Source organism: Natator depressus, chromosome 18 (assembly GCF_965152275.1).
Source record: "Natator depressus isolate rNatDep1 chromosome 18, rNatDep2.hap1, whole genome shotgun sequence".
In the NCBI taxonomy this organism is placed as follows: domain Eukaryota; kingdom Metazoa; phylum Chordata; order Testudines; family Cheloniidae; genus Natator; species Natator depressus.
The window spans coordinates 16,573,216-16,859,636 of record NC_134251.1 but is presented as its reverse complement, the minus strand read 5'-3'; the positions used below and the strand labels follow the sequence as shown (position 1 = coordinate 16,859,636).

The window sequence follows — 286,421 nt, the reverse complement described above, 5'->3', positions numbered from 1 at the left end:
TAATGATGCTTGGTAAGGTCTGTTGCAGGCTAATTGTGAGCAGATGCATCTTCTCTCCTTCCCCGAGTGTTATTTGAGGGCCATCCAAGCTGAAAACCGGATCCAGTCTTTGCACTGTTTTCAGAGTGGTGGGGTTTTTAAGCTTCCCTTGCAATGGCTGAGCCTGTCTCCACTCAGACCTGGAGAGATTATCACCAGGGATGAAAGAGGGCCTCTTTCTTTCATTCAGCCCTTGAGTAGAGAGAAGGGGGTTTGGTTGACCAGGCCCCAGGCCAGGGAGCTCCGGGGAAACAGAGAGACACTCCAGTAGGGCTTTTACTTATTGATTTGTTTGTTTGGTTCCTGGTTGTAAAATAGAGTGGAAGGAAAGGCAGCTAGAGGCTGTGAGGTCAAGGAAGGATGATCTTGTGATTAAGGCAGTGAACTCAGACTCGGTGTGACGGGATGTACCAGATCCTTCCTGGCCCCACGCTGGCGCCCTCGTCACACCTGGATGCAGTTTTCAGTTCTGCCACAGACTCCTACCTTGGGCATGTCTCTTAATCCCTCGGTGACCCAGTTCCCCATCTGTGAAAAGGAGAGGATGATACTCCCTTTGTCTGCTGTGTCTAATTACAGGGACCAGTCCTTACAATGTGTGTGTGTGTGTGTACAGTGCCGAGCACAATAGGGCCCGAATCTTGGTCAGGGCCACTAGGCATTACCACCATGATGATTATAATAAATTGGTGCCAGTCTGGATTAAACCTTGACTACACAGTGACAGTGATTTTTGCATTCAAATCTGAGCCTCCTGAGAACATTTTCTGTCCTGCCCTGTGACAATGGGCATGTTTACTGCAGAGACAATAATCTTCCTCCTGTTCACACGCACAGGGCTCAGGTTCTCCGCAGCTAGGCATCCTGAAACCAATACCACTGCATGGAGTGTACGTCAGGGTGGAGTCTGGCCTCAGATGCTTTAGCAGATAAGTAACAACAACCAGTTAGGACTTGATCCACATGGAGCTGTTTGATCCTTCTATTATAGGTACTTCTCTGTCCCCCAGCACCGCAGTCCCTGAGTGCCTCACAATCGTTACTGTATTTATCCACATGACACCCCTGTGTGGTAGGGCGGTGCTATCATGCCCATTTAACAGACTTGGAACTGAGGCCCAGAGCGGCTTTTTAAGGGGATTTAGGTGCCTTACTCCCATTGAAAACAATAGAAGTTAGGTGCCTAAATACTTTCAATAATCTCAGCCTAAGTGACTTGCCTGAGGTCATCTGGGAAGGCTGTGGCAGTGCAGGGAATTGATCCCAGGTCTCCCAAGTCCTCAGCTGACCCTGTAACCACTGGGCCCTACTTTCTCTCTGCTGATGGAGGTGGAGCTGCCATAGGGGCAGGGCACAATGCCATTTCACCTGGCAATCCAAACCCTGGCTGTGCAGTTTATCTAGTCACTAATAGTGCTTGTGCTGAGTTGTGTTGCTCTACCACACGGTAACAAACCCACTATTGCTTCTCTTCTCTCTCGCCCCAGAAGAGGTGCCGGTATCCTTTATTTGCTTGGCAGGCTCATGTGTTTGCACATGATGGGGCTGGTGTTCCCTACCGCTGGTATGAAGATGGATGTGCTCATTTTCCTGCATGCAGATGCAGGCAGGTTTCCCTAGCTCAGTGACTGAAGTGGAAATGTCTACTAGGAACGAGGCAAGAATCTGCTTACAGCAGCCTAGCAGAGTTGGGCTTTTCCCCCTTCCTCCTCCTTCTCATCCCAAAGCATCTTTATGGACACGAGGAGCAGAACAGCATCACCATCCATTCCTGACCAGGGCTTTTTCCTCTATTGACCCCCCATCTGGTCATGTCCCTGTGTACCATGTCCTGCCATCTGCTCGGTGGTCAGCCTCTAGGTTTGACTAACCTTGGTTGCAGTTGCATTATTTTATTTGGTCTCCTGTGATCTGTTTATCTTCTGCAGCGTCCCCACCATCATTATCTGGTCAGCCGCAGCCAATCCTGTTCCCTGACTTCACATTCTACTCTCCTTCCCACGTCTTCATGGGGCTGAAGATCATTCTGCTTTACACCTGGTGTCTTCCGAAGAACTCGCTTCCCTACTGCCTTCAGCTTTCTGACAGCTGTTTCATTTAATGCAGCTGCTTCCAGACCACAGAGTAATACCCTCAATGCACTGGTTAGATACACTTTCACTTTGGTACCAAATTTAATATTTTTACCAGTCCATAATTACATCAGCTTCTGTGCATCACCTTACCTAAAGCCCATCTCCTTTTAATCATATCCTTGTTGGAACTGTCAGCACTGATCAAGCTTCCTAGGTACCCGTTAGATTTTACTTGTTCTAGGATTTCACTGCTGCTGCATTTAAACACTTCATCAATTGTCCCTTTTCTAAGATGCAACCACTTCTTTCCATTTATTGTAGGGCCAAGTCAACCACACCAATTTTCCAAGGTAGCAAAGAGTGTCATCATCCTTCAAACATGTCTGCCAGTTACCATCTGCATAAGCTTAACTCTAGATCACCCAATGTCATGCTCTCCAACTCATCTACCGTTCCTAACATCCCATTTAAGAACTTGATGAAATGCAATGGTGATTTCATGCCACCTTGCCATATCTAAAACTTTGGCTTGAACCAATTGCTTAATTTTCCACCAATTCTTATGGCACTACAGGAGTGTTCATACATAACTTACCATCTGTAATAACTGGAACTTCATATGATTTTACCACTTTCCAATAATGCTTCTCTCAAGCCAAATCACTTTTCATAGCACCCTCCAACTGAGGATTTCAAAGCACTTCATACGGGTGAGCAGAGTAAGCCTGGCACCTTGGGGTGACTTGGTCTGGATAATTATTCCCAGAGGGGAGAAGTGAGATACAGCATCTTGTCCAAAGAGACACAGAACTCGTTAGCAAAGACAAGGATAGAATCCAGCAGCATCTTATATAAAGGGCTTTATTTGGCCACCTTTACTCATGCTGAGTAGTCCCTTTGTTCTTGAGCCATCCCACTGAGAGGCAGTGTGGTGTAGTGGGTAGGGCACTGACCAAGGACTCAGGGTTCTAGTCCTGGACCTGCTTGTGAACAGGGCAGGTTACGTCTCCTCTTTGTGACTCTGCTTCCAGCCCGTAAGCTCATCGGCGCCGGGACTGCCTCTTACTACGAGTTTGTCTACGCTGCAGCTGGGACTGTGTTTCCCAGAGCGTGTAGACAGGTGCTAGCTCTGCTTGAGCTAGCATGCTAAAAATAGCAGCGTGGCGCCGGCCGCACAGGTGGTGGCTCAGGCTGACTTCCTGAGCGTGCCCCTAGGCGGGTTTGTACCCGGGTGGCTAGCCCGAGCCGCTGTCTGCGCCGGCGTGGCCATGCTACTAGCGTTTCTGCCTGCAGGTGCTGGGAGGCCACTTCCAGCTGCTGTGCAGATGTGCCTGGAGTGTCTGTACGGGCCTTTTCTCGAGTGCGGCCCACAGTGATACAGATCACAGTACGAAAATGATGGAAATGGAGCTACTTTATGTAATAAGCTATTATCCAATGTGGATACGGGTGGGTACTGGTGTTTTCAATGGTGAGGGATATGTGAGAGAGAGCTCCAACACCCAATGTCTTGGAGAGCTTGCTACCTACAAAAGGAAAAGTTTAAATATATGATTTAGCAAAGACTGGCAACCTTCACTGAAAGCCTATTTGTCTTTGTTTCTTGCAGGCTTTAATTGCACTAGTCTCTGTTGTCCATTGAAATATGAGGTCTCAATGTTATTTAATTAAATGCATCACCTGAAAGGCTCTGGCATGGTAAATCAGCAACACACACACACACCCGCCCCCGTTGCTGGAACGTTCATTTGTTCTTAGCTTCATGTCGCCTTATCTCCTCCAGCTACTCTGGGCTAATTCCTCTTTGATTGCAGTGCCATAGACCAAAGAACAAAAAGCTGGACAGATCAGGCTCCCCTGCTAGCAAATCAGGCTGCAAGCTTCTCTGCATCTTCTCTGTTACTGAGCAATGGCAAACTCGCCCCCTCTCCGCCCCCATGAGGAGCAGTGCAGTCCAGTGAGGACCATCACGTGAGAAGGTACAAGTGCACTTTGGGTAATGCATGCAAAGCCTGTTCGGTAATGGATAAGACAGAAGGGATTTCTCCGCTTGAGGATCATTCATGCCATGGTGAGCTAACACCTTACTGTGTCTGAGCAGCTGGACAAAAAACTAAAATACTGTAAAAAATCACTGGGTGCCAGGATAAAACTGCCGCTGTCCCATTAGTAATAGTTCATAACAGATTTTTGGATCTAGAATTGCCCTGGCTTATTGGATCAGTGATCCATCTAGTCTGATATCCTGTTTCTCTGACTGGGTCCAGTGCCAGATGCTTCAAAAGATGGACTATTATAGAGTAATCTATCAACAGAGGAAATTTCCTTCCTGACCGTTGTGATTTAGGCGTCGGTTTATACCTGAAGCATGGGAGTTTAGAGCCCTTATAACATTTTTGTATCATTTAATGTAACTGAGGATGTTCTCATTACCTATAAAAAGTCTGATTCTTTTTTGAATGCTGCTAAACTCTTGCCCTCAATAATACCTTGTGACAGTGAGTTCCACGAATTTAGTTATGCAATGTGTAAAATATTTTAATGGGTTTTCAATGGTGTAACAGATGGAGGGGGGAATCAGCTACTAGATATTGATTACTAACTGAAATTCATCATCTTTTCTCTGTTTCTGCACAATGGGACTTTTCATTGCTTTTTGAAGAATAGGAAAAACAAATACATTTGCTGAGCCCAAAATCCAGATTAAAGGATTATCTGCATCACTCTTGCATGGAGCAGAGTCAGCCAAAGTACAGCCCAAATATAGCCTGTGGAGTCCTTCAGTGCAGTTCCCACCAACTGCCTTCATCTTTAAACACAGATGTGCTCATTCCTGTCCTAGGTTGCTCTGTCTGGTTCTGGTCCTATCAAGCCAGAGCACTGCATGCCAAGGTCTGTGGTCTCTTAAATATAAAGATGTGGGGTGAAATCCTGGCACCATTGAAATCAATGGGAATTTTGCCACTTACTTCATTGGAGCCAGGATTTATTTTCACCCGTGGTTACCTGTTGGGCAAAGGTGGGTCTCCCCTGCTAGAGAGGCAGAGACCTCTGAGTTTCTCAACAAAGAGGCTTGCGGATTACTTGTGCTTTAAAATGTGTTAAGTACACAGAGAGCCTGAAAGGAAGCGAATGTGTCTGAACAGAAGCTGGTTTCCACAGACAACAAGATTAAATCTGCTAATACACTTACTGTCACCAGCCCTGGCGTCCAGCTGATGTGGTGCAGCAAAATGCGGCTAAAATGCTATTGCAAGGATTAGCTCGACTTCCTCGCCTGTCAACTGGTTCCAGCCGGTGTGGTGGCAGCAGGGAATGTAGCTGCAGCTGGGCTTGGTTGGGGCCTGGAGGTGGGGGTGGAGCGGAGCAGGAGAGTCAGTTATTGAAATACTTAAGGAGACCTATTTCAGGGGGTTCGGTTCATACCCTGAAAGGTAGTACAGTGTCTCTCTCCCATTGATTTCAGCCGGAGTTAGGTACCTAAAAACCTTTGAGGATCTTGGCCTTAGTGCTTCTAGCCTTTCACATCTACCAACACAGGCTCAGTTCCTGACTTGGTTACAAGTGAAAATATGTGAGCATCTGAGTTTTAGTCTCTAGCTCACAGTGGATGTTTTCCCTCACCCCTGAACCACCCTCCAATTCTGGATAATTAATGATCACAGATCAGGTGGTGTCATAGGCCAGGAGTAAGGTGTGTTGACAGGGAAAGGCAGCTTGGACAGCATTTTCCTGCACAATGCCTAGGCCTAGCTAATGCTATCCGCTCCTCAATTCCATGAACATCAAGTTCACCCCCACACAAAGCCAGGTGACATTCCCAGATTCCTGACACCTTTATTTAAAGGGATAATTTTACCGCTCACTAGACCCTTTGAGCACTGTTCAGTGACAGCCCCAAAGCTTCGAGGAGGAGCTGGCAGATGGAACCACGCAAATAGGAACTGGCTTCCAGGTGGTGCTTCAGGTGCAAAGACATTGAGGATTCCTAACTGCAAACTCACCATGATGTAGCAACCTGACTGGAAAACACTTAGTGTAGCACCGTTTGCTAGATCTGCTTTGTGTGCAATCCTTGATCATATGGTTGGAAATTACAAAGTTACCTACTTCTGAATAGGCTCCTCTTTGTAAACAGCTGTGCACCTAATAGAACATGGGTGCAAGATTGTCCTGCAGTGTCCCCCTCTCCCTGAGACTATCGCAGGGTTTATCCTGGTGCTTGAACGTCATAAACGAATAGGCAAAGTACCCATGACAGCTGCAAGCAGCGTGAGAGGTTTGGGGCTTATCAAGAGAGTTTCTACCCCTAGTTCCCCAGATGGTTTACAAAGCTGGGTAAATGTCATTATCCTGGTTTTATGGATGGTGGCAAATTTAGGCATAAAAATGTTGACTTGCCCAAGATCACAGTGAATCAGCGACTTAGCTGGGAGGAAAAACAACGAGGAGTCCTTGTGGCACCGTAGAGACTAACTCGTTGTTTTTGCTGATACAGACTAACATGGCTACCACTCTGGGTCTCCCAATGTCCTGTTCTCTGGCCACTGGACCACCCTGGTTCTTGCCCCACTAGCAAATGCTCACATTCCCTCTAAGGCTCTAGAGGAGCAATTAAGGCTGAAAAGTGGCTATGGGTCTATCTCTTTAAGAGGAAGAAAGCAGGCTGAGGTCAAGTGCTGCTGCAAAATGAGTTCTCAGATTGTTCCCTTTAAAACCATCTTTGCCTAAAGAAGCCAACATATGAATTTAGTGCCACAAAACTGCTGGTGACTTGTCTCTCTTTAAGGATGAAATATGAAAGGGAAAGAGCTCTGTGCTTTATTTCTCAGGGCCAACAGCACTTCAGCAAACCAGTCAGGAGACAGAAACTCAGAGGAAAGAGCTTAGAGATAAGATGGAAGGGAAAGGAGCCTAGCAGGGAGAGGAGATGAAGGTAAAACAGCCATTCCAGGAAGAGGGGCATGGACTGGCTGGGTAAACAGGTTTTACTGATGAGATGAAATTAGGAAGGGAGGAAACTAAATCAGATCAGGGAGGGGGCCAGAGAAAGTTGATCATTTAATGTTCTTTGTTCTTCTTTTCTGAGGGGAATTTCATGCTGGTGCCAGGTGCTGGACTGAGACATGGAGGTTAGTGTCATCGGCCCACAGAGCACGGTTCCCCTGGCCTGTGGATGTTGTTATTAATTTGTATTACAGTAGCTCCTAGAGGCCCTGTAATATGGGGGCCTTTGTTAACACCCTTTTGTGACAAGATGGGGAGCTACCCCTCCCTGGCTCCATCCCCCTTATATCGCCACGCCCCATTCCAGCTGGGTCCTCAGTAGTCTCTGTCCCCTTCAGGATGGTGGGGAGTCAGACATTCTGTGGCTAATCAGCCCGAGGTCTCCTGGGTTTAAGACCTTCTCCAAAAGCCACACCCACTCCACTGGGTTCCAGCTCAGGACCCTTGTGTGGAACAGCCTGAGCCAGTCCCTTGCTGCTCCTTGAGCTACCTCCTGCCTCTTCTCCTCTGTGGGCTTCCCCAGCCTCTTGTCCAGCTTCTCCCTCTTTGGGGTGTTGTTTGTCTCACCTTCTCACCAATTTGCTGGAGGGATCTGTGCTCTGCAATTCCTCTGCCCCTGGCGGCTGTCCCAGTCCCCTCCTGTCTTGCAGCCCTTTTATCCTGACCTCGACTCCCCACAGCAGTGAGTTCCACAGGTTGCCTATGTACTGTGTGAAGAAGTAGCCAAGTCTGGAGTGTTTTTCTTTGTAAATGAAAAAAACTTTTTTTTTTTTTTAATAAGTGTAATTTTTCAAGGGATCTTAGCTGCTTTTACCAAACCTGCCCTCAACCCGCCATTTATTTCCCCCTGATGACTTTTTGGACATTTACCCAAGTGCGGCTGGGCTTTGGGAGCATTCCTGAAGGCTTTGACAGAGGCAGATCAGGACTCTAATGCTGAGCTGCCCTCTGCTGCACAGTGGAGCACTCGGGATTTTTCTTCCAGATGATACAGAGACCTTTTGACGGACAGCTCAGCACAGCCTCACTTCAGAAATGACACATGTCGGACATCTCCAAAGTCACAAGCAGTCTGTGCACTGCTATTCAATTCTGCTCAGGTGTAACAATCTCAGCTGTTTCAGGGCTCCCTTTAATAAGGGCTTTAATCTCCCAAAAAGCAGCCCTGGATAATTATGGCTCTCATAATGCTGCTGCTGGGTCCCTTTCTAGCCGCCTGAGAATTGCTCTGGCACGTCGGAGAGGCTGAAAAGAACTTTCATTTTCGTTTCTCCAGGGAGGGGGGAAACCCCAAAATCAATAAAACTGACCTTGAGCTAAGAACCGGCTTTGATCCTTTTATGATCGGGTAATTGAGGGAGGCTCTTTCTGATTTAATAAGCAGTTTGATTGCAGGCCAGATCACACTGAAAATTACGGAAAGGGATGCGCTGCAAAAGCCGTGACAGCTCTCCCTTGGCATGAGGTTATAGTTTAGAGAGGAAGATGCAGAGAAGAGAGACTGGCTTTGGGAAGCAGAGGTGGGTGGGTACCACAAATCATTTCCCACTGGCATTAGCTTGAATTTGAAAGTGGATTTGCTTGGGCTGCATACGTGCCCCTTCGGGGTTCATTTGTGTGGCTGAATTTGCTCCCGTGACTGTCTAGAGGGAGTAAGTTGAAAACTCTCAGGCCCAGAACACTTGTGCCAGATGGATTCTCAATTCTTATGCACAAGCATTTGCCCGCTGTGAGCAACCTATTTGTGATGTGTGCCTAGAAATAGACCTAGTGAACAGACCCCAGTAGGGTGAAATTCACCCTTGGGCAGGGGGCCAGCACAAGACTTGTGTACCACTATGAGGGCTTTAAGGGTTGCTGAGGACTTGTGCTGTTCCTTTGCACAGGGTTGAATTTCACTCACACTGGAGGGAATTGCAGTCTGCTCATGGAACGATCATGAGCAGAGAAAAGAGGTGAATTTATTATTACTGAATACACAACTAGTCACTGTACTCAGCTCTGCTGGGAGATCATTACAAACCAGAGTGCATAGTTCTCAGTGCTGCCAGTTCTCACTATTTTACTGTGAGTCTCCTGATATTTGGTGTTTTTCCCAAAGCCCCAGCTCCTGGAGTCATGTGAGCATGTCAGAATCTCAGCTTTAATAATAAAAAAAGGTTTCTAGTCTTCATGGTTGCAGCAGCTATGTCTCTACAGCAGCCAGCGGTGTGATTTGCAGCTTGTGTAGATGTACTTGTGCTAGTTTTAAATTAGCTTGCTCACTAAAATAGCAGTGAGGATATGGCGGTGCGGGCTTCAGCGGAGGCTGCACAAGTCCACCTGGCGCCCCTGGGTATGTACTTGCTTGTGCAGCCTCACTTCTCTTTTTACTGAGCTGGTGAGAATCCAGCTAATATGGCTAGGTCTCACAAGCTGCAAATCACACCCCTGGCTGCAGGGTAGAAGTAGCCTGGTGAAGCTTGAAAACATGACCCAAGTGCATCCTAAAGGCTCAGGTTTCAGAGTGGTAGCCGTGTTAGTCTGTATCCGCAAAAAGAACAGGAGTACTTGTGGCACCTTAGAGACTAACAAATTTATTAGGGCATAAGCTTTCATGGGCTGAAACCCACTTCATCGGAGGCATGCAGTGGAAAATACAGTAGGAAGATATATAGATATACACAGAGAACATGATAAAATGGGTGTTGCCATACACACTATATATAACGAGAGTGATCAATTAAGGTGAGCTATTATCAGCAGGAGGAAAAAAACCTTTTGTAGTGATAATCAGGATGGCCCATTTCCAACAGTTGACAAGAAGGTGCGAGTAACAATGGGGGGAGGGAAAGAAGCATGGGGAAATAGTTTTACTTTGTGTAATGACCCATCCACTCCCAGTCTTTATTCAAGCCTAATTTAATGGTGTCCAGTTTGCAAATTAATTCCAATTCAGCAGTCTCTCGTTGGAATCTGTTTTTGAAATTTTTTTTGTTGTAATATTGCGACTTTTAGGTCTGTAATCGAGTGACCAGGGAGATTGAAGTGTTCTCGGACTGGTTTTTCAATGTTATAATTCTTGACGTCTGATTTGTGTCCATTTATTCTTTTACGTAGAGACTATCTGGTCTGGCCAATGTACATCGCAGAGGGGCATTGCTGGAACATGATGGCATATATCATGGTAGATTCAGAAACCAGAAGATAAAATAAAAAGAACCTAAAACTTATTATTAAAAAAAAAAAATCTCATGCTTTTTGGGGACCTGACTCATAGTTTTTGAGCTATTGGAATTGGCAATACTGAGTTGTTACTCAAGCAAAACTTCCCCTCCCCTCTTGCATGTATTCTTCCTCATCAGAAATCTGGCGAGTGCATCCCCAGTACCCCACACTGTCTGACATCCAGCAGGGACATTTCCCTGGGTGGCAAACTGGAGCTTTGCTTTTCTCTCTTTTGACATCTCTCCGCTTTGGGATCATTAGCAAGAATGACAATGTGGTGTCGCGATGGAGAGTTGATTCGGGTAATCTCTGTGCATTTCACTCCAAGATTTCAAAGCACACGTGGCATTATTTTGTGAACTCAGGCAGTGAGGAAGGAACCACCTTTCTGCATTGCTCACAAGATGGGGAGCAGCCCCTGTGCTAACAAGGGGTATTTTTAGATGCTTTGGGCATGTGGTGTGCAAGAACAGAAATGTTGTTATCATAGTGTGGCTTCTTCGCGGCATCATAAATAAGGAACTAGCTTGCTGCCAATACAGCCCAAGAAAGGACACAGCAACAGACAAACACACTCACTGTCGGCATCATTTTTCTTGCTTTTCCTGGAAGGAGATACAAACTGTGGTTGACAGCTGGAGTGACAGGAGCCGAGATGGTTATTGCAGCTGACTCACTAGAGCAGGTGAGTCCGATTAGCTCCAGCCAAGGGATATAATGACTGGGAGAGTCTACAGAGAGAATAGAGAGCTGTGGGCAAAAACCAGATTAGTCTTGCAGGGAAAACCTTGAAAGAAACCAAAGCTCAGGAAGAGGCTTAGGCTGAGGTCTGTTTGTTAATTACTACCAGTAAAAGCACAAGCCAGAAAGGGGGGTAAGTTTGTTCACTGTGTTGTCTGTAGGGTGGGGTGGAGGCTGCCTGTTTGCACCCTGTCTCTGGTTTCCTTTTGTCATTACTATTTGTATTATCATAACACCTCGGAGCTTGGACCAGGACCTCCATTGCGGTAGGCACAGCTGGGCGGACACAGGACAGAAAGATGGCCCTTGCCCCTAAAGGTTTACAAGATCTCTGAGCTCCGTTCCGTGGGGAAGCTATGGCTGGCAGATCTGGACTCTGCCGTGTCTTTCGCAGATGGGGGTCCGGCTTTCCATGGCGGTTTTGTTGTTTTCTGTCATCTAAACTCTCGTTCTTCAGAAAACCTGACGGCTGGTTCTCCAGGGGTGGGCCCAGCACCTCCCCCAAACTGGGCTTTCGGAAAGACTCGTCATCGGATTTAGAGCAACTGACAGCAACTCCTGGGCACCTGATCCTACCGCAGGGGAGGCAGCACAAAGCTACCCTCTCCACAATCAGCACTAACCCATCCACCAGCCGGCAGCCTCAGGCCTGGACCTCTCGCTCCTCCAGGTCAGGAGTGAGAGTGGAGGAAGCTGGGGCTGCCGCTGGCCCTGCTGTGCCTGCTCTGAGGGTAAATAGAGGGTTTCACTTCTCATGCTCGTACCATTCGAGGGCCTGGGTTCCATCCTCAGGGCTGACCCATGGGGTCACGTTATACCAGTGTGACGTTATCTGGGAATTTCTCTCCAAGAGCGACTCTGCAATGTCCTGGGACATCCCTGCCACCCTCCCAACCAGGACTATAGAAGTGCTCAAGAAGAAGCTGCCCCTAGACCATCCATTGCAGGTTTTGTACTGAGCCCAGTGCCTGCTGGGCCACAGCTTTGGGGGTCTGGCCAAGGCTGTGTGAGTCCGTAGTGCAGACTTGGGGAAGGCCAGCTCTGTTCTCATTAACGCTGGGTAACTCCCTGGAGTTACTGCAGATTTAGACCAGCATGACCGGGGGCTTGTTTACATGGGGAAGTATGACCAGTTAGACCGAGTTAGTTATACTGACACCACCCTAGGTGGACACTGTCATTCTGCTATAAGAGGGCCTCTTTCCAGTTTAGTTTATGTAACTTGGGAACGGATTTAAACTAAACAATGGCCCCCTCATATCAGTTTAAATTTCACACCAGATTATACCAGCTACACCTCCCATGTAGGTAAGAGCACACACAGCTCATAGAGCCAGATCCTCAGCTCGTGTAAATCAACTCCGTTGGCTTCAGTGGAGCATCACTGATTTACCCCGGCTGGGGATCTGAGCTACAGTTACCAAGTCTCCGTGTCTTGATTTAAGGAGTTCTCAGTAAATGGGGCTTGGTCTCTAGTGATTGAATTCCCTCCTGAATTTAGTAAAGTCTCTGGTTACCTTTTTCCCAACATACCTCTGATTTTTCTAGGCATGCCATGAAGCAGCTTTGGCTGCCTTTTTCCAGTTGATTAAAGGCTCATAAAAGTGTGATATACAAACAAGGATGTAATGAGACGTTTATGGGTTCTGTCGCTTTGAGTTAATTGCCAGCCGGTTAGATTTATCGCTGACACGGGGTTTTAATTCATCAGCATTCCTTCTTTTTTAATAATCAAATAGTGTTTAATTAACAATAACTGGTTTTCTGAGTGCACATTAAGTACACATTGGAGAGATCCCGTAAACAAAATATATGTAGCTGGAGAGATATCTAGAGCAGTTCTCAGTTTAATAACAACTTGCCTGCTAATTTATTGTGCTGTTGTACTGGGGCAGCCCAGACCAGGGTACATAACCCAGCCTCTGCTTATTGCAATCCTTAAATGGCTGCAATTTCATAAGAGCAGCAATAATACGAATCAGTTCCACTTGAATCAAAGCGGCAGCCTGTTTTGGAGCTGCCCAGGCTGGCTTCCTTCCCTGGTTGGAAGTGACTTGGTATCAGAATGAGAGCCAGTAAGGCAAGGTAGCAGCTGGTTGTGTCCTCCCTGACCTGCAGGAGATGGAGACCTACATTTCCATTTGGACTCAAGCTGAAACAAGCAACCAGCTAGGTTGGGAAGAGTTGGGGAGGTGGATGCGCAAAGGGTAGATTGCAAAGTCAATCTGCAGCAAGGCCTTGCAAAGAGTTCATTTGAAGTAGGTTTGCCATAGTGTCCCTCTCCCCGGGGGAGGCTTGCTCCAGGCGATACTGATTTGTCTTTGACAAATATCCTCTTCAAAGGTTTTCTCTGTTGCTCCTGCTGGGGTCATCTGGTTTTGGCAGGTGTCAGGTCAGTGGAATGGCATTCTGATGAGTGTCTGTGACACTGACTCATTCTCCCTGGAGCCTCAGGCCCACATAAACTCCATGTTGTTTGGCAGTCTGCTTGGTGCTCTCACATAGGACCCACTGCTGTGCCCGTGTAAGCTGGATTGCACACTGTACTGGCACTAAAGGAAGCATGGCCTATTGATTAGCACACAGCCTGGAGGCTGGGCACCTGGGTGCTCGGCGTAGCTCTTCCAGCTGACTCACTGTGTTAGCTTGGGCAAGTCATGAAGACCCAGTTTCTCAGACTTATTTAGCCAGACTCTGCTGAAATCAATGGGAGTTAGGTTACTAAATACCTTTGAGAATCTGGCCCGTGGGCCCTGTACCTAAGTCAGTAGCCAGACTCCCATTACATTCAGCAGTAGAGGAGCCTTAACCTCGTTATACCTTGGCAATGGCCAGTCCTTCCAGTTGGTGAGTACCCCATCTCCCAGGGAGCCCTCCTCTCCCATTGCTGGGGTTGGGTGGCACTTTTCCATCCGCTTTTTTTTTCTCAGTGGACGTTGGGGGGTTGACAAACTGACTGTTTTTGCAGAAGGTCTGTGACTTCCTTGGAACTTTGGATTTTTCATTGGAAGCCTGAACAGTTTTTTGGAAGATCTGTTTTCGATTTATCAATGAAAATGTCAAAACTGTCCACGGGGGCGGGAGAGGGGAAACCCATTTTCCGACCAGCTTTACTTGTTGCCTTTGTCAGATCAGGGGTTTGATGGGCACGAGACCTGCCAATTCCCAGGCTGGCTGAGAGCCATCCAAAGAACCTCATTCTGCATGGCCTGGCCCCCTGTGGTGTTGCTCAGACCTGCTTTGAAGCATTTTCTACTCTCTAGGCACCGGTGTAAATGATGACGCACACGGTGGAGAAACAAGCTTCAAGGAAACAAAACCCTATATTCCCCCAGCTGTGTCCTCCCCGTCCCACCAAGGTCCTCCTCCCTTCCTTGATCCACCCAGATTATTCCATACCCAACCCTGTACCCAGACACCCAGAACTCTGGAAGCAGAACGCAGAGCCTTGGGTCCAGCTCTGTGGCAGAACAGCATTGCCTTTCCCAGCTCCCTCCCCAGGGATGCTATGTCCATCACCAGCTGTTTGGACCGAAGACACAGATGGCTCGATGGTTAAATAATATGACATGACTGCAGCTGGTAGGTTTCCATCTCAAGATAAGGGATCTCTGTCCTCTGCTGCCTGCTCATTTAAGCAGGTCTTTACGTGCGATGCTGCAGACACCAACCTGGGAAACTGGAGCTGTTGTCCTGGCTGTCACGTAGGAGATAAAAGCTGTCAACAAGCTTCAGGCAGGGAGCCGGCTCCCTCAGGCTGGAGAAATGAATGTACAGATGTTAACGCAGCCAGACTGCTGCTGGCGGCATCCAGAGCTTCCTGCAGCCCTGGAGCAGAGAGAATGCAGCTGGGAGAACAGGATTACTTTATAACGGGGACTGAGGGCTCTGAATGGCACGAGGATGCCATTTCATCATGGCTGGCTGGGTCCCCAGCACCCAGCAGCCAAAGCGTCTTCTGGAAACACCACAGTAGTATAAGGGCCCTACCATCAATCAAACCCTGACCCCGCCCCTTGACCCCTTAGCCCCGCCCCCTTGACCCCTCAGCCCCGCCCCTTGACCTCTTAGCCCCACCCCCCCGGAAGTCCCGCCCCATGGGTTATTACTTCCGGGGTCAAGGCTGCCACATGACCGGAAGCAAGGTGTGTCATGTGACACCCACCCCACCCCTTGACCCCTTTAGCCCCACCCCTTGACCTCTGCCCCCCCCCACCGGAAGTCCTGCCCCATGGGGTATTACTTCCAGGGTCAAGGCTGCCACGTGACCGGAAGCAAGGTATGTCATGTGAACCCTCTAACAACTCCTCCCACTGCCCTCTACCAATCAGGATGGGTTTCGCCCCGTAGGACTTCCCCCCCAAGAGGAGCTTTGACCAATCAGGGCGAGTTCCGGAGGGGGGTGTCCTCTCCGGAAGTGGGTCTTGTGACCCCTCTAACAACTCCTCCCCCCCCCCCCCAATCAGGATGGGTTTTGCCCCGTAGGACCTCCCACAGAGGAGCTTTGACCAATCAGGGCGAGTTCCGGGGTGGGGGTGTCCTCTCTGGAAGTGGGTCTTGTGACCCCTCTAACAACTCCTCCCCCCACCCCGCTACCAATCAGGAGGGGTTTTGTTCCGATAGGACCAAGAGGAGATTTGACCAATTAGGATGAGTTCCGGGGGCGGGGTGACCCGTCCGGAAATGATTCGTGTGACCCCTCTAACAACTCCTCCCACCAACCTCTACCAATCAGGCTGGCCCGAGAGCAGATTTGACCAAAATAGGGCAGGTTCTGGGATGGGGTGAACCACCCAGAAGAGGGGCGTATGACCCCTCTGCCAATCAGAGCGCAGCACCATCACCCCATAAGGCCCAGCGTCGGGCAGAAGAGGCTGTCTTTTACCAAGAGCGCGTGTTTTAGAAATCGTGGAAACATGGACTCCTTCACCACCCCCGTGAGAACTTCGGACTTTGTTTTAGCCCCGAGGGCCTTTGGACTTGTATGGAGAAAGCGCTACATCAGCGAGAGTTCTGAGGAGGGCCCTTTGGCCCAGCCGTTGATGGACACACCGGAAACCGACCCCGAAACCCGGCTGCTTGTGAGGCCCCACGATGAGCGTGATGGCCTCTTGTTGTCCACCCCCCGAGAGGTGGAAGGTGATCACGGCTTGGGGGAGTTACGGGCGGACAAGGTGAATGAAAAAGACGTGGCTCAGGTAAATGAATGTTTAAGAAGTGACGGTCGGGGTGGGGGTGTGTAATGGGGGTGGGGGTGGGGCTAGGAACCAGGGATTGTGTAAATCAAAAACCAAGCAGTGGTGTGCTTACGCTGTTTCTTTTTTGAAAAAAAAAATCTCTCAACAGCTCGATGATGCCTTTCTGGAGGCCTTTGAGAACTTACACATCGGTAGCCCTGTGGGAGTAAATGTATCATGCGTCAGCTGTTTTTGCTCATGTCTGAGACACAGATCTCAAGAGGAAAAGGACAAAATGGAAGAATGAACCAGCACAGACACCCTCATGTTAGGAGTCATGGCGTCCATTTTTACAGGCGGTTGTAAAAGGTTGTGTTAAACCAGGCGATTAATAAAACTTATTTAAACGTGTTAATATGAATGTTGTCCCCCACCCACACTTGTGTTAGTAAAAGATGGTACCAGTAACAGTCATGTCTCCACAGGCGGCTCTTTTAAAGAAAATATATTACACCCCCGGGGAAGTTGGGAGCTTTGGCGGGGTGAACCCTCTTTTTCAAGTGGCCAAAAAGCATAGTAAAACTTTAAATAGAAGACAAGTAACAGCTTGGCTTTCAGACCAGGATGCTTATACTTTACACAAACCGGCTCGAATACGTTTTAAAAGAAACAAGACCATTGTTTCAGATGTGGATGCGCAATGGCAGGCAGATTTGGTGGATATGCACCAGTTCTCCAAACAGAACAGCAATTTTAAGTACATCTTAACAGTGGTAGACATTCTATCCAAATATGCCTGGGCCTTAGGCCTAAGGGACAAGACGAGTGGTGAGGTATGCAAGGCCTTTAAAGCTATTTTTAGCGAAGGGCGTGTGCCTCAAAAATTACAAACCGATCGGGGGAAAGAATTTTTAAACAAACCCTTAAGCAGATTGTTAAAACGGCATGGCATTCACCATTTTGTTACTAATAATGAAGTCAAAGCAGGGGTTGTGGAGCGGTTTAACAGAACTTTAAAAACTAGGATGTGGAGATATTTTACAGCCCATAACACCTTTCGCTACATCGATGTGTTACCTGACTTTATAAAGAGTTACAACCAGAGCTTTCACAGAACTATACATACCAGACCCGCTGATGTTAACCCTTCAAATTCTCTGAAGGTATGGAAAATGGTTTATGGAGATGATTTTAAAATAAAACCGGTTGTTGCCCCTTTTCGAAAAGGCGACCACGTGAGACTATCTAAAACCAAAGGAGCTTTTGAAAAAGGTTATGAACAGACATTTACCGATGAGATATTCATAGTGGATGAAGCCTTAACCAGGGGTCAGAGACCTGTATACCGATTAAAAGACTACGAGGGTGAGACAGTTACTGGATCTTTTTACCTTGAAGAATTACAAAAAGTAAACGCCAAACGAGACAGGATTTACAGGGTTGAAAAAGTTCTAGCGGAGAAAGGAAAAGGGAGAAAAAAGCAACTACTGGTAAAATGGTTGGGGTGGCCTGATAAGTTTAACAGCTGGGTGAAAGCTTCTCAACTCTGTGACATTTAGACGCAAACAACAAACAAACAAAAGTTATTCCTCCCCGCAAAGTCAGAGAAGATGAGCGACGGCGGGTTTTACATTACTTTGCCCAGCAACGCCAGCGCTGCAGTTTTTCCCCAAAACACCAGCTCGAACTTTACAATACGGCTAATTAAGCCCTTGGATCTCCGGGGTGCCTGGGAGGTGGGGTTAGTGGAAATACAATACCCGCACAGCTGGAACACTATCAACGAAGACACCCCTTTTGAAGTCACCTTTGGAGATATGGCATGGAGTTTCATCCTACGACGAGGTTATTACGCGTCCATACCCGAATTACTGGATCATATGAACAGTATCATAGCTCGTCACCCCGGACCGCCTGAGATGGTCATGAACTATGACCCTGTGGGTAGAAAAATTAGACTTAAATCCGCCGCTTTTACTTATATGTTTTCTACCAGCGGGGAGCTAGCTAACATTCTGGGCTTGGGCCCCAAACACAGCGTCCAAAAATTCCCTTTCTTGGCAGACATTACAGGGGGTTTTAATTCCTTGTATCTGTACACGGATATCGTAGAACATCAGTTTGTGGGGGATTTTTCTGTTCCCCTGTTACGTTGTGTCCCCGTCCAAGGAAGGAACAACGAGTTTGTCACCATCACCTACGATAAACCTCATTACGTCCCTATCAGTAAACACCACATCGACACAATTACCATTGAAATAAAGACAGATCAGAACAAAAGCGTCTCATTTCGCTTTGGCAAGGTGATCATCAAGCTACACCTGCGCCCCCGGAGAGAACGAGTTTTCTAAAAAAGCAAAACAGTATTATGGCGATCCTAAAAAATTACGGCGACCCCAACGTCTACAGAAACTATTACAAAGCCCAGGCGGGATACGCCCTTCCCGGATATCATGGGGCCCCCGTGATGTATGGGGCAGGCGTGGGTGGAATATTCCGTAGCCTCTTTCGAAAAGCCGTACCGCTTTTGAGGAGGGGGCTAGAGATTATTAAACCCCACGTAAAAACCGCCGCTCAAAACATAGCTAAAGACGTGGTAGGTCACGTCTCCCACGCTGTTCTGGAGAAGGTGGGGAACACAGCTTCACAGGAAGGATCGGGGCTGATGTACATTAAAAGGAGGAAGAAGAGAAAGAGAAATGCGTCATACCCGCGACGCGCAGGTCCCCCGAAACCCTTTAAAAGAAGGGCTTTGACCCGCAGGGTCGGCCATAAGCGAAAGTCCAAGAGGAAGCCTGGGCGAAAGAGGAAACACTCGCCGGCTGATACAAGAGATATATTTTAATCAACATGGCTTTCGTTCACTGCGGGTCTGAAGAATGCACCAAATCCGAACTAGACTTGTTCCAAATAGCCCCTACGCAGACCAGCATTGAGAAAAGCATCTACATCGAGGTGCCACCTCTGTCGGCCGTTACGGAGTCTGCCCCCATTGACTTCTTTATAGCAGGGAATGGCGTAGATTATATGGATTTAAACAACACACTGCTGTACCTGTGTTGCAAGATTGTAAAAGGAGACGGAACTGAACTCAACGCGGGTGCCGAGGTGGGCCTGGTGAATTACCCAGTGGCCTCTATTTTTAGTCAGCCGGATGTCACGCTCGGAGACCGTCTTGTAAGCCAAAGCAACAACTGTTACCCTTACAGGGCCTTTATAGAATCGGTGCTCAATTACAGCAACGACACCCTCGCCACGCAATTTTCCGCTGGCCTCTTTTACAAAGACACTGCCGGACAACAGGAAGACACAGACTTGGATGGCGAGAATCTAGGGTTTGTGAGGCGTGCAAAGCTGACCGCTCAAAGCAGAACAGTAGAGCTTCTGGGTCATCTACACAGCGACCTGTTTTTTCAAGAAAAACTATTGTTGAACGGAGTGGATGTGAAAATTAAACTGACGCGCAGTAAAGATCCTTTCTGTTTAATGGGCAGCGGAACCGAAGGCTTTAAACTGCGCATTCTATCAGCATCCCTTTTTGTGAAGAAAGTACGTGTGGCCCCGAGCGTCCGTCTGGGGCATGCCGAGGCCCTGCTTACCGCTAATGCCAAATACCCCGTGGACCGTGTGGGAATGAAAGTGTTTAGCATCCCTGCGGGCAGCAGGGTCAGTAACCAGGAGAACCTGTTCTTGGGACAGTTGCCCAAAATGCTTGTCCTGGGGTTCGTGGATAACGATGCCTTTAGCGGAAGTTACGCTAAAAATCCCTTTCATTTTAAGCATTACGATATTAATTTTGTGGCCTTGTATGTGGATGGTGAGCAGATACCGACCAAGCCTCTGCAACCAGACTTCGAGGCAGGACGCTGCGTGAGAGAATACATGAATCTGGTACAGACGGCCGGTAAACACATGAAAGATCGTTCTCTGTTAATCGACCGTGAGGAGTTTGCACAGGGTTACACCATGTTTGCCTTTGACCTGTCCCCCGACCAGGAATGCGCCGATCACTATTCCCTGATTAAAACCGGGAACCTGAGAGCAGAAATTCGTTTTGGGAAGGCTTTAACCATTACCGTCAATATGATCGTGTATGGGGTTTTTGACAACGTCATAGAGATAAATCAGAGGAGAAATGTTCTGTTTGACTACATGTGAACATGGACACCGTGCAGCTCTCACGTGTCTTATCAACAGACCCTTACACGAAAAAGAATTTCTTAGACGTGTTTCCCTGCGATTGGCTCCCTGGCGGCAAGCTGTCTCAGAGACCCCTAGGTTTGGTGGTCAACACACATCCACACAGCCGACCGGGTGAACACTGGCTTGCCGTGTATCTGGTGGAGCGTAACCTTGGAGAGTTTTTTGACTCATACGGGCATCCCCCGAACAGTGTGTTCTTTCCTAAAAGCATTATGAAATTTTTAAACAAAAATGCCACAGACATTGTGTTTCACAACAGACAATTACAAGACCCCAGCTCCGTTGCCTGCGGCTATCACTGCGTGTTTTTCTTACACCATCGTAGCAAGGGTTTATCTTTTGACCGGATTTTAAAATTGTATTCTAATGACTTAGTGCAAAACGACCGGATGGTGATGAATTTTGTAAAAAATAAATTTAAATACTTGGCCATGCCTAGCCTTGCTCAAAGCATGTTTCAACAAGCCCAGACATGCGTATCTTGCAACGATTTTCATAGTCATGTTACCCAATAAAGCACCCCAGGTGGGGAGTTTAAAGACAATCGATGTTTGGCGTGGTTTTTTTTTAAAAAAAACAAAACACAATGACCCAATTCAGAAATGTTTTATTTAAAGCAAAACATTACCAGTTTTAAAAAAAAATGGAACGTGAAAAAGATCACAAACTGAGCCATTCGGCTCTTTTAGCCAATTTTCGTTTTTTAGATGGCAAAAAAGGGGTCACTGTTTCTTGGTCCACACCGGTGTCGGCGATTGAGGCCTTGAGGCGTTCCAAAAGATCTCTGTTGGTCGCGTTGCCCATGATGGAAGATGGCATGTTCAGTTCCGCCATGGCATTCATAAACACATCCCATCCTTTAGGTACATGTCTGCTAGGAACAGAGCGCGTCTGGGTGACGGCCCTGACTAAGTCGAGCATGTTAGAACCATTAACCACAGAGCCTTTGTACACAAAAGACCCTTTATCGGTCCATGAAGAAATGTTTTTATCTTGGCTCAGCTTATTTAGCAATACTGATGCATTTTTCTTATAACGCTTATTCACGTTATCCAACACCTCCTGAGCAACAGAGTCTGAGGTCTTTGGTGTTTCGGAGGGTTTGGCAGTCACACTCTGTTCCTGTTCTGGTAGAAACAGACTTAGTTTTCCTTTGTCCACATCGCTCTGCTTCACGTACGTTAGGTACCTTTGAAGCACGGTGCTGTAAAGTTTAGCCTTTTCATATTCACCTAAGTCAGTTCTTTGAAGAACAGATTTCATTTCAGCATCCAGTAAGCGAGTTGCAGTCGTTCTGATATTTTCCTCTGCCGGAGGGGGAGCACTTAATTGCTCCAACTGCCGGCTGGGCACCAGGTACATTTTTTCTGCATACTCCATTATCGATTAGTTAAAAGCCCCGTTATCAGAGGGATAGCAAAACTTAACAGGGGTCCTATAAACCCCCCAGACTGCTTCACCAGACGCTTCTTTCTTTTAAGTGAAACCCTTTTATTACACAAAGTTTTTATAAGCGTGTGTTTCTTTTTCAGCACACGCACTTGCTTCGGTGTTAAAGGTACGTTTCCTTTTAAGGTGTTGAGCGCTATTTCTGAGATGGCTGCTACTAGATCGTCAGAGGCCGAGCACAGTATAGCCCTCCTTTGCTGTGGGGACGATTTGCTAAGTAATTTTAAAAGGCCCAGGTTTCTTTTCACACAGCTAGACATGTTTTCAGTCAGCAACCCCGGCTGCTAAAAAGGGACCTGCCAATAATTCATCTCTTTTTATACAGGGCTGTTGTTCTTTTTAAAGTATAAACTGCCGGCCAGTCTGGAGGGAAAAGACCAGTTCTTAGCCTATAAGCTTCTGGTGTGGAAGCATTTAAATCCACCACCAGGTAGCCATAAGGCCTTTTGGTAGCATCCTCAAAAGCTTCTAGAAAGAACTGAGCTTTGCTGGGGTACATTTGCCGAGCGAGTGTAGCAATTTGTAATCTGTCCCTGGGGTTTTTGAACAGAACCATGTATTTTGTGTTTAGGTTAATAGTGCGACTCTTTTTTCCCTGGCAAAATACGTTCTGAACTATATACATAATGCTCAGGTTCCTGTGATGCACGTACTTGGTAAAGGCTTTCTCGATTTCATCGCTTTCACAAGCGGAGTTCATCAGATCGTCTATGATAATCATGTTCACTTTATTGGTAGGAAACAAACGGTCATCGTCAAAAGCATCAGGCAGACCCTCCACAAAATTGATAAAGGGGTATTTACAGAGCAGTTCTTTATACAAGGGTTGCCAACAACTGTAACACCACACAATATTCTCAGGCGTAACAGACAATGTTTGTTTGGCATTATCCAATACATTTTTTATAAAGTAACTTTTCCCGCAGTTGCTAGGCCCCACGAGAATTGCAGAAAAGGGGTGTCTCCACCTCGTATCCATTTTTCAAAAACCGTAGGGCAGGGTTTTAAACCCTTCTCCTAGGACCCTCTTGTTGTAAACGACTTTCTGTGTTTTTTTAAGGGTTTTTGTCTCTATTTGCCACTGATTTTTGTTTCTTACAATAGAGGGTTGCTGCACCTCTATCTTTTTTGAGGGGTTCTCTCGCAGACCCGTGCAATAGTCCAGGACTAGATCTTTCAAACTGTCAAAGTTGATCTTTTCACAGTTTGCTACGTTCAGGGTAATACCTTTGACCTTCATACAAGCCTTTCCTCCCGACAGTTTGTACCCGTATGTTTTTGGGCCTGCCGACACAAACTCGGTGATGTGTTGATCTGGTGGGATCTCGCTCGTGAGGTCCCCTAAATAATCCCCCAGAGGGGGATTCCAGGCCCCCTCCCTTTTCACAAATATCACAGAGTCAGTGTCGTGGTACAGGCACCGCTCTTGCAATCCGTCTAGGAGGTTGTATAGTTCTAAGCGGGCATAAGCGGTGGTGAAACAGGCTATGAAAACATTGGTATTGCCAGAGACAGAATAACGGTCTTTTGCGTGCTTCCAAGATACGCACGCTGTTTCATCGTCGATAAACTCACAGGATGAAACCTCGTAGTTGGGGGAAAATAGGTACTGAAAGAGTTCGTCAGGGTCTCTCACGATGCTGGTATTGGGTAGGTTGGTTCTTTGGCCGAATTTACCCCACAGAGAATTTAAAAACAGTTTAGCAATTTGGCGTTTAGCGGGGTTTAGCCTGATCTCGTGTCGGCGTAAAAGCACGCCTTCTTTCTGGTAGAAATCGTTAACATACTTATTTTGTTTGTCTTCGTCTGTGCACCAGCTGGGATACCCTGAAGCCTCTTGTTTCTGGCGGAGGTGTAATTTTATGTACTCCGAAAAGAGTTTATCAGATTTTTCATTAAAATGCCAGATTTCATAGATTTTAGCCACCATGTACCCCTTCGCTATGGCTGCATTCAATTCCACAGTGCACCAAGTCCCCAGGATGGCCCTCTCCTCGTCAGTGTGGGTGCACGTCTCCCGCTGCACGGTTTCCGCGCAGGTTCGGCATAGCGGGAACATAAGCTTGCCGCCCACTCTGACAGGTAACAATGGGAAAAAGAGGCCTCGTGGGGGGTACACTTTAACTTTTGCAATTCCAAAATAATTTGCAAGGGGTCCAAATTTGTCATAAACTATATCGGGGTGCCCGATAGGGTAGTCTTTCGTTTTGTTTACAAAAGGGTACAAGCTGGTAAAATCATAATAGTGGATTTCTTCCCCGGGCTTAGGTTTATAATATAGACGGATGGCGTTCGTCCTCCCCCCAAAAAGAGCATCCCTAGGCATGAGAGGCTGGGGTAACTGGGCTCGGTTTAAAAAGCTCGCAAGCTCCCTGTCTGTTTCTTTCATCACCACCCACTCGTGCTCCCAAAGAGTCCTCACTACAAAACCAAGCCGTTTTAGATAGTCGGTCTTGAGCTGCGTCTTGTAATAAAGAAACCCAAAAGTTGTCCCCGTCATAGGATTTTGTGCTTTTTCACAATGACAGGCGACACAGCCGTGAAAAAAACACCCATTAAACTCAAAGGCTATGTGTACCCCGTCAATATTGGCATAACCGTCTAAAAAGTAGGGGCCTACCTGTAGTTCCCCACCCTGTAAAGCGTGCCGTATTTGTATATGTTCTTTTTGAGAGATATACAACAGCCACTGGATAGATGGGGTCGAATATCTCTTTTTCTGTCTGTGATAGTTGTCTGGAGGGAGAAGAGCTACCGTGTTAGGCTCCAAAAACATAAACCTGTACATAGCCATGCAGACGGATGCCAGCGTTATGTACCGGAACGGATCTATACACAGTTTTATCTCAGTGAATTTACCGGGTTCTCTCTCTACTAGATCGACCTTCTCCGTCATATTCATAATTTCTTTTCTGTATAGGATACAAGCCTGTCTCAAAATTTTTACATCCTGCTGGCAGTAATACGCAAGCTCTTTCTGCAGGTCAAAAGTCTCAGAGCTGTGGTCTTGATACCAGTCGAGAAACTCTGCTTTTTCCCTGGGCATCATGCTTTCTACACCGTAGTGCTCCACACCGGGCATAGGCCCCACATAATTTTGATTTTCTAAAGTGTTAAAAAAATGTGGAAAATACCCTTTGCAACCTTCAAACCCCATCGCCTGTGGGAGCTTGCTAAGCTTCATGGGCAAGAAGTTTGAAGAGTCTATAAAACGAATGCCAAGGGCCTTAACTTCCACACACATTAGTTTACTGCCCTGAGTGATCAGTTCTATGCACATCTTTTCCTTCAGTAACTGTCTAACGCAGAAATACGCATCATAACCTTTGGAATTGTGTGCTAGGAACGTGTAGTCCCGGAACTCTTTGCCAATAAAGGTCTTAACAAACATAGAAAGACATTTGTCACCCTTAAATTCCCAGGATTTTTCCGGCTTTAGGGACATTGCAAAAATATAATTGGGAGTGTGCAACCCAGTCTCCTGCATGCATTCAAAATCATAAAAAATATACTTTTCTGATGATTCGGGCTTTCTAAGGCTGTCCATAAAACAGAGGTGAATGTCTACATCTCCAACGATCAAACCCTGACACTGCTTACAGCGCCTCCCTTTACACCTGTGCTGCTTGTCCACGTACGCCTGACACTTACCGCACAAAGTTTTAGACAGGCATTCAACTTGGTTTTTTGACGCACAGTTGACATGTCTGTCTAAACACTCTTTGGACCGACAATACAGTTTACAGCTAGGACACCTCAGCTGCACACCCATGTTGTCAGAGCATGTTGCGCTCAAGCAGAGACGGCAACGATACCTGCAAGAATGGTCGTGACTGTACACCGTGTGGCAAAACTCACAGTAATTTTTTGCTCCGAACAACTTTTTCACATCCAGAACCCCATAGTAATGTTCATTGTGCAACAGGATGAAATAAGTCTTAGGGTACACGGGGCCCCCCGTTTTAAAAAAACCCCAGCCACCTTTCACCGCATACAGCACCACCTGTATGTTAATTCCTAAATGCTGTTCAAACTTTGCTACATCAGTGAGCATAACCTTTTTTTGATCTGACCACCCCAGTTTCTCGTGCAACTTTCTCGCCTCTGCTAACAATTCTGCATCTGTAGGTTTATGACCGGCCATGACAGCCAAGAGCCCTCCCGCAAAACATAGATTGGTACCGGTGTAAGTCAGGTCTACTAAACATTGTCTCTTTTTATGAATAATCTGACTACTAAGGATAGAATTTAAAACTCTTCGAGCGCCCCCACCCCTATTTTTTACAACTGTCACAACAAGGCGCAACGTCCCATCGAAATGCAATTCTCTATTGCTCTGAAGCAGCTTTGAGGTCTGGTTCAAGAAATCCTCAGCGGACAGCTCATCCCTAGTTCTTCTGACTGAAAACAAAGGGTTAGTTAAACGACGGCTCTCTAAACGTAACTGTACGTAATCATCAGGGCCTACCCTACCATTAACATCATCAAGAACTAGCTGTATCCCTCTGTGTATGGCTTCAACAGCCTGTTGAGCTGAATTTATTTGCTCAAGATGGACAAAACGAAACTCCTCACAATACACCGACCCCCCAAATCTAGGTAATTCACGTTGCCAACTTCTCACTCTCTCCATATACACCTCTGCATTTTCAGGGTTACTTGGGGGTTCCTCTACGGAACCATCAGTGGCATCTTCTACATCCGATACTAATTGAGAGTCAGACTCTGAGACGCCTCCGTGAGGGGCATTGGGAGTCGATGGGCCTCCGTCTAGAGAGCACTCTGGGGAATTTTCTAAACCAGAGTCTGATTTCGCCTCCCCATTTTCAGACATGCCAGTTTGAGAGCCTCTGGTAGGGGGCATCTCTTTTTGTTTTTTTTCCCTCATTACCTCTTTAGCCCTTTTTAAAATTTTTACAGCGACCCTGGCCTGGAATTTTTTGGCAGCCATCTGTTTATCCCCCAAGCGCCGTCCGCCCTTTTGTTTACACACGAGCTGATGTGCACCCTTGAGGGTACCCCTTTCCACACCTAGTCATGCCTGATCAGAGCCACCCTTTCCAGCCCCCCTTTCTTTTAGGCCCCCTGAGGATTCAGCGTCCATCAGTTTTCTGAACAAAGCGTCGTATTTTTTCCAAATCTTTTTAGAATGCCGTAGTTTTAGACTCCCCGAAGATACAGCGTCCATCAGTTTTCTGAATGAAGCATCAAACTCTTCCCAAATACTAGAATATGGGGGATCTTTGTCAGTCCTTAGTTTTTTATTCACAACCCCTAGAGTGCCTGCTCTGGGTTTGTGAATGTGTGTGTTTCTGCACACATTCAGAGCCCCTAGAGTGCCTACTCCGGGTTTGTGAATGTGGACGTTTTCGCTCACAGTTTTCTCAGGGCTTGGTGCGGCGGTGGCCACTGAGGAACTGGAGTTGTGTTTGCATGGTTGCAATACCTTGGCATCGCAGATGTTTTCAATCCTTGGTTTTTTATTCACAATCCCTAGAGCGCCTGTTCCGGGTTTGTGAATGTGGGCGTTTTCGCTCACAGTTTTCTCAGGGCTTGGCGTGGCGGTGGCCGCTGAGGAACTGGAGTTGTCTTTGCATGGATGTTTTTTACCAGAGTGTTTTGTTTTGTCCTTGGGTTTGACGTAAATGAGGTTTGGACTGGGCTGATGCTTCATCTGCACTCTTGTGCTGTTTTGCGTTGATAAAGGTCTCAAAGCAGATTCCTGGTTCTTTGGTGGTTCTCGGGGAGGGGTCCTTGTAGCTCCCACTACAGCCTTGTCAGAAGGGCTGCATATGCCTGCTTGGGGCAGGAGGGGGGAAAAAAAGCATTTTACAAAAATGTAACTTTGCCAGCTTTCTCACCCACACCTATGTATGTACTTAAAATACAAAACCTCATAAATTAACCAGACTAATAAGCAAAATATATTTACCCGGCTTCATCCATCCATCTGTCACTGATACTTGTGAATTTTTCTTTTCACTTGTCTCTTTCCTTTTTCTTTTGAGCATTTTTACCCGCTCAAGTTTTGACCGTGCTGTAAAGCAAACAACATTCTAATAAAACACATGAAACTGTCTAGTAAACTTTAAAATAAAATAAAATAATATCCATTAGAGTGTTTTTTCTATTTAAAAAAGTCATAGCTTTAAAACAAAATAATCCATTTCAGGCTGTACAACAATCACAGGTTTTGAGTTTATTTCTACCACTTTGAAAACAACCCCCACAAATATTTTTTTTTTTAAAATACATCTCATTTTGCAAAGTAAAAACCCTGCTAATTGGAAACACACCATCACCATCAGTTTGTAGACATATACTTTTTAAAAACCGCCTATGTTTTACACACACACACACACACAGAGTTTAAAACACTGTTTGCAACAAAATACTTTTCAATAAACCCACATGCTTTTAAAAAGATCCCTGGTTGTTCTGGCCCCCGCCCTGCCCCAGCCATGTGTGCTTGGGGTCTTTGGGGTAAGAAAAACAAGCCAAAATGTTAGTTAGTATTAGCTCCCAAATCCCTATTCAACCTATGTAATACCTGAAGTTATTAAGCACAACTACAGTTAAAAATGGTTTTTACCTTGGCCTGGTGATGAACTGCAACTTAAAGTTACTGGCTCCATGCTAAACAGATCACACTGCAATACAGATATGCACCATTATTTACTAAGATAGCATGGCCAAAAAATGGCATTATATAATATATATATATTTTCAGAGTTAAAAAAAAAACCAGGGAACATACCTCCACTTGCAGCCCAGCAGCAATTCAAGAGAGTTTCTGTTGAAAGAGACAGTCTCCAAGCTACCTGAGGTTTTGTTGTTTTTTTTTTTACACCATCCTAACTCTTTTGTTTCAAAATAGTTAGCAGGTTGATTGGATCACCCCTCCCTAGCATTCCCTTTTGTGATCGGGGGTGGGGAATAAGTTTTTCTGCACAATTGGGCTGCTTTTCTTTTTTAAGTTCAAATACTTTTTGTTCCCCCCACCCTGTAGGGCCTTCTTACAGTAACCATTTCAAGTGAGGGGCCCTTTGCAGCTATCAATGAATGTCTTGGGGCTTGTTTTTGTTTTTAAAAACATGTTCTTTCATGCTTAAAGTTTGGTGGAACGGGGGGTGATTTCTAGAAAAAGTGCCCCGTGGCCTTCAACCAACTCCTGGGCCATATTTAGACTGGCCTATAGCGTTCCACCAACTCCAGGGGTTATATTTAAACTGCCCAATAGCATCTGCAAACTCCTGAGGTTTTATTTCATTTCATATTAATCAGAACTCACCATCCTCACCCACCCACCTCCCTTACTATGGGTGCACCCCCATCAAAATTAACCCTATGGCAACAAGGGTGAGTAATCACAGTCACCCTGGCTATTCAGTGAGGGGGGGGGGTGGTTAAACCCGTTCAGTTCAACAGAATAAGTCAACTCTATTGTACTCAACCACATGTCTGAACCATCCCCGTTTGTTTTATTGTAAACACATTTTTAGGGTATTTTTCCCCCTCCCACAACATACATTTCAGCTTTTTTTTTTTTTTTTGCTGTAAATGGGTCTCTCTTACACAAAAGACACAAGAGCTAGGTTCTCACAAACAATTTTTTTTATTTAAAAGACATACAGCTCCTTCAAAACAAACCAAGATGCTCCATTAAAAAAAGAAAGAAAGAAAAAAAGACTTTAAGCTCCCTTAAGGGCCAGAGACCTTTTAACAGAAATACAAATAGTCACAAAGCCCTTTTCAATAGATTTTTTTTTAAAATTTACAGCTACCAAGTTTTATATCGCATGTTTGGCACCTCACCATTTTCTAACTTAATCCTTTTAGATTTCTTACAAATAGCCTTTTTCTTTAGCAGGGTTCTGTAACTTTTTGTGCGGACCAGACGGTCAATATAACGCTCTAAGCAGGCATCTTCCGGTTTGGTCATTTTCTTTAAAACATGGTCAGGGTCTCCACTGAATTGCACAGCATTTATCAAGGTCACCCCTTGTGCTAAATGTTCTTGGGTTAGGCATAGACATTGCATAGCATAACCTATGGCAATCACAGTGTTTAATAAGCTTTCCAAACACAGCTCAGCACACAGGCCCCGGAGCTTGCAGTTTATATCCACTGAAGTCCAAGTCACACAGTCATGGTGCCGCTGGCCTGGTGCATCTATGACACAGCCCTCACAATCTTCAAAAAGCTTTTCCCTAAGACAGTGATTAAGAACAGAATAAACAGCAACGCGTACAATAGTCTGCATGACTTTGTTACGCTCACGACGTGGCACTGGCTCAGTCAGTTCCATGCCAAGCCTCCTCCTAAACTCCTCATAGCCGTCATCCTCGGAGTCCTCTTCAACATTTTGTATTGGCGTTGAGCAAAAACAAGGTGGGCCCGGTTCATCTTCGCTGCTTGGTGCAACGCTGTCTAGAGTCTCCGGGTCCTCTAGAAAGGCATCATTGAGCTGTTGAGAGATTTTTTTCAAAAAAGAAACAGCGTAAGCACCCCACTGCTCGGTTTTTGATTTACACAATCCCTGGTTCCTAGCCCCGTTACAACCCCATCCCGACCGTCACTTCTTAAGCATTCATTTACCTGAGCGTTCATCTTGTCCACTAGTGACTTCCCCGAGCTGCGATCACCTTCCTCCTCCCGGGGGGTGGCCAACAAGAGGCCATCACGCTCATCGTGGGGCCCCACAAGCGGCTGGGTTTCAGGGTCCGGGGTATCCATCAATGGCTGGGCCAAAGGGCTCCCCTGAATTGCCCCCTCCTCCTCCTCGGAACTGTCGCTGATGTAGCGCTTTCTCCGCGGTTTGTTGAAGGCCCTCGGGGCTAAAACAAAGTCCGAAGTTCTCACGGGGGTGGTGAAGGAGTCCATGTTTCCACGATTTCTAAAACACGCGCTCTTGGTAAAAGACAGCCTCTTCTGCCCGACGCTGGGCCTTATGGGGTGATGGTGCTGCGCTCTGATTGGCAGAGGGGTCATACGCCCCTCTTCTGGGTGGTTCACCCCATCCCAGAACCTGCCCTATTTTGGTCAAATCTGCTCTCGGGCCGGCCTGATTGGTAGAGGTTGGTGGGAGGAGTTGTTAGAGGGGTCACACGAATCATTTCCGGACGGGTCACCCCGCCCCCGGAACTCATCCTAATTGGTCAAATCTCCTCTTGGTCCTATCGGAACAAAACCCCTCCTGATTGGTAGCGGGGTGGGGGGAGGAGTTGTTAGAGGGGTCACAAGACCCACTTCCAGAGAGGACACCCCCACCCCGGAACTCGCCCTGATTGGTCAAAGCTCCTCTCTGGGAGGTCCTACGGGGCAAAACCCATCCTGATTGGTGGGGGGGGGGGAGGAGTTGTTAGAGGGGTCACAAGACCCACTTCCGGAGAGGACACCCCCCTCCGGAACTCGCCCTGATTGGTCAAAGCTCCTCTTTGGGGGGGAAGTCCTACGGGGCGAAACCCATCCTGATTGGTAGAGGGCAGTGGGAGGAGTTGTTAGAGGGTTCACATGACATACCTTGCTTCCGGTCACGTGGCAGCCTTGACCCTGGAAGTAATACCCCATGGGGCAGGACTTCCGGTGGGGGGGGCAGAGGTCAAGGGGTGGGGCTAAAGGGGTCAAGGGGTGGGGTGGGTGTCACATGACACACCTTGCTTCCGGTCATGTGGCAGCCTTGACCCCGGAAGTAATAACCCACGGGGCGGGACTTCCGGTGGGTGGGGCTAAGAGGTCAAGGGGCGGGGCTGAGGGGTCAAGGGGGCGGGGCTAAGGGGTCAAGGGGCGGGGTCAGGGTTTGATTGATGGTAGGGCCCTTATACTACTCACCACAGGTGGCTGGAGAAGGTGGGAGACCAAAGCTCTGCAAGGCACCTGAGGTGGGCATCTCTCCCAATATGGCCCCCGCTGGGCAGTTGCTTTGGACAGAGACCCTGAGGTTGGTTTGAGGGCTGGGAAGTTAGCCTCTTGATCGGCTATAACTCACTGGTCAATGTGTGTGATGCACCCCCTCCACGGAGGATGAGAGTCTGGTATGGGCCCAAGCTGGAGAGCTCAGGCTAGAGCAGCTCCCGCTTTTAGCTCTGGAGTTTCCCGGGTCAGTCCTTGGTGTTGGCCAAGATGGCAGCTGTCAAACTACCACAGGCTGGGCCCAAGTGCCGTGGCCTCTTTATGGGCAAAGGCTGGTCCTTGGCACTTTCCCACAGGGTGGGAGGGTTCTGCTTTTTTCCTCCGGCTGATTGTGATGCTGGCCAACCAGGTGCCAGCTCTTGGCAAGGCTTTAGGCCTCAGCTGAGTAGGGACAAATCCATTGCTGTCCCCCTGGGGGTTAGTATAGTTAAGATGGGTATTGGACTTAGGACAATGTGTTTAGTGCTTAGACTTTATGAAATGCTTGTAAGTGGCTGATCTCTCTTATAATATCTTTATCACATGCTATAAGGTAATATTTAAGTTTTTGCTTTGCAACTGTAAAAAATGTTTGCTCTGAAATGGTGAACCCAGGCAGGAGGCATTGTCTCCTGCTCATCAGGAACGGCTGTCAAAGCTAAATGGGACATCGCAATGCAAAGACTTTGTTAATTTCCCCCTTATACCCCTGAAGAGGCTACACGCAAAAGAGCTCATCCCATCAGCTTGAATTCTGGAAGAAAATAAAAATGGCTGAAAAAAAAATTTACCTTGTTGTCTGGTGTAGTATATTTTGTAAAAAAGAATGAAACGTTAATAACCTGAGACCTCACCACATCGCCCCTGCTATTTAATCTTATTGAGAAGCTGGTAACTCTTATTTTATGGAGCCTCGGGATTAGCTAAATGTGTATTAAGGGCACAGGAAAATGTTAAACCAATATAATAATAATTAATTACTAAAACATTAAACCTGATGCCATTTCTGAGGTTCAAGTGGGCCCCAAATGCCTGCAGCTTAATTCTGAAGTTCTTGTTCGGCCCATATTGTACCATCAATTTTTAAGCAGAATTCCCCATTGATTTCAACTAGGGGGTCTATTTAAAAATCACTGACCTCAGTGGGAGACTTACCTGTATAAGGATCTCAGACTTTGCCCCAAAGAAACTATATTGACGACTAGGTGCCATCCCGTTAATTGTATGTTCCATTGATTTATATTTCACAACAAATAGATTGTTAATTTGCAGGCTAAGGATGCAGAACAAATGTAAAAGTTAACAGAATAAACCCTTAATTGTGGGCCATCTCCTAGATTATTTAAATCAAAGCACTGGGACGGGATTCTGGGGTACAGAACTAAGAGTGGTCTGGATTGTGTCTACCCTGCATGAGCATTCACACTGCGCTGATTCCAGCGCCACAAGTCCTGTCCCACCATGCACTGGGCTGAATGCAGAGCCTTGGATGGATTCTCTGGGATGTGCCTTTATTTGATCCGAAGTCCTGGACGGGACCCAGGAGGGGCTGTGGCCAGGGTATTACATAGACACTCTGGTGGAACTTCATCCTGGAGCCCCTGTGAGCCATCTGGGCTCTGCATGGAGCAGCAAGGGACCAACCAGACCAAGCACAATCTGGGTAGCTGGACAGCTGGTGCCTTCCTCAGGCAGCCAATCAGAGTTGTTAATTACCTCTTCTCCAGCTTGGTGCAAGGGCGCTGAGTCCCCAGTTTAATATATTCATAAACCCCTCGAATGCTGACTCAGGGCCCAGTCCCGCAAGGCATGAGGGCCTTAAAGCCCCTTTGAGTTCAGTGGCAGTGAAGGGTGCTCAGTACTCCACAGGATCCGCTCTTTAATTTGTACCGATCTTCATGGCAAATTGATTTGGCTACACAGCTGTTCCCAGGGCTCTTAGCAGTTGATTCATCGTGGCCTCTTGCATGCAAAATTCATTCTGGTTGCTTGGAGGCCAGGGAAGAGGGGGTGGGGCGGACGGAAACGGTTTCCAGACCGTTCTCCTGACTGGGCTGAAGCTCAGTAGCTTCGTGGAGAGCTCCAGTCCCAAACAGCGTCCCTGGGAGCTTTTGATTCTCTCGCCCTCTGTATTTTATAATTATGGAGGGAGCTGGGGAGCCGGAGCCTGCTTAGCGCTGTCTCTTCCGGCATCGCCATCCACTTCCCTTCAATTACATTAATCACCGAGGCTAGTCATCGCCTTGCATCAATACACCGCTCCAGCAGAAAACCTTGAACAACTCATCAGCTCGGTGCCCGGCATGTGTGGCCCGGGGTGAGATGGGCCAGACCGGGCCTGGAGTGTGGGGTGATCGCCTGCCTCCGTGTCATGTTTAATACAGAATCAGTATTTTTACTCAGGGTTTGTCTGAATTCAAATCAGAGCTGGTCCGCTTTGTGATTCCTGTGTGTGGATCTGATGCTGGATTGCCCACCCTGGAGACCAAAGGCCTCTGTCCACTACCCCCAAGGACCACATGGAACGTGGCAGGGCAGTCTTCCAGCATGCTGATCTGACAGCGTGTTGAGACCCAGCCCTGGAGGGGCTGCCTCTAGGACTGAGAGGGGTGTTCAAGTCCCCATGGGCCATTCAGTCCTTGGCCACTCTGCTGCCCCAGGAAAGGGGACACTGCCGAGTTGTGTGTGTGGCCCAAGGCGAGACAGCAAAGCAGAGAGATGGGAGAGAGGTGATGACAGGCCGGGGGGAAGAGGACTGAGGCTGAGGACAGGCTCTGGCCGGTTCTCCCTAGTTAGGAGGGCTGTGATCATTTTTTCTCTAGCTGCTCACCAAGCCCAGTGCATTTCAGTGGGCACCCAGAGGGGCCCCGTAGTTTTGCCCAGCGTTCTGTAAATGGGGACGAGGGACTTTTCCCTTGTTAAATGCCTGCAACTCGAACCTGGAACACCATGCCAGGCACTACAGAGACAGAGGGAGGCATCTGCTATTGTTTTAAACAAAAGGGATCCCAGGAAGAGAATCATCTGGCCTCCAACACAGAGATGGGGGCTGATCCAGGATCCCACCCCCCAACCTGCTTGTAATTTGGGAGGAATTCAGCTCAGGATTCACCTCAGGATCTAATAATGTTGCAGGTCACCCTCATCTCTCTGTCCCCACCTGCCTGCATTCACAGTGACACTTGGCTGCCATCTAGTGTTAAAAAAGAACCTGAAGCAGCAGCCGCTAAAACTTTGGGGAACTGCCTGGTGGCGAGTGCTGATAGAAAGGTCTGGATGATTATTTTACAAGACACGCTAGTGGATGACCTAGTCAGCACTGACAGGCATGTGGAGAGAGACATATGAACAGAGTGTTTTAATGAGGCATATTTAGGAACAAATATAGGGACTGCTAGGAAAGCTATTCACTATTATTGTTTATGATTACTTTATTAAGCATACTTTAGTAACATCAGACATTTACATGGTGCATTACAAACACAGAGCAAAACATGTTCCCTGCTCCAGAGATCTTACAGTGCAAATTCTCCTGGACATAGTTTTTCTGGGTCAGTAGAGGTGCCACAGGGATTTTGGCCATAGAGATTAATGGAGTAAAACTAAACAAGAGTTAGTCCTGATTAAATGCATGAATGGACACTCTTATTCCGGAATAAGAGCATCCACACATGGAGTTAATCAGGACTAGTTAATCCACCTTAAATTCACACACTACTTTATTATGTATTAATTTTCATGTGTTGACAAACCCTAATCTGCTTTAAAATCACACCTTTAGTTAATCTGGATGAATATTCCTGAGTGTCCCCATGTAGACAAGCTCCCTAGTGTAGACAAGTTCTCGGCCCTGAGAAAGACTTGCCCATTTATTGCACATAGTTCAAGGCTTGTTTGCATACAATTACCCAGTGGTCACACCACTGGTTTACTGTTTCCAGTAGGTCTTCTTTTGAGGACACCCTTATTGTTATCGCTTCTGCATATAGCAGCTTCTCACCTTTTCCCATTGGGGTTTTCCCACAGACAGAGAGCCAGCCCCTGGTACAGTCCAACTTTCACTTCCACAGGGCTTGTCGTTCGAAAAGGGAAGGGACTTGTTGGTCTTTGGATCACCGTTCTAAGAGGTGTGTCATGCATTCACCAGAGTTATTAAATCCTCAGACACTCCCCCTGTCCTCAGCACCGGCCTGAGCATCATGCTCTCCCTTTTATCGTATGACTTTTCTAGGTCTATAAAAGCCCAGATGCTGTCCTGCTGGTGCCACTTCTAGCCGCTTCTCTGTCCCTTGCCGAATTACAAACACGGGACCTGTGGTTCCTTGTCCTTTCCTAAGGAAGCTCACTGTTCTTGTCCAGGGAGGGGTTCCCCCATTTTCCTAATCCTAGCATCCCAGATGTCCGCATTGCACCATCCCCACCATGATAACTGGAGCTAACTGACATCACTCTGGGCAGGCACAGTAGAGTCAGCAGGGACAGTCTGACGATGGAGGCTGAACCTTTCCCCTGGCTCCTCCACACGGTCCCTGCAGGGCCCGAAGAGACCAATTTGGTATTCTCTGCTACATCTGCAGCAAACCTTGTTGCAGTGGCAGCATCTGGTCACAAGAGGGCAAGCTGCGAATGGCTTCTGATGATGGGCTGGCTCCTTTCACTCTAGGCATGATGATTTTGTGGATCAGGAGTGAGACCGTTCCCCTAAATGGAAGGAGTCTGCCTAAGGAAGAGGCCAGTGAGGCCCAGGCTGTGGAGGGTGGATTGGACTTTGCCTGGATGTTCTCCCCAGCTGAGCAGTATCTACTAATGATCTTTCCTGGAGAAGGGATTGTGAGTGACATTCTGCTCTGGATTTGCCTCCACCTGGCTCAGAAGGCATGGCCATAGCTGGGGGATGGTGGGGAGGCTTGACCATAGGTGGCGTGTCGGTCTTGGCAGCTGGAAGAATGCATTAAATTGATTCAGCAACAGCCTTTATTTGAGTGCACAAGCAAGCAGAAATTGCATCTATTCCAAATCCTTCCTGGAGAGTCCAGAGATGGATTTGAATCAAAAACAGGGATCCAGACCCAACCAACCTTTAGACGAGTCCAAGCCACGGTCCCTATGTCTAGATGATGGGCTAAACCGAACTCTGGGAAGTGACCTGATTCCCCACTCCAGACTTTGGTGAAGTTCAGATTCAGATTCAAAATTTCACATCTGCCTCTTCTCTCCACAGTGGGCCAAACTAACCCCCAAATCTGGACAGCCTCTGGCTGGAGCAAAGTTTGGATCTGGATCTCAGCTTGTGGCTTGGGCCCATCTCTGGATGGATAAGCGAGGAGAGGGGAGGAGAGGGCCGCTTGGTGCATAAATATGTGTCAACAAACTCCGTGAATAGAACTCCAGAGCAGAAGGAGCGGCCCAAGGCAGGGGTGTGCTTTGCTGCATCAAATGTTAGGTTGAAGGCTGGATGGCAGGAGCTGGAATAAAGACATCACCTTTGAATCATCAGCAACTACACTTCACATAGAACTCTGGTTGCATGGGGTTTCTCCCGTCCCTCCTAGGACTAACCTGCCCAACCCAACCCATCGAGATCTGATTGCATCAGAGAATCCTCTGGCAGAGCTGCTTGCTAAATTCCAGTTGGGTTGCTGTCATACTTAGATTTCAGAGTAGCAGCCGTGTTAATCTGTATCCGCAAAAAGAAAAGGAGGACTTGTGGCACCTTAGAGACTAACAAATTTATTTGAGCATAAGCTTTCGTGAGCTACAGCTCACTTCATCAGATGCACACAGTGGAAAATACAGTGGGGAGATTTATATACATAGAGAACATGAAACAATGGGTGTTACTATACACACTGTAACGAGAGTGATCAGGTAAGGTGAGCTATTACCAGCAGGAGAGCGGGGGGAGGGGGCCACGGGGGACCTTTTGTAGTGATAATCAAGGTGGGCCATTTCCAGCAGTTGACAAGAACATCTGAGGAACAGTGGGGGGGGGAGGGAGAGGAATAAACATGGGGAAATAGTTTTACTTTATGCAATGACCCATCCACTCCCAGTCTTTATTCAAGCCTAAGTTAATTGTATCCAGTCTGCAAATTAATTCCAATTCAGCAGTCTCTCGTTGGAGTCTGTTTCTGAAGTTTTTTTGTTGAAGAATTGAAACTTTTAGGTCTGTAATCGAGTGACCAAAGAGATTGAAGTGTTCTCCGACTGGTTTTTGAATGTTATAATTCTTGACGTCTGATTTGTGTCCATTTATTCTTTTACGTAGAGACTGTCCAGTTTGACCAATGTACATGGCAGAGGGGCATTGCTGGCACATGATGGCATATATCACATTGGTAGATGTGCAGGTGAACGAGCCTCTGATAGTGTGGCTGATGTGAATAGGCCCTATGATGGTGTCCCCTGAATAGATACGTGGACACAGTTGGCAGCGGGCTTTGTTGCAAGGATAGGTTCCTGGGTTAGTGGTTCTGTTGTGTGGTGTGTGGTTGCTGGTGGGTATTTGCTTCAGGTTGGGGGCTGTCTGTAAGCAAGGACTGGCCTGTCTCCCAAGATCTGTGAGAGTGATGGGTCGTCCTTCAGGATAGGTTGTAGATCTTTGATGATGCATTGGAGAGGTTTTAGTTGGGGGCTGAAGGTGACGGCTAGTGGCGTTCTGTTATTTTCTTTGTTAGGCCTGTCCTGTAGTAGATGACTTCTGGGTACTCTTCTGGCTCTGTCAATCTGTTTCTTCACTTCCGCAGGTGGGTATTGTAGTTGTAAGAATGCTTGATAGAGATCTTGTAGGTGTTTGTCTCTGTCTGAGGGGTTGGAGCAAATGCGGTTGTATCGCAGAGCTTGGCTGTAGACAATGGATCGTGTGGTGTGCTCTGGATGAAAGCTGGAGGCATGTAGGTAGGCATAGCAGTCAGTAGGTTTCCGGTATAATAGCTCACCTTACCTGATCACTCTCCTTACAGCGTGTTTGGTAACACCCATTGTTTCATGTTCTCTATGTATATAAATCTCCCACTGTATTTTCCACTGAATGCCTCCGATGAAGTGAGCTGTAGCTCATGAAAGCTTATGCTCAAATAAATTGGTTAGTCTCTAAGATGCCACAAGTCCTCCTTTTCTTTTTGTGTCATACTTAGAGCTTCCTTGGTGTTGCAGCTTGGCCCCACTCAGCTGTCCAGAGACAATCCACCCTCAGGTAACACCCATCCTCCTGCCTTCTGTGTGAACAGCTAAACAAACAGCTGCGGTCAAGAGAGGTGCTTGATTAAGCTCCAGTAGCTTTTGAATGCCTTGAGGAGGTTATGAAAGGAATTAGCGACTCCTTAAGAGCTTCTCAAGAGCTTGCCATTTGTTTTCTCTCGATGATATATATACACACATTTGGGAAAGCAGAAATTCTTCCAAACAACTCTGGAGTCAGTTCCTTTTTAATTGTGGATGAAAACCCCTCATTAGGTTAGCATTTGTGTTCTCGCCAGATGGCAGCGTCTGTGTGTGCCACTGCCATCTAATTGCAGACATTGATCAAGATTACAGCCAGCTGATTTCATTTCTGCCCTTAACTTCAGCTACTTGTGCCTATTAAATCTCTTTGCTCACCGCATTCCCACTGGCATTGTCCAATGCAAGGCCCTGGTGCCCTCCACTGAAACCGCATCTCTGCTGGCGGCACTGCTGGGGAGCCATCAAGCTAAGGTTTGGGGTTGGTTTTTTTAAGGCTGAAAAGTGCTGTAATTAATGAGGAACTTGTCACCTGCTGGTTTGGGAGACTCGGGCTGCATGGCCCCGCCCAGGATGTTATGAGCAATGGAGGTGAAGAACAGCTTAAGAGAAAGAAAGGGGGTGTGTTATAGACGGGGGAACAATTGGGATTATGTGAAAAGCGGAGGGGATCACACAGTGGCTAATGAGTGCTGAGGTCTGTTTGGATCCATCCCATGATTTCCCATTTAAAAAGTCCAACAGGTGATGCACATTTCTCCTCCTGCCTCCTCTGCTGAGAAATCAGCTAGAGTAGCAGCCGTACTCAACCTGGGGGCCACGACTACCCAGCCCTTCCCATATTGCTAACCGGGGGCCTGGCTAGATGGGGGTGAAAGTTCTGGGGAATCCTAGTCTGGAAAAGGTTGAGAACTGCGGTGCTGGAGGATCGTTGCCTTGAGGGCTGAAATTCAGCACAAGCAGGACTGGAGCATCGCTGAGCTCAGGCTGGCTTTTGACTAACCTTTGGGAGACTCTAGAACTGCTCTGCGTACTGCAGCAAAAGGTTGGTGGCATGACCCAGCCAAACTGTGTATCTTTTCCAACTCTCGATTGGGTCCGTGACACCAGGTGAAACTCAGCGGATTTGAATTGTGCAACCAACTGACAAATTAAACGAGCTTCCTGGTGAGTTTGGCACAGGCTTGTGAATCATTTGGGGTGGTCTGAGTTTCCGGGGGGAGCCTGGATCCCAAGTCTCAGGGTGACCACAGGCTCTGGAATTTCAAGATTTCCAGGCAAAGCCAAGTGAAATTCAGCCTCTATCTCTTTTGGAGTTTGCTGGAACTTGAAATACAGGAGCTGCAATGCCCGTTGGATTGCAGGTGAGGAACTGCTTCCCACGGTCGCAAGACATACCCTACGCATTCATCTGCCTGGCAGCGGTCCGCAAAACGCTGGCCTTCTCTGGGCATGAAGCTGAAGGCTGCCTTGGCAGCTCAGAGACAGGGTTTATTGCTCGCTCACAAAGTTAATCCATCAAGCACTCCTGATGGTGATTTATTTCTCTTTGTTTCAAAGCTGTTCCTTGCAGGTTTTCAGCTGGCAAATATGAACTGGGAGAGAAAATGGGAGCAGGATTTCTGCATTTTAAGACAAGGCTCTTCTGCTTCCCATCACCACTGGGCTGGATGGCCCCCTTTTTGCCAAGCACCTGAAGGAGAATGTGTGGTCTAGTGGTCAGAGCTGGGGAGCCGGCATCAGGAAAGCATGGTTCCTATTCCCTGGGTGAGTTCCAACCTTTCTGTGCATCATTTTCCTTGTCTGTCACATGAGGGTCAGCCATTTTATTGTCTATTATTTTCAAAATGCTTTGAGATCTGCCTGTATGAAGGTGCTCTTGACATGCTAAAGACTCTCTTGCTAAAGGTGCTCAGGGTTAGTGGATTGAAGCATGACGTGCTTTCTGAATCAAAGCATCTGACACACTAACAACACTTCTTGGCTATGCATTTGTATACATCCATCCCCCTCCTGCTGCTACCGAAGTCAGTGAGAGGTTTCAAAGGGAGGAAGGAATTGGGACCAACGGCCCCATCAAATCCTGGCTTGCAGCGGGGCCGTGGTACCCCTATTTAATCACCCTTCTCGGGGCTAAATGTGGCCTTTCTGGCATCTTGTCCCTGGGTTTAGATGTGAGCTGCAGGACTTGATCATGCACAGCTTTGCCCTCTTTCTAAACTGGAAACAAAGCTGTTGGCCATGAAGTGCCTGCCTCCACCCCGCGCAGAGGAGGAAGTTGCTGACTGCAGCCCAGCCCTTGTCTGCTTCCTATCTCAGGAATGCAGAACTCACCGGGGGAGCTGCCTCCCCCCCGGCCCTGGCAGGCAGTTCGCTGAGGAACCGCAATATGTTGGAAGAGCAGTTTTGGTTCCTCTGCCTTTCTCCCATCTAGCTGTGAATTTCACGCAGCCCGCTCTCCTACCCCAGGCCAAGAGAACGCATGGATTTAAATCCCACCTTGGCCGACCTGCAGCTTGCTGCGGAGAGAGGCAGACACAGGAGTCTCCTGTTGGCTGGTTGGATTTACCTGTATTCTGTCCTGGCAGCCAGGATGATGGTGACAGGTTGGAGGTGGGGTTTCGGACAATAATGAGTGAGGAGCTTGGGGACTGAGTTGGGAGAGAGGTTAAGAGTTCCTGAATACATCTAGCTTGACTGGGACAGAGATGAGGCGTGGGAGACACGATGAGCCTGATTCTCAGTTACTTCACTCCAGTGCACAGAGTAAAGTGCGGGGCGGGGGGGGGGGGGAAGAGGGGTTCAGATGGCTTGAAGGCACCTTTGGGCAGCATATACCTAGGGCAATACAGGGGCCTGCCAAGTTCCCATCACATATTAGAGCATCCTTAGGGCTGCTCTGACTTAGACCCTACTTTCTATTGCTCCCAAAGAGTAGCTAGCTGTAAGCTGAGACTTTCAGCTGCCACGGGGATTAAAGCGCATCTCCCCTGAAAGGGCCGAGTCCTGCCCTGAGAGTGGGTAGATTGCTATGGACCTGCTAGGACTCTTACTTTCTCTGTATCATTTAACTTGAGTAATGCTTCCTCCTCCATTCACCCTGATGCAGGACTATGGCAGCCCTGCATGAGAAAGGGTTACTCCCATAATGAAGGATTACAGGCTCAGGCCTCTGTCCTATCACATGCCCTCATAATGCTGACCTTGACTCCTCCTTGCAGGCTTGTTCCAGGCGGGGTTTGGGTGGGCCGTCCGTTTGCTCTCCAAGAAGCTCTCATACGGCCTCTGGGATTGTGTGCCTGGAATATAAAGAGGCAGGCCCTGGAGTGAGCGGTGGAAGAACATCTGCTCAGTGAACGGGTGATGAGAGAGAGCCACACTAACCCTTCAAACCGATGATTCGGTGTAATAATGATGCCAGCGCCAGCCACGGCATCTGTTTGTACTCAGTGAGACAGCAGCAGTCTTCGACTAGCACCATTCTGGAGCTCTGGACTGGGGGGCGGTGGTTGTGCCCACCCCCCAGTGTGATTAGACAGTGCCAGAGTGTGCTTCCTCAATGATTTAAATGTGGCTGCATCTGTCAGAGTCGGATGGGAGCTGGGAACAATGTAATGGCCAGAATTAAACTGATGGCCACACTTCCTAGCGATTCCGGCTCCAGCATATCGACAGTGCTGATCAGATAAGTCAGAAAAGTGAGGGATAAAGGGAAACCTGTTTATACCCAGCTTGCCTTGAGGACATCTTATGCTGCTATCCATCGAAGTCTTCCCTTTGTTGTAACTTGGCTGGTGATGGCACATGCATTCCCAAGCAGCTCTCATCACAGGTTCTCCTTTGCGAAACCCTTGTAGTCAGATGGCAGCATCTCAGATCCAGACAAATGCACTGAGCTTCAGACACAGGCTCTAGAGGGATTTTTAGATCGACTGTGGCTTTAAAGGTACCATAGATCTCTGCTGTCATAGACCTGTCAATAGATAATAGGCTGAGCAAAAACTCCAACTCTAAACACCCTGAACTTTGTGGCTCAGGCTCAAATCATACACGTATGGCCACCCCCGCACCTCCCCCACCCCCGAGAGAGAAAGGGACTTGCACAAGGTCCCACTGTGAATCAGTGGCAGAGCCAGAAACAAACCCAGGAATCTTGGCTCCTCGAGCCCTGCTCTGACCACAAGCCAATGCTTCCACGTGCACAATGAAAACAGTCATAACAAGGTTAACAGGGGTTACCCAGAGTTTTATGGGCTGGAGCCGCTCCCTTACTCTTCCTGCTGTGGAAGTCCCGTCCCCCCTGCTCTGACACCCCCTCCTACCCAGATATTAGGTAAGAGCTAAACTCACACATATCTGGGTAGGAGGGGATCTGATTGTACCACCCTGCCTGTGTGCTTCAAACAGCAGTGATGCCATAGCTGCTGGCCTAGGGCATGAGTTCTTCCTAGCAAGGGAGGACAAATGCAGAGAAGGAAATGCATGTGGATTTCTTCGGAAGAGCACTTTCCAATAAGAAGGAATCAGCTTCTCTCTCCCTCCGAAGCCTCATCAGCATTACCCAAGCTGCTGACGTGACCGAATGCTGAAAAAGAGTTGTCTGACTCCAGAGTCTTAAGGATGCTGATGGAGAAGAAATAAAAAAAGGCCACACCCATAAAGATGAAAAACACCCCTCCCTGGGACTACTGAGGTAGCACTTCTACATCAAGGAGACTTCTACTTGCTTTTAGCCCTTTCAATAAATTGCTGACCTTTTTGGATTTAAAAAAATCAAGCAGAAGCAAGAGTCATAAAGCCAAAAGAAGACGTTTTCTTTTGTAAACAAGCAGGAGCAGTTCTCGTCAGTTTAACTTTCTGATTTTCAAGCACTCACCATAATGTCCTAGGCTGCAGAGTATCAGAGGGGTGGCTGTGTTCGTCTGTATCCCCAAAAACAATGAGGAGACTGGTGGCATCTTAAAGACTAACAGATTTATTTGGGCATAAGCTTTTGTGGGGAAAAAACCCACTTCTTCAGATGCATCGGGGCTGCAGAGGAAGTTTTAAATAAAAACTTTGAATAATTAAATATTTATTTTCATACTAGGTTTGTTCAGGTCTTATAAAAATCACCAGTTGCCTGAAAGAGAGTCCCTTTAAATTGGAAAGCATGCAATCCATCACTTCAAAAAAAGTTTGTGTTCTTTTGTTTTTTAATACTTGTATAGACAATTAAAATCAAAAGAGTAGATTTTTTTCAAGGCTCAAATGGCACTTAGGCACTCAATTCCCATTTATGAAAATCTACCCCAAAGTCTCCTTCACTGATGTTGTCCTTTTTCCTTTTGGCAAAGACTTATATACAGATTATCTCCCACTTGTGTTTCTAATGGAGCTTGAAATGGCTTTGTTCTTATTATTCTTGTTGTGTATATGCTAATTAAAAGCCAAATCAACAAATGTTTGCACAAATAAGGCAGATCTATGACAAGACAAGAAGACTGATCTTAGGGATTTCAGTACCTATCTGGACTCAGAATCGCAGACTTGGAGGGCATAAAGATGTTGTAGGGAGGAGGGTTTTAGGTTTACTGGGAACTGGGGAACCTTTGGGGAAAGGAAGAGCCTATGCAGGAAGGATGGGCTGCACCTAACCCAAAATGGAACCAGATGGTTGGAGTGTAAAATTGAAAAAGTTGGAAAGGATTGTTTTAAACTAAGGGATTGGGGAAAGCTGGCAGATGTGGATGGTCACACGATCTGAGCGGAGGCATCCCTTAGGGATGAATTTATTAAAGGGGGAAGAGTAGCATTGGAATTGAATTGGAATTAATTTGCAAACTGGATACTATTAACTTAGGCTTGAATAAAGACTGGGAGTGGATGTGTCATTACACAAAGTAAAACTATTTTCCCTTGTTTATTCCCCCCCTACTGTTCTTGTCAAGTGCTGGAAATGGCCCACCTTGATTATCACTACAAAAGGTTCCCCCCCACCCTCCTGCGGGTAATAGCTCACCTTTCCTGATCACTCTTGTTACAGTCTGTATGGTAACACCCATTGTTTCATGTTCTCTGTGAATATAAAATCTCCCCACTGTATTTTCCACCGTATGCATCCGATGAAGTGAGCTGTAGCTCACGAAAGTTTATGCTCTAATAAATTTGTTAGTCTCTAAGCTGCCACAAGTCCTCCTTTTTTTTTTTAAAGGGGGAAGTCTATTGCCTAGTAAAGAGGATTGAAAAGAAGTTGGTAAATTACAGTTAGTGAGGAACAGTCATTTAAACACAACTCATGAAGGCAAGCAATTGAATATAGACAAATGGACAAGTGCTGATATACAAATGCTAGAAGTCTAACTACTAAGATGGGTGGACTAGAGTGCCTGGCATTAAATGAGCATATTGATATAATAGGCATCACAGAAACTTGGTGGAATGAGGATAATCAGCGGGATGTGGAAATACCAGGGTACAAAATATATAGGAATGACAGAGTAGGTAGTGCTGGTAGGGGAGTGGCTCTATATGAGTAAGAAAGCATAAAGTCCAATACAGTAAAAATCTTAAATGAATCAAACAATACCATAGACTCTGTAGGGATAGAAATTCCATGCTTGGCTAAGAGGATAGTAGTAAGAACATACTAGCAACCACCAGACCAGGGTGGTGACTGTGATTGTGAAATGCTCAGGGAGATTAGAGAGGCTACAAAGGCAGAAAACGCAATAATAATGGGGGATTTCAACTATCCTCATTTTGACTGGGAACATGTCACCTCAGGAAGGGATGCAGAGATGAAATTTCTAGACACATTAAATGACTCCTCCTTGAGGCACCTAGTCCTGGAACCCACAACTGGAGAGAAGTCCTAAGTGGAGTACAGGATCTGATCCAAGAGGTGAATACAGCTGAACTGCTCTGTAATAGGCAGCAGATTTAAAATAAACAAAAGAAAGTACATCTTCACAGAGCCAACCTTTGGAACTCATTGCCAGGGGATGTTGTGAACGCCAAAAGTATAACTGGGCTCAAAAAAGAATGAGATAAATTCATGGAGCATAGTTCCATCAATGGCTATTAGCCAAGATGGTCAGAGACACAACCACATGCTCTGGGTGTCCCTAAACCTCCAACTACCAGAAGCTGGGTCTGGAGGACAGGGGATGGATCACTCAAAATTACCCTGTTCTGTTCAGTCCCTCTGGCCACTGTCAGAGACAGGATACTGGGCTAGATGGACAATTGTCTGACCCAGTGTGGCTATTCTTATGTTTGTACAAAGAACTACTCTACTTACAAGTTGAACGATTATAAGAGCAGGTGTTTTTTTGGATTTACTTAAATTAGACAAACCACTGGGTCTTCCACACAGCTCCGTGCAGAAGGAGCCTTAAATCCATGCACATCTCTTTGCAGAACAAAGGCCTGATATAGGAGTGGGATAAACCCAGCAGGAGTTACGTTCAGTCTGGTCTGAGGGGCCATGCTCCCGCAGCTCAGTCCTCCCACAGTCCAAGCTGAACTCTATTACAGAGCAACCCAGTTCATTTGGGCCTCCATCTTTAAATGCCCATCCATGCCAATTTTGCTGACCTGGCTTTAATTTATTGTCAATGTACCTCTGTTGCCCCCGGCACCTTTGCTTGGATAAGGACCCTCAAGAGGCAAAAGCAGATAGCTGCAGCTGTGTCAGATATAGACTCTGCCATGAGCAGTCTGGAAAAGTTTTCAAATTCATGCTTATCTTTTTGGATTGTCTGGGAGGCAACATAGTCACTGCAGGCACCTGGGTATCAGGACTCTAGCTTCATAGATGGTCAAAGGAGACCATTAATGATCATCTAGTCAACTCCTGTATAATACCGGCCAGAGAATTTGACACAATAATTCCCACATGAAGCCCATAATTTGTGGCTGAGCTACAGCATATTTCTGAACAAGGTTCTGTTCCTGATTTGGGAAGGGCAGATGGTCTAGTGATCAGAGTAGAGGACTGGAACCATGGGCTCTACCCCTAGATCTGTCTCTAGTATCCTTTGTGACCTCAGGTAAGTTACTTAACCTCTCTGTTCCTTGATTTTCCATCTGTAAAATGGGGATAATATTTTCCTACTTTTGTAAAGAGCTTCGGGATCCTTGGATGGAATGCACTATCAAAATCTAGTGTTGTTATTATTGTTTTGTGACCTCAGGAATCTAGAATATTTATCCCTGAACATTCTAACTTCACTAAATTTCCAAAAAACCAAAACCAAGCCCCAGCGCCAACCTCAGCAGCTTCATTCTCTCTTCCTGCTGTAATGTTTGATTCAAAAATCTTACAAACCTGAGCTGTGATTTTTGACATTGGATCCGGTCATGTAAAGCTGGCATTGCAGGAGAGATGACACCAAGATCTGTCATTATTTCAGTGGTTGGTCACCCTAAAGTGAAAGCAGCTGTGCCTGGAGATGGTCAGGAGGAATACTATGTTGGAGAAGAAGGCCTGTCCAAGTTGGGGGGCCTTATCTTCGAAATATCCTATTGACCATGGCAGGGCTGCATCTTGAGATGACGTGGAGAAGCTCTGGAGAAACATCTAGGAGCGTGAGCTTAGAACAGATGCTAGCGAGAGGCCAGTGCTAAAGAGCGAGCCCCCTCTGAATCCCCTTCACAATCGAGAAAAAATAACTGAGCTGATGTTTGAGCATTTTATGGTACCAGGTCTGTATCTATCTGTCCAGGCGAAATTGGTATTGTATGCATCGGCTCATACCACTGGAATGGTAATGGACAGTGGAGATGGAGTTACCCATGCAGTGCCCATCTATGAAGGACACTGCTTACCTCATGCTGTTTCCAGGCTGGATGTTGCAGGCAGGGATATTACTGAATACCTCATGAGGCTCCTCTCGACAAGTGGCTGTTCTCTCATGAGCAGGGCTAAGAGAAATATGGTGAACTGTCAGATATCAAGGAGAAGTCCTGCTATGTGACTTTAGACCCCAGCCAAGAGATTAAGAAGAAGTCAGAGGAGGTCCTGAGAGATTATAAACTTCCTGATGGAAATGCCATCAAAATTGGTCTTCACCTCTGCAGAGCACCAGAAAATCTTTTCACATAGCATTGGCATTGATACACCCAGAGCTTCATACTCTGATTTCCAACAGCGTTACAAAGCGTGATGGGGATATTTGCCTGCATCTGTATGGCAATGTGGTATTGGCTGGTGGCTCATCCCTTTTTCAGGGACTAAATGAGAGGCTGTTTAAAGAGATAGAGCAGCAAGTCCGTAAAGCAGTTCATGTGAGGATTGTAGCCCCACCAGACAGGAAGTGCTCTGTGTGGATGGGAGCTTCCATCATTACTTACCTGGCATCCTTCATGCCAATGTGGATCACTGTTTGGGACTACAAAGAATAAGGACCTTCTGTTGTGCACAGAAAATGCTTTTAAGAGGATTGAACTCAGGTCAGGATTGAATTGTGTCAGCTACCATTGAGAATTGCATTGAAGACTTAACTGGAAAAAAAAGTTGTCCCGTGATGGTGATTGAATAAAAGTGAAAAAGTGCATTAAATGATCTTTGCAGTGTTGTTGTGGCTGTGTTGGTCCCAGAATATTAGAGAGACAAGGCGGTTGAGGTACTATCTTTTATTGGACCAACTTCTGACAGTGAGAGAGACAAGCTTTCGAGTTACACAGAGCTACAGGACCTGAAGAAGAGCTCTGTGTAGCTCAGAAGCTTGTCTCTTTCACCAATCAAAGATATTACCTCACTTACCTTATCTCTCTGTGGTATTTATAAGGTGCTCATCATCTTGGAATCTATGGTATTAGTAGTTATTATAGCCTAAAAAAAGGATGCTCTGGGGGATAAACTGATCACTACAATTGTCAGGTAAGAATTATCCCACCACCTTCTTGTTCCCCCTCCCTGCCCCTGGTTTTGCACTCTGTGTAATCATTTGTGTCCATGCCAAATGTGTGCCAAATGCCTCAGTATTAAGATTGTAAATTTAAATGGCTGCATGAGGGTCAGGGCAATGGCGAATCAGGGCCTTTTTCTATAAGAAAGTCAGTTCTAGAGAGTTTCCCGGCTGAGACTGTCACTTAGTGCCAGAGGCTTTTCTGATGGTATCACCTACCCTTTAGGGACTAGGCAAACTCATTTCTCACCAGCTCCAAAGTGTGCCTGGCTTTTATGTCTGAGAGCCTGGGTGGGATTCGAACCGATGTCCAAAAGGCAATTCGCTCTGAAGCACATTCTCTGCCTCCTCCCCTGGGCATGGCACAGAGTGCTGGCAGGCCCTCTTGCTCCACTAGGGCGGCGCTGTCACACTTGTGCTTCTCCTTTCTATGACTGGCGGCCCCTCGCTCTGATCTAACGCTCACAGATCCGTCTTCTCTATGGCTGGCGGACCTTCCCTGCGGTGGCGCTCTCTCTTTCGGCCCGCCTCTCGATGGTATGCGAAGGGCTCCGCTCTCGCGCGGTCTCTATGGTTAGGGGAAGCAGGTCGACGCTGCCCCTGGTGACACGTCCCGGCGCCGCCCGTCGTTCGCTCTGGCCGCCATTTTATGTGAGCCGCAGCCGGAGCCGGACGGCCGGGACCAGAGGAGTCACGATACCGGCGGAGGGGAGCTGGGCCTCTTCCGCGTCCCGCCATGCCCTCCTCGCCGCTCCGGGTGGCCGTGGTGTGCTCCAGCAACCAGAACCGCAGCATGGAGGCGCACAACATCCTTAGGTAACCGGGGCCTGCCCGTCACCCCCCCCCCCCCGGGACCGGGCCTGCCCTGCCCGTCGTGGCCCCTTCCCTCGCCGAGGCCGCCCCTCGTCTTTCCCCCGCACGGGGGCTGCTCGGCGCCGCGTCTGCCCTGGGGCCTGCCCCGGACCGGATCCCCCCGCCCATGCACCGGGCCCAGCCCGCTGTCCTGGGGGAGGCTCGTGATCTTCTCCGGCGACTGAGCCTCCCGGCCCTGGGCACTCCCCAGCCGGCCTCCCCCTCCCGCCCGCTTCCCTTTGCTCGAGCCACCTGGGCCCGGCCCCGCTGGAGCCCGGCCCGGGGGCGGGTTTGAACCGGTCCTTGGGAGACTGACCCCGGTTCCGGGTCTCGCCCCTGTATTGACATGGGGGGGCGGGGGCGGTTCGGTTCACGCTCTCGCCGGAAGAGATCGACGGGCCCCCACCTCCGCTGGCGTCGCTCAAGTCCCGGGCTGGGTTAATCTCCTTGGCCAGGGGTCTGGGCCCTATCCCGGCTCCCCGGGCTGCTCCGCCCCTCTGATAAGGCTGGCCTGGTCCCAGGGCTCTGGCGGAGCATTAACATCCGCATCTCTTCCCCCCCAACAACCCCATGCTTGCCGGCCCGGAGCAATCCCATGGGCTGGCTTCTGGGGGCTCGGCAGCCTAAAACCAACCTGCCCCGGCGTCATCCGCCCTCTCTGAATACACCGGCGGGATTCAGAGACTCGAGCCCCCTCTCGCTGGCTTGTTAGAGGGACAGTGGACAGGCCACTCAGCTCTGAACGTTCAGTTTCCCCTTCAGGAATATGGCCGCTCGCATAGTTAGTGCTGCAAATATTTTCAACTCTTCACTTAGTTTAGAGCGGAAAATACACGAGAGAGACCGAAAGGAGGGAGGAAAAAAGTGATGAGCCAGAAAGTGTGTGTGTTTGAATCTCCCTTATCTAGCAGAAGGACGTAATCTAGGTCTTGGCTTAAAATCACTTGAAAGGAAAGTTTAGGAATAAACTGAGGAATGTATTTAAAATGTTTTAAAGTACAAATGGCACGTGAACAATAAAATATCTTTCTGGTGGTGGCAGCCATCTTGGTCGAAGGCAATTTACCATGTTAGTAATATTCAAACTCATTGTAAGACTCATTGAGACAATAATATCATAAACATCCTGTTGTAAACAAAACTGCCTTTTCTGTTACTAAACACTAAAAAATATTAAAAATGAAGGGATTTTAAAAATGCAGTATACTTTTCACATTTTGCTGTTTTACTCTTTGTATTTCTCTCAGCTCCTACAAGGGAAACGGATGAAGTCACTTTCAGGTTCCCAATTCTGCAAGTTCTGTTGGGATTTAAAAAAAAAAAATCATGAAAACATTTCTATTGGTCTTAGATCTTGCAAATGAGCTCTTAGCCTGTTAGCACAAAACTTAGCTTTTAAACAATATGAGTTAATAGTTAACCCCTTAAAATCAGCATTAAATGGCTGTTTGGATAAAAAATATTTTCTTTCTTGTGTGCTGATAATGCTTCAGACAATTAAAATAGTAATACGTTATAAAAATTTACTACTTCCATTTCCAAAATGGCAGGTGAAATTCAGCGTTGATAAGTGCAAATGCACATTGGAAAACATACATCCAAATGATGGTGTCTAAATTAGCTGTACCACTCAAGAAAGAGATGTTGGAGTCATCGTGGATCGTTCTCTGAATATTCTGGCTCAGTGTGCAGCAGCAGTCAAAAAGGCAAATAGAATGTTAGGAACCATTAGGAAAGGAATAGGTAAGACAGAAAATATCATAATGCCATTAAATAAATCCATTGTAAGCCTATTCCTTTAATGCTGCATGTACTTCTGGTCACCCCATCTTAAAAAGATATATCAGAATTGGAGAAACTACAGAGAAAGGCAACAAAAATGATTAGGGGTATGGACAGCTTCTGTGTGAGATTGATTAAAAAGACTGGGACTGCTCAGTTTAGAAAAGCTGTGACTAAGGTGGGTATGATAGAAGTCTGTAAAATCATAAATGGTGTGGTGAGGGTGAATAGGGAAGTGTTATATATACACACACACACAACCCTTCACATAACATACATACCTGGGGTCACTAATTGAAATAATAGGCAGATAGTTTAAAACAAAGACAAGGAAGTATTTATTCACACAGTCAACCTGTGGAACTTGTTGCAATGGGATGTCATGAAGGCCAAAAGTGTAACTGGGTTCAAAAAAGAATTAGGGAAAATTCCCAGTGGATAGGTCCTTCAATGACTATTAGCCAAGATGGTCAGGGACGCAACCCCATGCTCTGGGAGTCCCTAAACTTCCAACCGCCAGAAGCTGGGACTGGACGACAGTGGATGGACCACTCAATAATTGCCCTCTTCTGTTCATTCCCTCTGAAGCATCTGGTGCCGACCGCTGTTAGAAGACAGGATACTGGGCCAGATAGACCATTGGTCTGACCCAGTATGGTCATTATGTTCATTTATGCTGTTTTGCTTTTTACATATTCCTAACGTGGACAATGGAAAATATTCATTTTCTAGTGAACTTCAATTTGTGGTTTATAGACTCTTAAGTCAGAGATGGAAAATACCTACTTGATCATCCAGTCCATCTTGCTATTGTGGGATTGTGCCCTACAGTACTTTACATGTTTTTCCAAAGCACACTACAACTAGATATTGCATCAAACAATGTGGGGGAATGTTTCAATTGAACAAAACTGTTACTGAAATTTTAAAATAGCATAGAGACATTTATATTGCATTTTATAAAGTTTCTCAGACAAAAAATTAGGTTTTATAATACAGGATACTGTCCCTTTGAAACGATGGGCAGAGATTTACATGATATCTAAAAATGCTTGAAAGAGCTTTCTGAAACGTGGTGCTCTGAGGGGTTGTAAAACTTTATTCTGTTTGTAGTTTATTTTGAAATATTTGCACTGAGAAACTGAAACAATACAATTAAAACCCTGTTACAGGGCTTTTCTTAGTGTTGAGGAAATTCTACTAAAAAGTTCATATCTTAAATATTGTTTACCCTACTCTCAAGTTTCAGTATTTATGGGTATAGGCTTTTACAGATTTTGTTTAAAAAAAAAAAAAATAGTTTTTTTTTAAGTCAAGTCTTTTTACTTTGGCAGTGTTATTTTTTTCTAGTTCTTAATTTGTGGAGGAAACATTTGTCAATACTGCCCATCATCTTAAAAATTTACTCAGTTTATGATATTTTTGACCTGCCTGAAGCACTATAGAATTTTAAAACCGTTTATTTTGTTAGTCTTAATACATGGTTTATGTGGGTTTTTTTCAATATTTTTATTGTAATAGGGTCTCATGCTTTGTTTTTTTTAAATGCATGAAATTATCAGGTGTTTCAGATAGGTTTGATATAAAATTGAAAACTTGTCCTTGACAAAAATCTCAATATTTGTCTCTGTTTTGGATTCAGAAATGCCAGTTCCAAATAAAAACATTTTCCTGACACATTTCAACTCTTTTCTCTTCCCTCCTCTTCCCCCCCCCCAAAAAAAAAAAAAAAAAAAGAAAAAAGAAAAACAGTGCTCTTGCGTATAGAAACTTCAGGATTTGGGATGGTTCAGAATTGATCAAATTTTCTTTTAAAGGTCTGCTTCTGCTATAACCCCCCCTCCTTTTTTTTTTAAAGGGGGTTAAAATTTGAAGATTTTTTTGAGAAATCTATAAACTCTTGACCCTTTTAAATTGAAGCACAGTGGATTCCATGTAGGGTGAGATGTATGGTTTAGTTTGGAAACTTAGCTAAGGCTGTTTGTCAGACTGACATTCTGTATAGCTTTATACTATCACTTATGCCTTACAGAGAGTCAGCTATCTGTATGTTTTCTATATTCTTTGTTCTCTATGGCTGCAAATGTCCTACAAGATAAACAATAGCTGCTTTCTGTTTTTTTTTAAAAATGGATTTCCCAATGTCCCAATATAGTCTATTACTTACAACTATATTTAAACTTTTTACAACTATAACGCTATGATACAAAAGTTGAACAAGATCTGTGAAACTACTGCATATATGTAGCTTGTTGAAATATAAAACCAAACACAAAATACCCCAAACAATATTGACCAAATAAATGACTTTCATATCTTAAAAGTTGCCAAACCCAGATGTCATTCTGTAACCATACTCAGCCACACCTGGCTTATCCTATGTTGTAATGACTTTTATAGTTTTCACTTGGGATACACTACAACAGGGGTTCTCAAACTGGGGGTCGGGACCCCTCAGGGGGTCATGAGGTGGTTATATGGGGGGTCGTGAGCTGTCAGCCTGCACCTCAAACCCCACTTTGCACCCAGCATTTATAATGGTGTTAAATATGTAAAAAAGTGTTTTTAATTTATAAGGGGGGTTATGCTCAGAGGCTTGCTATGTGAAAGGGGTCACCAGTGCAAAAGTTTGAGAACCACTCCACTACAACATGGTGACATGTTCTCTTGCATAGTATTTTAAATGTATGCAGTAATACTACATAAAATCATAGTTATCTATGGGAATTTGCACAGTGAATGATAGTACCTTTGCATGTGTATATGTACGCTTAATACAGTAGAATGTTACAGTTTCTCTTTTGGATCATGAAAATTAAATACAAACGGGTCTACAATACACTGACACTGTCAAGGTCTCTGAGACCGTTTGCCACCCCTTAACTGGTTTAAAGTTGTTGTGCAAGAGCAGTAGCCATTTAGGGAAGGGGGAAGAATAACTTTGTCAGTGAAGAATTCTAATGAAAATGGATTTCTTTTAGTTTAAGAATCTGATCTCTTCATAATGTAACTTTTATTTGTATAGTGGCAGTTCTCAAAGTCCCCAGTTGGGATCAGTGCTCATATTGAGTATTGCAGGAAATGTCATTTTACAAGTTTATACAAGTATTTTGGGTCAGTCTAAGACAAGATGCAACAATTGAGTTGAGCAAACAGCAGAAGGGAATGGGGGGGAGAGAGGAGGAAGGTAACAGTAATAAAGTTCCATGGTTACATAGGTTAGTGGCAGGCACAGCATCATGGTTCTGAACCATTTACTTTTTTTTTATAAAAATATAATTAAATATCAAAGTCCCTGGGTTTGGTGATAGTATTGTTACAGTATAATGTGTATCAGTATGTGAAACTGCAGTATATTAATAGAGAATGTATATAAAGCAAACATAGGATCCTACACTGAAATATTTCAGATTTATATTTCCTTTTGTGAAGACACATTATAGTAGTACACCTCTACCCCGATATAACGTGACCTGATATAACACGAATTTGGCTATAACATGGTAAAGCAGCGCTCTGGGGGGCGGGGCTGCGCACTCCAGCGGAGCAGCGTGTCAGTGCCTGGCTCTGACACGGGGCTCTGAGTGGCGTGTTAAGGGTGCCAGGCCAGGGCCGAGGGGTTGGATAAGGGGCAGAGGGTCTCGGGGGGCGGTCAGGGAGCAGGGGGGTTTGGATGGTTTTGAGGGCGGGGTGGTCAGGGGATGGGGAATGGGGGTGTTGGATAGGGCGTGGGAGTCCCAGGGGGCCTGTCAGGGGGCAGGGGTGTGGATAGGGGTCGGGGCAGTCAGGGGATAGGGAGCAGGGGGTTGGGTAGGGGGTGGGGTCCTGGGGGAGGTCTCTGGAGGGGGCAGTCAGGGGAAAAGGAGCAGGGGGTCTTAGATGGGGGTGGGGTCTTTGGAGGGGTGGTTAGGGGTGGGGGGGTCTCTGGAAGGGGTAGTCGGGACAAGGGGGGGGAGGGTTGGGTGGGTCGGGAGTTCTGAGGGGTCAGTCGGGGCGGGAAGTGACTATTAACGGAAATGTTTGAGGCCAAAGCAAGTTGGATATAACACGGTTTCAGCTATAACGCGGTAAGATTTTTTTTGGCTCCCGAGGGCTGCGTTATATTGGGGTAGAGGTGTATTGTTGCCAGAAAAGACTATAAATTAATGTAAATGAACAAAGTTTTATTTGTTCTACAGCTACGTTCTTCAGGACAGAGAACTGTTTGTCAATTCGTTATTGTAACCTCATTGTAAATGGACAGCACTGTGTACATTAGATCATCTCAACATGGCAATTTGAACATATGTTTATATTTATATGCTAACTACAGGAATGAATGATGGTGTGATAAGCCAGTGAGGGAAAGACTAAATTACTGGGGTAAAAGGCAGCGTGAAGCCTCCAATATGCAGGCATAATATAGGGGCTATAGCAACTGCAATTATTTCCTTGCTTTTATCAGTTTGCATCACAGTCCAGTGTTCTTTATTAGTTTGTAAGCCTTAACTGAAAGTGATCTAACTCATTTACTGAACCTAGTGTCTGTGTCTAGGCCCACAGTACAGTGTGCTCAGTCCAGGAGGAAGGGAATGCCCCTTGTAATCAAATTAGGAAAATCACTGGCAGGTTCTAAAGGCTGGGAAAGTCCATCTTCCATTGAGAACTCGGGAAATAAAATCCACCTTGAAGTAATGCAGGACAGGACAATGAACCGATGTGAATACCGAATAGACTGGGTACAACTTGTATAGTGCATTGTCCAAAATTATAAATTAGGCATGTAGGGAATTACAAATGGAAACAGGATGAAAAGAATTGGGATTAATTTACAAGACAATATTTGGAAGCTTGCAGTATTATCCCCAAAAGAACGAGGAGTACTTGTGGCCCGTTGGAGACTAACAAATTTATTTGAGCATAAGCTTTTGTGGGCTAAAACCCACTTCATCGGATGCATGCAGTGGAAAATACAGTAGGAAGATAGATATAGATGTAGATATACATACACACACAGAACATGATAAAATGGGTGTTGCCATACACACTATAATGAGTGATCAATTAAGGTGAACTATTATCAGCAGGAGAAAAAAACCTTTTGTAGTAATTAATCAGGATGGCCCATACTGAAAGTGCCTTCCTAAAAAGAAATGTACTTTTGAACTGTTTCAGTGTAGAGTTCTATGCCTACTGTGTTTACACTGTTAATCTGTTGCAATTTCAGACTAATATAGTAACAACTCCTCAGTCTCTTGAAATTAGGATTTCTGTATTTGTAGCTGACTTCTGGTTTATTCTGAATTTGTAGCTTTTGAGTGAGGATTTATTCATTACGTATACATTCATACAGGTTCATTTTTAGTAAATTGTGTGTTTAGAATTGAGGTGGGGTGTGAGGTATATTATTAATGGTGTAAACAGAATGAGAGTTGAAAGCTTATAAGAGACTTGATTAGAGCCTTAAACCACAAATCATGTAATATTGGGGGTATAACCACATAGGAGAAAGAGAAGTTCAACCAAGTACAGTTTACAATAAACAAGCTTCAGTCAGTTTCTATACCAATTGGGTAGTATCAATCAGCAACTGAACTAAATGAAGAGTATGCTTAACTTTTTGTCAGATTCCCCATTTAGTTTACAAAAAAATGTTTTTAAATTGTTTAGCTTGAAAACCAGCAAGAATGAGGAAACGCCAACATTGATTTATTACATTTTTATATTGATAGAATTTGACTTATTTGACAGACATATTCAAAAAGGCTAACGTAGAAATTGAGCCAGTTGTCAACTTTCTGAAGACTTCAGAGACCGAAACCAGTCAGCAATATGCTTTTAGATTGCAAATGCAGTTTTTAAGAGTAAAATGCGTGCTGGCTGAGTGGGATCCAACTTCAGATTAAACTGAAAACATTATTTAAAGAAATGCTGTTCATTATTCTACTTCTGTTCATTATAATAATGTGTGTTAAACTTGCCTAGGAACTGAACTTTTACTTTTTTCCTAAACAATGTTGTTGCCATTCAATTGCAATAAAGCAGTTATTTTACATCCCTTTATATTATTATGTTCAATATTGGCCATTTGAGGGAAGAATCTCAGTAGTATTTTGAGTTTAAGGTTAAGTGAGATTTCCTTTTTAGAACACAAGCCATATAAGGTTCCAGAATATTAACTTATCTGCTTGGACTAAAGTTCTGTTTCTTCTGCTTTAGATGTCACCAGCGTCTAAAACTGAATAAGGACTGCTGTGTCCTTTTTCAAGTGTTAACGATTCATCAGTGCTATTGAGCACTGCTGTCAGCTGTTAAACAACTGTTGTGTTCCTAGAAGTAGAGTTGTATGTCAAGTGCGTAGAAATCCGTCTGGTGGAAAATGCCATGGCCCCAATTCAGCAATGTACTTAACTTAGTGCCTAACTTTAAGCATATGAATAGTCCGCCTGATTTCACTGAAACTATCTTTGTGCTTAAAGCTGGGCACATGCATACCGAATCAGGGCCTATCTGTGTAAAGTTATTGCTAACCGAAGGCTATGTCTAAACTTGCAGAGTTTTTGCACTGTCAGTTTCAGTGGTGATAGTGAACCGCTGAAAGAAAAGAGCTGCTTTGTGAACCCATTTACTTCCACAGAGAGTGTTTACATTTGCAGCACTTCCATCCCCGATGAGGCATCGCACGGAGGGCAGCTATCGCACAGTTCAGCTCTCTCCATTTTGATGATAGGCCTTGTGGAAAGGTGGGGTGAGGTGATCGTGGGGCATCCTGGGTCCCTGCACAGCCTCCTCTCCCCAAATGGTGATCAGCTCCAGTAGCTCGCATTGGTCCAAGCAGGGGATCATTTGCTCCATGGAGCAAGCATTGTCACCTGGCCAAATGATAAGTGAGCACTTGCCAAGAAAACACGAAGGGGAGTTTCAAAGTTCCCCAGGGCTTTACAGGGGGAGGGGTGGGGTGGGGATGTCTGTTTTCCTGGTGTCAGAGCAGCAGAGCTGCTGGCCCGCCAGAGTGGTCACCTCTGCACTGTGGGATATCCTACGGAGGCTAACAGCTCTGTAAACAGGAAGAACGTGTCTTCACTTCCACATCACTGCAGAAGCATCACCAGTAAGAGCTGTATGCCTCTCGTGGAGGTGGTTTTCTTTTTGCAGTGAAACTTCTGAGTTTCACTGCAAAAAGTCATTAGTAAGTGTAGACGCTCCCATGGTTTTTGTGCAAAAAAGGGACTTTTTCAGCTTTAAATTGCAAGTGTAGACATGCCCTGAGTGTGGGTACAGTCTCCTATCTAGGCTCATAACTTTAACTAGCATTAGTGGAAATTATTTACACAAATCTTACATCCATCAATGGACCTCTTAATGCATTGGGTTAGAATGAGGCATTTGCAGTGTTCAACAGTGATCTGAGGTGTGCTAGTATTGTCTTGCTGTTGCTGGTGTACTCGGAGTTGGCTTAATATTTCCCATATAGTTATAAATAACTTTACTCTGACCTTGATAATGCAAAACTCTGTATAAATTATCCTTTACTGTAAATGTTAGATTTTTTTTTTATTACTGAAGATTGGTGCTAGCTATTTGGATTCACTCACTAATCCAACTTGTTTAATTGCTTAGCAGAAGAAGGCAGTGCTGAGTAATTCAATTGGCACTAGAAATCATTTTTGGCACAGTTACCAGAAATGTGCTGAAACACTTTCAAATTATGTCAAAGTAGCACAACATGTTGTGTAACTGACACACACAGATGTACTCTGGCCACTACTAATGCCGTGTAAAGACTTCGGTTTTGAGAGACGTGCTCTGACTGTTTAGGGAAGAGAGACGTCTCAAAAATAAGTCAAAATGCATCAGAATTTCAAATCTTGGGGTAGGAAGCTTTGCCAATGGAAAGTTTCTATTTATTATCTCAGATGAGATGCAGACTTCTTCAAATGCAGCTTTTACCTTTTGAGAGAGGGTGGCTGTGGTAAGTGTTGTGGTGAAAGCTGTGGCCAGTATGTCTGCATCTCCCGTGACTCATTTCAGCCAGTGGTATTGTGGTATGCGAACAGAAAAGATCAAGGAGAAAAAAGTGGAAGAAAATGACTTGACTGTTGCAATTCCACCATCCTGACCTGGGAGGGAGGGCGGGTGGAGAAAGAGGAAGAAGAAAAGGGTACGGTGCCAAAATCTTCTCTTACGCCATTATCTTACGGCAGAGTCATATTGCGAAATCCCACTACTTGATGAAGTGATGACTGTAGGGCAGAAACAGATGGGTGGAGAAAGGGCAGGAGAGGGATAAGGGAGCTCCATTTTACAAACCTGTTTTTCACAGGTACAGACTGGCTAATTCACACTATTTGTAGTCCTTCCAGATACCATTTTACATCATGTAGTGTACGGAATTTATTAGTGAGCCTTATTTCCATATCAAATTTTTAAATGGGGGGATTTGTTCTTTTACTGAAGCGCTTCTCATAGTTGACAACCTGTTTTCATGGACTTTAAAACATCTTATTGGCTATTGTAGCTGTAGGAATGAAAGTTGATATAAATCTGATGTTTACTTCAGACCAGTTTGTGTTCACATTTCTTGTGTAACTGCATCTCAATTGTTTTGAAGTTAAGAAAATATTTGAATACTAGACAGCAGTATAAAAATTAAATTTTCATGTAAGAATAATGGGAGATTGGTGTTAGCTCCCCTATGAAGTTATTTCTGTAACAAACACTGCCTTTCTGGGATTCCACAGGTAGAAATGTACTGATGTATTTCAACTACAAAACAGATCTGGTGTTAGTTCGGATGCAGCAAAATTTACAACAACTGAACAGTTTGAATTTCATCATTAAAATTTCCATCTGTCGTGGTTCTCCTATTGTACTTTTTTGCCCAGTAGGGGCAGTAGAATGAAACTAATGTAAGTATGGAAAATGGCCTAGGCATGAGTAGCAGAGAGATTAGCCTCTGTGCCAAAGGTTGGGGAAGGGAAGAGAAATTAATCTTTTAAAAAATGAGTCTTCCTCTCTTCACTGTGGGAAATCATATACTCTTTCCACTTCCATCCATCCCACCTATCCTCCCGTGGTCTAGCAGAATGAAACTAACCAGGATCACCTCAGTTCATATCACAGCTCCTGTCTCCACTGTGTGCAGAAACAGTAGAGCATTCAGAATTACTGGAGAGGGAGAAAGTATAGGAAGGTGAGAAGAGGGGAAGATGGAATAAAAAACACGGTAAGACAAATACATTACTAAGGCAGCCTTCTTCTTATTTGTGGTGTGGTAATACATGAGAGTTTAGGATGAAGCTTGGTCCTTCACAATCTATGCCAAGAAGGTTTTGGAGCATTACAGAGACAGAGCACTCAGCCCCTGGGAATAGGATGTGCATAAACACTTAAAATTAAACACTTGTATTTTATTTTTGTTTCTTGCAATTTGATACTTGGAGAGCAAGGAATTGAGATGCTGAAGGTCAGTTGCTCACAGTACATGCTCACATCTGCTCTGGATCTCAGGGCTTGATAACTTCGGTCTCTCTTGTGTTTTGATAATTCAGTGACGTTGCAAGTCTGGGTCTTTAAAAAGCAAGCCAGACTCTTGAAATGCCTTTCTAGAAATCACATCAGAATTAGAAAGCCAGATGTTTTTACCTCCTAAACAATACTGACAGACTACTTCGCTCAGATTCCTCACACCCTTTGCTTTCTGACAGGCTAATGGACAAGTTCTTCTAGGTGCTGATACTCACCAAAACTTAGCATTATTACAATCCTTTGTTTTCAAGTGGCAGCTTGCCAGGCAGCTTGCTGAGGTCAAGGGTGTTGGTGGCACTTAATACATTAATAAAATAGCCAACCAAAGAACCCTAAATATGAGAAGTGTGGTAGGCTTGAGCTTGGTGATATAGGATTATGGTTGGGAAGCCATACTGGGAGTAGAAGATATTTGCAGTGGTATTGCAGTATATGTGAAGCCACAGACTTATCCTGCTTCTCATAATCTTAACTCAACAAATATTCAACGGGGTGGGGTTGTGCGCATGCGTGCATATACCCCCCCCCCTTTCCATAATGACCTAGTGAAAAGATATCTAAAAGTCAGCACCATGCAGTTGATTGTTTGTCTGCCCTCAAAATTTCTTTTCTGTTGTAATTAAACGAATAGCTGCTGACAGGAATGGAATGGAAGACATGCCCGGTTTATTATGACTTTTGGCTACAAGTCAATAAAGTATCCATCAGACTCCGGCAAAGTTTGTGGACAAACTAATTTTCGATCTGGTTGAAAAAACTTAGCTGATTCCGATGTTTGTACTTGTATTAAATTTAAACAATGTACATTTGGTGCTTTTAAAAAAAATTGGTAGAAGACAGGTTTATATAATTTAATTTAAAAAAAAAATTAGTGTTCTGTTTGAAATACTGAGTACTATCATTTCTGATACTGCTCCTTCCTCCTTTCAGATGTCTTTCTCATCTGTAACAGTGAATGTTCTGCATTCGTACTTGTGCAATTCAGCATGGACTGATTTAAATGAAAGGAGGAAAGTAACTAAAAATAGTCCTAATCGCTGCACAGCTGACTTAATTTGCTGAAATTTTATAGCCATCTCTTGGAAGCTGCATATGTGCATTTTTAAACAGTAAATTGACATTTCAGGGAGACTTAACCTTTGGGTTGTTAAGCATTGTATGCTTATCAATTTAATTGGAGAAGTTTTTAAAATGGTAAAAGTCTTTCAGAAGACCTGTAATTTGGGTCAAGAAGTAGTGAGTCTATAAGAATAAGTAAGATCTCTTGTTTAATCACTTGCTTTATTAGATATTGAAATTGCCAAGTGCATTTCTTAAGTAGGTATCCTGAAAGCTGCTATAGAGGGACTTCAGTCAAAACAAGTGAGAACCAAGCATAAGAGGATCTGTCACTTACACGTTGGAACCCAAATTCTGCAAACCTTTGTGTGTCTTAGCCCATTTTTTCCTGGTTAGACAACCAACTGTTTTGTTGGTGTGGCGGGTGGGGTGAATGGAGTGGAATAAAATTGATAAACAAAACTGCCTTTCTTTGCAGTGAAAATAATGGATGGGGTTGGAGTTTTTTTTGCTGTCCCCCCACCTCTTCTTTACCCCATAATGATTGTCAATACACTGTACACGTTTGCTTTCTTGCTTAGTATGTAAGGTGGTTAGCGTCAATTAGCTACTACTAAAACTATAATTCAGTTATTTATTGCTGGTCATTTAATAAGATGTCAACTTATACTGTGTGTTGATTTTTCCAAAATAAATTTCTCCTTCCTGGTAACAGTAGTGTGGTAAAGTCTCTTGGGTGGTCTGTGGGCCAAAAGGGGAGTCAGGACAGCAGCCAAAGGTTAGAAATGAAAAAGACCTTGTAGCTCATCTTGTCTATCACCCTGCCAATTCAGCATCGTTACCTACAGTATACGTTCTGGTATTCCATTGCATAGTTTTAAATGCCCAAGCAGGGGTGCTTCCGTCACTTTCTCTGGCAGCATATTCCATAGCTTAATAGTTTTGTTCTCAGGAAGATTTTTTCCTGATAATAAGCCCGAATATCCTTAAAAGGGTGTAGATACAGCGATGATGCAGTTACAGCTTTTGGTAGGGGAAAATACTTGGAGAAATTGAAATTCATGGGATCTTGGTATTATGGTTTTTTGCACATTTTACTTCCTGATTACATCCGTGTTTAGCAAGGTTGGGGTGGGGGTAGAACCTGGTAGTTTTGATTTATTAGTGTATATAATTCAGTAATCAAGGTCCTGTGTATCCTGTATCACATTAGAACCAAATTCTGTGGCAAGGGCCCTTAAATTCAGCAGCAGTATTATTTACTCATCTCCTTAAAATCTCGTCACTCCCTTCCTTTCCACTTCTATGAAACTCAGTGAAGGCTCACAGAATGTAAATTCAGTGATTTTAATTTGATGGGTTTTTTTCGTTATGCTCTCCAGGTTGCCCATTTTCATAGAACTTAGCTCCCATGATGTCCAGACAGTCCAGCTCAAACCTCTTCCTCCTCCCACCCAGTTGTGTGCCAGAGGAGAGCTGTGTTTGTGCATATGTATGCAATTCTATTCTGGTATAATACGTTTTCAAAGATACAATATTGTGAAAATAAGACCTACAGGTGCACTAATAATTTTTAGTAAAATTTTAGGCTGGTATACATTTCTTTTCAGAATTTTAAATGAGAGGAATCTGTTCCTTTTGGGACTGATTCAGAAGCAGTATCTCTCATCTGTGTTTAGTAGTGGTCCTGATAGGTTATCAAGTACGTATTGGTCATACAGTGTACTGCAAGTGACTCGCCATGGTGGAATATGAGAGCATCAAACCAAGGACTGGTGCCAAACTCAGGAGCTGCTATCTGCTTTATCTTCCTGCTGGAGTTTGAAATGGAGATCTGGCTTCAGTGCCAAAATTAATAATTCAAACTGAAGGGGAGAGGCATGCTTAACTGTCAGAAGTAGCACGCTGAATCTCATGCATTAGTCATGGGTAGTCTGAGAAAGATGCTATATAGGTGCAGATATATTTTTATAGTCATGAAATAGGCTCTGTGAAAGGCCCTTACAGCTTTACAGATTCTACTTGAAGGTCTCTGTTATAAGATACTGGGACTCTGTAGCAGAGTTATTTCTCTCCATTAAACCCTACTCATTATTAAAGGGTGGGACATGAGGACAAATTTCACTTTCTTACATTCCAGCCTTCCCATAATAGATGTACTATCAAAAATCCTTTGTAGTGGCTTAGATAGCATCAGTGTTTCAGGTGCACAGCTGGAGTCAATAGGAGAACTGTTACTATTGAATATTGCCTCTTCCATAGAAACTGATTTTGGATTGGCAAAAAATGGAGTGTTTTGACATTTTGGTGTATTAGAACTACACATTATCAGCTGTATTGGTGATAGTCTTGTGGCTAAGGCCTTATCTGCACTTGCTTGGTTTTTGCGTCGACACAGATGTCTAAGTGCAAATGCCTAGTGTAGTCATGATTTGTACCAGTACAGCAGTTTTGAGTCCCTTTGCTAACTCTTTCAACCACTAATATCAGGAAGATCAAGATGAACTTTTTTCAATCTCAAAGCTTTAATTTTATCTTCCTTGGGAGATACAGGTGGGGAGCTTGTTCTAACTTTGGGGGCTTTTTTTTTTTTTTTTTTTTTTTGGTTTATGGATGGGTGTGGAATGTTTTGAAAATAAAGGTTTGTCTTATTAACCATGTCTCTCTTTTTCATAGTTTCTGTGCTCATCAATAAAGCTTCCCCCTTCTGTTTTCAGTCTCTCATTGTGCTTATGCTGCATATTAGGGTTGCACCCCTACAGATGCAAAATTTGGGAGACAGCAGGAAGTACAACCTTTGATTTATGTAACAGTTTTGAGTTCTTCCTGCACACTTTCCATTCTGTGGTTGAACAGACAACTCTTGGCATGAGGATATTAGAGAAACAGGGTTAAACAAAACCCACATAATTTCAGCTCCATTAGAACACAATGGAAAAGCTTGTGAGTTTGAAAAAGAATACAATCCAGTTTTTGTTGTGATATCGGACAAAGACTGCCCGCAACTTCACACTTTCTGGCTGCCACTTTTTTGCAACATAACTAAAGTTGTTTAAATGAAGTGTAGGATATGTATTGTGCACCAAGACTTACCTTAAATTGCAAATGTATAATTTTTTTATCTTAAATATGTTTAGAAGGTTGGATTCAGAGTTGATAGGTCTCTAAGAATCTTATTTTTTTTCCAAGTCCAGTGCATTGCTGTTCAGCACCTAGACATGTAGGTTTTAAATCTTTCCAATCTAATTATAAATCCCTTTTTGTGTCTTTCAGCAAACGAGGATTCAGTGTTCGATCCTTTGGAACAGGGACTCATGTGAAACTGCCAGGACCAGCACCAGACAAGCCGAATGTTTATGATTTCAAAACAACATATGATCAGATGTACAATGATCTGCTTAGGAAAGACAAAGAACTGTATCCCCGTGGAATGACCTTTTTAAAAAACCCTATATGGTTCATCTTTGAAAGGTGTAATTCATTATTTTGCGTAAGGAATACACAGCTGCTTGACTGGCAAGAGCTTTGTTTTAAGGTTCTAGGCAGGTGTTTCACATTCTATTAGGATCTCTAACACTCCCCTTGTAACTTGCTATTGAGTTATAATGCATGCATTCAAAATCCTCTTGTATAGTAAATTAACATACTTAGTTCTTGAACAGAACTATGAATATTTTACACCTTCATCCATGAACTGCACTGCACTGCGGGCTATGTTTTCCCAGTGCAGAGCCCATTCCTGGCAATGGGCATGCCAAGAGCTGCCACCAAAAGAATGAAAATCATATGTAGCTCAGTCAAGCAAACAGGTAAGGTTTAGAGTAGACTAGTGGCCTAAGGGGAGAGAACATAATCCATCAAATATTTTCTCTTCTCATCAAGAAGCTAATTGTTAATTTCTGGTTTTGGCCGTACATCAAAAACATAGTCCTTAAGTATATTTCCAAGAATGGGCACAGAAAGCCCAATTAAATGTGAAGTTTACTCCCAAAGACCAGAGGTGACAAGGGTCAGGCACACTACCTTTCTTCACATCAGCCATGAGCACACAGTATTTTAGGACATCTATACTTTATATTTAAAACAAAAAAAACCCCAAACACATCTTTAGTTTGCAAGATCAGGGCACTTGTTTGGGGTCTTGTTCTCTTTACGCAGGATCTGATTTTTAATATTAAAAATATTATCTGGTGTGAAAGGGAAAACTAAATTTATGTAGGTTTTGCTTATTAATTTCTAATGGTAGATTACGAGGCCCTTGTTACAAAATGTGATGCCTCTGAAGCGAGTCTGGATAACAAGGTATAATATGGCAGTCTGTCCCATCCTTTATTGTTGCGTGACATAGATTTTTAACTTCTGGGGAGCTGCATAAAAGTAATTCTGGATCAAATTAGTAAAATCTTGCTAATGTTAGATTTGATATCTATCTTCTATAGCTATCTGGAAATGGCAGCTAAAATGTTATCGTTTAAATATTTATTTTTAATATCTTTTGAAGATTCACTATTATATAACTAAACAGTTTATTTTTGTATGGCTGAAATTTTTCAGTTTTTTTTTAAAAGGCTGAGAACAGGCAAACAGGCACTAGATGAAGATTAGAAAATGGGGAATACAGTGAAACCTATTTTAAGTGGCCACCCAAGGAATCAACAAGTTCAGTAGCCCAGTAGAAGAGATGGGCTTTCAACTATTGGTTCAACAAAATTGTGTACTGCAAGACTTGAGTAGACTTTTAAAATTGTGTTAAGACATGGAGGAGGTCCTTAGTGCAGGTTTCACTGTGGCTTGATTTGAGTCAGCAGGTTTTTAGTTGTGTATTTGCTGACTAGAAAACATTAAATTTGAGCTCCATAAGACCCCAGTAGTGGTGGTTTCTTTCGTGTTGAGTTTTCTGAATGTACTCAGCTAAGACGAGCAGCTCCATAAAGCTGTACAGTACAATTTAAATTTGATACTATGTTGGAAATTTCCTTCCACATGGTTTTCCCCAAAACGGATATCCATATTATGCAAGGATGTTAGGGAACCCAATTTCTGATGAAAAGGCTGAGTAGCAGTATCTTTTAAACTTGAAATGTAGGGCATCCATTGAATCGGTACATAACTTAATTTTGTATGATCACATCTTTGGTGAAGAAAAAGGATATTTCCCAGCCAATCCATCCTCTAATTGAGATGGTGCACATCTCAATGCAAACACTTTTTTCCCCCTTCAAATCGAGGACTGTTTGAATTGTGCAGTCTTCATTCTCAAGCACTTAAGAATTTGCAGTGACTACCACTTTGCCTATTCTATTGTATTGGGAACATAGCACTGTTTTAAGATACAACAAAATTAAAACACATCTGGTCCTCTATCCAGTATCTTCTCTGGAGTTGCCTTTTGAGCTCTGCTCCACATTAGAGGCGGAGTGGCTATGCTCTGAGCCACAGATACTTATGCAGAGTGACATTGAGCACTCCTTTCTATTTTGATTTTCCCGTTTAAGCAAAAGCCCAGTTTGGGGTGGGGAAGGAGTTATGTCTGTATATTTTATGCCCTCAAATGTTGCAAATTCAAGTTCTTTGAAACAGATATACTTTTTCAGTACAAAAGGCAGCTCAGCTTCCAGACTCTGGGTGAGTGGGTAAGTTCTTTCCTAAATTCGTGAAAACCAGAGACCCCTCTTGTTCCTGCCTGTGAGCCAAGGAGCAGCTATCTTTGGGACCATGGCATTGTTGGACTCAGTTAGGGCAGCTTATTACTCTTTGTGGGGGAAAGAGGTGCTTTGTCTTAGGGTGGGAGGGAACTACTTTTCCTTTGGTGTCTCAAAGGGGATGTGGGAGAAGGAGGGGTCCAAATTCCTTGGCTTGTCCTTATGCTCCCCAAATCCTGCTATCTTCAGTTAAGTGGGGAGAACTGCCACCTTCAGCCTTTCCACATTGTCTGAAACAGCCGTTCTTAGTGACAAGGGCCAGTTTGTGTATCTCATTACCTCAGTATGGGAATATAGGTCCAATGCAGCACAGTGTGCTCCTGTGTTTAGGAGTGACTTCGTGCTTGAGTTCTGTAGGCCAGTGGGGAGATAGGTGCACTGTGGACACTTGATATTCAGTAAGTAGTTTTGGCTAAACTACTCCAGCCCATCATCTGCTAGCCAGTCAACGAATTGATAACTGCTTCGGAAAGCAGCCGTCCCAACCAGGCCTGAAGTTCTACGATGGTGTGGACATCAGTCAGCTGAGGTAAAAAGCGGCTTAGAATGGCAAGGTGTGTGAAAACTCTTTTCTCTATCAGTGGTGGGGAGGAGGGAAGAAGAACAAGAGAATCCACACTTATACAAAAATAAAAAGCATCTGGATTGCACTTAAATATATATTAGTGCAAATTCTCAAGTGTTATAGCTGTAGGTTATAAACCTTTCCATAAGTAATCTTCCACGCTAAATGAGGACATATTTACAAATGTAGGTACTTCTCTGTGTTGTAGGTAGAAGAATGAGAAATACTTTCAAAAGAGTAGCTTGTTAAAAAGGAATGCTTTTAGTTCAGAAGGGGTTGGGGATGCAGAAGTAACGAAGCTAGGCTCTGCAGGGATATACATGTAGTACTAGGAGATTAGTGTTTTAAAATTAAAATGAAGTCAAACACTTAAACTGAAATAAACATAGTTGTCAAGACTAAGTAATCAGGCTGTTGCTATGTAGGAGAGATTCAGCTGTTTAAATTCCCTCAGCATTACTGGGACACGAGTAGCAACATTTTCAATAGTATTGAAGTCGCTTAGTTGCCGAAGTCCTGTTTTCATAAGCCTATAGCGTAGACCTATCATACGTGAACATACTTTGTCACTCGGCGGTGTGAAAAAACTCTCCCCCGAGTGATACAAGTTGCACCGACATAAGAGCTCCTGTGCATAGAGCTATGTCCCCGGGAGAGCTTCTCCCACCGACAACTTCTGCCACTTGTCGAGGTCATTTTATTATGCCAACAGGAGAGCTCTCGTGTTGGCATAGAGCGTCTTCACCAGACCGCAGCAGCGCTGTACGTATAGACGTCGTCTTAGCTTCAGAAGTGACCAAGTCACCTTTGAAAATAGGATTTTAGATGCTTTTGAAAATTATCCCTAGACCCTGTTAAAGGTTAGCATACGGACTCAGATAAGTAGAATAAATGTGAAACAAGATGACATACAGAAAATAGTAATTTTATGTCCATATGTTTAATCTGAAAAATACTTTACCCATTAAAGAGTCCATGACAGGAGACGAAATATTGGTACCAATACCTGTGTGCCAAATACACTTGTTCTGTAGCCCATTCTGTTACTAAAATATAGCTCCAAACTTTTATATTCACCCTTTTACTACTAAGAAACCATCTGTGTGGGGAAGGGAAACCCACTTGTGGACTCAGTTTTGAATCTTCTCCTGCAGATACCAGCAGTTAACTAGAAACAGATCTTTAGTTATTGAGCATGTCAATTTCAGCCATACTGCCTTTTGTCAAATCCCTCAGGTAGGGTCATGCTTCTGCAGGCCTTGAGATCTGCTCCTGATGGAATTTAGTGGGAGTTTTCTCATTTGCTTTAATAGGACCAAGCTCGTAGTTGGGAGCCTTCCAAAGAAAACCCAAGTGATGCGGCAAATATTGGTGATCAATAGGTGGCATTCTTTCCTCTGAGTCCATATTAAAAAGTGAATGGAAATGTTTAATTTAAAAACAAACGAGATCCCAAATTCTTAGCAGAAATTCATGTGCAAATATAAAAACTGCAAATACATGTTAAAATGATCTGTTTTATTTGTAATTTAAATCTACTATTTCATTAAGCTTTGGGATCTAAACCACAAAAAATCATTTTCATTAAAACCAATGCCTCATATGGTGTTAGCATCCCCAGTAGGACATTTTTCAAATTTATCTTTTAGATGAAAAGTAGAATCAAGGTCCTCCTGACAACTTATAGTCACTTATGGCTCTTTCTTTTCCTCCTCTCCTCCTCCCTCCCTCCCCCCGCATGAGAAATGTTAATGTCTGTAGCCTGGCCAAAATCCAACTTTTTAAATTATATTCTGCCTACCTAAATTCTCCTTGAAGTTTCTCATGGATATAGGTTCTCAAACTTTATATTGGCAACCCCTTTCAGACAGCAACACCCTCCCCCCCCCTTATAAATTAAAAACAATTTTTTATATTTAACACTTTTAAATGCTAAATTTGTAACCTTGTTTAAAATGAATTTACCTTTTCTCACCACTTTTAAATTGACTAAAACATATTTTTTTTCTAATTATAAGCAGAATTTTTTTTGTAATATTTACTGTTTAATACTGGGAGGAAGCAAAAAAAACAAAACAAAAACCACTTTGTCAATATCACTTTTCACAGCAGACTTAGCACCCCATTACTTTTACTTCGGCGCTGCTGCTGTTGGCACGTGCTGTCCCAGAGCTGGGCGGCTGGAGAGTGGTGGCTGCTGACCAGTAACCAGTAGCCGCAGTGCAGAACTGGAAAAGTAAGGGTGACAATGCCATATCATGCCACCTTAGTTCTGCATAACGTTTGACCTTTCCGCTCAGAGGGGTGGCTTCGGGGGGCAGGGCGGCGCTCAGGCAAATTTTGAGATGGCTATAGCTCTTCAGCTGCTGAACAATCAAGACCTCTAATGTTGTCTCGGTCTCACCTTTTTTAGTCTCAAGACAACGAACATGCATGCACGATACTACAATCCCCAGAGTCCAATTTTCTTAAGGTGGTGATAATACAAATATATATTTTATTTAGGAACAATGATAGATGCATTATACGTTTACAATACTTTTTGAAGTAAATACACTACATTGCGACAGAAAGGTCTGTGTAATTTTCTAAAACACTAGATTTAAATTCCATATATTCTAGCAGTTGGTCTCTTTGTGCATGTACTTGCGACCCCCTGAGGAGTTGCAACCCCCAGTTTGAGAACTGCTGATGTAGTACCTCTTCCTTTCCTAAACTACTGTTGCTAGGTGGAGTTAAACAGTTGCCTTCTGCCTCAGAGCTGGTGGGTGAAATTGTTACGTATTAATTTTGTAAATTGCTTTGGGATCCATCTAGATAAAAGATGGAATGTAAATTTATTATCAAACTATTTTCAGCTACGTTAAATACAAAAAATAAAAGGTTGCCAATTAGAAAAGATTAACATCCGTATTGTGAAGCTCTTCTCCCAAATCTTTAAAAGGGTATTACAGTTGCAGGGAAGCTTGCTAAAACCAAATGTTTTTGAAAATAGCTTTTGATTAAAGTTGATGTCTTGGCAAAACACTGGCAAAATGCTCCATGTTGCAGAATAGTGCCCTTTTTGCCATCAGAAATATGGAGCTGCCTAAGGCCTTGCATTTGCCCTGTTTTTAGCCATCACTGTTGCTGTACTGGTGCAACCCCTAGATTAGCACAGCTGCTGTTGGCACCTGTGGTGCTAACCATGCTTTCCAGCAGGGACAAGTTCTACCAGTGCAAATAGCTACTTTCACTGGGCAGCGATACCTGTGGCTGGTCACTGCTGATTATAACCAGGACACATCCCCAAAGTTGATATGGCAGCATGAGGAGCTGCATGCAAAGTGCCTCTGATGTTCCAGTGAAGTGGTGAGTAGCTGACTCATCCCTGGTTGGTTGACAGCAGGAAATCCTGAATAGGGGTCACTCTGGAGATCATTGAGGAGACTAACTGCCATCTCCAAGGTGTAGTGTAGTTTAAGACCCATTGATGTTACTAGAGAGAGAAAAGCACATCACAGTGGGGATAATGGGTTAACATTTTTGTTAAAGGCTCATTCCTTTCTCTCCCCTCCAGTAATATCCTAGGTATTACTGCATCCCTATAGCTGGGGTAATTCGCAATCCACAACTCCCGGAAATGTGCTTATATACAAGTCTCCTTCATCTCTGTTGCTCATGAGGCGTGGCCATCTTCCGGAGTGGTTGGAGTGATTACTTTTGCCACTTTTTATAGCTGTGTAAACAAGGTGGTAGGTTTATTTCGAAGTACATAATGATTAGCTGAATAATGCCTTTTAAAAAGAGACAGTGACACTGCAGAAAAACAGACTCACACATGCGAGAAATCAAGGACTAAGTTTCCAAAAGCCAGACACCAACTGGCTCATCAGGTTAGTCTCTGTGCACAGCCCTCTGGGTTCCAAAGCACCATAGGACCAAATTCTACAGCAGTAACTCCTAAATTCTGTGGCAGTGTTAATTTACTATGTCATGAAATGCCTTCATTCCTATTCCACCCACCCACACATCTGTGGGTCGTAGGTGAAAACATTTGTTGATTTAGTTCCAAAGATGGGGCTTCTGTTATGGTCTCTAAGCAGCCTAGCTCCACTCCTTGAGCTTGGGCTGTTGCACTGTTGCCCCGCTGGCCAGCCTGTGCATTTGGCGTCCCTGCTCCTTGGCTGTAAGTTGCACTCCAGCTCTGGGTCTTCAACCCTTGGGACTGACAGGAAGGAGAAGGTATATAGAGAATGCCAGAAGTTCTGTTTAATGCAGAGAGTAACTTCCCTAGTCTTAGTAATCAAGAAGGATGCTTGAAGCCAAGTATGTACAAGTTTGAAACATACAGATTCTTCTCTGGAGAAGAGAAAATGGTGAAAATCTAGGAGAGGGGAATGAAGCTCTGCTCCCTAAAATCTAGACCCATTTAACAGGATCACCATTGTAAAACTTTGTTTTGCTCTTACTAGGAAGTTGAACTAGTATTTATTTTGGTTTGGTTCAGTTGCTTTAAGCATGTTAGGGTTCAGTTTGGGTTCAAGCCATCAAAAAAATAAATGGGCCAGTAACCAGTTCAAATCAAATTTAGGCCTTAATAGAAGTTAACTTAAAATTGAAACTCTTGGTTTTTTTTTACTGTTTATTTTTCAACTTCGTGAGTTTTCCTAGTATTTTCTGTTGTCAAATAAACATGATTATTTCTTATGAACAATTTGAGCAAACTAAAATAACATCTGTTATTCGATCTCATATTGGACCTATACAGTTAAAGGATACATTTGAGTTTGGGGCAACTGGAGGCAGGAGCTGCCTTGGGTTTGGGTATAGGTGGGAGGGCCTGTCTAAGGGGGAGAAAGGTTGAGGGGCCATTACCGTTTTCCTTGGGCTTGATGAGTTATTGTTAACTTCTGGGACCAGGGAGCATTCTACCTCATCCTTCCCCAGTGGAGAGTCTTGGGCATAGTTTGTCTCTGGGGACTCGCATGGTATGTAGGTAGCTCCTAAGCTTCCTTTCTCCTGTCTTACTCTTGTGGCCTGGCTACTTTCTATTCTCATTATACCGGAACAGGCCTTTCTGGTAGCATTCACATGCTTATCTTATTTTATAAAGAAAACACAATTACAATAGTCTTTTAAAATATTGATCTTAAAAAATGCAGAACCTTTATTTTTACCTGTAACGGAAATTTTTTTTTCAGGTTCAGTAGGCAGGACAATATTCTGGTTCAGGTTTGGTTCTGCTCCAAGTAAAAATTCTGGTTCAGGTAGTCTCCCTGGTTCTTACTAATCTTTGTTTCTTTTTATAGTTACTCCCTCCCTGCAAAAACCAAACAAACCTGAACAAATGGCAGCTGTTGCTTATTTCATGTGGACAGACCAACTTGCTGGCAAATATGGCCTCGTGGTTTTCCCCCATAGCAGACCCTTACCCCTGGTTTACTCCCCTTTCTTCCACCTTCCCAAGAAGACGTATTCCTCTTCACTGGTGAGATGCAACATGATAAAGCTCAGTGAGAATAGGGTGAAGTACTAACTGTTGGAGCAGGTCTACGTGCCTCAGTTGAGGGACCATTCTGATCATCCCAGAGTTTGGGGTGAGAAATGTGAAGCATGTGTCAGCATGGAACATTAGAGCTGCGTGAATAACCAAAAAATTATGGGGGAAAATAATTTGGAGTTGTCTTAATGAAAATTGTTCAGCGAACCAAAAGTTGAATATTTTGCTTAAGGTTGAACAAAATACTTGTTTGAATTTTGAAATCTTTTTAAAATGTTTTTTTCAAATGAAATTGAAACAAACTTCAAAACAAAAAGTTGTGTAGAATCAAAACCCTTTATTTAAAAAATGTCCAAATGAAATGTTTTGATTTTTTTCAATTGTTTTGACTGAAATATTTAGGTGAACTCAATGTTCCAATTGACCCAAATCTACAATATTTATTTATTGGTGGTAGGAGGGGGAAATTTTTTCTAAACATTTACCCAGCTCTAATGCACATAGTCTGCACAGGATCCAGATGAGCGGAGGTGGACTTAATCTCTTTTCTTGAGCATGGTGGTAGGCTTAGGAGGTGTACAGCTACGTGTTGTTGCAGCAGATCTGACCTACATTGAGAACTGTCTGTCCTGGGAGCCGTCACTATTTGTCTCCCTAAATTCTTCAGTTTGGCTTGGGAAGGTGTCTGAGTCATTGCTCTCAGGGTTCTCCCACTGCTCCTCTCTCCCATGATTGTTCCAGAGGCAAATACTGAGGAGGCGGCTTCCTAAAGCTTCCCAACCCAGCCACCCTGGCGTAGACTCTGTGGGGTGTGGTTGACTAGCTCTTCCTCAAGAAAAAAGGCATCACTGAAAGCTCTTCTCTTACTCAGCCCTTTCAGAGAGCATGTGCAGAAAGAAGTCTGTATAACTCCAGAGAACGTTTTTCTTGCTAACCCTCATCTGTAGGAATGATCACTGTGATGAAGTAAGGAGACGTTCTCCTCTTCTGAGAAAGGAGATGAGCAGATTGCTTTGGCTTTAAAGTCCTGGAGCCAGCAATTGCTCCGAGCAGGCTTTTTTTCTTGCAGAACGTCCGGATTTCCTATCTGGAAGTTTCAACAGTTCAACTTCTGTGGGAAATGTCCTTTGATAAATCTAGTTCCTTGGGTACTTGCTCTGATCCTTTTATGGCATAGTTCTTTGGTTTCTCCCGCCGTGCCGCATATTCCCCCCCCCCCCCCCCCCCGAGCCACTGCTTTAGGGATTGGAAGAGTGTAATCTATATGCCAGGCAGCCTTTCTCTGTTGTGGTAAGAAGGACTGTCCAATCTCAGAAGGAGTTGCCCTAAGCTTGAGATGTTGCAGAGCAACTCTTTATCATAGGGAATGTGGTCTAGACAAAAATGAGAGCTGGAGGTCCATCTTGAAACAATGTAGTCCAACATCCCTCCCCATTCAATTTTCAAGCCATTCTCTGATTGGTCTTAATCTGCTCGGAAAACTCAGATGATGTTAACAACAACCAGGAAAGAACCAGGATCACATCTTTAGCTCAGACATAAAAACAAAGGAATTGCCATACTGGATGAGGCTGGTACTGAAGTAAGACTTACTGGTCTATTTCCCAGGACCCACACCTGCCACCTTTCTAAAAATATGTATGTTTGCTACCCTTCTGTTTAGTTAGTAGCTGATTTAACGGAGTTCCTATTTTTGTTCCAGCCCAGCTATTTCATTCTTCATAACTTTTATGGATAGTTTCTCTACAGTATTCCAGTTCTCCTTAATTGGTCCTCTTTCTCCGTGGTAGCCCAGCAGACAAACCTATTCTCTTGCAGGCTTCCAACTTTTGTCTTATTTAAGGAATTTATTTTGTTTTCCTGTCTTTCAGCTATTTGCTCTTCAGAGTCCTCCGTAGTTCTTAAATTTTTGTTCCTTTTTGTTGGCTTCACTACAGTTAGTGCCATTTTCTGAGGGAGACTTGTGCAGCTCAAATAACCTCTTGAATCTGGCCCTTTAACCATATTGTGCAACCTTCTCCCAGCTTCCTTTTTTGCTTAGAGGTATAAATGCCTTCTGGGAGTTTGATATGCTTTCAGCAACGATATGCTTTCAGCAACTCCATGCTGAGTTTTGACTAGGATCAGAGCTTCATCCTCCTTTTTTTTTTTTTGTACCTCTTTCTAGAGTTAAGTGTTACAATACTAGTTTTTGGGACAATTCCTCCTCTGAGGATGTTGACCTTAATTGTATTGTGGTCACTGTTACTTAATAGCCTCTCTAGAGCTGCTTGTTGAATCAATTCCTATTCAAGTATAGCCTCCCATCTTGTGTGCTCTAGAAACCAGTTCTTCCAAGAAGCAATCCTTTAAGGAGCTGGAATAAAGTTTAGAGAAATTTCCATCATGGCAATTGATTTGTGACAATTGACCAAAGTTGCGTACTACCGTTTTGTTAAATTTAGTTGTTCCTTTCACGTCTGTCAGTCGTGTGCAGTCAGTGTCCTTTTCCTGATCAGGAAGCTGATATTCTAATCCCTCTGTATATTTGCATACTTATCTACATGGAAATACCTTTTATGAAAATACCTTTTCTAAAGGGAAAAGGTTTTGGAGTCTTGGATCATTTATCTTCTCCCTTTCCTAACCTCCCTCCCATGTACTTTCTTCTTTCCTGGTACCCAAAATTGGCAGCCACGCTCACACTAGGCTTGACGTTGCCACTTCTAGTGCCAGTCAACACCATCTTCAGCTGTTCAGATTGGGGTCAGACAACTGAGGCCAGTTCTGTGTGTTAGACCAGGATTTTGAGACTTCTAAATCCACTGTTACCTATTTGCACTAACCAGGGTTCCATGTTTTACAGGACTACAGCATTCACCTCTTTCTCTGCAATCGAAGGCAGCGCCCACACTATGAAGTTTTAGGAAACTTCCCACTAGTGCTTCTATCCTTTCAGTTGCACTGGTGAGAGCCCTAATATAGGCATGGCTTCAGCAGCTTCTGATGGTTTTACCCTTGTGTTGGTTACGTCTGCTCCATTCACTTCAGTAAGGTATTAACTGTGAAACCAGCTGAAATGTCAACATAAATTTTGCTGCTGCTGATTTTAGCTTGAAACTTCCAGTTTAATGTGCTTGTCCCCTGTTGTTGGATTCACTGATAGATACTGGGGGAGAAGTACACTGAGGTGGCTACTTGCGGTCAATGATCGTTGAGTCTGGGAACTAGTAGTTGAAGTCCATCCTTCTCCCCCTCATCGACCTTGATTTTTGGATCTTTATGACCTCTCACTAAAGGGGTGGGGAAGGATAAGAGGAGACACAGTCTACTCTGGTGCCAAAAACCTGAAGGGGGAGATTTTCAAAGGCACAAGCAGAAGTTAGTCACCCAGCTACAACTGAAAGTCAGTGGGAGTTGCAGTATTACCAATCCGAAGCATAGAAAAATCAGAGTCCGACCCCTCAAAACATGAGATTTTAAATAATAAATCTTAGGGTTCTTTTTATTTGCTTTCTGAGTCACTAGGGTTCATGTCTTCAAGCTTTTCTCTGAAACCATGATGGCTAGAACCCTTTTTGTAAGTGAAAGCTGAGATTCTCATGTAATAACATGGCTCCTGGAGCTTTAAGAAAAGTGCCAGATATTGCGAGACTCATGATAAAATGGCAAGAGTTTGCAACCCTGGAGTAGGGTGCCTGATTGCCTTTTGTTCCTTTGAAAATTTCCCCCCTAGCTGCCTCTGTTGCAGTCCTGGGTTTCATAAGTCCCAGCTGTAGCTATTCAAATTACCTTGTTTCCTCTGGACAACTTCTGCAGTGTAGTTATGCATTGTCACTGCAGAATTCTGCAGCTCATTGAAAACTGGGAATTTGGAAGCTGTGCCAGAATAAAATCAAACAAAACCCAAAACCTTTTTATTAAATTCAACAGATCTTAATTTTAAAACAACACAAGGAATGGTGTACTAATGGTCACTTTTTTCCCTTAAATTCAAAACGGTTTTAATGAATTTAATTGCCACAGAAATTCTAGTGTTCTGCAGAATTCAGTATTGCTGTGCCACAGAAATCTGCATCATAGGGAGCACTGGCCCTGCTAACAAGCATGAATTTTTAATGTGTGAACACAAGATTTGATTTAGTGAGGCTGAGTTACCACCTAGTTGAGTGTACGATCAGAATCCTGCACTAAGTAGCTCTGCAAGATACCACTGGGTCTTCTATTATGCTGCACATCCCACCTTAATGGACCTGATTGTCATGCACTGAAGAACGTATATGGCCTTTGAAGGTGCCACTGTCCTGATACCTTGTATTCAGTAAAGGTCCCATAGGTTTTTCTCCAAAGGTAGTGGTGTTTTAGCCACATGTTCTGCTCCAATTCCAGTTTGGCGAACTTTGCCTATGTAAATTCTCTTGAGCATCAGTTAGATATTGGAGTGATTCTCAAACGGCTTGGTAGATCCTTTTTTGGTGGTCTACAAGGCCACCAAAAACACAGTGCGGGTGGGAAGGATAAAGAAATGAAAAGGTTCTGAGTGGTCGAAGAGATGACTTCTAAGAAACAATCCTCAGAAATTAAAATATGAGGAAGGACATAGAGTTTTTCACTTGCCTGGAACAACTGAGTAGTGTTGCAGTGTGCTGTTCTTTAACAGCCTCGCTAAACCGCATGGTCGGCTGCTATTCAGTGGTAGGTGACCTGATCTGTCGCCTTTGCAATCACTTACTAAAAGCCTGTATGATGCTTTGCAATCTGTTTGGATGAGAAGTGCTATAGAGATATGTAAGTCAGGTAACAGGGTCTATGGGTTGTTTTAGAGAGATTTTTATTTTAGTGTTGGAGATGAGGGGAGGGACTTGCCTTACCTGACACATACTCGGGTTTGCTGTCATTGAAATTAAATCTTAGAGAAGAAAATACACAGTACAATGTACCCAATAGGATAAAATTAAAAAGGGAACAGTCTTTGGGGGATTTGGGGAGCGGGGACGAGCTCTGCTGAACAAGAAACCTTCAAAATCAAAATAATATTGGCCACTGAATCTGGTACATCATCTACAGTCAGGAGATTCTACGGGCTTTAATATGAAATATCTTTACCAGATTAAGTATATCTAGGGTGGGGAACCCTTCATTTTATGTAGTTGAACAGAGCTTAGACTCATTATGTAAACACTTCTGTTGGACTTGCTAGCCCTTGCATTGAGTTAAGATCACTGGTCTTTCAGAGCCTTATTAATAAATATTGATTCTGGTACTACACTGGAGTCCTGTTGTGTTGGGTGCTGTACAAGCATAGAAAAGAGATACCTGCCCTGAAGGACAGCATGGATAGTTCTGGTGGATCTTCTATATGCAGATGTAGCAGTTGGATTGGCTTGATAAACTGTAGCCACTCAACTGATTTGTCAACTGATATGTCACAAATGTAAAGGGAGTTTTGTAATAAATCAAAAAATCTCCATTAACAGGATGTCTATTGGATACATAACGTGCTTTGAATGGCACATAAAGGCAAACTATATTAAACCAATAAATAGTAACAACTCCAGGGAGGCATAAGCTATAAATATATCTGAGTCTCAGACCTGATCTCTAGTGCATGCCTATTGGACTTGAAAGCTTTTAAAAATCTTGTAATGCCCTTGTGGGAAAGAAAGCGTTGCTAAAAGGGCATCTCCTGCATTTCTTTTGCACCCAGAGGCTCCTGCTGGGTGTTATGAATGCAGAATTGGGCTAACATAGAACTTCAGACAATAACAATGATTGAAATAAGGAATAGCACAATGAGTAGAGAGCCGAGTGATTCAACGTTAAACCTACTACACCATCTTGCACTCCTGCTGTGATGGGGGATGAGAAAAGCCTGACAGTATATGTTAAGAATGTTAGCCTTTTACATTTTCTTCCACTTGTCAGTAACACACTTAATGTTACTTAAAAATAGTCTGTCTGTCTGAATCTATTTAATACTACTTGTATACTGCTGGCATAAAGATTGCCTGCAATTTACAATAATTGAGCCTGAGCTTAGCTTGAGAACCGAGTAATTCTTCACAAAACCGTAGAGTCTAGTTCACTAAGAATTTTATTTCCTTGGTTATTTGCAGTTATTCTTATGTCTGATTTCAAATGCCCTGAAGAAAATGCACATTTTCTTTAGAAGCAAAAATAGCTGAAGCCTTTAAAATTAACATGTAGATACCGCTGCAGCTAAATATTTTACAGTAAAAAAGTTGCAGATAACCTGGGGTGCTTTGGCTATATCTATTCAAGTGAAGTCTTTCGAATTTTCTACTGTGTTTTTAAACTTTGGATTTTTTTCCTTACATTTAATGATCTTAAAGATGAATATACAGCTGCTTTTCCAGGGTATCTTGGAGAAAGCAGCATGATCTGAGGATGAATGGACATAGTGGGGGAAATACCTTTTAGTTAAGAGCAGAATTACATGGACATAACATTACTTACTGTCATACCAGCTTTGGTTGTCCATTAGATAAATCTTACTAGCAAAGCAAGGTAGAACCAGGCTAGTGCTGGGATGAGAAACTTCCAAGGAAAATGCAAGGTGCTGAAGTGAGTCAAGGTGGTGATTCACGAAGGGATAGCTCAGTGGTTTGAGCATTGGCCTGCTAAACCCAGGGTTGTGTTCAATCCTTGAGGGGGCCATTTAGGGATCTGGGGCAAAAATTGGGGATTGGTCCCGCTTTGAGCAGCGGGTTGGACTTGATGACCTCCTGAGGTCCCTTCCAGCCCTGATAGTCTATGATTCTATGACAGTTTATGCCAGATATGTGTACGGCTTATGTCTCCTAAGTGTAAATCAGCACCAGTATCTTTCTTCTGAGTCGGTGCTGAAACACTGTCCCTAAAAGGTGCTGTTCTGCCTGAGGTGCCATTTCCTGAATGAAACCTAACTCTTGGGACTTGTTTACTTGAATAAATTGTGCTCCAGTTTCTTTCCCCCTCTTCACTCCTGACCTTTTTAATGTCCCCAGTTGAGCTTTAGCTTTCAGCTCTGTTCTCCCTGCTGAGATGTAATAGAGAGAAACCAACCTTATCAGAGATGTTTCATGGCCTGAGAGAGACCGAGAGGCGGACAGCCTGAGGGAAGTAGCCAGGAGCAGTGAGGCTCACTTGCTGGCCTCCCTTTTATTCAGAAAACCTCCTTTGTGCCTCAGTCTATTCACTTCCTTGTCGGAACCCCTAGAAAGTGTTTGAATGCCTAATGGTTCAAAGGACTCCCTTTCTGCACTTTCCATAAGACTATCCTGGCCAAATTCTACCTTGGGTAATGATATTCTGCCCCTCTCAACTCCCTCTATAGTTTCAATTGGCTATAGATACACTTAAACTGTTGTGTAATGCTAATAAGCAACTGTCATCTTCCACCTAAAGTGGCTGCCATTCAGTGGTGGGCGAAGTGGTTTCCTGCAGCTGGTTTGTAAAGCACTCTGGGGTCCACCTGGCTGGAAGGTACCGGCCTACTTTATTACATTCCTTTTGTCCTGGCCCTTGGCTGGGAGACTGTGCTGAGTGGAGCTTGTGCTGTGCTACACAATTTTTTTTTTTTTTTGATACCTGACACTGAAAGGCTTTAAACCCTTGAGTTGAAATTCTGGCTCCATCGAAGTCAACGACAAAACTGATTTTAATTAAGTGAGGCCAAGATGTCACTCTTTGCTGTTTTGTTCTTCGCTAGAAGACTCAGATGTCTGAGAAACTGAGTTGAGGGGGAAAAGTAATATTAAAAATTGGAATTTGAACAGTCTTTAAAAGGTCCAACTTTCTGCATATCAAAGTTTCCAGTCTTGCAGGAACGAGAGCTTACTGGAGAAGGGACTAAAGAGTCATTGATTCAAAACCTTAAAAAAAAAAAAATTCTCAAAGGCAATGTTCACTACTAGATCCTTTTAAAATTAGACTCTTTTCTATAAGGACTGCACCTCAACTTTGTTGCATTCATGTTAAAATGGAAAGACTATTAAATTGTTATTTCCATTTCAAGGAGGCAACATTAACTGCAGGCTCCATTCAAGGATCAAAGAGTAGGTCTCTTCTTTTCTTTCTAAATTTTTATTCAAATACATTTCCTCTCTTGCCATAGTGAGTCTCAGCTGCTTAGGAGTATACCCGAAAAGTTCCAGAGCTTGAGGCTCTTTCATATGTAAAACTGATCTTTAAAAATTGTGTGAAGCAAGTTTAAGTTCCTTGATTTGTTGAATTTCAGTGATATCAAATGAAATGCATGTCAGCGAGGCAGCTTTGGATGAATGTACACCTTTCCCCCAACCCCCCACAGACCAGAAGGTAGTCCATAAAAATAGCATACTCAGAGTAAAGGTGAGACCTTAACCTAAGGTCATATCTTCTCTGGACAGACCATTAAGATCTTAAGGCAAGTTGAGGAGTTTGGCCTGATTAACTTTGCCAAAATGACTATCTCTTCTCTTGCTAATGCTGTTGGTAAACTCGCTCCCTCGCAGGTCTGGCTGCATTTCAGTGGTGCTCTGTAGTTTGTAAAACACTCTTAAATTTCATTCGGAAGGATTCTAGAGTACAATATTTATTACATTAATGTACTCTAGAAAAGTGTGTTAGATGCATTGCTCTGGCTGAAGCAAATAACTCTTTTCTAAGCCAATCAGTGAAGCAGATCAGTAATGAACACCTTTTACATTATTGCACCAATATCCATCAGGCAAAATAACTAACAACCCTACATCTTCCGTTAGTGCTGAGCCCCATATAACCAAAGGGTCCCTGGAGCAGTGCAATGCTTGACTCTTATAAAACTGGACAGCTTGTTAGCCTCTCCCCCAGGTAACTTGTACAGTGACTGCAGCTCCTCCTGGTCAGCTTGGTTCTCGCTTCTCAGATACAAGTTCCCACTGTCTCTTCCCTGTTTCCACCTCTCCCTTCCACCTTTATGCTTTTTGCATCAGCTTCCACTGAGGCCTGGTCTATACTTAATTGTTTTGCAGGTGTAGCTATGTCAGTTAGGAATGTGGGGGGGGGGGATCACACCCCTAACCAATATAGCTTTGTCAGCAAAAGCCTCAGTGTAGATGCAGTTATACCAGCAAAACAGTTTTTTGCTGATACAGCTTAGTGTGACCTGTTCCAGCAAAAGAACTGTTTGCTGGCGTAAGAGGTGTCTCCACTAGGAAGGCTGGCTGGCATAGCTATATAGGCAAACCTTTTCTAATCCAGGCAGGGCATGATCCTCCTAGTTTCTCCACTCATGGGCTTTCCAAAAAGAGTTAAGGAATGAGAGGTTGACCCTGCCATCAGTCCTAGTATAATGGAAAGGAATTGCAATGGGCATTGGTTCTGTGATATTTTGGCAACATTTTGACATTTATCTCCCATAGATGCTTTGCCTCAATATTTATGTATCTCCCAGAAGGTTAAGATTATCGCTTTTCCCTACCATTATCTTTACTTAAAAAATTGCTTGAATGAAAGCTTCTGATTAAAACTGGCTGACAATGACTTCTAAATGGGGCAGTAGAATAATAGAGACAATCTTCTAGCCAATAACATTGCTATGTCACACCACTTTGTTTCCGTGTTTAGTTTGCATGCAAGACCTATGAGAGATCCTCTTCCTTGTCCTGATATCCACTGTTCTGTAGAACTTTAGGCCTGGTCTACACACAATTCTTGTACCGATTTTAACTATTCCACTCCTACCCAAAATAATTAAATCAGTACAGCCTCTAATATAGATGCAGTTGAACTGATGTAAAGATGCCTTACACCAGTATAGCTTCTTCCCCTTCTGAAATGGGAATAGCTATACTTGTATAAGGCATCTCTAAACTGATTATAATTTTGAGTCTACACTAGGGCGCTTGTACCACGTTAGCTATAGCGGTATAGTTAGTGATACAGTTTTTGTGCAGAAAAGACCTCTGGGGCATGTTTAAATTCATCGCCACTGTGAGCTGAGAACTTCAGTCATTGCCACTTCATCAGATTGCTCTTTTCCTGGCCGCTGCTTTTTAGTTCCCTTCTGCTTTTCCATCATGCTTGTTGAACTAATCTGAGCATTGTCCTGTTGAAGTTCATTCTTCAAAGGGCCAGTTCTGTGGGTGTTTTGGTTTCTGTGCTGGTAGCAGAAGCCCATCTCAGCCAGGGCTCTGTTGCATACAGATTTTTAAAACAAACTTATTATAATATCTAGGTATTCTTACTGCATTCATTACCACAATATTTGAGCTTTACATACAGCATGTTTGTAAATGTGTTGTTTTGACTAATAGCTACTGAAACCAATCCATTTGAAAATTCTTATCACAGAATGTTGCAGCTGGGGGAGCAAATTCATTCCTTCAAAAGAAATGGTTCCCTGGCAAAGCTTGGGTTGGGCTCTAAGAGCCTTGAAAATGCCAAGGGGGCAGTACAGGACATCAAAAGAAGGAAGAGAACTTTTCAGCGTAGCAGCTGGATGAATTGGAACCCTACCTAGGCAAAATAGTAGTGGCCTGAAGTAGAGATTTTTGCAAATCGCCTGGGAATTGAGTTCTTCAGAGCTGTATGACTGTCTTGGGGTTGTGTTGGGCTCTTGGGATTTTAACTGTTCCAGAAATCAAATCTAAATATGTGAAATACTTCAATATTTTAAAATCATCATGCCATTTAATGGATGTGTACATGTCTTAAAAACGACGAGTCCAGTGGCACCTTAAAGACTAACCGATTTATTTGGGCATAAGCTTTTGTGGGGGGAAAAAACCCCCACTTCTTCAGATGCGTGTCTTAAATGCATTCCTAAATAGCATGTAACTTCCACTTTATAAACTTTCATTTCCAGAGCAAACCTTCCCCTACACACCTGCTTGTATGTTAAGTGCACCGCTCTGCTCAAATGGGATGCTCTGCCACATCAGCAGATTGAAATCTCCTGTTACAATGCATTTGTTCTGCTTCTTACGTTGCCACACAGACAGTTTACTTAAGCAGCCTTAGTGGTAATACGACAGAGCACCTGTAACAACTGTGGTGTTGCTTGGGTAAATAATTCTTCATCACAGCCTAAGCGCTAAGTGTGCAGAGACCATTAAAAGGGGGTTATCTTTCACCAATAGCAGGTATATTCTTCCTGGATTGCAACTCTAGCTTATTTCAGTACAATTTATAACTAGCAGTAAAGACCTCTTATTTAAAAGAGAGTCTAGCTCTTTGGTCACCAGTTTTCAAAATTGTTGCACACTTCTGATTTTTGGCAAGACCATGGAGCAGTTGTCCCCAAAGTTGTTTCTTTTATGATATTGAAACAGATTTCAGCTAGCATCTTTGTTATTCCTCCAGTTGGAACTGGTCATGGATTCTGTCTGGTTCTGGTTCAAATCCAGCCCAGATTGGTTGTGTCCCCTAAGTGATGAGAGTTTAGTTTAAGGCCACAGCAAAAAATTGGCAGTTTTAACAAGGACTGAATAGGGGAGAGGAGTGTATATACTACCCTTTTTCTGCTAAAGGTGGCTCTTTCAAGTCAGCATTGGGGAAACTTGGGGGCAATATGAGGGAAGCTTACACTGCTCTTTCCTTTGATATCCTTTCTCTAGTAGTAGGTTAGCAATCTTCAGAACTGCCACAGTAGTGTCACTAGTCACAGTCAAGGCAGTACAATTGCTAGGCCTGACTTTTCCTTTGATGTGTCTACCAAGCCTTTACAGTTAGGTTGGGTCCGTTTGTAACAGACCTGTTAAAAAGGTAGCCCAGAACATTGCCTTTCTATTTGATGTTTCTCCATAATTGTAAGCAAAGCCTCTTCCTAGTCTACCTTCTCAGCTATTTGAGTCTGTCTAGGATCTTAAACACATCTGAGCATTCTGTCTTGAAGGCTTATCTGCAATCCATTTGCAGTGAGTGTGGGTTATTTTTCTGTATATGTAATGCTTATATGATGTCTGCCACTTGGTAACATGAAGGGGCTTAGCTGTAGAACAGATTAATTTCCCTTAGGGCAGAGCTAGTCTCCCTGCTACCAACAGGATTCCTCACCAGACTTCCCAAACTAAGCAGATACCAATATATTCTCTAACTGTGCCTTGTGGGATCACAGCTTTTCGTTTTCCTAAAGCATCTAGTAACTTGACGCTAGTACCTAACAATTTAAATCATAGAAGGTTCTTTTGGGAGAGTCCCTGTGTAGTGAATTTGATTTACATCTCTGATAATCTGAGCCTTTATAGTTTGTGATTTAATCCTGCTATTCTTGCCACCAGAGACATGAAATGTTGAGCTCAAGAAAACCAACCCTGTTGGCATATGTAGGTACAGAAGAGCAGGTGAAGCTTGATGTTTGTTCTTTTTGATCAGTGGTTCAAATCACAAATGCATGTGGAGTAAAATATCAATACTCTTAAAGATGCAGGATACTGAAATTCAGAGTAAACTGAACAAAATTCCTCTGGCAATAAACTTGCATCTGAGGGAGGTCTAGGTATAAATTATATGTTCCCCTAAAACATGTTGAGAATAAACTTCTGTGTAGCTTGTTTTGTGAGGCTCTGTGCAGGCAGATATGATTAGATGTTAGATTCAAAATAGGGTAAAATTTTCAAAAGGGCCTATGATGCCGGTCTCATTTTCAGAAATGGCTTAGATAGTTAAGAGCCGAAGTTATATTGACTTGAATGAAATATTAGGCTTCTAAGTCACGTGGTGCTTTTGAAATTTTTACCCATAACCTACATCTTGGGAAGGGAGGAATCCGGAAGAGAGGTAGGAGCAGGAAAAAGCCCTGAGTCAGCCACATCATGTCTGTCCTGCTTCTGGTGTGAGGCCCCCAAGTGTGTGGCTAGTCATGTGTGGGGAGCAGATGGAGTATGTTTGTTTTTTAAGAGTGGAAGGGCAATTTATACCACAAGTGTAGGGGGAGTGGAGTGCTTGCTCTGCTTCTAACACGAATGTTCTGGCACAGTTTCCTTTTATTCAGGGAGAGAGGCCTAGGAGTGCAGGGGATCATAGACTTTTATAGCACTGGATCATCATGCAGCATACTATATCTGGCAGTGTGAGTAGGAAGGGTCATTATGGGAGTGGGAGGATATGTAATGCATTGCCAGTTGCAAATGCACATGCAGTGCTCTCCCAACAGAAAACAAGTTGGCTCAGCAGTATTCCCGCTGCTCCCCTCCCCCGCCAAAAAAAAGCCCCAAAGAAAACATTCTGTGTATGAAATTACTCCTGGCTTTGAGGCATTCTGCTTGGGTGATCTCTCTGTTAATGTATGCTACCAGCATGTGTGTAAGAAGTGTCTGGAAGAGCTTCATGTCCCAGATAAAAGTGCTTAATCAGCTCTGAGAAATGTCTTTAAAAAGCAGCACTTTTTCAGAAATGATTTTCTACAGTGAATTTCTGAGATAAAGGGCAGGCAGCAAATGGCTGGGTGCGCTATAAATAGCATTATGCAAATGCCTGCAAACGATCATCTAAACAGCCAAGGCCACGGCAAATTATGAACAAGTGGGGAAAAATGCTGTTAATCCTCTGATTAGGAATAAGGTATGTTGAATACCATATGGAGCAGCAGTACTCAAAGTATGTGCTTGCAAATGCTTTGGATGCTAACCTTTCCTGGGGGGAGGGGAGGGGAATGCAGCTGCACTGCAGAGTGGATGCTTTAGACTGGTCCAACACAAGGTGGTTGAAGATAAACCTATTGCTAAACCTCTTCCTTCTGAACTGGATATATCTTATCGCTGAAGCTAACTTGCTCTTGCAGCATGTGGAACAAAAAATCTTAGGACTGTTTACTGTTAGATGTGGGCTGAAGCAAGGCAGTTTAGAAATAAGTTTGCCTTTTTTTTTTTTTTTTTTTGCCCAAAAAAGTAGCTGAGGTAAGGAGGGATCCATATTTTCAAGATGCAGTTTCTCAGCTGTTGCCCCTGGGTCCTGCGGCAGAGAAAGAGGTTAGACTATCATGCATTGTTGCTGCCCAGTAGAAGATTTGGAAGTCTCCAGCAACATTACAAGCATGTTCACAGCGGGAGTAGACCCATGCAAGCATTGAGAACTGATGTGAAATGGGCTTGCTCTGAAAAGCATGTTATAAAAGTACTGTAGGCAATGTAGGGTAGTGGTGTATAACAAGCTTCTCAAAACTGAATCCCTCTCCATGCTGGTCAGGAAGTTGCTAGAATCCAGCCAACAATAAGCATATTCAGATATGGTTGTTCTAGCACTAGGTCCTAAGACAAGCCTTATACTGTTCTGAAAATCTCTTCTTGAAATTCCTTTGATATGAGCCCAAATCATTCTTTGCATCCAGAGCTTTTGGGGGTGCGGGGGGGGGGAAGGAATATGGAATAGGGAAAGGGATATCTCAGTTCATCTGAGTAGTGATGAGTAGGTGTTGAGCAGTTTCCATGGATGCTCCTGTGGAGGAAAGTGTCAGCTGAAGCCAGCATAAGTCTGCTCCTGGAATGATACAGGCCTGTGCAGACTCTTAAAGCTGCCACATTCATGACAGGGCGCTGTTTGAAAAATTGGATAGGGAAGGGGGAGGAAATTAGCCCTTGCTTCCCGTATATGGCATTTTCTAACCCATGCCACGTTACTCCCGTGCATTTATTCCAATCAGTGGGGTGACTCTCCTAACTCATAGAATTTACTTCCAGAGACCTTTCCACGGTGGAGAGCCATCTTGGACAGCTGAAACCAGTTTGAGGGATTGTGGCTGTGCACAGAACCACGCGCTCTGGTGACACTAAACAGAGTTGGAAAAAGAAAATGCCACTGCTGTCTCTGAGAGGGAGGGGGTCAGCATCTGGGATAATTAGTCTACCCTAAAATTCTGCAATGCCTCCTTCCCTGTACTCAGGCTTTAACATTGCCAGTAATCTACCCAGACGTGTCCTTCCTCATTCCTCCAGGCCTTCCCTCACATTGCCCCCAAGATTGTTCTGAGGAGCAAAGTCTGCCACTTATCTGAAACCTTATGATGGGCTCCCTCTCTCCTCTGTTGCTTGATCCTCTGTGTTCATTCTCAACTCCCTTCCCACTGCTGCCAAGTTAGTGTGCCTCTGCGTGCTGCTCACTATTAGCTTGTCAGCATCCTGCAGTTCCCTTGCTAAGTGCTCCATGACTATCTGACTGGGGACCCCCCTCCCCATTACTGTAAATATCTTTTCCCACAGATGGGCTCCAGGGCACTAAGCGCTAACAAGCAAGCCGTGACGGAAGCCTTGGGGCCCAGCAAAATGCTGCTAGGCATGCCGAGAAAAGAAGCAGCCATGGGATTGGGAGGGAATTTTTCCTCAATACAGCTTGGCTTTCAAAAACACCCTTGTTTTGCCCGCCCACCTTTAAGGTGATGTGCTGTGATGCTGCTCTTGCTGTCATTCCCAGGAGTAAAAACCTACTCGGACACATTAGCACCGTTGCCACTGGCCAGGTGTAGGTAGAAACCAGCTTGCTCTAGGAGCACCAGCAGTGCTGTAGGCCGGCGAGCAATGCAGCTGAGCCCCACACACTGTGTTTCTGCTCCTTTCAACCTTGCAGTGAAAAGGGAAAATCGAGTCATGAAGCAATTGTCCTCTTTGTAAATGACCCATGCACTAAGTTCGCAGGCCAGTCTGTGCATAGTAAGGAAACAAATAATGCTGTCCAGTGGGAAATGCCTTTTTCTTAGCATATCCAGCTCATCTAACCCAATGCTGGGTTGTTCCCTGGAAGAGGCGATTTTTTGTCCCTGTCTGTGTTTATAAGTGACTCCAGCCGTGGTGCTTCTACTGCTTCCCTCAGGAGACTATTTCACGGTCTAATAGAGCTCGCTATTAGGAAGTGTTTCTCTGCTACTCGGCCTCAATTTTACCTTGCTCAGTTTCATCCCCTTACTCCTAGGTGCACCTCCACAGCCATGATTAGGAGATCTGAGGGTTGCATTTTTCTTGATTGTGATCATTCTCTCAAATCCTCACTCTCTCCAAGGCACTAATTGTTAAAAGAATCAACATAGGTTAAAATGCCAAATGCAAAAGCAATTGAGAAGCTTTCTCAAGTAGGAGCAATCAAAATTGTGCACAGCTGCTTCCTGTTAATAGGAAAGAGGGCCAAAGGTTGTCCCAGCATGGGTGTGTAGTAGTAGGTGGGGCTTGGTACTTAGGACCTATCTACAGTAGGAGCACTGTACCATTACCGGAATTCCAGTATGCTATATCTGCAAAGTGCTCCTAGTTTGGGGGCAGCTATACTGGTAAAGCTGCACTTTGTACCAGTATGTCAGTAACTCCTAGCTTTTATGTAGCTCTTTTCATCAGTAGATCTCAAAGTGATCACATTTGTAAGGCCCTATCTTCCCCATTTCAGTCCTGAGGAGCGAAATAAACGATACCAAGAAAAGTGTAATTTTACCAGTACAGTATAGCTGTGTCTACACTAGAGACTTCAGCTGGCACAGCTATGTCAGTTAGGAATCACACCTTTGCCCACGCCTGATCAACCGTGCTATGGTGCCAGAAGCCTGTAGTGTAAACATAGGCTCCGTTGACGAAAGCAGCAGAAAGACCACCCTGTCAAAAGTGAGAAAGGGTAGCGAAGTTAAAGGCAAGACCCACAGGACGAGGAAGAGAATGGTGAGACATGGTCCCTGGAGGTGGGTTACTGACCGTTTTAGAGAGGACTAATAATTAGAGCCTTTCACTTTTAGGTTGCCAATTTGAACCTTGCCCTGTTTCACCAACTAACAGAAGCTGTTACTGTTGTGGGTGGTTTGGAGACTCTGTGAAATGCAATGGGTGGCCAAGGCATTTCAACGCAAACCACTACCATCATAATTGGCCCCCTTCTTAGCAGTCTGAGCAGACAGGACATGGACTGAATGGGCTGCAAAGACTAAACTAAGCCAGAGGCTGTTCCTCCAGGGCAAGGTTGAGCTGTATTGGGAATCCAGCCTTGCTGCTGCCCATTCAGGGGATAAATACTGGATTTCATTCTTCTTGTTATGAGCACTAAGCAACAAAATATTAATTTAAAGATTAAAAGCTACTGGTATCACAAGGAGCATCTTAATCTGACACCTATTCCCTGGATTAAACTGAACAGGTCATCCTAAGGATGACTGGGCAAACCAGATAGAGGTGGATTTGCAAAATGAAAAGCTTTGCATTTTCATGCTGAATTTATTCATCCAATGCAATAGAATAAAAATGACCTCAGTCAGGCTAGTATAGGGAGTATGTTGGTTTAGTTTGATCTTGAGTGCTCTTGTTTTCCCCACATGAAAACGTTCTTTGAAAACCTGTTTTGTTGCCATTCCACCTGGTGCTGTGGCTTCCTTAAGTGAAGTTGAGCCTGGCTAGTGCTTAGATGAGATCTCAGAGGAAATCCCACATGCTGCTGGTTCTGGTGATTCAATGGGTAGGAGCTCTTTCTTCTGACCCCATGTGGGATCAGCTCCCCAGGATAACATCAGGCACTGTGCTGTATTTCAGATGTGATTTAAAACTTTGTGGTGTTATGGCCTTTATCACAAAGATAAATGGCATCACCTCTGATGTCCGTGCTAAATTCAAATGTCAGAAATTGCATTCTGCCTACCTAAGCTTTCCACCTACAGTTTCAAACTAAATATGATGATTATCATAGAAATGTAGGGCAGGAAGGGACATCCAGAAGTCCTCTTGGTACAGCTCCCCTGTGCTGAGGAAGGACCAAGTAAACCTAGAACATCCCTGACAGGTGTTTATCCAACCTGTTCTTTAAACCCACCAGTGATGGGGATTCCGCAACCTCCCTTAAAGCCTATTCCAGAACTTACACTACCCTTGTAGTTAGAAAGTTTTTCCTAATATCTAACCTAAACCTTCACTTACTGTCACAAACTGTTGTGTGGTGCTACTGTGCACTACTGAACTGTTCCTGGCTGTAGTTGAGTGCAGGGTGACACAATTCCTTTGTGTAGTCCAGTAAACGCTTCTGTGAGGCACCAGAAAAATGTAAGATAAGTGTTATGTATTGTGTGGTGTTTTTTTTTTGTTTTTTTGTTTTGTTTTTTTTGGGAGTAAGAGAACCAAAGGTTATTTGAGTTGAAATGTAGAATCCTAGAATCGTAGGACTGGAAGGGATCTTGAGAGGTCAATCTAGTCCAGTTGCCTGCATTGGTCCTACTTAAATCATTTCAAGGTTATGAACAATTAAATGTACTTCAAGGGTCACAAGTTAGTTTAGGCCTAAAATTTAGATTTTTATTTTAAAAATACTACGAAAACTAAGATCAGTTAAAGGATTCCCCTACTTTGTGATACAACTATATTTTGTTTAGTTGTAAACATTCCCCTGCACTGATTGCAATCCAAACTTCATAGCGTTACTAGCACATGATCCAGAAAAGTGAAGTGACTAATCTGATTTTCATTGTCCAAGTGGAGAGGAATATAAAAATCAAGAACTGGTATTAATGATAAGTAACCTGGATATTTTAACTTTATTTCCAGTGTTGTGTAAGGCATTGACACAGAAAAACTTTTCAAATGTGTTTAACCCCAGAGTATCCCCTTTTTATGTTTTAAGACACTCAATCTACTACTCGGAACCTGAGTTACGTTACACAATACAATGAGCTCTATAGACACGGTCTGAACTACATAAATTTTACGTTTAAAAACATGCAGTTTCCATGCAAACTGAAGTGGATCTAGCCATATTCTTGCAATAGTAAATTGCAACAGGCTGCAGTGTGGGACTTTTAATCTTGATTCTTTTTCAGTCTTATTCCCTGGAGAAATAAGGAAGGCTCTTAAACTACTGGAAAGCTAGATTAGTGTTTTTTTTTTTCTAGGCCACCTGGAGGAAATGTTTGGTTTTCATTTCTGCTAATACGACACATACACAATACAGAATTGACATTGTAAATAGTAGCCAGTTAGAAAGCTAAGATGATACCATGGAAAAATGAGACCTGTAAATGCCATTCCAAACAGCTATAATTGGCTTGTCTGCATAGCAAAACAGAACATTTGGTTTCTACAAAGAAAAATTACGGTATCTGTACCGGTATGTTGACTACTGTACCCAGAGCATGAGTCATTCGCATGTCAGATTTTTATTTGAAGATTTAAAAGCCCTAGGTGCCGGGGATGGCTATGAAAATGTTTTCACCAAAAGTGTGTCCACTTCTTTGGTAAACGCAAAGTTAAAAGCTGGATACAATTTACCAAATGGTTTTTAATATAATCACCACTATGTTTTAGATAACGACAAACTTTCATCTTAAATCAGTTGTGAATTTCATGTTTAAAAGGCTCATTTGGTAGGTGTATAAAATGGAACATTTGAAATACTTGGGTGGATTGAAGCTTAACTTGATAATATTACAGCATGTTACCTAATATATGCCAGTAGTTGTACTCATGCACTATTTGCATAGTGCCTTTTGTGGGCCTGAGAAGGCTTTCTGGTATTAAACCGTGCACCATATTAAACCATATATTCAAACTCTGCTTAAATGCAGCCCCTTTTGAGCATTATCATGGTACCAACAGTGCTACACAGTAGGGGCAAGAAATTAAAATTAGGGCTGTCAAGTGATTAAAAAAATTCATCGGGTGATTAAACAATAATAGAATACCATTTACTTAAATATTTTGGATGTTTTCTACATTTTCAAATATATTGATTTCAATTATAACACAATACAAAGTGTACAGCGCTCACTTTATTTTTTATTACAGATATTTGCACTGTAAAAAACAAATTGTATTTTTCAATTCACCTAATACAAGTACTGTAGTGCAATCTCTTTATCATGAAAGTTGAACTTACAAATGTAGAATGATGTTAAAAAAAAAAAAAACTGCATTCAAAAATAATGCAAAACCTTAGAGCCTACAAGTCTACTCAGTCCTATTTCTTGTTCAGCCAATGGCTCAGACAAACAAGTTTGTTTACATTTGCAGGAGATAATGCTGTCCGCTTCTTGTTCACAATGTCACCTGAAAGTGAGAAGGTGTTCTTATGGCACTGTTGTAGCCTGCGTCGCAAGATATTTACATGCCAGATGCGTTAAAGATTCATATGTCTCTTCATGCTTCAACCACCATTCCAGAGGACATGCATCCATGCCGATGATGGGTTCTGCTCTATAACAGTTCAAAGCAGTGTGGATCGGCTCATGTTCATCATCTGAGTCAGATGCCACCAGCAGAAGGTTGATTTCTCTTTTGGTGGTTTGGGTTCGGGTTCTGTAGTTTCTGCATCAGAGTGTTGCTCTTTTAAGACTTCTGAAAGCATGCTCCACACTTCGTCCCTCTCAGATTTTGGAAGGCACTTCAGATTCTTAAATCTTGGGTGGAGTGCTGTAGCTATCCTTAGAAATCTCACATTTGGTACCTTCTTTGAGTTTTGTCAAATCTGCAGCGAAAGTGTTCTTAAAATGCACATGTGCTGGGTCATCATCCAAGACTGCTAGAACATGAAATATATGGCAGAATGTGGGTAAAATAGAGCTGGAGACATACAATTCTCCCCCAAGGAGTTCAGTCACAAATGTAATTAACGGATTCTTTTTTTAACGAGCATGGAAGCATGTCCTCTAGAATGGTGGTCGACACATGAAGGGGTATACAAATGTTTAGCATATCTGACACGTAAATACCTTGCAACACCGGCTACAAAAGTCCCATGCGAATGCCTGTTCTCGCTTTCAGGTGACATTGTAAATAAGAAGCGGGCAGCATTATCTCCTGTAAGTGTAAACAAACTTGTTTGTCTTAGCGATTGGCTGAACGAGAAGTAGGACTGAGGGGACTGGTAGGCTCTGAAGTTTTGCGTTTTTGTTTTTGAGTGCAGTTATGTAACAAAAAATCTACATTTGTAAGTTGCACTTTCATGATAGAGATTGCCCTTGTATGAGGTGAATTGAAAAATACTGTTTCTTTTATATCATTTTTACAGTGCAAATATTTGTAATAAAAATAATATAAAGTGAGCAGTGTACACTTTGTACTCTGTTGTAATTCAATATATTTGAAAATGTAGAAAAAATATGTAATATATTTCAATTGGTATTCTATTTAAGTGTGATTAAAACGGATTTAATTTTTTTAATTATGATTAATTTTTTGAGTTAATCTCGTGGAGTTAATTAATCAACAGCCCTAATTAAAATAGAATATCTGTCCAGCTATGACAATGGCTTCCTATGCTGGAAAGGGCTGGCAGAGTGAAGTACCCATGGCGTGTATTGCCCTTGCCTCTTCATGCTGTGTGCCATAAACACATGATTGTCTAGCTGTGTTTGAAATTTAAATACATCAGATACCACTGCTGTTTATTTTAAAGTATAGTTGGCCTAGGAAGATGATCTGTGCATTGTTGTCTGTGTGCCAACTCTAATTAATTAGAGCTCTATGGCTCAGATGCTGCTGAAATCTCTATGAAGAAACAGATTATGCTAAACCCAGTTGGACAAAGAGTGAATAGTACATAATTAATGGAAAACTCAGGGTATCAGGTTGCACAGTTCGTGATCTATTCCTCCTTCCCTCACTTAACTCCCATCCCCCGGCATGACTGTACAAGCCCAGTTTTATTTCCTGTTTCTCCCATTTCATTGTCCTCATCGCTTCCTTAGTTATTTACTCAGAATTATTTTTTTCCCCTTATTTATATTTTGGCAGTGCCTTCAAGCCCTAGTCGTGGACCAGGACCCCATGTGTGAGGAGTACCAACACAGAACACAAAAAGACAGTCCCTCCCCCTAAAGAGCTTACAATCAAAGTAGTGACCCAATAAAGTTACCCATGTCTGAGCTATGCCATTGTTCAGGCCAAGGGCTGTTCCTATTGAAGGTGAAACCATTTTCTTTGTGCATTAAGGGCCTAAATTTTCAAAAACTATTAGTTATTTTAGGTGCCCAACTTGACACCTTAAAGGGACTTGATACTCCAAGGGTCGATGCTAGGCACTGTCTGAAAATCAGACCTCTAAGATGTCTGAAGTTAGTCATACAAAATCAATGGTCACTTGAAAATGTAGGCCCTAGAATACATAGAATTATAACGTAAACATCCAAGGGCATTTGAGGGAAAGGAACTTTTTTTGGCTATATCCTACTGCTACATCTGTTCTGTACTTTAAATTGTGTATGTAAAATGCTCAGTTAACCATAGAATGTCTGAGACCATGAGCAGACAAAATAGGTGGGTGGAGTCTAAATGCAAAGTCTGTTGCATCTGGAAATGGATATGAAGAATGTCCTATGTTTAGCAATGGTCATATTTTAAGAAGGGGAACTGTGAAGGTCTTTACATCTAAACCATACAAACAGCCAGTATTTTACTGTCCTCTCTGTATAGGAGGTTTTTGGTCCCACATCCATCAATATGGAATTTGACCACCCTACACAGCAATAATTGTGGTACAACTACAGTGTCCTTCCAGCTACGTTTCATGCAGGAGACTCTCTGTGTTTTGATATAACTGGTGACTCATTCTCCCCACTTTATTTATAATCAGGGGAAAACAATCCCAAAATAAAATGGAACAATTGATTTAGGACAACTTTTCCTGGCCTATTTTATATTGAGTTTGAAATGGACTCTCTTCTTTACTGTTACAAGCATTGTTACAAAAATTGCCTGCTTATATACAAGTAGTTCTTGCCATGGTCTGGCTGGGGTAGCACCGGAAACCGTATCCTATGATACCAGCAAGAATTGCCTCTTTTTTTTTTTTTTTTTTTTTTTAATAGTAACTTCCCTATTTTAATGCTTGTGAAAGGTGCTGGGATGAAAGTCCTGGAGACAGAAGCCTTTATCCACAAAATGTACATTATGGCCATTAGCTTCCTCCCCCTTGGTTCACCCCAACAATGTGCTTCAGTCCTTCTCTGAATGGTCCACATCCATAGGTGAAAAAGGAGTTCATTTGCCGTTCTTGGTCTTTTGAAGACTATTCACAATGGGTACAATGGTGAGCGCTGATAGATGTGGTTTTGTTTTTGTGTGGGTGTGTTTTTTTTGCAGTGTGGCCACCTACATGTTGGAAACTTGACTGGAAGCTCCCATTCTTTCCCTGTTGGCCATCAGAGGGTGGTAACTTCTGGCAACCTAATGATGTAGAGCTCCCTATCTCATTACTGAGTCATCTAGTTCCCCTGTAACTCTCTCTTTTTTTAAAATGACAGGATGTTAGTGTAATAACTTCATCCCTTTTCATTTCAAGGTAAGATTATACAGAGTTGGCTTAATTAAATAGGATTGTCTTCATGCTGGATTTAATAAATGCATAGCAAAGTTTAGCATTAATTAATGTAACTGACAGGACTGATAAAAGCATGTGCTAGGCTCATTTTGTGAACACATCTGCTAATGTACTTAAGTCCTGACTTGCAATACTCCTGCTCTTCTACTTCCTTGCCTTCCCCGATCAGAGATTCCCCTTGATGTCACATTGCAGGACAGTTTTGGGAGTTGGACTAATGTTTCAATGTTAAAGAGCAGTTTAATAGCTGGCTGTACTATTTAATACACAATATGTCTGTATATTTTCATAGAACTGGAAGGGACCTTGAGAGGTCATCTAGTCCAGTCCCTTGCACTCAAGGCAGGACTAAGTATTATCTAGACCATCCCTGACAGGTGTTTGTCCAACCTGCTCTTAAAAATCCCCAGTGATGGAGATTATACCACCTCCCTAGAAAATTTATTCCAGTGCTTAACCACCCTGACAGGAAGTTTTTCCTAATGTCTAACCTAAACCGCCCTTGCTGCAAATTTTGTGTGATATTGCAGGAGTTCTTTTAATAAACCTCCCTTTTTGCCCTTTCACAGTGCAGTAGTAGGTTAATGCATGAGGAAATATAATAGCATTGGTCACTAGCTTTGGGTTAGATCTTTCAAAAGCCATTTTTTCTGATTTCTGTGATCAAGCCCTTTCACACTTCAACAGAGGGGCAGATTTTGATCTTGGTTACCCTGATGTAAATTTGGAGTAACTCCCCTTGAAGTTAATGGAGTTAATTACTTCTGATTCTCCCTGGTGTGAAGTGTGGAATCTCGCCTCACTTTGCGATGTCCAGAACACATCTGTTATGTGGTATCTGAAAGTTCTCTAACAATCTAATTCTCTTGTCTCAGCAAACTTTGCACTCTTTTTTTGCCATTTAAAGTGCTTAAAAGAAATCTGCCACCATCAAGTGCAAAGCTTTTCCCTAATCCTAACACCAAAAGAATGGGCTCTGTTCAGGCTAGCTGCTTTCTGTGCTCCAAATCTCACTAGAATATCTGGTGCCCTGGCCAAGATCACAGCTTCACTGTTGCCTTGCTACAAAAGTAAAACTAGAGTTTTACATCATTGTGAGCTTGTATGGTGGTAATTTTCCACGCCCCCCCCCCCCCCCCCACGAGCCGTTTTCCTTTAATGCCACCTTGTCTTTGTTCCTGAGCTTCCTTTTCTCTTATTTTTCCCCTTGTGGTTCCATATACGAAGTGTACGCCAATTAAAATCCTAATCTCTAAACCTGTGGATACCATTTTCAGAGTTGGGTTAGGTCTGGCCTACAGCTGTGAAGATGCATCTTTAATGTGGGGGGAGAGGATAGAAAACATCTGGATGCTGAGTCAGCTTCTGAGGGATCTCTTCCATTTAATGCAGCTTGACTTAGCATCGCTTCAAGGGTCTGAGTGTGAGGCTCACAGTGACTTCTATCGTCTGTGATGGTAATGTACATTTATTCCCTTAAAATCTCTGTATTTCCTTGTTCCAGAATTGACAATGGTCAACTATACGGGAACCATACAGAAGAGTGTTATCCCACCCTCAGAGAAGTTTGCACTAATACATTATTTTACATCTCAGATCATGCTGTTTACACGAAGAACAGAATATTACTCTTACTAGACGCTTTTGTAAACTTTGGGGAGAGAACCTAGCCTTTAGTACGATCAACTATGCTCTAACTTTTTCTTAAAATTTAACTTCTGAAATAGAATTTAGAATAACTACAGTTCTCAAAGGTGGTGAATAACTTTATTGTGGTATAAACATAAACAGAGAGCCTGGACCTAACACATTCAAGCCATACGTTTTTTGTTTTAAAAACCAAATCCCCAAACCACTGTATCTGTATTTTATTACATGATTCACTCTGTTTAAACGTATTGTCATGTTTAGTACAACTTTTGAAATAGTTGCAAATCATAGAACTATAAATCTTTAGGCCTCTGGAAAACTGTAAATGGCGGAATTGGGAATAAGAAAAAGGACACACGTCTAACTGGTTAGAAGCACAAAGTCGTACAAGAGAGAGATTACTGAAACTTGAATAAAGTGAACTTCTTTAAATTTTTAATTTAGAAATTTTCAGGCTAAGTAGCAGAAATACATCTTTTAGATGATTTATTGAAATAGGAAGCAAAAATATTTAGATAAACTTAGAATTTAGATAAACGTTTTAGATAAATGTTTGCATAAAGAGAATTCCAACTGAGAATGTGTAAAAAGCTCGGGTTCTGCTGCATTGTCTTTAAGTATCTACTCATTCTCCTTACACTGGTTTAACATTGGCACAATTCCACTAACTGCAATGGAGTTACTCCAGATTTACATTCATTTAAGTGAGAGGCGAGCTGGGCTCATTAAGTAAGAAGAAAGACAATGCAGCAACAAAGGATGGGAGAACCCAGCAGCACAGCTTGGCCATTGGCAGTGCTTCATGCTAAACAAATGCAATATAGATCCAGTCCTGTAGAAGTTATTTTGGGTGGGTGTTTAGAGAAAGTGATTGCTTGATCCAGTTTTCTTAACCAAATCACCAAGGTTTGGAAGCCTAAGATTGTTTTAATATTTTAGTAGCTGACTAAACCTTTTAATGATAGGACATTGCTGCACTCTTCAGAGTTGGCTACAAAGAATCCCTGTTGATGTCTTAAATAGTAAGTTTTAATTCCTGTACCAGTACTATATAGCAATAAACCAAAGTGTCCTCTTACTATACAACACATGGAATATCAGGGTTGGAAGGGACCTCAGGAGGTCATCTAGTCCAACCCCCTGCTCAAAGCAGGACCAGTCCCCAACTAAATCATCCCAGCCAGGGCTTTGTCAAGCCTGACTTTTAAAATCTCAAAGGAAGGCGATTCCACCACCTCCCTAGGTAACGCATTCCAGTGCTTCACCACCCTCCTAGTGAAAAAGTTTTTCCTAATAGCCAACCTAAACCTCCCGCACTGCAACTTGAGACCATTACTCCTTGTTTTGTCATCTGCTACCACTGAGAACAGTCTAGATCCATCTTCTTTGGAACCCCCTTTCAGGTAGTTGAAAGCAGCTATCAAATTCCCCCCTCATTCTTCTCTTCTGCAGACTAAACAATCCCAGTTCCCTCAGCCTCTCCTCAGAAGTCATGTGTTTCAGTCCCCTAATCATTTTTTGTTGCCCTCCGCTGGACACTTTCCAATTTTTCCACATCCTTGTAGTGTGGGGCCCTAAACTGGACACAGTACTCCAGATGAGACCTCACCAATGTTGAATAGAGGGGAACGATCACGTCCCTCGATCTGCTGGCAATGTTTCTACGTATACATCCCAAAATGCCGTTAGCCTTCTTGGCAACAAGGGCACACTATTGACTCTCATCCAGCATCTCGTCCACTGTAACCCCTAGGTCCTTTACTACAGAACTGCTGCCAAGCCATTCGGTCCCTAGTCTGTAGGGGTACATGGGATTCTTCTGTCCTAAGTGCAGGAGTCTACACTTGTCCTTGTTGAACCTCATCAGATTGCTTTTGGCCCAATCCTCTAATTTGTCTAGGGCCCTCTGTATCCTATCCCTACCCTCCAGTGTATCTACCACTCCTCCCGGTTTAGTGTCATCTGCAGACTTGCTGAGGGTGCAGTCCATGCCATCCTCCAGATCATTAATTAAGAATATTGAACAAAACTGGCCACAGGACTGACCCTTGGGGCACTCCGCTTGATACCGGCTGCCAACTAGACATGGAGCCATTGATCGCTACCCATTGAGCCTGGCGATCTAGTCACCTTTCTATCCACATCGTGACATCAGACTCTAAGCCTTCTACTGTGCTGCGCGTAAGAATAGCTTCTTTAGTGTGGATGAAAGCGTGACTGTGTGTTTGAGAGGAGTAAGAAAAGGAGGTGCCAGCGTGATATGTAACCTAAACACGTTCAGGCTGGTACTTCCCCTGGCGTCGGCATTGAGCTAGACTTTGAGGTGGGAATAGTCTGAGCTCAGAGTCGTCTGTTCAGCACGTGCACGGCCAGCTGTGCTGAATTGCTTGTGAAGGTTTAAGATACGTATTGCTAACTATAAGGAATGAAGGAAGACACTCACTTTGCTGAGGACTTGCCTGTATGTATCTGCAACTAATGCTAATAGCACAGAGTTAGTGTGCATCTCTGTGTGTTTGAATTCTATGAGTTGGGAGGTTATGAATAAACTGATCAGAGGGGCAAACAGTGGGTGGGCTTATTCTTGTTTGGGATAAGGTGGGAGGACAGAGTATAATCTTCTATGAGATGATCTCTTGAAAAACAAAACTTTAAACTAAGTTGAGTTTGTTTTACTGTTCATTGTGATCTTTTTGGCTTTGTGTGGAATGAGTGGTGGACAGCTGATGAGTTGAGTTCTTTAAATTTTGCAAAGACCTAAAGAGTTTTTCCGTACCAAGAAATGAACACCATACATCTTTCGTAAAATTGAGAGACTGCTCATGTAAATAGCTTGTGGCTTATTGACTAAAAATTAGTACATAGTGCTAAGGGTACAGGAGAAATTAGGTGTGCATGCAGGCAACATTTTCTGCCTAGAGTCAAACGCATTTGAGCCTAATTCTAATTATGCTTTTCAGTTTCACCTTTGTGGGATTCCATTGGCTTCAGTGGAGTTACTGTGGCATGAGATCAGAATCAGGCCCATTATAAAAGGCGGTGGGATCAAGGATGTAAAATGGGCATAATAGAATTGACAAGCAGTGGTTTGTCTAGGTTGAAAACATCCTGGAGAAATGCATATGCTGCTAGTGTTGACTTGCTGAACATCACAGTGGTGAGGTTCCCGCTGGAGCTGAGAGCCAGCATTGCTGTTCAAAAGTCAAAGGAAAAGTTTGTGTACACCATCTGGAGAGGTGGCTATGCCAAAAAATGTGTCTGGAATGCATAGGGGAGGAGACAGTGGGGGTGGGACACTGTGTGGGCAGAAGAGGAAGGTCTGACTCAAATGACTCAAGATATCTGGGCAAGCATAGTGGAGACAGTGACACAAGTGTCACACCATGAAGGCATATTGAAATTCACCCCAGCTTGTGATGAGGGAAAGAAAACAATCATGAGTACATAATGCAAACACTCACCATTACCACCTCCAGTTGTTCAACGTGTGGTATGTTGGTTTTTTCAGGTGCAATGTGTATAATAAGAGCATATATGAAAATGGCATAAATCTTAAAATACTTGTTTCTGGCCTCTTATTCTGTATGTAGGCAGATGGCCCCTGGGAGAAAGTAGCTCTAAGTTGGCAGAAGAGGTAAAACTTGACTGTGGGCTTTTTAGTAAATGTAATTCCCTGACTTAGTGTTCAGCAAAGAAAGCTAAAGGACAGATGCTAGAGACATATTTTATCTTAGAAAGGAAACATACCCAGGAGAAACTGATATTGTGCCAGAGCATGTGATTAAGAGAGTATGTAGACTGAAAAATCCAGGACCAGATGGGATCCAAATCAGGATTCTGAAGGAAGCAGAAATTGGGGGCATACCTGATAGATTGGAGAGTAGAAGGAAAGCATATGTTTTAGGCACATCTGGGGAACTAACATCCATTAAAACAGAAGCATGAACAACATGACTCCCAAAAGGAAGAACGTGGCTAGTAAATCCAGGGGAGCTTTTCAAGGATGTAACCAAGAGTGACCTGGTGAAACTATGGACCTAGTAAGTGCTGTAGAACTATTTGAGTGGATAACTAATTGGCCATTGTAGACCAATCATAATTCCAAGTAGAAGCGTTTTTGGAGAAAGGGATAGCGCAAGGCTTGGGGTGATTTTCATTAGTGATCTGGAAGAAGGAAACATTGCAGTGAGATGACAATTGGCTGAGGATATAAAAAGGGCAGTGCCAATCTTTCTTTTGCAGAGCAAAAGACATTCAGAAGAATGTTGTCTGTTAAGCAAGTGGTCTGGACAATTCACTGCAGAGAATGTAAGCTGATAGTGAAAGACCAAAATAATAAAAATAGACTGTCCACTCTATCTACAGCAGAACACTGAGTAGGCAGAGGAGCTGGGGTTAATTTTTGATGCAATTCAAAACTTTTGTTTTATTAAACATCAGAATTCGGTGTTGAGGAGGGCATCGGTGAGCATCTGTAGGTTAGAGGAAGTGACTTAATGCAGTTCCTTCAACACCACTCGAGAATGGATTTGGGATAGTCTGAATAGATCTGGTTACCCAGGCAGCAGAGGGGAATTTTAGAACTCACAGGATAACGAGAATGAAAGATTCAGGGATTTGAGTCCTAAATTATTTCAAAGAGTTAGAAACTAGATCTTTAGAAAAGAAGTTAGAGGGGATCTGGGAGGAGTATGAATCTGTAAAGAATGTAAAAATGGATAAGTCACTTCAATGTTCACAAGATTCAAGATCAGAAAGGGTCTGGCTACTAAAGAGGGGAATTTCTTTACACAAAAATCACACATTTGTAAATGGTGCATCTTTACACTGGTAATAACCAGTGCAAACTTGCATTCTCCAAAGACTTGTTTGTAAGTATCACTGCTTTTTCTAAGGTGAGAGGAAAGATGTGCATTGGCTAATAGGTTTTCTTCTATCAACACATTTTTGGTGTTCCTTCCTAATCCACGTCTGAAACTGCTTCCAGAGAGGGTTTTGCCTAGGGGCTTTAAGTTTAACCAATTTATTTGAGCATAAGCTTTTGTGAGCTACAGCTCACTTCATCGGATGCGTACTGTGGAAAGTGTAGAAGATCGTTTTATACACACAAGATCTTCTACACTTTCCACAGTATGCATCCGATGAAGTGAGCTGTAGCTCACGAAAGCTTATGCTCAAAGAAATTGGTTAGTCTCTAAGGTGCCACAAGTACTCCTTTTCTTTTTGCGAATACAGACTAACATGGCTGTTACTCTGAAACCTGGCTTTAAGTTTGGTTTATTACCTTCTGAAAATATCTATTTTTAGAAATGGAGTGTCTGGAAATAAACAAGTGGCCTTTCACCTAGGTTTCAAATTATAGCAAGACTTTGTATGTTGAACAGTTTAAAAAACAATTGAAAAAAATCCTAGAGGCCTGATTCTGCAGTGGTTTGACAAAAAGCATAAATGAGCCACAGGTTAAAATGGCCCTGTATGCTGGCATATTTTACTGAAACCGAATGTTGCAGAAGCCTGGGAAGATAATGATGGTGTTGACAGCAGTATGTCCCATTCCTGTATGGAACTGGAATGCAGTGTGTGAATCCTGGCCCTGAGATTAGTCATACCACTGTAATAGATACTAAGCAGCAGATGAAATTCATCCCTTTCATATGGAGACTGTATAAAGTTCCAATAAGCATAAATCAATGTCTTTCTCCAGCACACCCAGGCCTGGTGACATATTTTCAAGGCACTTTTCTCCTTTGGATTTTTTAATTCCCTTAAGAAGATCAGTTATACAAACCCAGTTCTGAGTAGGTCCCACACATTTTTGCAACTAGCATTAAGAGCACAATATGACTGGCTTGTAACATACAGGCCCTTACTGTGGGAAATATTGTATGCAAACGGAAGACATACATTTTTATGTATATAAAACGGGTACATTTCATTAATTGTTCAAGTATTGTGGCTACGGAACTCGCTCTATAAAAGACAGACGTTTCTTAAAGCTTCTTCATTTTCAGAGCCTTCGAGGGTGATCTTTGCTTCTGTACTGACAATAAATTTCTGTGAAGGTGGCTGTGTATTCCAGAGACTGTGTGAATTTTCCTGATTGGGTTGTTTTACCAGCTTTTAGGAGATTGCTGTAGAGTTCAGTTAAGTTCATTGACCTTTATATTTTCAAATAGGAGACAACTTTTATCTCTTCCTTGGGTGGGTTTATGGGGTTTTTGTTTTTTGTTTTGGTCCTAATTATTAGCTTCTAAGCAAACAAGGGCAAATAAAGAGTAATGGAAGCATTTACTTTACTGAAAATACAAAAATTTACTTTCCAAGTTACTTAACTCTAGAAACTTCAGATATACACAGAATGGGATTTTACACATGTTGGACAGAAATAAGCGAATCAAGCCACGACCAGAAAGATTCCAGAACTGCAAAGATGTGTTTGATCTGATTCTAACTTGTGAAGAAAGAGTCTATGATCAAGTAGTAGAAGGTAAGGACCTTGGATGGTTAAACTAAGTTTACTTCAATTACCCTTTTAGTCCCTCTCAAATTGGAAACATCTGTATCCAACCCATCTGGCGTCAGCTGGAAGATGCATCTGGGAAAAAACTAGTGGTCCCTGATCTGGGGTCAGATGTGTCACAAAGGTGATGGCTGGCTGGGAAAATGCCAACTATATCTGTAAAAGATGTTAGTGGGGTGTGCAGGTGCCTTCAAAGCAGGTTGGTGGGATTGGAGGAGCTATCCTGAAGGTCAAGTACATTTACAGACTAAGATTCCAAAAGCTTCTGAGGTCGGAATCCCAGCAGGCTGAATATGGTGCATCCTGTCTTTATGGAGAGGGCGTCGCCTTGCAGGAGAGAGATGCAAGACAACCCTCCTACCTACTTCCCTGAAAGCAGAAGTTGCCATTTGGAAATGAGTCTATACAAAAGTCTAGGTGTGTCAGTTGCCCCATCTCTACTACAGTTCAGACCATGTTAACAGTAACCAAGCTCTGGCATAAATATGGCGAACACTGGTTCAGTGTGTCCACACAGCAGTGTCTCACCAGCTATGTTGGCCTGTCCACATATCCAGTTATGTATTATGGAGCTGTACGTTCTAGGAGAGCTGCCTAGATTTTCCGCAGATTACTGATTCAGCTGAAGACTGCCAGGGGCAGAGGGTTGTGGGTGCTCTTCTATCAGAGCCGTGCACCATGTGATATTTTCCCCCCATGCAAATCCTGGCAGTGGGAAGACTCCTAGACTTTAAGGCTGATCATCTCGTCTGCCCTCCTGCACATTGCAGGCCACAGAACTCCACCCACCTGCTCCTGGAATAGACTACTAACCTCTGGCTGAGTTACTGAAGTCCTCAAATCATTATTAGAAGACTTCACATTACAGAGAATGCCCCATTTACATTAGTTTAAACTTGCAAGTGATCCATGTCCCATGGTGCAGAAGAAGGCACCCTCCCTCCCCCCCCCGCTAAAGAGTTCCTGCCAGTCTGACCTGGGGGAAAATTCCTTCACAACCTTAACTGGTGATCAGTTAAACCCTGATCATGTGTGCAAGACCCTGGAAAGGCCAGACACCTGGAAAAGAATCTTCTGTAGTAACTCAGAGCCCTCCCCATCTAGTACCCGATCACTGGCTGTTGGGGATATTTGCTACTGGAAGTCGCAGGTGGGCTACATGCCACTGTAGGGAGTCCCATCATACCGTCCCTCCATAAACTTATCGAGCTCAGTCTTGAAGCCAGCTAAGTTCTTGCCCACACTGCTCCCCTTGGAAAGCTATTCCAAGGCTATTAGAAATCTTCACCTAACTTGTTGATGGCCAATTTATATCCATTTGTTCGTGTTAGCATTGGCGCTTAACTTAAATAACCGATCTCCCTCCTGGGTATTTATCTCTCAGATATATTTATAGAGAGCAATCCTATTTCCCCTCAGCCTTCGTTTGGCTAGGCTAAACAAGCCAGGTTGTTTGAGTCTCATCATAAGGTAGATTTTTCCATTTCTCTGATCACCCTAGTAGCCCTTCTCTGCACCTATTCCAGTTTGAATTAATCTTTCTTAAACATATGAGAGACCAGAATTGCACACAGTATTCCAGATGAGATCTCACCAGTGCCTTGTATAATGGTACTAACGCTTCCCAGTTTCTATTGGGAATATCTCGCCTGATGCATCCTAAAATTGAATTAGCCTTGCTCACGGCCGCATCACGTTCACGGCTGATAGCCTGTGATCAACCAATACAACAGGTCTTTCTCCTCCTTTGTTGCTTCCAACTGATAAATCCCCAGCTTATAGCAAAAATTCTTGTTGTTAGCCCCTAAGAGCATGAACTGGCTCTTTGCACCATTAAATTTCGTCCCATTGCTATTAATCCAGTTTTTAAGGTCCTCCAGATCTTCTTAGCTAGCTAGGCAAGGTTAGAGGGTCCCATCTGCATTTCAGCAGACCTGCATTAGAGCCTAGTTACTGCCTGACAATCATGTTACAACCCTGTCCATAAGCAGGGTTGAAGCCAGGTATGCCAAAACAGTCAGAAGCCATGGGCTAACAGCCTTGGTGTGGATATATAGAGTCAGCTCCATTACAACCTGACTATAAACTTATTAAAAACCATAGCTTGGATGATCCCATAGTCTGAGAGCTATCTCCAGTGCTTAATGGTATCAAGAAATGTTAAATTTGTTTTTTATTGAGAGAAGTGGAAACTGGTTCATGTTACACTAAGTAAGCAACCGTTCAGTTGCCAAATAGTGAATGCTTAATGCTTACACAGCACTCTCCGTGCTAAAGGCCTTTAAACAATCCTTATAATGTGCCAGAGAGGTAGAGACGTGCTATCCCCATCCTGTGGATGGGGTAAACCAAGCCAAGAGGTGACATGCCCAAGGAAATGGAGGTTCAATAGCTTTCTTGGTGGTTCTTTCTCAGTTGAAGCCCTCTTTACCTGTTTCTCTTAATGCTGTCACAGAACAGCTGCCACTGTTGACAGAGCCCAGCTGAGTATGCCAGAGGGGCTGTTGGAGAATCTTGAGGAGCCTCATGGGCATATGCCGCCACACGCTGAAGGCTAATGCAAATGTGATGGTGCTTAGAAGTGAGAGTGGAGGCAGGAATGGAGCAGTGTAGCAAAGTCACTAGAGGAGCTTCTGCTGAACTGTTGCCCTGCATTTATCTTTGGCCAGCATTGCCATCACCAAATATGAAGGACGCACTCTGCTTCGTTAGAAGAGTCTCTTTACTACTCCACTGGAGACAAAGTTCCTGTCTTAAACATCCCTACAAATGCTGTCCCTTAAAATTCAGAGTGCTTGGCTCCAACTAACGGTAAAATTAGCCTGGGGAGTATAAAGCTATAGTATAGATGTAACAGTGCTTTGCATATACATGGTGCTTTTCAAGGGGGATTGTCCTCATGTTACAAATTGGGGAAACTGAGCACTATGAGGCTAAATCATTTGCTTGAAGGTATATAGTCAGTGTCTGTACCAGGAACAGAACCCAGCCTCCTCGGTAACCATTCAACATGCAATATTCCATGAATCATGAGGAGTTGTCTTTAAATTCATAAAGCAGCCAATAAAATCCAGTATCTTATATGTTTAAATAAAAGTTTTTTTGCCTGCCTGCCTAGTCCCACATCAGCATGTTGCCAGCTCTCCAAAGCACTGTCTATTTCCTTTGGGTTTCTGTCAGTTGTACTATTGCAGAGCTCTGGGGGCTTTAAGGGAGCTGGCTTGGACCCAGTTTGGCTTTTACGAGAGTAAGCGCCCTGAGATCTGAATGAATTGCCACTAAACTCAGCATGCGCTGCTCGCAGAGAACAGCCCTTGCACTAGTATTTTAGAAGAGCGTTTTCTCTATATGAGGGTCGGTGGTGGCAGGCAACTGCTCATTCAGTTTCCACATTGTGTACCTCTTTCACAGTGTGACGAGACTCTTCATAATTGGCAAATGAACGAGGGTTTGAGTGCTGCTGCATAGCTCCTGCTATGAATGGATGATGAAATGTTAAACCGGAGCCTTTGGCTAACTTTGCCAAGCTGAGGTTGCAGGAGGTGGGCGGGAAGGAGAGCCTCTTGTTAATGCAGAACACACGACTGGAAGCTTTATAGAGTAGTGAGGAACCACACTAATAGATATTCCACAGCCTTGCAGAATATGCTTCCCTGGGAAGTGTTAACTTTTTTGATCTGTGAGTGAAACACATTAAGGCCAGTTATTTCAAAAATGACTAGTGCATTTGAGCCCTGGCTTTTGAGACACCTTAAAGGGACCTGACTTGCGGAGGATATGTGCACAGAATTCTCTGAGAAACAGGCCTCTTTAAGGTGTCTCAAGTTGAGTACCCAAAATCACTAGTTGCTTTGGAAAATCTTTGCCTAGGTCTTTACGATCATCCAAGTAAAGGCTGGGCAAGTAACTTTTGTGCTTGGGCAGGTGAACTCTTGTATCCTTCTGGAAGGTTCAATTATTTTATTTATAGCCAATCTCCTTTTGCTTCACTGAATACTTGGGGGTGCTGCACAGCAAAATAGAAAAACATAAAATAGCCTGACCTCTTAAAACAAGATTCAGGGAGGACTGAGACAGGACAAGACCTGTTTCGTTACTATAGCCCTCTTTCCCCATAAAGGCCTTACAAATATTTTCTTGGATGTCCATTTAAAGCCTGATGGTTTTCTGAAGTGTTGCTGTTTTGTGCGGTGTTCCCAACTAGATCTGAATTCCAGAGAACAGGAGACATGCCAACCCGTACATGTGATTAACGTGGACATTCAGGATAATCATGAGGAGGCGACTCTGGGAGCTTTCCTTATTTGTGAGCTATGTCAGTGTGTAAGTATAAAGTTCTCATGCCATATGGGCACCTTGGACTTAGCTGATTACACGGTTTTTTTTTAAATTACTTAAAGATGCTTCTTGGAGCACTGCCTGTGGTAGGTGATTAACCTGGGTGAATCTTTACCTAAAACAAAATCCATATTGACAGACTGATGTTTCCAGAATCCTTCCTTAGGATTCTCTTCAGAACGGATGTGCCTAGATGGATGAATCATCATTGAATGAATGTTTTTCTAGGAAAAAAAGTTTAAAACAAATACATAATTAGCCATGGGCATTGTGCTTGAATGAATACGCGGTTCTTTTAGCTACTATTGTTTAAATCCAGTATTGCATAGCCTGCACGCATCAGCACTTATTACACATTGAACCCCAGATGTGCTAACACTTCACTGTGTGCATGGAAACCGTATATACTTACGGGTGCTTATGTCCATTACGACCCAAGCTTTTACTATACAGTGATTATGTTTAGATGTTAGGTTCTGAGGTGTTACAAGAATGAGGAGTGCATCTTTTCGGAGGGTTGCCCAGAATGAATCCCTCATTTGTGTGTGTGGTGGGGGAGACGTAAAATGCTTAAGCAGCTGGTACCTTCTACTTTCCACCTTCAATATTCTTAGCCGTACCACCTTATTTAATCAACACTTGTATCTTTGCTGGCTGATGCATTAAATTCTAAAGAAATCTAGCATCGTGTCCACGAAGGCAAAGGGAAAATTCTTCCACAAGCTGATAAGCCTTGATATTCCACTCTTATGGCAGACTGGTATTCCACAGGAAGTCTGGTCTATTCTCTTGATGCCACACACACACTTTCAGTCTCCAGAACCTTCTGTAGGCTTGATGAGATGGCAAAGCTCTCAAGTCTCCTGTGTGTGCTGTGGAACTTCCACCTAATGTGGAACTTGCCGCTATTTTGATTCTTTCGCAGGGAATACTGGGTGGGGTGGAGGAGAGGTCTCCTCGCATCGCATGATCCAGGAACATGCTCACATGTAGTGCTGCCGAGAATATGCTCTAAGTAAATTGGTTTGTTTGTTATGCTATTGTTACCCAGTCTGATCGGAAGAAAAATATAACCAATATGTTGAGTGGGAACTAGAGGGGCTGTAGATGTAACTTTCTTAAGTCCTATATAGTAGCTCTCGGTCTTCTCTTTTGTCTGAGGACAAGACATAATTCCTGGCCACACTAGTTAGAAGCCTCCACTGCTAATATAGGTACTAGGGGACGAGGATCACAATGTAGATGGGACCTTGACTGTGTTTTGTAATCTGGCTCAAGTCTTGGCTGTGTGTTGAAATAGGATTAAGGTGCCATCCGCATCGCAAAATGGGACAAAGTTGTAACTAGGTCAGGGGCAACGGTATTTAACCTGCTGCCTTGCACAGTGGTATTTCTAATGTATATGGGGCCACTGTGTTTGTTTGAAAAATGGTTCTGATTCCAGTGTGAATATGGCCCAATGTGCCAGTCTGTCTGCCTGAATTCCTTTGGGGATTTGTTTTTGTTGCTAGTAGTGAACTCAACAACCAAGCTGCATCTTTAGTAATCAAATGTGGTACAAATTACATGTCGATATTATAGTTGCATGTTATTTTGTATGTTAAAGAATACATATGTGTATCTACATATTGGGTGCATTCTTAGGATTACTGGCAAATTGCCAATGAAGTCCTTAATGTTTTATAATTTGGTCCGATTTAGAAATAAACCTAAACAAAGGAGAGCTGCCTTGTTACAAACTCCATCAGCATCATCTGATGTCAATTACTGATGTGTTCTTCCTCTTCTTAGATACAGCACACAGAAGATATGGAAAACGAAATAGATGAGCTGTTACAAGAATTTGAAGAGAAAAGTGGAAGGACTTTTCTTCACACTGTCTGCTTTTATTAAAGCACATCCGTCGCTTAGGCCTTAATGCAGATGAAAGAAGCATGTGTGTAACGTTCTGACCATACTGTACTTTCCTGGAAGATGAACTTCGAACTTTTTTTTGTTAATAATTTTCCTTTTCAGTGTTTGTTTTTACGTTTCAGGTGTTCTGCCACAGGCAGGCAGAGAGACCTGCTGAATTGTACATATGAAAATGAGAAATAAAAATATACATAAAGGCCACCTATTTAAAAATAAAAATCAAGATTTTTTGAAAATCCTACTTTAATTGTTGCAAGTGGGATTTTAATTATAAAGAGTTTTTCTTGAATATGATACAGTTTATATTGTATTTTTCCAGCTTACCAATTTATTTTATTTCAGTTGTGCATTTTTTTTTCTTCTTTTAATATAATTGACTGAATGGCTGGAATATGCAAAGATGTGAATGGGAAATGAGTATCTGTATAATATTAGATATGACATTGGAAGCATCCAATAAAAATGAAAATCTCTATTTCCTCCCTATCTTTGTTTTCAGAACAGAAGCTGGATACCTGCATGTTGGTTCCTTGTGATGAAACTAAAGGTCTCTAAAAAAGCATTAGAGAAAGTGGGGTCAAACAAATGAATGTGTGTTTGAGGGTATGGCACTGAACTGGGACTTAGAAGTTCCAATTTCTAGTCCTGGTTCTGCCAAAGATTTCATATCTGACCTTGGGCAAGTTGCAGAGTCCCTGCTCCTGAAGTGAGATGCATTGAGGTCAGTGAGACTTCATACATGTGCAGGGATTTGCTTGTGCACATCTCATTGCAGGAATCAGGGCTTTAATCTATTTCTGCCTCATTTCCCTGATATGTCACTTATAACCAAGGTGTGCTATGTGAGGATGAAATAATTACTTTAAGGCCTTAAGATACTATAATGACGTGCCACAAGTAAACAGATGTGTTCCATATGAAGAATGGGAAAGTGTAAAACCTAGAAATAGGAATGATTTAATCATAAAAGGAAATTGAGTGTTTTTTGGATCTAAACATTCCCTCCTGTGTTATGGTCTCAAACAAGGTTAGTGTTTCTACTGGCAGGCCAAAAACTGACCAGTCACTGGTCATAAAGGAAAAGCAAAACGTAATTGTATGGCTCAAACTGAGGGAAATGCCAAAGGTGAATAGCATAAACAGTGAAAATTAAGTAATTTTATTAGAAGGTAAGAATGGAAAAAAGTGAAGAGCTACTGGTAGAAGATGAGAGTCGTATGTTGATGGTGTCTCTTAAAAGGTAGCCTATCAAGGATTGAGAGAGGACTAGGTTTGTGTCCTTTTTACTTCTTTATGATGTATTATAAAAGGTGTTTGCTTATTTTAAAATGACACTGGAGTCAGAATCCAGATTCCTATGTTCTATTTCTGGTTCTCCCATTGACTTGCTATGGAGTCTTGAATAAAACTCTTATCCACCCACCCACCCATTTCACAAAGACACTTAAGCATGTGCTTAAAGCTCCCTTGACTTCAATGGGATTTCAGCACATGCTTAAAGTTAAGCAAGGGCTTAAGTGCTTTCCTGAATTGGGGCCTTTGTGTGCGCTTTCCAATCTGTAAAATGCCGATATTTATCTACCTCTGTGAAACACTTTGAGATCTATGCATGAAAAGCCCCATGGAAGTGGCAAGTATCTACCACTTTCCTAATCCCTTTAACAAACGCAGTTCAAAGATGTATTTCTTAAAAGGTAGAACGGATGCACGTCCAGTATCTGACCACGTTGCTTTGCACCCAGCAGCTCTTGTAGCTCTCAAGTGCAGCTTTCTGCCCCATCAAAGGCACCATGGAAATTCTGCCCCTCTTTGCCCATGCAAAGGCCAAGTCGTGATTTGCATTAAAGTGAAAAGCCATGACCCTGTAGGCTGACGTGCTTTCCAGGAATGTCCTAAGTAACCACTAAATTATACTCTGATCATAGAAAGCCCTACCTCACTAAAATATCCACACACCATTTCCCCCTCCCCCCGCCAAAATATAAAAGTTACAAACAGAAACCATCTCCTTGTAAATACATTCCTATGTCTAGAGGGGAGTTAAAACCGTGGCACTTATAAGCAGTATTGCTTGCATAGTAAATACATTTTCATTGTTTCTCTTCTCATCCTGTTTCCTTTTGTTCCTTGAGACGATTTACTTAAAGGCAGGATTTCATTCAACTTCATCTGCTTCTGCTCATTCATATGTTTGTGACATCATAGCCGGTTGCTATGGGAATATTTGCAGGCAAAGAAAGATGGTTAAGATGACTCTAGGAGGGCTAAAGTGCTTAGAGATGGCCTCTTTAAGAAAGGCGTTCCATGCATCAGTCATCCAGAATGATTGAACAAAAATGTAAAGCAGAATTATTGCTACCGCCCCCTCACCTCAGATAGCATCAGCAGCTCTGTAGAGTTGAACCCGTGGCGAGCAGAAGCGGGCACGGTGTCGGGATCTGTATCCCACTTCCATCTTCACTCTTTCTTTATTGTCCCTTCATAAAAACTGAGTAAGCATCTGAGGATATTATTGTACATGGCCAGTGAACATGAGTTTTGTTAGCTTTTATTTTAAGTGAGTGTGTGTCCATATAAAATGTATATACATATCCAGGAGATCTTCAGAGGTATCCTTTCTGATTACATAGGAATATGCTATGTATATGTGTGTCTAGAAGGGAAGCATCCCCATTGCTCTAGCCATTAAGTGTGGATTCATGTAGAGAAATTGAACAGTTCAGCCAAAATTATTCCATTTGCCAAACAGCTAACCTGCTGTTCCTGCAGATTATGCATGAACCACTTGAATCCACCCTTCACCCCAGCTTTGCCTCCAGATGTACACAAAAGGCTTTGATCTAAAAGAATGCTCTGGGGTGTGGGATTCTACAGCATCACCCTCTCCTTTGTAAATTGTGCTTGGTCACTCACAGGTGGAATTTAAACTGGGAATAAATATTTATCTCTGAGGCAGGAAATAAATTGTAATGTTAGCAGTCCTCAAATTTCATGAGCTAAACTGTATGCTGAAACATGCTTCATTAACAGCCACCTGAATGTATAGATGAGGATTAAGAGGGGCCCACAACCCAATGAAAAGTGATTCTAGCTGCCCTGTGCAGAGAGTGCTTTCCACTCTACCTTGCTCTGCTGCCTTCTTGAGCTGTTCATGTGCTGACACATGTTGATTCTGAATTAAGTTATATGATGGCAAAGGAAAGATGTATTGGTTCTCAAAGTGTTCCTCTGTTTGCCTCTAATGCCTTTCATCTTCATCAAAGCCCACAATAACAGGGTAGGGCCTAGAAAAACCCAAAAGGTTCCTTTTAAAAAAAAAAAAAATTGATCCTACTTGAGCGGTCTAAATCCAAGCAACCTCCTGGGCCAAAAAATGGCTTTCAAGATGCAGATTAGACCAATGGGGATGAAAGGAAAAAAGGGATGAATTTCTGTTTAAGAATATGGAGACACTCCATAAACCTAATGGATGATACTGGCAGGAGAAAAAAATTTAAAATCACAAGTTTAAAACTTGCACATCATTGGGATGTCTGGGTAAAAGTGATTTGTAGTGGTGCAGCATTTTAATTGTATGGATATTCTGACATTACTTGAAGGTTTAACAAGAGTATAGATGGAAGAGTTAAGCTATCTATCTACATATAAAACCATCCTCACCTGTCTCGTCAATAATTGGGAAGCATTCAATCATTTTTCCTCATTCTGGAGTTGATGCTCTTTACATCCAGCTAGGAAAAATAATTAAGGGGTAACGCTCCTCGTGGGGTCTTGGATAGAGTTGCTTAGCCCTCTGTTGGTCAGAATGGGTGGTGGTCCTGGTTAATCTCTCCAATCTGTATCAGCCCAGAAGTGGTGGCCTGGAGTAAGAGATTCCTGGCAGTGATTTCTTCTTTCTAAATTTAGTGACTACCTTTCGTCAATATTGTTTTCACTACATTGCCTTCCCACGAAAGGCCTCATCGATTTAAGAATCTTTCATATCGATGTGTGTTTACAAGGCCTGGCTTCCCCTTGCTTCTAGAAGATTGTAATTATTTCTTGTATGTTTAGGTCATCTACCTAGGAACCCAGAGTAGTTCTTATCTCCCCAAGCTGAGTCCTTAGCAGATCACACCCCTAACTCCTTTGGGGATTTGCTCCCAGTGCCTGTCAGAGATGTGAAGTCGTGTGGGTTTCCAGGTTACAGTTTAACAAGTCCCTCTTTTTACACAAGTCGCTTCTGATTCAGGGTCTTGGCTTTTTGTTTTGTGCTTATTTATCTTGACTTATACACGAACTTCATAAGGCTTGGTGAAGGCCCTTCTTTTTGTCAGAAGCATCAGGATAATGTCTCGCAAATGGGCTTCTGGAACTAACTCCGCAATGAGAGACAAATGTATTGTCTTGGGTCTATCTTGCTGATCTCATCCCTTACATTCTCCACACGTGGGCTTCCATTGCTGCCAGAAGACATTCAAGGCACCAAGCAAGTGCAAATGGTGCAATAGACCTGTGTACAGGGGAGTAGAGAGAACTTTCCCTAGGATTGTAATATGACTGGAGACAACCCTGGAGTAAATTCTTTGTGTCTAGAATTCCCACAGACTAGCTGGGCTCCTTAACCAGCTCGCTGCCAAGCAAGCCACCTACCTCCTATTCTTGGCCTCTTTTTTCCCATGCCTACAGGTGCTAGGTGGGGTTCAGAGTGCTCAGCAAGCCACCAATTCTGGGAGCAGCATTGACGGAGAACCATTTAGCTGCAATGAGGGGTGCCTGCTGTAGGCCCTCAGTCAGTGAAGGGATAATGAGGAAAACCTCTCGACAGCAGCACATGTTAAAGACAAAGCTCGACAGATCAAACTGACCTGGCTGGTTTTTGTAGTGCTTTGCTGGTGAAGATTTAGTGTAGTGGTGTTTTGTTTTTGTTTAGTCGTGTCTTCCCCCCACCACTTGGGACCAACATTTCCTGTAAGCTGCAAGCACACACAAGCTCGCTGCATAATTGCAACTACCACCCATGTCACGTGGCTGGGAGCGTGGCCTACTCTGTGCGCCAGGCTCTCAACCTGCTGAAACTGCAGTAAGCAGCTCCTCACCCCATGGGGAAGCAGGATGGACCTACAGCTTGTGAGCAGTGGGGGGAAAGCAGGGGCTTCTGGGAAGGAGGTGCCCTCAAAAGCTGAAGCTCCTGAAAGGGGCTGGTTGTAGGGGTTCATGGGGTGTGGGGGGGAATAGCTCTAGGCAACACTAGGACCCTTTTTGTTACTGGGGGTTGGCTAATGGCTGTTTTTTCTGCATCTGGGAGGTGGCAACCATACTCACTCCTAAACTGTGGTGTGAACCATCCTGCCTTTGAAACTTGCCTATTGCAGACATTCCAGCCCCATCTGAAATCTTCCCCTAGCACTTCAGCAGAGGGATGCTTCCTTAGCAGGGATCCTGCATACAAAGTCACACCTGGGGAACCTAAATCAGTCTGTTCATACTGGAGACCAGCCTGAACTACAGAGTTTGGAGCCACATGGTGCTGGCCTAAATTTCACTGCCATATGGGCTATCTTTGCCTTTACTGCTTTGCAGGGAGAGTGCTTAAAAGTGAAGTGTGAGACCCCCAAGTAAATGAAATACACAAATCACCTCTGACTATTATTACAGATTACAGGCCAGCTTTTCAGGTGCCTAGCACCCATTTAGAAACCTAAATAAGGTCTAGATTTTCAAGAGTTCAATACCCAACACCCTGAACTCTTGAAAGATCTGGGCTCTGTTCTGGGTGCTGAGCTCTTCTGATGTTTGGTATTTTAGACAAGCACAGGTCATTACTTAGGGCTTGCAACAAAGCAGGAGCTTTCTGTTCTGCATTTCCCAGTAGCTCCCCTTTCACAGGCCTACCTTCTCCCTCTGGCTCCTTTCATCGTCAAAGGAGGAATTCAAGCAAAAGTGGTGTGAGCCTGTTTCTCGTGAATGGCATGTTAGCATCTCTTGCTGGAGCCACACAGGGCAGCAAGATCTGTGGCAGCTTCCCACACGGGCATCTCTGCCAACCTACCAAAAGCCTGACCTTGTTTACCATTTCAGCCAATAGGGCTGGGTTTTTTAAGGCCTGTTTAAGAGTGAGAAGGAGGCATGTACTATAAGCCTAAAAGGGTAACAAAAAGGATAATGGCTGGAGTCTAACTGGTCCAAACAGGGTCTTGAGGTGCTTTGGTTTGAAAGGGAGAGGAAATGACCTTGCTGATTTGATTATAATGGTGCCAAACTGCATAGTGATTGTATAATGCAGACTGCAGTGCTTGTCTACATGGGAATGACAGAACTAGAATCGCATAAGGTGTGAAGATAAACTGCTATAAAGAGGGGCTTAGAGACGACACCTGGGAGACCACAAGGCACCATAATGTCAGGGTAAGGAACTGGTACAGGAGTGACTCAAGAGGGAAGAGCTCCACCTACCAAATCGCTGGCACCTGAGATTCCATCTAGCTTGTAAGGTTGGACAGGACCTCAGCTATGCTGGAGTGGCTGCAGGCCAGCCAGAAATCCCAAGCACCCACAATTCCTTGGGACTTGTTTTAGAGCCAACTGTTCTCTTCTGTGGTTTAGCTTGGTTGTTACTTTAGTGCTCTGCCAGTTATAGAAGAGCATTTTTAGCTGCATTACCCTCACAGAGGTCTGCAGATAGAAATTTTTTCACAGCTCAACGAGACATGAAACCAGCCCCAGGCTGGGTAGGGTGAGGCAAGAGACCTATAGATTGTCACACTGCTCCTTTGAGAAAGGTGGAACTGAAATCGTCCACACAGCCCCCTTCTCCACCCATCTTTTGTGCCCCTTGCACAAAGGATCTAAAATATCAAATATTTTGTGTGTGCACTTTTCGTTTTCTTTCTTTAATCTGCAGTGCAATTTGTGTTCTAATTTGAGGACACAATTTAGTGATGTTAATTATGTGACAGTATTTTGGTCTCTTCCATACCCAGTAGTAGGTTAATGACTGCTCCTTAAAGCGTGGAGATTATATAACAAAGTCATTATAGAAGGAAGGCTGGCTGAATGCCGTTATGGGCCGAAGAACAAAAACAAAGAAACTACGCTCCCCATCCCCACCCCATAAATCTGTTTCAATCTCTCTAATAAGCTTCAGAAACAAATTGCACCTAGGTCCCACCAAGGTGAAAGTGAGCTCCAGAAAGGACAGGACTTTCATGATGAAAGCCCTATGTGTGAACATGACCTAACAACCTCTGAGCTGTGTGTTTTCACAGGATTTCCCCCTCTCCACACACATTTTTAAATACATTCAGAAGTGAAATTTTTGTAAGGAAATATCTATGTCAGGTGATCACTTGTTTTCCCTGAGAGTCCATGATGAGGTCAGGCTAATCCAGTGAGGTCAATGGAGTTGCACCAGGGATAAGTTTGGCGCCGCGTGTTCTGCTTTGGGTTTTATTATTATTTTATTATTATTTATTTAGAAACCAGGTTTTAAAAAACTGGCTGAACTGAGACAATGGCAATGTTTTTTTTCCTCCAGGAGAAGAATGGAACCCTATGGGTCTAACCATCTTCTCACTCACACCTGTTCTATAGGGGCGTGACTGGCTCCAGATTTACCGTAGGGTAAGAGAGATCAGAATCTGTCTCTATATTTTTAGAATCCCTTCCTGCTACTAATGTACTCTAAGGCACCACAGAAATTAATGGGCTTAATGTGCAGCAATGGATATTTAGATTAGCCATTAGGAAAAACTTTCTAACTTTGGGAGTAATTAGAGGTTGTGGAATCCTCAACCCTCAATCCAGGGTTGGAGGGTTTCAAGGCCCTGTCAAGGATGGTCCAGGTGGCCCTGCCTCAGCACAGACAGCTGGACTTGACTTTTCACAGTCCCTTCCAGCCCTACATTGCCATGATCCCTCCCCCTGCCCCCCCCTTAGAATCCCTGTTCCCTATATGTTAACATAGGCCCCTTCTTCACCCCGCAGTTGGAGACCTATAACTTATGAGTAAAATAATTTGGGAGCCAAGGAAGGAAAGGATGCTGGGGCCTAGTGGAGAGCAATGATCAGGACTGCCACCATCCCTTGGTTTGAAAAGAGGGTGGAGGGGTTGAGAGACAACCCCCTCCAAAAAAAGAATGAGGCTGTCACTCTCTGCGATGGAAAGCGGCCAGCAGAGGGCGATAGTAGGACAGGGAAACGCCACACCGAGGCCTATGGGGGACTAGCTGCCGAGGCCAAGGGGAGATCAGGTGGAGCGGGTCAGGTGTTCGCGTCCCGCTCCCGGGCTCCTCCCACACCCTTTGTAACATTGGCCCTGGGCTCCTCAGGTCAGTTGTGGGCGTGGTGCCGGTGTCCCTGGGATCCCCTAACAGAGGGTCCCCCCCCAGCTCTGCCTCCACTGAGCCTTCCCCTCTCTGCCATGCCTCCAGCTTTGTGCCCGGGCTCGCAAGCAAGCAGCTGCTGTGGGAAAGCCCCTGAAAAAGCAAATGCCTTTGACACCCTCATGCCCGCTGCGTGTGTGTTGGGGGGCTCGGCTCACTTATATCTGAGTCCCCCCACCCCCACTACATCAGCCTAAATCAGGGGCTGGGGGTGTCCTTCGCTCCAGTGCCCGAGTCCCTCCCTGGCCGGCGCTGGGGACCGAGGGAGACGCGCAGGGGGGAGCGAACGCGATTAAAAATCGGGGCCAAACCCCCTTCCTTGCGCGGTGATCCAAGATTGTGCAGGGGGGCGGGTGTGTGTGTGTGTGTGGGGGGGGTTGTGTGCGTGTGTGAGGGGAGATTAGTGGGGGGGAGATGACTGTGTGTGTATGGGGGGATTGTGTGTGTGGGGGGAGATGATGACTGTGGGGGGGGGATTGTGTGTGTATGGGGGGAGATGACTGTGTGGGGGGGGTTGTGTGTGTATGGGGGGAGATGACTGGGGGGGGTTGTGTGTGTATGGGGGGAGATGACTCTGTGTGTGTGTGTGGGGGGGGGGGGGGATAAAGAGAAGGCAGCCGTGCAGCGCGCCCTCCCTCCCCGAGCCATGAGCCTGGCGCTGGATCGCAGCCTCCTCCCCAAGTAGGTAAATGCCTTTGATGGGCTGGGATGGCGCGTCTGTGTGTGTGTGGGAACCCGGGGAGGGGGGGCGCGGGGAAGTAGCGAGAACCCCCCCCCCTCCTTCCACACGCCTCCCTCCCTGCAACACCGCTCCGAAGCGCGGGGGTGGGGAGGGAGCAGGCCCGGGGGAGCCCGGTTTGCAGGGAAATACGTGCCCGGATCCTTTCTTTCTCCCCCCGCGGGGTGGGGGAAGGCTCGGGGGGGTGGGGGGCGGGGGGGGTCACTTGCTGCCGAGGAATCCTCCTGCTGCCTGGTAGGGCTTTGTGCACGTAGGGAGTTGCAGGTCTTTACCCCCCCCCCCCATTCCTGGGCTGCGTGGTGCGGCATACCGATTCCAGCTGCAGTCCCCCCAAAAGAGAAGCGGGGGCCGGGGGGGGGCGCGGTGCAGCGAGCATCCGGCCGGTCACGTTCGCTGCTGCCGGAGAAGGGGACGCGGGCGGGCAGCGGCCGCTGATGGGGACCGGGGCGCGTCTGGCCCCGGCGGGCGGGATCTGGCCCCTGGAGCAAGGGACCAGGGGGAGCAAAGCCCCGGCATGACGCTCCCCGCGGCTGCACCGGCTGGTCCCTCGGTCTGATTTGCACCAATTGGTCGGGGATTTTTTTGTTTGGAGGGGGGCGGAGGGAAGGAGGAAATGGAGGGGGGGGGGTTGCATTTTTTTTTTTTTAAACCCGAGCCTTCTAAATATTGACTGATCTGGCCACTTTCCGGGCGACCCACAGCCCCCTTCCCCCTCCCCTGTTTATTTTGTGGCGGTTGGATCCGTTTCCAGTTGCTGCATGCGGGGCTGTGTGCGGGGTGGGGTGTGCAGGGGTGGGGAAGCGTAGCGCGCCTCCCTCCGCTGACGGGGGGAGGGCGGGAGTGGGGGGAGAAAGGGATTTTTTTTTTTTTTTTTACCTGTCACATTTGTCCTAGAAAAAGACAGCGAGAGGGAGAGCGAGGCATTCCCGGCGCAAGGGGGACAGGAGGGGGGGTGTTGGGGGTCAGGCGCCCCCCCCACACACCCCAGGATTGCAGCTTGGAGAGAGAAGGGGGCGTATGTGACCAAACCTGACCTCTGGGAATAACCTGGCCCCTGCTTTTTTATCTGGGTTTTTTTTTTTGAGGGGGGGTGGGGGGAATAGACAAAACATTTGTCAATTTCCAGTTGCTGTCCATGAATGCAAACACCATGATTTTCATGATCCTGGGTGCCTCTATCGTTATGGTAAGAGATTTTGCTTATCACTTTATTTCCTTCCTCCCATCACATTAGCGTGTGTATAGTTTATTTGGTGTGTGTGTGTGTGTGTGTGTGTGTCCCTCCCATTAAAAAAAAAAAATTAAAAAGCAGCATTTAATATTTTTATGACTGCTCCAATCTTTAGCAACCAAACTAGAGTCAATGTTTTATTCCATCATCTAGAGTTGACCAGATGCCTTGGTTATGGGCTCTTACAGGCAATAGCTTGCTTGATGGACATGAATGCGCTGTTGGACCGGTTTCACAATTACATCTTACCGCATTTAAGAGGAGAAGATCGAGTTTGCCACTGCAACTGTGGAAGGTAAGTCACCCGCATGATATTCCTTACCCTCCTCCCTCCCCCTACTCCTCTCACTGGAAAGGCACAGGCCAGGTGTAAGGAGCTCAGAGGGTGCAATCCCAGCCGCACTGAGCATCCAGCAAGCAGCATGCAATGGATCACTGACTCCTAGGGTTTAGCATTTTGCATTCTGAATGTGCCTTGTGTGTATATCCACAGCAACCTTCTGCATGATCAGAATGAATTTTTTGGAGCAAGAGTTTGTTCTGAGCCTAGCATCCCCTTTTCCTTTTGTGTGTGTGTCAGCCCATGAAAAGTGAGTAACTTTTGCTTCAGCACTTGCCATGATTGTTCCATTGTCACCAGAGACCAGGGTACTTGTGTGTGTGTGTGCAATTTGGGGGGTGCTGTTTGTTCTGCTGTCGTTTCAAACAAATTACCTCTGACTGCTTGCGAGACTCTCTGCTCTCGAGGACAGGGTCACTTTGGGATCTTCGCTGCTGGTGTGTTTTAATCTTTGACTTGCTTTGAATTCTTTGTGGCTTTTCTGTTTCTGAAGGATATCTGGGTGCTTTTTGGGGCATAGTCAAGTTGTTGGTTGCAGCTGTTGTGTATTTGTTAACAAATCAAGAATGTAGGGTGGACTTTTCTTTAAGTAGCCTTTTTTCAATGTAAGATGATAACTGGCAAATAAATCCACTCTTTATGATTGTGTAACAATGAGGTTAATTCCCCCTCACCCCACTAAAGAAAGTAACATTTCTTAAATTGTACATAGCCACTGCATAGCTAGGCATTGTGTAGCTTGCGAAAGGCTGCTCTGTAGACATGGAGATTGGTATGTCTAGATCTTTAGAAATGGATATCTGCTGTGGGACCATTTTAAATGATTTTTCCAAACTTCTGTCTGATCCTCTTTTGCACCGTGTTACGGGCTGGCATGGGGTAATGATTTTCTGCCCATGGGATCAAAAGAGTATGATCTGATGCCTGCCAAAGGCCACCTCAAGGAAGCCGTCCACCGGCCTACGTACTGATTTTAAGGTGTCCTTCACTCACCGCTTTGGGCTGCTGATGTAATGCAGCTGCAAGCCATTCTCGGGGGACCACACACCTTCATTGTCCTCGGGGAAGACTTTAGCCCTTGAATGGGGTGGGGAGGGGGTTTAACCCAGGGAAACTCCTCTGGCTTTCCATCCTCTCCTTTCATGGCGTTATTCTACCAAGGGGACCAGTGTTGCTTCCCTCTCGTGGTCTCTCTTCAGTTCTAGCCCTTTCTGAGCCATCCTCTCCAGGGCAGCCAGACACTGGAGGAGCCCAGAGCAGGGCTGAATGCGCTCCACTCCCAGTCTGAAAATGCTTCTGTGCATGACACCCCTGGCCACCCCTTGCCCAACGCGCAAGGCCTCGAGGGTTTCTCATGAGGCAGTGCATGGGCCTGGGGCTGCCGGATTTGAGGGCTATCTGAAAAGCGGATGGCTCAATGGCCTACTAATTGGGTTCACAACATCTCGATTCCATGGAAGCTCAGGTGTGACCCTGGGTGGTTGATGCAGCCCATACGTGGAGTGCCATGTAGCTTTCCGCGCTGGGGCAGATGGTCGTTCAGGGTGACCTTAACATTCCCTTGGCAGTTGTCTTAAGAGGAGGAGTGTGCCCAGTCACTATGGCTAAAATATTTCCCAGCTCACCACAGCTGGTGGGTGAAATGAAATATAGCTTGTGAAGTGCTTTGGGATCTTCTGGGATGAAAGAACAATGTAACATCTTCTTATTTCTGGCGTGTCCCTGCTGCCCAAATCTGATGGGTGTGCTCCTCTCCCCCGGAATTCTGCATGGCCCCAGCAGCACTATGTAAACAAACACACACATGCTCCAGTACCCCTCTTCCCAAACAGAGACACTGGTTAATTTCTTAGAAAGAACCAAAAGCGTCTTCCCAGCCTCCTAGCACAGTCCCGGCCCTAGGAGAAAGGGGAGCAAAATTCTGGGAAATGTCACCAATTTCCTGTCCTATGAAGAAGTAATAGCTATTGTCAACACAAATCGCACCAGGCGCACACCAGTCCTGTTTGTTAGTGGGTTCCGGCTGTGTGTAATTGATGGGGGCCTTTGTATGTGCACTCTGGTTATCTACATGTAGGAGAGAATTCGAAAGGGCATCCCTGAGCTGTGGGAGCCAATGTGAACTAGGGGACAGAGTAATGGACTGGAATCCTTCACCTCCAAGCTCCGCTGTTGATTCACCATGTGGCTTTGGCAGATTGCTTGGCTGCTCAGTGCTTTGGTTTCCCCCTCTGTAAAATGGGGGCAGGGTGGACCTGCCTTGTCAGATTCATCAGTTGATGAAGTGCTTTGAATGCATGTGGTCTGATCTGCAACTGGTGTCAATCGGAGAAGAGCCGTTGAAGCCAATGGAGCTGTGGTGATCTGCGCCAGCTGGGGATCTGGCCTGGGCTGTGCCATGTGAGTGATGCAAATGATTAATTAAAGGATTCTGCGTAAATGCTCTAGTATGAGCCAAATGGAATCCTTCTAAACGAAAAATCCTGTGGCTAAGGCTGTACTCCCAGGAACGTGAGTGACTGGCTAAGCAATGAAAAGGACAAGGGAGAAGGATGAAATCTGAGTAAATTAGAGGCATATGCTAAGCGGAAAAAGTGCTGAGATCAGTTTTGAGGGTTTTTTTCTCACCGTCTCCCCAGCTCTGTCAATAGAGCTACAGTCTTGCCAGCTAATGAATCCAGGATTGTTTTTTCCTCTTCAATTTTGGGAGTCCGGTTGTATTATTTTCACTGGGATGGGGAGTGAGTGAGAGCGCCTTCTCCACAGGACTGGCCTTGCATGCTCTCGGCTCCCAGTCTGCCTGGCCCCCTGGGCACACCCCAGAAACAGGAGGGGGCATCTTTCCCACAAGTAACAAGGATCTTCACTGATCTCGTGTCAAATAGGAGAGAATCAGGAGCGTCCCCTCCTCCTTGAGGAGGTGGTTTGACAACGATGAATAATTGTTGAGCCTATGTGCATCCATGGGTGGTTCCCTCCCCCGGCGCCTCCAATCCCAGGAGAAAACAGGGCAGATGATTACACAATTATGGGCCTATCCCCGAAGTTTATCATCCTGAGAAACATGTCTCAGTACAGCGGGGTCCTGTCTGCATGCAAAGATGATATTGTGAAATCAAGTGGTTCCAGCAGCCCCTGTCTAAGCCATGCATGGCTAGTGCTGTCCAGCATCACCTGATGATGGTTCCTCATCCCAGCTCTAGGAGCCACCTTCCCGAGCAGAAGCAGGAAGCTGGGGAGACCAGATGACTAGGGGGCTGGTGAGTGGAGATGGTTCCTTCCACCTCTAGCTTACTTAGCTCAGGTTGGGAGAGACCGGAAACTGTCACCATCCAATGGCCTCCTTGTGGCCAGTTTGGTGCCTAGAGGGGAAGTAGCCTCACTTTGAACCCGCCACCCCCTCAGAAACTCTGCCAGTGCTGTCAGCCGTGCCCAACACTACAGTGACTGGTGGGGGGTCCTTAGAGAGAGGCCAAGGACTGAATGGGCCATGGAGACCGAGCTCCCCCCTGCTGCCTAGGGGAGACCCTGCCAGGTCAGGACTGGGGGCCCTGGGTGATGCAGTGTGTGTGTGTGGGAAGCAGTGTGGTCAGCCCCATCCCTATTCTGGGGCAAAGCCAAGGGCTGACAGGCTGCACCATTAATATGTGAGAGCACCCGGCCCCTTGGGGGGCTTGACAGAAGGCACAAAAAGACACTTGTTAGCCTTTTGCCAATCTGTATTCTCCGCTCAGACCTCACCTGTTGTGAGCTGAGGGGGGTGAAAGCGAGGCGGGCACGCAGTTAAAATGCTCCTTGGTCTGTCTGTTCTCTTTTCTTCAAGCCTCCCTAGGCAGGAAGTTGTGTGTGTTGGAAATGCAGCTGTGCTTTCTGCTGTTAGCCAGTCTGGACGCTCCATTCACAACTCCCTAGGCAGGAAGTTGCGTATGGTGGCATTTGCAGTCCTTAGTCTCTCTCTACCCTGTTCTCAAGCCCCCCACAGCAGTAAGCTATGAGCACAGACCCTGAATCCAGGCTTCCTGGTTGTCTGTCTCTGGTGTAGCGGTGGCAAGAAGTCCCATGAGCTGTTGCAGTGGGCACCCCCTGGCAGTGCAAGGCTCGTTAATGTCAATCATGCAAAGGTACAGAACTGGGAAGCATGTTCTGCCTTGATTGCCCGGCTCTGCGCAGGGTGCCTCTTGTGGGGCGTTGGCTGTTGGTTGGAATCTGTGGGGTTTTGATAAGTCCTCTGTAAACTCCACCTCCATCCTCAACCCCACAACTCCATGAAAGGTGGGACTGCAGGGGCTCTGTGCTCCAGAACAGCATCCCTTGGGGGCTGGGGGAGGAGGAAGATTTAGCTTTTATGTTAATGTTTTGCATCGTGTTTTGGTCACCTCTTCCCTGCTCCCTGAACGTGCATGTACCTAGGCCCTTTTCATCCTTCCCTTCAAGACCCTTCCCCATCTCTGTTCATCCTGTCCTCCCTCGACCCCTCCTCATCCTCTTTTCTCCCTGCCCCCTTTGGGCTGGATCTGTTAAATCCTCTGCCTGCAGAATTGCCCCGAGAGCTCGGTGCATGGCATTTGCAGCCCTCTCCTTCCTTCGCCCACCTCTGCATGCTGCCCCGTACGGCGAGGGCAGCCACTCGCTTCCCATGTGCAGAGCTGCCTCCTCCTCCCGCCCCTTCCCCCAAACCCCGCATCAGTGAACCCTTGCTATGCTGCTCCCCCCATGGCCAAGGTCTCTGCTCCTTCTCGGGCCTCAGCTGCTGGCCTGCGTAGCGTCCGCTTCGGAGTGAGCTCACGGACCCTGCCTTTCTTGCATGTTCTATTCGGCACCATGTTGTTTATGGTGCTGTACGAATAATAGTGGCCGTGATGGTTCCAGGGAATATCAGGCCTGGCCGGGCATGTCAGGGAATTGGAGCCAGGTTCAAGTGCGCCGCTCAGGGGTTACCCTCCATTTGCCTCTAACTTCCTACCGAGGTCAGGGTTCGAATGGTTGGTTTTTTTAAGGGGTCGTTAAGCAGTGCCATGCAACCGCCACTAGAGGATGCCCAAGAGCAGCTCATGCTGCACGTTGTCCCTGGGACTAGTGGCTCCCCCCAAGCTGCGTGTCAGCAGGATGGCAGGGGTGGCAGGCAGAAGGATGCTGAAGGAAAGCCCGTTAGCTGGTCCTATTGCCAGGGATGCGATAGCAGCTTCCTGACAGCGGGGTTATCACCTCGTATTCGCTGGGGCTTGCAGCCCGTCTGGGGTGTGTGTGTGTGAAGTGGGGGGCTGAGCCATCCTGCATGGTTACAATAACCTTGCTTGCAAACTGTTGCGGGGACGGGGGTGGAATCTCAGGTACAATCTCCAGGGCCTGTCTACACTGATGGGCTGTGACCACGCTGGAAAGGATGGTGAGGGTCATTCTTCCAGCAGGATAGCGCTGGGGACCAGGCTCAAGTGGAGGGGTAGCAAATGCAGTTCGACCCCATTGAGCAGCGGAGGGAGGGAGCCATTCGGCTTGGGTGTTCAGAAGGGGTCGGGAGTGGGGGTGCAGAAGGGGAATAGATTTATAGCTTATATGGCCAGAAGGGACCATTGTGATCATCTGGTCTGCCTTCCTCCAGAGCACGTAGCATAGGGCTTCCCTGAATTCATTCCTCTTTGAATTTTGAATTCATCGCCCCTTGATTTTAGAAAGTGCTGGGATGGAGAATCTCCTACAGTTCTCGGGACCTCGTCCCAGTGGTTAAACCCCCACTAACTAAGCACTTGCACGTTCTTTCCTGTCTGAATTTGTCCTTCTTCAACGTCCAGCCATTGGATCTTGTTAGACCTGTGTCTACTAAGTTGAAGAGCTCTCTGTTATCCGATAGCCGGTCCCTGCGTGGCTGCTTACAGACCGTACTCAAGTCACTCCTTAACCTTCTCTTTGATCATCTAACTGAGCTCCTGGAGCCTGTCACTATCAGGCAGGTTTTCTAATCCTTTAATCATTCTCATGGCTCTTCCCTGAAACCGCTCCAATGAACAACCTCCCTCTTGGATTGTGGGTGCCAGAACTGGACGCTACATTCCGGCCATAGTCGCACCAGTGCCAGATACAGTGGGGAAATTAAAAAATCACTCCCGGATGGTTCCTTTGTTCCTGCAGCGTTGCATCGGAGCAATGCACTTCATGGTGGGGAGCTGGCAGGATCCTCGGGTAACCAGCACAAACCCAGCTGGCTGCCAAGCGGGGCCATCACTCTGGGCACAGAATTCCGAGTGGGACGGGCTGTGTGTTGGAAGCAGTGGGGTCGAACCTGGGACCTCAGGATCTAAAGGCAAGACCCGGTGTGGCCTGAGTAAAAAGAGCCTGCTCTATGGACCAAGGGTGCTGTGGGTTGGTCAGTCTCTGTACTAGAGGGGGACAGAGGGCCGCCCCCCGTGGGTGTGGGTTAACCTCTGCACCTAGGGGCTTTGCCTGGCTGCACTGGGGTTTGCCCTGGGAGAGCTGTGACTGGCTGTAGCAATCCCCACAGCAGACACTGGGGAAGGAGCCCACTGGCTGTAAGTGCTGAGCTGGTCTGGTTGTCAGGTATGCACATGGTCTCTGCTGGGGGTACAGCAAGTGGATGGGGGAGCGGAAGTGGCGGGGATTTGGCTTTGCTTCGTTTTGCACCCCTGGCAGGGTCATACTCCGTGTGTATCTTTGTCCCCCTCTAGTAGCTGATCCAGGTAAGATGCTTTTTCCCCACTATGCCCTGCTAAAGGAGTGAGTCCTGTAGCCCAAGCAGTAAAGGCTTGTGCTTTTAGCACCACAGGTCGCTGGTTCAAGCCCCGCTCTTGTACATGGCAGGCCTTGGAAAATATAGGGGTGGCTTTATTTCAAAATAGAATGAAAATGTCATTAATTGGGCTGCGAAAAATAGGAAGTGTTGAGACATCCCCCTGTCTCTTTAATATAAATCTCCAGGCCAGCCTAGCCTGAGCCCAGCTCCGAGCTTGTGCTTGGGTGGAGTGTCTCAGTGCTGCTATTGGCCCCCAAGGAGCTGGGGAACCCGTAGGATGTGGGTCAGGACAGCAATGGGAAATGTGCATGAGCCTGCCAGGCCCCCGAAGCAGAGCAGCCACTGTGCACACTGATCGCTCACCCCACAGGAGCAGCTAGACAGAGAGATGGAGCAGGGTGTTACTGTCATGCCTGATTAATAATAATCGATAAGGCTGCCAGTTGCTATGAGAATTGCTGCCCTGGATGAAGTGGTGGGCACCCAGGGGTTAATGGCATGTGCCCGCTGTGCACTGGGTGGGTCAGGACAGAGGCGCATTGGCAGAGCAGTGGGGGTGGGGGGCTGGAGGACTAGGAGCAGGGGGTGGGGGTGGGTCAGGACCAAGGTGCACTGGCAGAGTGGTGAGGGGGTGCAGGACTAGGGGTTGGGGGTGGGTCAGGACCGAGGTGCACTGGCAGAGTGGTGTGAGGTTCCCATACTGGACCAGCAGTGCCCCAGACCCGTTGGGGCAGCGGGGCTGTGGGGGAGGGGGCTGTTTGCACGGTGCCCGTTTGCACGGCCTGCCTGCACAAAGCCTGGCTCCGGCCCATGTTTGCTGTGCGCAGGTGGTGACAAAGCCCGGGAAGCGCAGCTGAGTGGGGAAGGGCTGGGCCCAGCCTCAGCCATCGCTCAGTCTGTTCGTACCTAGCCCTGCGGTGAATGGAGACATGGCAGCTGGAATAGGCATGTTCTCCTGATAATGCCTAGTACAACTCAGTCGGGTGGAAGAAGCCAGATCCCCAGGGGAGGGTGGAGCCAGGTCCCCAGCTGCTATCCCTGGATGGAAGCTTCGAGTCGGACTCTAGGTCTGGGATGATGGAAAGAGCCCTGGAAAGGGGATCCTGGGAGGGGGAGAAGGGAAGGGCTCTGTATCCCTGGCCCAGGGAAGCCCACGCCGGAGGAAGAGCTCCTGCACTAGTTAACGTAGTTTGTCTCCAGAGCCCTTGTGTGTGGAGGTGGAGCCGAGGGAGAGCCCTGGCTTCCAGCTCGCTGGACGCTGGGGAGGAGTTTCCAGAATCGGAACCTGGGTCCGCATTTCCCAGCTGGGGCCACGGTTCTTTAATGGGTTAAACCTCCCCCCAGCGCTGAACCCGCCCAGACGCCAGGGGTTTGAAATCTGGGATCTAACGTGACTTGGACCCGTCTCTAGCCGGGCTGTGATGTTCAGGGGGCCTTTAATCCCCATGGCCCCATCCTGGTTGGGAGATACTGGCCCAGGGAGACCCATCTCAGGTGGGGGGCCTGGAGCTTTGGATGACAATCAAGTAGCGAGAAGTGTCAGTCACCAGCACAGACATGGCAGCTGGACTCCAACCCGGATACACAGACAGCCTTTCTTAAGGGACTTGAATCCTGAGCCGTGGGCAGACTGAGGGCAGCCGTGCTGGGGAAATGCCTGGTATCCTAGACTGACACAGGGCGGCTTTCCCAGGAAGGGGGTAACTAGGCAGCGTCTGCGTTACGTTCAGTGCGCGGGCAGCAGGCAGGAGCGAGGTGGCTGTTCTCTTCATACCCTGGCAGCCAGTGGGTGGCTTGTCACCAGCCAAGGCTGCAATGGGATGCAACAGTGTTCTGTTGATGTCTAGTGCCCGAAGGGTTAATCTGAGGCTAGCAGGAGTGGAGAAGGGGCTGGTGTAAAGAGAATAGAGCCCTTCAGTGGGGAACCCGGCTCCAGGACACCCTCCCGCTGCACTTCCTGCTGTGGGGAGGGGGGCTGGGAGCTGCTGGATAGCCCTGGCCTGTGGGTGTGCGGCTCAGCTGGGCACCGTAGTGTGTGGGTTGGAGGGGCCGGGGGTCCCTTGCCGAGCTGGCTGCGGGGCCGTTGCTGTGCTCGGCGACGTGACTAGCTATGTGGAGAGCTGGCCTTGGACTGCCGGGGCGGCGTGGTGTGGTGAGATGTCTGGGGACTCGGCGACATCCGGTATGTTTGGTACCGGTTGGGGGTGGGGGGTGGGCGCTGGGACCGATCGGGGCTGCAAAGGAGAAGGGTTCGCATCGCAGGCGGGAGATTTAGGTCAGTGTTTGTCATTGCGGGGACACGGGGGGTCAAGCCCCAGGTCCCTCTGTCAAGGTGGGTCTGTGTGGGTCACCCCCTGAAGGCAGGCTGAGTGAAGCAGCCCTGGAATGGGGTATTATACGCGGCCTCCCTTGTTAGAGGCTTTGGGGTCTGATAGTCCGGGCAGGGGAGACTGGGGGGTCAGGACTCTGGGTTCAGTCTGTGATGTGGACTCTCTGTGGTTCGTTTTCCCCCTCTGGGTTGGGGATGAGCCTGGCCTGCTTCCCAGGGCTCAGCCTCGGGGCAGAGTGCTAAGATGGCAACCCCGGGTGAGAGGCACAAGGCAGGTGGCACCCGTGATGCTGTCCCTCAGCACCGCCAGCTCCAGCTACCCCGCTAGCCCTCAGCCGGGCGATGCAGCACTGGTTGCCAGCCCGGGCCAGGCAGCAAGCGAGCCAGTGTCTCAGGAGCAGGACCATCTCGTGGTGCCTGCGAGACAGGGCAGCGTATTGGTCGTTGCCCGTCTGTAGCGCCTGAGGCGGGGAAGGTCTCAAGGCCCGTTATGGACCAAAGGGCCAGTTTCTGCCTCCACATCCGGCAAGGGCGAGTGCGCAGCGTTCGGCCCCCGCGGGCCCCTCCTCGAAAGCTCGGCAGCTCCGAAGGGCTGAGCCTGAGAGGAAGGGCAGCTTTGTGATTAATGCACTGGGCTGGGACTCAGGAGATCAGCTCCCAGCCCGGCTACCTCCTCCCTTGAGGGAGGCACGTCCTCTCTCTCTCTGCCTCCGTTGCCCACCTGCAAACGGGGGTGACAGCACTGCCTTGCTCCCTCGGGCCCCTCTCAGCCGTGAGCGCCGCGCCTTGAGCTACAGGGCTCTGGCTTTCACCGCGCTGCTGAGCCTCTGTCCCCCAGGGCCTTGTGGAGCCGTTTACCCTGGGCCAAGTGGATGGGAAATGCCGCTGTTCTGGCTGGGCCTGGCACCGCTGTGAATCGCTGCCCAGGGGTGCCAGGCAGAGGCGTGCCGGGCCTGCTAGTTGCACACAGGGGGTGGGGGTGGCGGGAATCTGAGTGACTGGCCCAAAGTCGCACAGTAAGGCATAGCGGAGACTGGTAGTGGGGACTCCTGTCCCGATCCCCCAGCTGACCGTGCTTCCTCGGCAGGGCCCGGGGGCAGTTGTTTTTCAGCAGTTTGGCCGGCCCTGGAGGCTAACGGTGCAGATCTCCAGGGTGAGCCCTCCTGTGCCGTGATGCTGCAGGGGGGTTTTGTTGCTGTCGCCGGGCGTGTTTTCATGCCACAGGATTGAAAGCTGCCAACCAAAGCCCCAGAAGCTTCCTTCCGTCCTGCTGCAGCGCTGGAGTCGCACAGGCCAGGTTTGGGCACGGGGACGGCCCGTCACCGCACTATCGCAGCCACTGCAGCCCGGAGCCCGGAGGCGTGACGTCATTGCCACGCAGGCCTCCGAAAGGATGAGAGAGCGGAGACGAGCCGAGGCGTCAGACTGCGCTGACGTCCCTGCTGGGGAGGAGAATGAAAAGACACGGACCGTTTCACGGCATTTAAATGAACAGATCAATATGGTTTTGCCAAAGTTCTCCCCTAGCGGGATGCAGCCAAGCAAGCCAGCAGGTACGGGATTAAGAGGGAGGCCCAAGCAGACAAGGTCACTGGAAGGAACCTTTGAGCTTGTCTGCGCACCGACTCCTCGCGCAGCTTTGAGGAGAAAGCACCAGCTGCTTTGGTGAAGCTCTCCTGGTTCAGGGTGTCACTCAAGCATCACTTTGTCCATGTTTATCCGACACCGTCTTTCAGGGGGGAATCCCAGTGTGCTTCGAAAATCAGTGACGACGCGGGAGGATTGAGACAGGTTCAACCACAAAGGTGTGGGGCTGGTTTTTAGGGTTGAATTTTTTTTTTTATTTTTGCCAATTTGGGTGCCTAAATGAGAGCCAAGAGCGTTGGAAAATCTACCTTGTAAACCATTTCAGAATCACTGCCGCTGGCAATAATCTGACCTTTCGTTTCCATAGTACGCTCCATCCCTGCAGCAGTCTACAGCTCGACATGGAGGGGTCGTTCACCTACCACTGGAATGCAACCACCTGTGGGGGGTGAGGGGGCGGGTGGCAGCGCTTTAACAGTTCACAGCAATCTACAAGAGTTGCTTCGGAAAGGTAACGGAGAAGCATCCTGCATCCAGTGGAAAATGCAGGATGGATGGAGGCTGGCTGTAATTGGCTAAACTGGAATTTGTCCTGGATCTGTTGTGAAAACTGCTAATGGATCTTTAATGACCAGGAACTGCACCTTGATTTATTTTCCAAAGCTTTTTCAGTTCACCTTTTAAGAGATCTGGACAGGACCTCATGGTGTCTTTTTAAAGACCTGTTTGCTTTGCCAGGGTGGGGTCTTTTAAAGCATGGGGGAAAAAAAGTGATGTTTAGTTTGTGGCCCAGAAATGTGGATATCGGCTCATCTGGAACAAATGACCCGTCTCCTAGACAGCACCTTATTGAAGAGACACGGCCCCGTAGGGGAAAGCAGGAGACCTGGAGGTCTGTCTGACCCGCAGAGAGGTCACGAGAGCCACCTGTGAGCAGCCTTTCTAATGTGTAGATGGGGCCGTCCCCTAGGCGAGTGAGCCACTCAACGGCCTCTGCTCGCCTTTCCTCGCCCCAGGTGTAAATTGGGAGGGGCGTGGGGCTCCCAGGCTGTGTGTGCTCCATGTGAACGGGGCGCTCTGCGCCCGGGGATGTTCCCTGAGCGGTGGGAATCACTTGCCAGGTGCCTGTGCTCTCTTGCACGTGCGCAGAGGCTGGTGTCGGGAGGTGCCCTTGCCAAGGGAGGCATCTCGCAGTGGGAGGTTGGGATGGGGGCCTGACTCCCTTAAGTCTTCAGCCTGCCTACCCCCTGCTGTTGGTTCTTCTCCTGCTACGATCCCGCCCCTCAGCCTGTACCTTACACCCTCCAGCACTGCCATTTCCCCCCCGCTCTGAGTTTGGCCCCACCTGTGATTCACTCACCAAGCACCATTCTCTTGTTTGCCATGTCCAATGCCAGCTCCTTGACCTGGTCCTTAAAGCTCCTGCCCTGCACCCACTGCATGGAGAGTTTCCTTTTTAATGGCTGCGGGGCTGTACTAGCCACTGGGCCAGCAGCTAATGGACACCAGTCCCCGGCTTTTTTGCTGCGGCCGTGTCAGTGATGCCTGTAAGTGGCATGTGGAGAGACCGACACAGCCACGGCCACTGTACGGGATGTGGGGAAGGCGAGGCGCCTGCTTCGCAGCCCAAAAGCTTTGCCTTTGCGAGTGCTGAGAGAGTCCTTGGGCTGCCCTGCTCCGAAAGCACAGCCTCTGCTGAGCAAGCCCCCTTTCCTGGCTGACCCTCGCCGAGCGGTGCCGAGCTCCTCCAGGGCACAGGGCACCCCCAGTGAGCCTGGAGTGGGCCTGGCCATATCCAACCCCTCTCAAGTCCCAGGTGAGTCTGGTCTGTGAAACCTTGGGGCAGCCCACAAGGGGGCTGGGCGCCTGCAGCGTCTAAGAACTGGGTGACTTCAGAAGCCACTCTTGGAAAAACTAGGCCATGCTGCAGGTCGGTGGCCGAACACAGGAGTCCTGGCTCCCAAGCCCCTTCTCTAGGCTGTAGAGGATGCTGCCCCATTCCCCGGGGGGCCGTGCTCACTGGCTCCAAATACTAGTTCAATCCCCTTGTGCCGGAAAGGCCCCAGAGTGTGACGTTACACTCCATATGTTTTTTATGGAAATATGCTAATGAGTGTGAATATAGTGTAACTGGAATACGCGTTATGCAAAAGGTCTTTTGTAAGGTATCATTACAATGCTTATAATCTACTGAGTTTGGTCATCCTATTGTACGAATGTATCATTCTTGTATCTAAAACTAGGAATATGTAGCATAACTCTGAGGTCCTATTGTAATTATGGAAAGTGTGGGCCATTGATGGTGGCTTGGAATCTTGATGGCTCCCATTGACTAGGACAATTGGTTGTGAATGGCTCTGTTTACTTGCAAACCTTCCTGGGTACATGCAGGCCAGCCTTGGAAGAATGGAGATTAGGGGTCTCACAGGCCATGTTACCATGTCATATGATACTGGAATCCATCTTAAACGTGGTGCTTTTCCATTTAGAAGGAGGGGTGGGAACCCAGAGAGAGACAAAGGATTCCCGCCTTGTGCCAAAGCTATAAAAGGGGGTGGAACAGAACAAAGGGCGGCCAGTCATGAGAAATCCCCGAGTTACCACCTGAGCTGGAACTAACAAGGACTATACCAGGGGAAAGGATTGGGCCCAGACTAGGAAGGAGTCTAGTCTGTGAAAGAAGCTTATTGGAACATTTGAGGATGAGATTTTACGTGTAAAGAGGTTCTTAACGTGTTAGGCTTAGACTTGCGTGTTTTATTTTGCTTGGTCACTTATTTTGTTCTGTCTGTTATTACTTGGAACCACTTAAATCCTACTTTTTATACTTAATAAAATCACTTTTGTTTATTAATGAACGCAGAGTAAGTGATTAATACCTGGGAGAGCAAACAGTTGTGCATATCTCTCTCTCAGTGTTATAGAGGGCGGACAATTTATGAGTTTACCCTGTATAAACTTTATTCAGAGTGAAACAGATTTATTTGGGGTTTGGATCCCATTGGGAGCTGGGTGTCTGGGTGCTGGAGACAGGAGTACTTACTGAGCAGTTTTTAGTTAAAGCCTGTAGCTTTGGGGGTGTGGTTCAGACCCTGAGTCTGGGTTGTAGCAGGCTAGCCTGTCTGGCTCAACAAGGCAGGGTTCTGGAGTCCCAAGCTGGCAGGGAAAATGGGCTCAGAGGTAATCTCAGCACATCAGGTGACAGTCCCAAGGCAGTCTCTGTGAGCGAACCCATCACACAGAGGGAGTGTTAATCTGTCCCCAGGGGTGTTGGAGGGATGACCACTGGCTGCAGGTTTGCAGCACCAGCAGGTGGGAGCCAGACATGCGTCAAGAGCAGGGATTTGCCAAACTGAACCTCTCCCCAGAGCTCCGATGGGCTGTGTTATGCTGGGCGCCACCAAAGCTGTTCCTATTTGTGCTGGGGGCCTGATCAGCCGGGGCAGGGGAAGCTGTTATGCCCTCCACCCCCTGCGAGTGCAGAGGTGACTCTCCAGATTTACTTCGCATCCATCACACGGTACCAGCCTGTGGTCACGGGGCCAGATTCAGATCTGCAGGGGACGTTCTCCAGCCCCCACCCCCTTGAGCCGTCTCGTCCCGTTCCTTTATAAAGCTCCCGTTTCGTTCAGCAGGGCCCCTGGACCTTTGTTCTATTAATAGCTCTCTGTGCTTACGTATCAATGTCTCGTGAATGATGCCGCCAGAGGCCCCGACAACTGAGGCCGAATGGAAACTTCAGCAGGTTCCCCACCCCCAACCAGGGTTCCATCCAATTTGCAATAAAACCCCCAACCTGTGAATTAGCAGCGAGACTTGGCCCTTTGTGCCGGACAAAGGGAACATGACGGTATCTCTAGAACTGTTCCTGGCAAGGGTGTGTGCCGTGCAGCCCCACAACCCAGTGCGCGGCAGTAATCAATGTTATCTCCACGGCACACTGTTCCTCTGATAAACCTCCGGTGTTTTAAAAAACCTGTCTGAGTGTTAGCAATCACAATTCAAAGGCCAAGCGCTGGGGATTCAAGGTGTCCTGAATCGGCACTGCAGCTTGACTTTCTGGGTGCGCTGGTGCTGCATGGCTTGTCTTTCGGATGAGACGTACAACTGACAGCCCGGGCACCTAGGATTTCTGGCACTTTAGAAGCTAGGTATTAATCCTGCTAAACTTCAAATCTAGGGTGCAATTTTGCCTCCTTCAACCCCCGCCCCTTATACTTTTCATTGGATCAACGCTTAGCATAGAGGATTCCTGATCCTGATTAGGACCCCCTAGGTGCTATTATATTACAAATAATAATTGTTGTGTGGTTTTGCTGAGTGCTGTTAAGCAATTGCTGCGTTCCACCCCAGAGGTGGCTGCATTTCAGTGGTGCATGAAGTGATTTCAGGTGGGCGGGGCGTGTGTGTAATCTGTAAGGCATTTAGGATCCCTGCGGATGACTCTCCCAAGAGAAACATAACTGCTAGTGTTGTTGTAATCTATGGTTTAGATGCCTTTGAGGATTCCCTATCAACAGGTACAGTGGAGGCTCCTCTGAGTTTGCACTCTTAGAACTAGGTGAAATCTCATTTTTGGCTGAAACAGAAGAAGAAGAACTGAAAATGCAAATAGAGGGGAAAGTGCTCAGTACTGCCTCCTGCAGGTAGAGTTCCTTCCAATGGCTGCACAAGAGAATTCTTGCTGCTCAAGTGGTGTTGAGGTTTGGAGTGAGTCTCAGTGAGTGCAGGGTGCACTGGGCATCTCGCCTCTCCCATACCAGAGGGGACGTGAAAGAGGCAGCCGCTTGCCTTCCCTCTGACTAACCGTGCCGGGGGAGAATGCAGGCTCTGACCTAGGCTAGATGGCTCTCGGGTGGCAAAGGAAATGCCTGCTTTGGAGCAGCTCGTGGGAGGCTGTCAGCTGTTCTCACCTGCAAATTTATTTCTAAGCTAAGTACAGGTGTACTTGCCCCAGCTGCATGTGAACACGTGTGTGTCCCTTGAAGCCCTGAATGCCTGTTTCCACCAGAAACAAAATCCCAAGCCCAGGCTCTGGTGGCTATTGACGATCTGGTGGCTCTTTCCTTGAGTAGGCTGTCTCTGTGATGTCTTGGGGGCAGAGGAAGGCAGGCTCCACCCCAGAGGTAGCTGCATTTTCAATGGGGCTCTGTGTACCGAGGGGAATCCTGCTTCCGTTGAAGTCTAAAGACACAAGTTCCTATAGAGCCGATGACCTTATTCCTGACTGCTGGGGGTACAACGGCAAGGCGGTAGGCACAGAACCCCCCAGAGTTTTTCTTTGGGGAGGGGGGGAGGGATATAAAGCTGAGCTGTGTACATTGGGAGCATCAGTGCTCCATGAGCTAATCCAGCCCCTGCCACGGGTATAGTGACCCCAGGGCCCAACAGCCATTAGTCTTATGTTTGCCCAGAAAGGAAACTCCTTGACGAGGGAGACCCCCGACCCGTCACACGTCCTCGCTCCCCAGCGTTGGCAGCCTTTGGGGGTTGCCCTTGTGCCCAGCGAGGGAGATTCCTGCGCTGCGTTGGCGGTGCCGGAATGAAAAGCTGAGGAAAAAGATGTTCGCGAGCCGGACATGAAAGCCGGGCCAGTTGCTTGGAGGGCACGGTCACCTTGAGAGTTCTTGCTAGCTGGGGCGGCCTCTTTCCCCGGCTGCGTCTGGGCCCCCTCTCAGCACCAGGGAGTCCTTGAAAGGAGGTGGTAGCTTTGATCAGCGGCAGGGGGGTAACCGGACTGCTCATTGCCTCTCACCCCGAGAAGAGCTCAGGAGCTGCTCCCTGGGGTCGGACCTGGAAACAGACGGGCCCCCGGCGGTACCCCTGCTCTGCGGGGCCCTGGCGCCGTTCCCCGGGGGCTGCTGGCGGGTTGGGCCCCCGTTCAGCGATTGCTGAGCTGACGGCTGTTTTCAGAAGGTTCCTCTGAGACACGGTTTGTTTGCGTAAATATTTGGACGTTTCTCAGGCGTGATTATGCAGCAGCCTGCTCTCCTCATGCATATTCAGAGGCCTCCAGTGACTGATTTCCCCCAGGGATATGGGCTCGAGGCTGGGGTGACGGGCCCCGAGGGAGGGCAGTGGGTCTGATGCTGGTGGGGGGCGGGGGGGGTGGGTCGAGGAGCAGGTGTCTGTGCCCCTGCATCCCTGCTCCGCTGCTGTGCCCTGCACTGGCAGCCCTGGCTGGGCGGCAGTGACCAGGATTCTGCAGTGGTCAGCTGCAGGCTGCTGCGACGCTGATGGGCACTTGGTGGTGGTTACCAAGCACTCTTCCCAGCCACTGACTGGCTTTGCGGGGCTCCCTGGCTGCCAGCAGCAGCGACAGCCCATGCCAGAGCAGCTCCCCTCCCCGGGAGGAAATTGAGCAACACTGGGGGAATCTAGAGCTCCCCAGGCCCCCTGTCTGCATGTTTCTTGTCTTCCCATAGCTCATCCCTGGCTGCCCGGCTTCTTCTTCTCTCCAGTCCCTGCCCCAGTTTCCTGGATGTAACTCTCCTGAGCCTCGGGGCTCCTTAGTCTTTCAGCAAGTTCATGTTCTGGTCTTTCTCTCATGGGGCCAGGCTGTAGCATATGGGGATCCCACCGCACACACCAACCAAACCCAAGCATCCCGTGTTTGCTCTGGAGCAGCAGAGAGAGCCAGGAATGGGGGAGCCCCTCATGGGGTAGGGCAGGAGGGGATGCGGGCGAGTGGAGCCTCAAGGCAGGTAGAGCACTCTGTGGCTTGGAGAGCACAATTCTGGAAGGTGCTGCTGCCTGGGGTTGGGGGTGGGGTGGATCTGGGGGCCTGGAGCCTGTGATAACTCCCAGCCCTCGCTCCAGGGAGAGGCACTGCACTTCCTGACTCAGCGGCTCTGATACAGAAGCATCCCTGCTGGCTCTGCTGCCCAGGCTCTTGTTGGCTGGAGTCTGGGCCAGTCCCCTTGGCTGTGGGGGTCTGGAGGATCTAGCTGGAGCCTTCAGCTCAGCTGAGTGGGGACTCGGCGCTATTGCCATCTGATGGGTTGGCATGGGGTGAGATGAGTGTGCTGGGTCTCAGGCCAGCTCCCAGGACTCCATGTCCCAGAAAACACCTCCCCAGCTGGAGCCAACCGGCCTGTGGGCAACCTCTGTGCAGATGGGCTGTTGGGACGAGGTATCTTGAGAGGTGCCACATTTCACGGCCTGGGCAGGTTGGGAGACTATGAAAAGTTTTTCCATGCTGCGCTTCAGGAAGTGGCTTAGCTGGACTCTGAGCCTTCGCCGTGGGCCAGTGCTGGGGCAGGGTGCTCCCGGCTGGCCAGTTCTAGGCTGGTGTGACAATCTGAGAACTCTTTCTATTCTGTTTGACGCTGGGTGTATCTGTCAGACTGCACACTCCATTTTCAGTGTGGGGCTTGTCTGCCTTCTCTGGTGTCGTTTTACCTCCATGTTGGACTGAAAGCCCAAGGGGTAGTGACACAGTGCTAACAGCAGAGAGTCGTTAAACTGTCATGGTCCTCTATTCACATGGAAGCCCGCTTGGAGAAAGAATTGGCTACCCTACCACCCAGAAGAACCAGTCTGCCCAGGTGTGCTGGTAGCTAAGCAATGGGTCACCTCGTGGGGGAACTTCGATCACCTGATGAGGCTGATATGGGGGGGGGTGTCACCTGATAACGGGACCTGGAAATTATTAAAGAAAGGGTTTCTCACTGGCCCTTTGAGAGAGAAGGTTGTGCCCAGGAAGCGTGCCAGAGAGGCCAGCGAAAGAAACCGTGCTGGAGTCTGCCCAGACCAACTGGTGCTTAAGAGCATGCTGGTACAGCGTGGTGGGACCCAAACCCTCTTGAGTGTCCATCAGGGGAAGAGAGACACGGTGGGTGAAGGGAATATCTTTTATTGAATCTCTGCTGGTGAGAGAGACAAGCTTTCAAGCTACCCAGGGCTGTGACAACTGGTCCAAGAAATGTCAGATCTGTGTCCCTGCAAGAGGAGGTCTAGTGCTTTAACTGTACAGGGGTGTGTGTGTGTGTGTGTGTGTGTGTGGATAAGGCCCAAGTGTTCAAAAATCACAAATCAGACTCCAAACACAAATCGTGAGATTGGCTTAAAAATCATGAGATTAAAAAAAAACAACAACCCTCCAACAACAACCAAGTAAAAATTCTAGAGTCTTTTTTCTTTGCCTTCAGGTGTCCTGAGCCTCTAGGATGGACTCAGGTCACGTTTTCAAGTTTTCCCTGCAGCCACAGTGGCTAGCAACGTACTTTTTAAAAAATACCTGAAAGCTGAGATTCTCCCATAATGGTTTGACTCAGAACTGGGCCTCTAAGGAAACCACCAAATTTTGTGAGCTCTGCAATAAAATCATTGGCATCTCCTAGGATTTTCTATCACACCCATCAGCATGATGTTGTACCGTGGTGGTGTGTTTGTGCATCCAGCACTACATGAATAAACTGCGCTGAAGTTAGTGTGGACAGGGTCAACATGGCATAATAGGGTGCATCTCTACTGCCAGGAATAAAGGTGCATTGGTTGCCCGTTTAGCCTATTATAAGGATTTCCATCTTCCAAAACTGACTACTCAATTTCACGCCAACCTAATGAGAGAGTTAGAGAAACTGAGGCACGTGGGTAGGGGAGTGACTTGCCCAGGAGCCGTTCAGTCTCAGAATGGGAACGTGAGTTCCTGATTCCCTGTGCTCGCGCTACTGGACCCCCTTCCCTAAAATCCTGCCTCCGGTGACATTAAAAATAAACGCTGTGAAAACACTTCTGTTCCCACTAGCGTTGGCAGAGCGGCAAACAAAAAGCACTTGACTTGCCCCCTGCACCATAGGGGCTGATGAATAGAGCTTGTTTTCTACTGTCATCTGCTGATGCTTCTCCCTTTTATGTTCCCCCCTGCAACAGGCATCATGTACATTACGTTATTCCATATGACGGGGATCAATCGGTGGTGGATTCCTCGGAGAATTACTTTGTGACTGACAATGTAACCAAGCAGGAGATTGATCTGATGCTGGGACTTTTGCTGGGCTTTTGTATAAGCTGGTTTCTGGTGTGGATGGATGGAGTTCTCCATTATGCTGTGCGAGCCTGGAGAACCAGCCGACGGTATGGTAAGTGCCTCCTTGCCAGCTCCCCACCCCTGCCGGAGTCCTTTGGCTCATCAAAGGAAGTTTGAATTGTTGTTGTTTGGGGCTTGGGGGGTTTTAATATTCTTTTCAGAGGGTTTGTATGTTTGACTAATTTGTCACAGGCTTGTTTGGCTGAATTTCAGCTCTCTGCATTAAAAAGTGAACTTTACCTGTAAATATTTACATGAAAATCCATGGTACCATGAGGGGCGATTTGCTGGAAATTGATATTTACTCATGAACACAAGATTGAGCAAAGAAATGTTTGCTGGAGAATGAAATGTATGTGGAAAGTCCTATTGTTTGCATGTGTAAATTTGTTGTATGCAGTGTTATAGCCATGTGGGTCACAGGATCTCAGAGATTCAAGGTGGGGGACGTAATATCTTTTATTGGACCAACTTCTGTTGGTGAGAGAGACAAGCTTTCGAGCTTACACTGAGCTTTTCCTGTCTCTCTCACCAACAGAAGTTGGTCCAATAAAAGATATCCCCTCCCCCACCTTGGCTGGGTAAATTTGTGGCATTCTGGGAATTGGATAGAAAGATGAAATGTGTGTAAACATTTCTGTGTATATATTTACAGCGAGGCATCAACTCGCAGTGGGAAGTTGATGTTGGCGGCAGGGGGAAATTAAATGTCCATGTATACTGGTGGTGATGCGATGAAATTCTCTCTCACACATCCCTCCTCTGGTCTTGATCAGCATTGTTCCAGATGTGGTCATTTGTGCTGTGCATGCTGGGGAATCTCCACTTGGCAATGGCAGCAGTCAAGAGGGACTGGATGGGCTGAGAGCAGGAGCAATAGGAACACAGGAGTTACCGCACTGCATGAAACCTGTGGCCTATCAAATCCAGCAAACTGGCAGCGGCCAGCCCCAGATGTGTAGAGGGAAGGTTCAAGACACCCTTTCTCTAGTCCCATGGTTTCCCAGCACAGGCTTTCCCTGGTATTGTGACTGGAAAAGAAACAGAGAAAACAGAATTAAAATAACAAAAGGCAACTTATTTCAGAGTGGTAGCCATGTTAGTCTGTATCACCAAAAACAGTGAGGAGTCCTTGTGGCACCTTAGAGACCAACAAATTTATTTGGGCATAAGCTTTCATGGGCTAGAACCCACTTCATCAGATGCATGGAGTGGAAAATACAGTAGCAGGTATAAATACAACGACTTGAAATCCTATCGTCTAATCAGTGTCTGTGTAAATTACACTCTCTAAATGCCAATTGAGGTCTGTTAAATTACAATTTGCTTTTTTTAAAAGAAAGCTTTATGCGCAAACCTATAAAAAAAATTCTAATTAGGGAAACTGTCTGCCTCTTTCTAAAAACTTCCATCAGAATAATATTAATTTCTCATTAGAGCTTCCAAATCCCCAGCAACCTGCCCAAGCAATTTCTGAATTGGGCTGTCTCTCGAGACTTCTGTGCTGTCTGTTCCGAAGTGGAAGGCTCATTTTCAGAGGGGTCCTGCAAGATCTAAGGTATACAGCTAATGATGGGGCCGTACCGCCGCCCTCCAGCCATCCCACCCGCGGCCATCAGATCGTCAGATCTCATGAGCTAAGCAGGGCTGAGACAGGTTAGCATGTGGATGGGAGGAGAGAGAGAGAGAGAGAGAGAGAGACGGCTGGAGCATCACAGTCTTTGAGAGCTGATTTCTTTAGTTATGTGTCGGGTTGAAGTATAAATAACTGGGTGGAATCTTTAACTCCTTGTGAACAGCGTCTTCATAGACAATTGTTAGTAACTTAAAGGGGGAAAGGGCCCATCTATCTCTTTGATCTAGCCAGCTTTTCTTTCATTCCTTCTTTTTGCTTTTCTGTGTACACATGCCCTCTAAACTTTAGAGGGGGTTAAGTAGCCAGTGATTCATTAGGGCAGTATATTGCACTGTCTATTCCTCTAGGCCTCCCAGGCCAGAGATGTAATGTTCAGGAGAAAATAGGACCCCTCTGGGAAAAATAAATACCTTCCCTTCAAACAGCTCGTCACTCGAGGCAGTGACGCGGAGCTGGGATGCATCAGGGGAGCCAGCCCATGGTGTCCAGCTAGGGTGACCAGAGGTCCCCATTTTATAGGGACAGTCCCGATATTTGGGGCTTTTTCTTATATAGGCTCCTATTCCCCCCCCCCGTCCCGATTTTTCACACTTGCTGTCTGGTCACCCTGCGTCCAGTGCTTTGGGCACTCCTGGATAAAAGCTGCAGAGGGGGACCCAGCAGTTTGTCACTTGGCTGGATGTGCAGAGTGCAGCTGTAATGCTGGCAATAGGGAGGGCAGCTCTTGAATGCAAAGGTAGCCTGTGCTCCATTGTGGGGGAGGGTGAGCGCCCCCCACAGGGCGTCTGGTGAATCAGCATTTGTGCACGCTCCCAGGCTTAGCTCTGTGTGTTGGCATCCGTGTGTGTTGGTGTGGATTTGTGCACAGGTATATTCTTGTGTCTCTGTGCAGCCGGGTGTGTGTGCCTGTGGTTCGGTACGAGTGCAGGTGTGTCTAGGCATGTCCACGTGAGCACACACGCAAGTGTTCGTGGGGCTGTGAGTGAGCTTGGGGTGGCTGTGTGTGTTTGGGAGCGTGCGTGTGTGCGCACACAGGCAGACAGCTGTTTGTGCGCGGGCGCGTTTCCATGTGAACCTGCCTGGCCTGTTTCGGGGGTGGTTTGTGCAGGGGCAGCTGTGGGAGCTCACCGGCCTGGCTGTCCCACTGAGCTCGAGCTGAGTGAGGTCAGCTACTCTGGAAAGTGCTCGGGGACCAAACCAGAGTCAAAAACCAAGAACAAAAGAATGACACCCCCACTGCAAAGAGGAGCCCTCCAAGCTTCTGGGAGCAGAATAACAGCTCCCCTGGCAAAGGCTTAAGGAAGAAGGCAGGAGCCCTGCTCAGTGGATTGCCCCCCTGAACAAATTGCACATGGCTCGTCTCCAAGAATGCACCCCTTTAGTCTGGGGTGTCCCACTGGAAGTGACTTGGCTTGGAGCCTCCTGTATTCTGGCCCTGACGCCTTGCAGGGAGTCAGGCAAAGCTGCGACCTGCCCCAGCGCAGCCGATCCCTGGCTTCCAGCAGGGCTGAGAGTCTCCCCTGGGAGTTTGCAGGGGTGCAGCTAGATGGGACTCACAAAGCCCCAGAAGGGCTTAAAATAAAACCTGGGATGGATTCTCTGAGCCAGATCCATCACTGTTCATCAGCTGAGGGGGCTGGCGGGGATCCTGGCACAGTAGCAGCCCCACTTCCATGGCCCCAGGGGGTGCTGTGTAAGGATTCTGAAAAGTCACCCCACTTCCCTCTGGCCTGCCCAGGCCCCATCTGCTCTGCCTTCATCGGCCCATCCTGGAATCTCCCTGCACCCAGAGGTGTTCCAGGGGTACTAGCAAGGGAAGGAGTTGACCTCTGCCCTGCACTCCTTTGTGCTAGCGTAGGGGATGCAAAAGGGCAGCGTTGAATTGGGCCCTGTGGGGGCAGCTTGTCCTTCGGCTGTTCCAGAGTCCTCACTGGGAACCGGGAAGGGCTGTGTCCAGAGTGTGTCACGCCTCGGCCAGGCAGTGCATGCATTTGTCTCAGTTTATCCTACCTTGGAACAGCATCTCTGACTCTGAGCATTCAACAGAAAAATCACAAGTCAGGCCCCTGCAGTCATGAGATTTTCTAAAACATCTACCTGAGATTTCTGAGCCTTTAGGGGTCCCGTTTTCAAGCTCTTTTCTGTAACCAGGGAAGTGAAAAACTTCTCCTTTCAAACAAAAGGAAAGAGAGCTGAGATTGTCACCTGACTCCAGCCGCTGGGGCTTTAAGAAAATTACCAAATAGCATGAGACTCAGCAACACCTAAGGCTGCACACGTCGGGTGGACAGTGTTTTTAGTCCTACCTGCCTTTTTCTGTTGGGAGCTCAGTCGAATGGAGTGTGGAGAGGGGCAGTTTTCTCTCTGTTCACTTTGCTCTCCTGGGAGGTTACAGACGAAGTTGGTTCTTCAGAGAAAGGCAGGCTGCCTTTCATAGCTGGCACCTTTACTGGGAACCCCGCATGGGGACTGGCTCCACTTGGAATAATGAAGCAGCGCCATTGCTGGACTGGGATTCTGTCACTGGCACGCCGGGTGTTACAGAAAAATGGCCCAATAAAAGCAAACTACAAATGAAATAAAGTGGCTGTAGCCAAGCAGGAAATGAAATGAACCCCATGTTTGCTGCTGCAAGGACACACTGAGGTCTGAACATCTCCAGCTGCTGTTGTGTGGTGCTTTCCGGCTTCACCGCATTTTGCCAACTGATTAATCCACTCATGAGCCAAGAGTAATTATTACCATGAGCCGCATTTTACAGAGGGGAAACTGGGACACAAAGCAACTAAATGACCTGCCCAAAGAGGGGGAGAGGCTGAGATTAGAACTGTTGTATTAATTTAGATGCAATGTATGGCCCCTTAAGTGTGAAAGGTGTTAACAGGACCCTGTTGCCATCCAGCATCAACAGCTTTGAACGAGGGTCAGTGTTTGCTGTACAGAGTCCTCAGCCTGCTTAGTACCATGGCATAGCCACCACTTAAAAGCCTTGTATTAAAGATCCAGAATAAGAAGGAAACCGAGTTAAAGCCTTTGAAATGTAAAGCATCATGTTCGGCTTTTGTTTTAATAGCATTCCGGGTTCCCTTTGCTGTTAGCTGGAGAGCATTTTTAGAAGGAAAAGACCTCCTGACTGGCAGCCTGTGAGCTGGTTTCCGAGATGGTGCTATCTGCCCTTTTTAGGGAAAAGATGAGTTAGCTGAGATGAGCTGGAGCTGGTTTAAAGACCAATCCTATTTCCTAGAACCATGCCTCCCAGTCTTTCCAGACGACCATACCCCTTTCAGGAGTCTGATTTGTCCTGTGTACCCCCAAGTTTCACCTCACTTAATAACTACTTGCTTACAAAATCAGAGCTAGAAATGCAAAAGTGGCACAGCCACGCTGTTACTGAAAAATTGTTTACTTTCTCATTTTCACCATAGAATGATAAAATACAGCGATTGGGATATAAATATTGTACTTTCATTTCAGTGTATAGGATACAGAGCAGTATGAACAAGTCCTTGTCTGTATGAAATTTTAGGCTGTACTGACTTCACTACTGCTTTTTATGTAGCCTGTTGTAAAACTAGGCAAATACCTAGGTGAGTTGATGTACCCCCTGGAAAACCTCTGTGTATCCCCAGGCGTACGTGTACCCACACACACACACAATTCTGCTCCTGGCTTTCAAATTTCATTTAAAAGAAAAAAGTTCTAGCTTTACAATTGTGAAGAAAACATGTCCTAAGGGTAAATTGTTTGTGGGTTGTCTTCCTGAGTTTGCAAACTCCCTGAAACCGCTGCTTTGAAAAGTATAAACTATCCCATTCCTCTCAATGGCTGTTGACTCTGAACCCTACAGCTGATAGTTTAAATGTCAAGAGAGTTAAACTATTTCACTGATGAGTGATTTTAGCAGAACTCTTCAGCTAATAGTCATCTCCCACACTCCATGACTGCCTTTCACGCTGCCCCAAAGAGGGAAGTCAATATCAAAATGAATTCAGGGGCCACGGTGCTGATTGCATCCTTTAATACCTTAAAGACCCACTGCTGCAGAATTTTTCATTGTGGCCGCAGGGACCTTGCTCCAGACCGTAGGACCAGCGTGGTATGGGGTCCTCCGAGCAGTGCAGGCTCCTTGCTTTAAAACAATACTTCTTGCTTTGTTTATATAGTGCCTGCTATCCATGGATCTGAGAGCACTTATGGACAAATCTTTCCCCCCACTGTACCCAAAGAGGGTACAGGGTTTGGGGAGACTCCTGAGGGGTTACACATGTGACATGGGGGGGCTCAGGAGAGCAGGGCAGAGGTGGGCTGGGACTGCCCCACTGGAGATCGCCAGTGCTCACCTGTGATACACCTTTACTCCCTCTTGTAAAAAGAAAAGGAGGACTTGTGGCACCTTAGAGACTAACCAATTTATTTGAGCATAAGCTTTCGTGAGCTACAGCTCACTTCATCGAAAGCTTATGCTCAAATAAATTGGTTAGTCTCTAAGGTTCCACAAGTCCTCCTTTTCTTTTTGCCAATACAGACTAACACGGCTGTTATTCTGAAACTCCCTCTTGTGATACAAGTCACTAATACTAGCCTCAGCTTTCAGATGGAGAAACTGAGGCATGGGGAGAGAGGATGCGACTTGCTGCCAGGCCACACAATGGGTCAGATGCTGAGTCGGGACTAGAACTCAAGGGCCAGCTTCTCTTATCCCTAAATACACTCCCCTGCTTTCTGACGTGCCGTCCCCTAGTTACGCAGCATGTCTCACGCACTGGTGCCATCTTGGCCAACCTGCTGGGGGGCCTGACCCCGAGACCTCCCGAACTAAAAGCATCATCTGCTGTCACCTGAGCCAAAGCTCTCCAGCTGAGGCTGTCACCGGCTCCAGGGGTGACCCGCCCTGACCAATGGCTTACGGCCCGTTCAGCCACTAACCGCTTCTTTCTCTTTTCTTTCCCCTGCCAGACAATTCTTGGTCTTGGATTCCGAAATTTTGTAACTTGAAGGAGTTCAGGAAACGTCATCACAGGCAGCACGAGGAGGCCACCGGGAACATGGTGCACATTAAGCAGAAGCTGTACCACAATGGACATCCCAGCCCCCGACACCTCTGAGAAACGCCTTCCCCTCCAGAGGCTGCAAAGCCATTTTAGAACTGGGCTTCTAGGGGAGCGTCTGTGAGTTCACTCCTCCATGGAAGACAGTGGAGGACACCATTTTATTTACCTAGGCGGGGTGATTCTGAGGCACGCCGCGAATGTACAACTAAGCCAGTTCTGGCTGCAAGGCAGCCAAGACATTGCACTGTGTTCATCGTTTTATTGTCAGACTTCTGTAGATATGTAAAAAAAAAAAAAAAAAAAAAAAAAAAAAAAAAAGTGGGGGGGGGGAAGATTTGCATTATACTTCCAAATGCCCGTCCCCACTGTTTGAAGTTCTCCTGCACCTTCAGTGTACCTCTTTTGGAATCTGTTCTCCTAGGGATCTGCTCTCAGAAGACGTTAACGATGATCAGTCGAGAGCTAGAAGGCCTTTCAAATTGTTTTGCTCCATGATGTTTCCTTTCTTAGGATGATTCATGCCGCCGCAGGTTTGGATGGGGGCTCGTGCTGGCGCGTTTCCAAGGTGCAGTGTCCCTTTTTCTTTTGGCTTTTAGTTGTTTATTTTTTGCGGTCAATGAAGTTCTAGAAATACATAAATGATTTGTTCTTCCTGTTGGTCTACAGAGAACCCTGCCTTAAGCAAAGGCCCCCTAGGAAGCTGCAAAGAAATCACCCACCAACCAATGGGATTTTAGCATTTTAAGAGGGCTGATCCTGCTCCACCTTGCACCAGTTTTATGTTGGTGTCACTCCATTGACTTCACTGCTGTCACTCCGTGTTTACACCAGCATGAGAGGAGAATTGGAGCCAGGGCCTTGGATAGGGTTGCTCCCAGGGCAAGAGAGGAGAATAAAACTCACAGAGATAAGTGAAGTTACATCCCCCATAAGCAAGGGGAAAAATCAGGCCCACCACTTGCTATATAAATGTTGTCAGTCGTTCACCACACCCCCGGGAGGAAGTGACGTATCACCCCCATGTGACCAAAGGGGAAACTGAGGCACAGAGAAGGGCTGTGCCAGTGAGTCAGTGGCAGAGGTGGGAGTAGGCCCTGGAGACTCCCCGCCCCTACTGTGAGTAAGGGGCGAGGGGCCGGCCCCAAGACCTGAAGGGCGAGTCCTGTATAACACTCATTTCTAATGAGGGCCTGTTGTAGTATTTAGTGGGCTTGAGTTTAAAGGGCAGGGGAAAAAAACGTGTTGAACCGTACCGGGAAAAATGAATGTCCCTTCTGTGAATTCTTGGATTCTGTGCGAACCCGCCTCGGTCTTGATTGCAATGCCTGGGTGGGGGAAAAAAGAAACCAACACACACAAAAACCCCCTTTGTCTTATTTTTAATTGGCTTCCTCTGTCTGCGACCAGTTTAATTTAGAAAACAAAACGCAGACCCAGAGCTTCGATATTTCATAGCACATCTGGCCTTGTAGTCACACCTCCTGTCTGGTTGGAAAATACGTGGCCAGCTGATCCACATCGGTGCTTGTGCGTTTGTCATTTAAGGCTTCCTCGCTGTAGGCACTTGGAAGTGTTTGGTTGGGAGAAGCTCCTTTCCAAGGCAAAGGGTGTTACAGCTGGGGTGGGTGAAATGACTCTTGTGAATTGGGCCTTATGGGCTAAATCCTCAGCTGGTGTAAACTGGCATTGACTTCAGCTGAGGAGCTGGCCCCTTGTCGTCAATGGAGACTGGCTAGCAAGCTGTCTTGGATGGTTTAGACACAACAAATCCTGTGTCTGGACAGAGGGTTAGACTAGATGACCCGGGCGGGACTTTCTAACTTCTGTGATTCTATGCCGCCAACGTACACAACCCGAGGATCTGCCTTTCATTTTTTTTAATATGTAAAACGGCCCTGTGGAAGAAAAAAGCTTTACATCAGCCTTCCACAGGGAGCCTGCCACAGCGGCGAGCGGAACGAGGTGATCCCAGGCCAGGCTGCATTAAAACTGTAGCTCTGCTCTGCACTTTGATTTTGTGTTGCTGTTTCACGCGCGACGCAACTTACCAATGAAAAGTGCCCAGGGATGGCTCATGCTGCTCCAGCCGTGTGCGAGTTTCAGGCCAGGTCCTGCCTCTCGCCCAGAGGAAGCGAAATCCTTCACCATGCACGGGGCTGTGTCCATTTTCCATCTGGCCTCTTTTCCATACACAGACTAGTTTTCTCTCCCCCCCCCCCCCCCCCCCCCGCACCCCACAGCCCTCCCTGAGCAACGGCAGGCTGTGGGCGTGATGCCCAAACCTGGCTAAGCCTCACGCCGTGGAAAAGAGCACATCCTCACAGCACAGGGTCTGACGCCCCCCCCCCGGCCACTGCAGGCAGTGGCAATATGCAGTGAATTTAATGCACTTTGCAACAGGCATATTCAGCAAAAAGCAGCTGGGCCATAGGCACCTCTATGCAAAAAGGTCGGTGCACCCCTTATGCCCGGAGGTTGCTGGGTGGAGCCTCTGCACAGGTGTGAATTCACCGCCTCCAGGGCCATTCTTACGTATGTTGCACCCGCATGACTTTGTTGGCCTGATTCGCTTCTCCCAGTGGTTTCCCGGGGCGGCGGGTTCCATGACCGTCACTAGAGCTACTCCAGATTTTCCCCAGTGTAACAGCGGTCGGACCAGGGCCCACTCCCAGGAGGGGAAAACGTGTGCTACAGCTGGGCACTTCGTGAACGTTGGGCCCTAGGGACCGAATGGTGACATTCATGCCTGCAGAGCGGCAGCAGCCAGCCTAGCCTCCGGGTTTACGGGCACTCCTAATGGCATGGCCGTGCCGGACTTTTTCCGCCGAGGCAGCGCTCCCAGGCAGCTCCAGAGAAGCATTAGGTAAAAGAGTGCTGGTTCTTTGGTGGTTTGTTTTTTAAGAGCACCTGTGGGCCCCCCCCCCCCCAAGTGTCAACCCAATGAGCATTAACAGGGTGGAAATTCCAAAGCGTTTTGATGGCGCAGAATCGAGGCCCATCCCATCCCCAGTGCCGGTCTTCCCTGGCCTTGACTGCCGACGTCTGAGTGTGTGGGCTAGTGTTCTGTTGTCCAGTTGAGCCCGTTACTGTTGCTTGCAGCTCAGCTGTTTGTGACGTCGCCTGTCCTGGCATCCCCCTTCCCCGTGCACGTGTCTGTTTTGCTTCTGCCTGGATGTTTGTGTGGGGTGTTTTTCCCCATTTAATTGTCTGAAGTGTAATAATAGTGGCTTGTTCGTTGTGATCTTGCCTCTGATCCAGTCTAAAAACCACAGACAGCAAGAAGCGGGGGGCCTAGGTAGTAAGGAACGTCTGCAAAGCAGGGCTCAGGGTGGGTAAAGAGCAGGTGGGTCCTAGGGAATGGGGAAGCCTGGGCAGCAAGCTTAGCGTGTAGCCTGTGATGGCAGCTACAGAGGGACGGGGCCTGGGTAGCGCTGCATGCGGCTTAGTGCTCATGAAGCAGCTGCTTTGGAGAAGGTTTCGGCAGAAGGGGAATTTTCTGCAGCCTCAGGAGGGGCTATTTTTAGAGCAGACGGAGCTTAAAACTGTCTCTCTGCATTTGATCTCAAGAGCAGGGATTGGAACTAACATTTTCCCCTGTAATTTCAGACCAAGAGGCCCTGTGATTCTACCACTTTCAATAAAGAACAGAGGCATGCTCCTGTAAGGGCTTTAGCAAAGGAGACGGGCTCGCTGACATCCCCCAAAGCCTGCCAGCAGCCCCCCTTTAAAGTCAAGCCTCCTGTGCCCAGCTCTATGGACTAGTCCCCAGCTCCTCAATGAAATCCCTGCAGCTCATGGTATTTAGTCTCAATTCTGTCCATCCCTAGTTCTGGGCTTTCTTTCTCTTACTTCTTTCTTTAGGCTTAAAACACCCATACTTGACACAGGCAGGTCTTTGTTCCTGACAAGCCACTCCACTCCTTTTGTTTAGTTTCCCCCTCTGACATCATCATCACCCTCCCTGACATCAGGTTTGGTTTCTGCTGAGCTTGGCGGCTTATAGGTTAGGAAGAAGTGTCTGGCAATGGGTTTAATGGTGCTGCACCAGGGCGATGTGGTGGCTTATTGGTTAGAGCACTCAGGCGGGCAGGGTTTTATTTTCAGCTGTGCCCCAGTCCTGGTGGGTGACCTTGGGCAAAGCCAGTCACCGCCCTGTGCCTCAGTTTCCCCATCTGTGAAATGGGGGTGATGATACTGACCTCCTTTGTAAAGTGCTTTGAGCTCTACTGAGGAACAGCACTAAGGCAGTTAGATATAATATGAGGGATGGTTTTGACACCTTAGTTCTATGCACAAGTCTTCACTGCAGAGGGAAAAGAAATGCCTAAAGTATCCGCTAAGAAACCAGATTGGGGATTCAGGTCTGAGCTGAGCACCAGCACAAGACCCATATCTCATGGGTATCACCGTTTTCTCAGTCGCACTGGCCCTCGGGGGGAAAGGGTGTGATCTCATTCCCTTAAACTAGAATAGCAGGGGGCCAGCCCAGCAGAAATCAGAGCCCCATTGCGCCAGGAAGTGACAGTTCTCCCCTCAAAGAGCTCAGAGCCTAAATGGTGGCAAAAGAGAGGCAGAGGGAAGTGACTTGCCCCAAGTGCCCCAGCAGCTCAAGGGCAGAGCTGGGACATTGAGCCCAGTTGAGTACTCTGCATTAACTGGGTTTTTTGTGGGGGGGGCATGTTGGGGAGGCTTTCAGGATGGGAGCTTGAAGAGGGAGTCAAGAGCATTCTGGAGCAGCTGCTTTAAAACCTTGTGTATACTAGGGAAATTATACAGCTATTTCATAGACATGCAGGGCTGGAAGCGCCCTAGAGCGGACATCCAGTCCGGCCTCCCACAGTCAGGCAGGCTCAACTAAACCTAGCGCCTCCCTGACGTGTTTCTCTAATTACAGTGATGGGGCTTCCACACCCTCCCTTGCTAACCCCTTGCAGAGCGTAATTGCCCTTAAGAGTTCGAAAACTTTTCCTGCTAGCTGACCTAAATTGCACTTGCTGCAGATTCCGCCCATTACTTCTTGTTCTACTTTCAGTGGACATGAGCTCAAATGCTCATAGTTCTCTTTACGACAGCCGTTAACACGCTTGAAGACCACTATCAGGTCCAGCCTCAGGTCTCTTTTCGGGGGGACTAAGGGCGCTCCAGTTGTTTAACCTCTCCTCCTAGGTCAGGTTTTCTGTTGTCATTTTTGTTGCTTTCCTCTGCAATTTCTCCACCTCTTTCCTAAAGCATGGCACTCAAAACTAGACAGTATGAAACCAGCTGAGGCCTCACCAGGACCCCATAGAGCAGGACAGATCCCTGCCGTGTCTTACACACAACACTCCTGTTACTTCATGCTAGTGCCAGTGGCAGCCTGAGGCTACGTTTACACGGCCAAAAGAAAAGGGGGGGGGGGTCGAGGGGGCGAAGTCAGGTTAAAATAACAGCAAAGACACAGCCACTCGGCTTTTAACTGGGGTGAGCAGCTTGAGTTACACCGGCGTTGGCAAACCAGAGTTAAAAGCCAACTTGCCGTGTAGACATCCCCTGAGGCAGATGGGCAGGCTCTCATCGAACCCTGCTTACAGCAGCTCTCATTAACCTGGGGTGTCAAATGCCAGTGGCCTCCCATCACAGCTTAAGTCTCACTGAAAGTCAATGGGACTTAGGCACTTTTGAAAACGCACATTCGGGACCGGTCTTGATGCTGCAGACTCCGCTGGTCTGATTCAGTGAGCCTGGGCACGGCTCTGAGCTGTAGGCGAGCTATTGGAAAACGCTGGGGCTGCAACGCATGCATGCCCGGGGTGGCGTTTTTGTGTTTCAATACCTAGGGCGGGAGCGGGGAGTGCAGAAAAGGAAGTTGAAGAGGTGCTGTGATGCTGAGCTGTCAGTTCACTGCGTTCTGGGGGAGCTTTCATGGTAAGATTCCAGTCGTGTTGCTGTTTCTGTCTGGGTAAAAGCGTGAGTTAATTTCTCCCTGGGTTGGTGTGTGTAGGTGTTCCCATTTGTATCACACGCTATGTTTTCCATACTATCCTCCATTCTATGGACATATTTATTTTTAACTGTGGTCGCTCATTTTGTTCCCTTCTTCAAGCAGAGCACTGTGATTTATGCTAAGAAACGATGCAGGCACCATGAGTGATTAGTGTCACCCTAAAGGCCTCAATCCTGTGAGGTGCTGAGCACCCTTTGTTCACAATGACTAAGGCAGCAGAGTCTCTTACAGGATCAAGGCGGTTCTAACAACGCTCCACTATGGGGACACTGTAGCAAAACTTGAAGTAATACTTCCCTCAATTTGTAGTCCCGCTCTACCTGTTTTCTACACCCAAAAACAATTTTGCACACATCAAATAGAGAAGTAGGCTCAGCCTATGTTGGTATTTCCCGAGAGACAGAGAGAGATTACGCTCTGATGGATTTAATCCTGCAATAATCTCTCCTGCGATCTGAAAAGCAATAATGGCTAATTTTCTTTTTGATGCGCTTGCATAAATGAATGTCATCTGCATTTTGTATTCTCCTGGACGTTGGGCTCGGAGTTGTGCTGTTTCTGCGCTGAGTGAAGGGGAGGGTGAGCAGCTCCTACTGAAAGCTTCAGCAAGCTTTATGGGTGGGGGGCACACTGTGATTTTTTGGGGGGTGGGGTGGAAGTCAACAAGTGAATGTATTTCAGCCAAGCCTTCCCTTTCGATAATGTTTGTATAATAGGTGATCGATTTAGCCGCCTGAAACCAAGCCCATCCTTTGCTGTTTGTCAGTAAAATAGTTTTTTGCATGTTTTGCATCTGACTGGTTCTTTCCAAACTTTTGCAGAGAGGGAATCTTTTTGAAAGGAAGCAGGTTATTCCAAACACAGGGAGGCAGCTTCTAGTCAGTGTCACTCCCCTGGCCTCACAGGGTGTGTTGGCCCTGAGATGTCACAGTGGTGGTGATCAGTACCTCTGCTATGTCTTTCTCCAGCATTATCTGTCCAGCGGTAGAGAACAAACCTCTTCCATTATTCAATATGCTAACAGAAGCCTCTGCTAATACTCATGCCCTGGCCTTAGAGTGAGTGGTAATAATGTATATAGTTAAACACACACACAAAGCAACTGCGTCCTTCTTGCTGACAGAGGATTTATAATGGTTTCCATAAAACCAATCCATTCACACACTCAGATATGCTCACTCAGCCACATCCCAGCGATCAGGGTCAGTTAGAAGAAGCAGTGGCCTCTCCCCGCCTCCCAAATGAATGCAAGATGGCTTCACCATTGTTATAGGTCTCCAGAGAAAACTCTGCAGATCCGCTCTCTTGGTGGTTTAAGCACAGGACTAAGAAATAGGATGTTAGAAGGTCTAGTCTGCTGCCGGGGGACACTCCTTGGAGCTGCTGGGGCTAAGATTTTCAATGGATGTTTGGAGTGCAACTGGCATTGAAAATTACAGCCTCTGCTTCCCCATTTGACAAATAGGTCTGATTCTTCTCTCTCTTATCCCCGTCAATTCATTAGCATTACTCTTGATTTAACTGGGTGTGTGACCAGAACCAGGCCCTCACTTAGTTCCCTTCAGTTGGATTCATTAAGTGCTTTGATCATGAGATGGACTAGGTATTACTCTCCTCCTGCCTTGGAGATTATCTCCTGTACCTGGCTTTGTTTGGAACAACTTGGAGCAGTCAAGTCACATTGAACAATTCATCTGGGTCTTTTCCCCTGGTGAGATGTTGGAGCATGATTTGTTATACCTGCTTCAGCAGGCAGCTCGGGGGCCACAGATGACTCAGGCTCAGATGAGACCATATGTGAAATCAAAGAGTGGGGAGAAAAAAAAACAACCCCTGCAGAGAAGAAATTCAGAGCCTGCAGATATAGCAGAAACACGGGAAAAACCACACACAGGCGGCAGAATGAAGGCCGGTTGCTGGCACTGAAAGTGATTAATAGGAGCTGGTACCTTCACTAAAGGACACATCGGAGGTTAGGAAGAAGCCAAGAACATGGGAAGATTTTTCCAGCTGGCTCTCCACAGAGGAGAGGTAGATTGAAAGAGGAACAAGGGCTGGAGGGCTAAGTCTGAGCTAAGTGGGCGTTGCCACCCGTTGCAGATCTCAGGGGAGTGCCCGATTGCAGCATGTAATATCAGCCTGTAAGCTCCCCCCATAATGACAGAAGGGGACCATTTTGCTTCATGGAGACAGCATTGTCTGAGCCCATCACCAGCTCTTTAGGAGACCATGCTTCTGATTAGAGGTGTGTGGTATTAAAGACCAGGGTGTTATGGGGAAGGAGGGAGAAAGGGAATCAAGTGAAGGGATGGTGTTTCCCAGCACCAACCAAAGCAATCATGATCATTGACACCTCCCCGCTTCACCCACAGCGATCACTCTGTGCTGGTAGCTATTGCCACAAACACGGGGTTGACAGAACACATCCCAAGGCTAATATGGAGGTGTCGTTTGGTGGGAAGATACAGGTCCCAGCAGTCAGTGCTCCACTTCGATCCAAGCCGCTAGGTCCCAGCAAGCTGCTGTGGGCCTGCTGCTATAAACTAGCTTGTCAGAGCAGACTCCTCCCTGCTTCAACTTTCCTTGGCTGCTGGATCCAGTACTAGTCTCTGTTCTATTCTTCCATCCGTGATGAGTCATGGTGACAGCACTCGGGGACAGGCAATAAACCTAAGCCACCTTCCCAGCCATGTGCAGCTTGAATGAGAAGCCGGTTAGTTGGGAATGCTTAATGCAGGCGTAATGAGGAACGAGCCACAGGGACTCCAAGGGCTGTGATGCTGCAAAAGAAACCACAGCGAGATGTGACTATTTAGTAAAGGTTTTTTTTTTTTTGCTCTTTGGGATCTTGTGGTATCACTGGCTCACTCAGAGCTGCTCCAATCAGATGAGGCCCAATGGTACTGTCTTTACTCTGTAGCACAGAAGCATCTCTGCATAGTGGGCCTGGCTCCAGCCTCTGTGAAGAGAGCTGGAAAGCACCTTGTTGCATGGACCTTGCTCAGACGTGGCAGGCCAGATTTTCAGCATGTCTGCGAAAATGAGCGCAGGTCCCTTTGCCCCTGCAAAGCCCCATGGTTGTGGGCAGATGCCCTTATGCACGCACAGCATTGTCAACCCTAAGTGTGCAAAAATCGCAATTCAGGCCCTCGCACCCAGCACAGCTGCCCCTGAGCACTGAGCAAGCAGCAGCGCCCAATGAAGTTGGGACTTTCCTCCCGCAGATCCACAAGCCCCCTTTGCCCGTGGGGTTGGCAGGCCTGGAAGCACAAAGCCCTTTGCAGCGTTACATTGGGCACGTGCCGCCTATGGGAGGAAGGGAAGACCAGGAGGTTGCACTGGTTGACGCTAGCTTTTTGGGCTGCACTGAAAACAAATAAAGCAGTTAGCCCTGGCATGTGTTTGTTATGCTGAACCTCCTAGCAGCGCTGCTCAGAGCCCTGGGACTATTGCAGGGCTCCAACGCCAAGAGGAATGTCAACGGCCAAAGGGAATCTGCCACGTGGAGGATATTAGCAAGCGGAATGCATATCCTGCAAGGAATTAGTGGTTAACCCAGGCTGTCTCACTGCTCTGGAGCATGAGGATAGTTCGCTCTCTCTGCACAACGTACAGAGCCCTTGTATCTCTGCTGGTGGCTCTGATCTCTTGGACTCCCTTGTGAGCAAGCTGCCCTGGAGCAAGACACTCTGCAAGTAGTAGAGATGCCCATTTCCGTATGGATCCGGGCCATGCCACGAACTATCACAGAGCTTAAGAGCTTAGCAGGACTGGACATTTATATGGACAACAAGAATATCCAGTCACAAGAAATAAGAATTAAGAATAGAGCTTTGGAAGGTTTATAAACCCTACAGCATGAGCTGATCTCCGATGGGGATGGGGAGAAATCTTTTCCTAGGGGCCAGTTATGCCATGACAGCCTTCTGCAGTGTTTCCTGCACCTCTTTCAGAGGCAGCTGGGCCTGAGTATTGTCCCAGACAGGACATTTTTCCCCAGCCATGTTCTGCTGCCATTAAGGAGCAGGAAGTGAAGTGTTATTCGTATGGCGCTAGCACCTAGGAGCCCCAGGCCCTGTTGTGCTAGGGGCTGTACAGCTGGGCTGGTTTCTAATACCTACGCACAGTAACGTGGGAGTCAAGACCAAGGCTGGTTGATGCTTTGCAGACCTGAGAGAGGAGGAAACCCTTCCGCCAGCTAACAAGCAGCAGACCTACATGCCTAATGAAATCAAGGCAAGCTGCTTGCAGAGAGCTGCCCAATCAGTAAACAAGCCCTTGGACATGGTTTTGCTATGAGACGGCCAAGACAGGCCCATGAGGAATGTCTCCGGCACGAGCAGCCCGTCCTCACCGTCCAGCTGCAAAGGATGGAACGGCGTTGAGATGCTGCAATGGAAGGCACTGCACGCGCCACTCTTGCCCTGTCCTAAGGGCCTGGAAGAGACGTGGTCTTTGGCCTCACAAGCCCATGCTTGCTCAGTGATGGGGTCACAGCCGCATGCCTCGCCTCCTTTGCTGCCCCCTTTCACCGGGAAGTTAAGAAGCTATTTGCAGGTGAACTGCAGCCTAAGACAGAAAGAAAAGGAGGACTTGTGGCACCTTAGAGACTAAGGAATTTATTTGAGCATAAGCTTTCGTGAGCTGCAGCTCACTTCATCGGATGCATACTGTGGAAAATACAGCGAGGAGATTTATACACACACACACACACACACACATGAAAAAATGGGTGTTACCATACACGCTGTAAGGAGAGTGATCACTTAAGATGAGCTATTACCAGCAGGAGAGCGGGGGAGAGGGGAAGAAAACCTTTTGTAGTGATAATCAAGGTGGGCCATTTCCAGCAGTTAACAAGAACGTCTGAGGAACGAGGGGCGGGGGGGGGGGGATAAACATGGGGAAATAGTTTTACTTTGTGTAATGACCCATCCACTCCCAGTCTCTATTCAAGCCTAAGTTAATTGTATCCTGGATAATTGCAAACTGGATACAATTAACTTAGGCTCAGACGTTCTTGTTAACTGCTGGAAATGGCCCACCTTGATTATCACTACAAAAGGTTCCACCCTCCCCCCCACCCCCCCGCTCTCCTGCTGGTAATAGCTCATCTTAAGTGAAAAAAGAACAGGAGGACTTGTGGCACCTTAGAGACTAACCAATTTATTTGAGCATAAGCTTTCGTGAGCTACAGCTCACTTCATCGGATGCATACTGTGGAAAGTGTAGAAGATCTTTTTATATACACACAAAGCATGAAAAAGTACCTCCTCCCACCCCACTCTCCTGCTGGTAATAGCTTATCTAAAGTGATCACTCTCCTTACAATGTGTATGATAATCAAGGTGGGCCATTTCCAGCACAAATCCAGGGTTTAACAAGAACGTCGGGGGGGGGGGGGGGAGTAGGAAAAAACAAGGGGAAATAGGTTACCTTGCATAATGACTTAGCCACTCCCAGTCTCTATTCAAGCCTAAGTTAATTGTATCAAATTTGCAAATGAATTCCAATTCAACAGTTTCTCGCTGGAGTCTGGATTTGAAGTTTTTTTGTTGTAATATCACAACTTTCATGTCTGTAATCGCGTGACCAGAGAGATTGAAGTGTTCTCTGACTGGTTTATGAATGTTATAATTCTTGAAACCTGTCATCTTAAGTGATCATTCTCCTTACAGTGTGTATGGTAACACCCATTTTTTCATGTTCTGTGTGTATATAAATCCCCTCACTGTATTTTCCACTGAATGCATCCGATGAAGGGAGCTGTAGCTCATGAAAGCTTATGCTCAAATAAATTGGTTAGTCTCTAAGGTGCTACAAGTCCTCCTTTTCTTTTTGTGAATACAGACTAACACGGCTGCTACTCTGAAACCAGCCTAAGACAGGACACCCCCATGCTGGTCCCCTAGCTGTTATCCCCCTGGGGCTTTCCCTCCGCACAGTTAGCTGGGGAGGATTCATTATCATCAAATAAACACAGATGGGTTCCCATGCAATGCTGGGTCCCAACCCTGCAGCACTTCCCAGCTGCTTCTGGGGCTCAAGCCCCAAACCCACGACAGCCACGACTGCGGGGAAATCCAAATCCAGCACCCTGCTGCTGACAGCCTGGAGACAGAAGGCTGCTACTTAGCCACAGAACAGGGGCAGCCCATGATAACATGGCCGGGTGTCAGCATTAGAAGAGAACCACAGAAATGTAGGACTGGAAGAGACATCCATCAGTCAGCTACTCCAGTCCCCTGCACTGAGGCAGGACTAAGTATTATCTAGACCATCCCTGACAGGTGTTTGTCCAGCCTGTTCTGAAAAACCTTAACCTTAAATACCTTTAAAAAATGATGGAAATTCCACAACCCCCCCAAGTAATCTGTTCCAGTGCTTAACTCCCTTTCGTGTTAGACGTGTTTCCTAACGTCTAACCTAATCGCCCATGCTGGATCGAGAAGTGGATGGTTCAATCTCTTTAGCCCCATGCAATCCCTAGTGCCTCTGCTGATTTGTTCATTTTAATGACAGTTGTACAGATCATTCTTCCATAAAGGCAAGAAAAAAAAAATCTCTTGGCCCAACTCATCCTTATGTGGACTTAACAACCCCATAGCAATGGGGCTGTGACATGGTTTATATTAGAACGGGGCAAAAAAATTCCTACAAAACATTTTTTGGTGAGAAATGAATTTTTTTAAAAACTGGAAGTTTTCACAAAAACGTCAATTTCTGGGTTTTCATTGAAAACCCATGAACCTAAAAATGTTCAGGTACTAAAAAAAAATTTTTTTTTTAAATTGTGTCAAAAACCTGAACAATTTGTACAAAAAATTTTGATGCAAACAAAAACATTTTTTGTTTTCTTTGAAATTGTTTCTGTCAGGGGAGGGATGTCAAATTTCCTGACCAGCTCAAGTTCATACCTCTTGGAGGGGTCTCTTTCTGTAAAAAAAAAAAAAGCTTATGATTTGGGGCGGGCTGCAGTCAGAACCAAGGCACGCAGCTTGTGATTCTCCACCTGGAGTGATGGATCTTTTATCCCGGTGCATTATATTCAAAAGCAAAACTAGAACTAAAGCGAGAACGGCTGGCGGAAGGGAATAGATAGATGACCAAATTATAAATCCATCTCGCAGATGTGATGCTATTATGCATGGAAGAAGGTTCAGACAGCAGTGGCAATGGCTGGGAGTGATTGATCACTCACTGATCCATCTGGCCCCAGATTCGCTCTCTGATAGAAAATATCGTTTTAACAAAGCACCATTAGCTCATAACTCATGCTATTTCATGGATGGGAGATAACCTTAGCTGGGAAATGCCATCCCATCCCTGCCCAGAGCATTACAAATTGCCAGGCAGGTGCCATCTCCCCAGGGGGCATCACTTATTCACTGAATTGACAGCTAACTAAACTTAATTACAAGACAGTTTAAGGCTGGGGAAGTTGTCAAAGACTCTGCATTTAAATCTTTGATGAGCTCAGCGGCTGAAAGCAGGCCGGCATCCCCTTTTTCCCTTTGCATTCTGGGCTGATTAACAACTGTGTGGTGGCTATTCGGCAAGCAGCAGGGCGTGAAATCACATCTCCTGGAGGCAGGGAGCCAAGCGCATGGTTAAAAGGAGGACGAATGTCTTCTAAAGGCAGGGTTTAAAGGGCCGATAGCAACACATTCAGGTTTTAATCTACTTTCCTGGAGAGGCCAGCTTCAGCTTTTTGCTGGCTGGTGAAATCTGATGTGATGCTCTGTGAAAGAGGAAGGGGGTGGGGTGGGGGGGAAGAGGAGAGTAACACGGGGAGCTCAAACCCATGACCCTGAGACTAAGAGTCTCATGCTGGACCAACTGAACTAGCGAGGCACTAAGGGGGAAAAAAGAACCCTTCATCTTTGCATTAATCCCAAGAAGAGGGGCAATTTCTGAGATGTGCTGGGTTCAGATGGCATAACAACCTAAATACCCATGCAGGATTTCCACCACTTCACTAACCACCCACCCAATCATGAAACTCTCTCTAGAGCTCTCCCGCACCTGCATCAACTTCCTGGACGACATGATCAGCTTCATGGAACTGTACAGCCACGCATCACTGCCCCAGATCCAGTAACACCCCAAACACACCAAGCATTCTGTTAGCTACAGCCAGGCACTCAGATACCACAGAATATGCTCCGAGGGGAAAGTCCAGGATACACACACACTTAAAACTGCCTTCACTAAACCAGGACACTCCGCCCGAGAAGTAGATCGCATCACGGAATGGGCCACCCAGATACCCAGAAAGAACCTGCTTCAATAGGGAAAAAACCACTGACCACACACCGCTGCTTGTCACCTGCCACCCCACACTGGAACCCATATGGGGTAGCAAACAATTACAACCCATACTTGATGGGGACCAAAACCCCCAATCCTCGCCATGCTCATCATCAGAAGCAAACTCCTCACAGACCAGGACAACTCGAAGTGGCATCAGACCATGCCATGACAAGAGATGCAAAACCTGCAGACATATCTCCACAGCTATAATGATCAATACCGCCCCCCCGCCACGCATCTTTCAACATCCAGGGGTCCTACACATGCCAATCACAATATATGGTGTACCTCATCCAGTGCATCAAATGCCCTAAGAACTATGTGGGTGAAACCAGAAAATCGCTGCACTCTTGAATGAACTCACACACAAAAACGATAGAAGACCTGTCATCGGTGGGTGAACACTTTTCACAAAATGATCACTCCATAGCTGATCTCTCAGCCCTCATCCTCAGTGGAAACCTGCACAGCACCTTCAAAAGACGAGCCCCGGAGCTTAAATTCATAACTTTGCTAGCTGTCTACACATCCAGCGCGTCTGGTGAAGATGCTCTAAACCAACTCTGCGAGTGGCGGTAGCTATGGCAACGGGAGAAGCTCTCCTGTGCACACCGGTGCTTATATCAGGGAGTGTTTATTCATCCACCTCCCTGAATGACAAAGTACGCCGACACAAGCTGTCATGTAGATGTAGCCTAACAGTACTGGACTCAGTGGAGACACTGGCTTAAGTCTCATTACAACAATCTGTAATCCACTAACCCTTCCTTGTCCAATGACTACGGGGGTGTTAATTTCCCACTTCGTCTTGAATGGTCTCTTGCAACATGCATTAACTCCTTGTGGTTAACAATCTGTTTCACCTTGTATTTAGTTGTGACACTCCGAGTACCTTTCCCAGACCTGATGAAGAGCTGAGAAAACTCCCCTCTCTCACCAACAGAAGTTGGGCCAATAACAGATATTACCCACCTTGTGGCTCTCATATCCTGGGACCAACATGGCTACAGAAACACTGCAAACCACTGTCTTTAAAGTCAGGATTTCTCTTTCACTGGGTGAGGCTGAAAAGTCACCAAGCCACCAGCTAGTTCAGACTATTTGATGCTGTATTTGATCTACCACATAACTAGGGCTGGGAGGGATGGAAGTGGACGAGAGACCCAAGTGCGATGCTCCAGAGATTTCAGAAGCAAAAGGCACAGTCACAAGCAGCTGGCTAACAAGGCGTGAAAAGCACAGATGTGTACAGCTACAACAAAGCCAACTGCTGCATCCCGAGATTTCACAGGTGAGGTGTTGGAGCTAGGAATTTGCAGGAGGTTAAGAGATGTGCAGGGTACAAGCCCGCCCCCACATAGTACGGATTTCCCGTTCTTCAGCGTAAGCCATATTGATGTGAACACCTGGAACACAAACATATGGTTAGAGCACGGGAGTAGGGGGTCAGGACTGGAGGGTTCTAGTCCCAGTCTGGGAGTGGCAGTGCTTCCTAATGGTTTAAGCAAGGGACCTTAGCTACATAATCACTGCAGAAAATCAGTGTTTTTACATCACCATCACTAACTCCAGATATCTGTCTCAATGTAAAATCCTAGTGGAGATGAACCCCTGTTGTTTTCACCCCATGTAGCTAGTCAAGGTCAACCTCAGGTGGGTGGTATAAAAGTTGACCTCGACTAGCTACATGGAGGTAAAAACCACCTGCGCCTTGTCTCCATTAGGTCTTTACATCCAGATAGCTGGCTCCATGCGAAACACATACCTTCAGTGTAGTGAAATCACAGCCCATTGGGACTCCTGAGTTCTGTTCAGGGTTCACGGCCTGACCGGAAGTCACCCAGCTTTACTGTTTGCGAAGTGATTTCAGACACAAGTGAAAAAAATCACTTCATTAGCAAAGGGCAAGGACTAATTATTCCCACCCCTTCCCCACCATAAAAGGAAACAGAGGGCTACTATCACCATCCTCTCTTTGGTTTAGTGTGAAAAGCTTGACCCCCACCTGCCCTCACCCTCCACACACACAAAGCCAGGCGCAGTGTTGTGCAGAAGGCAGAGAGCCATCAACAATGTAGTCAAATTTCACATTGTTTTATTAAAACAAAAACCAATGGTTATAACTTGATAGACGTTTTTGTTCCCTCTTCCCCCTTTCCAGTTAAATTATTTGGGCAATTACAAAAGTAATGATCACAAGACCTAAAAGTTAGACACAGAGCCTGGACAGTCACACACAACTCACCAGAACACATGCAGAGAAGCCATCAGATCACTGCCACCGTATCGGGTGTGAGTTCATACAGTCAGTGATTGCACCACTGCTTACGACCCAGAGACCCTGTCCTGATTCAGGAAGCCACAGTTGCTCTCTGGGGCATGGAACCTTCCTCATTCATGCGGAAATTCTGTGCAGAACTCCAAGGGAAAGCTAAGGGCACCTCCAATTAATAGCTATCATTTAAAGGCAGTTTCTAAATCCACTGATTTGGCAGCAAAGAAAAAAAAATTAGTGCAAAGCCTCACCCAAATTGGCTGTCAGCACCATCGATCAGGTGGGCTGAGAATGCCACCAGCCCTCCAATTCCCCACCACAACACCATACTGCCTTTAACTGGGCTCGACCTCATCCCCACAAAGATGGCCAGCAAGGGGGGGAATGGAACTGCGTCACCAGAGCTATGGCTCCACTTGGTTTTTAAGAAGTAACTGAGGGCAACCAGCGGGAGGCAGCATAAGACACACAGACACAGCAGCTGTGGTGCTGTTTCACTCGGTTTAAGCGGTGTTCACTCTCTATTTACCAGTGTCAGCAGAAGACAGGAAAGGAAGGATAGAAAGGGATGAACAGACGGCTGGAGAGCACAGTAGGAAATACAGCATTTCTCTTTCTAGTATCTGTGGGCTCCATGTACATCATACCAGGACAAACCAGAGGAATACCCAGCTGTGTTCTTGCTCTTCTTTCTTACAGCTTATAGAAGAAAAATGTGATTGAGGAAAAACTAATTAGGATGGGAAGAGACTAGTTATCTGAGGCTGCCCTAATAAATCAACAGATTCTATTTAATGAGCAATTACAGACCGGACAGAGGGGCAGTAAGAATGATGGCCCATGTTCATTTCCACGGGTTCCAACTAAAGTGGGCTCAGTTTACAAGGGAAAAGGCTGATCCCCCACCCCCGCCAAGCTGCCAGTGCTGTAACACCAGCGGGGACCAGTGAGCCAAGCAGTGTTTTTTTACATCAATCGTCAATAACGAAGTGTCACACATTAAGACAGTTCTGTTGATGCATGAGGCAGAGTGGGGCCCAGACCGTTTGGCCCTGGCAGAGCTAAGACTGGGTGTGGCATCAAAGGAGGCAGGTAAATACTTGGTGCTTTTCCACCAGTAGATCTCAAAGCCCATTCCGAAATGGGGGTGAGGACCATTCCCCTCCCTCCCCACATTTCACAGACAGGGAGACCAGAGACACTGTCTGATTTTCAGAGAAGCTGAGCAAGCCCAGAGGGACCTGCACGTGCTCAGCACCCAGGAAGAAATCCACCCTGACATTCTCTGCCCTCCCTACACCATGAGCTGGACCCTGCAGTTCACCTGGGGACCACCACTGCCAGCCCTCAACTGCAGGGCACGCAATAAAACTGGCCGCATGCAGGAGCAACAGAGGCTGCCCCCTTTGTGGTAATTACACCGTTCTCAGGGCTAGCGCTGCACGAAGAGATCTTCAGCTTCCCTGGACACCCAAAGCTGACAAAGCCACGCACCCACCGGTCTTTGACACCAAGATCTAATCGCTGGGACCCTGCCTGAGATGCAGGCAAGGACATCTGTAAGTGCACACAGCACAATACAGTAAGGCAGCGACGCCTCCCTTCTCCCCACCCCAACAGAAGTGTCACCTTCCAAAGGCAGTGATGAGAATGGATGGTCGGACAGCGCTGACACACCCCAATGTCGCCTGGTCAGAGCCGTATGAATGCGTTGTCCCTCCCTTCCAGCCAGCCCTCAGCACACAGCAGCACCTGCCCCACTAGCCCATTGTGCTGGGAGTTGGACAGCAGTCTTGCAACAGGTGGTTTTCATCCCAGAGGACTTTCTGTGCAGCTGCCTGGGGGAGATCCAGGGAAGCAGCCTGCAGAGACCGCTGAAAAGCATGTCAGCACTTAGCAATGCATACCGGGAAAGATGCTGCCCTGCCCTCAGCAAGAGGAGCCTTGCACCCTACAGCTGGACACCAGCCACTCAGAAAAGCTGCACCAGCCTCACATAAGCAAGTTTCTGAAGCTAGAGTTTCCCCAAGCAGCCAGATTTTCTCTCGCCCAACCTAGTATCCAGGGATGCTGGTGGGGCTTCCAGCAGCTGTAGCGAGAGCGGACGATGGCACAAGACAGGTGGATTTGCAGCCACGAGTGCTGATGGCTTCGTGGTGCCCCACAAAGCTGCTTGTTTCAAGTCCCCGGGAGGCCAGCCCTGCCAGTCTCTGCACAGTCACTGCGATCCCTCCCGCTCCCAGCCCTTGTCAGCATGCATTTCTCAAAGCTGCAAGCCAGCTCCCAGCGACGAGCACGCTGTCAGTTCCTGTCGGGGAGAGCACCTCCGCCAGGTACTCCAGGGCACAGGATTAGCTCAGGCAAACGCATCTGGGGGGTGCGGGCACAGAGGGGAACTTGGAAAGCAAAGCTGCTCGGGAACCCGGAGTTCAAACCCAGTTCAGCTCAAAACCAGAGGCTGTTTCTGGCCTGCCCACAGACTCACAAGCAGCTTCGATGTCACCAGTCCAGGGAGGCTGGGCTCCAGGCTCCTGCCACAGGCATGCTTGTCAAGCACTCAGCAGGCCAGGAGTGGCTCCAGGGCATCTCCCATTTCTCCCCCCCTCATGCCATGGCATAAAACAGTCTGCCCGCTGACAGGTGCCAGACAGCCAGCCCTGGCCAGGCCAGCTCCCCCCCCATGCAGCTTTCAGCCGAGAGAGCAAGCCTGCCTCGGGGGGGTGGAGGGCCTGCTGTAGGGCACGAGGAGTTCTGTCTAAGGCCAGGTCAATCCTTTGCCAGTGGGGCTGGTGCTTTTTCTGCTGTAGCCACCTGTCTGCTAGGACCCCCCAGCTCGGAGACTCGTCGGAGGGCAGAATTACGTGGAAGCAAAATCCACGTCAAAGCCTTCACTGCTCCCTAACCCAACAGCGCAGCAAGAGGCTGGATGGACACAGCAAATGCAGCATCTCCCAGAACAAAGCCTGTACAACGGGAACATGCGCTCCGGCAGCAGGGAACCAATCAATCCCTTGGCACGGGCTGTCCTTCCTCCCTGCGAGAGGCACTATCGTTTTAGTAAAGGGTCACCGCACTGTCCCCCCATAGGCCACATCGGCCACCTGCTCGGAGTCCAAGGACTGCCTCTAAGATTGCTGCTATGGGGAATGCAGGTGTCAGCTGATCTACTTGATCCACGCAGCCAGGTGAGTTCCAAGGCAAGGCCCAGGCAGGTTTATTCTACGGTGCCACGTGTGAAGGGGATAAAAGCTCAGGAGGAATTTTATTCTACACAGCCCTCTTGGATACCGGGGAATTTTGTGGGGTCTGCCCTGGCTGATCTCACATCAGGTGCTGACACTTCCCTGTGCAGTGACGCTGCACCCACGCTGCATGTGTTAAAACTCAGCCACGGAATGGGACCTGCCTGGGAAGAGCACGATGTCCTGCTGCTCGGGGCAAGCCCAGCGCTGGGGCGCCCAGATGAGCCACGCAAGAGCTGTCGGAGCAGCGTCTGGTGCGCAGCAGGGACAAGCCGTGGGGAGAGTCTTGGCATGGCTGAAGGGCGTAGCTGCTGTGCCGGGCTGCTGTGCTCCTTGGAAACCACAGGCCAGCATGCTCTGGGGTCCGTCAGTGCTGCCAAAGACCGGAGCAAGTGAAGGACCCGCCGCGGAAGTGCTGCTGAAGACCCGGAGCGCCGCCTGACCCGCCGCCCAAGACCCGGAGCGCCGCCGGGCGAGTACTAGCGGGTGGTGCCTTTGTTAATCTCCGCTCCCCCTGGCTACACCACTGACAGAGGGGGTTGACTTTGGTGCTCTCAGGAGAAAGGCCACAGACTAGCAGCGAGGCAATGGCTTTGCGTCAAGGGGGCTCCTTTAATTTGGCGGCTTCTTCAGCCTGCTTTAAAAGACATTTATTTCTGGTGTTCCCTAAAAGTATAAAATTGAGAGGGCAGGACCTGGGCAGCTCCCATCGCTGCATGGCTGGCACCACTGGGTGCTCACCTCCAGAACATGATTCCACCAACATGGCCGGCCAACCGACCCTCCAACATCATTCCCCACGCCCTCCCCGCGCACACCAGTCTGCAGCTTCTCAGACAGCCGTCCCCACGGGGAGAGGCAGCCGTTGGCTCTTGCCAGCCTCCTTGTTTGGGTCTGTGCCCTCCGCTTTCAGCCACTCCATCTTCTGCTCGTGCTGCTGTACCGCGTCGGCCACGCGGGCGTCGATCATGGCCTCAGTCAGGACGCCGTCCTCGGATGCGTATGCTGCAGCCTGCAGAGGAGGAGAGAAGGCCAGCTGGTTAGAAACTGAGGGCTCTGGCCTCCTCCCTCCTGACATCCAGACTGTGCTCAGCACCTTGGCTCCTGAGCAGCCTGGCACTGGGCCTTGTCTAGCCTATTAGCCACCAGTGCAACTGCCCCAGGGCAAAGCTGCTATTGGCACGGATGCCTGAAGCCAGGGTAAGATTCACCGGGGCTAAAAGCAGTTTTGTCTGTCTGCTGTAGAGGTTTGCACTGGGGTAGCTGCACCTGGGGGCAGAAATCAGGGCAAATCCCTTTCATGGACAAGGCTGGGGCTAATTTCAGTTTTTTCACCTTAGAATGATCAGAGGCAGCAAGTCTGGTCTCGGCCAGAATTGCAGGAGGGTCAGCGAGTGACCCTGGAGTGCTCAGCCCTCACCCGGAGGGCTGGCATCACGTGGAGAGAGATCTTCCTTCCCGTTTGACAGGCGTTTGAATTAAATCGGGGTTAACATCATACATCCCTTCCCCCTCTTTGCCTCCCGCACTGGAGCAGCCTCACTAAAAATCCCTTTAATTGCTCGGGTTTCCCTTGCTTCATACTGGTGATATTAACCCTAATAGTTCTACAGTTTATCCACAGGGTAGACAAGCCCATAACTTCTCATGTAGTGAACAGTCAGAGCAACACACTGTAGCTTTTTGGTGGTAAAAGAAAAAAAATCTTCCAGGGCTTCTCTCCACAACATAAAGCAGCAGGGAAAAAAGAGAGACACTATTTCACTCGCAAATGCCACCTTTTATTTTAAAAAACCGTTTCCACTGCAACGGGAAAAAACATGAAAGCGCTCCTCTTTCGGGGGAGGGGAAGCTAACTAAACACACACAGCCTCTTACAAAATGCTACAGATGCCAAAAAAACCGAGACACACAAAAGACTAGCACAAAATGAAAGCCTAGTTATAAACCCATATTGATCTCCCCACTCCAGTGGGGAACAGAGGTCTCCAGACAGCTCCGTGCCTCAGAACAGAGAGACAAATCATCACATGGCAACAGCCATGCGTCGTCTATTGCTAACGAAAGGTGCTAGACTGACCGCCCGAGAGACTGAAAATGTGTTGCCCACAGATAAGGTGCGGCATGGCAACGCAAGCCCCGCACCCTGGCCAGTGTACTCCAACTGCTGAGCGGAAGGGACACTAGTGGGGGTGAAGCCCCCAGCGTCTCTGCTAGGAATCCCAGGCAGGGTCTGCCCATCGTGACGGTCGGGAGGGAGACACTCCCCTCAAAATGGCAAGTTCCAAGTAAATCAGTTTTCTACCTGACCTTGAGAATTAGGGAGGGCGAAGGGGGCACTGACAGAGCCAGCAGCAGCAAAGCGAGGGCTGCAACCTGCTGGAGCAGCTGCTGGCGTCGCAATCAAGCTGGGATCACCTCCAGAGTTTTAAAAAATCTTCCTCCTTGAAAAGAAAGCTGAGTGAGAGAAACAGGAGTGGAAAATGTGGGGCAGAAGAAAGAGCAGAAGGAGCAAATGGAGCTCAAGAGAAGAGGAAAGATTCTAGCTCCTCTCACCCAGAGTCAGTGCAGTGAACTGGAAGTCAGGACTCCTGGGTTCTCTTAGCAGCTCTACCATGTGAACTAGGCAAATTGCCACCTCTCTGTGCCTCAGTGTCTCCATCTGTAAAATGGGGCTAGTCCATGTGCCTCATGGCAATGTTGGGGGGGGGGGGGAAGAGGGAGATCAACGCTTCTGAAGCGCTGTAAGCCCCTCAGCTGGAGGGGTTCCAGCAGAGCTAAGAATTACTGCAGCATTTCAGAAGAGCCATCAGAGGTGTCAGCCTGTCCTGGCCTCATTCCACTGGACAGCTCACCTCAAATGGAAGAACCCCCTTCTTCTACACCCCCGCTCCTTTCCCACTAGAGTGAGCTCCTCCCCTGAGCTTGTTCACCCACGAGCCCACTTCCTCTGTGGACTCAAGCCGCCCGTGCGAATTCCTGCCTCCAATTCGTAAAAGCACGACATGTCATGGAAATGTTCGTGTCCCCCCCCCCCCCCCCCGCGCTTTTTATGCAGATACAAATCGGATTAAACAGTTCTGTGCATGAAGGGCTGGCAGGAGCTTAACTCGCTTCCTAACAGCTAGCAACTTCAAAAGCCACCAGCAGCAGACTGGGAAGGAGCAAACAGACTGGCCATTTGCCTTGTGTTCTGGCACAACGTCTTGCGTCACTTAGCCCACCCACCCCCGAACGATCACACCAGGAGTGCTGCCGAGATCGCCTTTGTTGTAAGGACAGACACATGGAGCAGGGAGGATGGCCACACTGTTTCTGCTATGCTACTCAAACTCCAGCGCTAATTGCAATTGTGCCCCAGCCTCCACGGCCGCTCTCGTTTGCTCCCTACGCTCACCTCTCCTGGGTCTTGATCCTTTAAAATCCTGACAGCACCCTCCACTCCCCATGTGGCAATGGGAGTGAGGGTGCTGGTGCTTGGCACCATGTAGGATGGATGCCCTAGCTCATCTCCTCCCCCACGCTGGGAACAGTCCCCGACTCCTTGCCACCAGCCCGCTTCTCCTGACCCACTTTGTGCAAACCCAGCCAGCGCTGCTCGCCACCTGCCAGCACTGGTCCCCCGGCAGTCTGGTGGTGGGGCTTCCCCATGGATCCCAGGTGTCTGGCTGAATTTGAGTAGAAGCTCTTCAAGGCAGAGACCACGTCTTGCATCTATAAACCACTGCGCATAAGCACCTGGCTCCGTAAATCATTAATGAGAGTCCAACACTGAGGCTGCCAGGCAACAAGGCTTGCAGCATTTAAGATCCAGCAGCCTATTAAGTGTAATGCAACGGCTTCTAGCTCCCCCAGGTTGTTATACAGGCAGACCGTAAACTAAGCCAAGAGGGAGATGCTGCATAGCACTGTATCAGCAGAGTAAGGGGCTGGCCTATGCGGGGGGAGGCTTCACCTGTTCATGTGATTCATGCCTTCCCATTACAGCAGGACAGGAAACGGTTCTCTCCTAATCACGAGGCACAAGGTTCCCAACTTGGTCCTTGGCCCCCTACCACCAACCCTCCGCCCCTCTTCTTCCTCAGACAGCTGGCCAGCTAGCAGGCGGAGGAAGGCTTATCTGGCAACAGCACGACACTCCACTGGACATGCAGGCAGCGGTGTCCGAATCCCAAAGGGTGCACCGTCCTCTCAAGCCTCCACCCGTGGGAGACACTGGGGCGTAACCTTGCAAATTTCTGCACTTGCCCTGGGCAATGATTTTGTAGCAAGCAAGTTAACAATTTATCGCCATCACCTTTGCAAAGGTGAGCACACAGAGTTGATGCTGGAGCCGGGAAGTTTACACGACAGCTTTGCTTGGCTGCTGCGGGTCACGCACCGGGGAAGCCAAGACCCACAGGAGAAGGCAAACCTTCCCAGCGCAAACAAAGGGCAGTAACAGAGTAGGAGTGTATTGCTTTTTGACTGCAATGGGCATCTGAGCACAGGCTTCCCCTCACAAAGCCAAGGAGACATCCCACTCTCATCCCTCCCCAAAGGCACTGACCTGCAAAGGGAAGCTGATTTGAGTGAGGTCAGGACACCCCTCCCTACCTACCTTCCTTCTCCTGAGTAGCTCCCTGATCTCTCATTAGATGCTGCTTTGCAGCCCAGCTCTCAAGCACAAGCTGTAACTACTAAAAGGCTCCTAGAGAGAGATCAGTTGGGGCAGGCAAGAGGGCTCACTGCTCACAGGAGGGTGGGGGCTGAGCGTAAGAGCCCGAGCAGGCCGAGGGCAGAGCAGTTCAGCTCGCTTGCTGGTCACTTTTTCAGTCATGTTTTAGGAAGTCCAGAAGGAAGATTCCTGCCCCCCGGGAGGTGCTGGGGGCTGCTGATTGGAGCAGAGGGCTGGAAATTAGGACTGCCCCATTCTATTCTCGCTCTGACTCCCATTTCCCCACCTTGGAGCAGGGGTGAATTCCCAGCTCACGGGGGTGTTTGTCCACCCTAAAGTTAGCGAACAGCCTCAAGGCGCTTGGCTGAGAAGTCCTGCAGGAGGCTAGGAAAGGACAATGTGCTGGGGCTGCCACGCGCTTGTCCTCCACATTGAAGCACTTAAATCAGGCAGGGAGGCTTCAAGCTGCGCAGCGACATTGCAGGTCCCATTCTGCAGCACGCTGGCAAGGGAGCCCTGGCATCACTGACTGAGCAGCCCGCCCTCAAGAATGTCATTATACGGTGACGGGAGCCTGGGAGGCCCCTTCTCCCCCAGCATCTGTGCGGTGAAAAGGCTGCAGGGCTGTTTTGAACATCCTTTCTTCATGGCTGTGTAGCCCTTCTCAGGGTGCATCCAGCCTGCCAGGGCTGCGCCCCCAAATCTGCCTGTTTTCCCACAGGGCAGCCCTGCAGTTGGGAAGATCTGGCATTTTAAAATGGGGTAAGCACTTTCCTGTGATGTGTGTGCGCGCATCTGTGGTGAATAGACAGGAGGCGTCCGCTTCTTCCCCGCCACTGCAGAGCTCATCAATTCCACTGTGAAAGCTTCAGCAATGCTGTGCAGTTCACGCTCTGTTGATTTTCTCAATGACTTTCTATAAATAGAAAGCCCAGGGCCCTAGCTATCAAGAAAGCAAATGGGGAAGCGGCTATCCCTTCTGGGAGTAGCTTACACTCTAAAAGCAGCACCACGCTTCATTTATATTCATACTCCGCTCTTCTGTGCAGACATATTTTAACCCATTTTCTCTAACACAACTCTGCAAGCTTGAGAACGTGGATCCGGACCAATTCGGAGGCAAAATTAAATAATTTTGGAGCTTGGTGAGAGAGCACAGCATAAATCCCTTCAGAATTATCTCAGTGATTCTCCCAAAGCCCCTCTTCAAGGAGGAGAGAGACTGTCACACTCAGCTGACAAGCTCTGAGGTGTACGCCCCAGAATGTGTTTACCAGAGATGGTGCAGCATAGGACACCCTGCCCTGTATCAATCTCACCTCCAACACCCTTCAGCTCAAAGCACTTCACAAACAAACATTAATTCTCACGATGCCCTGCGAGGCAGGTATTCTGCAGCTGAGACTAGACGGGGTAAGGTCGCACAAGTCCGTGGCAGAGAAGGGAACAGAATTCAGGAATACTGACGATAGCTCACCCATTTCCAACTCTTGGTCAACTCTACCAATGGGACAGAACCAGGATTCCTGGGAGTCTCTTGCAGTGAGGGTCTGAGGGCTGTACCAATGAAAACTCATTTCATTTGCTGATATTCCAGAGCAACAAGAGCAGCCACATATCAATGAGTTTCAATTCGAGATGTACAAGTGGAGAGCTTGGATAGTACTGGAAACATTGTGGAAGAAAAGACCGTCAATAGTGGAAGTAAATTTTAATCTTTTGCCATATCAGTAAGGGTCAGCTATGGAGAAGGGAAAGCCACTGGGACAGAGGAAGTCAGACAGACAATCGCCTGTAAAAGGGGGCCTAAGCCCTAGTATAGATTTCTAGTATGCAGACTGTTAGCTGCACATTGGACAGAGGTGTAGTTTTCTAGTGCTAGAGACTAGACATGCTGACTTACTGCACCTTAATGTTTATGCGTGAATCACAGAACTGGAAGGGTCCTTGAGAGGTCATCTAGTCCAGTCCCCTGCACTCATGGCAGGACTATTATTTAGAGCATTCCTGACAGGTGTTGTCTAACCTGCTCTTAAAAATCTTCAATAATGGAGATTCCACAACCTCCCTAGGCAAGTTATTCCTCTGCTTAACCACCCTGACAGTTAGGAAGTTTTTCCTAATGTTCAACCTAAACCTCCCTTGCTGCAATTTAAGGCCATTACATCTCGTCCTATCTTCAGAGGTTAAGAAGAACAATTTTTCTCCCTCCTCTTTGTAACAACCTTTTATGTACTTGAAAACTGTTGTGTCCCCTCTCAGTCTTCTCTTTTCCAGACTAAACAAACCCAATTTTTTCAATCTTCCCTCATAGGTCTTGTTTTCTAGACCATTAGTCATTTTTGTTGCTCTTCTCTGGACTTTCTCCAATTTGTCCACATCCTTCCTGAAATGCGGTGCCTGGAACTGGAAGCAATACTCCAGTTGAGGCCTAATCAGCATCTTAAAACAAGTCTGGGCAAACTAAGCCAAACTAAAAATAACTGACCATGACCCACAAGTTGGTTTACATTAGAGAATCAATTTTAAATCCAGTTTACAATGGGATTAAACCTGTATTAGCTGTAACAACTATCCCAATCCTGATCCTTATTCAGGCAGGATGTCAGGGTCAGCGGCAATGGTGTTCACACAGCACATGAATACATATTAATGCGAGTTATTGGACGCTGAGTGACACAGCGGGTCTGTGCGCCCACCTTTCACTTCTGCAAACCCTCATTCACCGTCCTATTGGGACAGGAGCAAAGTTTGATCATTTCTTATCCTAGTCCCTGGCTGGACGTTCATCCACATCACAGAACCACCACCAGAGTTAGGTATGATGGGTAACCCCCAGACTGTATGATCATTACTGCAGGGCCTAAGAACCCTAGTGATGGACCAGGACCCCGGCAAAGCGGGGGGATAGGGTGGGGGTGGTGTGCTTGCAGGCTGAGATCAAGGTGCATCAGCAGAGCTGAGGGGTCCGTGGGCCCAGTGGTGCCCTGGCAGATTTGTGGCAGTGGAAGAGGAGGCGGCTCTGCAGCTCATGAAAGGATGAGTGCGTGTATGGAGGAAGGAGTGCACACGTATGGAGGAAGAGCGTGGGTTGGTGCAATTTATGCTGCAGTAGCCCAAATCCTGCATAGCACCTGCCTGCTGTAACCCAGCAGCTCAAACCCTTCGCTTGTGATCATCCATTTCACCCAAACTCAAACGCCTTTTTGACAGCGTTTTAATAGATGTGTTCTCTCCCTGCATTTCTCCCAGCTATATTGCTGACTTGGGGGTGGGGAAAAAAAAGAAAAAGGACGGCGGATAGTGCTGTGTCTGGTGTTTCCTGGGTGATTTGATCAGGTTCAACTGCGTGGAAAATCAGATGCAACATGGCCTTGGCCCGCTTTTGAGTAGTCAGAGGACAGATCTCATGGAATGCAGCAGCAGTTTGTGTGGCTCAAGCCTGCCGTTTCGCTCCTGCAGCATTCGGTGCTCCTGCCAGACACTACGTGTGGTTTTGTTCAGTTTAAGATGCATGTAAAGAGGTTTAATGATTACAGACAGCAAGACTGCAAACGACTGTTGGAGAAAAAGCTAATTAAGAAAATAGATCATGAATCTGAGACAAATTAAGTGACAGGCATGTTGCAATTAAGCCTGCTCTTTGGGGATTAGTTTAGAGTCACGTTGAGGGCATAATACAAAATAGCCCAAAACAAAAGACAGATGAAATGCTCCCATTGAGCATTTTGCTCTGGCATTCATAACTGACAATTTTTACTGGGGCTTTGTGCTATTATCTTCATTGGAATAGGTCAATTTCACTCTTTTTTTAAATTTAATGAAGTCTTTAGGCATATTAGATTTTGGGAGCTGTTGTGATAAGCCCATCTTGAGAAGACTTGGAAGCTTAAATACCTCAAACCATAATTGCTTCAAGGCTGCTTCGAGGACTTCTAAAGAGCACCTGGCTCAGCTGCATCTGCTGTTTACCAGCTTTAGGGCATAGCTATGACTAGAAAACCAGAGCTGTAATCGCGACACTATCACATTTGCTTTGTTCACAAATTTTCCCTACCTGGTAGCAGTTCGCACTATGACCTCAACATTTTTGGGGGGGGGGGGGAGCGCAGGAGGGGCGGATGGGGAACTGGGCTATCAATCACCAGCTCGAAAGATTCTGGACCCCCACCATAGTGATCCTGTGGATGCATGAAGCAGCTGGTTGCATTCTAGGTATTACACGGTTGCCGTACCGAGGTGCCTCAGACAGGTTAGATCTACGTTTGTGTATGTGAGCTTCTGGAGTAAAGCGAGTTACAGATGACTAAAATAAAAGACTTGCTGGTGTTCAAAAAGATGCTGCTCTTGGGACGTTATTTTCTGACCATAGCCACATGTGGTGGTGTTTGGTTTTTTTGTTAGGTACAGGAGGTTCTGCATCTCCCCCCTCAACCTTGCGTACGCAGCAGATTTTGTAACAAAGAATCCAGCGATGAAGGGATCAGTATGAGCAACTATGCAAGGATATTATGGGCTGTAACATGGGGAACGGGCAGCAATGTCACCCAATACGAGAGACCTCCCTAAATGGTCTGGCTGAAGGGTGTTTAATTTCTACTACCTTAGATTGAACCACAAGGGAAAGGGAAATGCAGTCAAGGGACAGACTGTTCACAAAAGGCAGGCAAGAGAGAGTTTGGGAGCTGACATCTTATCTAGATGCAGTGGTTTGGGTTAGGTAATTTTATCTGCATGACGGAAACTTGATTTATTACGGTGTCAATACAGTACACAAAGCTAAATCCTTCACTTGTGGGAAAGGGCATTATCCCAGCCTCAACTGGCAGTCCACCATGGACTCCTCCTTCAAGGCTGATACAGATCTACTATACTTATACCATCCAAAAAGATCGGCTAGGTTTAGACGACCTTTAGTTAAAAACCCGCTTTGGGTACAATAATAATAATAGGCACCGATATAGTGGTTTTCATCCATGGATCAAGTGTTTTATCCAAAGACAGGTTAAGCAAAAACAGAAAAAGCTTAAGTAACTTTCCAATGTACGTCAATGGTGGAGCCTGAAATAAACAGACTTTTGTAAGGCACAACCCTCTACTATGATAAATTGTGGCATAAAAGCCTTTTCCACACACACTCACAAAGTGAGCTGAAAGCAACTGAAATCAATGCTCATGAAAAAACAAACAAACAAACGAACAAAAAAAACCCCAATAGCACCAGCTAGGAATCTAGGAGAAAAAGTTCAGTGCAAGAATCCCGGTCCTCGACACAGCTCTGCCAGTGGACCATACCCAGACCTCTCTTCTCAAGACAGACCTATGTCTGGTCAACTGGGTGGAGATTTCGCAATGTGCACTGGGATGTAACTGAATTAGTGACCCACTCCCTGCTGCGATCGTCAACTTCACCAGGAAGGCTGGGCTTTAACTCATGCCACCATTTATCCGTAGGACTATTTCGATCACATTTCTCTACATGCCATGCAGCGTTTGTACCCAAATAGTTTACACACTGCTTATTTCTCCTCCCCTTGAATCTCACCAACCCTCGGATTTTCCAAATGCCTTGTACACTGTGAAATCTGAAGACACGAATTTAACGGCTGTCATTTTGCATGACTGCTTGTTTTGTTTCAAGAGAGCTATTGCTGGGATGTACATTTTACAGAAGTAATTAGGGTAATGGCACTAAGGAAATCAAGGTACTGTACCTTCCCTCCTTTGGTATGCTAGTTCAAGATCACTTAAAGAATAAATGATGGACGCAGAGGTCATGCCTGGGGATTAATGAAGACTGGGAGAGTTGATGGTTTGATGAAAAGCTGAGGGTGATTAACTGCAACCATTCATTACAGGAAATGCCTGGTGCCAAGCTGCTTCACCTGTGTTAATAAGGTGGCTTTTTTTTTTTTTTAAATCAAGTAAATAAAAAAAGCCTGACACAATGAAAGGTTTACCATTTCTCTCCATAACACTATGACTCCCTCCAAGACAGCTCAAGACAAGGGCTCTAAGTCTATATTTGGGATTTCACAATAGATGGGCAGCAGCCCATGTAGCTTCACTGAGAAAACCAAGTAGCAAGGAAACTTACCATTCACTGATTAAGTGTGCCCTGCTTTTAAGCAGAGTATGTGGTCTTGCAGATAGGGTACAGATCTGGGACCCAGAAAACATGGGATCTATTCCCAGCTCTGCCACTGCTGTGACCTTCTCCTCCCATCTCTTGTCTGTTTAGATTGTAAATTCCTCAGGAACGGTTTATGTATAGCACCTAGCGCCATGGGGGCCTCCAATCTCAGCTATGCACCACTGTAATATACATAAAAACTAACTGGTTGCTGTCCACCAGTTGCTAAATCCCAGTACAGACAAGATTTGGGGACTGACCTCACTAAGCCTCCTGATCCAGAAAGTAACAGCCATAATCCACACCATTTAAGATTGCTGGATAGGTATCTGCCCCTTCAAATAATAAGGCAACCACTTCTAGTCTTGCACTCATTCCTTCTTTACTAGAAAAGCATTGTCATCATAGCCAAGGTGTCAGCTTTCACTGAATTCTGTAACCATGTGAGAGTTGGCACACAGCAGGAGTGAAAAATTTACCCCAGAAAATTGATTTACTGAATCCCAGACAGACAGACGAAAATGAAGTAAGACGACTGCCAACTGCACTCATGAGCAGTTGCCTCTGAGGCCAAATAATGCGTACAGCAATTCAAGTCGATCAGAAGGTAGAAATGCTATCCACAGGTTGACAGGCAGCAGGAACAAGTGGATCTCAGCAGGAGTGAATTGCACATGAACTTTGTAAGTGTCTGTGCAGTTGCTAAAAGGTGGATTCCAAAAACAATGTGTTGCAACAGTGGAGAGAAAGTTGATTTTAGAAGGTTGCAACTGGCTTATAGGAGTCTTGAGTATTTTGATTAATTTTGTATTACCACAGTGCCTAGGAGCCCTAGTCATGGAGCAGGACCCCAGTGTGCTAAGTGCTGTACAAATGGTTGTGAACTTGACACTACTGGCTTTTTTCTTTAAAAAGTTATAAAAAAATCTAAAATCATGAAGAGGCTGAAATACCTGTTGAAACAGCCGTATGACGTGAGGCTGTGGAAGTGCCCCCCTGCCTCCCATTCCAGCCAGATGCAATGTTCTAGATATTGCACTGGTGAGCCTGCTAAGCAAAAATGGACACTCATGCTGAATGATGCCAGTTCTGTTTAAGGATTTCTGAAACACGACAGTTCTCCACTATGATAAGACTAGCTGCTTTCTGGCTCATTTGAGCTACACCTCCCATGTCCAGTGTGGATCTGGTACCGTTCTGCATATGAATAGCTTGCTTTCTCCTTCTTCCTCTACCTGCACAAACAATGCTTCCAGCAGCTCTTCATAGAAGGAACCCATTTTTTTGGGTTTATCAGTAGAATAGCAAACGGACTGGTCATCTCTTCCCCTAGTACAAACTATTATGGAAGCCACCCCCACAATTCCAGTTCAAGCCCTCTCCCTTTTCACTGAACACTCAGTTGGCTTATAAAAGTCCTAATATCCCAGTGCTGCAGCAGCTTTGCAAAATTTAACTCCCAGGGCAAGCGTTTGCTAGGTGAATTAAATACCATTCACTTCATTATGCGAAGGGCAGGCAAGTACACTGCATGCCAGAGTTGCTAGGTTCATGAGACGCTTGCAAGACCATTGTGCAAGTACATTTGAGTTGAGTGCAGGCAGCCCATCTAAAACAATGACCTTTAATTCACTTGGCTCAGTGGAGAAAAAAAGAGTGTGAAATTCAACATGAGGAGCTGATTTACTGCCAAGGGGGCAAGGGGAAAGGAGAAGGATGTAACTGCGGCTGCTATATTTCAGCCTTTAATCTTGTAAAGAAAACCTAACTGAGGCACTGCATAAGGCTTCCTAAGAGCACACTACACTTGACTTCATAAAGAGGCCCTGCAGCCCTTTTTAACTGAATGACCAACTATAGTACTGATCACTCATTTTGCAGGGGGAGAGGGAAAAATTCTTGAGTCCTTTAGAAGTTACTCGGTATGAAGAAAGCTGCTTGGCAGCTAATGAAGTAATCCCAACACCCGGCTTCCACATACGATTTATTATTTAGCGCTATGACTGATCTGAGTTTAAACCAAATCGCCAATAGCGGGCAGTTGTGGTGATGTGTAGGAAAGTGATGGTGTTCTCAATTGTGTCTTTCCCTGCATGGCTTGCTGAAGATGATCTGAGGCAATATGCCATAAAGAATGCAAGCCGTACCGCTCTCCAGCCAACAGTGTTATCTCTGCAAAGCATGTTCAGTCTCTCCACCGCTGACTGGTCCATAATCAGGGCTCTATATACTCTGCACGGTGAGGGCCCCGGAACTGGCTGCTGAATCAACACCTTGCTGCAGGACTGTGCTTCACCACCTCAACTTTATTTAAAAAAACAAACAAACAAACAGAAGCATTTCAAGCCCATGTGGTTCGAGAAGCCAGCCCTAAAAACCAGTGCAAAACTCGGTATCTTGAAACAGTTCAGGGAGGTGTGAACTGCCCTCTTCATATCAATGGGGCTTTCCTTCTGAAGTCTAACGATGACGACTTACTACTGTAGAATTATCCAGCCGAGGTGCTGGTCCCACAAACCTGGATCAACTCCCATGCCTTTCTGGGTGCCAAAAATCCTAACCCCTCTCCTGCTCAGTTGCCAAACCACTTCTAGCTTACTCTCTACTTCAACCCCGAACTTCTCCAGTGCAGTTCTGCATTGTCAGTACAAACGTCTCCAGGAAGATCAAAAACTGAAAGTGCATGGACAGCAAAAAATAAATTGATTTACTATCACAACGGACATGGGATACTGCACTGATGGTATTTATCTTCATACTTAAGGCCTTCAAAATTTCAATACTTCCTTCCAACGTAGCTGACACAGGTTCATCCTGCTGCAGAGTGCCGCAAAATCCAGGGTCCTTGCTACAAAACTTGGGCCTGGTTTGTCATGAAGTACATGATCTGGGTCCTTATCCAAAACTGTCAGCAGGCTAGACAAGAGTCAAACTCTTTGGCAGAATAAACCATGTGATTCCACTGCCCCTGTCTCTCAAGTAGACCTGTTCTGCTAAGCAAGGCAACTGACAAACTAGAGTTGATCTGGTTTTGTAATACTCCTCTGATTTTCAAAACCATTCACTGAGTTGTAACATTTAGAACCTCACCTCCTCTTTATGCGAAAGGGAGAGCAGGTGACCCAACTGTCAGAAGATATCCTTTTTAAACTCAAAGCTGCACTTTCCAGTGCTAGACAGGGATGTCTAGAAGAGTTGTGTGTATGTTAGAAAACTAACTGTACCCAAGTGTGGTATGGCTCAATTTTTAACCAATGGTTTCTGGTGACAGAACAATTGACCACCAAAGGGAGTTTCTTTGATTTCATTTGGTCTGCTCACAATGGATGAGTATTCTGAGGAAAACACACACATTCCATGACTTAAACTCAATCAAAGAAACCACCTTTTGATGTACTTTATATGTGCTACAAAAGCCAAGGGCTCTTGCCTTGCAATAAGTTCAGTTTAGGTATAAAATATTTTGGAGTCCAACAAAGTACACAGACTTTTGATGGAAAGCGTTAAGACATTTTTAAGTTTACATCACTAACGGTTTAAAATGCATTGGTTTGACCTGCGAATTTCTCACTATTCCAATTCATTAATCTGGAGAGAAGCTGTTGCAGGTACAGCATGAAATTCTTTTGCTAACACCTTGTGAAATTATAACTTAGGCATGTCAGGAAGTAAAGGCAAAAATCCTGCTAACTTGTCTTGTTCAGGACGTAGAATCAGCCATAAGCTTCCATTAACCTGCCCAGCTATCCCATGTATATACGTGCTGAGGTTGATTTTCAAAGCTGGGTGCACAGTTGCCAGTTACAATCACCCAATTTGTGAAGGCAAATGCAGTATCTGGGCATAAAGGTGGACAGCAGCTGTGCATGTGAATATGCAAGGTATACGTGGAATTGTGAGCGCCACTCTAAACATGCAATTATGTTCACGTCTGAAAAATCAGGGTTCCCATGTCCACCACGGAGCTCATTAACTTGAAGCCGTAACACAGAGAGCTACACATTCCAGCTAATTTTTAAGGAGCACACTGCTTACAGGAAAGTTAATTCAGTGTTTGACTTCAGAGTTGAACTACCAGATGTTTCCTGGTAGCAGCCATAACATACAAGAATATCATGGGTAACATGTCTTCTGGAAGCTTCCCATGGTGGAATTGTGGAAGAGTTCTGCTATGGAGAAGATGCTTCATCTGATATTTTAAAAAAAGATTAAGGAGCCGAACAGTGTGAGGAGCACCCTGGACAGAGAGAGCAGAGTATGGGATTGCTCTGATTGCTGCAGAACAAAAGATAGGGCTTGGGATCATGCGGAAATCCAAAACTGTAGGACCCAGGAGATTGGGAAGGTGATATGGGGACAGAGAGATGAGATGAGACACATCAGGCTAACACCATTAAGATTAGTTGATACTTGACACCATTAAAATTAGTTATGTTTGCATGGATTAATTAGGAGCCAAGCGTTAGCACGTTTAAAGGAGAAAAGGGGAAACTTTGTACATACTGTTTCTTCACGGCAATATGAAATTGTAGCAGCAGCCAACTATTGACAAATTAACCTAGTTACGCCACTGGTTTGCAGCTCCCAAAGTGATCCAATCAGCTAGCTTTGGGAACTCCCTTTTATGGGGGATTTCCAAAGAGAATGGAAAATGACACAGGACCAGTAAAGCTAGAGCTTATCGCTTGTAACAGTCAGCCATGTGCCCAAATCCAGGCGCTGGGGGCAGGTTTGGGAGACAAAACAGCTTCAATTAGAATGGCAGCATCAGGTCGATCAGCAGGCTCCACACTCCAATCTTATTAAGTAAATTGCCAGTTTACTGCAAATTGTTATTCACTCAGCAGAAACGATCATGCAGTCATTTCTGTACAAAGTCATTTTTGGTAATTTGCGATGGAGGGAGTCAATGCTAATTGACTCCCATGTTTACAGGGAGATGGGTGTTATCCCTTTCAAGTGCAACAACATCCCCATCTTGCAGCTTTGCTTGTCTCCCCAGCAGCAGGAAGGTGGCAGGTGTTTGATTCTGCAGCGCGAGCAGTACACCCGTAACGGGGACAGGGCAGCACAGCAGAGATCAAAATGTGAAAACAAACCACGGCCGCTGGAAAGGAGAAGGCCCCAAGTTATATTGTCCACTAGCTATTCTATGGCTTCTCGCGCGGCCTCCCAAACTCCTGGGCATCTGATCATCCATACTGAAACCTTTATTTTTGACCCAATGCTCTGTGGTACCCTTTTGTTCACATACAGTACACTCCTCTGAATTTCCATCATTAACACCACAATATACCTTGTGTAGGGGAGTCTAGCTTGAGTTTTAGCAACCCTAAATTATCCCTACACTCAGTTCTTCTCCTGAGAGCTGTCTGTATAAATTATTTCAAAAGGCAAAAGGCTGAACAGATGCATTGGGGGTTAAATAAAAGCCAACTGGACAGATTGGTGTCGCTCCATTGAAGATATGTAGATTTACATCACATGAGAATCTGGTTCATTCCACATCTAGTTTATTTCCTTTTAAAATAAAACCCATAAGACTAAGTTGTGAAGAAGGAAGGATGTGTTAATTTCAGTTGGTTTTTTGCCAAGCTATTAGAAAAGTAATTTTGAAACATGAGCTTTTGCAGGCAGACTGCCTTATCTGTGAATTTCAGCAATTCTGATGTTAGACTGTATTCGGAGCCGCGGTTAATACATTGGGAAGAATAAGCTCCTGATATACTACCGGAGGCAGAGAATTCTGGGAAGATTTCCCAGGAGATGGTTAAAAGCCCATCAGGCTGAGCAAAGGTTTGATCTCTGCCTCCAAGCTACAGAGGACCAGGAACACCCAGTATGAGGATTGCTGGATACAGACTGAGTAAAGGACAGAATGAAGGGTTAAATGGGAGAAGAGATTTATTCCCTGACCCCCAAGATTAGGTTTCACACCTGGTTCCTCAAGTGTAATAATAAATACCTACATCTTATACAACATTTTCCCATCAGTAGGTCTCAAAGGACTTTACAGTGGAGGTCAGGATCATTATCTCCACTTCACAGACGGCAAAACAAACAGAGAAGTGAAGTGACTTGCCGCAGGGCGCCCAGCAGGCCAGTACGGAGAATAGAACCCGAGTCTCCTGAGCCCCAGTCCTGTGCTCTGGCCACTAAGCCACAAATCCTAAACCCCTTTCAGAACAGTTTAGCCAACAGGACTTCACTATGCATGAAGTTAGAGAGGAATAACCTGGGAGTTAGAAGACCTGGGCAGGTCACTGTCTCTGTGTCTGTGTCTCAGTTCCCCCCCCGTACGATGAGCACAATACTTGCCTCATTTGCGCATGCTATTACTCAATTTGTGGCTGCAAACATAGCAATTGTGTGCAAATTAGACATGCAACGATATACTTGAAGGCTATAAATTTGGCCTGGAAAGTGTAAAAAAAAACCCAAACCCTATAAAAATGAGTTGGCCTTATTACAAGAGTAAGCACAGGCTCACAACACCTTTTATCGGAAACAGTGACCCTTTGACTAATTTCTCTAACCTAAAATTAGAGGATTTCCTCTTGCCATACAATTAAAACGGTTTTCAAGTCCACCACATTTTATTCATAAAGAGCTGTCAGCAAACATCTGCTCTTCCAGGTTCATTTCAAGGTAAATGCCCTTCAAACCGACAGGAAGATAGATCAGGCGATCGTGAGCTTATCCCAGTATACATCTCAATCAACACACCTCTAGATTCTTCTTACATGGAAAGGAATGTAAATGTCCTACTAGAAAATAAAAACTAACTTTTATTTGTATTCCAGCACTAAAAGAAATAAGGCCATTTTATAATGGCTCAGCTCAGTGCTTTCATTTTCATGTGTCCTGAGACACATGGCTTAATAAAATGATTTATAGTCTGCTCTAACATCTTTTAAGAATAATTTTGCACCAAGATTTCCCATTAACTTGAAACACCGTTAGAAATTAAATCCCATGTGTTTCATGCAAAACAGACAAATAGTCTATTTGGAAACAATTCTGCTTAAATATTTATTACATTTCCTTTCCTTCTGCTTTAAATATGCAGGGAGGACAGGAATACATAGGTGTAACTGGTTTTATCTTCCCTGATGCTTATTCTCAATCCAAAAATCAATCTTTCGTTGATTTCCCAATTTGCACACTATGCAATACCAGAAGATTAGGACTTCAACACAAGAAGATATTCTTAAGAGCAAAGATTCTGCTTTCATGTAAGGATGTCTTTAGCAACAGAAAAAAATAAAGAACATAAAAGCTATGTAAATGGCATTGTTTCTGGTATATATTATTAATTTCCACCAGGCCATGAGCATGCATTTGCTTTAAAGAGGCATAAAATGTACCCATAATTCCAGGACCTTACAATCTAAGTGAACACCTATTCATGTGGCATCAGTAGGCAAGATAAGAACAGAAGAACGGCCATTATGGGTCAGACCAAAGGTCCATCTAGCCCAGTATCCTGTCTTCTGACAGCGGCAAATGCCAGGTGCCCCAGAGGGAATGAACAGAATAGGTAATCAAGTGATCCATCCCTTGTTACCCATTCCCAGCTTCTGGCAAACCGAGTCTAGGGAAGCCATCCCTGCCCATCGTGACTAATAGCCATTGATGGACCTATTCTGCATGAACTGATCTAGTTCTTTTTTGAACTAACTTTCAGAGAAGTTGTATAACTCTTCTTTAGTAACTTGAAATCTGTACATGGCATATTGACTATCAAAGGGCCAAACTGAAATCACAGAATATCAGAGTTGGAAGGGACCTCTGCTCTCGGCCATAACATTGGAAATCCTGAGTACTCCATTGAGGTGGAAATCCACCATGACTTCAGTTACTGCGCAGCATTTAGCAAGAGGAGTCTGTTCAATCTTCTATACTTCAGTGTATCAAACCCACCCCGAGGTGTCACAGGCTTCTTACCATCAGTAACAGCCACAGCAATACAGATCGCTTATACGAGGCCAATGCTACAGAGGAAAATACCCAGTTCCAATCTCTATTCCAGCAGCGCAGTAACATTTATTTATGCAGAAGTCAGCAGGTGTGTGTTTTGCGCTCTGCTTTGGGAGCACCTGCTGTAAAAAAAGCAACAGACTTTCTGCTCTGACTACTGTAATTTACACCCAACAGAAGGTCAGGGGAGCTGCTTATGAGCAACAGGCTCTATGCCATCACCCTGGCATATGCCACCGTGGCTGCTGAAGAATTAAGTTTTAATGAGAAATGCAGTTCTGCAAGGCCTCCTTTCACGAATGCAAAGCAAGAAGAGGGAATCAAGCTGAAGCCAAACCACTGTGGGGTTGTTCTTTTCATCAGCCACAGATGCAATCCAGGTCGTAGCTCCGATGGAGGGAGAAGGGAACACGGCTGACGTATGTGCTTTGTGTGGGTCTGTAGTCTAAGTGTGTCTCAGGACCAGTTCTGGTTCCAGGCTTAAAAGTGCTCTGAAGAAGGTAGGATGAGGAGTTTTGTTCCAGATTAAATGAACAGGCCACCATAATACAAAGAGGTCTCACCGGAGAACCAAACAATCTCGCACTAACACATGAACTAGTACTTGGGTCTCAATCACCCTCCCTCCCAGAAACACTGATCAAGATCTGAGCTTCCAGCCCACATCCACAGGGATCACTGATGAAAAACGCATCCGCAGTGCCTCACCACAAGACCAAGCGCTCCTATGCTTCCTATGGGATGCCATGCCAGGCTCCCACCTTTTCCGCTTGACTGAAGGAGACAGAAATGCTAGATAACCCTCAGCTGTAAGCCTGGAGCGTGGGAGAGCATAACCACATCATATGAGACACTTCAGAGTGCGCCATCTTTCTGTCGTTACTGTGGATGGCTCCCCAGACCCCATAAGCGGAGCGGACCAAGGAAGGAGTGCTCTGTTGGATGCCAGGAAGCACAACTGGGGTCTGAGGGAGGTGCCACGATCCACAAAGCACTTCTCTGTCTTTGTGAGCAACAGAAAACTGACAGCAAAGCTACTTTTCACATGTCAAAAACCTAGACACACGCCCAGCCCCTACTACCTGCACCCTCACAGCCTGAGGCAAGAATGCCAGAACAAGCCACCATCACTTGCCCGATAACTGCTTATGAACTAGACATTTTCAAATTTTTAACAATGACTTAGAAATCCACTAGCAGAGACCAAAGCTGTCTCCCCCCGCATCTGTTTTTCCGCTCTGTTCAATATGCTTCTTGTATGACACCTGAGATCCTGGATAACCACCAGCCCTCTGTACAGCATCTCAACGATCTCATATTTGGGCTCTAAGCTGCCAGGATACCGCAGTATTTGCTTTGGGAACAGCTATCAAACATTAGGCTGATAAGTTTTCAGACTCTGCCTGCTCTGTCTTGGGGACCTGTTTCCTGATTGGTGTGTCTGGCAGATAACCATTTAAGACGCAGGGTGAAATTCAGACCTGGCATAAGGGGTGTAATTCCAGTGAAGTCTCTGCATCTGCTTCCACCAGGTCTGAATCTGGCCCCTCAATATTTGGGCCATTTGTCATCCCTGACAAACCTCTTCACCCATCTCTATTGAGGCCAGTGTCTGGCCAGACCTGCATCTTTGGACTCTGGCTCTGCTCTGTATGGAGGGTTGTCTGGAGATATGCCCTTTTTGTTCCTTGTCTTTGCAAGTGTGAACAAGACTGGGCACTGCTCCTCTCAGCTCACTGATCATTTAGCACCATGCTCTGGTAGCCCTCCTTACTGAGCCAGTTTTCTGCAAGACAAGCATCGATAAACCAATTGCAGGACACCCAGAGCACAGCAAGAGGGATTAAGATGTCACAGGGAAATGCAAAAGCTGACAGGCTATTGATATGGGAATGGCTTATTGTAAGTGTCCCCTCTGGTACTGCTGTGCAGTGTGCTGGGTACTGGCTGACTGATGCCATCCACCCCAGAGCCAGCTGCATTTCAGCCGGGCAGTCTGAGTGTAGTTTGTGAAGTTCTACATGAAAGGCAGGATTTGAGATTTCGCCAGCGCAAATGTAAAGCTGCCATCAGCTGATTGCTCAAGCACGGACTTGGGTTGAGCCCTTCCTTAAAAAAGAAAAAACCACCCAAGAATGCCAGTCATCAACTTCTAGTTTACCTGCCACGCCACAGCAAGCTGGGAGATCTCTCGGCCAGACATGCCCTCCGTCAACTTGGCAATCTCAGAACACTTTTTCCCGTAGTCAAACTGGGCCAGCTTTAGTCGCCTAAAGGTCAGAAGCACAAGGATTAGTTTCCATGTAGTAACATCAGGAGAAAAAAAATGGAGGGTGGGATTTTAAGAAGTACTCTCGTGTTCGTTTAAGCCAATGGAAACAGAGTTAGGCCAGTGCAGGAGCCATTCACTTGAATGCATGCACGGGAGGGGCTTGGGTGTCCCAAAAGGAGAAACATTCACATGGAGACGGGATCAGGAATAGCACATGGACTAATACTAGCCACAGCCATCTGTGGTGGGCTCCCAAAGGCAACCTGAGACTTCTGGCCTGATTTAGACTCCTACCGAGAACGTTAACTAGGCCACGGGCATCCTGAACCGAGGGAGTGGAGTCCCGGCAAAGGTGCCAGGAACTGGCTGAAAATAATGGAGAGGTGGCTGCTGCACTGGTCAACAATCAATACTTGAGCAATTTTATCTCCCAGCAGCAGCTCTATTTTGGAAATTAGGAAACAAAGGCTCAAACTGGCCCCCCAGTGAACTCGTGATTGTCACAGCTGGTCATCAGCTCTTCTCTCATTAGTGTCCCCCTCTTGCTGGCAAAATTTCCACTTCTCTTCATGAGGTCTAAGCCAAATGTTCCAGAGTTTCATAAGCAATAAGAAAAAAGGGGGATTTGCCGTGAGGCTGAATCTCTCTAGTCCATTTGTGGGCGGGGGCCAGAAGGACAAGACAGCTCAATACAAAGTGCACAGCCTAGAAGAAGCCTGAGCAGAGGACTGGGAATCAAGAGACCTGGGTTCTACCCCCAGCTCTGCCACTGGCATCCTGTGGGAGTGACTTTCTCCAAGCTCCAGTTTACCCCAATCTGTAGCATGTTAATTCCCACCCCCATGACAGCGGTAAGAAGGGTGAAGTGGGGAGATTCTCAGATGAGCTGCTAGGAATAAGACATTGTGTAACTATGACTCAGACGCTGAACGAGGAGTGTTCTGGAAGCAAATTATTTTTTCAGCCCTTAAGTATTCTAGGAGCCAGGCGTGCAAACTGCAATATGGGTAATTTCACATTCGGGAGTCTGGAGCTCACTATTCCCCCTGCAACTCTCTGTAGTGGATAAAGACACAAACCCCACAGTTTAATGAAGTATAAATATTTAGCTAGCAAATGAGGACTGGAATCAACTTCTTAAGATAGCAGAGGGCACTCAATAAGTCAAGGCTCAGGAAATATTTCTTCTGCCTTCACTTTTGCCCCATTTCCCCCTTCTCCAATTATCTCCTGATTGCAGTCACTACCAAGAGATGCTTATTCTGGGAGGAAAATAGGGAGAAGAACTTGACAGACTGGGATATGCCCCAAGACCACCAAAACTTGAAGTTGCATATTCTCGGCCTCATTTGAACATGCATTGCACAGCTTGTCACTAAATGCAAGAGATACTACCTTAAAACGAACCCACCGTGAGAGAGGGAACCCTAAGACAGAGCATCCGTTATTACCATAGCACTTATATGTCCCTGTCATGGACCCCATTGAGGTAGGCACTGTACAAACAAAACAAAACGATGGTCCCTGCCTCAAGGACCTTACAACTTAAGTCTAAGACAAGACACCACAGATGGCTACAGACAGAGACGGTGGAGTACAAGGAAATGAGACAATACTGGTCAGCATTTTCCCCAGTGGTGTCTGCACACTAGCAGCCCAATCACTGTCAAGGGTCTAGTCACCAGGGTATGTTACCCGTCCCTTACCCAATTCTGTTGAAGAGCAGGGAACACTCTCGAATGATGGCAAAGGAAGTCTCATGGTCATTACGCAGCACAAACACTGCTGAAGCCCAGAGAAATCCACCTTCAGACCAATAGGCACAATTGGCTGGGATGAGGGTTTTGGTCTCCAGTGCTGATAATCAATGAAGAGCTTTTCTATGACCCAAGGACAAAACCTTCAGTGACCCCACTGCTCTGAGGATGGGATACTTACTGTTTCCCCTCTGTGGCAGGCTTCAAGACGTGCTTATCAAAATACATCCTCACCAGCCGCTCCCGCTCTTGTAGCTGCGGAAGGTCAAAGTTCACCATTTCATCGATTCGGTCGTTGATGGCCCAGTCAAACTGCTCTGGCTGGTTACTTGCTAAAACAAGCATGAACCTGGGGAGGGGGAGGAGGTGAGATCAGCGAGAAAGACACCCATGGATGCAGATCCAATATGACTCATGACTGCTATGGGCCAGAGCCCATGTGCGGTAATCTTTCTTCCTCAAGTTCCACAAGCTCATCATCTTCTCCCACTATTTAATGCTCCAGCGAAGGTCTACTCGCAATGTGGAAAGTGGCATTGCCATCGCTACCACAGTGACGGACGTGGGCTGGAAAGAGGCTTGTTACATCAGTGCAGAAGCAGCCGGCTGGAGTGAGAGAACCCCCCACCCCCCGCCCACAGACCACCACCAATATCTCCTGTACGAGCCGAAGCAAGAGACAGGCCCAGGTGCTGGCAAGGGGACAGATTCCATCTAGATTCCTCTAGATCACTGGTTCAAACTCACCCCAGAGAGCTGGCTGAAAGCTCTTACCCTCTAGCAGCAGTCTGGTGGCTTAAATGAAACAAGATGGGGAGCAGCCTCAGTCCAGTTCCTAGTGCACACATGGCCACCTCACAAAAAGCCCTTGCTGGCTCTTTCATTGGAAGCCCCAAGGACTGAACAGAGCCATCTTGGCACTGGGAGCGGCCCCTTGCATGAGGGGAGTGACACTGGGAATGGCACACCAGGGAGGCTTGCACTGCTGGGGCCGTACCTGTTTTGTGACAGGAGGATTTGGGTCTCTAGGGCATTTTGCAGGGACACTAATTCCTCTTAAAAGATGGAAACATTTAACAGCAGGGAGACTGCAAGTGGCAGGGAAATTGCTTTTGATTTAAAGCTGGGTAATGTTAGATGGTGTTTCCTTCAGTGCAAGCACCCTGTGAGAGCCCAGACTTTCCAGCACACCAGCAAGCGCACCTAAGGGAAGCGGGCGTCCAAGAACGGGCAGGTTCACCTGACCCTCCTCTTGCTCCAGCACAGTGGACGCTGCTCCAGCTATCTACCCGCTCTGGCCCTCTCCCTCCCTTTCTGGTGGCTTCCCAATTTGCATTTTGAAAACTGAGTGGCTGCTTTTTCGCTTTGTGATGATGCTCTCCCCCCTTGCCAATTTCGCTTTAGTGCATTAATTGAGGCTACTGGCATAATGGTGAAGTATAATTTGAAATGGGCTTTTAACTGCAGCTATTGAAATATTGACCCTCTTGCCGCTTGTTGAAATCCAGGCCCACCAGGGGCCATGTTCTTTGCATTCATTTGCAAAGAGAATTTCTCTGGCCCAAAAGTCACATTGGCATTCCGCTGAGCCACGGTGGAAGCACAGCTGGGCCTTCCTAGACAAAGGTCTTTCTGTGGCGAGGGGGAAGATTATGAGAGACAGCTCGAGAAAAGGGAGTGGAGGAAGTTGCTTGGAGGTGTTAGTAACAGGTACCCAACATTGAGATTTCCCAGTACGTCCTTTTGGGAAGCTAAGATCGGCTACATAAAACCTAGCACTCATTGAAGGCAGTTCCTGCTAAGTAACAGAACTCCTCAGGGTCCCACTGACACTCGTGTATTTACACAGGCTATCAGAGTTACCTAACAAAATCCCCATATATTGCTGGCAGGAAGGACTTATCTAAAAAAGCTGCAGTGAGAATCTCTGAAAATTAAGCAGTGCACAAAATCTACAGGAGACATTCGCTTTCCTAGAATGGTTTACTGCAGGAGTCATGGGCGAATTAAGTACTCATCAAAATAGGGAGCTGGTCATTTGGATTGGAGCACGGGACAAGCAAGCACTGGAAGAAGCTTCTCCAGAGCTCTGCCCAATGTACCTCAAAAAGGTAGCTAGAGCAAGGGGTTGGTATGAACCATTCCCAGCCTGCTGCTGGATTGCAGTGTGATTGTGACTCTGACGCCGGGCTTCAGTTTACCCTGGGAATTGTGAACCATAAAGGTTTGCAAAGCGCTCCACTCCTTGGGAGGAAAAAGAGAGGCAACAACTACAATAAATCTTGAGCTGCAACACTCTATTAATCCTGAGTCCTGGGGCTTCTTCTGGAAGAGCTCCCTCGCTGATCTCAATTGCTTTGTCAGGGCATAGGGCAAAAGACAGTTTCATTAAGTGACCTGACGGTTAGGCTTTATCCGCTGTCACCCTTTAAATCTTTGCAGGTTTACTTTAAAACATTACGCCCACTCAGTATGTACAGTGTTCATTCTACTGTCATACCTCTGGGAAATACTGGGGTAGCCCTAGTTAATTCTTATTACTAGTTGTGCTTAAATTCTTTGCATTGCTAGAGCTTTTCAAAGTGCTTCAGAAAAGGAGGACAAGATTATCCCCATTTTACAGCTGGGGAAACCGAGGCATGGGAATTGTCCAAGACCACAGAGAGCCAGGAAAAGAACCCAGCTTTCATGTCTCGTGCTTCAGTGCCCTATGCAGTGGGCCACATTCCCACCCTTTTAAGGCAACTGAAAAGTTTAATGGTGACCAACGTACATAAACAAACTTGGCAGACTATAGCTCCCATCGGTGCTAAGAAGAGTCCCATGGGTGCCTCTGGGAGAAAAAACTCCTGCCAGTGTCCTGAACCAATCACACAGCATTACCATAACAATGTTCACTTCTTTATCTAAGTCCTTCATTACGTTTTAATCACTGGGGGCATCTGACCTCCCTGCACTCAGAAAGGAGATGGTTATTTTTGACTTGGCTCCTTTAGAAAAGGATAAATTTAATCATCAAGCAGACTTGGCAAAAAAACAAAGTAAAAAATGACTTTAAGGGGAGAAAAAAATAATTTTATTTTGACCATTATGATCACAGGGAAATGATTCCCATTAGGCTAAGCAGCGCTCTCCGGGTAGGAAATGCTGACTATACAGAAACTGGGCACAAGATGAAGGACAGTCAAGCTAATTCACATGCACACGTATTTGACACCACCACCAAACAATAATCTGTGTTTGTGGACACACGTGACAGGCTCAGAGAGAACAGCTCTGGGTTTCCTAAGTGTATTTACACTAGAGAGTACAAATATACTGAATCCACTAGAGAGCTTGCTCAGAAGTGAGAACAGGGCCAGCTTTAGGCATGAGAGATGGCTCACCCCTCGGGCACATGGTCAGAGGGGGCACTGGAAGAGTGAAAGTGCTGCAGGTCAAACAGGCACCAGGAAGTCCTGTTAAAGGGTTTCAAGCACACACCTGAATGCCACTAAACCCCATGGCAAGCCTAGCACCTTCTTTAGTGACACGGACATCCATGAATCCAGACTGCACTGGTTTAGCAGAAATGCTAACCGCCCAAGAAGGGGAAAGTCTGTGTTTATGCTTCCTTCAAGGCGATCTACAGAGCCATATACTGTCCTTACCCATTTCGGTGAAGGCTGCGCAATGCACCTCAAGTGTTAAAACAGAGCCATATGTAGTATCTGCATGGATAAGGACGGCTCAGTCTCTTGTACCGTATATTACAACAAGGTCTGTACAGACTCCCTTCAAACACTTTCTGGGGCACTCAAAAAGCCTCCAAGTTTGAAAAACAGGAGTCTCCACTCATGCACTACACTTATGAGCTTCTTTTCTGGCTCCAAGGAAAGAGAAGCAGGTGACCGAATTTTTGTTTTATTTTTAAGATGCAATAAGTCACTCAGTTTTCTCAGCACAGATTTTTGTATCTCTTGATGGAGGAGATCAAAGGTCTAACTCCCAGTGACCATCTCAACTTGTATACCCTGTCACCAGGCAAAAAAATGCTTTAGAGACTTCTGCCTGCTTTTACTGAACATGAGTTATTGCACTACAGAGACTGGGTTCTTACTTGTTGCTGTGCTGTCCTGTCCTGTGCAGAAATGCATTCAGTGTCGCTCTTAGGTCTTCACTGATTTTCTCCTGCAAAGAGAAAATTTCAGAGGAGGGTCACTCACCTGGTGGTCAAGGATGGGCTGCAACCTTTGCAAATATTAATGGTGATTTTTCCATTGTTATGGTAGTGCTTAAGGCCCTGCAAGAGATCAGGGCCCCTTAAGCTAGGCACTGTACACATACAGTGGGAGTGCCTGCCCTGAAGAGCTTACAATCTACCTATTCAAGACAGAGTGGGAAGGGAAAAACACAGAGAGGTGAAGTGACTTGCTCAAGGTTACCAAGCAGAACAGTGGCAAAGCCAGGAACAGAACCCAGGTCTCTTGGCTCCCGGTACACTGCTCTATCCACTGGACTCTGCTGCCTTTGGCTGAATAAATATGTCCAATGGAAGCTTTCACTTTCTATTTAGGTTCTTGAAAGGAAGGGGAATAAAAAGCTGCAATAAGAAAAGGATTCCCTTGAACATGTATTAATATGATTTCTCCAGGGCGGGACATGAAAACTCTTTAAACAGATCACTTGGATCCTGAGTGCTGGGCCTAGGAGCAAGATGAGATTCCCCTTCAATGCACAGCACGGGGATTTGTTCTTAAACCGGCAAAAAGGAGTTTGTGGCTTTTTTTGGTGCAGCTTTGTTAGTGCTGTGGAAAACAACTCAGATATGACAAGAGTCCAAGCCAGCCACTTGCCAGGGTAAAACACACCCGCAGGGGCACAACAGTGAAATGTGGGACCATGTTTCCGCTGCTTCCTGTCATTTTAATTCCTCATTTTCTCTCCTATCACCCAGCCACCTGCAAACTGTCCAACACATGGCTCATGCTACCCACCCCCCACTGCTTGTTGGAGGAAGGAACAAATTCTCAAGTCAATGTTGAACGACATTTGCCCCACACAGCTGCAAGAGGGTAATTTCTCCTCTTCAAGTCTCTTAATTATGTAAGCAGTAGGGCACCTGCCAGTTTTAATCATTTTTGCCTGTCGAGGCTAACTAGTCAAGTTAATCGAGAAAGCTGCTGGCTGAGTGACCGACCCACACCACACACAGATGGGGGCTGCATGGAAAAGCACTTACTGTTGCCCTCTTCCGTAGGAACGCATCTGCTTCATCTACAAACAGCAAGAGGCTGTGAAGGGAAAAAAAACAAAACAAGTAGAGACAGATACAGCAAGGGAAGAAGGCAAATGATCTAGAGCACCCTAACTAGCTTAGGGCTCCTCTCTCCCCAGACCTGATCATCAGAGGTGTCTAACCTGAAGCTCCACCAGTATATATGGGAAGGGGCTGTTGGCGGGGTCCCCTAGCTTTGGAATTTGTCCCCCACTGCTCAGAAATAGCCTGAATTGAAGAACTTTCAGGGCATGTTGCAAAGCTTATCTTTTTTTCTCTAGATGCTTGAAAACCAGGAGGGTGTGGGGAACAGCTGGTGGGGGGTCTGAGCCACATGGTTTAGTGGGATTGGCTAATCCTAAATTGTACTGCTGCACTTGAGTTATGTTCAAGTAATTAAGTAGGGTAGGTGCTCTTTTTAGCATCTGTAATACTAAGTAAATGCACAGCTCAGGGCACTAGACAGAAATCCAAGAACACAAGCAGCCCCGGTGACAATATATGCCATACAAAATATTCCATGGCTACGGCTGCTGTTATTTTACGGATGTAACTTTTGGGTCACACCCATGGCATAAAAAACTTTCCCCCACTAACTAATGGTATTTTCCCCATCCCCTCTCTTTATTAATATTTTTGAACACACAGGTGGAAATAATGGTTTTTATTATTTATTCATTCCTCCAGGTAAAGCCAATGAATAATTCAGAAAAATAAATGCTTTGGTGACCCAAGATTTCTGGTCCCTGCAGGAGAGGCAGGGTAAAGAGGAGGCCCATGTATTATGTTTTCATTTATCTAACACAACAGATACTGCTTCCTGTCAAGTGATCCAAGTGCCTTTTTGAATAAAACCTTTTACTCAACTCCAGCTTCCCAGGAAATAGTCTCAACTGCTCTTTCCCAAAAGAACAGTTTCTTCAGAGTTGCCTCTGCCCCTGCCTCCAAATGCTGGCAGCTTAGCAGAGGCAACAGCTAAACTACAAGTCTGAAAGGCAACGCATGGCACCTGATGGAAGCTGTTTAAAAGCTTGTGAGCACTGCTCCTAGAACATGCACGGATACATCTCCGTAGCCTTTCCATTTCCTATTTCTGGGGTGCAGCCTTGAGATAGATTAAGTGTCACAAGTTCAAATTCCAGACCAACTAGTGCTGTGAAATGTGGTGTTCTGACAGGGAGTTTGTGTTAGAAGTGGAAATCTCATCTCTCCTCTTCCCCTGATCCCCCCCCTCCCCCCGCCCCTTTTCAGAACAGTATCTGCCTACTGACAGTAGGAAAATGACCCAAACCTACGGAAAGCAGCCTGGGGTTCCTCCAGCACATTGTATGCAGTGGAATAACTTATCTATGCCAGTCCATTTCTTAAAAACTGTAGGCCTTCTGCCTTCCAGCTCCTCAAAATGGAGGCTGTAAACTCTTCCAAAGGAAGTTTGTTTTGAAAGCTTTAAATATCAACTTTTTGGGGCAAATTAAAACAATTCGGTGATGAACGCAGCAGAGTATCCATATGGACACTGCAAGAAAATGTCTGTCTGAACCAATAACAGGACACATAAATCACCCATTAGCCCTCTCCATGCAAGGCTTATATCCTGCAAAATAGCACAGGAGCAAAACGAGATGGCTCCCAGACCTCTTATTAGATTTTTAATATGCCTGGGAGGGGACAAGGGTGCACATAGAAGAGTGATATCAGCTTCATGCCTTCCTGCAGCTCGCATGAAGCAATTCACATCACCACAAATAGCTTAGCTAGGTGCTCTCTCAAGACTCAAGAGTGGGGATTTAGTCTGAATGAAAGAACCACTCCAGAGTGTTTGTTTTAAAGGGGTCTTGGAAAGGCAGGAAGCGTTTGCGCTTTGCTTCTTGATGAACTGCAAGGTGTTTGAATGGATTGTTACAAACATCAAGAATAGAATTCCCTGGTTTTGCTGGAAGCTCATTGGAGAATTAACCAGACAAGCAGGAGGATCATGACACCGCAAAAGCCTAAAACCTGAGCAACAGGAAGGGGAGGGCATTATTAGACAGACTCTTTAAAACGTGGTCATGTCTCAATTTTTGTTACCATTTATTTAATTCCAACCACTGACTCGCTTAGGAGAAAAGCTCTCCAGGATTCACCATTCCCACCTCTTCAACTGGGAGCCGAGAGAGTTCCCATTCCAATTCTCCATTCCTCTATGAAGACATCCAGCCAGGACCAGAGAAGGCAAGCGCTGACACCCCTGAGAAGTCTCAGGTAAAGAGCAAGCAGAACATTCTTTTTCATGAGTGGGGGGCCAGGAGGGGAGAACTTTTTCAGCCTTTTATACATCATTAAGCAGACGAAGAGTGCACCCCATTGCAGGTCACTATTAAAAAGGTATGATATGGGATGGGTAATGCAACACCTGTTCCATTACAGTTTCTACCCAGAAGCATCTGTGGGTACATCTATATGGCAATCACAGGGTGTGACTGCAGTTCAAGCAGACTCATCTGAGCTAGCTTTAATCTAAACAGCTCAGGTCCTCGAGCAGCGCAGCCTCAGCTCAGGCTAGCCCCATGAGTAATTACCTGCGGTCCTGGGCAGGCTTGTACAGTGCTCACTGAAGCTCATGCTGCCTCAGCTTTACTGGCCTAGGATCCAAGCTAGCTAGATTAAAGCTTGCTCGGGTATGCCCATTCAAGTTGGGATCACACCTTGTGATTGCAGTACAGACATACCCCTATGATTCACAAATGCCTGGTCATTACGCGCTCCCATTCCACTAGGTCCCCCATGCAAGGTAAAGGATCTATGCAAAGCTCAGATGCCAAAGGAACTCCTACTTACCCTCTCCTACTTGTGTTAGCCCAGTCAAAGACCTTGTGCATGGCAGTAACTCCTTCCCGCCCCATGGGGGCGACATCGCCACCTGTCATGATGGCATAATCCATGCCTGAATGCATGGCTAATTTCTGGAAAACAAAAAGGGAAGAGAAAAGAGGTTTTTGAGTGGTGATTAAAATGTTCTCATTCACTATTCAAGAGCACAGAATAAGAAAGTGGGAAGAGGGTATTAAATTACTGACATCTGCTATGGCTTGGGACATGTCAGAGCCTCTCCACCTCATCTGCCCATCTGTAAAATCCTGGGCATTCTGCCCCCTCACCTGGTTGAGAGTATTAATGCTTGCAAATTACGGTGCTGATGAAAAATGGAAGTACAAGTAATATTAAACCATGCTCTCATGTCACAGAGGGGCACAGTAGAGTATTTTAAGGGAAAGGAAGGAAGAATGGATAACCTTGCAGGCAGACTCGGGAGATCCAGATTCAAAAATGTTAAGACACAGAAGGGACCACTATAATCCTATAGTCTGACCTCCTACACAGCACAAGCCAGAGAATTTAACCCAGTGATTCCTGCATCAAGTCCCTAACTTCTGCTTAGGCTGGAGCACATATCTTAGAAAGACATCTCATCTTGATTTAAAGACTGACTGATGTGAGCTGCTTCAATGGTTATTACCCTTGCCTGTTAAAAATTTACACTTTAATTGTAGCCTGAATGTATCTAGCTTCAGCTTCCAAATCGGGGATCTTGTAAAGCCTTTGTCTGCTAGATTAGAGCCACAAAACATTCTTCTCATTTAAGTATTTATACACCTTGATCAAGTCATCTCTCTTGGAAAAACTACATAGATGGAGCTTCTTCTGTTTCTTAGTTGTAAAGCAGATTTTCCAGAATTAAGATCCTTCTCGTAGCTCTTCTGAACCTTTTCCAATTTGACATCCATGTTTTTTAAAAACAGGACACCAGACTCCCTCCCTTGGGCAACTCATTTAACCTTTCTGAGCCTCAGTTTCCCACCTTCTGATTACACTCTGTATCCCTTTCGCTGCATTGTTTGTTTAGACTGTAAACTCTGCAGGGCAGGGACAGTTTCTTGCCTATCTGTGCAACACAATGGGGCCCTAATCTCAACTAGGTCTTTTAGGGGTTAGAGTGATACAAACAACAAGGGACGAAGCTCTGCATTTCTCTATTTGCTGATGGAGTTAAGAACCTGGCTTGTTGATGATTATTTAACTTCTCTGGCATTCAGCCTAAATTATGGAACTTGTCCTTCCGTTTTGGAGGCTGTTTTTAAAGCCTGACTCAAGTCATGAGTCTGGTGACTGCCAAGTGAAGGGTTTCATAAAGAAGCCCTTGGAGTGGGCCAGGAATGTCTCCAGCAAGCCTGAAAGTAAGCAAATCTGCTGTGCTTGTGCATAGTACCAGCTGATCCATCAGGTGGGCTGGACAGGGCATAGAGATGGCGCTTATGGAGAACGGCTTCACACCAACTGGAGTTGCTGAGGACGCTGTGTCATCACAGGGTGGAATTACAGCACCAGGAGAACCTCCCTTCGTCCCCCCAGCTTTGGATCAATAGATTTTAAAGCCAGAAGGGACCATCATGATCATCTAAGTCTGACCTCTTGCACATTCCAGGCCACAGAACCTCGCCCACCCACTCCTGACATAGACCCCTAAGCTCTGGCTGAGTTACTGAAGTCCTCAGCTCACGATTTAAAGACAATGACGTTAACTCCCAGTTTAAACATCCCCTCTACCTGACTAAAGGATGCCAGTGGGGAATCAGCCTGCAACTGCCAGTGTCTGAGAGCCATAGAGGGCTTGGTCGAGAGTTCAATCTGTCCCAACATACAGGAACTTTGTCATAATAAACATTTTGCAGGAGGCGTAAGCATGAGCGACCACACACACCTCTGGGCTCAGGTGAGCGTAGGAAAGGAGTAGAACAGTAGAGAGCCTCTTCCTCCCCCATGCCCCGTATCAGGAGGTGGTGGCAAGGAGCAGCTTGGTGGAGCCCTGCCACGGCCAGCAGGCTGGATTGAGAATAGAACTTAAGTCGCCAGCGCAGTCCTTGCTGCCCAGTTCTGCCGACTCAGCTGAAGGGAACTTGTCTGAAGGTCAAAGGGAACAAGCCAGTTTGTGCAGGGACGTGACAGCCACCGCTACGTATGCCATTAACGCCTTCCCATCTCCAGTGAAACATGCTCAGCTGAACCGGACCAATTAATTGCTGGGTGGCAGGAGGCAGGGGAAAAAAAGCTTTGCTTTGTCCATTAAAATCACCCAGCTCCTGCTACTAAATGTTAAAAGTGTTCAGAATCAGGCTGACAGTGCTGGGAGCTCAGAGCCACATTCACGGTGTTCACAGCCTGCCATCCAGCACAGCTACTTAACAGACTGTTGACCCATAGAGCCCTACACTGCAGGAAGCAGAAAACCCTGTCATGTTGCTCCACGCTGCCATCTTTTATTGTTCACTGAGGACCGAGTCCATGTAGCTGCTTTGTTTTCTGTTAAAGCCTATCTGAATGTTGATGCTGCGGGACAAGTTGGTGGTTTTCAGCCGCTTTCCTGGTGGATTGGTAGCCACATCACAAAAGCCATCCATGCCACTACAACTGGCCAGTGATCAAATGGGCTATGGAAACAGAAATCCAGTGGCCCCTAGAAGCCAGGATTGAAGGAGATCAATGAGGCAGTCAAGTATCAGAGGGGTAGCTGTGTTAGTCTGGATCTGTAAAAGTGGCAAAGAGTCCTGTGGCACCTTATAGACTAACAGACGTATTGGAGCATAAGCTTTCGTGGGTGAATACCCAGTTCGTCGGATGCATGCATCTAGACACTGCTACCAGACCTGGTTTGGAGAGCACGTTTCTACAACGGAAGCAGCAGCCCTGAGAGTTCAGTAGCCTGCAGAGTCCTCTGACTTCCCTTATTTGTCCACCAGTTTTTTAAGTACAGGAAAGCACAAGGGGGCAGTGAACTCCCAGGGATGGTGTCTCCCCGAGTAGAAGCGCTGCCTGAGAGCACACATTGCCATACACACTTGCTCGAAAAAAATATGCAGGAGGACGTAATGGGAATGTGACCCTCAGACTTCTCTCCCCACCTCCCATTCATGGGAGCACAGGAGCGTGGGATGACAAGAGACCTACAAGAGCAGGACATATTTCCTTAGAGTAGATCACAAGAAACTGATGCTTTCCTCCCACCAAATTGTTAAATAATGTCCCTTTACACTAGAGTCTTGTCTGGTCTACACTTGTTCTTCTCAGAGGTCAAGTCAGCTGATCCATAATTAGACTTCACACCAATGATGTTCAGATAAAGAGACGAATTCTAACAGTAGCGAGCTTCCTATGGTACTGGCAGCATCTCATTTTGCTATTGAGGAAGGTTTACAACTCCTGTGCTGTAGCTCCCCCACTCAGTAGTTACCCACCTGTATTTTAGTTGTAGCCCGCCTGTGTAAGACCTGAACGTCAGCTGTGCTCCACACTGCTGCCTAAAGACCACGGAATGAGTAAGTGCACGGGGTCTTTGCACCCAGGTGCTGGTGAATTCTGGCTGGCAGCCGGGTGTAGATTCAGTGCCATACAACATATTGTGTGCCACCACCACCGTTATTCAAGAGAGACAGACGATCCAAACAGGAGTAATGGACTATCTGGTGGTGTAACAGGCTAACGAACGCACAGCTCCAGCTGCGATAATGCCGTCTCTCCCTGCAACTAATGCGTGTGAAAGGTGTTCTCTCAGGAATCCTTGAAAGCTTTTATTTCTACAAACACCCGTTCAGCAAGGGTGGAGACAGTTCAAGCCATAACATCTCTTTTCCATCAATATGTCAACTCCAAACCTGAGGGCTAGCCTCGAGAGACAAGAGGCTAATTCAGTCTCCATGACCCATACAATGCTTTTCACAACATGGATGCTCTTAATGCAAGAACACAGGAATAGTCAATGAAAAAAGGTGGCAAATTCAAGACTGAAAAGGAATGACTTTTCCACACCACGACTGACCTGTGGAATTCATTGCCACAAGAGATCACTGAGCCCAAGAGCATAGCAGGATTCAGGAAGGACTGGATGTTTATATGGATAAGAATATCCTGAATTAGAACACCACATTAAAAAAAGTTTTGAAGGTATCTAAACCTTCCTGCACTGGGTCATAAGCCAACAGCTATCAGGGTTGGGAGAAAGTTTTTTCTGGGGCTTCGAGAGCAAAATTGAAATCCATTATCTGAGTTAAACGAGGTCTTTCCACCCCTCAGAACTGCTGCTTGAAAGTAGTGTGCTGTTTGTCAGAGTCAAATCCAGACTAAATCAGAGAGCAGCACACTGATAGGGCAGACAGAACAATCCTTACTTATCCAGCCCTCCTGCTCTCTCCCCCTATGAGTTAGTAAGCAACAGGATAGCCCGTTTAGGAGTCAAATATGATTAACAGAGGTGGAAATGAGATACCAGGGCTGGCGTTGGCATTTCACAAGTCATGTCTGCCAAGTGGCACACAGAGGCTGTGTCATGCCATCAGCCAGTCCAGAGGGGACAGTTTCTCTCTCTAGGCTGAAATCTAGAATTCAAGTCACTGGACTGTCTAACCCGGAGCACAGAGCAAAACGCTATAATGTGGATGCCTCTTCTTCCTCCCTCAGCACCCTGGAATCCCACTCTACACACACACACACACGCTCAGCAAAGCAACAGCAGTTGCTTGCAGCCCAGAGAGATATAGTTATAACATTGTAGGGTACTCCTTGAAAACCCACAACAGCTGGGCTGTCAAAATCTTGGCAGGGTCTTACCTTGGCAAAGAGAGTCTTCCCAGTACCAGGCGGGCCGTACATAAGGATATTCCTGTACAAACTTTTGTTCGTTCTTGTATTTCTTGTTGCTATGGCAATGTCTCTCACACGCTCCTCCAGCTTGGGCTGCAAGAGGAGAAAAGTTACGTTCGGGAAACAGACAATACATCCGATACCCAGAGATGCCTATGCTTCACACACTGGTATAGGCAGATGGCTATCAATGCTGTCTGCAGAGAGCAGGGTTGCAGTCTCGGGTCTGATGAGTTCTTAGCCTGAATTCCTGCAGCTTATTGGCTTGGACTTGAGTAGTTCCTCCTTCTGCTTCAGGATTTATTGTATTTCAAGTTATAATTACTTCAAATTCAAGCCACAATGAGCAAAGAAGAATAATTTTTGGGACTGAAAATGGATACGAACATTTCAGAATCTACCCTACCATGGATGCTCTAGGACGGGGTGGCCAACCTGTGGCTCTGGAGCCACATGCGGCTCTTCAGAAGTGAATATGTGGCTCCTTGTCTAGGCACCGACTCTGGGGCTGGAGCTACAGGTGCCAACTTTCCAACAAGCCAGGGGAGGTGGGGGGCTGTGCTCACTGCTCAACCCCTGGCTCTGCCACAGGCCCTGCCCCCACTCCACCCCCTCCCCTGAGCCTGCCGTGCCCTCGCTCCTCCCCCCGCACTCCAGAGCCTCCTGCACGCTATGAAACAGCTGATCGGGAGGGAGTGGGAGGCGCTGATTGGCGGGGCTGCCAGTGCGTGGGAGGCACTGGGAGCGTGAGGGTGGGGAGGAGCTGATAGGGGGCTGCTGACATATTACTGTGGCTCTTTGGCAACGTACATTGGTAAATTCTGGGTCCTTCTCAGGCTCAGGTTGGTCACCCCTGCTCTAGGAGCTTATTTTCCATGAACTACCTACAAAAAGGGACAAGAGGGGGAAGGTATGTAACAAGCCAAGTTAGAAGCAAAACTACTGATAGTAATAAACCTTCCATGTAAGTGGGAGTGAATGCATTTCTTATACATATTCTTACATTCTGAGAAATACAGAGGCAGATATTCCTACAGACACTTTTTTTTGGTAACACTCTCTAAAAAACGCCCTTTAATTCACCTGATATTACGGAATGAAATTCAGAAACAAATGTGCAAAATCAGTTCTGATGAGTGGATTGATAGCCATTCAGACGGTGTTCAAAGTCAAAGGCATATGTTGCTTGGTTCTCTGGCCTAACTGTGGCGGTCAGAGCAGTAACAGGTCACAGATTAGAGACGACATGTAGAATTTGGCCAGAATTGCCAGATTAACATGCTGACTAAGGAGAAAAATCACGCTGACCTAAGACTTCCAACTGCTCTGTACAGAGGGATCAAAGGTTGGCAGGGTGTTTAATGTGTTTCATGCTGAACATGGAAGCTTATTTACACTCCAGGTGCCCCAAGAGTGCTACATTTCCAGTATTACTGAACTGCAACAAAAATTAAAATGAAAGCAAGGAGAGAACCTTTGATATTTAGACACCAAGATCCTGGATGGTTTGAGATAGCAAAAGCCTATACTCACGCTGAGAACAACTCCTTCAAGAGCATCTTGAGCCTTGCTGGTAAGACGCTTGCCAACCTGAGAAGGAGAAATTCATTAAAAAAACACATTATGAAAATATGAGCACTAAGTGTGGAGTTCTCGATATCAAACTGCCAGACCCCTAGAGCAGGACTAGAACAAGCTGCGTCCCAGCTAACAGCGAGCCAAAGGAAAGAAGGTATTTACCTTGATGGGATGCTTGAGTGCCTCCAGCACTGTGATGCGTGAGGTCTCTCTCACCAGGGAGGGCTTGCCCAGTCGAGCTTCTATGTATCGCCCTGCAACCCCAGTAGCATTCTTGGCTGTGTAAATCCCCACTGCCAGCAGGGTCAGACCTGCCACCTGGAGAAGAGGGGAGGATTCTGATCAACTTCCTTTGCAAGACAAGCTGGAGTCTGCAACACTCTCCTACTGGCAGGTCACACTCAAGGCTGTATGGAGGGCTTGTCCACCAGCATCCTGGTGGGAGGGTGTTAAAGCACAGATCTATGCATCTCACACTGTAAACTGAACAGTGTTATAATGGAGGAAGATGTAAAATAATCTGTTTTGTTTCTGACTTGGTTAATCAAAATTTTGAAGGATTTTGATGAAACTGAAAACTAAATGCATCCTCAAGCTGCATTAGTTGCTAATTCTGTTTATCTTTGTGTATTCTCTTTTAATGGTAGACTGGTGATCTGAATCATTCTTACTTGCTAGTGTACAGAAAGTAAAGTGTACCTCTAATAACTACCAGTATGTGATTGCTCTGTATTAAGAAGGGATTTTTCAGTGGTAATGTACCTTTCTGATCCCTCCTTTGAGTTAATGGACAGGGCATCCTTGACCATCAGAAAACCATCAATTAATAATCTAGGTCAAATCTGGCCCCACATGTAGGTTTAACTGAAAACCAAGCATCCACAAAACCTGAAGACCAACAGAACTGTTGCTCTGACCAACAGAAGTGTGCTCTGATGTTCTCTTAGATCACCTGTAGGGTTTGCACATACCGCAACAGTGTTAGAAACTCACTATAAACAGAAAAGAAAAACAGACCTGTCTCTTCATTCCGCAACGTAAGAGTGCACTGGACTGCAAGCTCTTCAGGCCAGTGAACATGCCCTTCATTTGCATCTAACACATTTTGAAAATATTACAGCACCCAGTTTCAATAATTTAGAATGTTACTTGCAATACAAGAGGATTCAAAAAAAAAAAAACCTGAGCAAGTCCCTTTAAATACTTTAGAAGGATTTCTACACGAGAAACTCTGAGGACAGCTGTGAAATCAAATCCAAGAATGAATGAGGCTCCAACTGGCAGTAACTTCCTTTGACCAAAGGGGCAGTTGAGCCCAGCTTCAAAGGTTGGCTCTTTCACAGAGCGCTTCATACCGATGGTGGAAAATTTGGTTAAAGGAAACAAAACAAGGTTAAAGATGAGTGAATGTTTGCTAGTGGCACGAGGGCAGCTTGGTCAGCTGGAAAAAAATCCTTGACTTGTGCTATTCCTAACAGAACTCTCAGGAAAGGAAGGTGCTTTAATATTTCAGCACTTTAGTTAAAATACTGTTGGACAAACAATCTGAAGTATCCCATCGGCACACTAGACTCTGCTGTTGGTCTTTGATTGGTATTGCTTTGGTGGCAATTGAAGAGCTGTCTAGTCTAAGAGGACAGTTCCCAGAAGCTCAGACTGAGCTTTCCGAAAGGCATGTTAGAGATAAGGCTCCCAGTTTTCAAGTTAAGAAAAATCCAATTTAAGGAAACAAAGGCGAAAAGCCCAAGTGCCCCAATCTCCTCTGCTATTTAGCAGCCCCTCAGTTATGCATGAGCCAACACCATGCTGTTCCTCATGTGAGCACGATTACCCAGAGCAGTTGCCAGGAGAAAAACCTGCCAGTGAAGGGAGAGGATATGGCTTGAAATCATACCAGAAGCATGGAACTCCCAAATTTAATGTCTCTTTACCACAGCCACAATTCTGAACTAAGTGAAGGTACAACTGCAGACTATGGTTGCTGGGTTAGCTCGTGCACCTCTCCCTCATGGCCCCTGTAAAATAATTTTGGGATGGTCACAAAAATTCTTCCCCTTCTTCCATTCCCTTCCTTTCAAAGGGTGGGGGTTGGAGCATCTCCTTTATCCTTAGATGCAGAGGTACTCTGCTTCTGCATTCAAGCTGCCAGGGTCAACAGCTGATTATTGGCCTGTTCTGAGTTTGCTATACAAATCTCTAACCCCAAGTCTTTACAACAACCTGTAAACTACTGTGCCAAAGCCATGAAGCCCTTAGTGATAGAACACCGAAGGCTCTGCATTTTACCTTTAATTCCAATCCCCGTTGGCAACAGTCCAGGGAGGCATGAGGGGGCAAACAGGATGGAGAAGTGGTGCCTGCTTCACCCTCCCCATCTCTGCAAACCAATCCCTCTTCCAACAAACTTGGCTTTATTTGCTCTAAATGAAACAAGCTTTAATTAGTCTGAACTGCCTCCACCAGGAAAGCTGCCAGGAAGAAAGCTTCACTCAATAAGGTGAGCTGCCCATAGCCTGTTTAAACACCATCAGCAGCTGCTTTGACAAGCAGCCTGTAAATAAAACTTCCTTCAACAGCCATTTTAGTGTCCAGCTGAACTCTTAAAACCAATAATTACTACATGAATTGAGGGCAGAGAAAACCCCACTAGTCACTGTGCAGCAAAATGCTTTGAACAGGAAAAACGCCAAATTCCAAACGCCACAGGTACCAATGGGGCACAAAGGGGGAGAGGAAGGCGGTCAGGGTTGTGCTGCAGAAAGCTAGTCCTATTTCTAGATTTTAAAGTCTCCTTAAATTACTCACTTACGGACCAACCTGGGAAAAAAGAATCACAGCCCCATGGTGTTCCTGGAGCATTACTGCATGAGGGAACAATGATCTTCCAGCCAATAGAATCCTTAGTTGTTTTAACAAACTATGGTTCTGAGTGTCGTCTATGATTCTCCTTAAAATGACCTGACTTTCAGGAAATGCTGACCATACAGTCTGAAAATCTGGCCCCTTTAAAATGCTTCAAGTTAGGCACCCAAAAATCAAAGTCACTTTTGAAAATCTTGACCCACATACACAAATCACTTCACCCACCACTGAAATGCAGCTACCTTGGGGTGGAACCATATATCAGCGCACAGTAACATGAAACAAAAGTGTAGGAGGTGAATAGTGTATCCAACCAAAACTGCACAGGAATTTTGGGAAGGCAGAAATATCCACCATCATACAACCACAAGACTAATAATTCTTCTGCACTCCTATAATTTCAGAGATGAATCTTTTCAAACCAAACCTGGTCAAACGAGTATTTCCCTTAGGGCAAGCTTTGCGTCCCAGCACTCTAGAGCATGGCAGCACTACTATACCACGGAGTGAGTTATTTTTGAGTCTCCTCTGTACAAGAATTTAACCATGTGCTGTACTGGTGGCTCCTCACCCAGCCAAGAAGCTACTTGTTGGGATGAAGATGCTAAGACAAAGGTCTGAATTCTGCTTGCTACTGACGGCTAAGGGCATTTGTTTTCAGATGAATCTACACAAGCAATTCACCTGTCAAAATGAGGTCAGAGATAGCACATAAAATATGATGGGAGATACCAACAATTCAGGAAAAAAGGGTGCAAAGAAAAAAGGCAAGGAGCTAGAAAGTTACATATTAGCTGCATGCCCTTCTTAGGGCTGCTCTGTTTAAAGCTTCCTTGCCAACAGGACCAGACTCCTCATCTCTATAGAACATATAAATCTGGGAGGTGCTAAAGTCCCTAGCTCACACCAGCTAGAACTTTTACACTAACTAGACTGTAAATGCCATGTAAGTAAAGAGCAACTTGAGGGTTTACAATCAATGGTGGCTCAGAGCCCTTTTGGTATCGCTGTTACTAATCAGACTATTAATGGCCTCTGAACAGAAAGGCTAATACAGAGGTGTTATAAAAACAAAGGGACAGAGTTAATCAGAGAGACAGTAAAAACAATGTCCTGACGTGGACAGGTGTGTTGTGTGCAGCATCCCTTTGGAGAGAACCATACAATTTTGTTTGGAGGCTGCTGAGGTAGACAAAGTGAGTGCCACTGAGGCAGGGGAGAGGAGGAACCTCATCTTGCCCTGTTCTCATTTTGGCCCAATGACCAGAGAATTTTTTAAGCCCAAAACATAAGCATTGCGGTTACCTGATTACATGGATTCATTCAGTGACAGCCCTTTAGATTTTCACTCCAGTCCTATCACACTTAACATAGTACAGCTCCCAATACTAAACTGCAAGACACACTCAGCTGCTGCTATTACTGTTCAGAAGCACGGACCTACATCCACATTACCATGCAGTTCTGCGATTACGCCTGCCACTAGAGCTCTTCAGTCTAATGACCCTTATAAACATAATCCATTATAAACACACTACAGTAAAACCATGCAAACTGAAGCAGTATTAGCATAGTATTCTGTACAGAATACTGAAACATTTTTTGGAAGGGCTACTGCATACATGAAGAGGGCTGAAAACCCAATACAGTACCACCTTCATTATCCAAATGCAATAGTGTGTGTGGGGGGGGAGGAGGAATCGAATTACCTAGGACAGCAGTTTCAGATAATCAAGACAATTTCCATTGTGATTAACAGACATTGGAAAGTCTTGGTATTACAGGGTTGTTTACCTACAACTCAAACGCTGCTCTTATTTCAAAAAGGACAGGAAGCTCTAAACATTACTCTGAGCTGACTTCAAGTGTCTGTTCACTTTTCCATATCAAAGACTATAAATGAAGAATATAGGGAGCCCTGCTACACTCCATTTATTTTTGGCATCTAAGAATTCTGCGGAAATGCATCCAAAATGAACATTAGACCTGCTAGGGGTATTCACAGCAGCATTTTCTCTCTCGTGGCTCAGGGGCTTCTGCCCATTATAGTCTTATCAGGGCGTTTCTCAGGAGTACAGGGAAACGGGGATGGCTGGTCTGAGAGTGTTTCAGCAGAAGCATTACATCCAGAGAATCTCTGATTCAGGCTCCAGTACAGTGCCTCTGAGCTCTGTTTAACCAGCGTCTGAAGGCTACCCTCATTCCCTCTGCAACAGTCAGTTTAGATCAAGAATATTTCCCTTAGTTCTAGGCAGGAGACACATACTGTCTGTAAATATGGGGTGTGCTCTCTCTTCTACACTGAAAAGCTCAGGGATTTCAGCTCAACGCATAGGAATCTGTCAAGAGAACATTTCAAAGTTAGTGGAAGAAAGTTTACAGCTGTGGTTCATCAGGCAGTCTCCTCTGACAGCCCTAATATAACTGAAATCGCAATTTTCTCCGCACCAGATTCATTTGAGCCTCAGCAGCCCAGTCTGCTTAGGGCCTGATTCAAATTAGCTGCCTATTCTTGCTGGGAGACCCACTCGTTGACTTCAGTGGTAGTTTGGTTGCAATAAAAAAGGCGGAGGTGAGGCTGAGACCGAATAGAATGTAGTTCTACATTCAACCTACACAGACGCTTACTGGAATGGGGCCATTACAGCACGTACAGCCAGAAGGTGCAGGTGGTTTGGGAATAACTGTCCATGGTCATGAATGTGGAGAAAAGTTAAAATTCTGCTTCTGCAGGCTACTCCCATATTTAAAAGAACAGGCTTGGTAGAAGCAAGCATGAAAATAGGAGGGGGAATTTTTGCATGGTAACAGTTCAAATACATCCACTCCCACCTTCCCTGAAAAGGTCATGGAATCTGCAAACGTGATCAGCTGAAGCAGTGCGTGGAATTAGAGAATGTGTCATCACAATGCATCAGGGATACAACCGTTTCAGAGAGCACAGCATCAAAACACGGACGTGTTACAACTAGACATGAGTAGATGGGGCTGAAGACACAGGTGGCGCAGGGACTCATAAGTGTCAGTATGGGGAACTGCAACAGAGGTGGGCTGTGATCTGCATTTTAAAAAGGAGCTAGTGAGTGGAAGATGAGAAGGGAACTGATATGATGGCAGCAAAGGCTCAGCCTCCAGCTGCAAACAGGGATTGGCAGAGACCAAACCTGGCTGGAGGTGGGGGATGAACAGACCGAATCATGCACAGCAGACAGAAAACAGCCACTCAAAACCCAAGACTAGCTTCAAAACTGAAGCCACTTTGTAAATTATAATCACCATGTTAAAAACTACAGCTCTCAGAAAGCACAGGACACAAAATATCCCCATCAATAAGTGAAGCAGAAAACCCAGAGACTTCCCCTCGGGTTACAACTGGTGTCCAGTTCAACAATCCTGAGGTTAACTTGTACTAAACCAAGCAACCCAGCAGGCAGCTACTTTGCACTAGCTGCCTGTCAGACAGAGGAAGGCACGCTGCCTTTCAGACAACACGAAGGACATTCTGGTACACTGCTAAGAATAATGCTTCAAAGTGGGATGGATTAGAACAGCAAGACTTCAAACACTTCTTCAATGTGTATGGGCATGTCTCCTTGTTTCCAGAGATGGAAAGCACTTGATGGCTTCCAAAACCCTTTATTTAGGCCACGTTGTTTGGCATTCCCTTGCCATGTAAGCCCCAACAGTTGCTCTGCCCCCAAGTTCCATCTGCCATGACACGTGCAGGATCTTCTCCCCGGAAAATCATATTCACTGTTAATTACAGCAAATGGAAATTCTGCCACATTGCACACTGAGTCTTTGGGCTGCCAATGCTGTGTCTTGAACAGGAATCATTCCAAAGTATCTAAAGGTCGCCAATTTAAGAGTTAACGTTAAAGAACTCTCCACCAGATTATGATGATTTGACACTCCGATCACGTTTCAGGCCTCAAAGCCCTCTGCAAAGATGGCTACTGTCCCTCTTTCATGGAGATAAACCTTAATATGGAGTCAGTGGCCCAGTCGGAAATAGAAACCAGATCTCAGAGTTTCCTGATCTATGCAGTAGACAACACTGTGGGGTTGCATGTTGGATCTGCCTTTTTCCTTCTAAACTACTACAGAGCACTGTTGGTTAAAAGAGACCTTGAGGGCTGACTGCACTTCGTCCTGTTGAGGTAGGTAAAGTGAGTGCCATGGAGGAGAGGGAGAGGGGAGAGCGTGCACACGCCTGGACAGACAGCAACGGTCCCATGGCCCTTTTTGTAAGAGCTGGGGTTTGGCTCATTGTCCCTGGCCAGAATTCCCTTCGTCTTCCACAGTGAGATAGTATGCTGTGAACTAGGGGTTGCCACCTGCTAGGCATACAATCCGTGAAGTACTTTGGAGTGGAAGAGACTATGCAAGCAGAACATTAATCACCATCACATTGTGTATTTTAGGAACAGCTCACCTTAAGGCAAAAGGCACACAAACTAACAGCAATTTTTTTAAAAAATGCATCAGAAGCAGAAAGCCTGCCAAATGGGCCACGGGAGGATTGAGGTGTTGAAGAAGCACTCGAGGAAAACAAGGGGGGAGGGAGAGCTCAGTGGTTTGAGCATTGGCCTGCTAAACCCAGGGTTGCGAGTTCAATCCTTGAGGGGGCCATTTAGGGATCTGGGGCAAAAATTGGGGATTGGTCCTGCTTTGAGCAGGGGGTGGGACTAGATGACCTCCTGAGGTCACTTCCAGCCCTGTTATTCTATGATTCTAAGGCTGCTGCAGAAAAGCTAAATGAATTCTTTGCATCAGTCTTCACTGCAGAGGATGAGGGAAGATACCCACACCTGATCCATTCTCTTTAGGTGACAAATCTGAGGAACTGTTCCAGATTGAGGTATTAACACAGGAGGATTTGGGCTAAAATGAACAGCAATAAGTCACCAGGACCAGATGGTATCCACCCAAGAGTTCTGAAGGAACCGAGAATGAAATTGCAGAACTATTAACTGAAGTACATAACCTATCGCTTAAATCAGACTCTGCACCAGATGGTTGGCAGATAGTTAATGTAACACTGAATTTTAAAAAAGGCTCCAGAGGCAATCCTGGCAATTACAAGCCAGTAAGCCTAACTTCAGTACCAAGCAAACTGGTTAAAACTATAGTTAAGAAGAGAATTATCAGACACATAGTTGAACACGATATGTTGGGGAAGAGTCAACATGACTTTTGTAGAGGGAAATCATGCATTAACTATCTGTCAGAATTCTTGAGGATGTCAAAAAAGATGTGGACAAGGGTGATCCAGTGGATACAGTGTACTTAGACTTTAATAAAGACTGACAACATCCCTCACCAAAGGCTCTTATGCAGAGTAAACAGTCACGGGATAAGAGGGAATGTCCTCTCATGGATCAGCAACCGGTTAAAAGATAGGAAACAAAGGGTAAGAACAAACTGTCAGTTTTCACAATGGAGAGAGGTAAATAGCAGGGTCCGTAAAGGATCTGTACTGGACCAGTGCTATTCAACATATTCATAAATGATCTGGAAAAGGGGTAAACAGTGATGCGGCAAAGTTTGCAGATGATGCAAAATTACTCAAGACAGTTAAGTCCAATGCTGATGACGAAGAGCTACAAAAGGATCTCCCAAAACTGGGTGACAGGGCAACAAAATGGCAGATGAAATTCAGTGCTGATAAGTGCAAAGTAATGCATGCTGGAAAACAATCAAAACTATACATACAAAATGATGGGGTCTAAATTAGCTGTTACCACTCAAAGATTTTGAATTCATCATGGATAGTTCTCTGAAAACTTCTGCTCAACACGCAGTGGCAGACAAAAAGCTAACAATGTTAAGAACTATTAGGAAAGGGATAGAAAATAAGACAGAAAATATCATAATGCCACTATATAAATCCACGGTACACCCACACCTGGACTACTGCACGCAGTTCTGGTTGCCCCATCTCTGAAAAGATGTTAGAATTGGAAAAATTACAGAAAAGGGGCAACAAAAATGGTTTAGGGCTATGGAGCAGCTTCCGTATGAGAAGAGATTACAAAGCCTGGGATTGTTTAGCTTAGAAAAGAGACGACTAAGGGAGGATATGACGGAGGTCTACAAAATTGTGAATGGTGTAGAAAAAAGTGAATAAGGAAGTGTTATTTACCCCTTCACATAACACACGAACCAGGGGTCACCCACTGAAATTAACAGGCAGCAGGTTTAAAACATAAGGAAGTACTTCTTCACACAACGCACAGTCAACCATGGAACTCATTACCAGGGGATGTTGTGAAGGCCAAAAGTATAATTGGGTTCAAAAAAGAATTAAATAAGTTCATGGAGGATAGGTTCATCAATGGCTATTAGCCACAACGGTCAGGGATGCAACGCTATGCTCTGGGTGTCCCTAAACCTCTGACTGCCAGAAGCTGAGATTGGATGACAGGGTATGGATCACTGAATAAATTGCCCTGTTCTGTTCATTCCCTCTGAACCATCTGGCACTGGCCGCTACTGGAAGACTAGATATTGGGCTAGATGGAACATTGGCCATACTGGGTCAGACCATTCTGATGTTCTTAAAAGGTTACTGCTTTAACTTTGAAAAGGAAGGTGTTTGGAGAATAGGCAGGCGGAAAAGGGCAGTTCTGCAAAACACACCAGGAAAAAAAAACTTAAGCTCTGTGCCCCAGAACCCAACAGCACAATTAGTTTACAGAGTAATTAGCTTAACGTTTAAATTACAGCCAGATGCTGGTGATTCAAACCAAAGCAGCTCCAGCTAGAGGAAAAAAAAGCAGGATGCAGCAATTGCTTTTAGAGCCAGCAAACACACTACTTCTCTCAAAGAGAACGACAAGGTCAAACCAAGGGCTCAAGGGCAAATAGAATATGAACACTATTTAATTTTACTCACTTTAAGTGTGCGGTAACAGGCCTAGAGGGCTCAAAATAACGTCAGATTCCTAAGATAGCAGGAAGACCTCAGCATTCAATTTATCTCAATTTATAGAGGTGTTGGAAGGAATCCACAAGGGAAGGCAAAAACCCGTTGCCTTTTCCAGCAAGCCCTCTGTAAAGATACTCCACCCACAACCAATATCTAGACCATAACATGGGACCTCGGGCACAGATCTTCTGCTTTGAAACATGGCAATTAATATTAGTGTATCACAGAACTGGGTTAAGTCACTATTATAGGCTGCAAAAATTAAAAGAAGACCTGCCAGAGAGATATCAGTCTTGAATTTCACTATTACACACCTGCAATATAAGATATGCACCACCACAGCTTTGGGATGGACAGATAAAATAAAAAAAAACCAAACCCACAAAAATCTCAAACCATTAGTCCAGGCTCCCACATTCCCACTCACTAATCCAACCCCTCCAATTCTATTCAGGTTCTTGTAATGTCTCTGCAACCATGGTATCCAAATGCTTCACAAAGGCCTGAGTAAGTGACACAACCCAAAAACAAGCGTCTTGCTCTCTTGGACCTGCAGAGAAAGTGAATTCCAGAACAGAGATCCTCTCTGACAATACCTGCATCGATCAGCTGAGTAGAACCATTGGGATTGCACATAAGGAGGGGGCAGGTAGCCAGTAGGCCTGTGAACATAGGGTTAGGTCAGGGAAACCAAGATAGAAGATGGGAGAGAGAGAATTAACCTAACCCACCCCGAGTCCCCAAATCCTGCTCCCATAGATTTCCAAGTGGCAGAAAATACAGGTGTGAGTGCTTGAGAGGAAATACAAAGTTTAGCTTAAAACTCCAAGTTCACAACATAAGAGCTTGTTATTTTGTACAAAGGCTGTAACTAAGCAGAGGTATCTGGATCAGGAATTTGTGGAGCTGAAAGCACCAGACAGTAAGTTTAAAAATGATCTGCAGGTTCCAGATGCCCCAGGTACAGCCTACTTTCTACAAAGGGATTCACTCAAAGCAGGTCTCCCTTTCATAGAATCATAGAACATCAGGGTTGGAAGGGACCCCAGAAGGTCATCTAGTCCAACCCCCTGCTCGAAGCAGGACCAATTCCCAGTTAAATCATCCCAGCCAGGGCTTTGTCAAGCCTGACCTTAAAAACCTCTAAGGAAGGAGATTCTACCACCTCCCTAGGTAACGCATTCCAGTGTTTCACCACCCTCTTAGTGAAAAAGTTTTTCCTAATATCCAATCTAAACCTCCCCCATTGCAACTTGAGACCATTACTCCTCGTTCTGTCATCTGCTACCATTGAGAACAGTCTAGAGCCATCCTCTTTGGAACCCCCTTTCAGGTAGTTGAAAGCAGCTATCAAATCCCCCCTCATTCTTCTCTTCTGCAGACTAAACAATCCCAGCTCCCTCAGCCTCTCTTCATAAGTCATGTGCTCTAGACCCCTAATCATTTTTGTTGCCCTTCGCTGGACTCTCTCCAATTTATCCACATCCTTCTTGTAGTGTGGGGCCCAAAACTGGACACAGTACTCCAGATGAGGCCTCACCAGTGTCGAATAGAGGGGAACGATCACATCCCTCGATCTGCTCGCTATGCCCCTACTTATACATCCCAAAATGCCATTGGCCTTCTTGGCAACAAGGGCACACTGTTGACTCATATCCAGCTTCTCGTCCACTGTCACCCCTAGGTCCTTTTCCGCAGAACTGCTGCCTAGCCATTCGGTCCCTAGTCTGTAGCGGTGCATTGGATTCTTCCATCCTAAGTGCAGGACCCTGCACTTATCCTTATTGAACCTCATCAGATTTCTTTTGGCCCAATCCTCCAATTTGTCTAGGTCCTTCTGTATCCTATCCCTCCCCTCCAGCGTATCTACCACTCCTCCCAGTTTAGTATCATCTGCAAATTTGCTGAGAGTGCAATCCACACCATCCTCCAGATCATTTATGAAGATATTGAACAAAACCGGCCCCAGGACCGACCCCTGGGGCACTCCACTTGACACCGGCTGCCAACTAGACATGGAGCCATTTATCACTACCCGTTGAGCCCGACAATCTAGCCAGCTTTCTACCCACCTTATAGTGCATTCATCTAGCCCATACTTCCTTAACTTGCTGACAAGAATACTGTGGGAGACCGTGTCAAAAGCTTTGCTAAAGTCAAGAAACAATACATCCACTGCTTTCCCTTCATCCACAGAACCAGTAATCTCATCATAAAAGGCGATTAGATTAGTCAGGCATGACCTTCCCTTGGTGAATCCATGCTGACTGTTCCCGATCACTTTCCTCTCATGTAAGTGCTTCAGGATTGATTCTTTGAGGACCTGCTCCATGATTTTTCCAGGGACTGAGGTGAGGCTGACTGGCCTGTAGTTCCCAGGATCCTCCTTCTTCCCTTTTTTAAAGATTGGCACTACATTAGCCTTTTTCCAGTCATCCGGGACTTCCCCCGTTCGCCACGAGTTTTCAAAGATAATGGCCAAGGGCTCTGCAATCACAGCCGCCAATTCCTTCAGCACTCTCGGATGTAACTCGTCCGGCCCCATGGACTTGTGCACGTCCAGCTTTTCTAAATAGTCCCTAACCACCTCTATCTCCACAGAGGGCTGGCCATCTCTTCCCCATTCTGTGATGCCCAGCGCAGCAGTCTGGGAGCTGACCTTGTTAGTGAAAACAGAGGCAAAAAAAGCATTGAGTACATTAGCTTTTTCCACATCCTCTGTCACTAGGTTGCCTCCCTCATTCAGTAAGGGGCCCACACTTTCCTTGGCTTTCTTCTTGTTGCCAACATACCTGAAGAAACCCTTCTTGTTACTCTTGACATCTCTTGCTAGCTGCAGCTCCAGGTGCGATTTGGCCCTCCTTATATCTTTCCTACATGCCCGAGCAATATTTTTATACTTTTCCCTGGTCATATGTCCAACCTTCCACTTCTTGTAAGCTTCTTTTTTATGTTTAAGATCCGCTAGGATTTCACCATTAAGCCAAGCTGGTCGCTTGCCATGTTTACTATTCTTTCGACTCATCGGGATGGTTTGTCCCTGTAACCTCAACAGGGATTCCTTGAAATACAGCCAGCTCTCCTGGACTCCCTTCCCCTTCATGTTAGTCCCCCAGGGGATCCTGGCCATCTGTTCCCTGAGGGAGTCGAAGTCTGCTTTCCTGAAGTCCAGGGTCCGTATCCTGCTGCTTACCTTTCTTCCCTGCGAAAGGATCCTGAACTCAACCAACTCATGGTCACTGCCTCCCAGATTCCCATCCACTTTTGCTTCCCCCACTAATTCTACCCGGTTTGTGAGCAGCAGGTCAAGAAAAGCGCCCCCCCTAGTTGGCTCCCCTAGCACTTGCGCCAGGAAATTGTCCCCTACGCTTTCCAAAAACTTCCTGGATTGTCTATGCACCGCTGTATTGCTCTCCCAGCAGATATCAGGAAAATTAAAGTCACCCATGAGAATCAGGGCATGCGATCTAGTAGCTTCCGTGAGTTGCCGGAAGAAAGCCTCATCCACCTCATCCCCCTGGTCCGGTGGTCTATAGCAGACTCCCACCACTACATCACTCTTGTTGCACACACTTCTAAACTTAATCCAGAGACACTCAGGTGGGGTGGCCATGCAATGTCCTCTTTGTACCAGCCCACACAGGAGCCTCTATGTATAAAACTGGAGGGAGGAACAGACGGTGGAAATGGCTTTCAAGCAAGGTGTCCATTTTAACAAGCTGGGCTACTAAAAATATCTTCTCAAAATTACAAATCGGGATGTGTTGCTCAGTTTGTAACATTCTAAAGAGGAAACTTCATGGCAACAGGAACAGGCTGCCCTGCATTCCTGCTGTGTAAATGGCACAATGCAGCTTTAAGCCACAATTTATTCCAGCAAATGCAACGGGGCTTCAAGCGCTTGACAGGCTTGCGGCTCTGTGATGGAAAGGAAAATATGGCCTCAAAAAAGTTTTCTGTAAAAATTCATTCAAAAGGTCGTAACAAATGTTAAGTAGGAATTTCTTCAACAGGTGACGCCACCGATTTTATTTCAAGGTCAACTTTAGCATGAGCAAAATCCTTAGCATCAATAAACATACACAGGACCACACAGGGGCTTGGGGGGGTGGGACAGGTGGAGGGCTGAGAGGGGCTCTGAACAGAAGAATCTGGGGGCTCGAGTCCTTCCAGACTCCTCCACCAGTTCCCAAATAAATGGAAGGTGTCCCCTATACATATCACCCAATGGCTTTTTGCTAAAGCTTCGCTATTAACACTACAGTATGCTGCCACCAGGACTTCCAGGGAGAAAGTAAAATGGTTGAGCATCATTCTGCATAACTGTATCGGAGAAAAAGCAGGGCTTCCTGACCCAGCCCTGACACTGCATTTACTAAAGTGACAGCAAGACCAGTACACAGCAGTAAGATGGGAAGCTTACAGTCTCTGTTATTGTAATGGAAACAAGAAAATCTTCAGAGATGGTTAAGCCTTGACTTGCTTCCAGGCTTTGGGACTGAGCACATCCCCATGGGGTCCTCGACAGCGACCTCTCTGGACAGTTTAGGAGTGGCCCCAATTAGAGCCCCACCCAGTCATCTTCAGCTAGAGGAATGGTGGCAGACACACAAGATCTTGACAGCAAGCAGGGGGAATAAGGAGTGTAAGGGAAGCAGGACATCAGAGCTCGGAGGGAGAACGTAGAATGTCTCGCAGCGGCCTTAAAAAGCTGTAGCTTAAAATAGCAAATTAAAATCAGCTTTCGTGCTGCATCTCCTGTTATTCCCAGAGTCGCTGAGAGTCCCTAGAGGGCAGAGCCTACTCCCCCAGAAAGAAACTAGAAGGGAGGCAGTATCTTCATCCAGCATCCTGCCTGCTCCTGAGCTAGCGAGTAGTTAGGCAGGAAAGTGGGTTACCAATGTCTTTTCAGTTCATTATGGAACTAGGTCAGTGACTCGACTCGCTCCATGTGGCCACTGGATACAGTAAGAATTCACTAACCCAGAAAACTTGCACTTTGGAGCAGGGGGAAGGAATGTAGAGCCCTTGCCTCTGGAACTCAGTGCTACAGAGGCAGAGTTCAATGACCATTAGTGTATGTCTACCAGTTAGAGAGTACATAGAGATCATGGCAAGTACCACACTGCCGCTCCACCATGATCTAAAACAGGGGGGTCTCAGCCTTTCTTTCTAAGCGCCCCCCTCCCCACAACATGCTATAAAAACTCCTGTACCACAATAACTGGTTTTCTGCATATAAAAGCCAGGGCCAATGTTAAGGGGTAGCAAGCAGGGCAACTGCCTGGGGCCCCAGGCCACAAAGCTACATTGCTCAGGCTTCAGCCCCGGCTGGTGGGGCTCAGGGTCCTAGACTTCAGCCCCATGTGGTGGGGCTTCAGCCTTCTGCCCTAGGCCTCAGTGAGTCTAGTGCTTGTCCTGCTTGGCGGCCCCCCTGAAGCCTGCTCGCAGACCCCCAGGGGGCTCTGGTTGAGAACCACTGACCTAAAACACTCCCATTGCCACTGACTAAAATCAAGTAAACCCTTCTGGTCTCACGCCACAGGCCTCCTTGTGGAAGATAAGGATATTCGCAGAAGATGGTCTGAAACCTGGGCCGAGATACCAAACAAAAATCGAATTGACAATCCAACTGTGCAAGTGTCGGGCTTCTCCTCCCCGCAGAGCATATGGACAACTCTAAACTGTATCCGCACCTGACGTGGAGGATGCGCATACTTACTCCATAGATGGAAAGCGAGGAAATCGCCCAACTGTGACTGTGGAATGGTGCCAACTTTCGGACACATCACGGATGACTGCCCAATCCATGCTCATCCTGGAGGTGTCGTGGCTAGCCACATGGCTACCCCCTCTGCTCTGGGATGGATAAGAGACCTTAAGATGCCATTGCTTTCACTGTTCCACTCTTGCCATAGGAAAGAAGAAGGGTATGTCTACACTGCATGTGAAGGTGTGACCGTAGCACGGGCAGGCATGCCCATCTAGCAAGCACTGGTAACAATAACAGCGTAGATGTGGCAGCATGGGCTTCAACATGGGCCAGCAACCCAAGTATGTACCCAGGATCCCCGCTGACTTGGGAAGCTGGGAACAAGCGACAGGGGATGGATCACTTGACAATTCCCTGTTCTGTTCATTCCCTCGGGGGCATCTGGCACGGGCCACTGGCGGAAGACAGGATACTGGGCTAGATAGACCTTTGGTCTGACCCAGTAGGGCCGTTCTTATGTTGTACACTGGTTGTCCATACCGCCCCATCTATGTGGCTATTGTTACCTGTGCTAGCTAGATAAAGAGGACAAAGAGGAGAGTGGAGGCCTGACAGGCTGGGTAAGGAAGAATGTTTGATGGACAGCTGTCCCATCTAACGGGTGAGTTAACATAAAATTGTACCTCTGCCTAAAGCAGAACACTGGTATAGTTTATACATCAGTATCCCTTATAAATATGCATCACATTTTGAAAACAGGAAAAAAACACAGGTAGGTAAACATACAACAGCAAGTTTTCAGGCAAACCTAATAGGGCCTCGGTAGCTGGATCTCAAATACAGCATCTAAATGCTGGTATCTTGCAGACCTTAACTAATACAAAGCAATATGCATTAGACAAGATGCTGGGTAAGGGAAAAGTGTCCAATGTGAGCTTTTCACAGCATTCACAAGGCATTAAAACACACAAACCAGGCTTAAAGCAGCGTTTGGGTAAGTTAGAGCCAAAATCCTAAGAGTAAAGGGGTTTTATGATTGTGCTTTAATATTAACTGTTCACACAATTTTTAAAGATTTCAGTGAAAAACTATTTTTCTAGATTTAACCACCCCCCCCGGATGGTGATGTAACCCCAAGCGTGACAACTTGGTGCTAGTGCAGGAGACAGAGAGAGACACTGACCTCTCTCATCTTACAGTGCAAACGGAGTAAAATGCGAAGAGTAAACAGAACCAATGGCTGATGATTAATTCAGCTTCTAAAATTATTTCTGCTTTGACAAAGTAATTGTCACCATAGCAAACGGCATCTTACAAGACTGTTAGTCTGAAAGGGTCCTTTTAATGCTAATGCCAACAAACTTGGCAAAGGAACTCTGCTAAATGCTTCAGGACTGAGCCAAACCCCACTGAAGTAAATAGGAATCTTTCCATCAATTTCAAATGTCTTTAGACCAGCTCCTAGCAGCTTTTTCTTGAAATTGCAGAAACTGCAAGCTCATTTATTGAAGCTACTATGTATATCAGGCATGCTGCAATATTTAGGCACAGCAGAAAAAGTAAGGAACATTAACTTGGGATTTATTTTGTGTGTAAATTACCTCTGCATGGCAGGCATAAGGGTAATATTCATAGGAAAATGGCTCCACCTAGTCATTCATTTGAGCAGATACACTGAGGACTTAGTCTCAGTGTCCTTGGGAACTTTAGCATGCAGATTCCTTACACAATAAGCTGCACAATGCAGGTTTCATGCATGCAACATCAAGGGCTCAATCCTGCTTTCTGGTGCACTGCATGCATCAGCACTGCTCTTGAAAGTTCAGCTATTGTGTAAATCGCAGATGACTTTCCAAGATAAGCAGCAGCAATGTGTGTCACTCAACCAGGCAGGAATGAACCCAACCTGCGTGGTAAAATTTCTCTGCAGAAACATACAGCTTCTTAAACCCTTCTCTGCAGATTTGCAGCCCAGGGTCTAAAGAGGGTGTCTGCGGTGCCATGTAGCGTTAGACGGAAATACACCAATACACAGAAAACTGCTGAGATGACCAGAGCATCACGCACGTCCTTATGTTTCCAGCATGACTCGAGTGCTAGATCAAAAAAAGCCTCAAGCGTTCCTTTTATTTTTAAAATTAAAGAACATCTGAAACTGTTAAATCCTAGGGCAAAGATTTAAAGAAAAAAGTTCATCCCCTAGCTGAGAGTTCATTACCAATTTTAAACCTAGAGCTTTTCTCCTCCCAACAGCAAAGTAATAAAGCCACAGCAATTAGACTGCACTACAGTGGAAACCGTGACACTTCAGTATTGTTCTGCTAACAGCACCGCTGTCATAAAGCTACTTATGAGTAAACATTACTGCATTTAGGTGGTTCTCCACCATTGTCAGTAATGCCACCTAGTGTTACAAATGTATAACTAGGCCTATGTACTGTAGGGACTGAAGTAACGTGCAATAGCCGCTGTGCTGCCAGCAGACTAGACTGGGAAAATAAAAATCAAATGTCTCTTTTGTTAAGCTTTTCCCCCTCTAAATTAAGTTTTTCTGATTCGCCTTTGGCAAATCAAAGCGGGTGCTTACAGCCTAACATTAGAACTTTCTTCTGCCCCAGAGAACGGTTGCAGATGACAGCAACATGTTCCGATCCAATCAAGTTGCTGTAGCAACGAAATGCTGATTATCCAAATCTGTTCAGAAAGCCACCAAAACCTGGTTGCACACTTCACCGTGTAAATTCCATCCTCAAGCTCTTGCTCAAGAGTCTGGATTGCTAGATACCAAGTGCACACATAAGGTGCAAGAATGCAAACAGGTGGAAGCCCTGGTCTCACTAGTGTCTAAGGGAGTGGAGTTCCTGCTGATTTCTTTTGGTGCCTGTACTGCGTTATAATTCACCTGAGTCTTGCTAGATATACAGTGTGGTTTAATAGAAGAGTTTGTTTTTCAGAATCAAAAATACATGGTGAGGAAAAGCCAAAAAAACCTCAATTGTAAAAGCCAAGGCTTCCCATAGAATTCTCCAGTGAGTGTTAGACACATACCCAACTGGGTCTGTGGGTCCTGATCCAAAGACTCACGTAGGTTTTTGGATTAGACCACTATTCAGTTTCACACTGCACCTGGCTTTATAAAACCAACAGGCAGAGGTGAGAAGCAGGCAGAACAAACCTAGAGGGCAGTGCAAAATTATGTATTTTTTCATAAGAGGAAGTTGGTAAAAATAATGGAACCAAGATAAGGAGAAGAGAGAAAGTTTAACCGTTAGCAGGTGTTTGACGGCATAATTTGTATTTATACTGTACAATGCACAGGAAGGAAACCCTTCTTAATAAACTGCTTAGTTACCCAGAAAGCTTCTCATGACTCTCACCCGCAGCTCAAATGGTAAGACCCACTGCGCCTCTAGTGATCAATGCTTGGCATATTATATATATATATATGCTGATTACCCCTCCAAAGTGCTGTATGAACCTCAGTTAAGGGGAAGAAAATGAAGGAAAAAGAAAATGAAGGAAAAGACGTTTAGGTTGAATCAGAATGATTCTGAACACAGATCTGGTTGAAAGAGGAGCAGTGTCCCAAGGGAAGAGGAGGAAGCCCTGTTGTTCAAGTCGTTGACAGCCAGAAAAGGGCAGTTTTCCCCCTCTGTCATCTTAATTTTCCAGGCTAGACCTGGCCTATATTTTGAACATTAAAAAACAAACAAACTTCTTTCACTCCAAAACCCCCTTTTGGAGCTTTGTTGTCCAGCCTAGAGTAAAGAGGGCATAAGCTCAACTTGTTCCCCCTCTTTGCAAGTACACCTTAATGCATTTATGATACTCTTTCCATCCCACCCTGAAGAGTCACTTCCAATTTTATTACAGTGCCACCGACAAGACACCAAGACAGGCTCTTCTCTTTCCTAAATATGAGAACCTAACAGGAAGAATGCACTGGAGTTCTTAATCAACACTATTAAATGAATTGCAATGTTCGGCCAAACAAAATAAAAGGAGCAAAATAAGTAGAGATATCTGTGATTCCAGTGAGGGTTGTGTATTTACTGAAAGATGGAACTGTCAGTGTTGTCTACTACTGATGAAAAAGCTAAGAAAAAAGTCACTGTAATCTAGTCAATTTCAGAAAGTGAGTTAGTAATATCAGATGTTCTACTTGTCCTTGTGACACTCTTGTCAGCTTCTTGGTTTAAAGACAGTCTCATTTTAAAAATAATTTATCCTCTCTGCTGTTGCTGGATGAAAGACCCACAAAAAACCAACGGGCAGGGGAAACTGAATACAGGAGAAACAGTGAAACAGAGTACATAAAGTGCTGTAACATGCACAAAGTAAATGGGAGAAGTTTTCATTTTTGTCTACTCTTGTAATAATTATAACCTTGCATGTTAATTGGAGGCAGACTTAAGTATGCTTTTGAGTTGATGGTGTCTATCTCGGATAGTCAGCTCTTAGTTTTTAACCCAGAATTTTTAACATTACCAGGGACAAGGAGAAAAAATACAAATTCAGGTTTGCAAATAACTGTTGTCTATCTTCCAAAAGATATGTCCACAGCTTACCGTGGCCGTAACTTTATCCCAGTCTGTTACAAAGGCACGAAATCCTTCTCCAAACAATGTACCCGCTGTCCTGCGGAAAGAGAGCAGCAGTGTAAGCAGAGACAGGAAAGGGGGAAGGATTTTAAGTTTGAAGGACAGAATTGCAAGCAGCTTACAAGATTACTCCAGTTTCCCTGATGACTTTCTTCAGAACCAGTCAAAGCTAACAGAGCTCACCCAGGAACCCAAACATACAGGGCAAATATATTTATAATCGTCTGCTGTATATGGGATTAAATCCAGAAGAGCTTCTGGACCAAAGCTAATATGTTTATTTTTTACTCACTTCATTAGAGTTGAATGGTAATAAAATTTCACGGTTACTTAGCCATTCTAGATACCTTCCAGCCAAGAATCCTAAAGGACTTCATAACAGTCAATGAATTAAAGCTGACAATACCCTTGTGAGGTAGGTAAATTTTACGTTTGTTTTGTAGATGGGGAAACTGTCTCAGAGATTAAGGGTGAAACCTCTTTTCACTGGAGCCAATGAGAGTGTTGCCAAAGATTTTCACAGAGCGAGAATTTCCCCCCAAAATGATCAGGTTAAGGTCATGTGGTCTGTTAGAGAACTCAGACTAGAATGCAAGTATCCTGGCACCCAAAACATGACTAACCACTATACAATAGTTCTCCTTTCCACTACACTATCCACCCTAATCACACCTAGAGATAGGGAAACAGCAGTTTTTAATACGCTACCCTGGGGCAGAAAATGAAGGAACACCAGCAATAACAATCTTTCCCTTTAAACTTGTGCCAAAAAAACAAAAAAAAACCCAACCCAACGAAACCCCAAGCTTTTCTATACAGCCCATTTGATGGGGGTGGTGTGAGGCAGTAGCAAGGTGACCAACTCCCCTCAGCTGGTTTGCACGTACTTGAGGGAATCTAACACCGTCTGGCGATGCTCAGCAGCTTTCAGGCGGATCTGCTCCCGAATGAGATCTGCGTTCTCACGCTCAGCCTTTGCGCGGGCTCGCACTTCCGCTTCAATACGCAGCATCTCATTCTTGTGTCGCAGCTCCATCTCCCGCTCCACAGTGGCTTTAAAAGAAACAAGGGGGTGGGATTTTACTCTGGGCTTTATCCCAAAACCCAGCTTTTGGGAGGGGGTAAATATTATCAGCTTTGCTACATGGCAGATGCGTGTGACCTGACAACAGATTTCAGTGACCACCAACCTGCCCACAAAAGGAAGCAAATCAATACAACAGTATGAAAGCTAAGTCTAGGAATCTTCCCTCTAAGAACAAGGAGATGGTCATCTCTGTAATATTTAGGCAGGAGTGCACCAAGAATTATCATTCCATTCTGGGAACACGTTACCAAGAAAATACACTGATTACATTTGTTCAGAGAAGAGCAACAAAAATAATCAGGGTGAGTGTGACATCAGAGAAAAGAATAAGAAAACTGAATACAGACTGGTAGAGATTGGCTGCGCAAGGTCAAGGGGGAGATGGTAACAAACCTAAGAATGTACACGCCCAGGATGTACAACTAGGAGTAATGGGATGAAAGTGAAATGTCAATGTAGGTGGAGTTAAAGGAAAAACATCCCCCAGGAGCGAAATCTACTAGACTATGGACAGGATAGGTAGAACTCCATTTTTATTTTTTTCCAATTCCAAAATTCTATATCCATTTTTATTTTTAATAATCAATTTTTAATTATTGCTAGTTGCTGGAAATTAAGGGTTGTAGGGTTGAGGGTTTTTTAGGGCAGCGCTGACAGCGAGGCTGCAGAGGCTCCATGCACAGTAGAGGAGCCCAAGACACCCAGGCACAAGGTGCAGGAAGGCTGTGGTCCTGCGAGGGTGGAGCAGAGACCCCAGCCAGGACTCTGAGGACTACAAGCCCTGCTCGCGGGGGGAGGCCACCATGGTGCTGAATGGCTCTGTCCCCAGCTGGGAGCCCTCTGCCGATCCCCTGTCATAGGAGTGAGGACACAGCCAGTGCCAGTGGTGCTGCAGAGGGATCTCTGACCTGCTGCTGGGCCACTGACATCCAATCCCTGCAGGCGCCCGGGGGAGGCCAGTGGGAGGCTGCACTCCCAACAACTGTCACCAATTGATATTTTTTCTTTGATTTCAGCGTGTCAGCTGAAATTTATATGCCAACAGTTATCAATTTAAATCAAATCCTGCCAAGCCTAACTATGGAACAATCTCCCAACAAGGCCCAGCATTTGAAATACTTAAAATTAGAGACAAACGCTAGAGGATGCATTAGAGGGGACAGTACTGTGCTGGACTGCAGCAGAAGGAACTGGATGACTTCACAGATCTTTTCCACTGCTAATTTCTACGTGCCTACAGAAAAAGCCAGGTCACAAACAGGACAGGCTAACAAGATACTTAAAATCGACACTGGATTTCAAGTGTTAATGCTCTAGAGAAGTCCTAGACAAACACCCCATTGATTCTAATGGTTCCTGATAAAATCCTGAGGGCAGGAAATGCAGGAGTGCTGCATTACTTACAGTATTACTAGGCCAAGAAAGGTTGGTGTATTGCAGTGTTCAGCCACTGGAGGCCACACTTGAGTACTTTTATTTAAACAAAGGCTCTCTATAGAAGTTTAGCCTTTCCCAGAAATGAGCTACAGGCACCAGCAACTCCAAGAGGTCTACAAGAATACACAGTACACAATAAGCTGGGGTTTAAATCTATCCTGCACTGTCTGTGTGGACACTGCCCACATGCCCTAATAGTTTCATAATGCACTTTGATCTACTCTGCTTTGGAACAGAGTAGATCAAAGTGTACAAGGGAACTGTTAATGTGTGTCAGCAGGGTCCACAAGGACAGTTAGTTTGCAGCAGGCTAGTGAGGGTAGATTCACATCCCGGCTTGCCGTGAACTAAATGTTCTTGTAGACCAGGGGTGGGCAAACTACAGTGCGGGGGCCACATCTGGCCCTCGAGCTCCAGCCAGGGAGTGGGGTCTGGGGCTTGCCCCGCTCTGCGTGGCTCCTGGAAGCAGCGGCATCTCCCAGCTCCGGCTCCTATGCGTAGGGGCAGCCAGGGGGCTCTGCACATGGCCAATGGGAGCTGAAGGGGCAGCGCCTGCAGACACAGCAGCAAACAGAACCGCCTGGCCATGCCTCCACGTAGGAATCGGAGGGGGGACATTGCGCTGCTTCTGGGAGCTGCTTGAGGTAAATGCCGCCCAGAGCCTGCACTCCTGACCCCCGTCCCGCTCGCCAACCCCCTGCCCAGATCCCCCCTCCTGCCCTCCGAACCCCTCGGTCCCAGCCTGGAGCACCCTCCCACACCCTGAACTCCTCATTTCTGGCCCCACTCCAGAGCCCACACCCCAATCCCTAGTTGTGAGCATTCACAGCCTGCCATACAACTTCCATACCCAGATGTGGCCCTTGAGCCAAAAAGTTTGCCCCCCTGTGCAGACAAACCCTAAAACCAGCTGTGATTTAGCTGCTGCTTGCAGATCCTGCATTATGAGCCCTCTAATAGCCTACCAGCCAGTATGTACTAGCACTCCAAATACAGTTCAGGTTGCTCTGAATAGCCACTTAATCCCCAACCAAAAGGGGAAACTGAAATATGACATTACCTCGCCTCATTGCTTCCTGCTTCTGCACAGATTCCTCCTGCTTCCTCAAGTTCTCTTCATTAAGGAGTTGCTAAGAAGAAGAGATCACATCAGAAGATGAATTAGGTTGGGAAAAAAGGCAAAACAGGAAGATGGAAAACTGTAGTTTTCACACACACTAGCTGTTTTAAGATCACCAATCAACCTAATACACATGCAGACCTAAACATTACAAATGCTCTGGGAAAAAAAAATACTTAAGAATTAAATATGTTCTTCCTCCAAAAACCCACGATCTCGTTCTCCCAGCTACTTCTTGCACCTTTGTCCTATTTGCTGTCAGTTGCTTTTGCATCAGACCTGCTAGGCTTGGAATGTAGTAAACCTGAGGCTGTGCAAAAAAATCTAAGCCCTCCCATCACAGCAGTGCATAGCATCAGTCACTGGGTCATGAGGGTGGAGCATAATTTAACATCATTGCTCCTAGTGAAGTTAACATGGATTGGCTAAGCTCTCAGCAGTTTTAGAAGATGGAACATCTTACCTGCTGTCGCAGCTGCTCTTCATAGCGCTGTCTTGCCAGTTTGTCCTGATATTGGGCCCTCTTCAAAAAGAAAAGAGGAAATGCAATAAAAACCCTGCTCTAATCAGCAAACAAGACTTGAGTATAAGAAGCAAAAGAGATCAGCATTTGAAATAGAACACTGTCCATGTGTTAGACAATCAGTCCTAGACCAGTGCCAAAACAGCTCCGCTGGCTGAAGATGTAGGGCAGAGGGGGTTGATACATATAAAATTAGGGCTCGTGACAAATGGCAAGGATGTTGAACCTTAAAAACCAGTTTGTCAGCAATAAGAATGAAAGCTGAACTGCATTTCCCCAATTTTAGCATTACTGTCCCAAGAGCTGTTAGAACCCACTGATACACCCCATCAAAAAGCTGCTCAAAAGCCAGCTTATAAAAAGAAAAATAGTTTGTCAAATTCTGGGTTAAGATGGTAATTTCCTGAGATCTCTTTCCAAAGTGTTAGATTCCAGAAGACTTAAGAGAAACAGGGAAAATTAGAGGCAATCTGAAATTGCACTCCAAGTAATTTAGGATGCATTTCATTGTCTAGCCAACAGACGTGCTGGGTAAGCCAGTAGTTTTCAATTTTTTTCATATCATGACTGATACCTGTAAGCAAGGATGCATCCTAGAATGTTTTATACCAATTCCCTGCAGCACTTAAAGACAATTCAAAGGCAGAGCCAAGGAACTGGTCCAATTTACTGGATGCTTTAGGGTGTCTGAGGGTCTGTTACAAGCAGCTATGCAAACCAGTGTCAACGGAACACCAGAGCTGGGGAATGAGGCAGATTCAACTGGGGATGACCTCCCCTTAGGGACCGCAACCCCCAGGTGGAGAATAGCTGGTGTAACTGAATAAGCCTCTCATGGTGTGTTTCCCATTCCAGCCAGCACAACAAGCCAGCCATCATGTCTGCTAGTTTCCCCAAGTTTCCTTACCGCTTGATGCTGTCTGGTTTCTTCACTTAGTGTCTTTCTTCTCTCATCTGCTTGTACCCGGATCTGTTCGTTCTTCAGCTGTTCAATGGCTGCCTCGTATTCCTATGAGAAATGGGCCAGCATACGTCAACTTAACACAAAAGCCTCCAGAGGGCTACAAATGATAATCATATTCTTCAAAATAGGTTTCTAATAGGTTTCGGTTCCTCAGCGGGGTAATGCAATTCTTAAGACCAGGGATCATATCTGATTTTGTGTTTTGCAAAGTGCCACGTACACCTACTGTGCTATATTAGAGGCTCAGACACCACAAATTAGGTACTGGGAAAAGAAACAAATGTATTGCCATTGTGGACAAAGGATATTCTGGGAGCTACAATACCAATACAAACCACAAAATACCACAAGTTCTTAGCACGGACATAAACCCTGTAAAAGAGCAGAAATTAGTCCGGCTGCAATGCTGCATTTCCAGACTCTTTTTTATAAATTAAATGAAGTAATGAAAATGCAGGGAAAGGCAGTGTACTAAAAGTGAACTCCTCTGTGCAAGAAGAAATCAAAATAGCCAAGGCAGATCGTTAGACAATGAGGGCCAAAATCCATCCAATGAAGTCAGCAGAGCTGCAGTAGGCATGAATTTGATCCTGAGGCTCAACATACCTTAATTTTGGACTGCTGCTCCATTTGCAATGTCTGTTCCTGCAGCTGAGCAAGACTAAGAGCATCTTTTGCATGGCCTGAAATTAATAAGGTTGTTTAAGAACTTATTTCTGAAGTATTAGATCCTACTTTTCTAAGCAAACTTGGTGCTGGTGAAAGATGTCACGCTTATGGCTCTAGAAACTGAAGTCTTCCGTCCACAAAACTTTCAGTGTCTAGGCATTTTAAACACAGTAGTCCTATGAGGACCATAAGTCAAAAGGGCATTGAGCAATTGATTGCTTGGTGTAACCATGCGCAAGAGCTGCCTGAAAGCAGCTGCCAACTCCAACTATTTCCCCTATGTTTAAAGAAACAACACAGTGTTGAAGGCATTAGAGAAAGATGTTTCATGTGTTATGTTCCAAAAATTTGTTGCGCCCCCCCGCAGTTCTGGCCAGGAACCTTCATCATCACCCTCAAATGCTCCCAACTCTTACAGTAAGGAAGATCAGAAACATTCCATGGCTATTTTATTCCTCAAAAAGGAGTATTTCAGGGCTCAAAACTGTGTGCGTTATAATTCGTTAATTTACACTTTATCATAATGAGGTGCTGAACCAAACGCATGGATGGAAATGGGGAGGGGGACCTGCTCACAGGACAAAGAGTTTGCCACTTCTAGCTCATAGATCTGAACCTGATGCAGGCCAGAGATTGCAGAAGCTTATTAGCAAAAAGAAAAGGAGGACGTGTGGCACCTTAGAGACTAACCAATTTATCTGAGCATAAGCTTTCGTGAGCTACAGCTCACTTCATCAGATGTACTGAATGCATTCGATGAAGTGAGCTGTAGCTCACGAAAGCTTATGCTCAGATAAATTGGTTAGTCTCTAAGTTGCCACTAATACTCCTGTTCTTTTTTGCGAATACAGACTAATACGGCTGCTCCTCTGAAACAAGGTTTTAGTAGCTGATGGCGGCTGGCCAGCCCGTGTGCATTCAGTCGGTGGGGGGCTCAGCCCAGGTTTTAACAAAGCAGCTTCCATCAGCAGAGCGATCATTACCACCGCCCGTCTCCGCAGAAGCGCGAAGAACGGAGAGTCGCAGAGGCAAAGCGCCTTTCCCGGCGCAGAGGAAGCCTCTCCAAAGCAAGGCAGAGGCACACGGACGGAGCAACCTCACCACCAGACTGGGAGTCCCCGGAGCTGCGATTTCAGGCTCACGGCAGCGGCGCCCGGCCCGGCCCGGCCCGGCCCTCCCCACGCTGGCCGGGATCCCCCAGCCACGTGCCCCCCCCCCACGGGCCTGCCGCGCAGCCCCCACCGGCCGGGCCATGGGGCACTCGCCCTGGCAACGGAGCAGCCCCTCCCGCCGCGGCTGCGGGCCCCCCCAGCCCCGAGCAGCCCCCAGGCCCCCCCACTCACGGGAGGCCTCCAGCTCCCGGGCCGCCTTGGCCGCGCGCTCCAGCCCGGTGGGGTCAAAGTTGCTCCATTTGTCCTTGGGCGTGTTCCGGTCCCCGGCTCCGTCCCCCGCTGCGGGGCCCCCGGCGGAGGGAGGGGGCGGCAGGCCCAGGCCGGCCCCGCCCGGGCCTGCGTCCCCCGCCACGGGGGGAGGCCCCCGGTTGAGGCCGAACAGCCACGACATAGTGCCCGCGCCGCCGCCGGGAGACCAGCCACACGCGGAGCCGCCGCCGCTTCCGCCGCGCAGGCGCGGCCCCGCCCTCCCTGCGCCCATTGGAGCCAACCAGCCGCGCATCACCAGCGCGTGAAACTTCTCGGGAGTTCTGATTGGTGGTGCTGGGAATGCCGTCCACACGTCCCGCAGAGAGGCACGACCTAGGTCACGTGAGGCCTTTCCCTACTTCCGATTGGTTCGATTCTGGAGTGGGACTCGAGGAGCCGGCTCGGAAGAGTAATCCGATTGGTTATCGGGACCGCTGAGAGGGCGGGACTTAGAGGTCAGGAGGGGAGAGGAGAAGGGGCGAACGGAAAGGCAGCGGGGCGGCGCTTCCGCCTAGCAACGAGAGTGTTGGGGGCGTCGCTAAGGAGGGGGAAGCTGCCGGTGCTGGACATGGCGGAGCGAGGGCTGCGGGTGCGGGGCCGCGGAGCCCGGATCAGGTGCGGGGCGGGGCGGAGTGACTCCCCCCTGGGGGACGGGCGGCAGGAGCCACCAGGGCGTGGTCCCCTTGGAGGGAGGGGGGAGGAACCCCAGGGGTGTGACCCCCTGCGGCGGGAGGGGGAGGAAGGAGCCCGGGGGGAGTGTTACCCACCCCGCAGGACCGGGTAGGAACCCCCAAGGGGTGATCCCGGGGGGAGGAACCCCGGGGGGGGGTCCCTGGGTAAGTGCATCAGAGGGGTCGCCGTGTTAGTCTGGATCCGTAAACGCGGCAGAGAGGCCTGGGGCACCTTCTAGGCTCACCGAGGTGCTGGAGCATGAGCTTTCCGGGGACTCCCCGCTTCCTCGGCGGCACGTAGTGGAAATTTCCAGAGGCAGGTATACATATGCAAGCCAGAATCAGGCTGGGGATAAGGAGGTTAGTGCAGTCAGGGAGGATGAGGCCCTCTTCGAGCAGATGAGGAGTGAACGCCAAGGGAGGAGAAACGGCTTTTGTGGTTGGCGAGCCAGTCACAGTCTTTGTTTCGTCCTGAGCTGAGGGGGTCAGATTTGCAAATGAACTGAAGCTCCGCAGTTTCTCTTTGAAGTCTGGTCCTGAAGTTTTTTTTGCTGCGGGATGGCTGCCTTTACATCTGCTCCTGTGTGTCCAGGGAGGTTGAAGTGTTCCCCTACAGGTTTTTATATGTTGCGTTCCTAATATCTGATTTGTGTCCATTTATCCTTTTACGTAGGGACTGTCCAGTTTGGCCGATGTACATAGCAGAGGAGCATTGCTGGCACATGATGGCGTAGATTACATTGGTGGACGTGCCCGTGAATGAACTGGTGACGGTGTGGCTGATCTGGTTAGGTCCTGTGATGGTGTCGCTGGTGTAGATATGTGGGCAGAGTTGGCATCGAGATTTGTTGCATGGATTGGTTCCTGAGTTAGAGATACTATGGTGTGGTGTGTAGTTGCTGGTGAGAATATGCTTCAGGTTGCCTGTGGATGAGGACTGGCCTGCCTCCCAAGGCCTGTGAAAGTGAGGGATGGTTGTCCAGGATGGGTTGTAGATCACTAATGATGCGTTGGAGAGGTTTTAGCTGAGGACTGTATGTGATGGCGAGTGGAGTTCTGTTGGTTTCTTTCTTGGGCTTGTCTTGCAGCAGGAGGCTTATGGTTACACATCTGGCTCTGTTGATCTGTTTCCTTATTTCCTCATGTGGGTATTGTAGTTTTGAGAATGCTTGGTGAAGATCTGGTAGGTGTTGGCCTCTGTCTGAGGGGTTGGAGCAAATGCGGTTGTACCTCAGCACTTGGCTGTAGACAATAGATCATGTGGTGTGTCTGGGGTGGAAGCTGGAGGCCCACCCCATGGGTGATATGGGCCTCCCAAAGAAAGGGGACATGAACCCCGGGAGCGCTTCCAGGAGACAAGGGGGTATCAGCCCCCATGGAATGACCCCCACAGGGGTGGGGATTGAACCCCCAATTGAAATGCGCAAAGTGCGAGCCCCAGGGCGCTCCTGCTTTATTATAATACTTTGCCCTTCTCTAGCTCCTTCTAACCAAGGTGCTCAGCCCACATTAATGAGCTCACACCCATCACCGTGAGGTAGGGGAAAGTACAAGGCCTAGGTACAGCTGACAAAGCTAGTGCAGAGAGGAAAGGTGATTTGGCCAAGATCCCACAGCAGCTCAGTGGCATGGCAGGTATTGAATCTAGGAGTCTGAGTTTCCCACCCTTGGCTTTGAGTCTTACACACATTATACTGTAGAAATGGGCGGATTAACTCTTTCATTAATTCCTCAAAAGTGTGAATATGGTAATTGACCTGGCAGTGATTGTTTCCAGCAACAGGTAAGCAGCATTGCTTCCCAACAAAAGACAGCAGAGAATGTAAAATTAATTTACTGTGAAATAGAGTCAACCTCTTGTAAAAACAAATAAATAGTTCTGCAGAATTTCTGTTCATTTATGACAGCAAAAATAAGGTGAAGAGAAAGATAATTTAATAATGATCAGGGTTCCTTCCAGTGTCTGGAATTCAGCCAGCTAGACCAATGGTGCGTTAACTCCCATGTCCCAGTTCCTGCAGCACTGGAAAAGACAGCTAAGATCTAGTGACCAAAGGGAAAGTTTCAGAGGAATGAAAAAATCCCTACCAAAGCACCTGCTGATCAGCTCATACCTGTAAGCTTGAGGCTTGAAAGTCTTTACAATGATATTTATTTTAAATATTTATTTTAGCTTGTATCACTAGAGGCGCTATTCCTGTTTATGCGCACTTTAACAACACTTTTTAAAAGGTATCCTGGATAAAACAGCAGAAATGATAATTGAATGGCACAGATCAAAACTAGCAGCCTTTGGAATGAGTGAAAGTATTTACAGAGTATAGAAACTAAGACAATGAAGGAAAACAAACAGTCTATGTTCAGAGTGATCTGGAGTCTGCTCTCCGATAACCAGCTTTTCATCATTTCAACTCCATTGACTTAAATTAAGTTCCTAGTAATTTACATTGGTATAAGGGAGAGGAAGCAATTCAAGTCTGTTTCTGTCTTTTGATTTCCACAATAACCACCTACTTCAGAGGAGAGATACCACTGGAGGCTGCCATTGTCAGAGCCTGTGTTAGACGTAGTTCACATCTGAATATAGACTACTATGCATATTTAGACTACAGTGGACACTTCCCACCAGTTTCAAGAGTAACACAAACATACACACAACCTGTTATTAAATTTAATACAAACACTCAACACTAAAATGTTTTGTTTTTTCTTTAAAGAGAGAAGCCAAACAAATTCCTTAGCAGCACCCAGAAAACTACTACAACTCACCATCTGAGCCTCAAAGGACCAGAAAAGAACCAGACACTGCACAGCAACTGGGAAGGAACTTCATTATTTAAAAAACAAATTGGTAGGATTTAATATACATCCTGATAAAGTCACTGCTTTGACAGTGGATGCTCTCTTTTTACATAGTATATCTTATCATCTGGAAAAGAGTGTGGGCCCTATTCAGGTTTCAAGTTAGTGTAATTCAGGAATAAGTGCAATGGAGCCAATCAGTGTGAATGACATCAGGATAAGGACCACTTTATTTAAGCTATAGAAGACCGATGTTCAAAGGATCTCTGTCATATTTGTGTGTATTTATCTTAAACATACAGAATATAGATCTTTTAAATCCAAAATGAGAGCAAATATATTTTACCAAAGGATTTAAAAATTGCATGAAGTGTTAACTCACTTAATGTTGCCTGTATTTTGCATCTAGGAGAATGGTGGTGGTTTTTTGTTTTGTTTTTAAAACAGGAAGGAGGGGTGTGGATAGTGGTCTAAACATCAGAACTGACAAACCTAGATTCTCTAGGGCAGACTCAAACTTGGCTATATTTAATCGGTGCTGTGTGTATATAGGACCTGATCCTGCAAATACTTACTACTGGACCTAGTGCGTGCTACTATAAGTACTCCTGTGGAGACTGCGGCACCACTCACAGTAGTAAACATTACAGTCAGTAGTTAGTGTTTGCAGGATTTGTCCGATAGCATATGAAGTGCTTTGAGATCCTTTGGAATGCAAATCCCTAAGAGATGTAAAATTATTGGGCCATATTCTCTGCTACTATTTTTATGAAAGATTGTGCTTTAAAATGAGAATAATCCCAAACTACCAATAGTTAGCCTCAAACTGACTACATCTCATCCAGATTTTTCTAGGGTCAGTTCTCAGACGTCCAATACTTATCCCTGACTGCCTTATTTATAACACATTGTATAACATCCACCCCTTAAGGGTAGAGCTGTGTGCCACAATACGTATAACATACAGAATAATTCTTCTATCCCTGTGGGGCTGTGAAGCTTAGTTTATAAAGTGCAGTGAGATCCTTTGACAGAAGTACCTATACTATGTTATTTCTGCACTGTGCTAACAATAGCTACTGATAATGTAGAGCAGTCTACAAGTATAATTAATAGCATTTCCTAAATAAATGCATTTTTTCCCCACCTAGAAACTAGCTTATCTCCATATATAGAAGAGAGTCCCAGCATTGATGACTTAGAAGAAAGTTTGCGAAAACTTAAAGTTCAGGTGGACAGTTTGGCCTCAAGTCTGAGTTTTGACCCTCATCAAGATTATGCCATAGATTCTGGCACTACAGTCAACTCGAGCACTTTTAATTCTACGTGGCCAAGATTTCATAATGGGACCTATGCAGAGGCAGACACTGGAGATTCACCAAAGCAATCTGCAGAGTCAGAGTGGTTTCTGAACCCAAGACATCTAGTCAAACCATTGGGAGAGTATCCAGCACTAACAAGCTTAGGCCTTCCTACATTCTCCACATCACCCATCAACCGTGTTCCAGGGCTCCTCGGGAGTGAGATTGCAAGTAGGAACTATGTGCCATCACTGGATCTTGCACATACAGAGTCTTTCCCAGTGAAGCTTGGTGCTCCTCATGTGATTGGAGTCAGGTCATTGTTGCCCCCTAAAATCCCGGTGCAGGATCGCTCTCCTGAAAGGTCCCTCTCCCTTGATCGTTCTGGGACCAACCGATCCCGTTCATTCTCTCCAGCTCCCAAAAGAAGCCGGTGGCTAAGATCTCGCTCACAGTCACCTAGACCCATCTGGAGACCAAATTCTGCTAAGGCAAATGCCTGTGCCCAGCCTCCACCGCACTTTGGCAGGTCCAGGTCCAGCAGAAAGAAAACGGCTTCAACCAGACAATCACGATCCAGAATATACAAACCAGGAGCCCTGGCTGCCAGGTCCTGTACTCCAGCCAGGATGAATACAAGGGGAACACTGAGCTATTCTTGGAGCCCTTACAGTCTGCCCTCCACCACTGTATCCTCACCAACAGCTCAGGAGATTAATGAACGGTAAGAAAAGGCTTGTGCGGAGATTCAAACTTTCCAGGAGTTCTTCCTGTCAGTGTGAGTCCAGACCATGTTACTAGATAACTATCAGATGTAACTTTGGACCACATTCCACACTGGTTTGTCCAAACAGTGTAACACACACAAAAAGTACATTATATTCCCAGGCTACATTGTAATTTGGTTTTTAATTTGTTACCTTAGGGCTTGATCCAAAGCCACTGGGAGTCTTTCCATTTGATTTAAAATGGATTTTGGATCAGTCCCAGGAGAACGTAGTTTAAAACCAACCAACCAATCCGAAGTCAGAATTTTACTGGAGCTTTTAATGTAACATCACCTCTGTAGCCTTTTTTATTAAAGTGAATTTAGTAATGTTGTATTACACCATCCTGGGTTCAGCTGTGGTGGCTACAGTTTCAAGCTCAAAAGAGCGAAAGTCACCTCTGCTACTTGCTTCAGATTTAGAGCCTCTATGTACACCTGAAGACCCAGGATAGTGACCACACAGACATTCACAAGTACAAGGGCTAGTCTGTTTTACAAGTTTTATTATAGTTACAGTTAAAGTTATGATTACCCATGTATATATTTCTAACTTGTGCATAGGTCTTTATAGAATTTTATAGTCATACTCCTATTCTTAGGGTCTGATGGATGTCTTGCCAATTGATCATCAGAGGGATGGTTCCTGCTGGAGTTTTCCTGCAGGGAACTCTTTTTACCCAATCTGGGAGCCCTCTTTCATCTTGTGATTCTGACTACACTTACACTCCGCATATGTGGATGAAGGTGTCCACCCTCTTTTTCCTTATTTGTATTGTGTCCCCCAAGAATATTGGGGTATCCCATTTTTCATAGGTTGTTTGTAGTTCCTTTATTCCCATTAGCATTGATGCACATAGTGCAAGCTTTGGTAAGGGCCTGTGTTAGAACAATTTGACTACCGGGTATCTTGTAGTCAAAACTTACTCTTCAGGTTAATTGTTCACAATACCACCCACTGGTACATCTTTTCCCATAATCTTGTGGCATAAGTAAGTGACCAAAAAATGACCCTATATCAAGCATTTTTTAAGCCTGTGACCTGGTATGGCTAAGTATGACATCTTCCAGACCTCAGGTTGTGGGCCTTGCATGTCAGCCCTGCTTACTTCACTACCTAATGCATACTTCTCACTTCTTCTAAATACTGATCAGTCTTATACTTCTAGAATGCTACAACGTAAATCTTTTTAGCACAGAATGATTATGTATGACAGAACATGTTAATCATAACATCACACAACACGCAAGTCATGAATGATAAAATGAACCAATTGGCCATACCACTCATGTGATGCTGTCACCAGTGTCACTGGAGGTGCTAATTATTGTTTTAAGAGAAGCGGTTAGTGGAGGGTTACCTATGTTATAAGCAGTTGTTCTCATGATGTCTTGTGCTTTAGAGCTGTATTAGTACATAAAAACCCTATGGTGTGTGTGAGTCAAGCTTGCTTTATACATAACAGACTTACACAAAACCCTGGAAATGAGAAGTTAAAGCTTCTAACATGACATTTTTTACTTCTTTACTCAGAGACACACCTCTCTGCTAGAACAAACAGCATAAAACATGACACACCTTTAACTCTGTCCCAGTAGGGATGTCAGTCTTCCAGCACTCCCTTCCTCAAACTCCGCATCACCATAAACAGCCGGATGTCCCCTAATCCTTTATCTGGAAAATCACCCATGTTTGGGGGTAGGGGGAGCTGGAACGATCTAGTGATTTTTGGATGCCCAGCTTGAGCCACCTTAAAGGGGCCAGATCTTCAGAAAATATTGAGCACCTGCCCTTGAAAATCCATTTGGGCACTCAACAATTGTAGCAACTAAAGTCACTAGTCACTTTGGGCCACAGTTTGTGAAATGCTTTGAATTCCCCAGCTAAGAGATGTTATAGAAATGCAAGGGCTTGTTCTTGTTGATGGATCAGGTTTCTGCAGACTCTTGCAGAAGGTGCTGTTGGGAGGTCCCTGATAGAAATGTCCCCGTATCAGAAGGAGCTGGCTCGTCTCAGGCTGGAGCGCCTGCGTGTGGAGGAGGAATGGTTATTAGAACTAAAGAGGCAGCAAGAATTGGAGCGAACTCGGGGTCCAAAACCAAAATGGTAAGTGCAAATCCTCAACTTTGTGGGTAGCCCAAGTGGCCAGGCTACACGGTGGGTTTCTCCAAAGGAGAAAGGGTGCTTGGACCCAGGTCAGCTTAAAACTCCTTGGCTGCAACCTCACATATAGTCTGGTGGGGAAATAACTTCACAATTCACTATAATGCTTCCAAAATACTTCACTCTGTCATCTAAAACCAAGCCAATCGCCTCAGGACTAAGGTTTCAAACCTTGACCTCTGCAGGGCCCAGTATTGTGAGCCAAAATGGATGTGTGCATGCATGCACATTTTGTGGGTGCAGTTTGGTGCCGGGTTCTGAAAATGTAGGAGCAGCTATTGAACCAGCAGAGGGAGCACAAGCTAACTAACAAACCTGTGAATCTGAAGCATTGATGATGCTAACAGTCATGGAGTAGCCATCTCCTCCTCTGCTCTGTGAGAAATGGCAGGGGGCGCTCATGGGAGGAGGAAATCGGTATCTGCTAAAGAGTAAAGTCCAATCTTGGTGTCTGTAAAGCAGGAGAGAGTGTATTGTTGTTTTTAACATAAGGGGAAGTACTCCAGGATCTCAGCCATGAGGGTCTTATAAGTACCTGGATAGATAGTGGGAGATTTATTATTGAGCCTCTTAAAGAGTTTCCCAGAGTGAGGGTCACTTGGTCCTGCATGTCAGTTAGTGACGTGTGTCCTGTCTCCCATGAGGGTTCTATAACATCCTTCTAAATTGGGCCCCGCCCAAGGCAGGGTTGTAGCACATTGAGGCTGCTTGTAGACTTAATGAACTTCCTTTAATCCACTCTCATGTACGGCTCTGTCTGATCACCAGCTGGGATGATGCCACAGAGTACCCTATGCATCACACCAGGGAGTCTTAGGGCATCCAGGAGAGAAAGGCAGGATGCTGGAGAGGCAAGATTCTCTGCACACAGATATTTGGGGTTGGAGTCAGATCTTTTTTTGGGTCCAGGCATTGGATAGGTTTGTGTGTTGGGCGGAGAGTCACCAATACAAAAGTAATGCTACTTTATCATGACTTCCACCCCGGCTCAGCTGAGATCGGAGCTTGGAAGATTTGGGGATAGAAAGAAGAGTCCAGAGGACAAGGCATATTTGGGAAAGAACCATTTATGTGGTGCCTGCCCCCCTGTGGCTTTTATTATTATTCCCGTCTCAGAGCCTGTCCAGTACTGCTGCTTCTCTTTTCTAGGTATGAGATGAAAAACTCCCAGTTTCATTATGAAGCCCACAAGAGTAACGAGTTGCTGAGGAACAGCCAGGACTTGCAGTCTGTATATAACTATAGGCAGGAACTGGCAGCAATGTCCAAGGAATTCCAACAGCATTTGAAACCTGCTCACCTGCACTCTCTCTAGTAATAACAAAAATGCATGGGAAGAGCTCTAACCAACCTGTGCTGGTAGGAGATGCAATCCGAGACTCCAGCCTGTGAATTCTGGGAGGCCCATGTGCTGTGCTTAATGAAGAGGAAACAAGATGGTGGAGAGGGGAATTCTTTAGACCCAGTAGCCTATGGGCCAGTTCCACTCCAGTGCAACTTCACTGCCTTCAGCGCTGAAGTTGGCTTATTATCATAAATAATAACTGACTAAATCACTAATGCTATTATTCACCTCTGTACTAAGGGCCAGCAGAAAATCTACGTGCTGGCCTTCTGCATGGGGGGGAAATCTTACCCTATGAGGAATTATCCCGAATCAACTTACTTGCAGCATAAAAGAGCCTTTTACTGAAGTGGAGGGGAAAGGATTGAGGCAAGGGAAAAGTTAAGGGAACAAATCTATGGAAAGATTATAACGAGGACCACAGAAACAGCCCTAAAGCCCTAGTTGTCAGATCCTGCAGCTTGAGATGATGGGGGGAAAAAAAAACTCTGAACACGGCATTGATTGGCTCGGACACATTGATAAATAGCATAATGGCATTTGTTCAGCCTTTCCACTGATGGTGGCCTCTCTTTTCAACACTTGCTTCCATCAAGTGCAGTTTCAGAGCGACTCCTTGCTCTTTTTTGCAGTTTCCTTCATTCTTTCTTTAATCCCTTCTGTAATTAGCTGCTGGCTAGTGGAGCATTCCAAAAGCAGCAAGCTGCCCAGGTTCAGCTGCAAACAAAAGGCCCACTGGTTCCTGCAGCTACTTACAGATGTTCTCTGCTGCATGATCCCAAGGTGCAATGCAGGCAGTTCTGGAAGCCAAGACAATGGCAGGCTGGTAGGTTGGTTTGTTTTGGAGACTTTAGCCTGCAGTGTCCATTATTTCCACAGTTTACAAGCAAACAGCCTAGGGATGATCCATCTCTGTTCCCTAAACAATATAATTAATTCTACTTTAACAACTTTCTAGTTAACATTTTTAATTTTCCGACAGAGGCCTTAGAATATATTGATTGTTTTAATAAAACTCTGTTAACAGTGATCATTGCTAGCAATCACAGGGGGACATTAGTAGGCCTTGATTTGGAGCACTTCAGCTATCCAGCACAGATAATCTATTTGCTACACTGAAGGCAAAATATTCTGAACTATTACAGAGGGGATCTGGGAATAGGGACTAATTTCACAAGCACAGAAGGACCCAAATAAAGATGATAAATGTCATCACTCTCTCCCTAGCTCATTTTGGTCTGACATAAACAAATTGGCGCTAGTCCTCTACTGGAGATATCAATGATTGCTATTATTGTTTACCTCTCCTGGGGAAGCGACTGTTTTAGCCTGCCAGTTGGACACTGGGAAAGTGACAGAACTATTGAGAATACTGTTACTTTGTTCAAATCCATTCCTGTTCATTTACAACTGCATTGATCTGCCCTGTACAGTACAGAAAGATACCATGTTAGGAAACAGATCACATCCCTTTTCCCAGTAGTACCCCTAGATAAACTGAAATGTTTCAAATTAAATTTACTTTTCATTGTTTATCCTGGTTTAGTTTTTGCATTTCTGTGGGGGCATGAAGTGATCCATGTCAGTTTCACATTCTGCTTCTCCTGCATTAGCACAATGCTGCTGTGCTTGGTTGGTAAATATCACTGGGAGGTTGAAGTTTAAAAAAATAAAACTTAAACTGAACTAAAACTCCAAATAATCTCTCCGCATCCTCCACTAAATCCCCCTTCCCCCAAAACCTAAACACTGAGCCACGCTTCCTGACCCCCATAGCCTCTCAGAGCCAGTAACAGCCACATGAGAAAGCAAACATCTTTACATGGGAGGCTGCATAGTCCAGTGGCTAGAACGCAGGACTGGGCATCAAGAGAGTTTGTTTCTTTTCCCAGGTCTGCCACTGACTGGCTGCGTGAGCATGGGTATGTCATTTTGCCTGTCTGAACCTCAGTTTCCTTATTTGTCAAATGTGGGTAATGATAGAATCATAGAATATCAGAGTTGGAAGGGACCTCAGGAGGTCATCTAGTCCAACCCCCTGCTCAAAGCAGGGCCAATCCACAATTTCTGCCCCAGATCCCTAAATGGCCCCCTCAAGGATTGAACTCACAACCCTGGGTTTAGCAGGCCAATGCTCAAACCACTGAGCTAGCCCTTCCCCCACAATACTTACCCTCCTTTGTAAAGTGCTTTGAGATCTGGATGAAGAGGACTATATAGGGCCTAGGGATTATTGCCACTTGGTTGGGCGATGGATTTGTCGCCTAGAATTTAAGCTATAGGGATTCATACTGTACATATGTAAGATTTTCTGACTTAAGAGATGGGTGAAATCTTGGCCCCAGTGAAGTGAGTGGCAAAACTCCCAGGACTTCAGTGAAGCCAGGATTTCACCCTACGTTTTGGTAGCACGAGAAAATGATCATTGTTAGGGTATTCTCCATAGTACACATGGGTTAGAAAGAGTAGGCCAGTCTAGGTGCCTAACTAGGGATTTCGGAGCTTAACTTTAGTTATGTGTTTGAAAATGTGGCTCATTACATCTTGGTTTGAAGGTGGTTCTCTCTCATCTCACTAGCTTGTAAGCCTGTTCTTCCCTTTCAAGTGATCATTGTTCTCTTGTGGGATGACTGTTTTGTAGAAATTATGTATAAATGAGAAACGTGGATGATTAATAAAATATTGCAGATTCTACCTCATGAATAGCCAATATTCCAAGGGTCTGGATTTTGCTGATTCTTGAAAGATGAATGAAATGAGGCAGCAAACAGCCCAAGTGACAACCACTGGGATTTTTAAAAGAGTGTATGGGTCTAAGGTATTCCACTCCCATTGAATTTCCATGGAATGTGGGTGCTTAAGTCCTTTTGACACCTTTGCAATCCCATCCAACATGCAATTCTTTGGAAAAGAGAATATATGCAACATTTATGTATTGCACTAAACCACCTAACGTGCGGTTATGGTCACAAATGACCAGCAATAGTGACCCATCGTCTGCATTGGCTTTACACCTGTGCATCTCCAGCAGCTGCATTCACTCAGAGAATTTTGCCCTGTCTGTTCCAAATCCAAGCCAGAACTCAAAACCAAAATTTTCTTCCTACCCACGCTGGAAACTGAATATATGATCTGGGGGGAGGGGTGGGGGGGGGAATCAAGTGGTGTCCTTTCTGCTTTGTACATAAAACCTGTGGCATCAGAAGAGGGATGGGTGGGCCTTTTTCAGGCAAGTGGTTGTGGATTATAAATTTACATGCAGCGTCACAAAGCGTACCATATTTACTCCTAGGGAAAATGCTGTTGCAGTGTGCGTTGAACTAAAGAAGATTCTCTTCTCACATCTTCAGCTGAACCTCAGGCTCTCCTCCCTGGCTTTAGGAGATGAGCTGTTATCGATTTTCTCTTCTAGTTTTCCTATGCAGATGCTGCATTTGCATGGGATTGGTCCTCGGTCCATTTGAAGGCAATGCTCCCCCCAGGCATGCAGTTTGGGGGTGATGAAGGAGAGAAAGCTCCCCAAAGGCAGAGGCCAGTAAGGTAGGCAGCGCTCTCATTTTCAGGTCATCTGCAAATGTTTCTTACCTGCCGGTCTGGTTCCTCTGAAGATTTTAAAGGCTGGGATTTAATAACATACTTCATGGCAGAATGCTGGAAGGAAGCCATCCGTCCCCCTTTGGCTGTAGCACAGCCGGCCGCTCCCCCATCAGAGCATGCAGAAGCATTGGCTTCAGCAGCTGCATATGGTAGGGACTCACGGTGCTACAGGAGAAAGTACAAAGGGGAAAGAGGAGCCCTGAACAAACGCCATTGCTCTTGGGAGCCTTTCATCCCACACATTGTTGTAAGAGCACTTTCCTGGCAGGCTGAACACTTCCCCCTGGCCTGTGGGAACTGGTCCAGGTTTTATACCCCACAGAACTATTTTCTTCTCCTGACCAATGACAACAAACCCTCCCTCCCGCAGTCCCTTACCCCACCCCTTCTTTCAATAAATGGGGGAAGGCACTGTAGCTCCATTGAAGTCAATAGAACAATGCTGATGGATGCCAGCTGAGTACCTGCTTCAGTAGCCCTCTGGGCGCCAGTAGCTCTGAGCAAACGGGACCTCCCTGCTGCTTGGAGACAATTGCTCAAGCACATAAGCCAGAGCGCAGCTTCCCTTTGAAGTATGCGTGAGCCTGGGATGTTGCAAGGAAAAGCTGCAAGAAGAATTCACCCCAGAGCAGCAGGGTTTGTTATGAGTTAAGAAAACAAAACCACGAGAGTTAAACTCTAGAGCTGAGGCCAAATACACTGGCTTTTCCTGCAGAGAACAGCTAAGAACATATCCCTGGGTAGACTGCGATGTTTCAGCTTGGAAAAGAGATGACTAAGAGGGGGATATGATAGAGATCTATCAAATCATGACTGGTGTGGAGAAAGTAAATAAGGAAGTGTTATTTACTCCTTCTCATAACACAAGAATTAGGGGGCATCCAATGAAATTAATAGGCAGCAGGTTTCAAACAAACACAAGGAAGTATTTCTTCACACAACGCACAGTCAACCTGTGGAACTCTTTGCCAGAGGATGTTGTGAAGGCCAAGACGATAACAGGGTTCAAAAAAGAACTAGATACATCCATGAAGGATAGGTCTATTAATGGCTATTAGCCAGGATGGGCAGGGATGGTGTCCCTAGCCGGTTTGCCAGAAGCTGGGAATGGGTGACAGGGGATGGATCACTTGATGATTCCCTGTTCTGTTCATTCTCTCTGGGGCACCTGGCACTGGCCACTGTCGGAAGATGGGATTCTGGGCTAGATGGACCTTTGGTCTGACCCAGTATGGCCGTTCTTATGTTCTGATAACAAGTGAACTAAACTGGAAGGTTTCACTCCCTTTCCAGGTGGAACAGCACATGACTGGCAGGCAGTGTTCTGAAGAACCAGGAGGCCTCAACAAGAGGAGGCTGGGGAAGCACCCCACAAAAACGTAGGGGTTCCTGTAGCAGATCCCACCAGTTGTCCCAGGTGGTGCAGTCTGCAACACTGGCCAGCACCAGGTGCTTCAGAGAAAGGTGGAAGGACCCCAAAGTGTACACAGGGTACAGCACAGAAGTTAAATACATCCAAAGACATTACACAGGACGACGGTAGAAAGTTGCTTTATCTCCCACCTTTGTGGCATTGACAGAAACAGTCAACATTATTGTAAATCTTATCTAGGTATTTCTAACACGCCCATCCTTGTGGTATGTGTGGACCGTGCCAAAAATCCGGTTACTGAAACGTTCAGCTTGGGAATATAAAACACACACAGATCAGACAAATGGCAAAATTAAGGAGCCAGATTCTCAGTTGGTGTAAATCAGTGTAACTCCATTGATGTTATTTTGATTTACAGCAGCTGAGGATTTTACAGCAACATTAGCTTGGTTACATTGCATATCCGGCAGACGTATTTTAATATTACTTTTTATTCAGTCCAATACATACCTTAATCAGTATATAGAAAGAGGGTCTCCCTAGAACCGCAGATTTTGAGTATTTCCATCATAAGTTCTTGTCACAGCTACCTACCATGAAGGTGTATGCGAACAATTATATTGGGTCACTTATAATTAAAATGAATACCAGGTTTTCCACACATCCCCCTTATCGGAAAAAAAGTTACCTTTAACCTATTTGCCACCTTGTAAGCCAGCAGGAAAGAATCAGTCCAACTCAATAGATCTTGTATATTTAATTTACTGTCTTCAAAAGAACGCATTACAATAGAGGGAAGGCAATGTTAACGCATAGTAAGTTATGCCGGGGAGTTGCACAAAATTAAACGATCTCCGTCTTACAGCAAGAACGAACAAGATGCTTTTACATTTTACTGCATAAAAGATTCGGGAGGCTGTATCTTCCCCTTGATGCAAGTGTAACCTCAGTGTTAGTCAATGACACACGCACCTGCCGAAGGAGAACACAGGCCCTGTAAGCTCCCCTGCTGGAGTCAATGGGTGACAGTCACCTCTGTGCAAAGGGCCCGCCCAAGGTCTCTGCCCCATGTAAGCCACCCAGTTGGAGTTCAACACATCGGGTCCAATCAAGTCAATGGCAAAACTCCCACTGACTCCGAAGGTGCAGAATCAGGCCCCTGACGGGCTTGCAGGATCTATCACATGGCTTCCCAGACATACAGGACAGCTATTAAAATGCTTCACATGCAGGTTAAATAAGCAATGAAGACCAAACAGCGCAAGCGTTTCTAGGGGAATGCATGCACGTTGGCGCTGCACCCTTAGGCACAGAGAAGTATGTACATCTCCTTCACACCCTACGCCCCGGCGGGTGGAACTGCACATCCAAAATGGCATTTTCACTAGGTACTAAAATGATCAGCCACCTCACTTCCCCCTACACACCTTCCCATCCCGAAAAGGCAGCAGGACCAAACCTGGAGGGCGAGAAAACAGCTAAGCGGTGTTCCTCCCACAGCAATCTCCTTTTACATGCAGCGCAGGATTTGAGGCAGGGCAGCAGCTATTTGAAAAAGTTTTTGATGTGACTATAGTGGTGGGGAAAGGTTCCTGGAGACCGCGAACAGGAAGCGGCAGTGCGAGCTTCCCCTATATGGCCCTGCTGATGGGACTCAAACTCATTCAAACGGGACACGTCTAGGGGTGTGAGAGTAAATTAATCTCCCTGATCCAGGTCGTCCTGGATCTTCCACCTGCTGGGCCAAACTAGCACCAACTATGTTGCTGGCTTGGGGTGTGTGTGTGTCTGTGTCTGTGAGAGAGAGAGAGAGAGAGAGAAACGGCCACCTCAGCTGGCCTTTCTGTGCCCACGACATGCTGCTTCTGATCCCAGCAGAAGCCAGAAAAGGGTATAATCTGGTACCTGTTTTGGTTTGAGGGGGAGGGGAGAGCAGGATTTCCTGAAATCCCTTCATTTCTGAGCAGATGGCAGGGGGGGAATTTAATATCCATGGAAGTGAGAGACTGAAGCCGTGTTGATGGGGCAAGCCCTATACGTGCTTCCTTTACACAGTTCTGCCAATGCATGTCAACCTTGACCTGGAACAACCCTGCTGCTCCATTCCTGGGAGTTAATCATGCAAAGACTGCCAGTCTTCGGAGAGAGACATAAATCAAGGTCTGGACTGGTTGTGGTTATTAAATAACCCGGGGCGCTTTAGAAGAGTCAGGGAGTTAATCACTGTGTCCTCGCCAAACTCCAGATGGGGTCTCACATCTCTTCTCTCCTCTCCCCAAATGATCCTTCTAACTGGATCGTCCCTGCATATTCTAAGCTCCTTTAAAGGCTCTGTCCCTTCCACATGAGAGGTGGCTGCATTTCAGGGACGGATGACGGGAGCACCGTTGGGATGCTCGCTGAACATCATGTTTGGATGGAAGGTGCTATTCATTAGGTGAATCTATTCTTTGCGGTCCTACCCTATTCCCTGTCACAAGACCTAGATCTGCCTCCCAAACCCTCTGATCTCACTGGACACAATTCACCCCTGGTCTAACTCCAACAGCTTCAGTGGAGTTATACACCAGGGACCAATTTGGCTCCCAGCCACTTGTGATCAGTGCCAGGTCACTTATACTCTGCAAAAACCAAAACAAGACAGAAAATGAATAAAAAACAGGAAGCAAACGACAGTTCAGATTTCCCACTTTGTCTTTCCGTCGCTAATTTTTCAGGTGTAGGAACATACGAAAGGGTAACACAGAGGCTACCAGAATTTTTAACCTGCACCCATTGCATGGCTGGGATCCATCAGCCCGTCTGCTTGCTCCAGCCAGCCAAGCCATGTGATAAGCTGGGGGTCGCACTTTACAGTCTCAGGAGCCTGTGGGCTTGATAACAGCTAGGGGGAACCACACACCTCCAGGGGTAATGCAGGATGGGAGCTGATCTGTGAGGTTCCCCCCCCATTCACCCTTGTCCAATCCTTTCCCCTCGCTCTGTAGGGGAACAGCTCAGTCCAGTGTCCCTCACGCTCTCCGTCTGTGCTTGTATCCTTGTGTAGCTGTCGCTGGAAAAGGGCCAAAGGACAAATGGTCAGCTCTGCCCGTCTGACCCTCCGGGGAAATCTCAGAGAGCTCACCCCCCCACCCGAGACATAGCTCCACCATCGCTCCGGTCTTTACGGGGGGGGGGGGGGGAAATATCTCAACTCCACCCTCCCCCTGGCCTAGGATGCCCAGATGTTCCGGTTTTATAGGGACAGTCCTGACAGTTGGGGCTTTGTCTTATATAGGCGCCTATTACCCCCCACCCCGTGTTCCAATTTTTCACCCTTGCTGTCTGGTCACCCTCTCCCTGGCCTTGCCTAGCTAGGCAGTGTCCAAGCTCTGACCTTTCGTCTCTGTCCACACAGGAAAACTCTTCTCCCAGCCTGTCCCCTCCCCTCTCTCGACTACCGCAAACTCTTCCCCAACACGCCCCCTCCCCGGTCCATTCATACTCAGATCCTCTTCCTTTACTGTCACTCTGACGATATCGCCCCCTCTCTGAATCCCCCTGCTGCCTCCCCCTCCCCCATTTCACCACGTCAAGTTCCAATCTTGTAGTTTTCACCTTCCAAGCCCTTCTCAACTCAGCCCCTCCCTGCAGCTCTGCTTTGGTCCCTTATCTCACCTTCCCCCTGGTGCAGCCATGCCAGCACACCCACCTGCTCCTCCCATAAAGAGGTCCCTGCACTTTCTCCCGCCCTGTCCCCAATGCATGGGACTCCCCTCCCCAAACTTCTCCTCCTTCAAGACAGGGGACGATAGGCAGATGGGTGATGTCAAAGCAGCACTGGACACCACCAGTAAGATTTACACGCTGCAGTTCCAGCACCCAGGTGCCCTGCTCCTCTCCAGCTAACCCCAGCTACTTTTTTGCAGGGAGCCTTTTGCAGCTGGCACATTTCCTCCCGCCTGCAAAGCCGCAATTCACACCCCTAGGCCGAAGAACAGGGCCATGTAGACAAGCCACAGCCACTTGGGGAAGCCCTCTTATTAGAAATGTGTGAACAGCTGGATGCATCACAGCCCGGGGATGCCTTGATTGTGGGGTGATAGATCGGTATACCAGCCCCCAGCACAAGAGCAGCGTCATGGCAATTAGAGCCTGATCCAATGCTCACTGAAGTGGGTGGAAAGATCCCCTTGATTTCAAAGGGCTCTGGATCGGGCCCTCTAAGAACTGAAAGAGGATTTCAGTATCAAAGCATCAGCAGCCTCTGGTGTGGGTACCTCCATTTTTACGTGACGAACTCGAGACCCCTCAAAGAAGCCCAAACTTCCAGGCTGCGCTGAGCACTCGCCTTGGGAAAACCAGGCTAAGCTACAGGTGTCTCAAGCATGACACCCAAAATCACTCATTACTTTTGAAACTCTCCACCACTGTCTCAGCACTCGGAGAACCCCGCTGCGCCGTTAAAACAGGGCTCCTCAGTCAAGGAACCAGAGCAAATCAACCTCCCAGACAACAGCGCTTCTTGGACAGGGTCAGTTTAAAAACACAGAGGATTTAAAAGAAATCTGTCTAGGTCCCAGGTCCCTCTACTGCAAGTTACAAACCGGAATCCTGCCAACCCAGCCCCCCGGGTCTGATTTTCACAGGCGCTGAGTATCTACAGTGCTCACGGAAGTCAATGGGGACTGCAGGTGCTGAGCACCTCTGTAAATCAGGCCACTTCGGTCCTGCTCCGTGCCTCTGGCTGTACCCAATACACACTGTCCTGTAAGAGCAGCAGGTGCCACTGGGCATGGGTGGGCACGGGCCTTTGGGGTGCTCTGCCCTATGGGGTTCAGCATGCAGTGACACCAATTGCTACTGGGCCAAACTGGCACTACTGCATCCCCTCACAGCCCCCGCCCCTTGCACGAAGGCGCTCGTGCATTGCCCTGTCCAGGCGGGCTCCTGTCCCCGACTCACCATGCTGCATGTGCACCATCCGGCATAGCCCCTTCCCCGGCTGGTTCCTGTACATGGGCTTCACACACACTTTGTTGGCAGTGCCCGAGGCCAGGTCCGTCAGGAGCACACTGTGGATCTGCGGCGAGACGCTGAGGAGCGACGAGGGGCCCGTCTGCCGCCGGCACCTCACCCGGTAACCGAGGACTGGCCCATCGGCCGAGTCCCAGGAGGCCTTCAGGGTGTTGGGGCCCATGTCCTCGAAGCGCAGGTGTCTCACCTTGGAGCTCTCTAGCCGTGGGATGGAGAGAAGAGCAGGTTAGAGGAGCCCAGTCATTTGGGGTCATCCCTCCTTCTGGGGCCCATTTTCTGGGAAGAGGGCGGGGTTGACAGCTCTGCAGGCCACAGGCCCCTGTTTATCCGCAGAGCAGGGACAGCCTGGGCAGTCGCCGGACTCCCTCTGCATGGCTCCCCGTGCCCTGGAGGGGCCTGCTCCAGGCAGGAGGGGATAGTTCCATCTCCAGGGCTCGTGGAGTCCTCAGCATCTCTGCTGACACTGACACCTGCCCGTGGGAACCGGGCTGTGATACCCCCACGCCCCAGCTCACCTCCCATCTCCGCCATTGCTCACTCCAGAATCCTTCTGCCTAAATCAAGCCAGATCTCGCCTGCTCTGCCAAGCTAAGCTCCAGAGACTTCACTTCATGGGAGCCCCTGACACATGACCCCCGTTAATGAGCTTCCACCCCAGTTACACCAACCACACTGGCGGAGTTTTGGCCATGTGCCCGAGGGGAGCTCATGACCTCCACCCCTCCGACGCTCCAAGAGACAGGCCACGAGGAAGGAGAGGACGACAGCACCGACCTTCCGTCCCTGGGGACTCCAGCATCCTCCCAGCCACCTCTGCTTGTGATGCTCCAGGTGGCTCAGGGGACAGACTCCGTTGGAGACCTGTTGCACACCTACTGTCGAATTTTCATCAGTCCTACGCTCTGTCACGTTTCTATGATACACACGCTCTGTTCCCTGAAAGCTGCATCGTCCCCCTGACCACTTTCTGCCCCCGGCCCTGCTAGGTGGCTTGGCTGACCAGCTCAATTGCTGGAGTCCTTTCCCTGAGGCGCAGCGCTCCCTTGTCGTGGGGCGTTGACTTTGCTTGCAAAGGTGAGGGGGCTGGGAGACACAAAACAGAGGGAGAAGGGCTTCCCCCGCAGTGCCTGGTCTGGCCAAAGAGGGGGTCACATTCTGGAGGAACCCCAGGCCACGCAGTGTTATATCACAACTGGGACGGCTGTGTCCTGTTGGCAGAGGGCCCCGCTCACTCACCTTCCTGTGTGCAAGCTTTGGCCGACAGGGCTTTCTCTTTCCCCGATTTATAGATGGCCGCCACCGTCACCAAGTAGGTGGTGTTGGGGGCCAGGTTCTCCACTACCGTGCTGTTGTGCGCCCCGTCCACTTCCAGCAGCTTAGCCGAATTGCCAGGCAGCGGCCCGTACAGGACCTGGTAGCTTCCCACGCTGTCTGGCGTGGGAGCCCAGCTGACGCGGAAGCTGTGCGGCTTGGACTCCGAGATGAGAACCCGAGTTGGGCTGATTTCCTCTGCGGGAAGGAGGGAAAGGAAGACAAGTGTTGGTGTGATTCACGGCAGCAGAGCGAACTCCAGCCAGAGCAGCATAAATAAGCTGGGAGCCTCTTGGCCATCATGGAGGCAGAAGCAACTCGTCCCCAGTCAGACACGTCGACACAGCCCAATCCTGCTCTCAATCAAAAAGCTGCCAATGGGTACTAGTTTTCTGCACTTCTCCCTCAAACGGGTCCAGCTTCTGCTCACAATGTCACCCTCTAGTGGTCACCGACTCCACGTCACCCCCTAGAGGTCACCAGTAGAGGATGGGACGCTTGCTCCTGCCTCAGCTCAGACACCTGGGTCTTTCAGCTCAGGGCGGAGTGGCTCAGGGTTTTAGACCCAGGGGTCCCGGGTTCCTTCCCAGCTGACAACGACCGCCCCCTCAGTGCGTGGTGTTATACATGCCTGGGTTATCACACGGGGATAGCGAGACAGGGAGTACAGGTCTACGGAGCTCTTTCCACCTGCTTGTGCTTTGCTTCCCTTTACCCCGATGGCATCCACCAATCAGCACTGGGTAAGCCAGGGGAAAGCCGAGACTTCCAGTTTCCAACTAAATTCTGCTGTTTTTTTCTCTATATTCATGAGAACGGCCATACTGGGTAAGACCAATGGTCCATCTAGCCCAGGCTCCTGTCTCCCACAGCGAGGAGTGAACAGAATCAGGCAGTTGGGGTGACCCACCCTGTCTTCCCCTTATAATCTGCAGAGATTTTAAGGCCAGAGGGACTCACTGTGTGGCCATGTAATCTGACCTCCTGCGTAACCCAGGCCAAAGAATTCCACGGATTGATTCCTGCATCACGTCCACACCTCGTGGCCGAGCTAGAGGGTCTCTCTCAAACCCATACTCACTCTCCTCATGCCTCGGCTCTAAGGTCTGGGCCAGGGACTGTCTGCGTTACGTGTCCATATGGCACCGAGCACCATGGGGCTCATCGTCTTACCTTCCAGCGTGGTGACCCTGGTGGTTTGTGGAGGGATATAGTGCTCGTTGGACTCTGGAATGAGCACGACCTCGTAGGTGGTGTCTGGCGAGAGATCGCTCAGGAAGAGGCCAGTGTGATCCCCGGATACTTGCTTCACCAGCTTTCTCCTCGGGTCGTCCGTAGGGGCGTACTCCACCATGTAGTAGCCAGTGTCGCTGGAGAGGAGCCTAGGCCACGTCAGACGGAAGCTGCTGGAGGTGATCTCCACGGCGCGGAGCCGCTTGGCTCGGATAACATCTGGGAGAGAAACAGCAATAAGAAGTTACTGGAGGATCAGAGAAGTCCCACTGATTCTCCGTGCCTGTGCAAACAACTCCCTCCCATCACATCGGCAGCAGCAGCTTCGTTAAGCACAGAAAATGCAGGTGAGCATTTCGCATCGCCCACGTAGCTGGGGTTCGCCTCTCATGCTAGGAGCTCTAAACACATTAGAAATAATTCTACACACAGCTCAGATCACACTTAGTTGCAATGCAGCCACTTCTGGGGTGGAACAGGGCAGCTGGTTAGCAGCTCATAGCAACACCGCACAACAGGTTGGAGCTGGGCTGCCATGAACCAGTCCCTTTATTTTTTTTTTTATTAAAGATTTTGGAGCCACAAAATTGCCTCTAGCCTTTGCCTCAAAGCCATGAAGCGAGTGTAAACAGAAGCAGGGGAAAGTGGATCATTTTCGTCACTTCCAAGTGACACCCCCTTGTATCCGTTATCATCCATAGAGTACCAGGGCGGCGCTTGTAAAGCAAGTGCATCTCTCTCCTACGCCCACCAGATGGCGGTGGAAACCACCCCCCAAAAAGCTGGCACAGGGCTCAGAACCGCACAGCTGTGTCTGTCTGTGGCGGGTGGCCACTCTACCCCAGATGCCCACTAAATAGTACCAGGCCCTCAGCTCCAAAGAGCTCTCGTTCAGCAGCACACGCTGCTCAGAGCTGGAGAGAGCAGCTCCAGCTGGGACAGGACAGGGCAGCTCCACCACCGCCCGCCCTGCCGCCGTGCCCCTCCGCATCAGTCATATCCCCCCCCACCGCCGCAAGGACTGCATGGAGGGCAAGCTATTGGGATGGAGACACCTGCCTCACTGGGGCTGTGCTGAGAACCGCCCCCATCCCCACCCCACGCTCCTCTCACCCTGGCCCCCGACAGTCCTGGGCTGGTATGGCTGCCAGGCGGAACTGGGCTGGAACCTCCGACCCCGAGGCCGGGGTGGCGTTGCTGTGCTTGCCGGGTCGGGTGAGACCCAGGCCAGCCCAGCCCTGCAGTAACTGGCATGCAGCAGTCATCTCTGTGTGCTAACACCTCGGGGGGGCACTTCCCCGGCCTGCTGTGGCAACCCCGGCCCTGCTGGGACGTTCACGGGGAAGCCGACTGCGTTTGCACAGCGTGCGTTCCCCGCCTAACACGGGGATGGGGGCCTGCACATGGGCACAGCCTGCTGCACGCGGGGGCAACCGCTTCCCTTGGGGGGAAACTCTCCTTAGCTCACACCGGGGACAGGAGGGATGCGCCACCTGAGAGGCAGGCCGTGGTACTGTCCCCGTATCACCAGAGTGGGGAACTGAGGCCTAGCGAGGTGAATGGTCTGGTTATCCTGCCCTCTGCTCCCATGGACTTCTGGCCAGGAAAGCCTTGCCCGAACTCACACAGAGTCAGCGACAGAGCTGGGAACAGAACCCACGAGCTCTGACTTTTAGTCCCACGTGGGTCCACCCTCCAGAGGTCAATCCCCTGCCTCCCAAGGAGCCAAGTCAAAGCACCAGCTCCTCTGAAGTGCCCAGGGTCAGCCAGCATGGAAGAAGAGGCCGTTCTCCCCAGGAGACTCCATGCCCCAGCCCTGCTGCTGTGGAAGGGAGGCGGGGGAGAGTTAGGGGGTTGTTTGGCATTTGCTGAGTCCCCTGCATTCATGCCGGCTGAGGTCACCCATCCCAGTGCTCCACAGATGCTCCATTGTGTTGTGGCACCCCGTGCTGCAGAGTTCCCCGCCCCTTGCCCTGTCCACTCCTTTCCCCCATTCTGTACCAGAGGCGGCTATCTCCAGGGCTGGCAAAACAGTGGAGCCCCCATTGCCCCCTGCCACCACTGATTCCCTCTGGCCACGTCCTTTGCCACCTTCCTTGGTACCATTGCCAAGCCCTTCTCTGCAGCCCTTGGCATCTCAACTCCACACCTCTGGCGCAAGGGCCTTCTCCTCTGCAGCTCTCACCATTCCCAGGGCCTCAGCACCCCCTCGCCTTCAACATGCCCCCAAAAAGCCTTTTCTTCCTTGCTCGAGCCTCTTCCTCTGCTGCGTTTCCTTCCCTGCAGAGCCATCTGGCTGCACAAGCTGGAGAGGCTGGAACCCGACTGTGGCTTTTCTATTGCTCCTGCAAGGGGGAGCAGGACATTGCCTGGGACTGGCAGGGCTCCCAGCCGGCATTCCCAAGGTCTTGAGCCTTGTTAGAGGAGCAAACCCACCTCTCACTGTATTGGCCCGTGGGCCTGCCCAGTGCACTGCTGATGGGCTGCTGACAGTGCAGATGACTGGAAGCAGCAGGCCACTGTCTGATAAGAGACTCCCCTTTGCTTTACTGGCTCCAAACCACACAGCTTCCTGCCTGAGTGGGAAAGGGAGGAGCTGGGAAAACTCAGTTCAGCCATGAGCCCGTGATGCCAGCCACTGGCAGAGGGGAAGCCTTTGCCTGGGGCTTGGACCAGTAGGCTGTCCTACTGCATCCTCCCCTTCCACCTTGAGCTCAAAACGCTTTACACATATCACTGTCCAACAAGCACAGGTGGGGAAACTGAGGCACTGAGCACAGACCTGACTTCCCAAAGAGCACACAGCAAATCCACAACAGAGCTAGGAACACCACCCAGATCTCAGCCTGCCCGGGAACCAGAAGCCCAGCCTTCCTCCTTTAAACTGCTGGAGTTCCAGGCCAGCTCCCTGGTAACCAGAAAGCAGCCTCAGTTTTTCCTTTGAGCTGTTTATGGGCTTGCCCAGCTGGGCAGGAACATTCCACATCTGCCATGCCCTCGCTTTCCCCCTTCACCAGGCAGCAGCATTCAACGCCCCCTCCTCCCTGGTTCCCACCGTGCTTTGTAAGAACTCCCTGCAGCCCTGGGAGCTGCTCCCGATCCTGCCACTCCATGCAGTGCGATTCCTAAGGGCACAAAGGACTAGCTCAGTTCAAACCTCAGAGACTGAGATTGAGGTGCTGGAAAGAACATTTATCCTGTCAAAGGCCAAATGCACTTGGGCTGGAAATGAATCATCTCTGAGACAGAGCCCCCCAGGGGTGTTGTGTGAGAATCGGGGGGTGCAAACTAACATTGCTCCGTCCATGGAACTAACCTGTTTTACATCAGCTGGAGATCTGGCCTGTAGCTTGCTTACAGCACTGTGCCCTGCTGCATCGCCGGAACTGCCGTGGCCACCAAGCAAAGCCAATAAGCCACAGAGAGCAGGGCACGTGGCTTGTTTGATTCAGCACCCTATGAATTTCTGATCTAAAACTAACGTTAGGCTTGCAGGATGTTATTCCCTAGGCATCGATCCCAGCTGAAGCTTTCCAATCACCAATGATTACTGCACCCCCGACCTCCCCACACCCGCCGTTAATGATCGGACTCTCACTCATTGCGTTTTTGTGGCTCATGAAAGATGGACACAGACAAGCACTTTTCACAGCCATAAGCTTGTTGGAAATTTCTTGACTCTCAGTGAGCCCAAGACTAAGGTGGCAGGAAACCTCCTTTCTTCATCTGCAAAGGAAATATCGTTCTTCTCTGTGCAATCGCCTGGGTCGGGACCCAGGAGACCTGGGTCCAGTTCCCAGCTCTGCTGCTGGCTTGTGGGATGACCTCAGGCAAATCACTTCTCCACTCTGTATCTTGGTTTCACCATCTGCAAAATGGGGAATAAGGATACCGCTCTCCTTTGTAAAGCCCTTTGAGATCCAAAGTGCTGCATAAGAGCTAGGCATTAATTATTGTTCTTATATTACCACCTCCACCCTGGCTCAGCTGTGACCTTGGACAAATCCCTTCAGCTCTGTGCCTCAGTATTCCTATCTGGGCTATTGATATCTACCAACCGTTCCGAGGCACTGGGATGGAAAACGCTAGGTGCTAATAGGATCAGGCTCCCAAAGGTTGATTTCAAACAGAATGACCAGTCGTCGTCCATTTTCACAAACAAACGCAGGTTAGAACAGACTGAATTCTGCCCATCGAGGGTAGGGCCTCACATCTGCCGAGCCCGGTGGGCGCTATTCTTTATCAGATTGGGAAAACGTGCCCTGACTACACAATGGGCCCAGGTCCCTGACACGGAGCCTTCGCCGTGGGCTGCGGAGCTCACAGACGTGCTGCTCTCCCGGGGGCTGTGCTGGAGCCGGCTGCAGTTTCTGTTGCTACTGTGCATGCAGGGTCCTGCAGCGGAGAAGGTGCCAAAGGGTGATGTCAGTTTCTACAGAGCACAGCCACCGATCAGACATGAGCAGGGAGAGACCCACACGTCACCCCCCCCCCGGAATTCTTTGATTGCAATCCAGGTCCGTCCCTCGGAGAATAAAGCCAGACTCTCTCCTCCAACTACAGTAGCTTGAGAATAGGTGCGTGTTTCTCAGCATTTTCAGGGGACACTAGCAGCTTAATCATGGGCCACTCTTCTCACCTGCGCTGGTGTACGTAGAGAGTAACCCACTGGGAGTCAGGAAGGTTACACTGTGGAACCAGGCACTGCCATACTAGATTGGACCCTGGTCCATCTGGTCCAGTGTATTTCAATGCCACTCTCTAAGAAGCAGCCTCATCGCCTGCACTACGTTGCTCAGCCGTTTCCCCAAGATCCGATTTGTTTTCTCTGCGTCTGGCTGTCTGTCGTGGGTATTTCCCTGGTGCCCGTTGCAGGCTGTGATGGTTTGGCCTGGTGAAAGGAGCAGGATCAACAGCCTTTAGCCCTTTATATCTTCGCTGTGGAAGGGCAGAATGGAGAGCATCCTATATGCTTGCTGTCTGCTGGCCAGCGGAGAGCGGCGCATTGACAAGGGGGTGACAGACTTAGGTTCCGTCAATTCAAGCAGGAAAGCGAATGCCAGTGATTGTCTCCGCGGATTTAAAGTGATGGCGGACAGCTTAGAAGGGGTGCCCAACGGCCCCCCTAGACTGGGGGAGGCCAAGGCGGTGGGGGTGGAATGAAGTAACTGTGGGGGAGACAGTTGCCTTGGTCAGTCTCCTAGCCCAGCCTGAATCTCCTCTCACTTACAAGAGTTTTACACCATCACAGCCCCACTGACTTCAACAGGGCTACTCCGGATTGACACCAGAGCAAGCCGAATCAGAACCTGGCCCACAGTCTGTCAAGCCCTTTACACTCACCGACCTTCCCAGCGCCCCTCACCGCAGGTCAGTTGATATTATTATACACATTGTATGCGGAGGGAAACTGAGGGAGAGAGATGATGTCACTCTTCCACAGAGGCAGGATTAGAAACCAGCAGGGGGGAGCCCCCATATGTCCCAAACACGAGTCTATTCCCCTTCTCTCACTCACTCTCAGCACTGGCTTGGATCTAAAACTCCAGCATGACTCCCAGACCAGACAGCTTTGGTTTATTAGCTGCCTGCTTAGATCTCTGAGCAAATCTTTAGAAGTGAAGGAGATAAAGGCTAATGCAGCTCATAAAAGAGGTGTGGCCCCTCCGATTTACTCCTTTTGTGGGTTGTTCCCATGCTCGTGTTCACACCTGAGGCAAGTGCTGCATGGGAGCCAGGTCCATACTGCGGGTGTATAGCAATGAGCGGGGATGAAACCCAGCCCCTTCCTGGGCAGGGGTGGAGGGAGGAAACTCGCCAATTTCATTACAAAGCTCATTTGTGCACCTACAAAAGGCCTTTTAACTCACTATCTTGTTTCAAGAGATGAGGACAGGATAATGAGGATAATAATGGCAGCTCCAGGCCTTTTCCCATGCTGCCCACTCGCTTGGAACGGCCTCCCTGCACTGCATGCCAGCTGCCTTCCCATGGCATATGTGCTTTGTGAACCCACAGCTATGGGGAAGGAAAGGCAAAGGGGTCTGCACCGGGGCCTGCTCTTGGCAACTCCCACCATTTTATTGAGGCAGTTGGTATTTTTCTTAAAGCCCCAGCTCCTGGAGTCATGGGCATAGGGGAGAATCCTAGATTCATTTAAAAAAAACAAAGAGTCTAGGCTTCACCAATGCAGAGCAAAGCTTGGCCTGAGTGCAAGCCAGATGCTCACAATCCAGAAGGCAAAGGAACACAGCATGTATTATTGCTGACAATCTCGTGATCTTCACGCCAGATCCCGGAGGGGCCTGACTTATGATTGGTGTGTGCTAGGAGCTGGCGATGACTCCCCCCGGCTTCTGGGCTGCTGCAGCCCATTTGCCAGCTGGGGTTTGTCCAGCACCTCGCACATTGCAGCCCCGGCTGCGAGATACATAGTACGTGCTCCCTGATCCCCTAACTGGAGGAGAGGGGGAAGCCCCGGCTTGTCACCCAGCTACTCTGCAGATGTGGTTGGGTTTCTTTTCTTTTTTATAGTTATAACGTGTGACTTTTTCATCCTTGGTCTTCTAAATATTGGCTTTTCTTTAGTGACAAAATTGCTGTGTCAATAGGAGACCATGGAAAGGGTTAACTGGCTCCTCCACACCGAGCTCTAACCAGTCTCCCCTAGCAGGGGCCGCGCAGGGAAGGAAAATATCCTTTCCAATAGAGTCCGCCTCCAGAAAGTGACTGGAACGCCTCACAGGGCCAGAGGAACTTGCTCAGCTTCCCAAAGAAATCCTAGAATACTAGGAGGCTTGGGCCAGGCCCCAGCTTTGCAAGGGCAGGCAACACCCCGAGGAATGGCACTGAAGAGCCGCGTGGAGGACGAGAGTCGTAGGTAAGGACGTGCAAACGAGCACAAGGCGTTCGCTTTGCTTCGGCAAGTCTGACCATGAAAATCTAACCCACCTTTGGCCTTCCACTCTTACCAATCACTCCAATTCCACAGCCACACTCACCACAAACAGGCTTGCTGCCAACATGCTAACCTTGACTAGTCTGGCCAGGATTTTCCTGGAATCCCGCTAGGAACCCTATTTAATGATTATTAAGAGAGCAGCACGACAGGTGGCCTCAGGGCAAGGCCTTGATCCTTTGGTGAACGCCAGCCGCCGCAGATACACACAGCCACGTTAGGTTAGCTCTGTTCCACGGGGTAAGCGCTAAGCGAGTCGACCCTGCCAACAGTTCGATCAGCACTGGGTGTATTCTGTGCGTGCAGCGGGTTCTTATGATTATTCTCCTTTGTTTGGATGGGACAGCTTCGAACCGCTTGACGTCTTTGAAATGTTTGTTTAAAACTTTTGGAAAATGTTCACTGTCCATTTAGAAATCAAATGAACCCACGGTAATTTACTGCCCTATTGTTGAGTTCTACAGAGTCACTTCATGCTTTATGGCTTCCGGCTACTTGATGGACATTAACGAAGTAATCTTCTAAGGCAAGCCGGTGTTATCCCTGTCTTACAGAGGGAGAAACTAACTCAGGGAAGTTAAGTGACTTACCCAGTGTCCCAGAGGGAATCAGTGGCGGAGCTCGGATACAACTTGGAAAATCCTAGCTCGCACTAACACATGCCACTCAAGAGCCCACACCACCACCTATGTAGCCTGGACTGGTGTGTTTACATACTAAAGAACAAATTGTTACATCAGGCTTACTGGGCAGCCTGGTAATCTTTTTTGCTGGAATTTACTAGCGTGCCACAGAGAATTAGGCACCAATCTCCCCTTATGTTTCAAAGGGATTTGGGCACCTAACTCTTTATTTTCTACAGCTAAACCTCCTGCTCTGCTCCGAGTTCCCTGGGTAACCATTAACCTGTGGAGACAGAAGAAAAGTTCTTGGGTCTGGTGCATTTTCCTGCCTGGATTGACGATCAGGGAAGCCAATGACCTGCATCTGTGATGATTCATTTCCAGATCTGGGGGGTTTCAAAGGAATCCAGGCAACTCGTGTCTGAGCTCCCTTCTCTTCTCCCCCACCCAGCAAATCATTGCAACGCGAACACAGCTAACTGCCCCCAGCCCGCAGAAGGGAACAGACCCTGGCTTGTTTCCATTGTAGCGTGCAGGGGGACATTACCGCTGCAAGACCTTGTGGGATCTTCCCCAAAGGGAAGACAAGAATTTGTCCCCACTCTACCCCCAACCTCCTCAAGGCATGGGGTCACTCCTGGACAAACAAGATCAATGCCGCAGCTGTCCTAGGTCAATAGGAGGTCTCCCCACCAGCCCACACTACGGTCCCAAACTCTGTTAGCAACGGATGGGGAAGCCAATCTACCTGACACAGTGGCAATGCAGAGTGTCTAGGGGGATTCATACCCTGCCAGCTCCTCAGGGCAGGGGCCTTCTTCTTATCTTCACATCCGAAGAAACGCGGAGCACTGGAGCCAGATTTTCAAAGGTATTTAGGCACCTAACGACGCAGACCTGCGCCTGGCAGGATTTCTACGAGCCCAGAATCAGGTTAAGCCCCTAACTCCCATTGGTTTCATGCCTAGCCAGTTTAGGCACTTTAGAAAATCCCCCTCAGCCCCTAGCTGAACAGTTAGGCACCTAAATACCTTTGAGAATGGGGCTTTGTCACGGCAACCCACACGGCGTGGCGCTAATGGGGGCTGGACCTCACATCGAGGTTGAGGAGCCTGTTACAGCCTCGACTAGCAGAGCTGGATCTGTTACCTCAGGCAGCAGAGGCTCCTGCTTTAAGACACGGAGGCCCCAGATCCAATCCCTTCTGCGGCTGCTGAGCCCACCCGGGGTGCAGTGCGCGCCGTCTCCCTCAGCACACATCTGCGTAGGATACCAGCTGACCCCGACTTTCGCCCCTCCCCAGAACTGAGCATTCTCAGAGGCGCTGCAAGGTCTGGCCACATGCTGCGATTCAGTAAAATGGGCTTAGCCCAGTGGTCCTCAAACTGTGGGGCGCATCCCCATGGCGGGGGTGCAGAGGAATGTTTGGGGGGGCACGGCAGGGAAGGAGTAGCACCCAGCCCCGCTGCGGCCCCAGCTCCTGGCCCCAGACCTGCACCCCCGGTGTGGCCCCAGCCTTGCTCCCCTTACCCCGTCCATGTCCCCCTCCCCTTCCCGGCAGCCCCACTCCCGGCCCCTAGGGTGGGGTGTGGACAGGGGCAAGGGGGGATGCGATCGTGAAAAGTTTGAGGACCACTGGTTTAGCCCCTCCGCGTTCTTTGTGGGACTGGAGGAGCCGTTCTTGTGGTGCCCCCGTCCCCCGCCAGAGGGCATGGAGGAAATGCTGGGAGATTCCCAGCCCTGGCTTTGCAGGCCAGAGACCTCCACAGAAGGTTCGCAGAAATACCTGAACCCTAGGGCGCTTCCCCAAACCGAGGAACTGGCTGGCATTCACCCATTCCCCTCTCATCCCCTGCAAAGGGGCATCGCTAACTGGAACGGCTCTCCCCAGGCAGCCAGCTCACGGTACCTATGATGGCGTCCCTCAGCTCCTTGGTGATGATGGGCAGGTCATCCACATCCACAAAGTACAAGTGCTTCTCTGGAGGCTGGCTGGCAGCTGCTGAAAGCTCCAGGTAGTTCCCCCGCCCGGTGCTGATGATGAAGACCGTGACCTCCATGTCCTTCAGCAGCTGCATGGGCTGGGAGATGTCATCAGTGGAGAAGCCATCCGTCACCCACACCAGCACCTTGGGCACATCCGCCCGGGCGCCAGCTTCATCCGTGAAGAACTTCTCCTTGGCGAAGGAGAGGGCTTTGCCCGTGTTGGTGTCCCCCATCAGCTGCTGCGTGTCCCGGATGGCCTGTTGCACCGCCCCGGTGGACAAGTACCGGTCGAAGGGGAACTCTATGGTGGGCACAGTGCTAATGTGGATGATGCTGGTCTGGACGTCGCTGGGGCCAAAGGTGAAGGGTCGCAGGAGGCCCCTGATGAACTCCTTGACCCTAGAGAACTCGTAGTAGGAGACACTGCCAGAGCTGTCCAGCAGGAAGAGGAGGTCCCCCTCTGAGTCTGGAATGAAGGGCTGGAGACCTGGCAGAGAGAGACAGAGAGAAGGTTTATTGCAATGATGTGACCCAATCCAACCCCTGCCACAGGAGTCTGGTAGCAGTGAATTTGCTCATTTTTGGCCAGATCCTGAGGTCCATATGCAGGCGCTCCAATGGGAATTTGCCAGAGTAAGGACCTCAGGACTGGCCCCGTGTTTATACATTTTCTGACTTGGTATAAAGACTCCTGGGTTCTACTCCAGGCCCTGCCACTGACCCTCAGTGCCAGCCCGGGCAAGTCACGTCACCTCTCTGCACCTCCCTTTCCCTGCCTGCATGGCAGCATTCATTGTACTTATCTGCCTCACCTGCTGGGTGTGGAGCTTAATTTCTGCAGAGCAATCTGAGATCCTCAGATGAGGAGTGCGAAGCAAGGAGACAGACATAGACAAAGGCTTGTACCTTTTAATATGGCCACAGACTCCATGTAGTGACAACTTAAGAACAGAATCTGGTTCTCTAAACACCCTTCTAATGGAGACATTTGGAAGCACTTAACCCAGAAATGGGAGTGCATGGAAGGGTCTAATCCAAAGCCTGTTGAAGTCAACAGCTTTGGCTGTTTGGACTCTCTGTGTGATGAAGGCTGGGGTGAGAGGCGTTTGCATGATCCCAAACGGGAGGGGAGGCGTTCAGGAGACAATCGCTCCCATGCAATCTGGCATGTCTGAGGGCCCCGATGCTACCTGCACAGCCCCCGGGCTGCAGCACAAAAGGTTACGTTTGGACCATGACTGCAAGCAGAGGCGTGGCTCCACAGTGTGCGAAGAGCCGTGCTACAGCACCGCTCCTGGGACCCGCGCCTTCCGCGGGAGGGTTAAAATCACGCAGGCAGCTACTGTAAACAGGATCCTGGGTCACCCAAACACAGCCAACAAATCCCAGCGCTGCCGAGCACCTCTCACCCTCCTGCTCTTGCCAAAGGCACTGAGTCAGGCCTGGCCTCTGCAAGCACCGTCCTTCTAGGGGCATGTTCTGCACGGCTTCCAGGGCAGAGATCAGCCAGTGACAGCAAGAGTCAGGATGCAGAGTGCAGCTCCAGTGGCCGAGGAGCCAGGCAGCGGCTCGTGCTGCATCTCTGCTCTCCGAGGTTCCTCGCCAAGTTCCTTTTAAAGTCACATTTTGCAAAGAAACACACACAGGAAAGGAGGGAGGGCAGGAGAAAGGATTATTCCTGGTATTACACCAGCACCTCAGAGCCCCATTGAGCTAAGCGTTGTGCAGACGCATGAGAGACTGTCTCTATGGCAAAGAGCTCGCGGTACCATAGCTAGACAGACACTGGATGGGAGAGGAAAGAGGCACAGAGACCCTTGTGAAAGTCCCACAGTAGATCACTGGCAGCTCCCAGAATAAAGTCCAGAGCAGTGCCCTACCCACTGGACCACGCTGCCCCTTGCGTAACAAGAAAGGGGAGAATGCTCCACGACATTCATCTTCCTGGAGATCAGCACAGCCAGCAGGCATATGGAGCCGAAGCTGCTGCAGACCTCCCAGACGGAGCAAGGCGGGAATGTCCACCCCGGCCCCAGGCAAGTCCTGCCATCTTCTCCCAAGGGGGCAGTGAGACAACAAGGAGGGCCCCATGGAGACTGGGGGAGCGTTCCGTCCATGACAGTCAGGAGATGGGACCTGGTGCAGTTCTGCGGCTGTGGTACAGGGGCGCTATGGGGCTATTCCAATGGGAAAGGTAGTGACTTTGATTCCTCAGCAGGTAACAAGAACACCTTGCCCTTCTATAACACCTTCCATCCGGCGATCTCAAAGCACTTTACAGACACGCTCACCCACGACACCCCATTTTACAGATGGAGGCACTGAGAGGGTCCGTGACTTATCCAGGGTCACACCGGGAAGCAGTGGCAGAGTCAGAAGTCAAACCCTTGGGGCCTAGCTGCCGATCTCCCCCCACAAAATCGATTTGCTCCCACACGCGTCCCTGTTGCACAGCACACAGGCCATCTCCTGGCCTGTTCCCCCACGCTGCCAGGGGCTGGAAGTGTTCTACCTGTCCCAGCCAGCGCAATGTTCGGACCCTTGAGGCTCTGAAACATCCATGGCAGCCAGACCTACGGTCCCAGCCCAGGGCAGAGCAAGCTCTAGAACCAGAAGCAAACATCTGGGAAGAAACAGGCAGAGTCACGGCTAAGGGAATGGGACACAGAGGAGGAGGCCTCTCCGATTTCCTGGGGCTGAGTTTGGCTGGAAGAAAAACTAGTACAGTTTGGAAAAAAGAGAGACAATAAAGTAACGTGGCAGGAGACGCTGCCGCTTGTAGATTCCCAGGAGAAGCAGCCGGATCTCCGAGCTGGCTGGGGGGCTCTTGGCTTGCTTCCAAGGTTGCAAGCAGAATCCATCCCGGGCGGGGCAGCTCTGCAGGCAGGAGCACTGGCATAGCCCAGAGGCTGGCATTTTAACCTCTGCGTCTCACCCTTCTGAGGCAGGTGTGCAGGGAGGGACGCCAGTGCTTTGGCCTCACTAGTGCGCGCACTGCCGAGAACCCCTGTGGAGCGGCGCCGGGGGAGATCTGGTGTTTAAGGTCACTGCAGACAGGAGTTGGGGTTTTCAGAAGCCAGCCAGATGTGCGCTCCTAACTCACTTGGTGCTTTCGAACAGTCCCGCTCTGTCAGCCTGGGATACGCGCCGACTGACTCCGCCAGGGAGCCAGGCTGGAGAGTGCTGCTCTGGAGACTCCCAGAGGCACCATGCAGACTCTCGCAGGCTAACAGACTTTAGTGGTGGGCTCGAACCCCAAAGCCCACCCGAACTTTAGGGATGCTCGGATCTGGAGCCAACCTTTGTGGCTCGAGTTCTAGTCTAGCCTTTATTTTTTGCTTGTTACAAAGGGCCAATCAGGGTCAGATGCTGCAGAATCTGTGGGACCCCGTTGGCTGCACTTGGTCAAAGCTCAGCTCTGACAGTGAGCCACCCCTGCAGCCGTGTCACCTCAGGTAGGAGCTCGCCAGATCTTCCAAACTTAATAGGGTGGGGCCTGGCCAGCACTGGACACCCCCCCTTGCAAAGGTAGGTTGTAAGAGGTACTGATGATTCAATAGGTGACTCTTTGCCTCTGGGTCAGTTCTGAGCCCATTGGGCCTGCATGGTGTTGGGAGGTGTCTTCCAGAGGGGACATACAATCAAGATCCAGATCATTCACGGCGGTTAATGAACCCCTGGCACTACTTGTGAAAGTTGGGGTGTCCTCCCAAAAGAGCAAGGATCACACAGGAGTCTCTTATAACTATGCCCCATCCTCACATGAACCCACGACCGACAATCTCCCATCAGCCACGCTTGATCCTCACATGGTCAGTCCCCTCCAAGTGACCGAAATTCCCCTGATGATTTCAGCGACGCCAGTTGTTATTCACGTCTCCTAAAGACCGCTGTGTGATCCCGCCGCATTCCCCACCCCAAAGGTGTCTACACTTCAGTGCCTGGTGGGTGAGCCCTGTACAAACAGCCCACATAGCTCTGTGGGATCCTCCAAGAAGAACGGTAGCGTTATTGCTATTCACAGCTTAGTTAATCGGAGCACTCGGGGGAAGCGGAGGAGGACAGAGAATATGTTGGAGAATCTGCTGTGAGAGCAGCATTTCTGTCTGGTTCATCTGTTCACGGCCGCGGGGCTGGGCTCAGAACTTAATAAATTCTTCAGGCCCTTATTACAAAAAATGCATCATGAATCCTTAGGGGCCTGAAAATGCCAAGCGGTGGAAGATGGACTGGAAATGCTTCAGCGGGGCGGTGTGGAGCTGCCCCACATTACGGGGCGCTAGTCTTGCTTCTCTGAACACCTGGGCCCTCAGGTGACTGCAGGTCAGAAGAGCAATGAGGCTAGTAACCATAGTCCATTCCCTAACAGGACTGTCAGCCCCAAGAGCTCAGACAGCCATAGCAAGGCCTCCATTAGTGAGCAGGAAATGTTTTTAAAGTAAGAAGGTTTCAGTTCTTTTTATTGTCTTTCTGGGTTTTGAGCCTGGGGGGGGCACATTTTCCAGCCCCACCTGCCCTTTTTCCACAAATGAAAGCTGAGATTCTCTTGTAATCACAGGACTCCAGGAGCTGGAGCTTTGAAAAACCCCCACCAAATACCACAAGGTTTGTGATGAAATCACAACAGCTGGCAATGCTGAATAGGGTATTGTTCAACAAGACTGGCAGCCTGCCTCTGAAGGAGACCAATGACTGGGATTGCGGGGGGTTCTGCACAGCAAGGATGAGCCGCATTGGAAGAACAGCCCTGGAAGAGCAGGGCAGGGCAGGGGGCATTGTCAGATCTGCGTGGGGAACCCAGGGCATGCTGCAGGGCAGGGTTGAGAGGCATTGGCAGAGCAGTGTGTGTGGGTCCGGGACTGGAACGGGAGCGGGTGCTGGGGGCAGGAGTGAGGGGCACGGGGCCAGGAATGGAAAAACAGGAAGGGTGCAGGGCATGGCTGGTCATAGCGGGAGCCCAGAACTTTGAGGTGGGGGTGGGGGAAGGGAACTGGCTCAGGCCAGCAACTTCCCCCAGGGCCTTTTCCCCTCCTTTGACAGCCCTGAGAAGAGGCCACGCCAGAGGAGAAAAGGAAGGGAAAGCTGGACAGAGGGGAATCCATTCCCACTAGGTGCCCCGGGCGAGAGGGCTAGCAGCAGTTTGCCCTGAACGTGGAGCTCAAATGCCGACTGAGCCAAGGAGCGTGGAAGCTCCTGGTGCAGCCTGAAGTGGTGAGCGCCCTGCCTTCAAACTGCCTGCACAGGGGAGCCAAAACCACAAGGCAGGAGACAGTTGGATGCGAACTTTCCCAAGAAAGAACTGCTCAAAGGAGGCACATACACCTCCCCTCTCACCCTGATCCCACTGGAGAGAGCGAGCGAGCCAGGGGCAGGCATCAGGGGGAACCAAGCAACGAAGGGACTAGGTGAAAGGGAAGAAAGGATAAGCAATGGCAGAGGACTGCCAGGGTGACGCACGCAGATATCTGAGAGATGCGATCACCCAGCAGGCTGGGAAATGGCTCACAGGAGACCAGGGGATGCAGATCGGAGGAACAGGATGGGAGGAAGGACAATTTAAAACTTCCTGAGAGTGTAACCTCTCGGTCTCTCTAGGGCAGGGCTGGAAGCCACATGGCTTGGGAAATTTAAAGCTGGACTAGACAATGTTGGGATGAGTTGTAGTGTGTGTGTGTGTGTGTGTGTGTGTGTGTGTGTGTGTGTGTGTGTGTGTGTGTGTGTGTGTGTGTGTGTGTGTGTGTGTGTGTGTGTGTGCGCGAGCGCTGGTGGGGTGGGGGTGGGGGGGAGGAAGAGTTGGGTGTATCCATGTCCCCATCCTCCCTGCATGGAACCAGAACTACTCAGCTGCGTGTCATAGACCCCTAGGCTGCTGACAGATAATGGGGATTCTCCTTTAGCCCAGTGGCAGAGGGTGCTTTGGAAACAGGAGGGTCTATATTCCACCCCATCAGCTTCCAAGAGGCCACGCTGCACGCGAGGTAGAAGTGCTAGTACGTTGTCACAAATGTAAGTGCACCACATGCCCTTATTGGCCTTTCCCATCTTGAACGTCTAGGATGTTTCTAAAGCTCTTTGGAGAGTTTAGTGTCTAGCCCACGGATGCTGGTTTAGCGTCTCAGGGATCCAAACTCACCCCTGCGCACACCTGTGCTCCGAGGCCGGCTGGCTCAGGACCAGGACCCCTGTCTGGATATAGGGTTCTCCTGCTGTTGATCCTCAGCGTAGGTTAGATCTGGGCCCATCCAGTGGTGGCAGGGGGTGTCTCAGAGTGTGTGTGTGTTTCAGGGTGTGTGTAGCAGGGGTGCAGAGTGTGTCAAGGGTGTCAGGGGCAGCCGGGCGTGTCATTTGTGTGCGTTGGGGCCGGTATTTGGCAGGGGGCCCGTGTGCCGGGCGTGTGCATTGGGGCTGGTATTTGGCAGGGGACCTGTGCATGTTGGAGCGAGCGTTTCGGGAACATCAGTACGTGTGTCCGTGAGCACGGGGGCCGGAGCACTGCGTTGCTCTGGGTGCATGTGCAGGATGGCGGGAAACGTGTGTGGGATTGTGTTTGTTAGCTCTGCCATCTAGACACCTGTAGCTGAAAATCCCAAAGGCAGCATGACCTGGAGTCACCAGAGCCCCACAATGACCCCCCCCCGCCCGCTGTGTGCACGTCTTCCCTGGAAGCAGCACCCGGTTCCCGAGGCCAGAGGCTGACTAGCCCATGACCCTGTCTCAGGTATGATGTGCCGGCTGATGGGATGACGTAGCCATTCCAGCACACCATGACCCGGCAGCAGAAGTCACACGAATCCCCCTCATTACAATCCCACCCGACAAAGGAGAGCAAGGAAGTCAGAGGGTGGCGGCTACATGGGAGATGCCCAGAGGAGGCGCTGACGGAGCTTATATTCATCACAGCCGCCTCGGCCTGACCCAGCCCAGTGCAGAAACACACCCCCTAGCACTGCAGCATTACAGACCCCTTCGCAGAACAAACCGCAACACAGAGTCCGCTTCAGTGACATTTGAACCCATGTTTAATGTCAAGAGTTGGGGGCAGACCTGCAGCAGGGCAATAATTCATTGTAAAATCTAGCTCTGATACTGCACTTCCCAGCCAGAGATCTCAAAGCACTCTACAGATGGGGTAAGTATTATTGTCTCCCTTTTACAGATGGGCAAACTGAGGCAGGGACTTTCCTGAGGTCACTCATCAAGTCAAGAGAAAAAACCCAGGTCTCTCAAGTCTAAGTGTCAAGCCTTCAGCTCACTGGGCCACACAGCCGGACAGCCGCATGAGTGCCTAGAGTAGTACGGGACCAACAAACTGCACAGAGGGATCTGCTATTTATTCACAATACTGGCACAGCCTGGGTAGCGGCAACATGAGCGTCAATCCTGGCCTCAGCTCGGGGGGAAATCTACTCTCCACGGCCCCCTGAATCCTTGGCCTCTCCGCTGAGTCTGCCAGCGAGGCTGCAGCCAGTGGAGGTTCTGGAGAAAGAGACACCTAGACCCACCCACCTCGACTTTCAGACAATACTATCCCACGCCAGATTCAAACGGGTGACGTACAGGGCGATATATTACACCCCGGCCACTAACTTCAGTCCTTTCGGTCAGAGGGTTCCACATTGGCCGGCTGCCGTGTTTGCAAGTCACTCAGCTCTTGCTGGCACTGCTCTGTGCTTCCTTCTGGGTCGCACACACTGCTGTATGCCCAAGTCAGATGGCAGGGCCCGCTGCTTGGCTGGCAGGCCAGGGCGAGAGCGCATGGAAGCACAATTGCCATCTCCTGGCATGAAATCATGTTTCCCTGTCTCTTCTCCTACCCCCATCCGGCAGAGGGGTATCCCTTAATTTTCTGAATGTTGCAACAAGCAGCTGCAACGGCTCCTGGCGCTGGCAGGGTCTGGATGGCCTGGTACTGGAGGTGGCCCAAGGAGTCTACTTGTCAGTGGTAAACAAGATCATGTGCACTTGAACTCCCTGGGCAGAGCAAGGAATGCTCCATGACAGAAAAGGCTCCAGTAAAAACCCAGCCCTGCCAGCGTTACTGAATCACTCAGCAGTCAAGAACGGCACTGACCAAAAAAACCACAGCGCAGCCACTCCCAAGAAGAAACTATCAAAGGAGGGATGTGAACCAGCATCCTGCCAAACCTCAGATGATGCCACCACCCGCTGAAAGGCTAGAGGGAGCTATCATGCCTCACTGGAAATGGGTGTGTTGATTGGCTGGCACTCCAGGAAGTACCACATCTTCAAGACAGAACTTCCTGGAAGGTGGTTAGATTTTATTGTCTGGAGAACCTGTGCAAGGAGGCAGGCGTATATTTTTCAGCAATTTATGGATATCACAGAATGGCTGGTTCCCTCCCCCCTAGGGCTGATATATGCAGGTTTGAGCCTTTATAAAAATACCCCCACAACAAATGCTATATCAGGGTCAGTTTCCCCTGACACTTAACCCCAATAAAATGTAAATAAATTGCTTCCCACCCCCCACCCCAGCTCCCTCTCTGTTCACAGTTGTCACTAGACTAGAGCTGTATCACAAGCATGGGGCAGGAGCACAACACGCTATCAGGCTGAAGAATGCTTCATCAGGCCCTTTCCTTTGCATTTTCTTTTTTTAATTTCCTTGTAATCGTTCCAGTTCTTTCCTTCCCTTCATCCTTCGCATTTCATCAGAGATGGAAGGGGACCCCTTGGGGTTCAAACTGCTAGTTAATCCTGTGGTGCTTTGCAATCAGCCCCTGCTCCAAACAACACTGACGTGTCATTAATCCTTGAAGTTTGGCGGGAAAACTGAGATTTCTCACCTCCAGTGGGATCTTTACGACAAGGAACCTGCCTCAGCATCATTGACCCGTGCCAGCCCCGTGACAAAAATACACAGACCTAGCTAGGGCGGTTGGGTTTGGGTTGCTATATTAAACCCATCTCTGTTCTCTTGGCAACTGGTAAAGAGACTTCCTTATAACGTGCTTCATGGACCTAGGTCCAGCCTTGGCCCCGGAGACCCTATTCCACTGCCACTCTGCCGATGCACCTCGTGCTCCTTATTCTTAGACACAAAATCTCCTCCTAGTCTGGGGACTAACTGTGGGAAACTCATGACACTGGTGACCCCAGGGCGTCCTGGAACCCAGGTCTTTGGAAACAAAAGGCAGAGCCACTAGATCGCTGCGCCTCGCAGCCCCACTCTCCCACTCGATAACCTTTTTGTATTGCAATGTGTATGTCAGCCAAGCGAGGTGCTGGCTACGTGACTGGAAGTGATCAGTGTGGAGATCACAAAGCTGTCCCGGGACCATCAAGTCGCTTGGCTTTAGCTGGGAGAAAGTAGCAGGCCAAAGCTTTCCTCCTGCCTGAATTGAGATATCAAAGGATGATGCTGGCCAAGACTCCCCTCCCTTTCAGCAGTGTCACCCCATCCACGCTGCGCTGCTTGATTTAGATGAGACTCAGAACTGGTAGGAAGAACGGCGCAAACTCAGGAGCCAAGAGACATCAGTCACCAGTCTCCTCATTGTGCCTTAAAACCTCCAGCCCTGCCACTCTTTCCACCCCCACTGTTTGGCCATAAGGGAAAAAACCCAGCACCTTCAGAAACAGAGCTGGAGTTTGGCTGCTGAAGAAAGCAGGCTCTGTTCTCAATGCTGCCCCAGTCCGAACAGATGGGAGGAGAAGGACTCGCCCTGGGGCAAAGGCATCAAATCTCCCAAGAGGGGATCTTTACCATCGACCCAGCCCTGGGGCTGTTACTCTGGAGTGCCAGGCAGATTAGAGAGAGGAGAGGCTGTACTACAAGTGAAAGAAACTACACTGCTTGGGAGATGGAGGGTGTAGGGGATAAAGCACAGATCTCTCCAAATGAGGGATGCTCACACAATCAAAAGACCAAAGCTGTTAGGGCAGTCAGCGTGCACCAAACGTAGGCCACAGATTGCAAAATAGCTCGTCAACCAAGCTACTTTTAAGGCTACAGCAGTGTTGCCACATCTCATGGTTGTCTTGTGATACTTGGTGCTTTGCATAAAGCCCCAGCTCCTGGAGTCCTGTAATTAGGGGAGGATCTCAGCTTCCAATAATAAATAAATAATAAAAAGTTTCTAGCCTTCCTGGTAGTGGAGAAGAGCTTGAAAATGTGACCCAGGTGCACCCTGCCTGCCTGGGGTTTCTCGGCACTGTGCAGCTCCTTGCTGAGGCTGAACAAGCAGGTGGGACCCTGTCCAAAGTGTGCATGGAAGGACAGTGGCCTCCTGGCCTAGCTGCTGCATAGGTTGGGTTGGTGGCCTCCATTCCCCTTCTCATCCCCTGCGTAGTGCCCAGCACTCAGACTTTGGGGGTTGAATGTCATCCGCTATACCCCTCACGTCTCCAATACCGCCCTCGCGTGCCTCCAGAGCTAGCTGCGTAAGATGGCCAGGTCTCTTTCCAATGAAGAAGCCCCACTTCACTGTGTCTAGGCAATAATCTTACATGCTCCCACCACAACACAGAGGGCGAAGCGAGCAGGGCTGGTGGCAGCATCAGCTCTCAACTTCATAGCTTTCACCCCAGCTAAGTGCTACTCTCCTCCAGGAGTTTGTGTTAAAATAGCTGCTAAACCCCAGGTTCAGCCTGCCTTCAGCCGCTGTTTCCTGCCTTCACACTCACCAGCAGATCTGTATTTTCAGAGCAGCGTAACTGCCTGGAGATAGACAGCAACCTGTAAATCCCAAAGGCCCGGCTCAGTGCTGCTGTCTCCCATTCATTGTGCTGGTGTGAATCACACAATGCAGCTGCAAAATGCAACCACTGCTGCACAAGGGTTTTGCTTGGGAGTAAAGGGTGGCACAGGGTATAGGGCAGTGGTGAACTGGGTTCTAAATGTTCTCCTTTCTATAGGCTGGATTTTGATTTCCGCTGGCGTAAATCTAGAATTACCAGCTAATGCTGATCTCAATCACACCCATGTAAACCCAGAGTAACGAGGGGTGGAACTCAAGATTGGCACTGAGGGGGAGGGAGGGGAACGGAGATAAGAATCTGGCCCTAAGTCTGAGGCTACTGCTGCAGGTCATGCACCCCACTGTCTTAGCTGCAGCTCTCCGATAATGAAGGCTATTGAATTAATGTACTGACATGGTCATTCCTGAGAGCTCAGAAATGCCACTGGCCACCCAATAACGTCCCTGCATTGTTTGCTGCAATTAACAGTGAAGCCACACAAGTGTTAAGTGTGAGCACCAGCAAGATCCAGGGACGTGTGGACTGACTTTCCGTCTTCTGCTTAGTCCCTCACACCTGCCAATCCAGCCCACCACACACCATACGATTAAATCAAACTCAGCCGCGCATGATGGCCCATCCAACACACAACCAGATGGTTTTCTCCAGAGCACTTTATGCAAAACTTTAGAGGCAGCTCTGCTGAGCCCCGGCTGGGAGTCATAGAAACACGGACGAGCGAAGGAGTCTGATCCTGGAAAATAATCTCAGACTAGCTGACCAGTATTTGCATTTCACTGGAGGGTTGTAAAACTAAAGCAAAGAAACGGAAATTGCAGCTTGTAAAACTTTGCTTCTCGTGTCAGCCACATCTGTTTTATAAAGCTAGGCTTGCTCTTTTTTAATTTCCTCTTCAAAGCAAGGTCTCTCTCTTAGGCCAGGCTAGAGAAGTGCCATGTGCATTACCAGGGCTGGCTAAATGAATAAGAATAATCATTTCTGCTTGTGTAGGCATCAGAAAATCCTGGCACAGCACCAGGTGCAATAATGCCTGTCCGGGCACAGGAATCTAGCTTGGTAAATTATGTTACTTGGGCCAGATTCCAGCTCCTTTACACTGAGCCCTGCTTTACTCTGCAAGGAGTCCCACTGAAGTCAACAGCAAGGCATTGCTCAACTTGAATAAAGGTGGCAGGATCTGCCCCGTAAAGCTTCTAACTAGAACTGGTCAGAATTTTTAGACGTCACTTTTTTTTTGGTCACAAGCTGCCAATTCCTCAACATTGGAACACGTTTGAGGGCAAGGGTCGGTCCCGACAAATCTCTCGTTTTCAAAAACATTTCGAAAGAAGTTTCAACTCTCACATTTTTCATTTTAAAAAAAATCTCAATCGTGTGGGTTCAAAATGCCTTTTTGTTTCGTGCAATAAGCTATAAACATATATAAATGAAACAAACGAAGAGTCGTCACAAGAAAACATTTCACAACGATCAACACGAAATGTTTGGACGGAGCCAAACCGTTTATTTTCCAGATTGTCGGTTTGCGAAGATGTTCACGGGTTTGATCTTTTGTTCTGATTAGGGACAGGAACATTTTTGGAACCATCAAACTTTTCCCCAGGACGGGAACCCGGTTGCCCACCCAGCTCTCCTTCGATCCCTCAGCTGCTCCCCCAGCAGGAGAGGCTGAGAATCTGTTATCTGGCCTTGCTGGAAAGTTCGCATCTCCTCTCACACAGCCTTATCTGCCCCAGACCTTCCTATCTATTATCCCACTGAAATCCACCTGCAGCTGCTGTTACTGTACCATTCAAACCCTAGGATTTTTTCTACCTGTGAACAAACGAAGAATTAACCAGACCCTGCTGACTTAAACCGCACTCTGTTGTCCGCAAACTTTGTTTGTCCATCACTGTCTCAAGTGAGAAGTTCCTCTGGAGACCCCACTCACCCCCTGGTTTCCCACTTTGTTTGCTGCGTGCTTGTGACAGCTTCCCCTGTTGCTTGCAATGGGTCTGTCACACGGGCAGAGGGAAACTATTGGAGAAGGGCGAGAGGAGGAAATATGAAAAGGAGGACTTGTGGCACCTTAGAGACTAACCAATTTATTTGAGCATAAGCTTTCGTGAGCTACAGCTCACTTCATCGGACATACAGTTGTTAAGCCTCAATAATTAGCAGGCGCAGCTGCAGCGCCCGAAGTTATTATTATTTTTTTTTAATTAAGATTTCTGCAATAAAGAATCAGGCACCCCTTTCCTTAGGGCCGGGCGAAGGTCTGCAAGGGCCCGGGGCAACTGCATGTTATTCGCTGAAATAAATAACAAACCAGGCAAGTTTTCTCCCTGCTGGGGCAGTTTCAGGGAGTTTACTCCCCCCCTTGCCCCTTTTCATAACGCAAATCCCGGGCAGCATTTGCGGGCTCAGTGGCAAGGACCGACCCCGGGGTTTGCAAGCACTCACCTTTCCGCGGCAGGCTCTGCGCCAGCGCAACGTGCAGCCACAGAGCCAGCTGAAGCGCCGCCCTGGGAGACATGGCCCAGACTACCCGAGACCCCGGAGCGCGGCGCTCCGAAGGCGGCGGGGCGGCTGGCGACCGCTCATAGTCCGGGGCCGGGTCCCGCAGCCCCCGCCCGGAGCCTGGCCCCGGCGCCGCGCCCGCCCGGAGATCAGAGCCCCGGGGCCGGCGAGTTTTTGCGGCGCTCTTTGCGGACTCCGGCCGGCGAAGACGAGTCCCCTCCCTTCCCAAGTCATTAAATCCTCCCGCCCCGACGGGAGTGGCTGGAGGAGCCTCCCCAGCAACACCCCAGCTGCTGCGCTAAACTTGCCTCCGGAGCGGGGACTTGGTGTGGCTGGCGCTGGGCTGATGTCCCAGACGGGGGGCTCCAGCCCAGCGGCAGGAAAGAAAAGCCACGAGTGGGCGACTCTCCCCTGAGCGGGACCCGAGGGAGAAGGGGGACTGGGTGCCCCCCAGTGCACCCGCCCACCGGTAATATTGGCTAGCAGGACAAGGATTCCACCAGGTCTTAGTGCTACTCTGCTCTGCCCGCCTTGCCCCTAAACTGACCAGGATCCCAAGGCCCCGCGCTCCTAGGCAGACTTCCCAGTTGTACCCCGGTTACCGTCACCGGATCTGGCGTGCCAAAGTGCAGTGGAAAAGCAGCCACCTCTGGGGTGCAGGGTGGCAGCCAGGTGGGCACTGCGCCAGGTTGTGCTTCCCACTGTGGCTGGTCCTGGTGACAGCTGCTACATACCCACCTCTGAGCCTCCATCCAGCAATGCAGGTGGGTCCCTGTTTAAAGTTAAGCAGGAGTTTAAATACTTTGCTGGAGTGGGCATAAAATAGTTTCTCCTTTAACTCCTGTGGCAAGGGACATGTACTAAAGATCTCACGTTTGATCCGCAGCAGGGACAGCAGAACCTAACATATGCAGCCTCATTTTGTCCTACTGGAAGGAAGGAGAATTTTGGTCCACAGCACTGGGATGGGACTCAGGAGATCTGGGTTGAATTTCTGGCTCTTCCACAGATTTCCTTTGTGACCTTGGGCAAGTCACATCATCTCTCCGTGCCTCAGTTCCCCACTCGTAAAATGGAGATAACAACCCTTCCTTTGTATCCATCTTGTCTGGTTGGACTATAATCTCTTTGGGGGAGGGACTTCCTCTTATTACATCTATGTGCAGAACCGGGCACAATGGTGCCCTGATCTCATTGGCAGCCCCTCGGTGCTATTGGAACTCAGACTAATAATAATAGTGAGAACCGCTCCATGCCTCTCCTGTGGTTTGTCCTTTTGCAACGGGATGACACATTTTTCAATGCAATCCAAAGGTAAAGCCCGGGATGCAAAGAGATGGGAGTGCTCATGAAAATAAAATTGCTCTGGCTCAGAGGGTGAAAAACGCATGGCATCAGTGACTGCAGACCTGAGCCCAAAAGTTACTAATGGAGAAGAAGTGGAAAATCACCCTTGATTGCTGAAGACCAGCCGATTGTCCTTCCGTTTTATAAGGGGAGTAACTGGAAGGAGAGAGAACAAAAAATAGCGGAAGAGGAAACTTTCGAAGCTGGGGGGGATTTCTGAAAGTTGTGAGCAAAGTTTCTCCCAAACTGATTTTGTGTCTCCCCTCCGGGGAATCTCAGGAAAGTAACAACAGCTACAAGCTGTGCAGGGTGGAAAGAAACTTGGATCCAAATACCCCAGTGACATGGAATGGCGGGAGGGCCCCAGCAAATTAGGGTCAGCATGGAGACGTGTGGAGTCAAGCAGCCGGTTTTAACTTCTGGGCTTAGTGGCGCAAATGTGACCACCCTAGGCACCGCATTGCAATGCTATGAAAGGGCAAGCTTGGTACCGAACTGCAGGGTGGGGGAGTTTTGCATCCAGGCTGTGTGATGCTCTGTCACTCGTCTGGTAACACGATATGAATGAGTCAGTCTCATGCCCTGATTGATTCACACGGGCCGGAATAATCGTTATCCCAGAGCCTGGTGAACGGGAAGGCTCCAAAACAGCTGCTCTCGCTCCGACCATCTGGGATTTGTAAGGCCCTGCAAATGGGGGTGGCATCTGAACCCTGCTGGGGGGAATCCTGGCCAAACGTGGTTGCTACTAGCTGGCTTCCCTGGCCGACGTGGGCAGGGATGTTTGATCTGAGCACATGGTAAAATCAATGTAATAGCTGGCCTGGATAAAGGCTGAAGGGCTGAGTCCCCAGTTAGACTCAGGGGTCTTATCCAATACCCAGTGAAGTCAGTATCAGTCTTTCCATTTTTCAGAGTAGCAGCCGTGTTAGTCTGTATTCGCAAAAAGAAAAGGAGGACTTGTGGCACCTTAGAGACGAACCAATTTATTTGAGCATAAGCTTTCGTGAGCTACAGCTGACTTCATCAGATGTATAAAATACAGTGGGGAGATTTATATACACAGAGAACATGAAACAATGGGTGTTACCATACACACTGACTCCTGTGTGCTTTCGATCCAGCAGCATGATATAGAGCTGTGCTAGAGATAACCCAGGACAGCAGGTGCCGATAACTCCCATGGAAGCCAAGGGGAGCTGACGGTGCTCAGCGCATCTGACAATCAGCCCATCAGTCTGTCACGCAGTTTGGGGAGGGGAAGCTTGTCACTACAGGGGAGCTGGGGAAATTTGGGGGTGTTTAGCCCTCAGAGAAATCAATGGGGTTTGGTACCTGAGGTGATTGTTCAAGGTGGCCACTGCGGGGTCCACACAAGCCAGCAGGTGCTGGAGGCTGCTGAGCAAGTATGTGCGAGGATTGGCTCTGGGTTTATCGGTATGGCCACAGCCACTCCATTTCCAGGCCTGTGGTTCCCAGCACTCACCCATGCATGATCAGAGCTAGCCCTGAGACCCACCTGCCTAGATCTGGCCAAGTTCAGGGAGGGGGATCATTTCCTTCCATCACTCACTCCCCAAGCAAGACTTTTCCTTTTGAGGCAAAATGATCAGTGCCATTTGGCCCTGCACCACCCCAGCCTGCAAAGGGTTCAACTTGTATCTTCCCATGAGCCCTGCTCTAGGGAAGCAGGAAAAAACAGATTAGAAAATGATTAGATCTTACACAATTTTGTTTTATTTTAAATCCCTGCTGCAGGGACCAGATTCTGATCTCACTAAAACCGGTGTAGATCCAGAGTAACTCCACTAGCATTTAAGGAATTAGGGCCACATTCTGCTCTGAGTTACTCTGGTGTAAATCCAGAGTGACTCCATTTTTAATTACATCCGCATTGGATTGTAAGTCTCTGAATATGGAACAAACCAGACCTGGAGGGTTAGTCTTAGCTTTGAGAACATTGATAATCCTGTTTTATTCATGTCCCAATTAACTAGAAAATGAGTCTTTTTAATGTAGTAGAACTGCATGCTGTTAAAAGCTGCTCCACCCCAGAGGCAGCTGCCTTTCAGTGCTGCATGAAGCAACTCCTGTATCCATCAGGCCCGATCCTGCAGACACATACACGTGTATAATCTTGGGTACATGAGAAGTCCGATGGCAGGATTGAAACCGTACGCTGGAAAGTTCTTTGCCTTCATTTTTATTAGTCGTAGTAGGGCCCTACTAAATTCATGGTCCATTTTGGTCAATTTCACAGTCATTGGATTTTTAAAATAATAAATTTCCTTATTTCAGCCATTTAAATCTGAAATGTCGCGATGTTGTTTGTAGGGGTCTATAACAGAGCCCTTCATGGCTCGTGCCACAAATCAGTCGGCGACGCTTAGCGTGCCAGTCCCAGTGCACTTTTATTCACCGTGTCACTTCCCACCACCGTTTATATACAGTCCATTCCACGCAGCGCCCTGGGGGACAGCTAGCTTCTTCAGCCAGCAGGGAACTACCGCCACAGGCTCCTCCCTTTCCAGTTCCCCACTGAGCTGCCTTTCTGCCAGCTTTATGTAGCCCCCTGTCCGATAAGGCCAGTGGGTGTTTCTGCTGAAGCCCTTAGGCGAGCCATACCCAGCCAGCACTGATTAATGCCCCTTAATTGGAGCTGGGCTAACAGGGGCCTGGCTCAGAACCTCCTGGCCAGAACCCTGTTACAGGGTCCTGACCCAAAAAGGAGTTGTGGGGGGGTCGCAAGGTTATTGTCGGGGGGGTTGCGGTACTGCTACCCTTCCTTCTGCGCTGCTGCTGGCCGGGCACTGCCTTCAGAGCTGGGTGCGCGGCCACCAGCCACCGCTCCCTGGCTGCCCAGCTCTGAAAGTAGCACAGAAATAAGGGTGGCTATACCGTGACCCCCCTAAAATAACCTTATGACTCCCCTGCAACTCCCGGTTGGGTCAGGACCCCCAGTTTGAGAAAGGCTGGTCTCCCCCGTGAAATCTGTATAGTACAGGGTAAAAGCACACAAAAGACCAGATTTCACAGTCTGACCAAATTCACGATCTGACACATTTTTTATGGCCATGAATTTGGTAGGGCCCTACTTATTGGCATTCATTCCTATAAGTGCTCTCTAGCCGAAGGATGTCAAAGCTCTTTTGGGGTGCTATATGCCGGAAACCCACCACTTGGAGAGGAAATGCAGCAGCTCCTCTGCTCTGGCCACACTACACGACACTGTTTCTCTGACGTGAAGCCTGACTTCCCCATTACACTGCAAGGGTGTTTAGTTCGGCACAAGGCAGTTACTCAAGGTGGCAGACAGCCAGGACCATGGAGCTAGCTAGTCACCTGACTGATGACAAGTGCCAAGGGGTCATTAATGACCAGGACTGAAAGGCGACAACTCAGACAGCTCATGCTGGGGCATTAATTCGACCCTGACTCAGAGGGAAGGCAGGCAACCAGTGAGCCAACAACACTATATACTGCAGCATCTGGGTTCTCCTTGGAGAGCTCCTGTCCAGGTACTAGCCAGACCTGCTCCTGCCCCCTGCTTGCTGATCTGCCAGTGCTGTCTTCTCCTTAGGCTCACACCTAGTTAATTAAAGCAAGCTCGGTCCCTGCATGGTGGAAACTGGCAAAGCTCCATTGACATAAAAGGAGCTACACTGGATTTATGTCAGGTGAGTGTCAGTCCTGTTTCTAGTTCTCAATTAACTGCCTGTCCAATGCATGCCACAGCAGGGCTCAAGTCAATTCGTACTTTTATTTGGCATTAAAGACAATGTACAAAAATAGTGACCTTGGCTCCCTGCGGTTTTCCGAACGTGTCTGGCGATTGGTATGTACACACAGCAAAATAATATCTTACATTTATAGGCTGTCTGTCAGCCTGAAGGCTCCCTACAAATTATATACAGGAATTCCTTCTCCCGGCATTGGAATGCAGCCACTTCTGGGGCAGAGTGCGGCAGCAATTTAACAGCATACTATGACAGTCCACAAAAGTTCAGGACACAAAGGGAAAAAATTGCAGGGACAATTTAGGGCAGGAGAATGAAATTATACAAACTGCAAGAGGGCCAGGACAATGGGACAAAAGTCTGGATGTCAGTAATAAATGTCAAGGGATGGTCTGAAAAAAAGTGCCACCTAATGCCATCCTGGGGCACTGCTTTGGCAGGAACAGTGCCTCCTATTGACTCACCAATGCCACGCCCTGGGGCACAGCGGCCTGTCGGGATATGGCATCCTATTCTAGTGCCTCTTCTAACTGGAGCTCACATGGTGAGCCGCTGTGGAGATGAAAGGAGAGAGCTTCATTTAAGATCACGCAGCTAGACATGGGGATGTCAGATGTGTAATTTGCTTTGAGTGGTGTGGGTCTGTCTAAGCAGAGACATGCACTGGTGATGGGCTCCTTCTCTCCCCGTGGTGCCCAGCGGGGGCATAGCCTGCCATTCAGCTCAACCTGGATCCCAGTCCCAGCCACCCAAGGCAGCCCCAGGGGAGCCGGCTGTCACGTCGCGCAGACAGTCAGGTTAAATTGCACAAACCAAAGTGACTTGTGGCTCTTGGGAGCCTGATGAGCCTGGAAAGAAAGGAAACAATGGCCCCCTTTGTTCTCTGGGCTGGCAACAATGTGCCGGCCTCAGAGCGCGGCGCATTACAATGACATTATAGTTGCACTCCCGCCCTGGGTGTGAGGAAGGATGGGCCGGGTGAAGGAGCTTGACAGCTGTGGGGAAGGGACCTGCCAGGGCATCTCAGTGTGGTCTCAGACAGAGCTCTACAGAATGCAGCAGGAAAACACTCAAGGGCAAATTCAGGCCCCTATTCACCACCCTTGTGGCATAAGGGGCCTCCGAATGGGCAGAAACTGACCCTTCCTCTGTGAACATCGAGCTGCTGCAGCCTCCAGTAAAGCGGGTGGGTCAGTGAAGGGAGTAGGGGGGAAGCAGGTGTGGCTATTCTCTGTTTCCCCTGGGCTATAGGGAGCCAGGGCATCACAGTGTAGGTTAGAGCTGTCTGCAGATTCTGCTTCCGGCCAACGCGGGCCCTGCCAGGTGCTGGAGTGTGAGGGATGCCAAGGTGTCTGAAAGCCACTGTAACCCCCCCCCAGAGCCAGGGGCAGGCTGGACAAGCTGAGCGGCGGGGGCCTCGGTCCAACTTTTCTGTGTAAGCTCCCGGGTACCCAGCACCTTCTCGCTAGTGCCCCTGCCCAGCTGGGCTCAAAGGCTGTGTGTGGTGTAGGGGCAGATGGTAACCCAGCCAGGCTGGGACGTCCCTTCCCCTTTGCGTGGCCTGCATCTACAGTGCAATGAGTTACTAAAGGGGGAGGAGGCTGGCTGCTCTGAGGGCCCCTCCCCCCAGAACTGGGACTGCACACGCGGGTGCTGAGCAATCTTCTCCCATGGTGCCTTGCCAGGGAGCTTCACCCCTGACCCTGAGGGAGCCCCTCCAGCAGTGCAAAGTTTAAGTCCTTGACTCTCTGCAGAGCCGGCCTAGAAAGATGCCAATTAGTGCCCGTTCCTGGTGCGGGATGGGGGATCTGGACTTCTGCCCACTGGGACCTAGGCTGAGACCCTGGAGTCATCTCTGATTGGCCACCAAACAGCCACAGATCTTTTCAGCTTCTGGTCCCCACCGGTAACCGCCACAGCCATGCAGCCCCCACTGCACAATGACTTGGCAGCTCCTGCTGCCTGACTCACCTTGAGGTGAGAGCTCTAAGGGCAGCTGTTCCAGGGCTAGCAGGAGGGGCCGCGTCAGCCAGGCAGGCTGGGGCACACAGAGAAGGGACGTGAATGGCGGAGCCAGAGTTCGATGGAAAGATCCTCAGCTGGTGTAAATCAGCATCACTCACTGAGGCTGACGGGGCAAGGCCTATTGATACCAGCTGAGGATCTGGCCTCAACTCTCCCCATTCTCAGCCTGTTCCTGAGTCAAATTTCACTAGCCCTCATCATTTTAAACACACATTTTGATCTATTCTTTCAGATCTGTTCATATTCTAGCCAATTCTACCAGCTAACTCACTCTTTCTAATGCCTTGTACCGTGCTTGAGCTAATCACTTATTGCCGTCTCCATCCAGAAGTGCCTTGTTTTGCTAGGAAGAAGAAAGAGATTTCCTTCTGTGAACCTGCCCCTTCTAGTCCCTATAGAAAGAACCTCCCTCAGCCCCTGAATAAAGAGCGATCATATTTTCCAAAGTCACTAGGATCCAAATAGCACCACAGAGAGAGTGATGGAAAATGTGTACATTGGTTCAAGCTGTAAAATTTCATTTCAGCAATGGAAGATCTAGCTCAGTGCATTTGCCTTTATAATAGCGTGGTTTCTCGCTTTCATTTTTTTTATCTGAGGTTAGATATTTGCAGCTAGAGCCAGAACACGTGAGCAAACTCACGTTGTTCAGGACAACGGGATGAAAGGAACCTCTGATTGCAATTGGGCTTTACGGCTAGAACAAATCACGGGACTGATAGTGAGACTAGCAAATTGTCAAGTGCAATAAATCACTTCCAAAAGGTACTGGAATGCTGGCGTGTGACTCATCTTCCTCAGTGCCAGCCCCTTGCCCCTCCCGGGACATTCAGCTCAGCCGCCTCTCCGCCAGGTCCTCTGATCTCTGCCTCAGAAGATCTGGGGGTGCCAGTGTCAGAGCCAGGGAGAGCCAGGTTCCTAACTGGAAATGGAGGGTACAGAGTAGGGCCCTCCTTCAGCCAGACCCGCTTCAGCGGTCACTGGGGTTTGGCTAATTTGACCCATCAGAGAGAGCCAGGCAGAGTCAGGGCTGCATTTGGGTTTCCTAGACCTAGCTGGCTGGGGAGCCGTCTTTCAAAGGTAAGGGCGGTTTGGATCCTGCTCCCATCTCTACAAATCCAAGAAGTCTGGGGTGCACATGTGCAGACAAAGCACTCTGGGTTCAGCTGGTCTTTAACGCTGATGGGAGAGGTGCCGTAACAGAGGAACGTGCTGCCCTAGATGTTCCCCCCCAGAACCTTGAGCCTAGCTCTCATCACCCCTCTTTGCTGGGCAGCCACTGCCAGGTGAAAGTGCAAGGTCCCAAGGCCCTGAAATAGTCAATCCCTTTGGCCTGACCCAGCATGTCCCCTCCCAAATGGTGACGTTCCCCTGCCTTCTGCATCTCCATGCCACAAATGCAGCCCCTGGGCTCTGAGCTCCCTTTGCCTCCTGCAGGCTCATGCAATGGATGCCAGGGAACTGTAGGAGGCGCTGTGCCTGGACTCATGCAGCTCTGTGCTGCCCCCAACCGTGGCAGCAATTTACTGCCACACTCTGGCCCCAGGGCAGGTTCTGAAGTCCAAGTCCTTGCATCAGATTTTGGTGACAATGCTCCTGTGATTCCCTGTATAGTCACTGCACGGCCAGTTTCTCCCCCTCCCCTTTGCCAGGGGCGCTCCATAAAGCCAGTTCCGAGTCTCTTTTAATGGCCATCAGCTGGTCTGAGCCCAAAGGAGGAGAAAATGATTTGTCACTGATAGACGAGCTTAATCCCTCAACACTTGCACTGAATCCTGACATGTCTGGGGGCTTTAGTGTTTATCTGGGGCTGACATCAGCGCTGCCCTTCTCGGCAGATTGCGCCAGATGTACTCAGCTGTCTGCAAGCCCTGCATTCCTTAGCAGCGGAGTGGAGTCCTTTCTCTGCAGGACGCAGAGTTCCCAGCACTGCATTCCAGGGAAAAGGTGAGGGCAGAGGTCTCTG

The 286,421-nt window shown here is 47.1% G+C and overlaps 5 protein-coding genes, 3 long non-coding RNA genes and 1 pseudogene across 16 annotated transcripts in view; 5 read left to right on the top strand and 4 right to left on the bottom strand.

Moving 5' to 3' along the window:
* LOC142000681 (uncharacterized) overlaps positions 1–10,490 on the top strand; it is an 11,044-nt gene extending 554 nt beyond the window's left edge. The window contains exons 2-3 of the long non-coding RNA XR_012642305.1: positions 3,929–4,185; positions 10,221–10,490. This is a non-coding gene — a long non-coding RNA (uncharacterized LOC142000681). The remainder of the gene's footprint in view (positions 1–3,928; positions 4,186–10,220) is intronic.
* Positions 10,491–27,881: 17,391 nt separating this feature from the next.
* LOC142000864 (uncharacterized) lies at positions 27,882–28,705 on the bottom strand. The gene is made up of 3 exons (XR_012642340.1): positions 28,656–28,705; positions 28,491–28,548; positions 27,882–27,935 (listed from the first exon to the last, which is right to left on the bottom strand). It is a non-coding gene; the product is annotated as an uncharacterized LOC142000864 (long non-coding RNA).
* Positions 28,706–36,435: 7,730 nt separating this feature from the next.
* LOC142000682 (uncharacterized) lies at positions 36,436–49,237 on the bottom strand. The gene is made up of 4 exons (XR_012642306.1): positions 49,154–49,237; positions 42,738–42,983; positions 42,214–42,309; positions 36,436–37,254 (listed from the first exon to the last, which is right to left on the bottom strand). It is a non-coding gene; the product is annotated as an uncharacterized LOC142000682 (long non-coding RNA).
* Positions 47,296–48,430, top strand: LOC142000680 (actin-related protein T2-like; annotated as a pseudogene).
* A 225-nt stretch (positions 49,238–49,462) lies between the features above and the next one.
* On the top strand, positions 49,463–111,903 carry SSU72 (SSU72 homolog, RNA polymerase II CTD phosphatase). Its single transcript, XM_074975442.1, has 5 exons — positions 49,463–49,719; positions 65,377–65,520; positions 105,052–105,191; positions 109,429–109,547; positions 111,354–111,903. Exons 1-5 carry the CDS (start codon positions 49,640–49,642, stop codon positions 111,453–111,455), a joined length of 585 nt encoding a protein of 194 aa, XP_074831543.1. The 5' UTR covers positions 49,463–49,639; the 3' UTR covers positions 111,456–111,903.
* A 7,704-nt stretch (positions 111,904–119,607) lies between these two features.
* On the top strand, positions 119,608–150,740 carry TMEM240 (transmembrane protein 240). Of its 8 annotated transcripts, none has more exons than XM_074975147.1 (5): positions 119,608–119,785; positions 121,705–121,764; positions 121,998–122,104; positions 141,685–141,893; positions 148,434–150,740. In XM_074975147.1, the coding sequence occupies exons 2-5, from the start codon at positions 121,714–121,716 to the stop codon at positions 148,580–148,582; spliced, it is 516 nt and encodes a 171-aa protein (XP_074831248.1). In that variant the 5' UTR covers positions 119,608–119,785; positions 121,705–121,713; the 3' UTR covers positions 148,583–150,740. The 8 variants fall into 8 exon arrangements, with proteins under 8 accessions (XP_074831248.1, XP_074831254.1, XP_074831252.1 ...); XM_074975148.1 differs by lacking the exon at positions 119,608–119,785 and adding an exon at positions 120,965–121,147; XM_074975153.1 differs by lacking the exon at positions 121,705–121,764.
* A 14,232-nt stretch (positions 150,741–164,972) lies between these two features.
* Positions 164,973–233,119, bottom strand: LOC142000672 (ATPase family AAA domain-containing protein 3). The gene is made up of 16 exons (XM_074975105.1): positions 232,900–233,119; positions 231,494–231,570; positions 230,831–230,932; positions 229,864–229,923; positions 229,341–229,410; positions 226,644–226,809; positions 225,724–225,793; positions 205,812–205,967; positions 205,605–205,661; positions 204,039–204,164; positions 199,218–199,342; positions 196,362–196,413; positions 195,240–195,310; positions 191,322–191,489; positions 189,273–189,381; positions 164,973–169,353 (listed from the first exon to the last, which is right to left on the bottom strand). The coding sequence occupies exons 1-16, from the start codon at positions 233,117–233,119 to the stop codon at positions 169,174–169,176; spliced, it is 1,809 nt and encodes a 602-aa protein (XP_074831206.1). The 3' UTR covers positions 164,973–169,173.
* A 385-nt stretch (positions 233,120–233,504) lies between these two features.
* On the top strand, positions 233,505–244,729 carry LOC142000854 (uncharacterized). 2 transcript variants are annotated; one of them, XM_074975483.1, is made up of 5 exons: positions 233,505–233,592; positions 236,366–236,499; positions 237,602–238,475; positions 240,451–240,624; positions 241,831–244,729. In XM_074975483.1, the coding sequence occupies exons 1-5, from the start codon at positions 233,546–233,548 to the stop codon at positions 241,994–241,996; spliced, it is 1,395 nt and encodes a 464-aa protein (XP_074831584.1). In that variant the 5' UTR covers positions 233,505–233,545; the 3' UTR covers positions 241,997–244,729. The 2 variants fall into 2 exon arrangements, with proteins under 2 accessions (XP_074831584.1, XP_074831585.1); XM_074975484.1 differs by lacking the exon at positions 233,505–233,592 and adding an exon at positions 235,143–235,431.
* A 2,997-nt stretch (positions 244,730–247,726) lies between these two features.
* Positions 247,727–277,454, bottom strand: VWA1 (von Willebrand factor A domain containing 1). The gene is made up of 6 exons (XM_074934058.1): positions 277,290–277,454; positions 264,046–264,609; positions 254,496–254,774; positions 253,248–253,520; positions 251,940–252,209; positions 247,727–250,047 (listed from the first exon to the last, which is right to left on the bottom strand). Exons 1-6 carry the CDS (start codon positions 277,360–277,362, stop codon positions 250,007–250,009), a joined length of 1,500 nt encoding a protein of 499 aa, XP_074790159.1. The 5' UTR covers positions 277,363–277,454; the 3' UTR covers positions 247,727–250,006.
* Positions 277,455–286,421: the final 8,967 nt, after the last annotated feature.

Coding starts and splice junctions, on each gene's coding strand:
- LOC142000672 (XM_074975105.1), bottom strand. CDS start 233,119: ATGTCGTGGCTGTTCGGCCTCAACCGGGGGCCTCCCCCCGTGGCGGGG. Junction 205,662..205,811: donor CACTCAAGCATCCCATCAAG/GTAAATACCTTC, acceptor TCTCCTTCTCAG/GTTGGCAAGCGTCTTACCAG. Junction 191,490..195,239: donor ACAGGACAGCACAGCAACAA/GTAAGAACCCAG, acceptor CCCCCTCCCCAG/GTTCATGCTTGTTTTAGCAA.
- TMEM240 (XM_074975147.1), top strand. CDS start 121,714: ATGAATGCAAACACCATGATTTTCATGATCCTGGGTGCCTCTATCGTT. Junction 122,105..141,684: donor TGCCACTGCAACTGTGGAAG/GTAAGTCACCCG, acceptor CCCCTGCAACAG/GCATCATGTACATTACGTTA. Junction 141,894..148,433: donor GAGAACCAGCCGACGGTATG/GTAAGTGCCTCC, acceptor TTCCCCTGCCAG/ACAATTCTTGGTCTTGGATT.
- VWA1 (XM_074934058.1), bottom strand. CDS start 277,362: ATGTCTCCCAGGGCGGCGCTTCAGCTGGCTCTGTGGCTGCACGTTGCG. Junction 253,521..254,495: donor CAGGGTCACCACGCTGGAAG/GTAAGACGATGA, acceptor TCCTTCCCGCAG/AGGAAATCAGCCCAACTCGG. Junction 250,048..251,939: donor GATGGTGCACATGCAGCATG/GTGAGTCGGGGA, acceptor GCCCTTTTCCAG/CGACAGCTACACAAGGATAC.
- LOC142000854 (XM_074975483.1), top strand. CDS start 233,546: ATGGCGGAGCGAGGGCTGCGGGTGCGGGGCCGCGGAGCCCGGATCAG. Junction 236,500..237,601: donor ATTATTTAAAAAACAAATTG/GTAGGATTTAAT, acceptor TTCCCCACCTAG/AAACTAGCTTATCTCCATAT. Junction 238,476..240,450: donor GCTCAGGAGATTAATGAACG/GTAAGAAAAGGC, acceptor TTGATGGATCAG/GTTTCTGCAGACTCTTGCAG.
- SSU72 (XM_074975442.1), top strand. CDS start 49,640: ATGCCCTCCTCGCCGCTCCGGGTGGCCGTGGTGTGCTCCAGCAACCAG. Junction 49,720..65,376: donor GAGGCGCACAACATCCTTAG/GTAACCGGGGCC, acceptor TGTGTCTTTCAG/CAAACGAGGATTCAGTGTTC. Junction 109,548..111,353: donor TTTGTGAGCTATGTCAGTGT/GTAAGTATAAAG, acceptor TCCTCTTCTTAG/ATACAGCACACAGAAGATAT.